This window comes from Podospora pseudopauciseta (genome assembly GCF_035222475.1).
Source record: "Podospora pseudopauciseta strain CBS 411.78 chromosome 7 map unlocalized CBS411.78m_7, whole genome shotgun sequence".
Lineage (NCBI taxonomy): Eukaryota > Fungi > Ascomycota > Sordariomycetes > Sordariales > Podosporaceae > Podospora > Podospora pseudopauciseta.
The window spans coordinates 231,037-491,110 of record NW_026946667.1 but is presented as its reverse complement, the minus strand read 5'-3'; the positions used below and the strand labels follow the sequence as shown (position 1 = coordinate 491,110).

The following is a 260,074-nucleotide window of genomic DNA, read 5'->3' as shown; positions in this document are numbered from 1 at the left end:
CGTGGGGGCGTGGGAGCCGGGGTATGGCGACGGAGCTCCCAACGGAGGACCGATGAGCATGGAAAGGTCATTTGTCTGAGACGAAGTTCTCGGAGTAGGGGCCGGTAAATTTGCGAGCTGGGGTTCGACTGTTCGCAGAGCAGCCCTGCTAAGGCTTGCAACTCTCGGGGACTTTGGGGTTAGTATCCGTCTCGCAGTAAAAGGATAGGGATGGACAGATGAAGGTGAGCCCCTCTCGGCCGAAGAGGAACCACCGGCCGGAGATGCTGTCGGATGTGTCTGCGCGTGAGTTGCCCTTGGTGTGGAAGCCCCACTCTGTCCTGGGATGGTATAAGGACGTGAAGGCGAGCCCTGTGTTGTCCCATATTGAGGAGTTGGCCCCATTGTTGGTTGGGGGCTGCCTTCGGCAGGAGCAGGTTGTGAGCCTGCGGGATTAAGGATGTTGTGTACGCCAGAGGGTCGGTTTCCTGGCTGCCAGCCTCTTTCGTTTCCTTCGACTACCGTTGCTCCGCTGGGGTTATGGGACGACTGTGTTCTGGGAGCATCTTGTTGACCGAGATGTTGTTGTCGGTGTTGTGGAGAGGTGGTGGTGTCTGTCGCTGGCGATTGCGAAGAAGGACGAGAAGAAGGGGGAGGTGCTGGCCCCCCCTGCGACATCGAGGTCTGTTCCCCTTCGCTTTTGAGGCCTTGAAGACCGTGACATTGACGCCTGTAACTGCTGTCGGGCACCGGGAGGACCAGTCCTTGGTCAAGGCCAGTACCTTGGGCTCCCCTCCTTCGGTGGTCCTGGGCGGCTGTCGTGAACAGCAGCGAGGTGTCCGCACCAGACCAGCGGGGTGCTGGTTCTTGGGCCCACCGCTGGTGAATCGGCGCCGTGATCGCCAGACTGACGGATTCGTGTTGAAACAGCTATAAGCCGGCTGTTCCACTGTCAAGGATGGAAGGTTTGGGGTCCCGGGAGGTGCTCTCACGTTGTCCCTTTATGTCACACAAGGTGTGTAAGGCGCTGAGAGAGCGGATTCCGAACCACGTCCTCTGCTGGCGGAGCTGTAGGACGACACTGAGCCGTACTGGAGAGCGGCAGCGGAGCAATGACGCCAAGGTAGATGCAAGTGCGTGTTCAAAGGCCCACGACCTCCTCTATGCGTTGGCCTGCGTCAGGCGGTTGCGTGCCAGCACCAGGTTTGATGGAAGCCACGCTGCAGGATACCTCGGACAGGAAAGGGTACAGCCGTCGTGGAGTACGGGATGGGATGGGATCTTTGCCGAATATATCAGGTAGCGAATGCAGAGACACACATACGTTTCAAGCAGAACGGGCTGCGGGTGACCCAGCGGGGCGAGCCACCACTTAATATCTCCTCCGTACGGATGCTCTTCGCAGTTGAGTGGTCGAAGTGAGGGACCCCAGAGTTTGCGCTAAGGTGATTTGTCGTCTGAATGGACAATCCCACAGCACAGCCAAGGCCTTCCCGTCGCTGCCTCGCAATTTTACAACGAAGAGGGGACCTGTGGTGTCTCTGTGGTGGGTATCGAGGAGCTCGGGGGAGTGGACTGAGAGAGCAGCCCAGTAGTTATCGTGTCTTCCGAACGGCGGCAATAGTGTTACTGATATCAAAGCCCCGTCTCAGCGTACTCTTTCGGGGCCACTTTTCCGTTACTGTCCCGAGACCAAAGGTTGAAGACTTGGGACAAGAAGATATTGAGAGCGTCCAGGTTGGAAATGACAAAGATAGCAGGCTCTTGCGGTTGCCACGCACCAACCTTTAAACCCCCAGGTGTAAGGCCCATGTCGTTTTCTTACCCACTCCCCCTCTTATCGGTCAAGGAACAGTGTAGGTACCAGTGTACCTAGTAGGTAGTGTATGAGCTAGGATGCTGACCCTTGACTTCAGCACGAACGAGTAGTTGGGTCCTTTGGGCAGTGGAGGTGTCAGTAGTGCCCTGGACAGGTACCGGGGTCCAGTTACCACTGGCCATGGAAGCCGGGGAGGGGGCGTGGAACTGCAGAATGCGTAAATGCTTGCCCGTCTGCTAGGGCCACAACGGGGCTTCGACAACGACTCCTTCTGGAATGGTTGGCTGCCGGACAGTCTTTCTCGTCTCTTTCTTTCTTCATGTTGAACGAGGCAAAAAGAAATGATGGGCGCTGGCAACGGTCTTCAACGCGGGCGGGAAGACAAGCAAGACACTCTTACACTTGCGTGACTCCCGCACCCCTAGCGACCCGAGGAACTGGCCCCGAGCAGCTGGATGGGTGGCTCGCATGAGCGGCAGTATAAGCCCTGTAATCCACTCCTCCAGGGCTAGTTCCAAAGCGGTTTCCGTTCTGAGCCAACGTTTTTTTCTTCTCAATTCTTGGCAGCTATAAAGCGCGCCATAATGTGGGCCAGAGAACGTCCAGTTTGGACCTTGACGAGCAATCCGATGAAGCGGTGGTCGTTTTAAAATGTGTGCAGATTCTCCCCGGTAGGAAGCTCTTTGTTATGCCCAAGATGGCAGCAGGAGCAGTCTGCGTGGTATAAGTGCTAACTAGTCAACACATGGCGGCGAGATCACCCACTGACCAAGCCCGCCACGATGCTGGTTCTGAGACCTCTGGCAGATCCTCAGATGCTCACCGTCTGCGGTTGGGTCGACAACCTGCACACCTGGCGCTTAACTGCTGCTAGTACTGTGACTGTCTCTCAAATGGCCTCACTGACCGCAGGAAGGAGACCAAGCTCCTAAGGGTGTGTGTGGTAGACTCAGTTGTTGGTGGTTAAGGCATGAGGGTCTGCTGATGGTGGTGAGATGGGTATATAAAGCCGTGCTTGATATGGCGTGTGCTTCTCTTCATTATGCAACTAGTGTGTGACATGTTGGAGCTCGGGCTTGCATAGAAAAGTGGCCAATGCCCACATCGTGATCGAGGTCTTTGGTCAGAAGCTGACGGGAAGTGAGTGAGCTGGCAAGCGTGGACACTGGATACTGAGCGAGTTTAGGCGCAGCGGGCGGGAGCGCAACTTGGCTAGCGGAGCCGAGATGCCCGTCATTCGAAGGCGCAGGCGCAGCGGGTCAGATCCCTCTGATGCCATTTACACTAGGTCCATCACCGCTGTGAAATGAGACCCCAGAATAGCCCCGAGACGGATATCCGCTGAATTATCATGTCTGGGAGAGCTCGGGAGGGAAACGTTTTCTTCTGTCTGTTCCTGTGTCCTGCGTGTAATGAAACGGCCTGTTAGTAATTACAGGCGTAATACGAAGCTGAGCATGCGATTGGAAGCTGACCGGCACCCCGGAATCGACAATCAAAAATCAAGAAAACGGACTTCCGGGGAGTTCGCCGTCAGGCTCGTGATGCCGGTTCAGGCGTTCAGTAAAAAAGTGCGCCGAGTGGCGGCTTGCAATGTCTTGTTTTGCGGACTTGTCCGTATGTAGCGTACTGTGCTGGCTCCAGTGCGGTGAGGTCTTCCCTTTCGGGCAGCTGTTGGAGAGTGAAGACAAGGACAGCCCGGAGAGCTTGGACGGCCAAGCTGGAAAGCAACAAAAAGTGTTTCTGGAAGCTCGGTGGAAGGATTGGAAGGTGTGTGTGTGAAGGTGTGTGTGCGCCGCGGGAGAGACCGTTTTGATTGATACACTACTACCGTATGATGAATGGAAAACGGTGAATGCTCCTGGTCCTGTCATGGATGAAATGCTCACCGCGAGGTGTCCACTTTATTTGCGCAAACTAGTGAACCCAATTCTCTTGAATGCGGAGTGAAAAGGGTAGGGACGCTGGCGATGACGGGCACAATTGGGAATAGCGCCTTCCCGCCAGACCATCTTCTTCTCGCGGAAGGCGGAACGGCCATTGCGCTAGGCCCCGTAGCCCCCCCAAGTATGTCTGGAAACGTCACCGCCCTAGCTTGGTTCTTGCTGTCACCGCCGCCAGCCAGCGCTGTCCATCATGGAGACAGCTTGCCCTTGTCGTCGTTGCAGCGTGGTACCGGATCTTGGTCCGATGCGGGTCCTGACTGGATTCTCATCTGCCATGTCCACCATGTCCACCTGCCAGCTCATACTCACAGACGACTTCGCGGTCCCCGTGGCCCCGTGGCGCTATAGTTTAACAGAAAGACCTTTCCAGCATGTTCGCGATGTTGTCATGTCATGACTGACACGGGAGATCCATTCGGGCACACATTCACATTCAACAGTTCAGGACCAGGTGGCCGGCGGGAAAGGCGCGAAATATTCAAAAAATAAAAATTGCACATGCTGTTTATTATTACAAGAACCATTGGGGAATTTCCCCGCCAAGTGGGTTGCATCATTGGGTGGTTCGCCAAGCCCCGCTCAGATATATTGCTGCCAGCATCACCGGTAATCTTTTTGATAAATATCCCGGTGTGGCAGAGCAGAGCTTTGTCAAGGCGAGCAAATCTTCCTGCGAACGTCGACAATCGACGCCATCTTGTCAATCTCCAGGGAACTTCAGATGATTGGAAGTCAAGCACCCAAGCCATTGGGCATGAGGCGGGCGGCACAGTCGGAACTTTTCCAATGCTTCCAACGTCAGGCCAGTCTTTTCTCCAACTGGGTTGACACGGTTGACACGCGGCAACCAAATCCTCTGGTAGCAGGTCCTGCCGGCTCTTTATACATGCTGGCCTGGTACCGAACCTACCGAACACACTGGCTATATAGGGACCGAGTTGACCGGTTCGATAGGTATACAACAGACTCTTAAGCATGTGTGTATACTGCAAGCCATCCTCGAGACCCCTGAAAACTGGGCATGCAGGACGTCAGCGAAGACTCTGCTCCCCCATCCAGAGACTCCTGCATCTCGCATTGATGCCTGAGCAATTCCGAGTTTTACTGGTGCCAGAGACCTTGGGCTTTCCTGCAGAAATGCAGCCCACAACGCACGCGCAGAAATCCCATGAGGCCGAGGCAGGGCGAGTAAGAATCCCGGTTCGTCTTCTTAGGGCTGGACAATGCCAGCAAACCGGCGGCGATGCCATCGTCATGTTCGTTTTTCTTGTGAGGCTTCTAACGACGGTTTCTGCGACCTTCCCATGCGGCCAGTGGGTGGGAGAGTGCTGCATCGACGTCAGTGCTATGCCTGCTTGCGGAATAGGGCATGCATATCCGGTCTCGCTTCGTCTGTCGTGCAGATTTGCCCTGTCCCTGATCACCTCCCACTAGCCTCACAAGGGTTAAAGGCCATCGAGGTAGTGAAAGGGTAGGTTGGCCGCCCCAACACGGGGCGGGTACTGGTACCATTGATGATGGTTGCCGGAGACTTCTCCATCGCGACATTTGTTGGCCACATTGATTACCACGACGCCACGAAGTATCGTAGATGTGCTTGCTCCCTGAGGCGAACCAAGACTGGTGAAGGCAACAGGTCACCACGGCATGGGCCCTGGAAGACTTCGACGTCGGCTCCAAGATTGGCAATCTCACACCCACCTCGTAGATGTGACGTGACGAAATGTAGGATTGGAAGAACACGTCAGGCGTGTGTTCTAACCGGTGGTAACCGTGGAAAGAAGGAACACTGGTGACTGAGGAATAATATCGGAAGTGCAATGAGACATTTTCATGATGATGGGTGGTGGCATTACGTACTGTGTGAAGTCGATGGGAGAGGTCTCAGTTCAAGATAATCCTGCTTCAGGAAGACGAAGAGGTGTCTCACAAGCTGATGAGATTATTTGAGACATTCCCGTCAGGACCGTGGTCATCGTCAGCCGCTCCCGTCTGTGAGGTGGATCGCCATCGTCATCAGGCCAGCAGAAACAGGGCGGGAGATGAGGGTTGTCGAAAATACATTCGGCTGGCAGCCGAACATTATCGTTGGCCTGATAAAATATCGCTTCTGGTCGTCGAGAAGATGTGCAGATGGCATGCAGAGAAGCGCGTGGGGACCGGGACCTTGCAACACTAATAATTTTGCGGGGTTATGTTGTGCCTCTTTTCTTTCTGATGATGATGGAAATTGGACGGCCGGTCACGAAAACGTCGCTCTTCCTCATTGATGCAACACCAACGTTGTGTTCAACGAAAACACGTCTCAAATCTCCGGCTTCCTAAAACGGGATACGGCAATTGCCATTCTTCCGAAAGAGACGGTGAAAAAAAGGCAGCGCAACCGCAGCGTCTGTGCGAAGCTTAAGCGCCGAAGACCATGATGCTCTTCTACAACCCACTTTGCCGGCATCCTTCTGCGCTGCCAGCTCACGATACATGAGCCTAGATGACTTGTCACATCTCCGTTCCCTGTTGAGTGGGCAGCTGGCCAGTTCTTGGGGAGCATTTTTGGTAGCGGTGGCATGCCTCTTTGGGACCGAGGGGCGGCCAGCCTGCAGCACCTGTCGATCATGTGTCTTGCGGCCTTGCAGCTTGCACTTTATCTGCAGGACACAACACCATGGACTACCCGGCTTGCCCTCTAGATAGTGGCACCTAGGTTAATCAACCTGACCGAGCATACAAAAAAGGGACCACCCGAGACACTGAACTGTCAGAAAACACAACTCTGAAGCACAGCTTCACGCCATCTCATTTCAGTTCGACAGACACGTTGCTCGTCAGCCCAAACCCATTTGCGCATTGGGTCCCAATCTTGTTGATTTTGGGCGCACCCACACGCGGGGGGGCATGGGGGCTCACCACCCACCTCAATCCAGGACCGATGATGACAACTGCGCAACAAATCCTTTTCTTCTCGCCGGTCTCATCATGTGAATGAGAGATTTGATGGCAGCAACCGGGCTGTTGGAACTCCTGCGTTTTTCTTTTCTTTTTATTATCCCTCTCACATTTGTCGTATCAGCTTGCTTGCTTGCGCAAGAAATAGGGCATCACCTCGGGCTTCAACGTCACCCCCTCGGGCAATTTTGCCACTGAGGTGCTACAAGGGGTAAATAGTCGCCTTTACTAATCCGTGCTGTGTGCAGCAACAACATGCTTCTTCAATGATGAATCGGGATGAAGTTCGGGAGGAAAAAAGGCTGGCGCGCCAGGTTGTGATCCATGCTGTCGGTTCCCGGTTCCCGTGCCACCTGTGCTACCCAAAACCCATCGAGGCTCTGCACCTCACACCTATTCTACCTATTCTACCTATCTGTACCTCAGTTGCATATCGGAAACAAAAGCTCTGTTTCTTGTTGTTCGGCTATTTTCTCCCCTCCCCGCCTCTTTCCCTCTTTCCCTCGACCTTCTCGGCTGTGAGCTCGTGTCTGCAGCCAGAGAGGGCCGTAGCGGATCTGAGGGCCGTCTTCCGGCAGCATTTCAACGGCGAGTGCACGTCCGAGAGAACCTCTCCGGCACGCCGACTCCGCCAGACGGGAACAGCGGCCATGATAAAAGTCGATGGCTATAGAGATTGTATGTGACTGTGATACCTGGCTCGTAGGAGGGGGAGAAGTATATATTTTGCCAATTGACACATATGCTCCAATCGTTTGGTTATTGTCCTTTTTACCCGCGGCCCACGTCGTCTCAACTGCTGGATCTTGCTTCTCGGTAATCGCTGAAGGAGGGCTTTGTCGACCATTGAACCTCACATTCGGGATCAGACACACCCTTTCCAACCCGGAGTGTGTTGTGGTTGCCATCCTTTCACAGCTAACCTATTTTACACACTCTCAGGGCTAGTGGTGACGTCGTGAGTACACTCCGCCAGCGAACGACTCCACCATAGTTCATTCAGCTGTCGGTGATTGCCTCACATTCTCAAACTCACCTCTCACCTTACAAAAAAAAAACCATATCTCACACCCCCCACCGCCGCAATGTCCTCCGAATTCCAAGTCTGGGAGGTAAAAACCCCCTACCTTAACCTGCACTGCGGCCTCGGCGAAGGACCCTACTACGAACCCGCCACCCAAACCGTCCGCTTCGTCGACATCAAGAACAAGAAGCTTCACACCGTCTCCATCAACGACCCCGCCGATCTTGTCACCCTTTCTTTCGACGAGCCCGTCACCGTCACCGCTGACATTGCGGGCGTCGACCCCAAGGACAAGATCCTGATTGGAGCCAAGCAGGGGCTCGCGGTCCTGGACAGGAAGACGGGGGAGTATGAGTACATCTCCAAGATGGAGGGGGAGGGCGTGGATAGGATCAGGAGCAATGACGGGGCGGTCGATCCCCAGGGGAGGTTCTGGATGGGGAGCATGACTGATTTTGGGAAGGGGGATTTCCGGCCTGAGGGTAAGGGTTTTTTTCTTGATTGCTTTCTGGCTTTGTCGTTTACTTCCCCAATGGCATCCCCATGATGATACCCCTGAATTGGTTCATCAACGACGGTTCTGGTCCCCTAACCCAAACCCTCTCCCCAAGCAGGGACCCCGGGACCAGTTACATGAAGCGTCGGTCGTACACGTGGCAGACCCGGGTTGGGGAGACTTCAACGTTGTTGCCGCGTCGATCGGATGGGGGAATCGAAGAGAATACCAGGGAAAGAGGACAAAGGACAGGATGGACACATCATCGTCATCAGCAGCAGCAGCCGTCGTCATAGTTCTTCCTCAAGTGAGGAATAACCTGCCCACTCTCCCTTCGCGGCAAGCGGCTCGGAGTCGCCGCCTGCCGGGGCCGTTGACTACTGCATATGCGCAATGCATGTATGTACAGCAAACTGCTCAAACTAAACCCATCAGGTCGGGTTCGGAAGTTCCTTGCCATGTGGTTTTCCTCCTGCGGCTCTCTCTCGAGCCGTCCCGGCGCCTGAGGGGGCAATACCCTTTCTTTACCTTACCATTCTTAGTTGGGCAATTAGTTTTGCCTCTCCACTTACTTACTTTCCCCCAATACTCTCTTTCCATCCAAGCACTAACCAGTTTTAGGCTCCCTCCTCCGCTTCACCCAAACCTCCCCCCCGCAACTCGCCCTCACCTCCCTCACAATCCCAAACTCTGTCGGCTGGTCCCCCGACCAGAGGACAATGTACTTTACCCACTCCAACGCGCGCGAGGTCCTGGCTTGGGATTACGACCCCTCCCCCTCCCCTTCTTCTGTCGTCACCCTCTCCAACAAACGCATCTTTTACCAGCACGTCGGGAGCGGTGAACCTGACGGGTTTAGGGTTGATGTTGAAGGTAACATCTGGCATGCCGTCTATGGCGAGTCCCGCGTTTTGAAGCTGAGCCCGGAGGGGAAGTTGATTGGGGAGGTGAGGTTGCCTACCAGAAACATCACCTGTGTGGAGTTTGTGGGCGAGGAGTTGTTCATTACTACTGCTGGGGATGACGGTGCTGCTGAGGGTGAGGAGAGCAAGGTCAATGGGGGGGCGTTGTTTAGGGTTGACGTTGGGGTCAGGGGGTTGGGGCATGATTTGTTTAGGTTGTAGATACTTCTCTCTCTTTGGAGTAGATGCTGTAGGGGGGGTTGGTTGCAAGGTACCTAGGTAGATACTAGAGGCGGTAGATGGGGGATGTAGACTGCGGGTTGATAGACCGGGCGGCAAACGTTGTAGATAGACATATATGGTCATGTGTTCAAGGGTATCTGCTGGTATCAACATGACCCCTCAAAGAGCGTACAAACACCTGAGCAGAACATCCCAACCAAAACTCCCCATATCGTCCAAACCGGCCCTTCCCGTCCGGCATCACAACTCGTTTCCACCATCCAACCTTTTCCTAGCGGGGATACCTAGTATAACCAAACTGCAAAAATAGCAGGTAGCGAGAAAAAACTAGAGTATAAAAAATAGGACTACGTGGCTAGCTTGGTTCATTGTTTTTCCCTGGGCCCGAGCGGGATGGTTGTTGTCGTTTCTTTGATGCCCAGATGTGCACATTTGAGCAAAAGCTGAGAGAAATACTTGGGGAAGGTAGAGAAACTCCACCAGTTCCGTGTGGAAGCGTGTTCATCATTGCAGCAAGGAGAGATTGTAGCAGAAAAAGTAGAAGCATAAATAGAAAGAGGGAAGATGCGGTGGCACAATTATTGTTCACACCTTGGTTCCATTATTGACAATGCTTTTGTTGTTGTACTGCTGTCAAGGGTGGAATGGGGGAGACTGACTGTGCTAGAATCGCGTGTGTTGATGATGGCTTCACTCAGATTGGATCTGCTCAGCCAAGTTGTTGTCATCGACACATGCTGGCCGTTGCAAACAAGCTGCGAGAGTACCTTCGGATTCCCGCTCTCAGATATACTACAAGATGTTTTACAGCCGCATTCCAGTCTTGTTTGGAGGTTCCCAGATGTATTCTCTTCCTGATGGTCAGAGTCACGTACTGCCAGAGCCGCAGGTGTGTCAGCAAAAACGCTGGATACAATCAATACTTGACCAGCAAGTGTAAAGAATACCGTCGCAACGGAGATGCTGTCAGATACCACTATCGCTCATCAAAGTGTGTCAGACTGATCGTCTTCTTGACCGTGATGTGCGTGACAAGCAACTAAGACTCCGCTTCTTGCCTTGGTTTCTTGCGCAAGATTCAATCTCAGCAGGTAACCCGTTCTGATATTACGCAATGATCACCAGCAAATGATTCTCATCAAGCTGCTCGTTGATGGTCGCTGACGCTCATAAGAGCTGACGGAGTTCTGCCCGGTGAACCGTTGGCGTGCTTCTGGTCACCGTTTCCAAGAGCGCTTGATTTTTCACAGATAGGCGCCGTTCCGCTGATCCATCAAGCTGCTTCGTTTGCTCAGAATCTCGACTTCCTACTGGCCTAATATGGGATACAACACCCCGGATAACCGTATACTACCTTGTTAGACTGACACTGCTGTGCGCTGAAAAGGTGCGTGAAGTTGGGGTCAAGGTAGCAACTCCAGCCGGGGGAGGGGGGGGCGTGCGAAGGCAAGCATGCGGAAATTTGTGGAATCATGCCCATGGACCATTCGCCAGAGCAAATCAGAGCTTGTATCGCAGAATATGACCTCTAGTCCAGCCTCCCGCACTCTGTGAGGCCAGTCTGCCGCCAGTGACGGTGTGGTCAACACTCCGTAAATACCTGCGGGGTGGGGGGGGCTGAGACTCGGGGGGCAGTCCATAAAGAAACGACAGGCCTCCGTAGCATCCATCTCAAGCAGTCTAATATTTGACGGCACGGTACATGATAGTGACATGCCCAGTTACAATATTCTCGAGACTAGTGGCCCCGGGGGAGTGGGAATACTACATGGCCACTGTCAGACAGAGCGGGCGGGAGGGAACGGCTTCCCCGTTCAACATCAACCAGTGGCAGAGATGCCGCTGGCATGTGTCCTGCAAGTTCAAGGTAACCTAGATCCGGCCCTTACTCATGGCAATAACGAGTTCGACGAGTTACAGCGAATGTCTAGCGAGCGTTCAGTGGACGATTGGCCGGCGAAGGGGCAGGTTGAACATAGCGCGTGGAAGCTGTGGGCGAGATACATGCGAGATGCCGTGTCTTCTATCAGTGTCCAGTAGGACAAAAGAATGTCTGTGGTTATGGCACCATTCCGAAGCACCATCGAGACGGGTGGGGTGATCCTGTTGGAAGGATGCTGGCTAGCACTTGGCCTATCTTGCCATCTCGCGGCCTACCAACGGAGATGTCGATGAGCACTACTGGAACAGAACACAAAGTACTGGGGTCAAGATGCTGCCTACGCAGGGCGAATCTGGGGCGAGACCTGACAAGGTTCTGAGCAAATCATGATGTCCCCTGCTGAGAGAGGTCGGTGAGTCAGGCGGACGGCCATTCGCGGCGCCGAGAGGGTGTGTGACTGGACAGTTGAAGCTCATCACCGGTTATTCATGGTGATAGGTCATCCTAGCTTGTCAACTTGTAGCCGAAGAAGCAATGGCAGGTGACCTGCTCTGTGGCTGGCCTGGGCAGCTTCCGGAAATCGTCCGGTCACCGTGTCAGTTGAAGGACTTTTGGCTGGGGAGAACGAGGATGGTAACCAACGGCTCGCTTATCTTGTGGATTTATTGGATTTAACGGTAAACTTCACCGGCCGACCAAGTTGAACGGCAGCCAATGTGGCCAGTGTGGTGAGGGAAGACACATTCAAAAGGACGAGATGAGTTTTGGCGGTTCATCTCGGCTGCCCGAATATAATATCGCAATATGAGAAAGATTTTCCGAGGAACGCTCATCGGTTTCACTTCTCTGGCAATATTGGCTGTGTTCAAACGGAATAACATCGTGCAGACAGGGTGTGGTTTCTGGTGCCGAGCAAGTCGAGCCGTCCCTCGGAAACGAGATCGCAAGCAATTGGTGACAAATGATGTGAAAATCACTGGTAACGTAACTGTAGTATCCCGAGCTCAGAGTTTCTGTATTATTTTCAAGATGCGAAATAGCAGATGTCAATGCATGGTGGCGGAGAAAAGTAGGGAGGAAGTAAACAATGTCGGTCTCATAGCCAGATGTGCCGTCTTGTTGCCCTGCAAGTGAATATTTCAAAGAGTCTGGAAAAGTAATGTTTTGATCCTCACATTCCCAGGAAATTACCAGTGCAACAATCATTTCTCTTGATCAAAATGGAAGGAAGGAACCATCAGTTGCTCGGTTGGGGTGGAAACAAGGGTTAGGGTGACTGGGCCGAGGGTTCTTATCAGCTTATCGGAGCTTAATTGAGGACGCGCTTGCAAGAAAGATCTGGAGCGCGACTGGTCCTCAAAGTTGAAGGTCAATATTTTCATTCAACTGCTGCTTGCTTTCCCAGCTGCTTCGCTCATCGTGCAGCAAACGGCCAAAACTCGTCAAAATGGCCCAGCAATTTGAATCTCAACCTCTCTCCGACATTGGAGATAGCGACAACGACTTGGATTCGCTTTTCGGCGACGGCCTTGATCCCGAGACGGACCTCTCTTCACTTTTATTCGAAGAAGTCACCTCGGACCCCGCCATCCAACTACAGCCATCCTCGTCACCACCGGCGACTTCATCAGAGCCCCGATGCGAGCTCACTCTGCCAAGGGTACAAGAAGAGCCTGTTTCTCAGCTCACTTTGCCCGTTGTCCCTGATCCTCTTGGTGCCCCTTTATCGCTCCAAGATGGACACACTTCAGGTGGCCTCGTGGTTAGTAGCACCCGATATCCTCACAATGACCTTCCTAGTACCGGAGCTGCGGTATCAGGAGAGCTCGAGTTCCTGCTCAGCGACGCTCACGTGGACCTGGCCACGGATGCAGACTGGCAGGCCGAACTCCAGAAGCTCTCGGAGGTCAACTGGGCGGGTCTAAATCAAGATCAGCATGTTAATGCCCCTACAGATGCGCCGGAAGATGTCCATCAGATGATCCCAACATCCTATGGGGAGAATATGGAAGATTTTTCTGTCATTTCTATTCAACAGATTCACGGCCTTCGCTATTCGACCACTGCAGCAAACAGCATGGTCAAGCTGCCGCGCCGCATGGACGAGGAAACCCAGCTTGCTAAAATCTGGGAATACATCACCCTCAGTAAGTCTATCACTTCGTCCTGTAATTCTACCTTTGCCAAATGCTAACTGTGGTCCAGGACGAAACCAGAAATACGAAGAGCTCTACAGTCTGCTTGAGCTGCCCGTGGGTGAAGGCAAGTACTTGAAGAAGGACCTGCACCAGTATCTTGAGGCCGAGCAACTTGCCGAAGTCATTCAACGCATAAGGTGTGAGAAAAGGCATAACGGCGCACACACCAAGATGTTTGTGGTGAAGCTGGCATACCAGATACTGGCGAAAGAAGGCTGGGGAGCACGTTGGTTTGGTGCTGGGAATGCGAATGCAAGTGCCAGAACCAGAACTCTGTTTTGGCCCGAGGACTCGACAACCCTTCTGTTCTACTTCGCCATGTTTGTCTACCGCGTTCAGGACAACCTCAAATCCAGAATCACTCAGCAAAATAGCCTCGCACGCCGGAAGAGGGACGACACATCGCGGACAACCACACCTTCGGTTGATCAACCACAAGTCAGCACCCCGGAGACAGAGTGCCAGTTTGATACCACTCCTACCACCTCGCGACCGTGCACTCCCCCGGACCAACGGGCTCCTGCAATGCAGACCTTGTGGGACAGTGCCGACCTCGCTGTATCAGCGCAGAGAGCTCAGCGCTCAGCCCAGCTCCCCTCTCCACCTACAGGAGAATCATCTCCTATCCCGATTCGCCAGGTCCTCCAAACAGCACCACCCGAGCCAGAAATTCCACCACAAAACGGCCAGTCTTTCTTTGCCTCTCTGGTGAGTGAGGTGACCATCAACAAAAAGCGCAAGCGGGCCCAAGCCCTGGCCGGGCTTCAGGATCCGGATATATATGAGGTTGAGATCCCGCCCAACGCCAAGCTCACCTACCGCGTCTTTGTCAAAGATGGAGCCGATAGCAGCGACCTGGTCGACACCCCCTTTGAGTTCAAGCACACCGACTCGATAATATTAGAAGGTGCCTTTGACGGGCTGATGGCGTCGTTTGAGCAAGCGCAGTATAGAAGACCGCACATGTGGATACAGACGCCGTATGGGAGGAGGATGATTACCACGTCGGAGGAATGGGACCAGGCTGTCTTGCTGATTTATAATCTGAGGAGGGCTGGAGGTCTAGTGGAGGTGGATGTTTTTGTTTGAGAGGGGGGTTGGTTTTATGGACGAGTGAATAACAGGTGGAAATATGGATAGAGGATTATGGAGGACTGGTTTATTGAGATGTATACGCTGTGCATGGCGGTATTTGCAAAGCGCACTGCTTTGGGCAGGGGTCAGCAGGGTAGCGTTTGGGCATTTTATGGCGTTGTCAATGGGAATTGTTATGGGTGCAAGTTGTTACATTCGGGCCTCTGCCAAAGCTTCACGATGATGGAGCGGGAATACCGGAAGGGGCAGATACCAAGAAGAACAGGAATCACTGTATGTCACACGCTCTATCACAGCAACATGAGCCTGCGTGGTTTGGTATGTTGTTAAATCCCAAAGCACGTACTCGCACTCCATTTTGAACTTGCTCAATTTCCAAACAACGACCTTGACGATGATATCAGCAAAAAGTCAGGTGCATCAATCGTACACTAGCATGCCATCCAGGCTGACAGGAACAAGAATACGAGGAACCTTTGAAGGAGCTTGTTGAGCAAGTAGTGAATAGAGCAGGTAAGGTGATGTAACAACTACGGATGACGGGATATGTATCCCCCATTCCACAAAGAGAGAAAAACCCCTATTGAATGTACTCTTTTTCCATCACCACTGCTGTTTGCCTTCTCTTCATATCACATACATTGAGGCATTGATCCCGCTCCCAACATTAGAACTCATCTCAGCCTCCCGTTATAACTCCTCAGCTCTTCCCCCTTTATCTTCAGCTCTGGTGTTTCAATCGTCTGCTCTATACTCAACCTCACTCTCCCACTCTCTCCACTTCCTCCTCAGCTCTCTACCCATCCAGGCAAATCAATCATCAAAGTCCCTACCCCCTAACAAAAGCCCCCACCAACCCCCCAATCTCCCCAAACAACACCCCCTTAAAGACTGCCTCCCCTACATCCTCCCCCCAATGCCCCGCCTTCTTGAGCGCCTTCTTCCACAACTCCTGCTGCTCCACCGGCAGCTCCTCCCATTCTTTCCCCTTTTCCCCTTCCCCCAACTTCTCCTCCTCCACCATCTTCACCTCCCCACTCCCCTCCTCCTGCTTGAGCACCATCTTCACCGCCCCGGCCCCCTCCGCCATGGCCGAATCCCACTCCCCCTGCTGCTTAATCACCACCCTCGGCACCCCCTCCCTAGGCTGCCCCAAAATATCCGCCAACTGCCCCCCCCCTTCCTTTTTGAGCCTCGCCTGCTCCTCCCGCAAACCCTTCATATAAGGCGCCTGCCAGCTCGCAGGAACAACATTCTTCGTCCCCAAATACGGCGGCGCAAGGCCATTAATCTCCATCAGCGCCTGCGCCAACAAAGCAATGACAATGGCAGAGATGGCAATAAACGCCAAGAACCCCTTGTGTCCTGGGCCGTGCGACTTTAGTGCGACAACATACCTCGCTGGCACGAGCGACTTCACACTAGAAGAGACCGTAGTAGACGAGGGCAGCTTCTTGAGCGGGATGGTGTGAACCACGCACGTGTTCCCCAGCGAGCCAATCGACGCTAGCTTAACCGTAGCGGGCACCTTTGAGCCCGATGCTGGGGGCACAAAGGTCGAAAAGGCCAGGCCAGAGATCGGACCGGGGTGGACTTCTTTGAGGGTGGTGATGATGTGGCAGTTGGCAATCAGCGTCAAACCGGCGAGAGCCTGGTGTTCAAGGGTGTAGAGGGTGATGGAGCTATCCTGTCCCGTGACGGCGATGACAAACTGGGCGTCGCCCTGTTCTTGGGAGGGGCTTGCGGGGGGGGAAAGGTTGCGGACCGCCAGACCGGTGCCGCGGCGGACGTTTTTGGGGAGGTGAACCGAGAGCGCGAGGCGGGCTTTTCCTTCTTTTCCCTCTTTGCCAACGTCGGCTGGGTTGGGGAGGCGGAAGCCCTGGAGGACGGAACCGCCTGCTTGGGGAAGGTTGGCGACGCAGAGGACAAAGGTGGGCGTGAGGTAACGGATCGACCTGAAGGAAGGCCGGGCTTTGGCACCCATTGACTCGTCGTGTGGCATGGTCCAGACGGTGTGCAAGTCTTTGGAGTCACCCTTGTTGCTGATGTCAAGCGTGTGGATGTCGTAGTCGTCGCAGTAGACAAGCTGGTATCCGTCGCCGCTGATCTGGATGATGTCCAAGTCCATCGCCTCCTTGACCAACTCCAGGTTCCCCCTCAACTTTGGCGCCGTGTTGTTTCCGCTCGCAGAGGGAATATCAAAGATGGCAATTTGCGGGTCCTTCGCAGCCCGGTAGACACCCGTCGCGGCAGCTCCAATCTGCTTCACCCCCTCGTACGGCTGTGATATCCTCAAAACCCTCTGATAAGCCTCGGTATCTTTTGTTGTAAAGAACGAAGACCTCGACACCTCGGTGATCTTTGGTCCTCCAGCAGCAGCCTTGGTCTTTGACGGTAGATCGGCAGAGAATACCCTAAAGTGTTCATTCTTCCCCTTCTTGATGTCATCCTCGCTCGAGTTGATGCCAGCATACACCGGAACTGAATTCTTCTTGCGCGGGCCCACGGCAATAGTGTTGACGCTGTCTTCCGCGCGACTGAGTTCGATTTCGGAGACGACCTGAAGGGCTTCCTTTGTCGACGTGTCGAGGACGCTGATCTGGTTTCCTACTCCCGTTCCGCCTGCCCCTCCTCCGCCACCAACGACCAGTCTGTTGGCATCTTGAGGGTCGAAATCGAGGGCGTACAGAGGGTAGGAGAGTCGGATCTCGGCCGAGGGGATCAGGGGCGCCATTGGGGCGTGTGGATGTACGATGCGATTGTGCGAGCCTAGAGAAAATGGTGGTGGTTGGGCCTGAACAGGGGGGGGTCTGCGGTTCGAAGTTTGGAGAGCTCAGCGAGGACGAAAGATTCGAGACGGGTGCCTGCGCGCGTGGAATCTGTCAGAAGATCTCTGTGACAGGACGGACAGAGCAGAAACACACAGGGCTATGCAAGTGCTTTTGTAAGACGGGAATGGGAATAGATATCTCGAGGATTGTCGAATGCGACACGTGGAGACAGTGCTGGATGACGGCCCTACCCAGAAAGTCTGGCTGGCCCAAAAGCCGCGAGGTGGAACCCCCGGATTTTTGCTTGTCTTGGGCTCCAGCCAATCACGTCCCGATTTCAACTGAGCTTGGCAGTATGACAGGGGTCAAGCTCACCCCAGCACCATGGAACGCTGGGGATGACGTCGGGCCGATCTCTTTTCATGCATCAACTCCAACAAGTCTCCAACAAATTCTGGAGTTATGGAGAAAGTGTAGCGACTCGTTTTCCGATGCCTCTACAAATAATAAATCATAAATGTCCTGTAATCACATAAAACTTCAATGCCTGGGATCAACTGACAGCATGGCCAAACCTTTCACACACTTTGTTCACACCAATTGCTTATCCCTCAACACCAACATGGGAGGGACACTTCAAATATTCATTCATTCAACCCAAGGTAGTTACACCACGCTCGCGCTCGTCGCCAGCAAATAACCACAACCATCCCATCCCCTCTACCTCTACGCCGCCATATTCACATGAATAGCCTTCACATTACAATACGGTGCCAACCCCGCCTCCCCCAGCTCCCTCCCAATTCCACTCTGCTTTACCCCCCCAAACGGGATCCTGAAATCAGAATCATTACTGCTATTAATCCACACCATCCCCGCCTCGATCTCCCTCGCCACCCTGTGCGCCCTGTTCAAGTCCCTCGTGAAAATCGCCGACCCAAGCCCATAAGTGCTATCATTAGCCATCTCAACCGCCTCCTCCTCCGTCTTGAACGAAGCAATCGCCACGCAAGGACCAAAGATCTCCTCGCGGTAGATCCTCATCGTCGGCTTCACATTGGTGAACACCGTAGGAGCAATAAAGAACCCCTTGCCCCTTTGAGGAGCAGCTTCACCGCCGAGGAAAACAGTGGCACCTTCTTCTTTGCCAATGTCGATGTATGACAAGACGCGCTCGTATTGCTGTTTCGTGACTTGGGGTCCTTGGAAGGTGGTTTCCTCAAAGGGGTCGCCCAGCACCGAAATTTCTTGAATCTTGGCCCTGAACGCCTCGGTGAACTTGTCATAGATGCCCTCGTGGACGAGGATGCGGGACGTGGCGGTGCAGATCTGACCTTGGTTGCTCATGATGCCGATGTGGGACCACGTCGCGGCAAGGTCGAGGTCGGCGTCTTCAAAGACGATGAGAGGGGACTTGCCGCCCGTCTCGAGCGTGATGTTCTTCATGGTGGCCGAGGCCATCTTCATGATCTCCTTGCCGGTGGCGGTGCTGCCCGTGAAAGCGATCTTGTCGACCTGGGGGTGTTGGACGAGAGCGGCGCCGGCTTCGCGGCCGTGGCCGTTGATGATGTTGACCACGCCGGGAGGGAAGCCGGCTTCTTTGATGAGCTTGGCGAGGTAGAGCATGGAGAGGGGGGTTTGCTCGGCGAGCTTCAGGACGACGGTGTTGCCGCAGCAGAGGGCTGGGCCGAGCTTCCAGGCGGCCATGTCGAGGGGGTAGTTCCAGGGGATGATTTGGCCGCATACACCCAAGGGCTCCTTGACGGTGTAGGCGAATTTGGCGGGGCCGACGTCGATAACTTGGCCAAAGTTCTTGTCGGCGTAGCCGCCGTAGTATCGGAATACATTGACGACTTCGGGGACGTTTTCAGCGAGGGCTGTGGTGTATGGTTTGCCGTTGTCGAGGCACTCAATGGTGGCGAGGGTCTCGGCGTGTTGGGAGACTAGGTCGGCGAGCTTGAGCATGAGAGCACCGCGCTCGGTGCCGCTGAGAGACTTCCATGAGGGGTCCTTGAAGGCCTTGCGGGCTGCTGCTACAGCTGTGTCGATGTCATCAGATGTGGCAGCGTAGACGGAGCAGATCTCCTCCTCGGTTCTACGGTGGGTATCAGTAACAGGAACGAGTGACCTCTCATGAAAAACGGACGCACGTGGGGTTGATGGAAGCAAGCTTCTGCTCATTGCTGCTCTTGACAAACTCATTGTTAATGAAGAGACCCAATGGCTGAGTCCACTTCCTGCCGTTGGGAGCTGTGAGTTCCACCTCCATCTTGGTTCTGAGATGTGTAGACAAGGAAAAGTATCGTGGTCTCAAAGTGGTGGGCTTGTGGCTTCTCAAAGAGAGAGACAACAGTGGTGGTGTCCGGGAAGGGGCACACAGCACCCTCGGCGATGAGAACACTGCCATTTTATGTATCTCTGTCTCCTTCCTCGCCTCAACTCACTTACGACCCCTCCTCTCCTTCTGCAAGCTGCTGCAAGTAGATAACCTGATAAGCCGTGGCACAAAGGCGGGGTGGAACACGGGGAAAGGATCTTGTCTGTTGGATGGAGAAACGTCACGGATCCGGATGGATCTGCCTGTCTTGGGTCGAATGTGTCAAACCACTTGCCTTACTTGGATCGTGGGGACTTTATTCCCCTTTTGAGATGGCTGCAGATAACACCGTAACCCTGCATATCATCTGGGAATGCTACATAGCATAGAGTAATGGTAATACATTTCTCCAACGACTTACAGATCACGACAGTTGGAGGCGTCGTCGAGTTTGGCTCTGTGGTTAGTAACGGGCAACGAGAATGGGCGATGTCCCGGCCCCCCTCGGCTGAGGGGTTTATCAGCTTATCAGCCGGCCGCCCCAATTAAAGCGCGCTAAAGATAGACGCTGCCCAGTGGGCCAACCGCTATCGAATCCCTGCCATCCCGCGGTGGTATGACATAATCGTCCATGTCCTGGTCCCAGCCCGCCCTTGGACCCTTCAACGGCGACCCAAAGTTTGCCTTGCGCAACCATCGAATTTCGATATCGAGATTGCGCGTTTATCAGACACAGCCATTCACCTCTGCGGTACACTCGATACTCACCAGATCCACCACCACAAATCGACTATGCCCACCCACCTCCACCACCACCCACGATGATCACGACCTCGACAGCAGCCCCCTCCCCCTCCCCCGTCCTCTCCGAAACCTTCTCCCTCCTCTCCCTCCTCCTCATCTCCATCACAGTCCTCCTCATCCTCCGCCACTACCTCCCCCTCCGCACAACCCCCGCCTACCTCCTCCTCCCCGTCTTCTTCGCCCTCTTCCTCCCCGCCTCCATCGGCCTCCTCGTCCCAATCGACCTCGCCTCCCCCCTCGACTCATCATCCTCCTCCCCCATCCCAAAAGGAATCTGGCTCCCACCCGCCGCCCTCCGCGTAGGCTGGCGAATCACCTACTGGCTCACCTTTGCGCTCACGTGGTTCATCCTCCCCATCCTGGCCGAGTACTCCGACTCTGGCTTCCGCGAGCCGAAAGCCAAGGTCCTCGACTCCCTCCGCGCAAACGCGCAGTACTATGCCGTCGTCTTTGGGTCAGGGCTGGTGGGGTTTGTCTATGTCCTCTGGTCCTACGGAAAGTTCGACGCCAGTCTCAAGGGCACGATCATGGCGCTGGCGTACTGCTGGGGTTTGATTCTTGCCATCTACCTCATGGGTCACGGGTTGGTGTCGATACCGCGGCGGCTGTTTAGGTCGGCCGATGTGAGCGGGAGGTTGAGGAGGCTGCAGTGCCACGCGCCGAGGATTTACGAGAAGATGGAGGATGCGGAGATGGAGCTTGAGGATTTGGAACTGCAGGTTGGGGAGTTGGGACGGCGTAAAGGGGGGAGCGCGGAGTTGTTTAGGGATTGGATTGAGGAGTTGGTTGATATGGTCAGTCTGGAGGCGCAGATGACTCCGAGCAATGCCAGACGGGCGGTTAGGGGGACGGGGAATGAGAGGGGGTTGCCGAATGTGATTACGGAGAAGTGGCTGGCGGAGCTGACGAGGGATTTGGTCAGGGCGAGGCATACGAGGTCGAGGTATGGGAGTGAGTGGAATAGGCTGTTGGAGGAGGTGGTGAGGACGCAGGCGATTTTGGACTCGGCGGGGAGCAAGAGGTTGGATTTTGGGAAGGGGACGAGAACGGCGGGGTCGACGAGCTTGTGGGAGAGGGCGAGCTTGTTTACTCCTTACACCAGATACCTGTTTCATTATCATGTTGCGCCGTACTTGAGGATGGCGCTGGGTGGGGTTTTGGGGTTGGCGTCTGTTTGCATTGTTTGGTCTGAGTTGGTCAAGGATTTGTTTCCGAGTCTGTCGGTGATTCGGTATACGGTTATTCATCACGATCCTCTGGGAGAGAGCGGAGGACAGGTTGGGTTGGCGGGGCAGGCGATCGCGGCGTTTTGGCTGCTGTACATGTGTGCCGCGGCGTTGATTTCGATTACGGAGGTTAAGGTCTGGAGGGGGAGGGCGTTGGTCAAGAGGAACACGGCGCCGGAGAGCGCGTTCTGGTATGCCAGCCAGGTGGCGAGGTTGAGCGTGCCGTTGAGTTACAACTTTATGACGTTTTTGGGGAGCGCGCTCTACAAGGACACGGTGTTTTATGGGTTTTTGGGCAAGCTGATTGATTTGACGCCGCTGGGGGAGTGGTTCAACTATCTGTTCCCGGCGTTTATTCTGTTGCCTGTTTTTGCGACCTTGTTTGGGCTGTACGGCAAAGTGCAGACCATGTTTGGGTTTGGGGCTGCGTTTGGCATGGGTGGGGAGGATGAAGATGATGGAGAGGGGGAGGAGGAGAGGTTTTATGGTACGGGCTCTTGGAGGGAAGGGAGGGATCTGATTGAGAGGGAGCTGAATGGGACTTCGGCGTCGGTGAGGAATAACAGGAGGGCAGAGCTGGGCTCATCGACGAATGGTGGTGGCGGCAGGAGGGGTGGGCCAATTTTGTCGATCCCGAGGTCGTCGACTGGTAGCTCGGCGAGGGCGCCGACTACGCCTTTTGCTACCTCTCCTACTTCGGGAGGTGGCGGGAGTAGACATCAGGCCAATACTTCTGCTCGCCGGGTAGGGAGGGACAGGGGGCAGGTGACGCTGAGCAATGATGGAGATGACGAAAACTTCTTCGAGGCGCTGGGGCATAGGATGAAGAACACGATTGACACGTTTGACACACCCGATTGGTTCAAGGGGTTTGGGGAGGGGATCAAGAAACCAAAGTGGATGGGTGGGGATGATAACGGGGGCGGTAGTGGCAATGGTGGAGGAGATATCAGGAGGTGGTTTGGTGGCGGTGGTGATGGGAGTAGCAGCAGCGGTGGTGGGCAGGGGAGGATTAGACTGTGATTGATGCTTGGTTTTATGTTTTTCAATAGCATTGCAGTGGGCGGCAGCATCATGTGGCGTTACAGGTGTCTGGTGTTGGGAAAATCAGTGGTTGCTAGTTTGTTCAGATTAGGTTGACAAGTCGAAAGCTTAGAGAGAAGATTCACAACGACAGATAGGATACTATTAAATTCATCATGAGGTTAGCTTCATTAATACCTGGTTGGGCCTGTGTGTGCTTGGCCCATTTCATCTCATCTCCCTGTCCCAGGTCGCAGGTGCAGAGGAGCAACACTGCCAGCCAAAGAAAAGTAAAACAGGAAGGGTTTGGAGTAGGGACTCGAACCCACTACCTAAAGCGAAGAGCTCTGGTGGATGTTCTCTTTTTGGCAACCGATGGCCAGTCGGTTGCAGTCAGATACTGATTGACCACTGAGCTAGAGATCCTGACATAGACTACGTTAGTTACTTCGCTGAAAGCTGGTGCAGACCTGGGGTATCTAAGGCGTGGTCGCGCTGTTGGCTGCTGTCATCGGCATCGTCCCGCTACCATTGTTGACTTTTTGTTGACCACCACATCGTCGTCACCGTGGTCACTGTGGTCACCGTCGTCCCACTTTGCATGTTCGATGCTTTGAAACAGTAGTATGATATCCAAATATTATGATCATTGACGCCGTACTAAAACACACCCACAAACGCCACACCCAACCCCGACGGATCAAAGCAGAGAGAATCTCCTAACCCCCCCACCCCCAACCCGTCGTCTTTGGAGTCAACCTCTCAAAACTAAAGTTCCACACCTCCGCCCTCCTCGGCCCGGCCGAGCTCTCGGTAAAGCCCACATGCTGAAGCACACTCGGATCCAATGCCCACTTTCTGAGCCCGTGATCCCCCGCGTACCCCTCCAGTATCATATCCCCCGGAAACCGATAAGGCGGGTACCTCATCAGCTTAAAAACCCCAGGGAGCTGCCTCCTAGGGAACACCAGCCCCTGCGCGCAACACCCATAGTTCATCATCTCCCTCACCCCGTGCGACGTCCAAGCGAAAGGGTTGATCCTACTTGTCGAAACCCTCCCAGAAAGAAACCAGAGCGCAATCAACGCCGGCAGCCAAAGACCAAACACCATCGCAGTCGCATACCGAAACACATCCGCGTTCTGCCTCCCCAACCTCCCAAAACACAACCACCTTTTTGATCGTAGCACCAAAAACGAGACGAGCACAATCGCGTAGACTGTGCACGACCAACCGAGGTACATCCTCCACTCCTCACTATTCCACCCCATCAACAGTTCCGAGTGAAACAACCTCAGATACAACCACTCTTCCTCCCCTTTCCTCCCCTCCAGAAACCCCAACCCTTTGTTCAGTCGGGTAAGCCAATCCCCTGAAGCGACAACATCATCCTCCACCAAGGCGAAATACTCACTCCCATGGTTCATGCAAGTCTCCACCAACAGGGAGTGATCCAGCCTCATGTTTTCAACCCTCGTCTTCCCCCTTTCTCGGCCGTCCACAAGCTCAAACGGCACCTTTTTGTATACCCCCCCCTCAGAAGGTGGCGGGTCATCGTAAATGAGAACCTCATCAACAACCTTCTCCAACCACCCCTCCCCATACGCGCTGTGTTTTGCCGCTGGACGGTCGGCTAGCAAGACAACCAAGTGGACCGACGAACGCTGGGCGGGGGAGAGGGGGAGGAGGAGGGTGCCGATTGTGTGCTTGAGGAAGGACTGGGTGGTGCGGTTTATGGAGGGGATGCCGATGCAGAGGAATTTGTTGTCGTTTTCGTCGGAGGGGGGAGGAGGTCTAGGGGGCGGGTTGGCGAGGTATAAATCGGCTTGGTGAGAGAGGAGTTTGCTGTGCCGAGGGGTGTAGGATGCGGTTTCGGAATAAAAGATGGAGGAGGGGTCGTCGTAGGAGTTGAGGTACGAGATGAGAAGGAGGAGGAGCCAGACGAGGAGGAAGAGGAGGTTTAGGCGAGGGATCGTGAGGTTCATTTTTCGGGGGGGGATGGGGGGGGGGATATATAAACAAGAAAGGGTTAGGAGGGCATGATTAGTGTATCACTGATGATGGTATGCAACAAATGATACGGCAAATGTAGGGCGATAAACGCAAAAAATGACCAAAACTGAGTAAAAGTTGAAGTTGTCGCAAAGCACGATCACGGCCGCGTTGTCAAGGCGAGGTTGAATCCCATGTCTTGGCGTTGCCGGAACCAGACAGGGGTTGCCCCTGCCGTAAACTCCATTCTCTCTTGGCAAAAGTTGCCTTATGGAAGGATTCACCCATCTAACCAATGAGGTATTGATATAAATTCAAACTCGACATTCTGAACTGAAGGACCACCAGGAAGAAAACTCGGCAGATGATATCTTGTTTATTTATTTCCTTGTGTTCGTTTGTCAAACTAAACTATCCGTCATATCCTGCAGTGTACGGTATGACAAAGATATGCATAACTCTCTCTCTCCTGTTCAACGTATACAAAACCAAAAAGAAACAGTGTTGGGAATCTATACACCACTCAATGTCTGTTTTGTTGCCGTGTTTTTTGGGGGGATTGTTCCTTGATATATGTAGCTGTGAGCCTTGATGTATACCAATCCCCGATATCTTTGCCACCCCCTGTTCTTACATAAGTACATATATCCCATGACAACCAATCCATAAACCATATCACATAAACCCGTGATTTTAAGAGAGCGGAAATACCGTACCCGACGGACTAGAAAAAGAGGAGATCCTGCTACCCGCTAATCGCTACCCAAATGTTTATCAAAAGTGACAGAAAAGCCGCCCAGATAAACCAAAGAGAAAAAAAGAAGAAAATAAAATAAAACCCACAAATCTAGATGTGTTTCTAGATGGATTGCAAGAAAATACTAAAAGGAAATGACTTTAGATAGGAAAACCAAACTCCAAATCAGCCTCTAACTGGCTCGTCGAAGGAAATCCATAGTCAAGAAAAGGGTCCGTCAAGCTAGTATCAAGAAGATGGTGCTGAGTCTGCTCTTGCGAATGCTGCTCCTCATCATGACCGGTGCTCATAAACATATCCTTCATAAACGTATCATCAGTCGTCGTTGCCGTCGTCATGGAGTGGTGAGGGTGATGCATCATTGCTGACGTGGCCACCCCCGCAACGGTAGACAGGCCCAGCTCGGCGAGGCTGCCGCGTCTGCCTTCTGTTGCGTAGCCCGAGTCGGCATGAGACGTAGGTTGTTTCCTGGCGTTTTGGCTGCCGGAGCCATGAGCCGCATTTTGCTGGTCGTCATCAACATAGTCGAGAGACTTGACCGGTGGGCTTGGCGGGACGTGGTGGATGGTCGAACGGGATGTGGTGCTCAAGCCAGAATCTTGCCTCGACAGGCCCTTGTGGGCGCTCTCGACTTCTTCCAGAAAGCCCTGGACGTCAACATCCGTGGATTGAGAGTCCATGTGCTGCACGAGATTGTCCCGGTCCGAAAGTTTGCGTTGTTGATGAGCCAGGGCCGACCCCTTGTGAGCCTCTCGCGACATGGCTGCGAGGAGCATGTTGTCCCGAGCATCAAGAGACTGGGTCCTGGCGTTGTCGCAGACCTGCTGGGCGTACATGGCCTGTGTGACCTGGCCAAGTAGTTGACGATGCTTCTCCTGGAGTGCTTGATGCTCCTTTAGGAGCCTTTGGTGTTCCGTCATGGAGACAAATTCTCCATGAGTGGTTGGGTAGACCAAAGCCGGAGATGTCTCCGGAGCACAAGTGCTACCATCAACCTCTGGCGACTGTTCCAGCCCTCTCGACAGCCGATCCCAACCATCCTCCTCGCTTTCCCGAACCACGTCGAAATTTGACTGTGTATGGACCGGCAGATCAACCAGGGGAGTGAAGCTGTTCAAAAGAACCCTCCACTTCTCTCGCTTCCCTTTAGAGACCTTCTCGCACGGATTTGAGACATGGTACTCGAATTCGGATCGGTCCGTAAATGTCAACCAGCACCAACGGCAAACACCAACTCTCGGATGACGAAAGCTCTCGTCTTGATCAAAGGATGAAATGAACCGATCGGTGACCTTGAAACGATGCGCCGGCCTGCTCAGATGTCGTCTACCCGCCAGTGTTAACGGAGTCTGGGACTATGCTGGACATGGGCTTACTCACACCAGAGTGGAAATATCCCTGTGAACTGTGTGGCATGGGGAATACGTCTCCCTCTGGTCTCTGTCACTTTTGAAACAGGATGTTAGCAGACGTTTTCTGCGTGCGGGACTGAAGCTCAACACATACTAGATAGTCGGGTGGGCAAATCGAAAGATATCCGGCATGCTCGTGTCGCTGAAATCCTCCACGGGCATTTGCCTTGCCTTCTTAGTTGGGCGGTGGCCGTCTTCATCGAAGCTGTCTCTGCGGTTGAGAGTGCTCTTGGCTGGACCGGAAGTTGCGCGGTGCGCTCTGGGATTTGAAGCTCCACGGGTTGCGTTGGTGGTAGGCTTCGACTCTTGTGATGACCCATCGACAGCCTCATATTTCCGTTTTGGTGGCGAAAAGAAGTCCATTGTCACGGTTGGAGACTCGACTTTGATCGCAGCCGCAATATCAAGGCAGGGCGTATCAGGGGTGCGATGAGATTCCGAGCCTGGAGGCGTTTGATAAGATGAAAGTCTTGGATCCAGAAGTCCGCTGCCGTAGAACTCTGAGCCCAGCGGCCTCTCGAGAGTATCGTTGCAGGAATCGATCACGGACTCGGCTTGCCGGACGCGAGTATTTGGGGAGTTCCATGGGAGGTAAGACTGGAATCCTTCCGGGTCCTGGAACCCAGAATAAGCCTCGTCGTCCTCCTCGCCAAAGGCATCTTCTTGCTGGTCGTCGTCGTAAAGAACGAAATCATGGCCACGTGGTGGTATTAATGGCGGCTGCGGTGAGATGGGACTTGGGCCAAAGTTCCGGACCCCAAGAGTGGCTTCATCGGTCTTCAGACGGTAGACGATATCGGACTGGCCTGTGGTCGGTAGTCGCTTGCCGTTTGACTTGCTCCTCACATACTTCCACTTGTGGGCTTTCTCCATGTGTTGTTTGCAGTTCGATTCCCGTTTTGACCGGTATGGGCATGGCTGATACAGGCACGCATAGGTTCTAGGAGATGGCGAGTGCTTGTCATTGACATGTCGTTCCAGCTCCTTGGCGGTTGGCCAGCCATGCTCGTGATACTTGCAGTTTGTGTACAGGCACTTGTATGGCCTGCTGTGGGACTTTGCGTGCTTGTTGAGATCACAGTGGCGGGCGAAGGACTTTTTGCAGTGGGAGCAGACATGTGGTGGTGTCGAGGCGACGCCGACGGCGTTAATCTGGGAGGCCATACCGGAAGATCGGAATAGCTTCAAGGACTTGCCAGTGCCAGGATAAGGATGTTATATAGTTAGACAAGTAGCTATGCAATACTCGACACAGCTACAGAATGATGGGTGGTCAGTCGAGGTCAAGCCAGGCTATTCATTACACTTGGGCAGCAGCATTGACAATGATGGAGGGGAGCAACTCACCAGTACCGGTCAAGTATGTAGATGGAAAGGCGAGAGGGAAGAGAAGAGAAAAAGAAAGAGGGTCGGTCTCGATCTCAAGACACTCAGGTGTAAAAAAGGATGACTCCAATTGCGGGGGAGGGGGAGGGGAAGGGGGAGGACGGGGAAGGGGGGAGTGGTCAGGTTATGCGGCGAAAGTAGGAATGAGGCGTCTGTGGGTGTGTAAGTCGCTAAAGTGTGGTCCGCGCTCAACGTCTAAGGAAACCTGCAGGCAGCCAACAGCCTTATGGGGATAGGATGGGGGTCACCCTGGGGAAGCCAGGCATCTGGGGCATTTATACCAAATGTACAAGACAGACGATGGAACCCTAGAACTGAGGACACCAAGTGGACGTCACCGGCTGCATGCAGCGGAAGGGAGGGAAGAGGGAGAATATGCTGTGAGGACAAGGATGCGGATAGCCACAGCCTCGTCGAGATGCATGTACGACCGCTCGATGCTTGTGCAGTTTTCCCTGTAGCCAAGCTACAGCCAACTGATGATAATGCCAGTTTCAATGTCAATCAGACATACCCAGCATACAGTGGAGAAATGACGACCGCCCTTCCCCGAGCAAGAGGGCGGCCGCCATTCATGTTTTGTCACAATGTCGATGAGCTTTTCTGCCTAGAAATGTCGTTGGTTTGTCCTGCATCCCACCATTCCGCTGCGCATTGAATGCGCAGCCGCTCTGCTGCAACGACTCATCGGCCGGTGGCCCCACTGTTTGTTTCCTGTTCATCCCGTAGGGCTTTGGGGCTCCGGCAGGGCCCAGGCAAGGACCGCACCGTTGATTCGGTCTTTGGGCCCCCAGGAAGCCAAGAGGCCTCGTCGGCTGCACGGACCTTCACGCTTTGCATCCAATCACAGAGCATCAAATGCATCATACCGATCGTGGACCACTGAGATGTCTCCAAGTTCTTTGAGTCCTGCCCGGTTCCACTTGGACACTTTGAATTCGGCCCCCAACAACCAAACGTCCTCAATTGACTGTCTCCTGCTGCTTAGTCAAATAGTGCTGACGCTGCAGTACGATGCGACTTTGAGAGAGGGATGCAGCTAGGAAGCACTGATCACTTCCTGTGATTCGTCGCTGGCGGTGCAATCAGTCAATTCATCCGCCTTGGATTTGGACCGTGTGAACCCAACAGCCACAGCCCAAAAGCGGCCGGTTTATGAGGCCGAGGCTGTGTTGAACAAGAGCCCCAATAAAATGCCGTGGGGTTTGGTGATGGTGGACGGTGAGTGGTCGGTTTTGTTGATGATTTCGGCCTGCCGAACTGCCTTGTGGTCTCCCAAGAAATTCAGCTGACTTGTGGGACATGCAGCTGCCCGCATTGGTGCACAAGTCGTGATTCTTGTCCCTCCCGGCGAAGAGCCGCTTCCGACCCAGTAACGGGTCCGGCCCCGGTCTCTCCTAAGTATCTTCCTTTTGCAAGCCCGACCGCCATTAGCACCGCCACACCGAGAATCCACACCGGGTCCGGAAAGCCTTCTCGGACGTTGCCGCTTTGCTGTGTCGGGATGATGAACACAGCTTGTTGCTGGTCACTGAATACGGTCCAGATCGCAATCGCTCCTGTTGGTCGTCCATTTGGTCTGCATCGCCTCGTTTGCTGTGAATCATCCCAGAAAGCCCCTCTGTCAGTCTCGGTGACGCCGTACTGTATAGTTGCCAATACTGTGAGCCCAAAATGCTTTATAAACAGATTGCTCTCTGCATTTTCCAGAGTGCCAAGGCACCTGATCTTCACTCGAAGGACTGAGGTCGGCGCTCCTGAGGTGAGCTGATGACTGTATAAGAAGCCCAAAGGGAATCGATGACACGAAGTGCACTTGCACCTCTGCCGAAACAGCAACGAGAAAAAAGCCCAATGATGCCGGGGTCCGTATGTCGCACAGACTCAGTGGTAGACGAGGTCGAAGCATGAGTTCGGCCGACAAACTTTGATCCGCCATCGAGGGGGCCAACGAGCTTCCCCAAGTCTTTGCAACTGATATCCAGATCCGTGGAGGGGAGTTGGCCGGAAGATCCAGATGAAGGCTCCGGAAGCATGCTGGAATGTGTCATGTGCTGTCCCTTTCAGCCACTGGCTCTGCTCCAGTTCAGCTGGTCGTCGGGTATCGTCGTCTGCGAGGCGCAACAAGTCTCGAATCACTCCGTGGAGGTGAGACTGTGTCTCGAGCAACATCGAGTCGGTCAAGCTGCAATGGGATCGGTGCAGTGATCTGCACCAGCGGCCGCCACGATAGATATATCGGCAGCCGTGCTCATGCATGATGCACCCCGGCTGTCTCCTTTTGTGGGGAGAAAATGCGTGACCGCCGAGGTGTCTTTGACCGCTCGTCGACGACAAGGATGAGGGTTGCATTGCTTGGTGATGTCTTGATTGTCTCGATGAAGCTTTTTTGCGGTGTAATGACAGAAATGGGGATTTTGAGATTCGATGGCTCTGACTGGGCGAAAGGGCCAAGTCCCAATCTTGAACTGCGAGCAAATCAGGAAAGGCTATTCCGCAACGATGTCGCCAGAATTGGTACACCACGAAATGACGCCCCAATGGCCGGGCCGAGACTGTTAATAGCTTGTTAGTCCAGTGCGTGCCCAGAGATATCGAAAACACAAAGTTGCATCTGGCAACGGCGTAAACGGCAGGAACGGCTGAACGGGTACGAAAAGCAAGGCACGAACGGTGATCTTGTCAAACCTTCCTCTGATGACTGAGAACCTTACGTCATCCTCCTTCTTCCGACTCTTCTTCTGACTCTCCGACTCCGGATCGATGTGGAAATATCACCACAAGATCTTCCTTCTGCTGCATCTTGAAACTGCTGATCCATTGAACAGCCACGACAACGGACGACGACAAGGCGATGGACTCAACTCCGGACACAAGGACGATGCATGAAATTCCCGGCTTCCAAGAGATCGTTCCACGAGTTTAAGCCTTCTCGGCAAGAAACAGGCGCGGAGAGCAGTGCGACCCAAGAGGAAAAGAGATCTTTTCCTGGCTGTGGCGTTCATCACAATTTCTGGCGGTGGGCGTTGGCTCAGAAATTGTGATCTCGCTTCTGTTTTGGCAGGGTCCTGGGATTGGTGTTGAAAAGAGACATCGAATCAAAAGCGCGCATCTCATGGTACCTGCATTAGCGTCTGGTTATATTCAAGCAGTCTACATACACTGCCTTTCAGACAGTGCCGCGTCTGTGCCGGCCGCTGTCAGCTGCCACTCATCGAAAATTCATGATCGAGCATTTTCGAGGTCTAAGGCCCTCCTGCAAGCACTTGGCCAGGCCATGTGTTGTTTCAATGCCACGAGATGGAGGGAGCATTGAGCATTGCCAGCACACAAAACAAACCACGTCGAGGAACACCTGGCAGTCTAGCAAGCAAATACGCGCCCCGCAACGCACAGTAGCGCAGTGGGTGTGCTCCCGTCACGGCTCACCGCACGCGTCGTTGTTGGCGGCAGTTTTCTGGCCGACCGTTACAGCACGGGCGCACATGGGCAACGGGCACCCAGGTCCAGAAAATGCGGAGAGAGGCCGGCTTCTCCACCTTTTCCTCCACCGCCTCGACCGCTTGTTTTATATCCGGTCCCATCCACTATCAGATCATGACCGGGTCTGCTAAAGGGAGTGCAGCAAACGGGGAATCTCTTGCGGTGAACTGGCCAGAGACGAAATTGGAAAACCCGGCGGAAGAGAGGCGCCGGTTAGCCAAATCAGAAGGGTTGCACTGGTCAAATTCATGAGCAGACCACAAGACATTGTAAGCGCCTCGCGTTGACCAGCGTTGGCCAACCCGGATTTCGAGAGCACAGCAGACCCCTGTCTCGGTGCTGTCTGGATAGGGGTAGCTGGCTTGTTACTCGGCGGGTCTCTTTCCGCAAAGGAGAAGGTCGGTCGCTGCAGTGCATCTCAGGGGGCATCTTCAGGGGACCACTGGGATCCGCAGCCACGGCGGGGATGCTGATGTTGCCTTCAATGTTCCCTCCACCGAGCCCCTGGATTAGCGTCCACCGAATTGGGCAGCCGGCGCTGACGGTAATTTCCCGCATGTTGTGCACCGCAAGTCGAGGTGCCCGGGGGATGGATATTTAACAATGACCGCCGTCCGCCGAACTTCTGTTTCTTTTCTCTTTCCTTCCTCAGCTCACACAGCCAATTGTCTCCAGCTCTTTGACTTCGGTCGTCCATTCTTTAACAACAACTCTTAAGCTTTATAGCTTTAGTCGGTCTTTACCAACCCCCTTCTACAACACTCACATTTATCCTCGTTTTTAACGAACCAACCGCCCCAAACCTTCAAGATGCGTTTCGCCGTTGCTGCCGTTGCCCTCGCTGGCGCTGCCATTGCCCAGGATGTTGCGGAGGAGGCTCACTCCACCGTCTACTCTACTGAGTACTACACCGTCACCTCCTGCGTCGCTGAGGTGACCGACTGCCCTGCCAGCGCCACCGTTGTCACCAGCTCCGTCTTCCCCATCACCACCTCTACCATCTACGCCACCTCGACCTACACCGTCACCGACTGCGCTGAGACCGTGACCGACTGCCCCGCTGATGCCACCCACGTCGTCACCGAGACCATCGCCGTCTCCACCACCGTCTGCCCCGTCACCGACGTCGAGCCCACCCCCATCGCCACCAGCTCGCACCACTACTCCAACACCACCGCTGTCGAGCACCCTCCCTACCCCACCTCCGGCCACGAGGAGCCCACCAAGCCCGCTCCCATCCCCACCTTCGTCACTGTTGCTCCTGAGTGCCCCGGCACCTCCATCAAGACCATCAGCACCTCTATCACCACGGTCATCCCCACCGTCATCTACGAGACCGTCGAGGTCCCCTGCCCCACTGGCGGCCCCGGTGCTCCCGGCGTCCCCGGCGTCCCTGCTCCCTCCGGCGCCGTTCCCTCCGGTGGCGTCCCCTCCGGCACCACTCCTCCCCAGCCTGTCTTCACCGCCGGTGCCTCCACCGTCGGTGGCAGCATTGCCCTCGCCGCCTTTGCCGGTGTCCTTGCTCTCCTTGCTTAGATTTGTTAAGTGAGAGAGTATTGTTATTTTTTTGGGACATCACAGCAAGCAAGCAAAGCAAATTTCTTTTGTGGGAAAACAGGTGGATTGACAAGCGATAATGATGATACCACACCTATGTATTTAATCTTCTAATTGTATTTTTTGGCAGCGCTTTTTTGCTGTTTTCACTTGACAAGCTTTGGGCACAGTGAAGGCGCTGTCTTTTTCTACATAACGATATGGAAACATGACCTTAATGTGATTTGTTTTGAGAGTGGTGACGTTGGCTTTGACTTTGAGCAAATGCGCTGTTTCTTGCACTTTGAAGTGGTGTGTACCCCTGAATTGTGAGTTGTCTTCTGTGCCGCGCTGGTCAATTTCCACAGCAGGAGCGGATGTTGCTTTCGCACCCTCCTTCTATCGAATCCAGGGTTTGCAGTTCGCTAGGACGGCAGCCAATCACAGGTTGAGGATCGCCAGAGCGCAATTTCCGGGGAATCCACCTGGATCCAACTCTGTGTGAATTGGAAAATCTGGGGCACATGTGGCGGGCCGCCGTGGGCGGTTGGATTGTGGGAACAGCAGAAGGACACGGTTCATCACACGGCAGCAGAGGAGGGAATTTTGGGGATTCAGGGTCCGAAGGGGAGGGGAGGAAGGATTGGTATTATCCAAGCGAGGAAGAGGCGAGGAGGAGGAGGAGGAGGAGGAGGAGGAGGAGGAGGAGAGGATGGGTTGAGTTTGGCTTCGGATGACACTGACACTGACACTGACAGTTCGGACTGGCCATACAGATCTGTAGAGGCAGCTGTGACAAAGGTGGGAAGTCAATCCCCCAAAACGCCCACTCTGTCTCCTCTCTTACACAATTTCTGTGCGTCGTCACATCCTCTCCCCCGGTGGTTGTACCCCCTCCCAGCCCTTCTCGTGTGCTGTCGTCCAGATGCAATCCTCATCCTCTCACCGAGCAACATCCCCTCCACTCTGCCATCTCCATCGCCCTATCCCTCATCTGACGAAAGTCTAGACCTCAGTTCATCTGGATCAGTCGCCGATAACAAAAAAGCGGTCTGTTCACCTTCTTCAATGGTCCCGGATCTATTGCCCTTTGGTCTCGCATCATCCATCCAGCCCCGGCTGGCAAGCGGCCGGCAGTTGACGATAGCCAAGGTTCCTGGTATGTAAAGCACGCATTCTGAAACCGTTGAACGCCCTAAGTGGGGATGTGGGAGGTGGGTACTGGTGGAGGCCGGTTGAGGAACCGGGGTGAAACACGTCTTCCGGATGGGAGTCGGGGGTAGGCCGGCCGGAGGGGGCCGGTGGGCTTCGGGGTTGGGTCCGGGGGAAACGGGGGGGTGGATAATAATGTTGGAGGTAAGTGATGATTTACAGGCATCACTGACAAAGATGTAGGTCAACATCTTGTGCTCATGTAACTTTTGCTCTTCTATCTTGAACTGGCCACTTTCCAAATTTGTCCGGCTGGCGCCCTGTTTGACAGCTGATGAGCAAATGGGGCATGGTGCAGTGCTTTTGATGTAGGAAGGCATGTTTTTGCTGCCTGTCAGCTCCAAATGTTGTCTGGTTCGTCATCGACAATTACCACGAGAGTTGGGACCCGTCATGTTGTTTGCTGCTGCTTATCTGGTTGAGCATTGCCCCGGTAATGATTATCAAGTCAGCGTTTTCATTGCTTTATCATCTTCGTGCTCCTGGACTGTGTAGCAATGTTTTTGATCTGCTCCTTTGATATTTTCCCCATTCCGTCTCAACAGGCCCACATAGCAATGACGCTACGTTCCTTCCTCTCCATATGCCATCTCCTTCCCAAACTCAACCCCCGGTCTCTCTTGCCTAACGAGCAATTTCAGTCCCCGCCTTCTAGGTTCGTTATAATCCCATCCTCTTGCCTGTTCAATCGGCAACCAGAGAACAAACCCCAACTGGTGTAATTGGAAGCATGTGAGAATTATCAATAACCCAGGGTACAGACCCTCCGTTTTCTTGATATCCGTCAGGTCTCACGTTTGAATCGTGAGGTTCGCAGCTATTTCCTCCTTCGGGTCCAAACTCACACAAAGAGTTGTCGTCTTCTCTCCTTCCGGGTTGTAGAGCAAAGGACGCGGCCCGGGGGTGGTGTATGGATACTAAGCAGAGGCGAGATGGAGTCCATCGAAGTAGCTGTTAGAGGGTTTCGCTTTTTGATATTCTTGTGGAAAATCTGGTTTTCTCGTGGAAAAGATATCTAACTCGACTTATTTTCGACACTGTTTCATGGAGAAGAGACATGTCACATCAGCATATCCAATACCTCTGGCAGAAGTGTTTACATTGAAAATAGTAAGCTGAGATGCAACACATAATAAAAGCAGGAATCGCGTCATCCATGCTGCTTCCGTCTATCGTCACTCTCTTCTAGTATTTTCAAGATCCTCTATTGCTGCCCACTTGCTCCCTCGTAGCTGCAAGGGGTTCTCAACTTTTTGCCATTTCTTTGCAATAGATTGAACTTGGTGTCTGCTTTGTTCTTTCCCAGATCTCTAGCACTGCTACTGCCTGCTCGCTCTTGCCTTTCCTTAGTCTCTGCTCTCTTAGGCAGCTCTTGCCGTTCCTATTACCCCACTCTCCAGCTTTTTCTTCCGACAATAAGAAAACCCTGAACTGGTGTAATTGGAAGTATTTAGCGAGGCATTAGGTAGGAAGGCCAAAAGAGATACCTCCCTGTCCTGGGTGTTAGCTAGGTCCCCACGTTCGAATCGTGGGGTTTGCAGTTATTTCCCTCTTATTAGCCAAAAGTGCTATAAAAGGTTGCACTTCCACGATCACATACAGGCTTGCCCTCCTTACAAAACGGAGTATATATCTGGAGGTGCATTCTATCTTAGAAAAAAAAAACTGAGCGTGCATCTCAGACTCTGTCCCCTTAGAGGGTATAACAACAAAAACTTCGCTCGTGTCGAAACCGATTCCTCTACAAGAGAGGAAAAGCTAAAGCCGCAAATATGCTCTCAAAGAAAGAAAAAAACAGAAAGATGACGGTGGGGGTGCAGTGAGGTAGCTGCTTGGGGGTTCTCATTTTTTGACTTTTTTTATCTATCACATAGACGGCCATTATCCTTCTGTCCCAGGTCTTCACCCTTACCTCCTTAGCAATATGTATGTTGGAGATGCTATATGGCAAGGTGTATTCCCCTGTGTTATATTTCCCCATGCTTCTTTTTTTCATCCTTCTCTTTTCCATGCTTCTTTTTCATGCTTCTTTTTCCTATATAGCACTTCCCCATACTACTTTTCCCCATACTACTTTTCCCCATACTACTTTTCCCCATACTGCTTTTTTCAGGCTTCTCCTTTTTATGCTACTGTTCCCTATGCTGCTCTTTTCATACTGCTCTTTCCTTATATACCATCCGATATCTGCCTGCCTGCTGCCTTATCGAGCGACTTCCCAACTACTCTCTTATCAACAAAGAAAACACCCCCGATTGGTGTAACGGTTAGCATGTCTGCCCCAAAGGCAGCGGTCCTGCGTTCGAGTCGCAGGGTTTGCAGCTGTCTCTCCTTTAGAGAGCAGGATCTTGAACATATCCAACGGGATCGTTGAAGATCTCGGGGAGCAAAGTCCCTCTGTTGACCTCCGTGTCGTTCTCGACCCACTGGCTACCCTGTATGGGGGAGGAAGGATGGCTGCATGGGAAGTTCTCACATTCTTTTTTTATTTTTATCTTCTGATGATGTCTTTTTAAGTGCCTTTATTGTGGTGTGCCTTTATTGTGGTGTGTCTCCATCGTCGTATGTCTCTATTGCTGTATGCCTTTACCGTCATCATACCCCATCACATACCTCCATCCCGTCATCAAGTATATGCTCCTCTTCAAGTACATTCTCATCGTCAAGTAAATCCTCTCATCAAATGCATTCTCATCGTCGGGGGGGTTCTGAACTTTTGACTATTGTCGTTACACAGACACACAACTGTCATCATTTTCATCTTTAATATTACCTCGTCAGTAAAATACATGTTGAAAATGTCCCATGCTGCTGCTTTCAATATTGCTCGCATTTTTGCCACCACTGGTGGTAGGTGAGGTGACATGTGGTTTTTGGGGGGAGTTGTTTCGTTGATAAGGAAGATGTGCCCCTGATCTTGACGTCTACTCAGTTCGACTCTGACTTGTAGTGAACTGACGACCTCTTCATGAGTTCTTCTCACCTACCCACAAAAAACAAATTGGCACAACAAAAAAAGGAATCAATCTATGTTATATGGGAGTTAACCGTGCCTTAAAAGTAAGTTAGTAGGCCCTTTTGACTATATTTAAAGGCCTGACGATTGTTTTTCGAGGTGTACGGTCTACAATATTACTGTGTTTAATCTACTGTTGCTGTCTCAACTATTTTCTCGTGAGGGTGCTTTCTCTCCGACCCAGACATGCTCAACGAACCAATGCAACACGTCACCGAGAATCCGGAATAAGGCATCCGAGTTTCATTTCCCCCCACGCCCTATCGTGTAATCCCTCTCCCGGCTAGCAGCATGATGTGCATCACCCCGCAAGCCGTAACACAGCATCCCCCATCGGGTCACATCGTCCCATCAACATCCTTTTTTCTCCATTGTACCCAGTTCCACAACACGTGTTCTCGCAGGCAGCAACCTCATCTCTCTTCCTTGTTGGCATCCAGTCATCTCACCGAATCCTCCACAAGAGCAGGCAACCAACCATCTACCTTACCTACTTTTACACACACCGAACCACACCATTTTCCAATTCCCTATTCCACTCACACTTGGATAGTACATCGCCTTATACCAGCAGAAATTATAGAATGTCCATGTGCAACTACCCACTTCCGACAACTATACACTTTGGAGAAAGAAAAAGCAAACCTGAAAGTTAAACACACCTCCCATACCTCTCCTGACACCCCAAAATCGCCAAACAAGCAATACTACTCGAGCTGCACCTCCCCGACGGCCCGCAGCAGGTCCCAAACTCGCTCCCCTCGCACGTCTGTTGGTTCTCTGGACCACAGAGACCATCTTCACTGATGGCGAGGCCGGGGGTGGAGGTTGGTCTGGTGGATGTTGTAGTTGCTGTTTCACAGTTAGCAACCGGAAACATGATCGATATGGGTGGAAAACTCACAAGTGGTTCTGGTTCTCGTGGCAGATGTTGACGTGCTTCTTGATATACTCGTGCTCGTGCTTCTCCTGGTGCTCGTGCTCGTGCTGCTAATCACATACCGCGTACTGACACTACTACGAGAGCTCGTGGTAGTACTCGTACTCCTCGCCGTGCTCGTGATAACAGACCGGGTACTGATGCTCGTGCGTGTGCTGGTTGCTGTGCTGGTGCTGCTGATGACATACCGGGTACTGATACTCGTCCGAGAAGAACTGCTGCTCACAGCAGGAGCATCACCATCGCACCTCCCCCACGCTGCCTGGCACCCGTTGCCCAACTGGCAGTACTCCTCGCCCACCCCGCAGAACCCAAAGGCGGAACAGCAGGCTCCCCATCTGGTCCCCGCGCATGTGATGCCGTTGCCGCAGGTACCATCTGTGCTTGCGCCCGTTCTTGTCGGGGCAACAGAGATTGTTGTTCTGGTGGGTACAGCTGCCGATGACGGTGATGATGAGGGTGACGATGAGGGTGACGACGAGGCCGGACCAGCACGGTACCAGTTTGATGGCGGGTCGCCTAGGCATTCACCTACCGTGACGGCTCGGTAACCGTTGGAGAACAGAGAGGTGAGGATGTAGTCGGTGAGGTTGTAGACGATTTGCTGGTGGATGTCGTGCTCGATCTGGAGGAAGCTGTCTGTTTCTGGGTCGGAGCCTTCGATGGCGTCATCCCAGATGTTCTTGCTCGTCTGGATTGCGCGGGGGCTGTCGTTTAGGTAGCCGGCCGTGTCGAGGTTGAAGTAGATGGTGTGATAGCCGAGGGTGGAGAGGATGTTTTGACATTCCCGTTGGCAGATGGAATACGGCGGTCTGAAGTATCTGGTAAGTCTCGGGCGGTTGGGATGTCAGCATGGGAGCTCACCTCATGTAAGTAGGGAAGAATCCAAGAATCGAGTTGAGCGCAATCTCATTCCACACCATCTGGTTGGTGAACTGGGTATTGGTCATTTGACTTGCGTTCTGGTGAGACCAAGTGTGGCTGGCAATTTGGTGGCCCTCGGCATGCATCCTCTGTTTATGTGTGAGTGACTACAAGAACTCGAACGCTGAAGGCATATTTACCTTGATTATGGCGGGATACGGCGTGGCAGGATCGTTGATCATGCCTTTACCGATATTCGTTCCGGTGAGGAAAAATGTTGCTTTGGCTCCATAGCTCTGTTCAAACGTCAGAGGCATATCCTGAATCCAAAAACAGGCACGTACCCTCAACTTATCTAACAGATCGTTTGTATAGAGGTATGGCCCGTCATCAAATGTTAGGGCAATATCTCCCGATGTGACGCAGTCGTAAATACCAGCTCCGCCATACAAGACGCTTCCAAGCTTTGGGCGAGCAACTCCGGAGGTATCCGGGCCACTTGGCTTTTTGTTCTGTGGCGTGTTAGTCTCGACAATATTCCTTCTTCATGACATGGTGATATTTTACCCCGTCGCAACCAGGGCCGTAGTTCAGCTGGCAATCAGGGGCAGAGCAATAGTCAATGCCTCTTCCACACCATCTGATATCCATGTCAGTATGTTTTGGCTTTTGTGAACAGACAAATGACATACCCTTCGGCCGAGCAACAGTAACCTGCCGCGCAGCTTCCACCACTGGCGCCACATTTGCCGCTGGTGTTTTCTTGTCGTTTGTCGGCGTGATGCTGAGACTTGGGGGATGGTGGGTGCCTTTTGATCACATTGGGCTGTTGGACACCCTGGGACCACCTACGGCGAGCTTCCATCTCAGAGAGGAACTTTCTCCCACCCAAAATCTTGGGAATATGTTGGCCTTCATGATCGCTGTGGGCTACTGCCAAACCCAGGTAGGCGGCAAGGATGGTAACAGAAAGCTTCATGGCTGGCGAGAGCTTTTGATCTACCTATATAGACAAGGAAACCCGCAAGAGAAAACACGAGAGGTCATGGAGCTTATATAGAGATTGACAACATGACACTTGTTGTATGAGGGACAAACTAGACAGTCGAGGCCTAGTTTTTAAGAATAGGGGCCAGAAAGGGCGAGGAAGCCATCTAGGACAGGCTGCTGTTCCCGTGGTGGCACTGGACCTTGCAGGCACATGCGGTAGGGTGACAAGCGAATATGAAATAAAAATATTGATGTAAGGCCATTAGAAAAGGTGGTCTTTGAAAACGATAAATGCCACCAAGCTGGGCACACCTTGTGAGCGCCATGATACCACACGGGTGGTATTCGTCAGGATGTGCGTATCATTCCTATTTGCGGAGCGCGGGAATTAAGAAGCCATGAGAACTTTTCATGATGTAGCCGGGAACTGTGTAGAAGGTATGATCGTCTCCGGCCCGGGTGGTAAACGAGGCCACCTCAAGGGTCTTCTGGAATAGACCACGAGACTGCCACTGGGGGATAAGTGAGTGGCAAATGCTGGAAAGGAGTTAGCAAATAAAAGTCAGAAACAAGACATGTCATTGCATGACATGTCTTTGATCAGACACAAAGAATTCCGACACAGCTCATAATCTGAGTTTGAACCTGATAGAACGTCCATCGAAAGCGAGCAAGAGTTGTGGGAGCACCGGAAGTATTCCCGGATGCCCTGAAGCTACCAGATGGATATCGGCCCAGGTGGTAGCGATCAGCCTCACGGGCAATGGTTGCTTTCCGGCAGATCTGGTTTCTTGGTCTTTCTTGGACAAAGCTTGTTGAATCGTACCGAGAGCTGACGCGGCAGAATGCTATAAATTTGGAGAATGGACGCCTGAAGTGGACGACAATCTCCATAGGGTATTTTGGCTGAAGTCGGGTCTACGACGGCCGTGGAGAATCGGAACGCGCGGCGGGTGAGGATTGCAGGTTGGACGTCAAGGTTGCTTCTCTAAATGTTGGAAATGCAAAAGGTATGAATTAGGTGGCATGGATTGGTTGAACTTGTAAAGTCAACTGGGCGGGTTCGGAGGAGTGTAAGAAATGTGTCGAAGGGATTGTGTGGATGGGATGGCGCATCGTGCCCCTCTTAGTCTCGAAATCGACCGATAAAAAGCTTAAATTCCTGTCGCCATCCCATACATCATGGGAACAGGCGAGTGGAATAATGTCAAAAGTGACCAATTCCGCTACTACCAGAACGCCGTTGCTGACCAAGACTACCTTTACGAAACTATATTGCCACAACGCCATGGTAACGTGCCAATGCATCCTGCCTTTTTACCTTCCCACCCCGTGTTCCATTTCCAACGTTGCCAGTCCTACCAAGCTCATGGAACGAACACCTCATTCGCGACCCGTCCCCTTATCCCCTGGACACCGCTGCCTCTCGAGCTTCATCTCCATGATCATGGTCAACTCTGGGCAGTATTGAAATATCTTCTTCCTTTGCTCAGGCTGCTTCCAGACAGCATCAGCAATGTTGTTGCCACCATCACGAACATGGTAGCCCATGGCTCCCTCGCGGTAGACGTCTTCTACCGCCAGAGCCTCTTCAACACCCGACGCAACCTTGGCGCCCGGCAAGACATAGACGCGCTTTCCAAACCACTCGTCCTCGGGGTCGCTGTCGTTCAATCTGGCTTGGAAGCTGAGCACCCTCTTGATGGTTGACACACGTCGAAGTGACAGACCGCCATTGCCCGCAAAATGATCATCTGCCCTCCTCGGTGCGCCAACAAAGTCCCAATCCAGCCAGTCGTTCAAGCTGTCCTCGGAATTGGCGCACAAGATGCTGTCGGCCTCGTATTTTAACAAATATTCGACGCCCGGCAAGAACTCGTCGTAAAATCGGATATCCGTCAGTGTTCGAAACACTTTCTCCTTGGAGTCAATCTCCCAAGGCTCCGGCAGCACCATCAAGTCCAGCTTCCCGATGATTTGGCGGTGCTTGACGGCCGCCGACTCCTCCATGCCTGTTACACTACTTTTTGAGCCTATGAAGACAAAGCGCCATTCAGGGGGCACCACGTTCATCATGTACAAGATGTGCGGTACAAGATGCGGCAGTGGCCTTGGCTCGATTATGATGGCGACTTTGGACGCATTGTATGCCTCAGAAACCTCCACCGACGTGTCCCAGTCGACTTGGATGGATGGTAGCTTCAGGAGCGCATCGTTTAATCTCGCCTTGAACGTCTCCTGAATCACTGGCTTGTAGTGCGGAAACAGGGAGGCAAACCACCAGCTGAATGGACCGGATTAGCAGGTTGCTCAGGTTTGGCAATTTGAATGTTGGGATAAGCTCACGTCAATGCCAGGGAAACCAGCAGGAAGACCTTGGTTCGCGTAATAGTGAATGGGCCAGGAAACGCGCCTGATGTCGGCGATGTCGCCATGGTGAAAATGTGATGTCGTCGCTGGAAGTCTGGGGCCGGCGGTGGAGAAATCCTAGGTCATGATGGGATGGGAGATATGATCACGACAGTACCGACAACGGACTCACTGGTTCATTACAGCGAGGTGTGTCAGATGCGAAGGGGAATTGAAGAAATTCCAAACGAACCGAGATGCAGGCTGACAGACAGGGAGAGGCAAGAAGTGGGATGCAGGTACCTTGATGGTACATTCCGGGGGGGGGACCAACCACTCACACGCTGCTGGTGGTCTTCCCCGACTTCGACTTTCGGAATTGCACCATCAGCCCTCTGAAAGCCCGAATTGGTGCCATTAATAAGGGATCCTGCAGATCATCCCCAGCACTGATGACGGGAGGACAGCGCCTCTTCATTTATGAATGCAGTCTTGGCAGGTCAGACCGCATTCCTGGGTCAAGTCTAGCTGGAAAAGGCTAAGTCATTAATGGATTGTTTTCCTCAATGACAATGATGAAATCGCCGACGGCTTTTTTCTCACCAACTGAGCATTGTGGTACAGAAGCAGAACCGAATTGGCATCGGACCGGAGTGCTCGGGTTGCCAGACATGACATCTGGTCGCGCATCGATAGCCCGTCGACCACGAAGCAATCAAAGCTGCGCCGCTCTGCATCAACTGCACCTGGGCTCTCGTCAGCCATTCCAGATTGGGTCTGAAAGCGGGAGAGCCCTCAAAAGTACCAACCAAGTACCGCTCACCAGGCTCTCAGCTGAACAGAAGGATCGCAGGGAGGGGCGAAGGGGGCGATCACATCCCCTTTTTTTTCCCTTGTAATCAGATACTGCAGTAGATAGCGCGTGTCAGACATTGCATTACTGCTTCTCTCCCTCCGACTGACGAGAGATCTGTCTACACCACGCAGCATCATCATCATCATCACCACGTACGGGCTGACGACCATCTTTCCGCCGAGATGCTATAGCGCGATCGGCTTACTGAGGGTCCTCTCCACTGCTACGGTGCCTTGAGAGCCGCCAACAGCGAACAATGGACAAGCTTGCGCAGACCCTGGAGCGGGTACGCGACTTTGCTTCAAATTCAAGTGGCGGCCCGCGCATGGTTAGGTTTAGAGAATCCACCGCCGAAGCGGTATCATTTCTCGACAACCACACTCCTCGCGCGGGGAGCGTCAGAGAGTCCGCCTCCGGGGCGGTATCCTATCTCAACAAACACTTTGCAGAGAAGAGAACGGCGTTCGGGGAGGTGAATTTCAGCGAGAAAGTAGTCATGTCATGGCAAAAGGGGAAGCTGCTAGGGAGCGCGCTGTGGGGGAGGACGAGCAGGCGGATGCGATTGATGGGAGGAGTGTTTGTTTTCTTGTAAGTGCAGCGCAATCCGTTCAGTATCACCACCATCACCACCACCACCAGAAATTCTACTCTAACACCACCACCACCACCATCACAGAGCCCTCGCAACCTACCTCTCCCACCTAGCCATCGAATCCTCCCTCATCACCCTCCCCTCCATCACCCTCACCAACCAAAAACACCACTACCAAGTCCAGGCAAGCCGCTACAACGCCTCCAAGGTCGCCCTCCTAATCGAAAACCGCCCCGACCCCATCCTCGCCCCCCTCATGCTCCACTTCATGGGCGTGGTTCCCCCCGACTGGCGCTTCCGCTTCATGGGCTCGTACGAATCCGTAGCCCACATCAACAAATCCTCCGCCATCCGCTCCCAGGTCGCCGCGGGGAAGCTAGACCTGACTTACATCCCCTCCAACATGACGACGGGATCCCAGGAGGAGATTTCCCGATTCTTGACCAACCGCTGGTTATACGAAGTGGTCCTCCAACCAGCCGAATGGCTGCTCGTCTTCCAGACCGACTCCATCCTCTGCGCAAACTCACGAAGGAATCTAAACGAATTCTTGGAATACGACTGGGTGGGTGCGCCCTGGTCGCCGAATGCTCGGTACGGTGGTAACGGCGGGCTCTCACTTCGCCGTGTGAGCGCCATTGTCGAAGTCCTAAAACACCAAACGCGAAAAGACGGCTCCGAGCCGGAGGATGTCTGGCTTTCTGACAGGCTGGGCCACCGGATCGGGAATATGATGGCCAACGGCAGCGTGTCGAGTGCCTTTTCTGGGGAGCAGCATTCGGGGGAAAAGGTTGATATCAACAACCCTGACCCTGCCTTGACTGCGCCGGCGCCGTTGCTGCCGGATGAGGAGCTGCCGTCTAACGGGACGTTCCCTGTAAATGGTACCGCGGGGGAGCCGGTGAAGCCTTATACTGAGGGGGTGGATGACTGGCGACATGGGTTTTATGAGCCGATGGGGTATCATACTGGGGGAGGGGGGAAGTATCTACATAGCAAGGTGTGGGGGACGCCGGAGTTGAGGAAGCATATTTGGGATTATTGTCCCGAGGTGAAGATGACGTTGAAGATGGATGCGGCCAAGTTTATGCCGGGGAATTGTAACCCGAGGTGGAAGAGGGGGGAGTATTTGGAGAATGGGGAGCAGGTGGATGTGGAGGAAGAGGGGGAGGGGGATGAGTGGGTGATGGATACGGAGGTGATTGATGGGAGGGAGTATCCTATTTTGAGGGGGTTGACGGCTTTTTAGGAGGTTGGGATGGCGTGTTTTGGTTTGGCGTTGGGGGTTTGTTTTGATACATGGGAATTTACAAAACCGTGAACGGTGCAACATTTTGGATATTTGCCGGGAAAAGAATGCTGTTAAACTCTACCGTGGAGCTGTCTCATGACCTGACAATCATTGTGGCTTCCTGCTTGTGTGACGTAGAAGTCGGTCGCCCTGGCACCACCATAGGAGGATGCAGCCGGCCGAAAGGGTTGACCAGGTCTTCAACCGCAGCCAGGGATTTATCTGTTCAGCATAATGTGAGATATACGCTTCATCTACCCCCTTCTCAAAAATCAAAACCTCTCCATTACGTCCACCTCACGACTTCCTCGCCCCAGGCAGTATAAAAAAAGTAGTTATACTCCTCGCAGCCACCTGCCCACTCACCGTCCCGTCCGGCCCCAACGTCGCCGGCGTGCTCGCCGCATTCCTAGTATTATCCGACACAAAAGCCTGCGCATAAATCGGCGTCCCCCCTCCACTAACCCGAACACTCACATTCACCGCACTCCCCGTGGTAGAAATCACCACGACAGCAATCGTCCCATCCTCGTTCTTAAACGCCGCCGTCCTCACCCCGCTACCCCCCGACGTACCAACCCTGACCGCCCCCGGCCGGACATACCTGCTCCAGTTGGCAAACGCCCAGAGCCTTTTTGAGACTTCATAAGTGTTTGTCCTGTTGTCCACCCGGATGATCTTTTCGTTGGTGTTGGGGTTGGGCCACTGAACCCCCTCCCAGTAGAGGTACCCCGACGCGTTGTAGTTCACGACCGCAGAATATACGTTATTCGCCCAGGTCAAGCCCTCCCCTGCACCGCCGTTGCTGTACCAAGACGTCGTCCACTGCCCATTCAAATCACATTGCTCAGAAAACCAAACAGGGTTCCGACTATTCATCGGGCTTGACGGTCCACCAGTATAAGTGTGACTCGTCACAGTCTTGAGCCTTCCTTCTTGCCCTTGAGAGCGAATCGAGTTGATCATGTTGACGGCGCTGCCCCAGCCCATCGTCTCGCAGCAGGCGATGCCGAGTTGGCTGGTCAGGTTGGCGGCTTCGAGGGTTGGGTAGAGGATCTTGATGAAGTCGGCTGCTTGGTTCCCGTCTGATCTCATGCTCGCGTAGCTGGCGGTGTAGTCCGGCTCGTTGAGGAAGCCGAGGTGGGTGATGGGGACGCCCTCCTGAGCATAAAACTTGATGTAAGCTACCAGGTAATCGGCGTAGGCCTGTCGCCAGTCTCCGGATGAGCATGATGCTCCCGGGACCCCACAGAGGGTGCCGCCGTTGGCGTCGTTGTTGTTTGTTTTCATGTAGCCTGGGGCTGACCAGGCGTCTGGGAAAGCGTTAGAGACCGCGGGAAGGGGGGGATTAGGGTGTGCTTGCTGGCGTAGATCTGCTTCACGCCGTATTGCTGGACGGCTTGTTGGGATACCCAGAGCTGGCCACTGTCTTTGCCGTCCCAGACATACTGGGGCGTAGCTCTTGGGCCCCCCGGATTGCGAGGGGCGATGGTGTTCATGAAGTCGGAGTTGCTGTTGGGTGTGGAGCCAATGCCATTGCGGAGGATGGTGAAGCCTGCTCCGGTGGTGCGGTTGAACAGGAGGTCGAGGAGCTCCTTTTGCTTGGTCTTGTCAGACATGTTCGTGATGAGATTGGCGCGCTGGAAGGCGAGACTGAAGCCGAAGCCATCCATTTTCTGAAAAGTGCGGGTGAGGTCGACGGTGATGGTGGAGGACTGCTGGCGGGGACCGAGGGTGGTTGTGCCAGGGGCAGCAGCGGCGCCGGTGATGGCAGCCGCTGCTGTGAGGAATGTTCCGGCGAGGCGCATCTTGGCTGGGCTTTGGGGGGGGAGATGGTGGGTGTGGTAACTAGGATCGTCGTCTCTGGGGGGGAAGGGGATTCTTTACGGTTTTATACATGATGCATGTGTTTGCCATGTGCTCCGAATTTTGTTCTCTTTTGAACCCCCCCTCTCATCGTGGTGCGTTTCTGGGGAAGTCGATATTACCTTGTATAAGGCATATTAATTGCCCGTCTTCCGGCATGCTGTACTATGAGCACCCATCTGTGCTATGAATTCTTGACATATGACATGATGAAGCTGTGTTCTTCAGTGGTCTGTATTAGCCAGAGTTGCTAGTGGTGTCTCTCTCAGATACAGCCTAACATTGCAATGGCTTTTCTACCAACCTGGAATTCAGCTGCTCCAACAGCCAACACCACCAAACTCACGATCTTTCAGCTTGGAGTTCCCCATCATATCTCGATATGATCCAACATCTTGGCTGGCACGCTCTCCGCAGGACTCTTAGAGTGCCATGCCATGTAGTAAGTTGTTCATGACCCAAGAAGCGGTTAAATTCATTTTCTTCGCCCACGAAGGAGGGCAACTCCCTCCCCATCCCCCGAGTTTAACCAGGTACTACCCACGGTTGCCAAGTTGGAAGGCACGAGGGCAGGAATCTCTAAAAAGAGTCAACGTCCAAAATAAATGCCCAAGGCGGCAATGGACGCCTCTCGGAATTAAAACTGCGGGGTGCATCAGTGCACTTTCGTCCGGCCTCGTGGGCATAAATGACTTGACGTATCCTGTTGCATGGTTACATATCCAGAGTACCCGTCCGTCCGGGTGTGTGGGAACGGGCGTAGAGTGACAAGGTCGAAAAGGGGTAGTGACATCTTGGAAAAGGGGAACTACATCCGGCATATGCAACCCTAACCCTTGAACGAGCCTTGAGGAAGAGAGTGGAAAATGCTTGATAGGAAGTAAAAGACGCTGAACTGTGAGAGATTTGATGATGATTCTCCAGCAAAATTAGCAAAGAACCTTTAAGGAGCTGTATTGTCAACTGCAATGCCGTGACTACCCCCGCCAAGCCGTCTCGGAAAGAGCCAGATGTGACGCCACTTGAAGCGCTCTCTTTCTCTCTCAAGGCTCAAAAGTTTGACCCCACTCAGTTGGTCACTTACTCACTCACTCACATCCCCAACCGCTCATCTCAGCCCGATAATCTCACAACTGTCATCCAATCTTTTGCTTTCACGATGCCGAAACCACACGTCGACTACCACCTTTACTTGGTAACTGACTCCACACCCGCCGTGCTCAAGGACCCATCCCGGTTTTTTGATGTTGTTGAGCAAGCCCTCCGTGGAGGGGTGAGCCTCGTTCAGCTTCGCGAAAAGACGGCCGACACGGGCGAGTTGGTGTCTATAGCGAAGAGGCTGCATGAGTTGACCAAGAAGTATAATGTGCCTCTTTTGATCAATGATAGGGTGGATGTCGCGCTGGCGGTGGGGTGTGAGGGTGTGCATATCGGGCAGGATGATGTGGGTGAGTTCTTTGAGGCGATATCCTTCTCATCTATTCGGTTGCTGACTTCGGAATGACAAACACAGATTTGGAGACGGCCAGGAAATTACTCGGTGACGACAAGATCATCGGAGTAACCGTCAGCAATGTGGAAGAGGCCCTCATCGCCTGCAAAAACGGAGCCGACTACTTGGGTATTGGCACCGTATACGCCACTCCGACGTGAGTAGCCTCCTCTTCGACTTGATGGTAGACTACTGACAAAATAAAGGAAAACAAATGCCAAGGCCATCATCGGTGCCGCCGGAGTTCGTGAGATCCTCGCCGCCATGGACACGGCCGGCTACTACGACAAGGTCAGAACCGTCTGTATCGGCGGTCTCAACAAATACAACATCGCGCGTATTATGTACCAGAGCCGGCATGTTGATGGCAAGCCAGGGTGGCTCACCTTGAATGGTGTGGCTGTTGTCAGCGCCATCATGTCTGCCGATGATCCTGAGGAGGCAAGCAAAGAGCTTCTGACGCTGGTCAAATCATCCGACAAGTTCAGGGGTAGCAGTCTGATGGGGGCTAGAGCGAGTAAGGGGGTGTTGGAGGTGGCGGGGGAAATCATCAAGAAGGTGCATGAGGCCAAGCCATTGACGCACAATATGACGAATTTGGTATGTTTCCAAGCACATTCTGAGGGGAGATGATACTGACGAAGGGGCAGGTGGTACAAAACTTTGCTGCAAATGTCGCTCTGGCAGTCGGTGGCTCACCCATCATGGCTAATTACGGCGAGGAGGCTGCCGATTTGTCCAAGTTGGGAGGTTCGCTGGTGGTCAACATGGGCACCGTCACCCCCGAGGGGCTGCTGAACTACTACAAGGCGCTCCAGGCTTACAATGTGGCCGTTCAGCCGGTTGTTTTTGATCCTGTTGGTGCAGGGGCAACTTCAGTTAGGAGGGAGGCCGTCAGATCCATCCTCGCCAACGGCTACCTCGACGTCATCAAGGGCAACGAAGGCGAGATCAAGACGGTCTGGGGCGCGGTGGACGGCGAGCAACAAAAAGGCGTCGACAGCGTCGACAGTCTCACACCCGAAAACAAACTCGACCTTGTTGTGAAGTTGGCCAGGAGGGAACAGAGCGTGGTAGTGATGACTGGAAAGACGGACTACATCAGTGATGGATATTCGGCTGTTACTGTCGCCAATGGACACGAATATCTGGGTCTTGTCACGGGAACGGGGTGCACACTTGGGACGGCGATCTCAGTGGCCTTGGCTGTGCACCATAAAGAGGACAAGCTATGGGCTGTGGTCACGGCGATGCTGCATTTCGAGATTGCGGCCGAGATTGCCGCTGAGAGGGAGGACGTCAAGGGGCCTGGGACCTTCATCTCGGCCTTCCTGGACGAATTGTACAATATCCGGACTGCCACTGTGAGTGGGGACATGAAGTGGTTGGAGAGGGCCAAGGTGACGGTTACGGACCTTTAACCGCAGGGCCAGCATGTAGATAATGGCTCCATTCAGGGGCTAAACATAACCCTAACCCGGTGACATTCTACAAGTCGACTTACACGTTGATGAGATCTCTAAAGCCCTTCATGAAGTTACCCCCACTTAACATTTCCACATGTCACCAATTTTGAGATCGCCACCTCTTTTTATGCGGGGAAGGAAGGCAACCGGCATTGTCCCACCCCCGGAATCGTTTACCCTAACGTGCGTGCGTGTTAGTGTTGCGCCGCCGGCCGCGGCCGTCCCGCATGCTCGGCGTCGGTTCCGTTGCCCCGCTCTTTCTTAATCCTGTCATCGATCCGATGCTCCCTTTTTTATTTCTTTCATGGCTGGACAATTGAGTCATCATATCTTCTGATCTCATGATAATATGAGCTTGCGAGTTTGCTTCAAACCGACAATTACATCGACACTCGGGAGACAATTTACACCTGTAGCTTCAATCATCTCAACTCAGGCGAGATCGTATTCTATACTCAACAGGGCGACCATGTCTTCTCCTGCTCCGGCGCCGCAGAGGCGGTTTGGTATGTTTTACTCTTGAGACCCGTCATGAGGGAGCGTGTTGCTGATGATGATGGATTGATGTAGAAAACCCAGCTGTTTTGTATGTTAATTGCACATTACTCTCCCACCTCATCTCTCATGGACATGGCTATCGCCCACCCAGTTCTCACAATCGACTAACTCACCACAATAGCGTCTGCGACATCCAAGAGAAATTCCGCCCTGCCATCCACGAGTTCGACAAAGTGTAGGCACCCCCTTCATCTAGTTATGTAGCAAGTGATACTTACACCCCCCACAATAGAATCTCCACAACCTCCAAACTCCTCCGCGCCTCCACCGTCCTCTCCCTCCCCGTCTTCGTCACCACCCAAAACCGGTCCCGCCTGGGCGACACCGTCGCCGAGCTCAAACCCCACCTCGCCCGCACAACCGTCAAGGCCGATATCGACAAAACCCGCTTCAGCATGTTCATCCCCCCCATCCTTTCCGACCCCGTCTTCTCCTCCCCCGCCCAGGTCGCCATCGTGGGCATCGAGTCCCACATCTGCGTCACTCAAACTGCGCTCGACCTGTTAGCGGCAGGACATAAAGTCTACGTCCTGGCAGACGGCGTCAGCTCGACAAACAAGGAAGAGGTCCCCATCGCGCTTGCGAGGCTGAGGCAGGCCGGGGCGGTGGTCACGAGCAGTGAGAGCTGGATTTACGAGCTGATGGGGGATGCGGCTGTGCCGGAGTTCAAGGGGATTGTGAACCTGGTCAAGGACACGGGGAAGGAGACTAAGGGGGCGTTGGGGGGGTTGGTGGGGAGTAAGATTTGATTTTTCTTTTTGATTTTGACAGAAGCTATATATAGTTGGGTAAATAAGCGCGTAGATGAAAGCAATATATCAACACATGAGGTTGTTTGTCTCTCTCTCTCTCTCTCTCTCTCTCTCTCTTTCTTTTTATTTTATTTTTTTTACAAGTGCCAGATGTTTTGCTTTTGAACGTGTCAAGGCTTGGACTATCAGTCTCTGAAGGCTTCTTCGCTGGGGCTTGGGGTGGTGCTATCGATCGATCAGGTAAAGTATGATAAGTAACGCACGTAGCTGTTTGTGAAAACAGTGTTGTGACCAACTGCAGTGGTTCCTCTCGACCTGGCCGTCGTTCGAGTAGATATGCTGTTGGGGTTGTGGAAAATGAAGACAGTGCTGATTGTCCAACGAAGTGTAAAGGAGATGGATGCCCGCTTAATCCGGCTTATAAACAGACTACGAGCAACCATGAACTTTCTTGCGTTTCGGTACGGATATACTATAAACAGATGCCTATAGCATGATATTTATGGATGGCGAACGAATTGCTATGTTTTATAACGAGGTATGCCGGGTTCCCCAGAAAAGCTGCCACGAGAACATCAAATGCCGAAAGAGCCCAGCCTTCTTAGCTCCTACTCTCTCCGCGGGACAACTATAGGGAGGTTTTGATTGTCAAGAAGAAGGTAAATAAAGCTTATAGACGGGTTTCATCTCTTTAATGTGCGAGGATGAGGTATCATGCTTTTTCACGTGTTGAGCTTGGACTTGGTTCTCATGAAGCTCTGAGCTTTCTTTGTTGGGATTGCTGATACCATCCATTATAGAACATGGCAAGTAGCTGTTTATGGAAATGGTAAACCAACTTCAGTGACTGCACTGGGCCTTTGACCAAACAGTCCCAGTAAACCTCCAGCTTGTAGAAATACAAGATCCTACCTCTATCCCAATCGACAAGGTGCATCAACGGGCAGTGAGCGTCGACCGAGCTTTGGCCTTGTGCGTGTGATGGTATATGGGTGCATGATAACAGTGTTCCACATGCCGGTTCTTAGGATCGTCCTGGGGAATTGTATGGGAGGATGGGAATGAATTTGGTGGCATTGGATGAGATGTCTGATGGTATCAAAAAGAGCTATGACATCTCCCGTGGTCTAGGTACGTACCTGGAATTTCCATGCTTCCACCTATCCGGCTGTTTTGGAGAAGCGGCTCGACCTCGACAGACACACCACCTGGGGCCATAGCTGTTGAGATGGATCTGGGAACTCTACAGAAGAGAACGTGGATCATCAGGCGCAACGGCCTTCGTTCAGACTGTTTTACTTTTGCTTTCTGCTCATAACTATCGTAGTTACTACTGCCGCTGCAAGCTCAATCACCCAGCTAAAACCACCGCCGGTCCTGCCTGCTACCTCAAGGCGCACTAAACCCGGGCATTCAAGACCATCCATTAGCAGCCAGTTTATTGCCCTTGATCTTCATCTGCCAAGCCAACCTCCTCATTATCCTCAGCAGCTCACAACTATCCTCTTCTTCTCCTTCTTCTTCTGTTTCTTACCCTTTCCCTGATGCCGGCGAGTCTTCTTCCGAACGCCTTTCTCCTAGTCAGCAGCGGCCGGGGTCTTGGGCTTGTTGGATGCGATCCACGAAAATGCCGACGCGCTTCCAAGAGGGTTGTTGGCTGTCCGTGGAAGAGAAGGCGTCGTTTTACCCGTGTCATGGTGACTACTGGTGGTAGGTGTGGTGATTGTCGACGTAGACGCAGCCGAGGAGACCCTCGTCTCCGAATTGAGGCTGCTGAGAGCTGGGCCGCTCATGCTGCGCTTCGACATACCCCAACTATTCATACCAATGGGGGGTTGGGCGTCACTCTGGCCCTTACGCCGTTGCTCATTTCCTGAACGTGCCGTCGGCGCTGGCTCATATGCCGCTCCTGTTCGTGCCGAGGATGAGGTGCTGCTGCTAGCCTTGGGTGGTCGAAGCACCTTCATAGAGCGCGTGCGGGGTGCTGGCTGGTAACCACTCAAGGGAGTGCCGTTCTCAGAAAGCCCTACCGCCGTCTGCCGCCAGGGTGTTCTGATAGCAAGGCTGGGCTCGCGGCGTGGGGCATCGGTTGTTGTGTGTGAATCCTTTCCAGACGTTTCCGCGCTCGTCGATTCCTGGTGCTGCTTCTCACTCTCCGCTCCACTCTCCGACGCGGTACTCGTCGCCGTCACAGGTTTGGACACAGGTTGGCTCGGCTGCGCGGCGGGAGACATTACACCCTCAAAACCACCCCCCATAGGCTTGGATACTGGACGCTCCGGCTCCGCCGCCACCTTGGGAGAGCGCTTTACCGTTTTGTCACCAGCAACAAACTCGGGTGCGGCAGCGTTGAGCTTCGGCTTGCCTGGAAGCAGGTTGGCTGTAGTCAAATGCTTGAATACGGCATCGTCCTCGGGCCGCACAAACGGAATCGAAAGCTTGTTCCGGTCGTTGCCGTACAGAGTCATGCAGTTTTGGGACAGCAACAGGTCGGCACTGAGAAGCCGCAGCGTGTGGCTGCCGATGAACACGCGGATCGCTCTTTTGGTCTCGGGGCTGTCTTGTTGGTCCATGCCCGTGACTTCAAAGTTGGCTGTGATACTAGGCAGCTGTGATGCAGGACTTCCGCCGCGGGAGTTGGACTGAGTAACCCGGGCCTCAGCCAGAAAAACTGGCAGTGTGATTCTGTGAGCACCATCCACATCCCGATGGATGTTGTTGACCAGGTCCAGATCTCGAAGCAGCGAGTACTCAACCGTCGATTTTTGAGATCCAGTGCACACCACGGCATACAACAACCCTTCGGACGTGAAGTCGGTCGTGATCCAGCAGCGGATAATGGAGGGGGCCGAGCCCAAGACATAAAAAACGGGTGGGGGCTCGGGGATATCTAGGGGCGACTCATCGTCGTCACGGCCCCCAATCACAAAATTGGTATCCAGCCCGAGACTGCTGGCTCTCCCAGAAATTCCAGAGTGGACCGAATGTCCAGCGGAACTATGTCTGCCATCCGACTTGTGAGAATATGTCCGTTCCAACTGGTGTCCTCCCATCCCGCTCGACGGACGTATGGGACCAAAGTCGTTGGAGTGGCGAATGGCATGGCCTCCAAAGCCGGCACCGTGCAGGGCACTTTCGTCGAACCGCACGCTATTGGCCCGCGAAGCAGCCCCTCTGCGTATCGGTTCGTCCTCGGCATCGAGCTGCAAAGTGCCTAGCAGGGTCTGACTCTGTTCGTCGTCAATGTCGCTGAAGTCGGCCGACGGCATATGGGTGGGCCCTATCTCATGATTAGCATTATGTCTTCCCGACTGTTTAGTCATAGACACTGACCATGCTGAGGCGTTCCCCCAAGCACGCTTGGAAAGGGAGGATTCCAGCATGACTTCAAGGCCGCATCATCAGCCTGACGTTGCTCAATGAGCCGTAGCCGTTCCGAGTGATGGTGCTGTATGTTCTGAACACGCTTCAGCTCCATCTGAACATCGTGGAACTCTTCGCGTGAGACTATGAAGACCGGCTCCATGCCCAGACAAGAATGTAGGAGAGACTCTGAGAGGATTCTGAGAATCGAATGGATTCGTTCTAGCACGCAACAGCCGGCGGGGGGAGGGGGAGAAGGGGAGGGGGGGTGCGCGGGAGGAGGGACCTCAGACAGATGTCGCTGGGCAAATGTTTTCGAGAAAATCCGGACGACAGAAACAACTTGATTTGGGACTCGATCTTTTTGTGGTGTGTATTTGGTTTATTTGCTCGACCTCGATGCTTGACCTGCTTCACCTATCGAGGTCCTCCGCCCCCCGCATCCCCCGAGGCTTCCAGGTAGGATGAATTCCGGCGTTTGACTGCTACCGTCGATACAGTGAGTCGTTGACAGCTACTAGTTCGACGTCGGGAGTGCTTGCTGGTCCGTCGAAAAGTCGGAGCGACCGTAGGGGGAATCCGGAACCTACTCGCTAAAGGGAAGGTAAGAAACGGCCAAAGTGGTGATCGGATGGACACTTCGAGAATCGTGGGTCAGAGGTCACGGTGGGAACACGATGGGTTCGGAGAGAAAGTGGTGCTCAGATGGTCCCTGTTCAAGGGCGGCAACGGTGCAAATGAAGGATTGTGGGAGATCGGGGGACACGATGCGTTGGAGGTGTGCACAATCGAGAAAATAGAGTTGCAGATGTGAGCTCCCGCAGATCAGCGAGCCCAGAGAATGCAGAGAGAGAGAGGAAACACCAGGCAGGAAACGATGAGGTGGTGTTTCGAGGTACGCCGCCAGATCTTGTCGCGCGAAACAAAGAGGCACTGCCGGTGGTGGATGGTTGGGGAATGCAGGGGGCGTGTTTCCGTCGGTCGTGGTCGTGGCCGTGGTCGTGGTTTGGTGATTATTAATGGACCCCTTCTGGGTTTATTAAAAGTACCGTCGGAATCAATGTTCGATCTGGGATGCTCGGTGATGGTGCAGAGGGCAGCCAGCTGAGAGAGGGCAGTGGTTCAGGACACACAGTTGATTTGCTTTGCTCAGAGAGTCACCGTCAGGGCCAACAAGGTCCAATCAGTGGAGGTTGTGGAGGTTGGGTCGGCTTAAACAACAACAAACTGCGGCGTCTGAAAAAGTGATGGAAGGGAGGAGGGACCCTAAACCATTTCCAGCCCATGACTAAGCTAGCTGTCTGTGCTGAAGAAGTCTAAAGTAGGTAGAGTTACTTGACAACACTGTCCTAATGCTCCCGGCACGCATGGTTCTTTTCTCTCCGCAGGATCCCGTCCAGTTTGCTGTAGCCATGGTTGAGTTACGGCTTGGTTCTGTACTGGATTCTTCACCAGAGGCCGGCACTGTTTGTTTGCGGGTAAACATAACGTGTGATGAGATTGAAAGCAAAGAAAGTACCTAAAGGTATGTACACGGTACCCACCCACGCCAAGGTACCATTCGAGAATGTCTTGGCAAGACTTTATCTGGTGGACCCCCCAGCCGTTTCCAGGGTCTTGTCCATTTGAGACCTGGGACAGGATTGATAGGATACAACGGCAATCTCAACCTCAACCCTTCAGATGGCCATCCTCCTCCAACCACGGCGCCTGTCTCCACTCTGGAAGCACTCTGTTCTCATCGTTTGAGTCAATATACGAGCTGACAAGATCGTAGAAGATGCGGTACGACTCGGGGCTCAGGTGGAGACCGTCTGGCAAGAGGTGCTCTAGATAGCCACGCTGTCCCTCTGGATACCCGAGAGGTGGGCCGTTAGGGTTGAAGGACGGCGTCTTCTTGATGGCAGTGTCCATTATGGCCTTCCAGAGATCAACCAGGGTAACACCGGCGTTCTCGGCGGCCACTTGTCTGGCAGCCTCTGAATATGACGCGCTGATCTTGGCATGCCTTGTCGCCGAAGGGTGCCCGGAAGCGAGGTCAAGCTCGGTGATACGGATCTGGTCAAGGGGCGGTGGGGTGATGAGGAAAATCTTGGGCTTGTGGGCTGTGATGGTAGGATGTGTGATGATCCGCTTCAAGTTGATCTTGTACTTGTCGAGGGGAACATGCTGGTGGTTTGTGGGCAATGGGACGCAAGCATCATTGGCCCCAAGGAGGATGAACTGGCCGCTCGTGATTAGTAGGCGCCATACACGGGTTTCATCCAAGCTCAACAAACCAGGCACTCAATCTTCGGCACGCCCGGACCAGGCGGGGAGAAGACCTGAGGTAAGACGGCCAGGGCATTTGATGTGTTGTAGCCTGAGAGCCCGCGGTTGATAACATCATATCGACGGTTGACTTCTGATACGCGGGAAAAAGACAACCTTATTAGCCCTGAGAATCTCAGCTCAAGAAGGAGATATTGCTACTAACTTGATTGCAGGGCAGCGTGGAAGGAGAAGCCGTCTACTAGGTCGATAGCTCCCTGAAAGATAGAATCGCCAAAGAGGACGATTTGAGGATAGGAGGCCTGGCGGGGTCATGGTTGCATCCGTTATCAGCCCTACATTCCCATACAGAGTCGATATCGACTTGGAGAACTGAAGACTTACCGCCATGGCTTGTGACGTTCAGATTGGCACTCAGCTAAGGAGCTTAGCTCTCGCTGACTAGCAACTGGTTTTCTCTTGAATATCTCTTGGCGGACCCTGGGGTTCGGGGAGAGCAACAGAGAGAGCAGAGAGAGCAGAGTGTAGAGAGAGCAGAGAGAGAGCAACGAGCTTCCCAGGAACGGGGACGAAAGCATCTCCCTCGTGCGAGCCGGGACCTCCTGTCCTCAAATACCCGAAGCTCCCAGGTTTCAAGTGCCAGCCACCAGGGACTAGGGGACTGAAGAAGCAGTTGCGACATCCATGGACACACGGAATCTAGAGCCGACCCACCGAGCTTTTCACTGACACCTTGCGGCTAGCCCCGCAGCCCCCTTCTTCTTCGCCCCCCAACCCTTCCCCCTTAAGATCCCCCAGCTTGCAACATGGGACAAAAAGCCATAGATTTCCGGACACAGTAGGCCGTGTTGCCGTGATACAAAAACAGCCACGCGCCTCCCCCTCTCCTCCCCCCTCCTCCCCCCCGCGCAAGCCGCCGTAAGCAATTTGAGGGGAACAACAGATCCCAAAGAGACGGAAGCCCTGGTCAGGCCCAGCAAGCCAGCAGGCCAGCCTCCCCCCTAGGGCAGGGCCCAACCGGATGGCTGAATGGCCCGTTCAGGAATAGGTGCATGATGTCCCCATCTCACCGCATCACCGCTGGCGTCTCGGCGCTGTCCACACCGGGCCCATGGAAGGAGAACACAAAACTACTGCACAGTAAAAATGCCGATTGGCAACCCAGTCACATGGAAGAGCTCTAACCCTGGACGGGCCGCCGCGCGCAGCGGCCAATGATCGTCGTCTCGTCCAGTCATCGAATACAGCGATGTTTTTTGTTTTTTTTGACGGCTCAGATTCGACCGAACCCCGCAAAGCGGTGTCGACTTGTCATCAACAAACTTACTGTGTAGGGCTTTGACAAAGGATGCTTGCTAGGATTTTCTCGGATCTGGTGATCCCAATGCCCCCATCTCCATGCGGGATGTCCCCATGATATTGGGATTATGGGGACGTCTCACTGGAAAGGGTGAAAGGAAACGTTCGGAGATATTCCGCTTTTTTTTTCTTCATGTCTTTTTTTCAGATTCAAGGTTCGAGATGTCCGCGGGGTAAAGTGGGGTAGGTTGCTGGGTGCCTGGGGTCTTGTGCAGGAGTGTCTCAGCTTATCGATAACAGTTGTCCCTCGAGGTACCTACCCTTGCCCCCCACGGCCATTCAAAGACGTCAACCGCCACCAATACCACCCGAACCTTCTGTGCCTCTCTGATAGATGCGAGTTATGTCCTGAATTCCATCACTTATTCCGTAACCTTTTCATATCCCCCCCCCCTTCCCGCAACGTAACCTAGCCTTCTCTCAGTATCCCACGAATCCGAAGGTTCCAGATCTGGCAACCCGCGAATATTAGACACAGCCTCCTTTGTTTCCCACGGTCGAAACCACCACCTGTACCAAACTTTTCTTTCTGCGCAAGAAATGACATTGATACGTCCAGGAGAAGGAAGACGGCAAGAGGAGGAGGCCTGCTGCACATGCGCAACCCTCTTATCCACCATCTCCTCCCCTCCGCCACCACCACAAGACGTATCATCCGAAAAGCAGCCCCTATCCGACAAAGACGAGGATGACCAACAACTCACAGGCGGAGATCGGAAACTACTACTCCACCAGCAGCATCACCGATTAACCTGTTGCGCCCGCGTAATCTGCGCTGACTGCATATCTGTGTGCTATTTCTTTTTCTTCCGCTTCATTCTTGGCATTGGACTCTCTATGTGACAGAAAAGAAAGACTAACCGATAAACCCCCTTTTGTGTGCAACAGAAAAACCCCCGTTTCCTAACCTACTGTCCTTACTGCCAAAGCTCAGGGAGATCTTTGTCGTCATCTTCTTCACCGAATAACATCACCCGCTCTCTCACACCTGTTCCCAGTGACGACACTCATCCACCCCCTTATTCCTCCCTCCATCTTCCCCCAGCTTACACACCCCTTTCATCATCATCATCATCATCATCATCACGACCAGTACCCAAATTGAAACAACCCCCTCCTCAGGAAGAAGAAGAAGAAGAAGACATCCTCCACTTCCTCACCCCCCACGACAGCATCCCTTCCCTCTCCCTGTTATACAACCTCCCCCCCTCCCTCCTAAGATCCTACAACTCCCTCCCCACCGACTCACTCCTCCACGCCCGCCGCACCCTCCTCATACCAGCCTCCCACCTCCCCAAGGGGGCAATCTCCCATTCCCCCCGTCCCTACGAGGGAGAGGAGGAAGAGGCCCGGAAAGGGAAGATACGTCGTTGGATGGTCGCCACAAAGGAGCATGACTATGACATCGCGGTCACTTACCTCGAGGGGGCGGGGTATGACTTTCACGAGGCGGTGCGTAGATATAGCGATGATGTTAGATGGGAAAGGGAGAATCCGATGAGGAAGGGGGATGTGATGAAGCAGGGGAAGAGGAAGGTGGTGAGGGGGTTGGTGGGGGGTTTGTTGGGGGGGTAGTATCCCCTGGGGATGGGGTGGGGTGAGGGGGGTGTAAGATCTGGAGTATGAGATGGGATGGATATATGAAGGGGATATATTTATGGTGGGAATGGCATGAGACAGGGGTAAAGTTACTTGGGAAGGGATATGTACACATAGTCGACGGTAGATTTTAGTGGCTTAAAGGCGTGCATGGTTGGTGGCTTGGATTGACATCTTTCGAAAAGAGCACACACTCATTTGCAAGTTTGAGGCATACTCACACAACTAAAAGGCCTTTGTAAACATGCTCAATTACACTACCACAAACGCCTAAAGCCTGCCCCTTGCTCAACTCCAGACTCTTTAACGAAAAAAGCAACTCGCTTTTGGTTTTTCTGACGCTGGTGCTGACAGACATTATGGCTACCTCAAAACAAGTCTCCGCATATAGGTACGTTCCCCCACCCCCCATATAGACATCTCTAATTCCCCAGTCAGTGTACTAGAATGCAGACCTCGTACGGATGTCCTATCACCAGTTAGCACAATCCTCAAATCGTCATCAGACTTCACAAAAGAAACTCACCGAAATCTTCCTCTCAATCTCCCTCACGCTCCTGTCCAGCTCCCCAGCAATCATCTGCTTCTTGTCATTCGCCAACAGCACAAACCTCTCGCACAGATCCCCATCAATCACCCCCTTGACGGGCACATAATACCCCCGATAAATCAAATGATCCCTCCCGGCAAGCGGCGGATCCTCGGCCCTCATGTGACTCTCCAAGCTCTGGAAGAAATCCACATCCTCCCTGCTCACAAACGGGACCAGCACCCCCACCGTCCCCTGAATCCCGCTCCAGAGCAAAACATCTTGCCCGCCCACAACAAGATTCGTCTTGGTGATCGACGTAGGAAGATCCTGAGTGTAAAAGTGCGCCATGAGAGCGGTCCGATTGGGTGCGCCGTGGAGGTAGCTCTTTGCGTGGACGAGTTGGATTTCCGAGCCGGGCTCGTCTGACTCCTGGGAGGCGCGCTCGGGAGCCCGCAAAATCCAGACGTTGCCGAATTTGTCTCCGCCGGCGACGGATTCGTAGTCGACCATGGCTGTGCAGGTCGTCCATCGGTTGATGGTGTCATCCGCCCACGCAAGGAGCTTGTTGCTTTCGGGTTTGTAGACGGCGTAGGTAATCCCCTGCTGGACATCACCGACGACGATACGGTTACCTTGCGTCTGCAACGACACGATAAGCTGAGGGGCAATTTCGGCTTGGGCCTTGCGGAGAAGCTGCTTGAGACCAAGATCATAGATTCTCAACGTCTTGCCAATGCCGGCGAGGAGACGCCCTTGGAAGGGGATGAGCGCCATGGGGGGTTCTTCAATCTTGGTCTTGTGGATGAATTCCAAGTCACGGCCATCGTCGTGGAAGCGGTAGACATGGATGTAGCCTTCGCTGAATTGGCGAGGGCTGAGAATCATGTCCTTGCCGGTACCAACGATAAGGAAGCTCTCGCCGTCTTGGCTGGCAAACGACACAACGGCAGCACTGACGGCGGCTTCGTTGTTGTCGAGGTCGACACGATTGAGAACGCTTGGCTCATCGCTGACAGGGTCGACAATGTTGATACACGATGCCCACCTGTTCCTGGCCTTGGGATAGCCAAACTCCTCTGGCGGCAGAATGGCTGCGTCACCATTAGTATTAGACTGAGCCAGCAGCTGCGCCCGGAGCTCCGGTGGGAGAGTATTGTTGTCGGCTTCGATGGTGTAGAAGTAGGGCTGCTCGGGGTGTTTGACCAGGCGCTTTGGTGTATAGGTCAGAGGAATGGACTTTTGGATCATGTTGTCCCCGAGCTTCTCGATGGTGAAGATTCTAACTCTCCAGTTAGCAGGGAAACTACCAACAAAGTATCGAAACAAGGTATAAAACAGCTTCTTCAGAAGGAACAATTGATACGACTGGTGTCGTAATCAACCCTCATAGCAATTGCATAGGAATCCCTTTTATCATCATACAGCAGCGGAAGTAGAGAGAGATTAAAAACGTACCTGAGGAAATTGGCGTGGATACCCACCATGCCTTCCAGACACTGCTCGCTGCTAAAGTTCCATCCATACTCAAGATCTACATAGCTCAGCGGTGTCATTACGAAACCCTTGGTAATAGGGTCCGTGTAGCCCAACCATGGGCGGGAGTTCAGGGCGAGCACACATGGCCGCCCCTGCACAGAAACCTGAAAGAGCTTGGTGGGCTTGGGGCCCAAGAATTTTTGACGGGTGTCCGTAAGCTCACCAGTGACCTCGTCCAACACAGTTCGGAGGTAGACACCAGAGTGTAAGCCGATATGCAGATATAGGGTGGTGCCACCGAACGAGTCTTCCATAGACATGATGGAAAGCGATGCCGGCGCCGCTGTAAGAGCCTGGATCGACTTCATTTCGAGGGTGGATTCCGGGTCGAGGCTGAGAATGCGCACAGTGCAGTCGTCGCACCCAACAGCCAAGAACGAACTCCGCCGTAAGCCTTCCGGTACCCTTCCCAAACTCAAAGACGTGACGGTACCAGACATTTCCTTCTTCTCGTCGTACTCGGCGAGAGATCCATCTGCATCCATCTCAAAGTACACAATCTCGCCCGAGCTCAGAGCAATGACGACTTGATTCTCATTGGTAGCGGCAGCCACAATCGACCGATGCTGGGGCGCTGGCCATTCATTAACACGACCTTGGACAATATGTCTAATGCCCTTGGGGTGAACCTGAATAAGACCTTCCTCGCCCAGCTGTTGGACAGCCAATGTTGGCACAGTGGTGAGAAATCCGCTGTCACTAACTTCCTCGACGGTTTCGCCAATGCTCAATACCAATGTCGCGTTGGTGAATGAAAGAACAATGTAAGCATCGTATTCGTCGTACTTTGTGAGCTTGGTCGTCCAGACTGCAGCAGGTGTGCCAGGGAGTTCCGAGGCAACAATTTCTGATACCTCCAGCCCATGCTTAAGCATACGGAAAGAGCTTCTCGCACCGTTACCACACACCGAGTAGATTTGCGGCGCGTCCTCTCCTGTCAAGTTTGCCACTTTGCAATCTATTTGAGGGTTCATCGAGTCGATGCTCTCGACTAGAGTCAGATTTTCGAGTGGCCGAGGCTGGAAGTATACCGGATTGTACGCGGCACGAGAGTCTGTTGGGAACTCCTCGCTCGAGAACTCGAGTTCCTCGTCATCATCGCCGAGCTTTTCGAATTGGTACAGAGAATGGTTGCCAAACTCGCTTGCCACAAAGAGGAAACCGCTCTTGAGAATGCACAAGCTTGTGGCTATTGGAATCGTATCAAAGTATTTGATCTTGAGTCGTTTCACCTCTCCGGTGGGATTCCCATTGTCGTCCTCGACCATATCCAGCGTAACCTTGAAGAGATCCCCATCTTCTGTCTGCAGCAAAAAGAAAAAGGCACCTGCGCTGCCCTTGAGCTTGTGCATGACGCCCGAGACAATGGTTCGCTTTCTTTGGGGATCCTCGGTAGGACCCCGCCGTCGTGGAATTGGTACGCGGAAAGCCTCCTGATTCGAGTGCCGATAAGTAACATTTTCCTCGCCGCAGACCAGAACACCACTAGGACCATCGCTGCCGCCGGGAACCTGGAAAAGTAACGAAGAGGTTGGGTCCACCGCGTCAGACCACTTGCGAACCACATGGTTCAGACCGAGATCGAGTTCGTAGTATACAAGCTGTGCTTCTGGCTCCTGACCAGCCTGCCCAGTCGGGTCCTGGTCTGCTTCGGTGTAGTCGAGCTCCAGGGCTGCAAACACAGGGTTGGCGTATCCAACATCGAGGGCGACGAGCGAAAGCACCAAGACACCGGGCTTGTGTGCTTCCAATGGCGAGGAGATGGTGAGCTCTGCTTGGGCGTTACGATTAAGGACGTAGACAAGTTTGTTCTTCTCGAGCGAGGCAATCAAACAGGCTCTTCCTTTGGGATCGGCGGCAAGATATTGGCCAGGTACAACACGTCGAACACCCGATTTTCCAAAGGTCTCTAGGTGGATGCGATTAAACCTGTTGGTCTTGGGCAGGTACTCGATGATAGCGATACGGCCCGAGTCTGTCGCGAGGATGATGTAATCTAGGCTCATATGAATTTTTAGCAAAGGCTCGTCGCAAAGGCCCTCTGTGATGGATCCGGGGACGGCCGCTTCGAGTCAAGGCGGAGGATCATCATGCCGCCACAGCTGCGGAGCGGATACCGAATCACTAAGTGTCCAAGATACTGAGGTAGGGGGAAAGACAACAGTGCGACTTACCCTTGTGGCTGCCAGCAAGGCGGAAGGACGCAATGGCCCTAATAATTCCAAAGACATCCTGTGATAGAATGGTGTTGACCTTGCCCTGCCGTGGGTCTGGTTGGAGTAATGTGAGGCGAGAGCCAGAGGCGGTGATGATTTGTTGTTCTTTGGTTCCCGAGAACTGGCCCAGCAACGCTTGTGATATCGTGGTTGGCGGCTGGATCGTCAACGAGTACAGGAACATGTTAGAGGTGGTCGCCATGATTACTCGGCGCGCAGAAAGCCGGCGCGGCTTCTTTGGGAGAAATCGACTTTGACAGACTCAGAATCAAAACTAGCGATGTTTGTGCTAGAGAAGTCGGTGTGAATATGAGGATGGACCAAATCCAGTGGCAGGCAAAAAAATATTGAGATGCAGGAAGCTGGTCAACCACGCCCCGCGCTTGCGCTTGACAGCACCGCGTTTCACCAAGCCAAGAGTTGAGACCGTGCTCCGTCATTTCTCATACTGTGAGAGTCGCCGACGTATGGAGATTTTACACAGTGCGGCTTCTCTATGGTGTTGCTCCCATGTGGGGTCAGCTAATCTGCATTGATTGGTGAGCGCCAAGTTAACTGCCCGTCAGAGCTCTTGAACCTCCAAGAGCTCCAAAAAGTCAATCGTGAGACATCACCAAATTCTCAATGGCGCTTCCGGCAGATCTTGCGGCACGCTCAGCGCTGTCGAGAGTGTGTTCACACTGCTCAGTCTCTTTCAGGAGACAAGCCGGAGCCAGGTTACCCAATGGCCTTTTTCAGGCCTCACAACGACAGCAGCAACAACGCTCCGTCCATAGCAAATGCCCCCCTCCACGAGCTGCCGTCGATAGCAATGTCCCCAAGCCTGCTCCAACCTCCGTTACGAAGCGCTTCTCTTCTGGCTTTGCCTTTGGATCTAGTGCGCCCGCACCCACCAAGACCGAGAAGAAAAGAGTTCTGGAAGCCGATGACCTCTTCCACTCGTTCACCAACTCTCCCATTCCCGAGATCCGGAAAAGAGCGGCTTTCATGAGGCAGTATGCCCGCTGCAACCACCCCGACCACCAGCCCCATGGGAGCCTGGCACCCGCCCATGTCGACTTCGAATGCCCTGACTGTGGTATTCCAGTGTCCTGCTCCAAGGAGCACTGGGCTGACGACTATGAGAAGCACCTGGAAATATGCGATACACTGAGGCAAATCAACGAGGACGACCACGATCTACGGTCCGGCCGCTTTTTCCCCGAGTTCGAATATGCTGGGCCACAAATAGACGAAGCTCTGATCAACATGACCAACTGGGATACCTTTTTATATACCCGCTCCTTCCTCGCCATTGATGATGATAGGAGCATGAGACAGGCTACGAGGTTACTCACTTATCCCGTCACAATTGCCAGCGTGCTTCATGAGCTTAGTCCATACAATCTCAAATCTGGAGGAAGGCTGACTGCAGAGGGTCTGAAGAGCTTCAGCGGTAGGTGTCGCCCTTGGCATTGGGGATTTGATATATGAGTCATCTAACCTACTCCCAGCTCTTCGATACACTCTTCACCCACCTAAAAACGGCGGTGGCATGGACATCAAGGGCCTTCGGGTAGAGGCCCCACCTGTTCGTCTGTTCATTCTCGGTGCCCGGGCCGAGTCGTCTCTTCCTCGAGATGTTTGGGTGCAACTCGCACATGTGTTCCCGGGCTCCCGCATTCACCTGATCTTTATTGGCCCTGAGAGCATGACCAACCGAGACAACGAGTTCCCGCTGCCCCCTCGGACTGCTACCAACCCCTTCGGTGCTATCGTCGAGGACCGAGTCTGGCCTACCATGAAGATCAGCACCATCGTGGACTACTACCACACCCTCCACAAGACCGGTCACTTCTACCCTTACGACCCCTACTTTGACTGCTTCGTCATGTTTCACCCCGGTCTGGGTCACCCAGCAAGCTCCCATGAGTGGGTAGAGACGCTTCCCATGCTTCTGGAAACCAAGGCCCCCATCATTGTCACTGGCTACACTCAGGAGGATATGGAGCGCGATGTTGCGTGGGTCAACAAGACAGCTCATGGTGAATTCGACATGCTTTTGGAGCCTGGTGAGAACCGGTTCCGCAGTCTTCGGTGGGATTTGAACGATCTTGATCCCCAGGACGTCAGTGCCGGCAACTGGGGCGTCTGGGCATTCAGAGGCAAGAGGTAAGCTATTCTTGGATCTACTGATTATGATTTCCCTTTGCTAACATGTCCCGCTTCAGATATGAAACCACCCGCAAAGATTCCGAATAAGATGTTTCCAACACTCGCGACAATGATTTGCACTCTATGTGTTGTATAGTAACTCTTGTTGGACCGAGTCTGACAAAGCTGTATGTATATAAAGCTGTAACAAAAAAATGACTGCTCCAGTTCTCGGCTGTTGGTCGTGAGCGCATTTGCTGCGCACAAGCGGAACATTATGGATGCATGGCAAGGCTGCAGCGTATTCATACACCATGACCGGAAGGCGGTCGCATCCAGTACATGTATGTACATGCGGTAGAGCGGTAGGAAGGCTGCAGGATGCAGCAGGGGTATCTTGAGCCTCAACTCTTGTCAAACGGTTGTCAACGACATGAATGTTTACATTCCAGCACCGAGCAACGGGTGGGAATAGGGGTCACAAAGGGGCTTCGCTTTGATATCCCTGCATCCCCACAGGATCCACCTGACAGCTCTTGAGACCAGGGATGCCGTTGAAACGAGAGCCACATGCTGTCGATGCCTTCTGTCTCGGGTTCACGATGAGTCCTGTGAAAGATGTCGTTGGCACAACACCCGTCGGCACTCTTGAATGTCTGAAGTTTTTCTCATATCTATTTCTTGTGGTGCTGTATTCTGCTAAGATACCCTGTTTTTACAGTGCTGCTACAGCACTGTGCAGTGATGGAGTGACGCACTGCATCTGATGTGGGGCTTCACCGCTTGCCGTTTCGGGCCAGTGACATAAGGCGACTTGAGCTCCGATAAGCGATTGATCTGCCCACGGCCCTCCACAGCTTCAAGTCAACGACACCCACGCACCATCACCAGTCCGACTTGGAACTTGAACAAGAGCTTCTGCTAGCCACCAGTCACCGAGTCGGCGAGATGCCTGTAAGCAACCATACTTCGACATGACGACCGCAGCTGCCCAGGCTCCCAGCCGCGTCCAAACACCCAACCTACCACCACCGGGGCCGGTAACGCCTCGACCCAAGTCATCGCGCACGTCGAGTCTACAGTCAGAGTCGGGGCCAACCTCCAAAACAGCTTCAGCTGATGCGTCTCAGACGCCTGCCCAGTTAGGAGGAGCGGCAGCTCGACGAAGCGCCCGCCCGGCATTTCCCACCACCGACCCCCTCTCAGACAAAGCCACCGCTCTCCTGATCCGCCGCATCCTCTGCCCTCAGCATATCGAAAAGGCCAAGAGTGCGCCAGCACCGATCGAGGAGCTCTTACCGCCGCTGACCAGTCGCAACGATGTGGATCTGCAGCTCTACGCCCTCATCGCCATCATCCTGAGGGAGTACATCCAGAACTGGTACAATAAGATCACGCCCGATGAGACATTCGTTGCCGAGATTGTTCAAATCATCGCACACATCACAAGAGCCCTCGAGCAGCGGCTGCGGAAAGTGGACCTGGAGAGCCTTTTATTCGACGAGATTCCAGATCTGCTCGATAAGCACATCACTGGTTGGTCTTTTTGTTCCCCGAGTCTGGAGCGAGCTGTCGGAGGCTGGAACATGAAAGAAGAAGGAGCCACAGGCGATCTCGTGTCCAATTTTGGGTAGTGCTAACGTTGGAGACATCTAGCCTACCGCATAGCCCATGATCCCATCACGCAGGCCCCCATCAGGACAAATGCTCGCGAGATCTACCACTCGCTATATCCACTCCCCGCGCTGACACCCGTCCCCCGCCCAGAGGACCCTGAAAGCGTTGCCCAACAGGCTGAGAATGAAGTAGCGTATCGTCAACTGCTAGTTCACGCCGTCCTGGCCATCCTGCTTCCCACCGAAGACCTCGAGAATGGGTGCCTGACAGCTCTGGTTGGCCAAATATTTTCAGAGCTAATCATCGGGAACTCGGTCGCCAACAAACTATCGGAGCCGTGGATGATATTGGAGATGATCATTATTGCGACACGAACGTTGGGCAAGAGAAAAGCAATCGAGGACGAGAATCCTTCGGGGCGGCCGGGCAAGGGCTCCTCGGCTGGTCGCCGCGGCCTCTCTTCGGTGCAGGGCTTGTTTTGGATGGTGGTGCACTGGTGCTTCCTCGCGACCTCATTCATCAGATTGGCCTTCACGGTCCTCATGACTACCCGTTCTCTGCCGCCTCGAAGCTCTCACAGCACGGCCCAGCGCAAGAATATGGTTCAACACGAGGTCGGACCAGATTCTGGACCACTCAAAATGCCCGTGTTGGCCTTCAGATGCTGGTCGGCAATATCGAATCTGATCGAGATGGATGTGCGGATGCCATGGCTTTGCGGCGCATTATCGATGGTGCAGTGGGTTACCATGACGGGACCAGGACGAATCGCGGCCGTAGATGGCAAGCTTGACAGGTAGGTGGCTTCATGTTTACTTAGCATTTCTGATATATCCCCACCCCCTTTTTGCTGCTTCGCCGTCACACTGCATGAGCAGAAAGTCACTGGACTTGGAGAAGTGCCGAGTCCGGCACGAATCATGATGCTTCCTGGCGAGTTGCAAGTGCAACATGTTTAGGTCTCGAGGGGTCTTGAGGAGTGTCACTTGGGCCGTTGCCTGTGATGTCGTCGGATGTCACTGGACGCATTGTGCAGCTGTGCTCCAGCCAATGCCCAGCTGGAGCAAGGCTTCGGGGTAAAAGTTGGTGCTGCAGTGGAACGCACGCTTCCCACATGTCCTGCGGCCGAATCGGCGACCCGCATATGGCGCAGTTCTGTCGTTTTTGTTCCTCTTGGGGCCTGCATCTGGTCCCCCCAACCCATTGGACCAATCGCAGCGCCGCACCGCCTTGGCTGCGTCCGATTGCTCGAGCAGGGCTTTTGTCAGGCTTTTGACCATCCATCAATGAGTCTCCTCTACGCGCCCGGGCTGGAGCAACGGGACAGGGATCGGGCCACCCTCTTCCAAGCCATCAATCATGTCGACTGGACACTTCTCTATCGCACCTCACTTCCACGCCGAGGACGCCGAGCACGCCAACTTGCTTCGCTCACCGCTGGCTTCCTTTGCGCTTCGCAGCGCCCCACAGCGTGCCGTCTCCGTCGATGTTGTTGCTCGACGACAGGTAGAGATCGTCGCGATGAGGCTTGACCCTTCCCGGATGGTGTCTCGGCTGTCAAACCGAATGACAGATCATATCCCCTCTTAGGTTGTCTTACAACCCGAGCTAGGGGAAACATGAAGGGGGCGCGTGTGCAAAGGAACCCTGGAAGAGCAAAAGACAGCTTAGCCATGGGGTGCTTCAAGCGCAATCATCAATGGTCCCCCTCTCCTCTCCTCCGACCCAAGTCCGATGGTCCATTGGCATCCATGCTCAGGACCCCCGTCAGCGAAGTGTGTCTCCCCACCTTGTGCCTCACCCCGGTCGTTTCTCCCCGCACATTCAGCAAGAAGCTTTGGCCGCCTTTGGTCTCCCAACTGCAGCAGCCTGCTGGGCCGCATCAACCGGGGTTGAGATGGTGGTGGTGGTGGTGATGGTGGTGGTTGTGAGCTAGCTGGCTGGGTTCATTGCTGAGTATCGAGACTGCCGCGGTTTCCCAAGTCGAAAATCCCTTTGGCTTCCCTCTGGACGTTTTACCGGGTTACGTTGGGGCCGTTTTGTGATCATCTGAACTTTTGACACACAGACACACACCACACAGAGTTGTGTGTGTTCCGGCCTGTCCTTTTTCTCTCCGAGTTGGTGCTTGAATGTCACCTTCCACAGCACTGGCTGATCAAGTTTTGGGGGGGGGGACCAGTGTCCAGTCCCTGCTACACACCATGACCACCACCCATCCTACCACACCTTTTACCTACATCCTTCTATCTGCTTCTTATTGTTCCCCCACGCAAAAGAAAATGGAAATGAAACACCACACGGGCGGGCTGTCTCACATTATGGGATCATATCATTTGACCCCCAATTTCTGATTTATTTCCTGTTGTGGTATATTTTTCTGACAGTCTGATTTACAGGTTGCTATCGCACGGTATACACCAGTACATCCTCAACCAAGACACTGGACCATTGGCGCTCCCCCCACTTTTGCGCAACGTGCGCGGGGCGCTCTTTCCTGGTAATGCGCCAGGGAAGGGGACGTTGGTTGCTCCAGAAGGGGAGGAGGGGTTGAGAGTGTTGAAGAGGAGGTGCGCTAGGGGGTTATGGGGGCTGTTGGGGGGGAATGTCGCCAAAATCTACTTTGGGCTTTCACCGTTCAGCGGTGGTGCTGCTGCTAAGAAAACTACACTGCAAAAGGAAAAGGGAGATGCGTCCTCTGACGTGAGCTCACCTTCTTCGTCAGGGGAGGACGGCAGCGGGAAAAAGAAAGCAGCGAGGTTTGATGATGATCTTGTTAGTAGTAGTAGTAGTAGTACGCAGGCTAGGGAAGGAACGGACCGCGGTCACGGCCACGGCCAACACCAACGACACCACCGCAAAAAGGCTAACAAGGATGATGCTAGCCGTCGGGGGCGCCGGAGGACAACAAAAAGTAAGGCTGCAACACCAACGACGGTGTCTGCTGATGAAGAAGAAACGACGATGACACCAGAAGAAGAGGAGATTTTCTCTGAAATCGAGAGAGGGATCCTGGACGTCTTTTCTGACGCCTACTGCAACAAGCATTTGGTTTACGGCCTTGTCGAGCTGGTACTGGTGAGGTTGATGCCCGAGATTGGGGAGAGGGGGGTGCTGGAGCTGTGGGCGGAAAGGGGGGTTGATTGTACTTAGGTTAGTGAATGTTTTGGTAGTAAAGTAGTTGAATGTATTCACGAATCATTCATTATCAATGATTACTAAAATTTCGAGCTGCAAAGAAAAATGGTATAATATATTCAGGTTTGACACAGGAAGTGGGGGGGTGTTAGAACTAGCCGTTCCACTGGGCAAAAAAGAGAAACACAGCTTCAGCTGTCAGACACAACACAACACACACAACCACCGCAAAGAAAATCCAGAATCAACATCCATAAAGAGCGTATAACAGTCAAACTGTCTCCATATTCCAGAGGACAGTGTGGCAGTGTGGTGCGTGAAAAATAAACCAAAAAGAAAAGGGTTGATTCTCGAAATTTCCTCTGAATGGGCGTAGTCCTATGCTGTCTCTTTTCCCCCTTTCTGCTTCCCCTCTCAACATGCCTCCTGATTGTGTGATTCTGTCTGTTTCTCTCCTCCCAATATTGTGCATTCCATTCCCTAATGAAATCACCCAAGGTATAAAAAAATAAAATAAAAATAAAAAAATAGAAATCCATCCAGTATGTCAAGAATCACCCCAATCTTGAGCCCATCTCAACCGTCCAATATCCTCCTCCAACCCGCCCTTTCCTCCCCGATTATGAAGCAAAAACAAAAACAAAAACAATAAACACACTTTCATTTCCATCCACTCATTCCATCGCCAACCCCCAGTAGGCCCTTGCGGACCATGTCCATCAACCTTTTGTATTCTTTTCGAAAACTTTCGGTGCTTGAAAATATGCGACTGTTCGTCCATTTGTTCGTTCGATGCGTATTCGGTCGGTCGATCCCTCCCCCTCTCCCTCTGCCCGTGTGTGTGTGTGAGAGAGAAAGAGAGAGAGGAAAAAAATTCAAAAACAAATCCGAAGAGAAACCATGCTGATAGTAATTGTACAGAGTCAAATGAAATAGGGGTAGTCGGAAGCCAATCAACTAGAACAAAACCGAACGAGAAAAGACCAGATGGAAATGACAACAAGAAAAAGATGCGAGAGTCGGTTTTGGTGACCCTCGCTTTTCGCGTGAGCGTATAGTCTTCCGGTGACGGTGACAGTATAGTGGTATTCAGCAACGCCAAAAAGGGGTATATAAAGTGTCGATGTATCGAAGAAAAAGGTGGGTATGTGGTATGTGAGTGTGTGGTTTTCCGAAGTGTTGTTCGTTTGTGTTTTTTGCCGCCCTTTCCAAAAATTCCTTCAGGAGGAAAGCATCCTCCTGTGAGATCCCAACTCCTATCCCCTGGTGACTTCAAAAGCAATGCTGCCTGCCGACGCCACTTCCTCCTCCGCCAGACACCTTAAATGGCACCAACAAAACACCATGGAATGCTGAAAGAAATGAAGAAGAGCGAATGGGTATGTATCAGGCGATAGTTGTCGGTTCCAGCTTGATAGAGGTCGTGTTCGTCATCTCACTGTCGCCTTCGGGTATACGCGAGAGTCCTCCCATGCCATGGGCCTTTGCTATCTGCATTTGATGGATACGTAGCTTTTCGGTAAGCTTGAGCAGAGTCATGTACTCGGAATGGTCAGCAAATCCACCAGAGTTGGTGATAAAAGACAGAAGAGTATCCGCCGCTCTTCTTGCATCCTCTTGAGTGGGTGAGCTGGGAGACGAGGGGTTCGCCGTAACTGGAGTCGTTGAAGATCTCCCACCAAGACTCTGGTTGCTGGTGCTGTGACGGAGCTGAGGTGAAATCGCCTGATCGATACTGAAATGCCCACCCGCCGGGTTGGCGGATGGCGGCTCTAGTGCCGAAGATGGTGCGGTAGATGAGACATGATACTTTGGCGTCAGGGGCTCCGTGCTCTGAGACTGGTTCATGTATTCCAGGTCCAGCGTTGGAAATGTCTGGCTTCGCGGGCGTTGGAAACCTCCACCTGGTGCTCCGGGAGGCGGAAATCCGCCAGTATTGGGATCCGGCGAGAAACCAAACGAAGCTGCAGGACTGAGAGCGCTCCCAGAAAAGGAAGAGTTGGCATGGTCGGTGTAAGCACTGTTTAGCGATGCATTGCTCTGCGTATTTGTGTGCTTATAGGCATTGTCGGTCGTAAAGTCCATGAAACTGTTCATGCTTTCCTTTTCTTCGTCGCTCTTGTTTGCGGACAAGGGTGATGGTGACAGGTGGCCGGCTGGAGACGCTGGAGAAATGGCGCTTGATGGCTGGGAAGCACTCAACGCTGGCGAGTTGCGTCTACTGTCCAAAATGTTGGTTTCTGACGCCCGGCGCATCAGTCTCCCGGGGCCCATGCCATGCTTGAGCATGAACTTTTCCAGCCAAGCCGAGCTGTTGTGCTCCGTAAAGGAGTCACCACCACCGACCATAGAAAACGACTGGGCCTTCTCCTTGACCTCTTCGGTAGTCAGAGTTTTGCCTTCCTTTCGAGCATTACGAAGGAAGGCCGTCAGCGCCTTTTCAATGTCTGCTCCCTTTCCTTTGCCACGCTTGATAGGTGAACTGCTACGATCCTCCGAGTTCAGGTATTTGTCCTTGTGTCTCAGGACCTTGGAGACGGTACTGTGAGCAGTGTTAGAGGAAATCATGCACGGGAACATCGCATCACAATGAGGGGGTCCATTAATTCCTACCTCCTCTCCACGCCAAAGCGCTGGCCGATGTCAGTCTGCTTCGCGTTGGGGTGGTCCTTGGCATACTGGCACATGGCGCGGCGGTCATCATCCGTCAAGGTTTTTCTCGGTTGGGAGGTGGTGGTCTGAATCGCTGGAAGCTTCGTCGTCTTGAGCGGTGTAGTGATGGGAGGTATGGCGATCGGAGGCGCCGAGTGAGGGCTGTAGTTGTTTGGGTTTGTCAACATACTCGGCCAGGTAGGCGTCGGTTGATGATGAGGCATCATGAGCATTGGTAGCTGTGTGTGAGAGGCATGCTGTTGGTGCATGGAATGAGGAGGCGGTGGTGGTGGCATCCTGTTCAAATTTTCCGACGGTAGCCCGTGAGTGATGGGCGGGATGGACGAGTAGCCATAGTTCCCTCCATAGTCGGGCATGGTGGTTTGATGATGGTGGTGATACGAATTCATGTCGACCCAACTGTCGTTGCCATATGTGTTGTTATCGTGTGCTAAGTGACTTTCCTGGTCCATGCCCGTCGAGGCGATGATCTGGTTGTGCATTCTGACAGAACAGGCTTCGTCCAACAGAGATGAAACCAGACGGGGGCGCAGGTCAAGTCAAGGCAAGCAGAAAGCACTGGCTCAGTGGGAGCGAATCACTCAGTTGATGGCAACAGGGTGGTGACTAGCTGGTGTGGGGATCAGTCCGCCCAGGAAAGGATGCGCAAGACAGACACTCTCAGGAGAAGTACATGCATGATACGGGGGGCCGAGGACAGCAATTGGTTCCTGAGGGGGCGTGCAGCGGCCTGGCCTGGGGAAGGTCGCAAGAGGCTTGGTGTGGAGGCCGGAAGTGCAGTGGTGTTGCACTTTCACGAAGTCTTAGTTGAGTAGCTCCTGCAGAGGCGTTGGGAGGGTGGTCGTTCGGCAGGTCTCTTGGTCAAGCAGAGCGCGGGTCGAGGTGGATGCAGACCCGGGACTTGGACGGGGACAGCACGGGATGGAGTGCAGGGCGAAAAGGGGGCGGAAAGAAGCTTGTATGGTGAGTTAGTTAACTCGTAGCCGCCGTTGACGATGTTTTTTCCCTCTTCCCTCTCTCTCACACGCTCTATCCGCAGATCTCGGCGTACAGAGCAGTCGTCGGACAGAACTGCTGGCGGGATATGAACGGGTGGTGTGCCCTACCGGTCCGACAGAGGTCCCCAAAGCGTGCAGAGGTCAGGCCGAGCCGGTGTCGAGGACATACGGGTAGAGCAAGCGGAAGAAGGGTGACTGGCGTGCAGCAGCAAACAAGAGAGATCTACCAGTCGCAAGTCGACAGTCGGCTGCAGAGCTGGCGCCGCAAATGCAGTTCAACCTGTGGGACTGGGACAAGATAAGTTCAGGACGCGCAAAAGACAAGGCAAGCGGCCGAGGGAACCACGCTTGGGAGGCATATGTAGGTACTTGTACTATGTACGCGAAGGAACCGTCTCTTGTATCTCCCGGCAGGGGTCCAGGGCGAGCTTGGTTCGGATTGGGGGAGCACGGGAGGGGGTCGACGGGGGAGAACGGCGCTCGCTGGAGCAGCCAGGGTGGTCCGTCGTGAGTGTCATTCAGCAAAGAGACATATGGTGTTAATCATTGCTCTACTAGCTAGTGTAGCAACTTTAGCTAGCGGATAGTGAGCGGCTCGCGAGGGAGATGCCGACGAATTCCAAGTCGTTGATGGGCCATGGAGCTGCTGAGACCAAGCCCGAGTGAGCACAGTGGGAGGAGAAGGAGGGATCATGCCCACTGTTAGCGTCGTCAGATGGGACCAGAGAGCGAAAAGGACCTCACTGATGAGCAAGGCAAGGTCAGTGAGAGGATGAGAGGTACCTTGCCAGGCCAGGCCGGGTTGTTGAGGAAAATGCACGGTACGTACCGCGCACCATGGGAAGACATGGGGACATGGGCCCTTGTCCCCGTGGACCAGGGGGCCAGGGGGGGGGGGCAGCGAGGTGAGCGAGAAAAAGAGAGAGAGGCCGCGGGCAACTGATGAGGGAAAAAGATGGAGGGAAAAAGCAACAGCTGTGGACATAGGAAAAACAAGGAGAGAGGAAGAAGAGGGGAGGCTTGGCTGGCGCCGTTAGCACGCTCAGGCTGTCTCTGGCGAAACGCGGTGGCTGCTGTTGAAGTCCTGCTTGTTTCTTTTCGCCGATGATGAATTTACCTGGTAGTTGCAAGGCAGTTTGCTGGAATAGCCATGTGTTGAGTTGTTCCTGCCTGCTGGGTCAGGGCAGGTCAGTTCCGCCTTCCTGGTGGAGGTATATCAGGGCCTGTCCAGCCTGGAAAGAACGAAACTTGTCAATGACCCGTGGCAGGTGCCCGCATGGCTGGCGAAGATGGCAATTGCAATGCTGCCTTCCTTCCTCGCCCATTCAATATTTCCCTATCCAATATTCAATCCAGGGTATCCGATGCACAGACCCCATTGAAATGCCGGAATGCATTTCAGGCATTGCACAACCTCACCTGCTGCTTGGGCTTCCAGGTTGACAGTCAGCCAGGTAACACTCCAACCTCGGCCAGCTGCAGACGGAGGCGTTTCCAGGTTCCTGCACCTCTCTCGATCCATCTCGTTATTCGTTATCCGCTGTTATCTCGTTTCGACAGACCATGGGCAATTGGTCAACAAATAGTACCGAGCCAAGTGCGAATCATCAGCTGCCTTCCCGTGTCTGCAACGAGACATCATCTCGAGAGAGCTTCAGAGCTTCAAGGGGACGGGGCAAGGGTCCCGCCTCCACAAGGTGCGGTCGCTTAACTGGCCCGCTGTGCCCGCTGTGCCTGTCAGGCCCTGTCAGAATGGAACCGGCTTAGTGCACCTACTGCTCTCGCCAGCATCCATCAAGGTACCACAGGAGAGGTCTCACAGAGTCGAACAGACAGTCTCACAGGGCCCTTCTGGCAGCACCACAGCAGCTTGCCAAATGCGATCGACCGCCAGAAAGAGACGTTCCATGCTCGATACTCGATCATTCTAGTGGGTGTCGGCCCGCAAACCGCACCACCGCGGGACACAGCCTCAGAGACATCGTGCCGCTGGTCTGCTGGTCTGCCCAAGGACGACAATGCGATTGTCATTTGTCAATTCTTCCTAGCGCAGCCATCATCTGGGATCGGCTCGATCATGGCTTGAGAGCTGCTCGCTACCTCATCTGGGATTGAGATGGACACGACTCTCCCCGCTCGTCGCCAGGACCCCCAGCCAGCGCGCCGTGACACAGCACTACAGGTGTCAGGGGGTGCTTCCGGAAGCAAAGACGTCGACCTTCCGATGTTTCTGCTGGGGAGCTCACGCTTCATCGACGCTCCATATCGATGGGGCTCATGAAATTGTCCGCAAGTCTTGAGAGAAGATGTGCGCTCTTTTTTTTTCCCGTCAGAGCGCGAGACATTCACGATAGAGCTCGTGGCCCATGAAAGGAACACCGGGCAGTATCCTCCGGTCTGGTGTGTGTGTGAAGCACCACCACACTCCAAGAAAATGCAACATAGGGTCAGTTAGACAATAGCAGCATAACGCCTTCGACGCCTCAAGTTCTCTCATCCGATAATCACAGAATCTCGGGATCGGCTACATTGCCAAAAGCAAATAGAGGGGGCCAAACGAAAAGTAAGCTCGGCTCCAGATACAGCCCTTGAATTGGCCTCGAATTGCCAATGTCACGCCAGATGAGATATCGAGCATCCGTACACTCTAAGAAACCCGAACGGCGACGAGCCGCGCCAAGCTCGACAAAAGACCTCAAAAGACACAAAAGCTTTCTTTTCCTGGTTGTGGTTGCGGTCGGAGACTGGCGTTGCAATCATCGTTATCTTCCAAGCGATCTGGGTTACAGTGCCCTCTTCACCAGCTCGCCCGTTCTCACAGACAAAAGACACGGGGTCTGGGGCAACGTCGGCCACCTGCGGCCACCACTCGACCTCTCGGGACCTCTTTTGTCCAACGGCGATGAAGAGAGGCAGGTCAGGATTATCATTGGGTGTATTTTCCGGCTCGATGGGGGTTGCACGCCGCCGCCATTGGGCAGAAAATCATCCCCACGGTGAGGTCCAAGCGTGAGGCCGGCCTGGCTTCCCACTGGTCAAGTCGTCAATCCTCAACAGTCCCATTGACAGATGGCTGGCCAAGAAGACATGGGAGGGAAGCATTTTTTTTCAAGTGGGAAACTGCTTTGGGCCTAGCGTGACTCTGGACCTCACAATCAAGCTGGGTAAGAAGAGGAAAAGGCACCATGTTGCCGTCTCAATGTGGCGGCGCGGACGGAGGAGGAGCGTGAGACACTATCAAGACCTCCGACGGTTATCATTCTGAGGAACAACACCTTCGTCTGTGCCAAGAGAAGCGCTCTCTGATCTTGGCGCAGGGGTTGCGGTTTGGCTCTGCTCACATGATGAGGTCGTCGACGTACATGAGCCGATGGGTAACAGATCTTTTATTTGCTGGGTGCTCTCCCGGATGGCTTCTCGGGGACCAATTGACCAAAAAACTCTCACAAGACTCCATCGTCGGCTTCAAGTGAAGGACGACAGGTCAACCACTGGGCATTGACGGTGCCATGCTTGGCGATCAACGGCACTACGGAGGCCCGCAAGCTGCCGCTCTGTGATCCACAGCTTAAGCCAAAAGAGAGATCTTGGTCCACTGTGGGCGGACACCAAGTGGGCTCCTGTGGAGGGGTTGTGGTTTGTTTTGACGGAGAGCAAAATGAGGGGTGAAGATGGATCGCGGCATGTTCGGACCTGGAGAAGAGAGATCAAACAATGCACCTAGAACCCCCACCAACACGCTCAGCCCACTGAGAGCAATGAGCACATTCTCGCATCTGATTGTGGACGGTGGGCAAAAGATGCTCCCGTATTTGGCAGCCCCTGTTCCCTTTCGGGCCTCCTGCGAACACCACCTGAAGCAGCGTTTCCCAGCATGTGGGTTGCATTGTGCGAGGGGCAACACGATCATGGTATCAAGGCTGGCAAGAAGGAAGGTCTGTGCAAACCACGTTGCCATGCTTTCTGACACGCTTGGGCCTAGGAACCGGCGATGCCTCAGTCCTGTCGAGGAAACACCAGCAGCAGAGACTCTAACAGCCCCGCATAGCAACATGGAGCCGTGCCTTGTTATCTACCTTATTACCGCGGTGATACCCACGTGCTCACCCATCTACCGCATCCTCTCTCTGGTGGGAATGGTGTGTATACAATGAGCAAATGGACCAAGGGTGGTCGGCGGCAAGAGCAGTTTCGTGAGAGGGTCACCAAGGGGTTACCCATAGTGGGTTTTTGCGGATCCAGCGGCGTAGTGGTAACAACAGCTATCAGACACCACCAACCACCAAGAAATCTGGATATGTCAGCACACACACACACAAGCAAGCAAGTGTCAAAATGGTCGTTCTAAACAAAAAAGGAAGAACCCGGGCTTCGGAAGAAGACGTCGGACCCTCCCACTCGCAGATCACCCGGCTCTGCTAACCAAGTTCTTTCATCATGCACGAAAGCTCGCTTTTCTTGTCAAGGTCCCGTGGTCTGTTGATGATGCTTGCTGAACCTTGAAGACACTAAAAACCCCAGACTATTCCCGGACAAGGAACCTGTGGTCAGCCCTTCCATCCTCGCTTGTTGGTTTTTTGGGAGGAGCCGTAAGGCGATGGGGAAAGTCCACGAGCAAGGAAGAAGCATTACCGTATTTTCGTCTGAACTTGTGAGGCCTTGGCCGCATGCTGTATACCACCCTTTTCCTTAATACCTCGATGCAGGTCAGCCGAGAGACGGAAGTAGGGGGTTTCGTGCGTATTGCTTTTTGATGACGATGCGTGTGTACAGTATGGTTGCTACTCTGCCACCACGCTTTTCCGTACGGCTGCAGATGCGTATTTATAAGACGGGTATGCTAACAACAAGGGGGGAATGATAACACTGGAATTGATATTGGTAAACCAAGTTGCCACTTCTGCAACAGGTGTTCGGGATGCTATCTTTGGGCAAAGGGAGTGGGTTAGCGTCATGCATAGAAGGGGGGGTCTATATGTATGTTTTCGTACACTGTACAGATGTTGCAATGAGGTGCTATATCGTTTGCTCCGAAGGCAGATCCAGGGATGGGTTTATTACGGGTATGATTTTGTTTCTTTTCTTTTTTTCTCTTCTGGCATTTTCGGTGCTGATGGTGGTGCGGCTGCTGCTGCCAAATTGATGCAAGGGGAGGGCGTAAGCAGGTGTGTTGATTTGTGTTGGTTTTGGGGGGAGGGAGCTAACCAAGTCTAGAACAGACCAACGGGTTGTAACATGAGATGCTACACAAAATACCAGAGATGGAGGGGGGGAAGTTGGGGTTTGGGGGTGGTTAGCTGGATTAGGTGATCCGAACCCGAGGATTACTTTTGTAGACGAGAGAAGGCTTGAAACAGACGAGAGGGGGTGGTGGTACAATGCTTTTGGTTCTTGGGTGAGGTGATTGATACCGACCCCTATTTCTATTCTCTTTATGTACGACATATTTTTGGCATCACTTGGGGGTTATTAAAGGGCGAAGAAAAGCGGTTTTGGAGAGGGCAAGTATCACAGTTCTGTTACCAACGGACCGACTGGCGTGGCGAGTTGGGCAGGACAGAAGAGCAGAGCGGGCGGGATGTACGGCGCGGGCACAGCAGCTTTTGAGAGAGGCCGAGAGAGAGAGAGCAAACACGAAACAACGGAACTGAATTCCGATTGTGTTGGTTAGGCCCGGATGGGGTTGGATAAGTGGACGGATAGACGGACGGACGGACGCAAACGTGCCAGTGCATATACAGGTAAGTAAGGTATGCTCTGACGCAAAGTGATATTGTGCGGTGGTAGGAGTGATGGAATATAAGGTGGGTGAGGCTCAAGTATGTAAAGGCGGGTTTGGGAGCTTCGTGAATGTTAGGGAGGCTTGTGTTGAGCTGGAAACTGACTTGACCGGTCACTGTCGTTCGCAACCATGGGAGACAAGCCAAGGGAAGATTAAAAGGTCATACATGTCGAAAATGCCGAAGACCAGGTGCCTACAAAAAGCTTGTATCTAAAACCAACTCAAACCAGACCAAACCGGACTACAGTAGGTACTTGAACAGGTATTGGCAGCATCTATCTTCACGGCATGATACGATAACAAATATCATCCCAAACCAGAGCAAAATATCGTTCTTGGGCTTCGTTATAATCAGTGGTAATTCTCCGTGTTGCTCCTCCTTTCGTTCATCCTCATCTCAGATTAAAAAGGCAACTGCTCCAGAAACACTTATCATCTCAAATGCCTAAAGAAGTTGCACAACCAAGTTGTAACTCGACGCCATCGACAGTGATGCAGACCCTACCAGCCACACATTCAAGAAAGAGAGCAGATGGAAAAGAGCATAACGCCCACCGCAATGTTCCGGATAGAACAGGCATGAGTCAAATTTAGGTACACAGGCAAGCTCCAGTTCATTCCCGCGTCCCCTTGTCCTGTTTATCCTCCCTCACATCAACGACACTAGAGTCAGACGTCGAAGCAAACAAATGTCCCGTCCTACTATGAGAAGGGATGTGATATGTCATCCCACGAGAAAAAGGCTTCTTGTTATATCTCCCCGGTGCCATGGTATTCTTCGAAGTTCAAATAACGGGGTAGCAAGCTACAAAAAAAAGAACAAAAACTCCAACACTTCATGCCCCCGTTGATTTCAAGCTTACCTACTCTCTCACAAAGAACACACAATCTTATAATGCCCGAGATATACATGCTTGAACCCTCTCCGAGTTTATCATCACGACTTTCGGAGCCCTCACTAGTCAAGACGCGCATAGCAGCCCAAACTGAGAAACAACTTCACGACCCAAAAACGAAGTTATTCCAGTTTTGAAAATAGAAGCGATAGAGAGACATGTCTAGTTTTAAGTCCCATACAAGATGCCAACTTTAAACCAGGACTCGCACTACTCTTCTTATTACCCACCGCCCCTTGGAACCCCCAACCGCCCGTGACTCTTTAACACCACACATGTAGCTCAACCATAGGTAACTCGCCGTAGCAATCTCAGTAGAGCAAGGGAGAGAAATTCATGTACAAAATATCAAGACAAAAAACCACCAGCCCCTTCGCCCACGACGCCCCCTCCCGGCCGAGATGTTACTCAACACTAAGGTAGATGCTCCATCAGGCCCCATTTAAACCCCCATGTCTTCCAGCCCTCTCACCACTACCCATCCACCCACTTGACCAAAACCCCCTACCAGTTTGAACCGAAGTCAGAAGAGGATCCTTGCGTGTTCGGTAGTAGTTTTGACTCGATATACTTGTATATCTCACTTACCTAGCTTTTAACGGAGCTTAGCTATTAAACTGAGATTTTCTCTCGAATATGTACGGTGCATAAATGCGAGATTTAGAGGGTCCCGAACCCGTACCGGGGTGAGTGAATGAATGAATTCCAAACAATTCTCGTTCTGACTTCTTTCAGATAGGTATGTGGCTAAAAAGGTATACAAATCCCCCGGGGGATTACGCACAAAGATTTTGGTGGGTGCCCGAGTTTGAACTAAATCGATAAAATGGACAAGGAGATTCAAACCGTTGAACAGCCCTTGAGTGTAAGACACTGACCGAAACAAGGTCTTCGGCTGTCAATTTTTGTTGTTCATGTGCTTCTTGGTGATGACTGATTTCAGCCGTCAAGTTGATATGCTTCTGAAGCAAGCAAGGTAGGTATCATCAACGTTTCATATACACACAAAAAGTACATGATATATAACATCCTCCAGCTCATATCCCCACTTCTAGCTCCTAAAGGTCATTCTCGTTTTTCCCAATTCCATATCTTTTGCCGGTACAGCTAAATACCTTCTGTACCCCCAAAACGCCGCTAAAAAGTCCCATGTCCCCCCTCCTTACCTCATTCACAACCATTTCTCCCCCCTCCACGTGCCTGGGTTGGGTTTGTTTGCTCTCTCTCTCTCTCTCTCTCTCTCTCTCTCTCTCTCTCTCTCTCTCTCTCTCTCTCTAAGGGATACAAGCCAGCCGCAGACGCAAACTGAACATAGCAGCTGTCATCTCTCCCTTGTGGCATTGTCGCTTCTTCATCCCTCCCTGCCGAGTTCTAGAACCCCCCATCATACCCCAACTCCCGCGGCGTCCCATGAGCCCGTTCGTTCTGCCAAAAAACAGAGCCGGCTCGAAGCTGATAGCGCTTGCGAAGGGCTACTTTACCGCTTGATAATAGTAACAATATCCTCATCCGCCAACTCGTGCGATAACCCCACCCTTTGCGGCTGGTGCTTCACCGACTTGCCGTACACAATCGCCACCTTGAACTGCTCCAAGATGCTCTTGTGGATCGTGTTGCAGAAATCCTCCACGGTGCACTTGTTGGACCGGAGCACAACCGGCGCGTCGTAGTCGGGCATGCGGCCCTTGGGCTTTGTGTAGACGCGGACGAGCTTGAGTTTTTCCCAGCTGTTGCGGAGTTAGGTTAGCCACCCAGTTACACAAGAATTGAGTTCGACGAGGGAAAAACATACGCAGCCTCCATCAGCTCATCAATATTCCACCCGTGCTCCGAGCTGATGGGCACAGAGTTGGGAATCCGGTACAGCAGGTCCAACTCCTCAATGCTGATGCTGTCGATCTTGTTGAGCACGTAAATGACAGGAATATAACTTCTGCTCTTCGCCTCGAGAATATCGATCAAGTCGTCGATGGTGGCATCGCAGCGGATAGCAATATCAGCCGAGCTGATCTTGTACTCGCTCATCACAGCCCTGATCTCATCGTTATCGATATGCGTCAACGGCACCGTGCTCGTGATATTCAGTCCACCCTTATCCTTCTTCTTGAACGTGATATTCGGTGGCTCCTTGTTGATCCTGATCCCAAACCCTTCCAACTCCGCCTCAATCACCCTCTTGTCCGTCAACGGCTTGTTCACATCCAGCACAATGAAGATCAAGTTGCACGTCTTCGCCACAGCAATAACCTGGCGACCTCTACCACGACCGTCCTTGGCACCCTCGATGATACCAGGCAAATCAATCATCTGCAGCGGCGCACCATTGTACACCACCTGACCCGGGACCGAGGTCAAGGTCGTGAACTCGTAGGCGGCCGCTTCCGAGTGCTGGCCGGTGAGATGGGACATGAGGGTTGATTTGCCGACCGAGGGGAAGCCGATGAAGCCGATGGAGGCGACACCGGTGCGGGCGACGTCGAAGCCGGCGCCGCCACCGCCGCCGCCGCCCGAGGGGGTGAGGAGCTCGCGTTTGAGTTTGGCGAGCTTGGCTTTGAGCTGACCGAGATGGTATGAGGTGGCCTTGTTCTTTTGGGTGCGAGCCATCTAGACAGGGGAGAAAATCATTCATGTAAGTCGTCGTGTTCGTGGGTCGTAATCTATGGGGATGTGAGATGGGATAGACATACTTCGAGCTCGACCTCCTTGATCTGTTTGCGCGCATCTTGGTTAGCTTGCCATGTATCCTGTGCTCTGGAGGGGGAGGTTGCCGCACCTTTTCCACTGTGGTCGACATGATTGCGGTGTTGTCTTCCTGGCGCGGAAGGACGGTATCTCTATGTGTCGATGTCCGGATTCGTTCTCTGATGACGGGCGTTTGTAGCCTCGCTCGTTACTCTGCGGTCCTTCTCCAGAAGGTATTCCCAAGGTCGATGTCGTGGGGAATTTTGATGGTGGGGCAAAATTCAACAAGAGGGCCTGCCTGCCGCCCTTGGCACCGTCTCAATCGCCACCTCCAGGCCTGTGCTTCAAGCTTGCGGGGCCATCTGATGTTACTGTGTGCCACTTGCTCAATAGAACTCAACAACTACACTTCCCATCGTCATTATTCCTTTCCCATATTTGTTTTAGTTTCATAGTTATAAGATTTCATATATATACAGCACAACCCCAATGTCCTCCTCATAATATAACATAGCACCGAATTGCATCGCCCTGGCAAACGTGCCCTATAAACCACAACTGCCTCTCTTTCCCATGTAAAATCACCGCCCAAAAACCCAAACCGACGACTCCATATACGTATATCTTGATGGCCGCCGCCTCCACATAACAACCATTCCATGAACATGATGATGAACATTGTACTCCCGACATGAGGCAAAGCTTGCTGCCAAATCAAGGGTATCTCCCGAAACTTCGTTGTTTAGTTGGTAAGGTGGGTGAAAAGATATGAGATCCAAGGCAAGCCATCCAATTCAACACGCATCAACTCTGAGCAAATCATCCTCCTCTCCCAAAAAGAAGCAATCGAGTGTACTGATATCCTGCTGTGTTGGATACGGTGACCATCTATACTGTGTCACCATTGACCAGCCCGTGGATGCCGTTGACCAGTGGGCGGGCCTGTGCTGGCCCCGATTCTGAGGATGGCGAAATTGGCTGGTTGGCAGCTCCATTGGGGGCTGTCGCCATGGCCATTGTTGGTGACATGGCACCATCGATTGATTGAGCCATCAAGGGGGACGACGTGCTCGTGGGTGACGAGTGTACGCCGTTGGGAAGGAGGGGCGACTCTGCATTCTCAACAGACCCGTCTCCGCCGTTGTCCTTGAAGAACTGGTTATATGCTGGGTCATCCCGGGCTATGGCCATAAGGCCGTGCCGAGGAATCCGCCGGCAACGGAAAGGAACTGGAGAAGTGCTTGCCTCCCTCAAGATCGGTTTGTCCTCGTGGAGGAGCTCGCCATTCATGTAATGCTTGCTTGTGGGCGCAAACCCTCCCAAGATGTGTGCTTGAGGGTCACTTCTCCACTTTTGATGAACCACCCAATTGACGGGCTCAGCGTCCGGGTCTGGTAGTTCCAGATATGCCATCGAGAGTTTCACATTGCGAAGATGGTAGATGGTCGGGATGATGAACATGAAATCAGATGCCTGGTCCACGTTAGTATTTTTTGCACAAGATTGACACCGTGACGAGCTTACTTTGACGAAGAACATATCCATGGCCGAAAACTTCTCCCAAGCCTCATTCCGGAGCCGCTCTAGAGTGAGGTAACCCATCTGCTCAGGGTCGTGCCCTTCGTAGTAATCGGGGAGCTGCCTGCCGAGCTCATAGAGACTGGGTGTAGTCAGCGCATAACGGTCCGACTCCAGGCGCCAGATGATGCGCTTCGCGGTTTGCGAGACAGGGATCCGTGTCCATGCAGTATCTGTGTGCACTCGTTAGCAAATCTGCAATTGTCATGTCACATGTCGAGCCAAGCACTTACATCGCGAGAGCTCCAAATCCTTCTCTCCCAGAAGAAGGGCCACTTGGGTGTTGAGAAGCCATTGTTCTCTGCCGTCCAAAGTGCCGTTGGCCTCGGGGCGGATGCAATCGTAGCGAACACCCTGCATGGTGCTGAATTTCTCGGCAACCTCTGGCAACTTGGGGTTGACGGCGCTTTCGAGCCAGCGCAAAAGTGGAGGGAGTTTGGCCAGACGAGCACGTTCTTGCTCAGCACGCAACCGCCGCTGTTCGGCCTCTCTGGCTGCACGCTCGGCACGCCTGCGCTCCTCTTCACGAAGCACGCGCTCCTTGCGTTCATGCTCCTTGCGCTCCTCTTCCTCACGCTGCCGTCGGGCTTCTTCAGCAGCTTCACGCTCAACCTGCTCCCTCCGCAACCGCTCGTCCTCCTCCCGCTTCCTCCGCTCCTCTTCCTCTTTGCGTCTTCTCTCCTCTTCGGCCTTCTTCTCTTCTTCTCGTCGCTTGCGCTCTTCCTCTTCATGCCGACGTCGCTCCTCCTGTTCTCGTTGCTTACGTTCCTCTTCCTCGCGTTTTCTGCGTTCCTCGTCTTCTCTTCGTTGCTTTTCTTCGGCTTCTTTTCGTCGTTGCTCTTCCTGGGCTCGTTGTTGGGCTTCTGTCTCGGCACGACGCTTGGCCTCCTCTGCAAGGCGAGATCGTTCCTTTTCCCGTTCTCTTTCCTTCTCCTTCTCCTTTTCTTCTTCCTCTTTCCGCCTCTTATCTTCCTCCTTCCTTCTGGCTTCACGGGCTGCAATTTCAGCTTCGCCTAGTTTCTTCTTCTTCTCCTCCTCCTCCCTCCTCCGCTGTTGAGAAGGTTCCTTTGCGGGCGCATCAGCATCCGGCATCTCCACGTCTGGATCTTCGGACTTGACATGTATACTGTTATCGGAAGAGTTGGATTTCCCAGATTCTCTCCTAGCGTGTTCCTCCACCTTTTTGGGTTTGGGGGTGGGTTTTCTGTCGTCGTCATCCCGCGTCTTGGAGCTCATACGAGAGCCCGCCACAGATCCTGATGCAGATACCGTTTCGCGTGGCGCAGGCGCCTTCAAAAGCCTATCGTCAGAGTGGCTTGGCTTGGGCCGTTTCTCCTTGCCTTCTGGAACATCCAAGCGTCTTCTCTTAGTAGGCGCTTCACCGGCGTCCTTCTCCATAATGCTAGGATGCGGCGGGGTGGCACTTGATCTGTACCGCTTACCAGTACTCTCACCTGAGACAGAGAGCCGATCACGAGACTCGTCCCTCTTAAGAGCCTTTGTCCGATCATGGTATTTCTCCGTCTTCGCCAACTTCTCAGGCTCATCCCTAGGACTAGACGGAATATTCATCGACGACGCACTAGAAGTTATGCTCTGCCGACGTTGTTGTTGTTGTTGTTGTTGTTGCTGCTGCTGCTGCTGCTGCTGCTTGTCCTTGTGGTACTCCTTAGCGGTCATCAACTTCCGTCTTGGCTTAACAGCTTCACCCTCTGACGCAGAAACAGCCATATCAGACTCCACACGCTTGACTTTCGGAGCTCTTCCTGCAGGGGAGGCTTCGCGATCTGATATGGCGATGGTGGGTATCCGGTCATCCTTCTTGGGTCTGCCGGGACCACGTTTAGGCGAAGTCTGGTCGTCGGGGTGGGCGGGAAAAGAACCTGATCGAGGTTTTTCTCGTGGGCTGGCAGCAAGCTTGGACGTGGTGGATTTCTTGGGCTCCCGTGTAGGGCTGGAGGCTTTTCGCTTGTGGGACGACCGCGCAGCCGTTTCGTCTTTGACTTCAGCCCTATTTCGCCGAGCCTCCCTCTCCTGCTCTCGTCTGTTTGGGGATCGAGTCTTGGAGCCATCCTTGTGCGACTTTTTGTACTCATCATAGGCGTTCTTCAGAATGTGTTCCTCATCTCCCCAGTTCGGACCCTTCCTTCGCCGAGCAATCTCATAGTATGTCTCCCCTTTGTACCGTTTCGTGGGATCAAAGTCATTTTGGGCGAGCAGGAGTCGAATCACATTAAGGTTCTCTTGCCCAATCGCCGCCAGCATTGGTGTGGCATACTCGCTATTTTCCGCAGATGGAATGGGTGGAGGGTCGGGATTCGCTTTGCCGAGAGCCAGCAACAGCTGCATAACCATTTCATGGCCACCGCGTGCCGCCGCAACCATGGACTCTGGATCGTCGAAAGCCTCCCGAACCTGGAGGATGCGCGTAACCGTTTCCTCGTCACCACGGGCGGCTGCCAATCGGAGAGTCTTGTCGTCCATCGGCATGTAAAGTAAGTGATTGCTGGTCTTGTTCGCCCTGACGGTACCTGCTCTTCGCCCTCCGATGGCGTGGATGGAGCTGGAGGCACCAGGCGATCGTCGGGGACTTTCATTCCCATGCGACGACAAGGTATCGGGATGGTCCAAATGATGATCCTCCGAAGTGAGTCGACGATCACCCATATTTTTCTTTGCTTCCTGTAAAGCCTTTCTGATCTCATCGGCATGTTCTGAATCTTCGTTGATCCTAGCGATAGGCTCCTCTCCATAAGCGTTAGCCTTTCGGGGATTGACGCCTGCCGCAAGCAGAATGTTGACGACTTCGAGATGTCCGTTTTCGACCGCATCGAGAAGTGGGGTGTCCTTTTCGTTGTTGAAACATTCCAGATTGCAGCCGGCATCTACCAAAAGTTTCACAATGTCGTCGTACCCATTCAGTGCTGCAATTTGAAGTGGCGTGTTCCCAGCATAATCGGCAACATTGATATCTTCGGGTCGGGCAGCGAGACGGGCCTTTGCATTCTCATACTCACCCTTGGCACAGGCCCTGGCCAGGTGGGTTTGACCGTGGGCGTCGAGGTGCTTTTTGTGGGGGGCCATCTTGGCGGGAGAGATGGTCGATTCCGCCGTCGCTGGGGTGGTTAGACTGCGCAGCTTGGAGCTGCGAGGGTACGGGCTGCCGCTCACAGACGACTCGTCAGAGTGATAGTCGGTCGACTGGAGCGGCGCGGGAACCCGCTTTTTCTTTTGGCCGAGGCCGTTGGACGATGAGGCGGGAAGATGGGTTGAGATGCTACGGCGGTGAGAAGCTCGGGAGTGCGGTGATGGAGATCGAGTGCGAGTCGAGGTGTGGACCTCGTGATGGCTTGTTTTGGCCGAGGGAAGGTGTGGTTTGCGAGACGCGTCAAGGCCAGAGCCTGAAATTCGTTGTCGACGAACCTTGCGGCTTTCTCTTTCGTCGTCAGACTCGGGCTTGGGGGCCTTTCTCTTGTGAGGCACCAGCTTATCGGCAGCAGATTTTGGCAGCTTTTCTCTTGATGAAATTTTGGGAGAATCCACAGGTGCAGTTTCTGAATCCGACTTGGAGTGCGCATTCGAAGACCGACGACGACGCTGCTGAGGTGGAGACGCAGGCGCGGAGCTCAAACCGCTGGACCCGTCTTTCAATTTGGCCCTATCACCGGGATGCTTCTTCTTCCTGCCGGCCAGCGCGGCGGCGCTATCACTGGGTCCGCTGGGACCATTGCGGACAGCGGATGCCGACCTGCTTGGCTTTTCAGCACGGTCGGCCTTGTCGCCCCGGTCTTTTCTGTCTGCTCTGTCTGCCCGGTCTGCTCTGTTGCTGTTGCTGTTGCTCTCACCTTCTCGGTCATGTTTCAGGGTGGAGGGCTTGCGACTGAGCGAGGGTGCGGCTGGGAGTGGAGCCTCTTCCCCATCGCTCTTGTCCTCGTGTTTGATGATCTTGCGTACCTTGGACGGTGAGTGTTGGCCATCTTTGCCAGGCAGGACAATGGTTTCGGCATCAGAGTTCCCATCGCCGGCATCGTCATCGTGCAAGTGAGAGTGGGAATAAGTATGTGAGGTGTGTTGGTGTTGGGAGTGTGATTGCGAGCCGGCCGCACTCGGCCTACTGCTGCTGCTGTGGTGGTCCCTGTTGTCCTTGACGGACAGCTCGGGTTTGGCGATCTGGGACAACTTGGTCACGGCGGAGGACCTGGGTTGGTCGGCGTCGGTTCCTGTTGCCAGGCGCTTGGGAGAAGCAGCAGGCTTCGTGGAGGCGGGCTCGACAGCATTCTGCGCATCCATGTCATTTAATTCGAGAAACAAGAGCCGCTGTGCACCATCCTGGTCGCTGGGTGGCCCGGGAATTCGATCGAGAGGACAGCAGGAACGCGTGGTGATTGAATCAGGATGTCGACAATGATGCGACAAAATAGAGTAGTGTTCTTCGCAAAGAAAGTGCAGACTGCAGCGCAGAGCAGGTGACTGAACACTGAGCCAGTGGCAGCTGGAGGTGAGTGTAGAGGCGGGTCAAAAAGTGACACACGAGAGAGAAACGAATCAAACGACCACCACGGCTCGCGGGATTGGATAAGGTTCCAAGATTAGGCTAGGGGGTTTTATGGGATGGAGATGGGCGCGCCGGTGGGAAGTTGCGCGCGGGTTGGCGATGGGTGAAAGCGCGAGCGTGAGCGTGAGCGTGAGCGTGTGTTTGGTGAAAGGAGACGGTCCTCACCAAGGAACGGGAAACAATGGATGGATGGCAGGATGGCAGGATGGCAGCAGCACCAGGCCAGCAGCAGAATGGAGCGTACCTAGTAAAGCACCCACTGGCACCTCAGCCAAGAGCGAACCACTCAGCACTCAGCAAGGCCCAGCACCTGGAATAGGCGGGAAGTTGGAGATTCCCAGATCAAAGTCTGATCGCCACCGTGCTGATTGGCCCTGTTGTGTCCTACCACCGTCGTCTGCTTAATCCCTGGAGACAATGCTTTTTCCGACGCGTTCGACCAGGGTGCCGTGGGTGCCAGTTGGGTGTGTTCCAAGCCTTCAACAGGGCAGCCTGGACTGAGCTCAATTGTCGAGAAGGCCGCAATCTCCCCCATTTTTTTATGTGGGTTGTTTTGTCACGACTGTTTCTGAAAATAACAAGAAATATCAAGGTACACCGCTATCCTGTCAAGCCTGGGCCATCCATTTGAGTGTTTAAACGTTGATCTGTTGCCTCTTCCAGGTAGCGGCCGTATCACCGTCTGTTGCCTGATGACTCCCCTCCTTTTCAGTGCAGATACCGTGTACCTACAAGAATCAAAAGGGCCTCGAAAAAGCTCGCCGCCTCCCCGGGCTTTTTTGCCCTGCATTAGTTGGACCTTTGGGGTTAGCGCCAAGGCCCGTAGATTCAACATTGGGCGGCCTTGTGCATGTAGGTCATTCTGGACCTTTTCGTGCAGCGACGGCACCACTCGTGAACTGGCCCCCCGTCATGTTTCACAGACGCCGTTCCCGAACGCTGTGCAGTCCCTTCGTGCTTCACTGTTTCCCCTCTTTTTCTCTTTGTTGACCCCTGCCGCCTGGTTCGGAATTTGTCACCCTTCAACAAAACTCACCCCAAAGCAGGGCCCCTCAATTTAGCTTTGGGAGGCCGCTCTACATAATCTTTCTGTCAGACTTTTTCCTTTTTTCCCAACCACTCAAGCCCACCACTCACCGCTGCTGAGCTGCTTCGCCTCTTCGGCTGGCCCGTTTGGCCATCCTCGCATAAGACAGACCTCTCGGACAAGCGGGGAAAGGGCAAGGCTCTCAGACAGGCTAACCACCATGGACGACAACGACACCTCTTCTTCTTCTTCTCGACCCCTCGACCTGCCACACACCCTCGAGGACAAGAAGATCAAAGCCCTTCCACCCGCCTGCTACTACATCTCAGATTTCATCACCGAAGAAGAGGAAAAGGCGATATTGGACAAGGTAATAATGTGCCCAGTTTGATTCGGGCCCCCTACCTCGTTGCCTCTAATCGCGAACATGCAAAAAGGTCAACGCAGCTCCGAAAGCGAGATGGCGACAACTCACTCATAGGCGCCTCCAAACATGGCCATCCGATCTCGTCAAAAACACCCTTCTCGATGCCCGGCCACTCCCCGACTGGCTCGAACAACCCGTCGTCGCACGTCTCCTCTCGATCCCACTATCTGACAGCCAACCCGAGAACGTGTTTCATAACAGCCCTCACCAACGACCAAACCATGTCCTGATCAACGAATACCCTCCAAACACCGGCATCATGCCACACAAGGACGGCGGCGCCTACCACCCCGTCGTTTGCACCGTGAGTCTCGGTTCTACCCTCTGCTTGAACCTGTACAAGAGCAAGGAAGACGGCGCTTTGGACCTGGAGCCTGTCTGGCGCATCCTCCAAGAGCCCCGGAGTCTCTTGATCACAACCGCGGATCTCTACACAGAGTATCTCCATGGCATCGAGCCTATCGCAACCGATGTAGAGTTGTCGGGGAAGACGATTGTGAACTGGGACCTCTTGCGTTCTCCGGAGCTATACAAAGACGGCCTGAACCAGCGGCGGACACGTATCAGCCTGACGTATCGGGATGTACTCAAAGTCTCCAAACTGGGAAATAAGCTGGGACTGATGTTTAAGCGTCCCTGAGAAAACACCGGCCAGGTACTGAATTTCCGGACTCGGCCGAGGCAGATGGGCCACTTTGATGCTGAACAAAATTGACGGGAACCAAGGCCGAATTCTTGGGTCGAAAAAGCTCCTCACGTGTTGTCCTTGTTGCTATGAATGATGGTGAACTTTTTTGATGTGGTAATCGTTTCTTAACGCTGCCGTGCTTGCCCTCCACTACCATCCACTTAAAACACAAACGGAATCATATTCCACCTCCCCTCCACCGCCCCTTTCCCAAACTTTTCTTCATACCACCTCCTCGTCCCAGAAGCCGTAACGCCAAGGTTAACCACCACAAAAGCCAACGCGCACACCAGCGTCCTGTTGAACCAAACTCCCTCCGGAGCCGTAGCCACAGCCATAGACAAGTACAGCAAACACTCGCAAGTGTAATGAGCGCAGACGAACCACCTGAACAGTCCCTCGGTAGGCAGTGAATATTTCTTTAGTCCAGCCAAATGTTTGTGAGATTTGTACTGGTTGGCCCAGGCGTAGAAGAACACCGGGACCGCAACACCAAGCTTAACCATCTCCTCCCTGCTCAACTCTAATGTTCGCCGGTTCAAGATAGCATCTATCATCATTGTCAGCACACACACATCTTTCTCCTTCACTATGAAAAAGAAAAAACTCACCCGCCCCCCCAACTCCAACCCCCACCCCAACCCCCAAGTAAAACCCCAACCCAAGCACCCAGTGAACAACCCACATCGTCGACGTGCTCGAAGCCCTCACCACAAACAAGTGTTCACACGTCCTCCTCGCCCCCTGGAGGAACATCATTGCCCACCCGGCCAGCACTTGCACCGACCCCATCCCTTTCCCGTTCCCTCCATATTCCACCTCTTGTTCTGCAATGAACTTGATGACCTGTCCACCGGAGAGGAACTGCCCCAGCCAAAACACCGACCAGGCCACTGACACAACGTAAAAGATTGCAAACCACGAGTGCGGGACCTGGGTGTGTTTCGTCAGGGTTGACAGCCATGACAACACGGCGTTGTTGCTCGGTTTTGGTGAAGATGCCCGGGCGCCATAGTCGACGAGGATTTGCTTGAGGTCTGAAGGGAGGACTGCAATCGCCGAGACGGCTGCTGCGGCGAAGAGGAAGAAGGATTGGCAGTATTGAGATGGGGGTATTGTTGAAAGGATGCTGTAGAGGGTGGAGATGGTTTGGGATATCATTTTACTTGTTGTTGTCGCTGTTGTTGACATGGTGATGTTGAAGGATAGATGTGGTCTTGGTGTTGACGTTGGTTGGAGATGTGGACCGTGTGCCAAGACAGATGGGTTAGGGGGGAGGCAACAACATATTATTCAACTCCAGACTATCAGCACTACAATCTCAATCGACATGTCAGACTTTAACAGTCAGTCAAAATCCCTGAGGGTCGCGTAACAAGAAACCAGCAAGAAAAAAACCAAGGCTGAAAAAATGAACCATCACCTCTCTCACACCTACTTATCACATCTAGCATCTAGAAGGGGGGTTTGACTTACTTGATAAGTTCCATTAGCCCTTACGGTACTTATGGTGATCAATGCTTAATTAAATAATATTGGACAAGTTAAAGTTAGATGGTGGATTGGCAGATTGAAGACCGACCGACGGTCACTCAGAGGTGACCGCAAGCCGGGATAAGATGTCCAGCGGGATAACTCCGTATTTAGTACACCCAGATGCTGTGAATCAATGGTAACGATTTGGTTTGGTAAACACAGCCGTGTATGTCACCACCGTGGAGATTCTCCCCATAGTTGGGTTGAACACTTCACTTTTTGGAGGAGGAAATCTACTCAAATATGTTAGTGATTAGCAAGGTGTGACCTGACCACTAGAGGTTATGAGAGCAGCTTCCGGTTCTGTTTTGTTGAAATGTGGAGTGCAGGAAGAGGTATATAAGGCATGGTGGGAGTTGCTCCGGAATTAAGGAGCAAGCGTGGAAGCAAGCTGGGCAGCAAACACGACCAATTGAGGTGAAGGAGGACCTGGTTCTACCTACACACAGAGCATTGACAGGTTGACAGTTGGAATAGTTAAGACTAATCAGAAAACCGAGAAAGCTATCATAACTCGTCAATTATACAGCCTAAAAAATCTCACCGTCTCCTCTAGAATATAAACTGCTACATGTGTTCTTGCTGGTACCGTTGCTCCTCTATCAAACCAACCATGATTGCAATGCAAAAACACAAAAGTCTAAAGCAACAACTTCCCCGCCGCCCGACGTCCCGAGTTGAAATCCACCTCCGTTTCACCCCCATCAATGTTCATGTTTCTCTGCCCCCCACCCGGCATTGTCTCCCCATCAGTCAACCCCCCATCCACATCCGTAGTCTCATACTCCGTCGCCGTGAGATTGCCGTCGTCATTGCGCCGCCTCTGCTTCTGGCGATCGAGCAGCCGGTTCAAATCATCATCACTCAACAAACTATCAACACTGCCCCGCCTATCCGGCACAGTCTTGCCTTCGTCATTGGCAACAGAGGCATCAAACCCAGGCCTGTTCTCCCTCCTGCCTCGCTCCACCAGCCTCTCCACTCTCAAACGGTTGGCAACAAACTTGATCTTGGGAAAAGCGCTCTGCTGCCCTTCGTGGATCATGCGCGCCAGCTTGGCCTCGTCAGGATCGCTCAAGATGCCAAAGAAATCCGTGACCTTGGCGTTGGGCCAGATGGTGACTGTTCCCCCAAAGGTCTGCAACCACAGCATGGACCAGTCCTGTCCCAACGGCCGCGGTAGCAACTCCAACTGCCTCAACACCCTGAGCCATTTTGTCAGGTCCAGCTTGATATACTGCTCCACGGCCGAGCCAAGGTACCCTCCTCTCCAGCCCCGCCCCCTACGATGCGTCACGGGCTGGCCAACCGAACCTCTCGACGAGAAGAAGAACAGGTTGATGTGGGGGTTAACCTGGCTGACAATGGTAAAGTTGACGTTGAAGTGAAGATTAAGCGCCTTGATTGGGATGTCCGTTCTCAAACTGCCATCCTTCCACTTGTGGCCAAAAGAGTACGGCACTAGCTTGCCCTCTCTCGTCTTCATCATCAGCACCACTGGGTTCAGAATACCCGGGACCGCTGCTGATGCAATCACGGCACTCCAGATTACACAGTCCGGACTGGTCAGGTAGTTGCACAGGATTGTCGGACTGTGAGGATCAGCCGGCACGCAGCTCACATTCAACACCCTGCCCGTTCGTTCATACGCCTCCTTGAACGTCATCGACCCCCTCGACCACCAAGAGCACTGCTGAGCCCAGTCGACACTATCAAACCTGGCCCCCGTCTTCCACCACCTCTTGAACCAAACCGTGATCGGCTCCCTACAAGCCGTGATTTTGTGCGCCAACGCCGGCACAAGCAGCTGCTTCAGCTCCTCATTCGTCCTAGTCGCCACCAATGCAGCAACCAACGCACCACCCGACGTCCCCGTGATGATATCCGGCAACTTGTCCTCCTCCAACAACGCCTTCACCACCCCGAAATGATAATACGCAAACGTCGCCCCACCGCTCAAACACAACGCTGTCCTTCCATAGTTCGCACTAATCCCCTTAAACAACCCCCTCTTCTCCTCCTTACTCATCAACTCCGTATCCAACAAAAACTTCATACTCCTCTCCACCTCATCCACAAAATTCTGCACCAAATTCTTCGTCCCATAATACGTCTGACTATACAACCTCGGATTCTCCACCCCCACAAAATTATTCTTGACACAAGCCCCCATCAACTGCTTCAACTCCTCCACCGCCTCCCTCCCCCGTTTCTCATCCCCCCCATCTGTCGCCCTCTCGGCCTTCTCCCTCGACCTCCTCATCTCCTCCCACACCCTCTTCACCGTCTTCGCATCATAATACGCAAACTCATCCTGCTCCTTCCACTGCTCCGCCACCCCAAAGTAGTCATCCATCTTCCTCGCCGCCGCCACCCACTGCTTGTAATTCCCCGTCGCCCTCATCGCCCGCCTCAACTTCTCCCTCTTCCCCCTCCACGCAACAAACTGCTCATACAAATAAATATACGACCTCGTCGCCAGATACGCAACCGACAGCCCCAACAACCACGTCCCCACAATCAACAAAAAAGGCCATTTCAACAACTGATACAAGTGCCCCTCCCTAGTCTCATCCTTACTCCTCCCCCCACCCCCCCTCCTCCCCCCCTCCCCACTCCCAGTCAACCCAACTAACCCCTTCAACCCCAACTTCGGCCTCCTCTTCTTCTCCCCCTTATCCTTATCCCCTCTCAAAAACCTCCTCCTCTTCTTCTTCGTCTCCTCCCTACTCACAACTCGCTCATTAACCGGCGCCCAATCATTCCTCGCCGTGATAAACGTCCCCGTCCCCATCTCCTGCCCTCCCCCACCACCATACTCGTGCGATTCATTCTCATCAAAAAAACCCAAATTACTCCCACTCCTGCTCAACAACCCCGGACTATTCAACCTGACACTCTGCCCCTCCCCTTTCTCATCCACAAAGTCTGGCGCGCTCAGGGCTTGTATAAACGCTTCTACATGCTCCGCCGGCAAAAAGTTTGTCTCCGCGTCGGGGAGGTTCGCCCAGTCGAACGCTTCCGGGGGGAAACCGTAGGTTTTGGAGGGGAGCACGATATCCGGTCGGACGGTCGGGGGGTGCGTAGTGCTGGTGAGTTTGAGGCGTGAGGAGGGGTGGTTGTCTTCAGAAGACGAACCCCCCGAGAAGGAAGAGTCGGGAATAGGGGTCGTCGTCATTTTGTTCTTGTCCGCCATGGTGAATGGCGCACTGGTTTCTCGTGTTGTTCCGTGTAGTATCGCAGAGTAAAAAAAAAAGAACGACTAGGGTGTCAAACTTGGTAGGTAGGTAAAATTGGAAGGTGGTCGGTCGTCAAGCGGTCCTAGAAACCCCGAGAAGAGATAGCATATTCGCGCCGCTTCCCAGAGTTTTTTTTTTTTTTTTTTCTTTCCACCTCTTTGCCCTTCCTTCAGTCGTAAATTGATTTGCGCCGGAGTGTGATGCAGTAGGTAACAATCTAGTGGGTAAAAAGTGCTGATTCAAAAATGGTGAATTGTCGCCGCCGCCGCTGCGCGCACCGCTGTCAGGAGGACAGTGGAATGACGTCGGTTTGCTTTTGGCAAAGTGGCACCTCCTGTGCAGCACTCTCCATCCACCCCCAAACTTGGGGAAAACATATGCCAAGCTATCCTTGTCACCTCCCTACCACAACCTCACACACGCTATGATCTCAAAATCATAGACTTTATTCTTTTTCTTTTCAACGTCCAGGCAAGGACTGTAAATTTCCGCTTCTCATCTCTTCCAGATATGCCCTTCTTGAGCTGGGGTAACACCCCCCCGATGAACCGGGTTATGCAACCCTGAATCGTCAAGCTCCATCCACTGCGTCCCGTCCTCCCTCCCTCTGACCATCATCCCCAGTGGACTCGGGGAATCATTCCACCTATGGGCTCATTTCCGAAGTGTTGGGGATAACTTCAGCCTCCTTTTATGTCCTGCCTAGACTTCTATGTCACCTCGGTATTACACTAGAACAAAGATCATCATTGCAAATCAAGAACGAAATTCTTGAGCTTGCTGCGAATCTGTAGATCTGCCTATCATGTGACGAGGCCTGTTGACCATCTTGTGATGCCTCCCAAATATGCGCCTGTGTACAATCTGATAATTTCCATCAAAATATTTAGCGAGGAGGGTCTTCATCCCAGTACGCCTAGCAATCATCTTTCGAAGCCTGTCCCGCTCGGCATCATCAGCATGAGAGGCAGGTAGAAAAGTATCATTTCCAATATAAATCATATATCATAACGCCTCAAAACATTCTCACCCATGCCTACACCACAAGTTCAACAGCCAACCACACCCGCAATCCCCCATCAAACACAAGCAAACGCAACTGGCCTTCTGTATTGATTCTTATCCCCATCCATTACTACCCTCTTATACCGCCCCTCATATCGCCCCGTCACCTCACTCCCCCCCATATCCAAACCCCTCCCCCTAAACATATTGCGACAACCACCGAATAGCATCCCCATACCCCTGCCTCATCACAACCGAGCACATGAAAACCTCAATCGGGCGGATCCCCTCCAGCGGAATCTTGCCCTTGCCCGTCGTCTGGTAAATCCCCAAATGGTGACGAAGCTCATCCTCACTTACCGCATCCGGGTGATCAATCTTGTTACCCAACACCACAAACGGGACCTTGGCCAGCTCCTCCATCGAAAGAAGCCCATCAATCTCGGCCTTGGCCTCGGGGAACCGCTCGTGGTCCTTGGCGTCAACGAGGAAGACGATGCCGTTGACTTCGGGGAAGTAATCCTTCCAGAGGCGGCGAGCTGTTTTCCACAACACATTCCACGTCAGCACTCCCTATTCATTCAACCTTCTCCAAAAAGGGCACACGTAAAGACTCACCCTGCTGATGACCACCCAAATCAAAAGTCGTAAACCTGACATTACCGATCGCGAGCTCCTCGGAAGCTAAAAACCACCATCGTCGTCAGTCCCCTTTACTCCCTCCCTCAATCAGCAACAAATACGCACTAGGATGCAACGTAGGCTGCAAAATAGCCACCCGGTCATTCTTCAACATGTGCAACAGCGTCGTCTTGCCCGCATTGTCCAAGCCCAAAAACAACAACTTGGCATGCTTGTTCAACAAGCCAAGCGAAGAGAGCACATCGTAGACTGTTTGTTCATCCCCCAAACGTCAGCATCTCGCTCCCATCCCATCGAAACACCCCTTGCCCAAAAATACTTACACCAGTTAACAAGCCACATCTTGTTTCTCTCTCTCGCGTTCTATCCCTTCGTTTTCCTTTTCGGTCGGGTAGGTAGGTAGCTAGCGTGTCGTGGTGATGGCAAAGCAAAGCTTTAGGTTGGTTGTTGTCCGGTCAGGAAATGGAATGGAATTGGACAATGGAAACCGATCGGGTTGCGTGCTGGTCTGTTCAGGGAGTGGCCAGAGCTGCGCTACAAGAATTACTTGGCCTTGCTTGCGCAGGGGCCACCTAGCCTACCTCACCACCGCCCCACCGCCCTTGACCCAAGTGGCAGCACCCAGAATGACAGCTGGTTGATACCTGAAATATCAGGCAGACAGTCACCTGACCCCTGAACCTTAAAAAAAGGGGGCATCTCCCTTTCTACAAAGGTGTTGTTGGGAAATGCTGACGCTGATGGTGAGGCGCGCATCTTCGATTTTCATTGCCTGGTCCGACGCGAAATAGAGGCGTAAACATCCGATTTAAATGATTCGTAACCATGAGCTTGATCGTAATCGTGTGCAGCCTCGGCACTCCAATAATGTCTTAACCCACACCAAACCCCTTTTCTTGCATCATGTACACACATGGTTGGGCTGAGCACCCATTTGCTCAAGCAAACAGTCACTCATCGCAAAACTCCAAAATGGTTCAAAATGTATATTCTTGATTCCCTGAAGAGACGGGAAGATGCATTGCAACTACAAAAAAAGTTGTGCCTTTATGTACATAGAGTTGTACCAGGTCGACCGTCACCGGCGTTGTTGAAAACTAGCCAGCCAGCCTGGACCCGGGCGAGATAATTACTAAGGAGGAATAGACCGAAAAAAAAAAGGCAATGTGTGAAAACGCCGTGGTCGTGAGAAAGAAACAAGAAATTTGTACGCCAGGCTCGTGAATAATCATGATGACCGCCCCAGATGAATGCCGTGGTGTATGAACACCAGTGTATGCTCTTGCGATGCAAATCAGATAGCCTTCCGTTTAGATGGAAAGAACATAATGACCGGGATTCTTGCCTGCCATCGTGAGACCAAGCTCCCTCATACGCTCTGCTCCCTCGCCGGGGATCGTGCGTTTCGGGTGAGCCTTCTCCTTCGCCTTTTCCTTGCGCGCGCGGCTGCAGTACTTTTGGTAGTACTTTTCCTTGCGGCGCTGTCTCTTCTGTTCGAGACCCTTGACGATGTCAATGGCACCGCGGACATGGGTCGAGTCCTTCTCCTCGGCGGCAACTTTGGCCTTGCGGGCCTTCTGCTTCAGAAACATGCCCGGTGCCTTGGGAAGGGACTTGGTGTGGGGGAGGCCGAGACCAGGGCGGAATGCAAGTGCCTTGAAAGCAACGTGATCGCTGTCCTGACCAGGTGAGGACGAGGCAGAAGACCTGTACGCCATGGAAATCGGGGCCGGTGACTTGAACCTGCGAGGGGAAGCGCGCTCAGTGGGCTTGAGGGGAGAACGGCCGCGCATCTTAGGGGCGGGAGAAAGACGGCGCTTGGGAGGGGGCGAGCGGAATCGCTTGGGAGATGGGCCCTTGCCGCTCTTGCGTCCGCGACGGTCACGCTCGTGGTGCAGGTCCTCGAACTCGCCGTGAAGCCAGCCATGCTCGTCGCTCTCTCCAAAACCCTTGCCATAGGGCTCTTCGGGTTCGTCTTCGATGTCCGAGGTGGGGAAACTGGGATCGATGTCCTGAGGAATGACTGGCACCTTGTCGCGCTTCCGCGCCTCCACGCAAGAGATGTAGGCATCCTCCAGCGGCCTGTCCTCATCCAAAGTACCGCAGACAAAATCGGTGCTGTCGGGAAGCTCAGGAGTGGCAGGGCGGAAGGGTGCGGGGCGGGATCTGGAGCGCTTTGTCTTCTTGCGAACAAGGCTCGACTTGCCTTCACCGGCAGAGGAATCAGAACTCTCGCCGACAGACAGTCTCCGAGCAGCCGACAAAACAGCCCCAGACAGAGTCTGATGGTGACCAACGCGGGTGGTCCAGAGAAGTAACCCATCATCTTCATCGTCGGACTCGGCAAAACCAATTTCGTTGTCGGTTTTGTAGCCGTCAGAAGCCTCGTCATCCCAGTTGTATCCAACATGGACGTCGTCTTCCTCTTCCTCTTCAACCTCTTCCTCGTCAGCCTCGTCGTCCAGATCATCGTCGTCCCCATCATCGCCATTCGGAGACTCATCGTCATCCTCATCTTCCTCGCCATCTTCGTCCTCATCCACTTCTTCATCGAGCTCTTCCTCCTCAGCCTCCGCCTCCTCTTCAGCTTCCTTGCCGAGCTTCCGGATCTCCATCTCCTTTTGAAGCGTATCCTGGATGGTCAGCTTGGGCTTGTGGACATCATCATGCCTGATCCAGTCATCTTCTTGGGGAGTTTCACTGGCGAACTCGTGAAAGTGAGCATTCTCGCTGTCAAGGTCATTGGCATTAGCAGCAATCCACTTCTTGCTCTGAATGGCAATGGGGCTGTTGGAAGTTCTGCGGGGTGTCGAGGGCCGTGCCCGAACCGTCGAGGGAGTCCGTGGCTTCTGAACACGAACATCTCTGGGAACAGGAGTCATCGGGCGAGTCTGTGTGCTCGCCGTCTTGGGGGGCGCAGCGGGGCAGGCGAACTTGATGGTGGTTTTCTTCGGTGCCGCTTGCGACTTCGTCCCATTATCTGTGGGTTTGGGAGGTGGTGGCATCGAGACCTTGTCATCGGTCTTGGGCTTCGCCGCGCAGGCAAAAGAGATGCATCTCTTCTTGGCCAAGGCCTGTACAGCGGCGTCGCTATCCCGCTCAGCGCGCACAACCGGCACGGGCGTCTTGCCCATGAGGGGAACGAAGCCGATGCTGGAGAAGCGAGGGCTGGGTGAGCTGGTGCGCGCAGGCGTGGTAAGCCCGGTATCGCAGGTCAGCTCAGCAGTCGAGGCGATGCTGAAGTTGCTGGTGATGGAGCGTCTCCGCCTTCTAGCAAGAGACGTCGCTTCGTGAGATTCCTCATCTGAATGGCTTTGGAAAGCCTTGGTCAGGAGGGATTCGTGCTGCTCGCTGCCTCGGCGGATGGCAGTTCGCTTGAAGTGATTTGATACGGGGGACATTGGCGGCGGACAATCCGGTGGCTCGTCCGTATCAGCGCCCGCATCTTCTTCCACTGATGGCTCCACATTGGCGGAGTTTGTCGTGGTCCATGCCAACACATTTGATGTCGCATAGTCATGAGGTGTGTATCGGTGTTGTTCCATTTTCGAGAACGGGATGTGAGTATAAGTGGCCGTCGAGCTGGTGGCTCAACCGGCAGGGTAACAGAGTTGTCCTGGGAGCGGAAGAAGGGGCAGTAAGAGTCCAGCGGTCGAGATATGTGTGTGTGGGTGTGTGGATGTTGCTGGTTTGTTGATAGAGAAATGATATCGTGAGTGTCCGCTGTGGGCGGAGTCTGAAGTCTGCGACGAGAGCAGTCCTCTACCTTATGGCTTGCAAGTGGCGTACAAGGCGGTGTCCCTAGGGACCGTATTGCTATAACAGCAGAGCCATCACGTCGAAATCTGAGGTTGGTAGTTTGAAAGGCCGGTGGGTTGTTTGGGGGTGGTGGTGTTAGAGAAGCAGGTCGTTCGGCCGTCGACCCAAGAATGAAATGCTGGAAGGTGAGGTAGTCTTCTGGAAGGCCTGGTCGAAAAGCAGGGTCGTCGGTGGTAAGTCGACGTGCAGATGACGTTGTCCTTTTGGTTTGGGAGAAGTGTTGCGAGAGGGTGAAAATGTCACACAAAACACGCAAAATGTCAAAAGCAGAGCGGGAATGCGGCAAAATATCAGGTTTTTGAGACCTGGCGGAGCGGTTCAAGGAGGGGATATGGTCGTGTCCAGCGATGGGGCCGTGCCGTCGCGAAATGCAGGGAACAAGAGAGAGGGAGGGGGGCGACGCAGGGTTGCCCTCAAAAGCGAGGAGCCGGGTCCACCACCTTGGCACTTGGCTGCGCTTGGCTGATGAGATGGCGACGACGAGAGAGAAGAGCGGGTCGAGAGTGGGATGTTGGCCGAGTCCCCCTTTGGTTGGCTGTTAGTGCTGAGGTCACTCTGTCCGCAATGCCCGCCCACGGCAACAAAAAAAAACGGATGATGAAAAACGTAACACCAAGACAAAACGGGGCCGGCCAGGTCCCTTTTTTCTTCGCTTTTATTCACAGCATGACCAATATGAATAATGCGACCGAAAAGCTTTTATACTTTTTACTTTTGGCCATCGGAGGCGGACTGACTCTGCCGCCGCTTGTGACGCCGTCCGTCACTCTGGTTTGGTTGAGACGAAGGAAAAGGCGGCGTGGAACCACACGTTCTCTTCCCACATTTCCACAAGGCACAGCGCAGCATAGCCTGTGCCCAGAGTTGTGCTTGTGCTTGTGCTGATCACCAGAGCCCCGGGCCGTGGCGCTGGGCAAAGGCCAACCGAAAAACGGCGGCAACTTCACAATTTCACAATAACGGCCGTTTCCATTTCTCGAAATGCCAGCTTTGCCCTGTGCGCCCGTTTCTTCCTCTTCCGTCGTTGGCTGCGGGCCCCACCCCATGGCGATCGATCTTTTGGACCAGGGTTTTTGCGTGGTGGTTGATGATTCCTTTCAACCCACGCTGACTCCACCTGCTTCTCCAAAAATGTCCAGTGGCGGGAAAGACCCGGCTGGCGGAATTTCGACTTGGGAGGAGCATCGTAGCAATGGCGCTTGACTCTGTTCAGACAGACAAAGGACCCTCGCACCCTCGCTGTGGATTGCCTCCTGATGCGCATAGTGCCGTCCTTATCCAAAGATTAGCAGGTCAGGAGCATCCCCGAATGTCCGACATCGCCCGTCTCTAACTGAGAGAAGAAGACATGTTGTGTCACCGGACACCATTGCCCTTTTGATAGCACACCTCTACTATCAGTCCGACTCTATACCGCCTTCACCACCACCGCCTTTCGGGTCTGACACCCTATCGTGTATCAAACAAAAAGACAGATGACAGATTGGGAGGTGGCGAGTTGCCCAGCCGGAATGATCCTCACACCTTGATAGGCTAAACATCCAGCACTTTGCGAGCGGTGGGAGAGAGTGGCCGAGTTTGGTTCTTCTCCTGCAAAGTACTTGGGCTGAGCTGCAATTCGCAATATGCAGGCTGCAACCTTCTCGTCAAGAACACTTCCATCCAGTCTGACCCGCATGAGGGCTCGCATCGCACAAAATCTTGTCTTGGAGGAAAAGAGGGTCCTAGTGTGATCTATGTGTTGCCGTCGAGGCTGCCGTTTTCTGAGCGGTCGGCCACGCCTCGCCTGGCACTATTACCCAATAAGCCTTTAATTTATAGTTATTACGCTAGTACTTACACTTTATTCACACACCTGTATTCTAGTTTTAATTTATATTTAGGTCGCAGCTGTTTATTGCTCAAAGCTTTTTTCATCGAAATGCTTAATGCTATCTTTGAAGTAATAAATGCTTCAAATACTGTGACTAGCTGATTTGCTAGGTTAGATGCTTCATTTGGGCCAAAAGTAAATAGAAAGGCTTTTTTTACCTGCGCTATAGTGAAAAGCTGTTGGAGAAATAAATTTATTACTGCTTTTTATTATTAATCGCAAAAGCCAATTAAATTAGTCCATCATATTTTTAAGTATGCATTAGAAAAAGTAATATTGATATTATTTATTAATATTTATGAGCCTATAGATATTCTGTAAAGCTCTAGCTAAAAATCAAGAGATAATAAGATTAATAGGTTAGCTAAGGCTTTATTAAAGTTAAGTTAAAGAATAATTATTAAAAACGAGTCTCTGTAAGCTTTATTTCACAGTAGGTTACTGCTATAATACTATAAGGCATTTAGTTCTGGAAGAACTAGTAGATATAGCAAAGACAGTCACAGTATATCTGCCTAGCACCGCTGAGAATCTACTTAGTACTGGTTTGGGAGGCGGCTACAGGCTTAGAGTCTTTCTGATTAGAGGGTGAGAAAATAGGGCTGTTGGAGGACTCGAAGATTCAAGGGTCATGTATATAAGCAGTCTGTTTCTGAGATTCTATTTAGCCAGATTATAGATTTTTATTTTTCCGTATTTTCTGCCTTGCATGCGTGCAGGCAATTCTGGCCCTCTGATCAAGCCAATCCGGTGCTTATTATGTAGCCTGCAAGCCTATAGTGTCTTTTTTTTGTCCTGCGTGAAGTGCAGCCTACAAGCAAGCCACTGTCACGTAAATGTATTCATTCAGTGACTTGTTGAGGGTATATTTGTAGTGTTGTAGTTGGTTTGTGTGTTTTCTTACCATTTCAGCACACCTACAACACTAGGTCTTCTTTTTCTAAGAATTAATCATGACTTTGCATTTTATTTTATCATCACTTTTTGTATTTTCTATTAGTAAATATAAAGTCTTTTAATTAGTTTAATTTATAATCTTTTACTTTGTACTTTAGTTTTAGAGTAAATTTATTCCCGCCAAAAAGACTTTGGCAGGTACTTTAGTAGCCCGAGCTTAGGGTCCCTCTGGAAGGTAGTTGCGGGTGCCGAAACAGCGGGTCAAAGCTAAGTAGAATTGGCACCAGACGGCAAAACATGAGCTTTTCCTGTAATTTCACGCTGTGCCATACTGTGTACTCCGGCAACGAGTAATCGTATCACTCAGCAACACAACCTTTCCAGTCAGATATCGAATTTCCTGACATGCACATCCATCCACCACCGAAGCCTGATCAACTGGTACACCGAGTAGACTCTTGAGAACAATAGGCCGGGACCTCTCCCACGTCGACACGGTCGGTAAACAGCATGTCCATCCATCAAAACGTGACGATGAAGTCTGGGGAAATGGCGCCATGTCCACCTTGGATGCAACTCCAAGAGTGGGAGGCCGAACGGCTCGGGCTACCATTTGTCGTGGGGGTTTACTCGCTTGACTTGTTCCTCCAATCTCTATCCTCCTATTTTTGCGTGCCTCTATTGGAATTGAGGATTCGCCAGCGCCGAGTCTGCTGGCTCACTCCGTCGCTAACCCACGCTTCCTTATTGCTCAGGCAGCTCAAAGTGAAGCTGACTAGCAGTGATAGAACTTGGAATGCTCCCTCAGTCTGACACCCGTGATGAAGCAGATGCAACTCAGAGCACCATTCAGCGACATTTGTAATAGTCTAACCCGCGCGCTTGAACGTAAATGGAATGGTAGGTAACCGTTGATGCTGAATACCTGCAGCTCACAACACATCTCCTTACCCCGCCAAGATGCACAAGAGGGCGCTGGATCATTGGACCAAGGCGATACCGTGATCAACGAACCCAGCCTCACTGCCTCCAGTTCGCCGACGACACGATAGCGCGAGCGGCCAGAGATTGATTGCGCATTTGCACGCGCCAGAAGCGAAAGGAACCCAATCTCCAAATCTCAGAGGCTTGTAGTCCGGGGCAGGCAAGCAACTTCACCCGGCCCGAAGACACAGAAACAACCACCCTCAACTACCCCGCAATGCTACGACCATCAGATAGCGTGGGGTAATCTTTCATTCAGACGATGACACGACTACAAACGGCAACCCGAAGGGAACCTACGTCGATATGTCTCTGCTTTGAAACCTGATACCTGTGCCGCTAAAGCTGTTAAGGCGCAATGTCACCGGGCCCATAGGTTTTTGTTGTTGTTGCTTGTGGCCCGTAATTCCAACCTCAAAACGGTGCCCCTCATTGGGATCGCCCAAAAGCCACACAGAAGACGACGACGACGACACATTTCTAAGAGTGGTGGAATTTGTTATCCAAGCACAGGAAAGACGTACGATGCCATCCGGCTTACACGGCATCGCAATCGTAAACGGCTCATGCAGACGGGAGCTCCCTACGGACCAAAAAGAACCCCATAAAGTGACGTATCGACCAAATAAACAAAAGACTACTGGCTACAGGCCGTTTAGTTTCTTCGGCGAAGCCCGAACAATAATAAAAAGTTAAAAACCATAGCCTCAAGCTCGGGGCCATTTCACGGCCGGTATCGCTATGGCCCTTTTCCGATCTCCCATGTTCTCCATGTGGCAGCCAGCCAAAACATCAAAGAAAACTACCTAAAAGGGGCAGTTCTTTTGTCTCCTTATTGTCTAGTTGGTTTTGGGGTTCAGGAACCAAGCCTGGGCTACAAAGAAAATGACCAACCAAAGAGTGGTCATGCGATTGACTCTACTTCACTACTCATTCATCACCAGGTGGGGTCGCTGGGTCACACATCACACAACATCGAACCTTCAAGAAAACGGAAAGTTCAAGCCCAAAGTTGGGCCGCAAAAAAGACAGGCGTTTTCTTGGGTGTCACACATGCAACCCAAAGAACAGACCACACTTTGTAACCACCTTTGCGTGACACAGGGGGGGAGGGAGACAAACCACGTGGATAGGTTGGTATGTATGCTTGCTGCTGATGGGTTAGGGGAACTACTTACTTCTGACCTGCCGCTTCCGGGGAAGCACAGTATACCTTAACAACAACTCGGATTCTTCCGCAGATCACATCGGATGAACAGAAACACAAAAGGTGGGAGTACCCGAAGGGCCTGTGGTGGGGGACCATTTCTGAGACGTCTCTTCTTACCTCGGAATTGAGCAGTTGACATGTTGGTTGGTGTGGTCCCCATTCCATCTTCAGGTCAAACATCCCACATCTTCTAACCCAAGCATGGCATTTCCCCGGTATTGGTAAACCTCCGAAATCCCATCTGTATCTGTACGTTATCTTGACCTGGTATTTTATTAGGCCAATTTTGCCCCCGTCCAGTTTCCATCATGTGCTTGCATCTCACTCACGACATGAAACCACATCAAAACTATCTACGTCAAGCCCTAAACCTCCCTCTGGGATCACGTTGCTCTCCCATCCTTGACCGATGATGCAAACTGCCGTTCACAGGATGAACCCTTTCCCAACCTCCAAGCGGAAACCGGGTCCGGGTACTTATTAGCATGGATACGCCTTCCAGGTTATGGTTCTTGACAGCTAGACAGTAAGACGCGGGTACCCGGTTTTTTAGCGGATGGTTTTGAGGGATTTAAAACGTAGAAAGCTCGGTGCATCACAGCGGCAGCATGAAGGCATCACATCCATCGGATGATGTTGAGAAGGTCAGTCGGGGCATGAGCTACGGGTGGAGATGGTGCTAAATCGCGGCTTCGGGGGAACTGACAGCGAGCTCTCTCTTGTTGACAGCAACCGCCAGCTTGTGATTTTTGGAGATCGGTTGGGGGAATACAACGGTTGGTTGAGTGAATCTTCTGCGGCGTGGCCGGACAATTTGCTCTGCTCATCAGCCACTGAGACTAGAAGGCAAGTTGGTTGTTGCACAACGTCCAAGGAAGGTTTTTAGGGCTTCATGTTGTGCGCTGAGGGATATACTGGCAAAAAAGGGCTAGAATATGCGGTTCTTGCCTGGCCAGCACTTTGGCACTTCAGCATGTCAGTTAAGTGAGGTTTCTGGTCATAAAGGTGTTGATGATGCACCACGATGGACAGTTCCATCAACCTTGAAGTGGATATGCATCTACCCGTAATTTATGCAATCATCTGAACTTGTGCAAGCTTGGCTGAGCTCAGCAAGCGCTCTCCTGTCCACCTCCCACCTCAAGCTCCGCAAAAACGTTTCCGCGTAGCCGAACCGGACAATCCCGGTTCCATTGGTTCCAGTCAATCGCCGGATTTTGGGCAAAGCTGGAGAGCCGACGACATATCGAGAAGGACTTGACCCATTGAGACCGCCGCCATCACCATGAACTCCCTTCGCATTGCCCGCGCCGCCATCCGGGCTCGCCCGGCTCTTCTCCGCGCCCCCGTCCAGCGCAGAGGCTACGCCGAGGCCGTCAGCGACAAGGTATGTCTCTACTGCCCCTCCAGGAACCGCGCGCTTTAACATTATCTAACTTATTCCTACAGATCAAGCTTAGCTTGTCGCTTCCCCACCAGGTACGATGACGACGGACAGCACCCCGGATGTTTCTTGGTCGATTGGAGGGATATCAACATGTTTTCAAGCGAGGCCGCTGATGTTTATGCCACATAACAGGCTGTCTACAAGTCCCAGGATGTCGTCCAGGTCAACATCCCCGCCGAGTCGGGTGAGATGGGTGTCCTCGCCAACCACGTTCCTTCGATCGAGCAGCTGAAGCCCGGTGTCGTCGAGATCATTGAGGAGAGCGGCAACAAGCAGTTCTTCCGTACGTACCGCCCATCACCTCGAAACATTGGAGTCGGATAGAAAAGGGCAGAAAAAAAGGACTGGAAGCTCACACAAGAGAACGATTCTAGTTTCCGGTGGTTTTGCCGTGGTTCAGCCCAACTCCGTCCTGAGCATCAACGCCGTCGAGGGCTTCCCCCTTGAGGACTTCAGCGCCGAGGCTGTCCGCAGCCAGATTGCTGAGGCGCAAAAGGTTGCCAGCGGCAGCGGCAGCGAGCAGGAGATTGCCGAGGCCAAGATTGAGCTTGAGGTTGGTTTGATTCTAGGTGATTCTGGTTTACAAGGTGCTAACTAACTGCTGTTTTAGGTCCTCGAGACTCTCCAGGCCCACCTCAAGTAGATGTACAACCCCACCAATAAACCCTCCCTGTAGAATACGTCATCCAAAAGATTCCTGTCTAGTCCAAGAGATGCTTCATGAGCCGGACTGTTATCGTCTTGAGGTTAGAGGCGGCCCGAGGTTGCATGTGCTAGGTAGTTGCTGAGTTGATCGCGGTTGCCATTGCTTATTATCTGTTGAGTAGGGGTAGTGCTATGCCGGCCCATTTGTCTGGGTCTTTCTTACCCGTTATGTCAGAGCGCGGAGTGGTAGTTTGGCTTCCCAAAAATCCGGAGGTGGACCTGCTCTCTGAATCTTCTCTTGCAAACATCCTTCCGTATATCCTAAAACCACAACATCGTTTCATTCTTAACGGAATCCGGGCACACCAGCTGGTTACCGCTACAAGGCATCCATTTCGACGCCAGCATACTTTAGTGTGTTTATGTTACTGGCTGACGAATACTGTGATGCTTTATTTTCCATCATTTTCTCGCATTGCCACGCCCTCGCCTGCCAACAGCCGCTCGAGCCCCAGGTTAGGGAAGACGGGAGACCGACTAGTGCCGATTCAGCGAGAACATCAACAACTGTCCCCTGCTGTTCCTGAAGGCACGACAAAGACGCAGACATCTCAGCCATTGCTTGAGCGAGGCGTATCGAGGTCGGATCGTTTGCTGAGTACGAGAGATAGGCAGGGTGAACTTGTTTGTTGACCTCTTTTTTCCAGCGTGTTGGTTTTGTGTTTTTTTTACTGACGCTCTACTGGGATACACAGCAACAAGGCGCATCGGAAGCCTGCTTCGACCGGCCGGGTAACCATAGTTCTTGTACCCTTTCTATCAGGGTTACTGTCCGCCCTGCTTCAAGCTCGCACCAAAAACAACAACAAGAACAACCTCCTCTTCCCTCGGTGCCTGAGGTTAAAGAAAAGATGCCACGCCCTCGCGAGATCTCGGAGCCTTCGCTGGCAAGCTTCGTCAGCGGTGGGACATCCCAGAGCGGGCGGAGGATCGCTGCCATGGAGCTGTTTGAGCAGTACAATATTTCCAGACCGTCGGGCTAGTTGTCTGAGGATGAGGCTGACAGTCATGATGCCGGTCTGTACCTTGATCGAGAGATGGAGAATATGGGAGGAAGAGGAGGAGGAGATGGAGACCAAAAGGATATGAGGGGAAGACCAAGGGAGCCGGCGGTGACGGTTTGTCATGTTTGTGGAGACAGAGTTAGGCCGCAGTTGTATTGTCCTTCTTGTGGGCATCCTTTGTGTGGGAGGTGCAGGAAGGAACCTTCTCCCCAGAATAAACAGGAGATGGGAAGTGTGAATGGGGATGGTGGTGGTGAGAAGCATGGACAGGGGGGGGTAGGGGATGAGGTTGAAAGGGTGAGTGTGGCTGTTGCTACTGGATTGCCTTCACCTGCTGCTGCTACGACGCCTGATGGGGAGGGAGGGGGGCTGGTGGAGGTTGTCAGGAAGTCGAATGGGGAGATCATTGCTGTTGAGAAGAGGCGGCCCGTGGTAGGTTTGTTTCTTTGCTTTTGGTTAGGGATATGCTGACAGCAATGACAGAAGACGAATCCGTTCGTCATTGCTGACCAGATTGCCAGAAAGGTTTCGGATCCCCAAGTCAGCAGCACAACTATTCCTGTCGTTGCCATGCCTCCTGTCTCGAAGCTGCCCAAGTATGATCTTACCACTGTTGTTGACCGCAAGCGTTGTGTACCTGTTGCTCCGTCTGACGCCGCCGAACATCCCCGGATTCAACAGAGCCAGAGGGAGCCCCACCCTGAGAGACTGTCACACAGTTATGCTAGCTCGTCAAGGGGCTCGTCGGTTGTCCCGCCCCCCTCACCTGGAGTTCCAAGCAATAGTGCACGTATGCTTGCTGCCGCTGAAGAGAGGGAGGAGGAAAGGACTGCTGCTCTGCAGGCTAAGGATGGACCTCATGTTCACCGCCCGGAGCGGGAGCCAGATCCTACTACGCCTTCGACATTTCAGGCGTCCAATGATAGAGCTCACGTCTTGCAGCACCAGGCGAGACGGGAAAAGGAGAGGACTACGCCTCCTGTTTTGAGACGGGTCAAGGTTCTTGCTCAGACAAATAAGTCCGGGGCATTGCAGCAGGTTCTTCAGGTCGATGTGGACAGTGGTGGTTCTGCTCAGGACAATAGTGGGATGGAGACTGGGGGAGGTCGTAAGAGTAGTGGCAAGTCTATTCCTCGTGCTAGAGTGACTAGCCCGCCTGCCTGGCTCAAGGGCACTGGCCCCTTTTCCTCTTCTTCTGCTGCTTCTGCTGCTTCGGTGGCCGCTCAACCGGGGAGTATTGCTGGGAGATTGAAAAAGGTGGGGTTGGATTCGAGCAAGACGAAGAGTAGTCCGCAGTTGGGTCAGCAGTCACTGGGGGGAAAGAAGAAGGAGGGGAGGGGTACGACGGATTCCACTGCTACTGTTACTGTGGTGAGACCTGGTGGTGATGGAGATGCACGGCGGGGATCAAACTCGCAGGTGTCGCCTGGGGGGCTTGGGAGACGGGGTGAGGGACAGAAACAACAAGAACAACAGCTGAGGAGTTATCCTTTTCCTCCTGGACAGCAGAAGCAGCAGTCTGGTGGTCAACAACAGCATCATTCTCATGAGTCGTCTGGGTTTTGGAAGGTGCCGTCTTCTGTGAATATGAGTATGGCTGCTGGGGCTGGGGCTGGGGCTAGGGCTGCTTCAAAGGCGACGAGTGAGGCTACGATTGATGGGAGTAACCGGCTTGGTGGAGGAGGCCGGCGAGAGAGGAGTAGTGTTGGGGGGACTGCAACAGGTCCTGCGGGGACGGGGACGGTGATGGTGGCGGGGGATGAGGATGATGATGTTGGGATTCAAGGGTTGACGATTGTGTTGCATTTGAGGGGGAAGGATGATTTGGTGATTAGTACTGATTTGACTAGGGAGGGGGGAGCTGGGACGGAGGGGGGCCAGGAGGGAACGGGCCGAGTATTGGGAGTAGTTGGTCGGTGGGGATGAGTGCGGTTGGGAGTGGGCTGGGATATGAGGGTGGGAGGGGGTGCGTTTGAAAGATTGGGATATTGTTATTGCTTGGTTGGGGTGCTAGTTTGGTGAAAGGGTCCGGAAAAGCTGAAGTATAAGAATATAATTAGGTACACAGGCAGTGATGGGTGAAGGGAAGTAGGTGGAATGAACATTGTTTAGTCCTGTCTCTACGTTGAATACAACTATATTGCATCTTTATGTCCTTGGAGGCTGCTATTCACACTCGAAGGTCTACACCAAAGCAACAGAATCCATGCACCCAAACCCAGCCGCCACACCCCCCTCCTCGCTCTGATCCCCCTTTGTCCTTAGTAGGTAACCCGCCTCTTCGTTGTGTTTGACTTGGCCGGTCTTGTGATCCCACAAACAAGTCCCGTACACCCCCAACTCGCAAATCACGCCCCCCTGCTCCAGCTTCCCCTGTCTCAGGATGGTATTCTGCACCGCGGGCGGCGTGATGAGCTCCATCAGAATAAAACTATTCCAGTGCTCCTCGGGCACCTTCTTCAGCTGCTCCGGGATGGCGCCCTTGTAAAAGTTGTTTCCGCCGCCTTCCCTCTGGGGCTTCATGACGTACTTTAGACACTCTTTCGGGTCGGTGGCCAGGCGCCGGGCTTCCCTCCCTGCGGGGGAGGAGCTGTCCAGGGGGTAGATGTTTGTGAAGGTCCGCCACAACGCGGAAGATTTTTCTTCGTCGGGGATGAATTTGGCGAGGGTGGAAGGGCCGGGAGGGGTGGCGAGGACTTGCTGTACCTTTTTCATGCCGGCTAGCTGGGTTAGGATTGTGGGACAGGGAATCGTGTTGGAGGTTTCGATTCTGCGGCGGGCGAGCCAGGATGAGGGGGTGGGGTAGTCGTTTGGTCCGTAGCCTGCACGGAGGTAGGTGACGGCTACTTCGAAGATTTGGGAGGGGTTGTGGGGGAGGTGGTAGAGGAGTTGGCGGAGGGGGGTGGGGGAGAGGGTGGTGTGGGTTAGGAGTTGGGAGAAGGGGAGGCGGAAGACGGGGATGGAGGATTGTTGGAGGGAGTATTCTAGGTGGCGTTGGTCGAAGATGTTGCGTTCGCCGTCTTGGACGATGAAAAGGATGCAGGTTGGGTGGTTGAGGATTGAGGGCCCGTAGGCTTCGTAGGCGGCGCGGAGGCCGGCGGCGAGAGAGTGGGCGGAGGTGTTGGGGGGGAGGTTGAGGGTGTTGGGGGGAATGGGGGTGGTTAGGAGGGGGTATTCTGTTTTTGATAGGTGTCTGGAGCGGGTGTTAGTATCATATGAGTGAGTGCTTGAGGTGGCAAGGGGATAGGTACTGATGGAGCAGCGAGGTTTGAGCAGAGAGCCCTCCAAAGGAAGAGGCTATCGTGTTGAACTCAACCTGTTTAATTTGGAGGTGGTCACCGTCTTGGTGAACCATGTAGTCTGACCGGAAAAGACCAAGAGAGAGGTTCTAACACACGGTTTTTAGCAAGGGTCATTACACCAGCCAGACAGTGACCTACCTGAACATAGCCTTCCTCTTTTACTTTGAGATGAATCTCCCAGAGCTTGGCAATAAAATCATCACCACCGGCAACCCTAACATGGTCAGTATTAAGATTGATATCTCAGCAGTTGTGTTGGCACCTTACTCTTGAACAAGACGGCCCAAAAACTCCTCATCCTGACTGATTCGAGCATACAACTCATTGTAGTTCGTCTGGATTGCCTTTGCCTCCTCGAAGCAGCTTTTTGGGAATGGACTTGGGAAAAGCGTGACAGGGGCATTGATAGCCAGAATTCCCTTAGGGTCTTGATTCTGGCCTACCAATGCAGGAGGAGGACGGACGGCAAGCCCATTGGCGATTGACCAATCCTTGATAGTTTGAGACAGTCTTTCTGTCTCCAGACCTGCATCTAGAGCTGGGGGATAGGGGGCGTTTGAAGTCATGGTGGAATTCCTTTCTATGCTTGGTGTTAGCTTGGCCAAGAACTTTGTCAGTGGCGGACTGAGAAGTGCTCGATGGTAACATTGGCGTGAGCAGGAGAAAGGGGCAGTTTTGAAGCGCTTACAAAGCAAAATATTGCAATCGACAGGTCGTCTGAAAATTGGAGAAATCACTCGTTCTTGGACTAGGATAAAGTACGAGATGAAAACAGTCATGCGTATTCCACAATCTACCAACAGACATATACCAAGTATCTGTTTTAAGCCGTTGCTGGACGGAGTTGCCGCCCGAAGTTCGGCGGTTGCTCAAACAGCGTTCCCCAGAAAAGAGAGAGTGTGGGTCCCCATGAGGTTGCGGAGCCGTCCCATGAGCAACTCGGCCATTTGGAGTTCAACACGGCAAATGTACACTACAAAAACTCTTTACCCAAGAGAAGCCGTAGAGTGCTCCTGCCAGTTGAAAACCTCGCCCGAGCTTTTACACCCAGCTGCTGCCCTTACCAAGGGTCTCGCCTTCCACCATCACCTCATCAACCATGGCGGGGTTAGTTGATGTTCACATGCTACCCTTATCGAAGCTTATTCGCGACTCATGCTGCCAGACAGTCACCCTGCATGTTAGATTAACACCTATCTTAAGCCTCCCATGAGTCGTTCTTTACACTGGAAGCCATTTATTCACTTCAGTGATTGATCTTTGCACCCACTTATATTCACAATATTATTATTTCCTCTCTCTTCGAGAGCATTTGCCTGCCTGAAAAATACTTGCTATTGTTTATCCAGAGCCGGAGCACAGACCTTATCGCACAAAGCAGGCAATCACGAACCTAATTATGAATTAGAATGCTAACACCATATTCCAGGGTTAATTCAATCAACGTGACCACCCGTCACCACTTCTCGACCACTACAAACCCTACATTCACGTTCCACTTGTCGACCTACCTCCACCACGCGACTGCCTATCGGCGATTATCGTCATCTCGACATTGATTCTGAGATCCTGTTGTGAGGAACCTGAGAAGCAAGTCGACAAATCACTTGACTCACGACACCTCATGGTCCTTCGTTTGATTGACAGAGTCGCATATTTATTACCATCATCATCGCATCACCGCCAACCTGCCCCCACCCAAAGAGCCATAGTCTCCCATCGATTATTGTGGCTTGAAAGCAAGTCGAACCTTTTTTCTCTGATTTCAGCGTCCCCGATTCATCTTTCTTTGCTCGCATCGTTACGGCGTTTGATCTGGTTATGAGCGGTGTTCATAGCAATCATTAATAGTATGCTTGTGAGTAAACTCCATTGGTCCCTTGTCTTTGAGTATCATCTCTAGAGCTTTTGTTGGGCCTGTTTGTGACAGGCACCTCCATTTATACTCTCTCTGATTCAAGCTATCAAGCCACTAAGCCACATGAACAGATGCAAAGTCTACCATAGAGCAGCAGATAGGTCAGTTGTGAACATGGAAGGGGAAGACGTACACGATCCCTTTTTGTGGGACGAGGAGCGACTCATACAAGAACTGTGCCATTCGACTCGCCAATGGAGGGCAAGGGCCCCCAAGCGGCCTCTGGACCTTGCCGCCCTTGAAGCGAAGCTCAGAGAGGGCGGGGTTGATGGCGCATCTTTCCTAACTTACCCTGAAGAGTTTGGCATTCACAACATGTTTGCAGAATTGGGCATCAAGATATTGCCCCATCAACAATTCTTGCAGCATATCATCAATGAACTAAAGGAATCAAGTGCTGGGTATCGCGATTACATACGTCAGCAAGATGACGGGGACGACCATGGCAGTATCTACATCAAGCGAGAGCCTCATCCGCCCAGTAGCTTTGAGCCTCCAGCCAGAGGATCTCCAGATGCCAAGCCCCGTCTGGATATGGATCGCGCAATGCAGGCTGCGATTGCCTTTCAACTTGGGGCATCAGGACCAAGTGGTGTTTTGTCTCCAGCGCTATCACCTGCTGTGGACCCGCGGGTTGGAGGTCTGGGAGACATCAACGAAAACCCAGAGGACAACAGCATCGCAGGGTCGGAACCCATGGACATTAATAGTGTTTCGGACAACGGAAGCCCAGCAGTAGTCGAACAGCAACCTATCGCCCCAGAAGAACCCCCTCGGAAAAAGAGGAGAGTAGCGCCTACACTGATATCATCAGAGCCCATGCATGCCAGACCTGTGCTTGCTCCTACAGAGGGAGATGCCTTCACGAGGCTCACAACCATCTTTGGGTATCAAGCCCCCCCATGCTGGCTCGATCCTGGATCCTTGACCCCGGCCGAGATACTCAGCCTGAATCCTTCAGATGAAGTGGATGACAATGGGGACTTTGCTCATGGTTATCACGATCACCCCCCGGGCCGTCGAAGACAGGTTTGGGGAGCCATGAAACGTCACTACCTCTCCGTCCGGCCACAGAGGACCCTTGAAGTTCCGCAGGACGAAAGAGAAGAATCTCCGTTGCCAGTCTTTGGTCAGTCTGACGATGAGGAGAGCATGGATTCCGATGAATGGGAGGAATATCAGCAAGAAGAAGAAGAGCGAGAGAGGATGAAGGTTCTACGGCAGCAAGAAGCTGCTTCAGTGTTGAGCAACGATAAAGCCCAGGTTGTCATTGCAGATGTCATCGAGGAACTCGAGGCGCGTTGGGTTGCTGAACAACAGCCCAAACAGGACCGCAGAGCGCACAACATTTGGGAGAGCGCAAGACGGAACCCAAATAGAGAAGCCTACATCAAGTCCATCAAAAAGCTCAAGGATGAGGCTGCGAAACGCATCCCGAAGTTCAGAAAGCAAATCTTGACGGAGAAGTGGAAGTCTGACGAGATGCTTCGTAAGATGGCGTCGGACTACTTGGAGCAGAGCGTCTTCGAGAAATGCTACCAGTGTTGGCTGCTTGGAGTGCTTGAGAGCCCGAGACGCCCACCCAAGCCTGCCGCTTTGCCTCGGCCAATGCCTCGGCCCAAGAAACAACAAGAGTTAGCGGAAGATGAAGAGGATCTGGCCAGCAGCGACTCCGAGACAGATGACTTCTTGGACGATAGCGACGACAAGGTCATGATTTCAAACGACTTGATGGAAGTTGAGCCTATATCCGACTCTCTACAAGAGCCCGACACCGATATGCAAGATTCTTCACCGGGAAAAATCAAGACCAAGCTGGCCCTTGCACCCTCAACACCTCGTCGGCTTGCTTCGTCCCGAGAGGTTATCCTAATTGAGGATTCACCCTTGATCTCACCTACTGATGGGATCCCGGAATTCACCGATCGACTGAGCCTCGAAAAAATGGGCGAAATGGGCGCCGATTATTGGGCTAAGGCCAATGATGCTGAACGTCTTCTCGCAGCCATCCTTTGTCAATGGACTGAACAGAAAAGGGAGAGGCTCCTTAAGGTGGTCGGCCCTTTCGGACACAAGGAGATTTGGGAAGAGCACTTGAAGCCAGCGATCGATACCAATGGCACAGTTGCTAGGGTTGGCACAACTGAACTCCTACTCTGTCAACTGTTCGACGCGTTTCTTGAGTGCTCCGCAAAGAGGCTGGCCCGGACAACGATTCGAAAAATTACCCTGAGGCAGCTTGAGCAAAGCGCAGGTGTAAAATTTCAGACCTTCTACAACCATTTGAAAAAGTTGCTTGTGTTGTTCAGGACCCAAAAGCCACATTTTGGCCACACAAGGTCTTTGGCGCCCACCACGCCCACAAAGTCTCCGGCAGTCAAAACGCCCATCAAAAGTGAACCTTCTCAAGTGGCGGCCTCTGAGAAGCCAGTCGAGGAATTGGTTTCCCAAGACCCATCCGAAGGAGGGGTGCCTCAAGACCCGGCTGACGCCACGCTCACCCTTGCCGACGAAGTTGAGGCAGTGTTATCCGACGAAGAAGTGCCGCTATCTAAGAAGAAACGGAAACGGAAACAGAAAGTTAACCAAGAGGCCAAAAATCTACGGGTCACTACTCAGCAGCAGCTCGTAGAGTTTGGCCGCCGCCGGCGCCGGTTACACGAAGAAATTGCTACCAATGGCATCGTGCCTAGTACCATGGCCCGACTCATCGTCAACGAAACAAAGAAAGACGACGAGCCTTTGATCTTTATCAACGCTTACACCGGCAGCAGGATCAAAGACCATCAAATTGATGGTGTGCGCTTCATGTGGAACCAGGTTGTGGTGAGTGGCCAGGGCTGCCTCCTTGCGCATACCATGGGTCTGGGCAAAACAATGCAGGTCATCACTTTGTTAGTGGTCATTGCCGAAGCAGCAGCGTCCGATGACCCCGCGGTTGTCGAACAGATTCCGGAGAAACTACGGCGATCCAGGACATTGATTCTCTGTCCATCGGGGCTCGTGGATAACTGGGTTGATGAGGTGAACATGTGGGCACCGGAAGGCTCACTGGGACCAGTATACAAAGTGGACGCATCATTGACGGCATACGTTCGCGTAGAAGTCGTCAAGAAATGGGCCTCAGGCGGTGGGGTTCTCATCGTCGGATATAGTCTCTTTGGCAACCTCGTTGAGGATGAGGAGCTGGAGAAGCTTCTGCAAGAAAAACCAAACATTGTTGTCGGGGATGAGACCCATCTCATCAAGAATCAGAACACCAAGCGGTCACGAGCAGCCGCACACTTTCACACCAAGAGCCGCATCGCCATGACGGGGTCACCACTGACCAACAACGTCATGGATTATTACGCCATGATCAACTGGGTTTCGCCGGGCTACTTGTCGGACATTGAAGAGTTCAGGTCCAGGTTCGGCAATCCAATCAAGGAAGGGCTTTATGCAGATAGTAACCCTTCGGCAAAGAGGCAAGCGAGGAAACTGCTTGTCATCTTGAAGGAGACTATGAGCCCCAAGGTTCATCGAAGGGATGTTCAAGTTCTCCGAGACGAGCTTCCCACGAAAAAGGAGTTTATCATAATGCTGCCCTTGACCCCGCTCCAGAGGACACTCTATGAAATCTACATCGAGCGTGTCAACAATCCGACAATTACGGGTAGCGACAAATCATCCGCACAGGTTTGGAGCATGGTTGCCAAGCTTGGTACTGTCCTGGCGCACCCCAGGATCTTCAAGACGGTGGCCGAAAGGCAAAAGGACGCCAAGGGAAAGGCGAAGAGCGGGAAATCCGAGGACGAGGATGAGCTTATTTTGCCTCAGGATATCCTAAGTGAACTCTTGACCCCGACGACTTGCCGAGACATTGATAACGACGCTCACTCGTACAAGATCGTCGCACTCATGTTTCTCTTGGGGGAATTTCGCAAGCTGGGCGACAAGGCACTCATCTTCACTCAAAGTATCCCGGCGCTGGACTTTCTTGAGAGCATCTTCAAGCGGAGGCAGATCGGATACCAGCGCCTTGATGGCCATACCCCAATCAATACGCGTCAAGCATCGATCAAGAAGTTCAACAGCAACGATTCGGCCGACGTGTATCTGATTTCCACAAAAGCTGGTGGTGTTGGGCTCAACATTTATGGGGCCAACAGAGTGATCATCCTGGACTTCAAGTATTCGCCAACCGATGAACAGCAGGCTATTAGCCGGGCATACCGACTAGGTCAGACCAAGCCGGTGTATGTCTATTGGTTGATGATAGGAGGCACCTTCGAGGCAACAATCCACAAGAGCGCCATCTTCAAGACGCAGCTCGCCTCCCGGGTCATCGATAAGAAGAACCCGGCCCCTTACGCTACTCGCCTTAAGGAGTACTTTGTACTGCCGCAGACAGTGGACCAGGAGGACCTTCAAGATGCCTATGGCCAGGATACCGTTCTTGACGCTCTCCTGAACAGCGCTGAGGTGGGACCCCTAGTCCGCAAGGTTACATCTACGGAGACATTTGAGAAGGAAGAGACATATGAACTTCCTCCAGAGGACCAGGAGGAAGCGAAGAAGGAGGTTGCCCTTGCCCTCCTGAGGCTCACAGACCCAGAGGCGTATGAGGCTGAGAAACTCCGGCTCGACAGAGAGCGATATGGGTGGCAGCCCCAGCCCGCTGTCCAGTCAAACACAATGTGGATGATCAACAAAGGCATTAGAACTGCTCAAGCCAATCTTGCCCACAACTCAGTCTTGCCACGATTGAGGGACAACTTTGGTCAGATGGTGCCTTCCAGTACGACGCCAATACCGATTCCCCGACAGTATCTCCAACAGTACCGGCAGCTCGGCCGCCCCAACACACAAGGGTCTGCTCCTGTTAGACCTGTGCTTGGAGCAGCTCCGGCACCCAGCTTTACACTTCCAAACTCGGATCTACAGCCTGTCCTTGGATCGGGGTCGTTTGCCAAGTACCCAGCTGACGAACATGCCCTATCGTCGCATGCGACGCCCTCAGCCACACCACAGGTCAACCCGAGTTTAGTCGCCGGTCCGTTTGGCACTCAGCCAGTCGAAACCTTAGCTGCTTCTAATCCGGCTCCTCCTCATCCAGCTCCTCGTAACACTCCTCCTACTCCGGCTCAAAAACCAGCTGCTTCTGCTCTGGCGCCTCCTAATAAAGCGCCGTCTCCCATGTCTCAGAAGGCTCTGTCACATGCTCATGTCTCTGGGAGTCAACAACCTCAGTCAACCACCCCATCGTTGATCATCCCCCTCCCGGGGGCTTCGGCGTCAGTCACTGATTCAGCGAGGCCCGACCTTCCAGACCTACGACGGATCTATCAAGCGCTTTGTGAGGAAGGGAAAGAGGTTGTTTTTACGCCAGATGCCGTTATGCAAGGCGTTGAACAAGCACTGCAGGAGAAAGGGTTCAGCTATAAGACCTTCCCTGCTAGAGACAAGTGGCAATACCTACAAAAGTGCTGCAGGTTACATGCACGTTTTGCAGAAGCCATGCTTTCGGGCTACATTCAACCTGACCAGCTGGCCACTCGGGAGCGGCGGGACTTGCAAACTATGGTTACCCGGCTCAATGGCTTGGCCGAGGACGACTTCAAGCGCGAAGTCTGGGGCTCCCAAGTCGTCCGCAATAACGTATGGCCCGACACCACCCAATTTCAACAAGTTTCATTTTCTTCTCAAGATCATCAAGCAACATCAGCTGACACGCAAATCATTAACTGCAGCAAGCAGCAACAGTAGCACAGCAAAAGCCGCGACCGTCGTCGAAGGTGAAGGACGAAAGTCCAGTCACCAAGGTGAAGAAGGACAAGATGAAGAAGGACAAGGAGAAGGCGTCAGGATCGATGCCTAAACGGCCACGAGATTCGAAGGGGCCTAAAACCCCCAACATTGGACCGGGGCCGAGAGGACGGCAGCAGCCTGTCCGACCCGGAGATTCAGCCGCCTCGCCGTTTTTAATTGACTGAGCTAACCGATTTACGCCCCAAATTCAGCAGTCGATCGATGTTCCCCCTCACATTTCGCGGTTTGCCTTTGTTTTTTCATCATCTTCAACCTCTATTTCCTTTTCGAGATGATACCCTTGGGCTGCTTTACCCACATTGACGATTTGCATCGGCGTTTGGGGAAGAGGGTGGTTTAATTGGGGTGGCGGGGGCTTGATGATGGAGCTGAGCGGTATTCAGAGTAAGGAAACGATAATGGCCATCGTCTATCTAATAACTCATCTTGCAGCCAGGTTTGGGGGGGCAATCATTTGGAACGGCGTGGGAAAGGGTATAGGGGGGTCAATGGTACATATTTACGTTTGGGTTCGCGTTGGTAGTTAGGGTGGCTTTGGGGTTACGGGACATGTGGTATTAGATGTAAATAGAAGGGCACAAATGTAGCCTATGGGTCAGTGGGTGCGGGGGAGAACAGCATGGGGGGAGATGTTGCAACTGTGTACAATGCGTAGCCATGAAAATACGATCGAGGTGTTTTATACAGAAGAGCGTAGCTGTTGCGGTGGGAACACTCATGTGACATGGCAGTGCTTAACATGTTCCATATCTATGCTTCTTGTCTTTTGCCAATTCCTCACCGTGTGGCTGTGCTGAGTGAGCAAGGTCTTGCTTCATGTTACTTATGTATAATAAATGTCGATGAGATCAAGCTGTTGTGAATTATGACAGTGGTTCGAGAAGGCCGGGAAAAGGCTGAAGGTCTCCGGTACCGCGGGGTCGGTGGAACATACCGCTACGCGACAAGTTGCGGTGACATGCCGACGGCGGGGGTAAGCACCGAGGAGATGCCCAATCAGGATGGGCGGATTGTCCCCAAAGGCAAAATGCACAGCGTCTCATTGAAGCAGAGCAAAACGGGCAGACACCGAAACTCCGAGTCCAACAGAGGTCGAACCCACCCGGTGTGGACCGTCAGGGAAAAGATGGCGGCGGCGGCGGAGGGTTTGTTGAATTGAGAGCGAGTCCAGGTCCTTCTGTTCTCCTCTACTGCTCGGACCCTTCTCCTTTTTCCCTCCTTCTTCCCCCCCCTTTCTGACAAACCACAATATTTGATCTCGCCTGTGTTTTCGCTGCGGGTTTTGATTGTGTGGGAAGTCGCTGTTGTTTCTCCGGTTCTTGCTGCTTTACGCGCGCAAATATCACCCTCGGCTCTTCAACAGCCTACTCTTTTTTTGTGTCTTGCTTTTTTTTGCCTCTCCGAAAAAGTACAACAAATCAACACAAACCCTTCGTCATAAGCCCAGCTCTGCGCGCGCAGAGGCAAAAAGCAAACACCCTCACTTTCTCTTCGCGCGAGAACGAAACTCGGATCAAGACAAGCCGCCCTAAGCGAAGACGATGGACTCCGTTTTGCGCCAGTCCAAGGCCATGTGCCCCTTCATGAAGAAGGCCACCGCCGCCGGCCTCCGCGCCATGACGACGGCTGCCCGCCCCGCCGCCTCGCCGTGCGGTGGCACCATCTCCAAGCTGCAGACCCTCGCCCGTCGCTGCCCCGTCATGGGCAAGGCTATGGCTGTCCAGTCGGCTCGCATTGGCCATGCCGGCATTCCCGGTGTTGCTGGCCGGGCCATGTCGACTGTCTCTGCCCACGGAAAGACGAGCAAGGCAAAGATTCACACGAGCGGTGCTCAGGAGGCGCAGGCTGTCGAGGGCGCCATTTTCAATGGCCGCGAGAAGGGTAAGGATTGATTCGCACTCTGGAGGAGTTACACGTGGCGAAGAACTGGCGCTGACATGGCATTTCCTGGTATCCAGTCCCGCTTCCTCCTAGAATCCCAACCAAAGCGCAAGCCGCTGCTAACCCCTTGACTGCTGCCCGCACCGCCGCGCCGGTGACGCACAATGGCACCAAGTTCGATTACGAGGGCTTCTACAACAATGAGCTTGAGAAGAAGCACAAGGACAAGTCGTATCGCTATTTCAACAACATCAACCGTCTCGCAAAGGAGTTTCCCCGCGCCCACATGTCAACGAGGGAGGAAAAGGTTACTGTCTGGTGCGCCAACGACTACCTCGGCATGGGCCGCAACCCCCACGTTTTGAAGGCGATGCACGAGACCTTGGACGAGTACGGTGCTGGCGCCGGTGGTACGAGAAATATTTCCGGACACAACAGGCACGCGGTGGAATTGGAGGCAACGATCGCCAAGCTGCACGCTCAGGAAGCAGCGCTGGTCTTCAGCTCGTGCTACGTGGCCAACGATGCCACGCTCGCGACGTTGGGGAGCAAGATGCCAGACTGTGTCATCTTGTCAGACAGCCTGAACCACGCCTCGATGATCCAGGGTATCCGCCACTCTGGGACCAAGAAGGTCATCTTTAAGCACAACGACGTAAAGGATCTGGAGGAGAAGCTCGCGGCGCTGCCGCTGCACGTCCCCAAGATCATCGCCTTTGAGTCCGTCTACAGCATGTGCGGATCCATTGGCCCCATTGAGGAGATTTGCGACCTGGCTGAGAAGTACGGCGCCATTACTTTCCTCGACGAGGTGCACGCGGTGGGCATGTACGGCCCACACGGCGCCGGTGTAGCGGAGCACCTCGACTTTGAGGCGCACGCGCAGGGCAAGCCTCGCGGCACCATTATGGAGCGTATTGACATCATCACCGGTACTCTGGGTAAGGCTTACGGTTGCGTTGGCGGGTACATCGCCGGCAGCGCCAAGCTGGTCGACACAGTGCGCTCTCTTGCGCCCGGGTTCATCTTTACCACCTCTTTGCCACCTGCTGTCATGGCTGGTGCTCGGGCGGCGATTGAGTATCAGATGAACTACAACGGCGACCGCCGTTTGCAACAACTACACACCCGGGCTGTCAAGGAGGCCCTCGGGGAGAGAGACATCCCTGTGATTCCCAACCCGAGCCACATCATCCCCATCCTGGTCGGCAACGCCGAGCTGGCCAAGCAGGCGAGTGACAAGCTCCTGCAGGACCACCAGATCTACGTCCAGAGCATCAACTACCCCACCGTTCCTGTCGGTCAGGAGCGTCTGCGGATTACGCCCACCCCCGGTCACACCAAGGAGTATCGCGACCACCTCGTCGGGGCCATCCAGACGATCTGGGAGGAGCTCGGCATCAAGCGGACGAGCGAGTGGGCTGCCGAGGGGGGGTTCATCGGGGTCGGGGAGCCGAACGCGGCGGCCGAGGAGCCGCTGTGGACGGACGAGCAGCTTGGTATTGCCGAGGCAGCGAGGACGATTGAGCAGGAGGCCAAGGCGACGACGACTCGGGGTGGGCTGACGGAGCGGTTGCTGGAAAGGGAGATGGAGAGGTTGCAGACGGCGAGCGCAGCTGCTTAAATCTTGGGATTTAGGCAAGTTGGTCTGTCCTGTTGATGTGTGACCTTGATCGTTTTGTGTGTGTGTGTATACACGAAATTTCAAAACTTCTCTTCTTGTCCTAAACACCACCGTTTGCTCTTGGGGGGCTCACCGGACCGGATATAAACCATTGAAACACGTTCTTTTTGAGCGAAAAGCGACGTGTGGTGGTTTCGTTGTTGTTGTTGTTGTTGTTGTTGTTATCGTCGTCGTCTTGGTCTTATAAGCGGGGGACAATCTCTTGCCCTACTGGCTTGCATATTGTGTCTTTTTGCTTCGTCACTCTTTCGATTGGTCTTTTCCTCCTAAGGGGAGTTACGTTAGGCGAGAGGCTTACCTTGGCTGCTATCTACCTATCCGATACATACCTTACTATGAAATGGGTAGGAGGAGGAAAGCAGTGGTTTTAACTTATAAATATGACGAATGATGGGGAAATTTATCCCTGTCTTTGTTGGCTGGCTACATGCCTGGCTGTTTACATTACTTTTGATGGTTCTTTTTTCGAATGTATGAGTGAGTTGAATGTGATAATATTTCTCTGTGTAAATTTCCAAAAAGAAACGAGTGCTGTCTGGTTGATGAGTTTTGGAGTAAAGCAGGCCATGTCAACGGGAGGAAAGATAGGGTGGTACCATGAACTTGATACTATGCAGAAAGAGAGGTGTGGTAAGCAATATACCGGAATGTAGTACGTGCGGGAAGCCCCTCGCCTCTTCCTAACTGGTGTTGGGGGAGGGACCCTTTGACGGGTGCACCCGGGGATTCCGGATACTACGAGATGGGGCTTGTGTAGGTGGTAAGAGGGATGGATCTTTTCGCCGAGGGGGGGGTTGGGAGGCGAGTGTATGAGAATGTTATGTTCTGAATGGTCAAGACAGTAGCCACGTCTGGGAGGAGTTCGCGTATTCGCTTTATGTTTGCTTCAAAGTTCACGTATTCGGTTTGAACGCTTGATGATGAGCTCTCTATGTGGGCTTGCTTGGTAGCTAAATAACCCAACTCCAGTGTGTGGGGTTCATTTGATGTAGGTTTGTTTGTTTTTGTCATCTAGTTCTAGTCTGGGAAGCTTTACCACCCGGTGTAGTAGAGTGGGATTTCGGTTGCCAATCTTGTCGACGAAGGATTTTAAGATGGTGCATTATCTCGATAGATACCCGCCGAGGATCGCCCTCGCGCGTGTGGTCCGTCCAAATTTATTTGTCAGACGGGGGGGAACACGACATGGACAGGTGGGTGGATGGATGCTACCTGATAGGGAGTGGTCTGGCTGGTCTGACTGGATGAGATATGGAAGCTGATACTGACCTCTGGATGGGTAGATGTTAAGAGAACTATGAAGAGAGGCCGGTGTTGTTGTTGTGCTTCTTCTTCTTCTTCTTCTTCTTGTTGGTGTTGTTGTCCCGAGCTTCTGATGGTGGTTCAAAAGGCACGGTAACATCCCCAGCGGTCTCGGCCTTTCTTTTTCGCGGCACGCACGAGGATCACACAGCGAACCAAAGTTGGTGATGTTGTGGTAGGGCAAGGCAAGCAAGCTGCAAGGTGTCTGAACTGTGCCCGTAGATCGTTGGCGGGTTGGGCGAGGTGGGCGAGGCGGACGTCGAGCCGTGTAACTGTGCAAGTCGTTGATAAGACCAACACAGGCAGAGCAGCTGCATGCAAAGAGAAAGAATTGCTGAGTGAGATGCTCAAAACGAAGGCAGCCGGTGCCAAGCCTTGGGCGGGATCTTTCTCGAACGGCACAGCTCTTGTTAGCTGCTGCTTATGCTTCAAGCCATTGCCGCCCGCCCGCCTTTTAGTGCTCTTAGCTCTGAGGATAACGCCCTCCTTCGAATATGCGCCAGTAATGTGCTTGAGGAGGATCACGCCTTTGTTCCGTGAGTGGTGCTTCGGATCTGGGCCCGCTTCAGCCGCTGGTCGTTGTGGGAGGGAGACTGACCAACCAACGGCGACAAAAAGAGGGTGGGATATGTACGAACGGAGTCGGAGGACTTTGGATGAGTGCTCACACCAACGGAATTTCCCGACTCCTACCCAGATCTTCGTACACTTTGTGGTTTAATGAAACGTTGGGGGCTTCTTGTCTTTATTCTCGAAGACTTGTGGCATACTGTGATCCTTTGCCGAGGGCACCGAGGGAACCGGCAGATTCTGTTTCTGGTTGTTGAAGATGTTCGTCGGTGAACCCTTTTGATTCAGGCTAGTCGAAGGATGGGACCGGGCGAGACATGGAGAGGGCAGTGACATTCTAGGCATCCTTCGATTAGACGAGAGAAGTTTTGTGTACGACCTCACACTGGACGAGCCATCAGATAAGTGAGTAGTGGGTGGGGAAGAGGGCGTTTGAGTTTCGGGGGAGAGATGTCTTGGCTGCCTCGAGAAGGGTGGCCAGAGAGAAGGATGACGACAGCAAGGCGGTTGGTTCTTTTGGAGCTGTAGGATAGTGAAAGAGAGGAAGCACCTCTAGGAAGCAAAGTGCGAGAACTGGGCGAGATGTACAGCCTGATCTTATAGGAAGGATGGGTTGTTACTCGCGTCCCACGAACACAGCATTGCATATGTTCCAGTCTTACGTCCGCGTCCCAAAGTCACCTTCGTCCCTCCCACATGTTAGTTACCCACCCCGTTTGCTCGGGTCCCCCTCCTCATCGTCCTCTTGCTGCTCGATCATTGGCATCTTTTTCTCAATCGACTGATCATCCTCAGATTTGGAACCATATCATCAGTCAGTATCAAGCGAGGTTTCTCCGACACAGCACACCCCTTTGTCACTTCTTTTTTTGGCGGTTGGCGTTATTCTTCTTTTCTGGGGAAAGGGAAGGCCGCATCTTCCTTCTTTATCACCACGTTCTTCAGCGGCGGGGGAGAGCGGGAGAGAGTTTCTTTCTCGTCAACGGTTTTAAGACACCACACGCCCCTCCAAATCGGTTCCCGATTGCATTTGCATAGCATTCAAATCTTATCCCCGGATTCCATCAAACCTATACGTTCAACGCGACCTGCTCTTTTGGAGGACAGCCTTCCACTTACACCAACCCAACCCCGTGTTTCCGTCTCCGTGTCAAGGCCTCCTGGGCTCCGTCCCCGCTTCTTGTACCTCTTGATCTCCCTTCCGATCTTTTGGCTTCCGGCCCCGGGGGCATTCCCAGGAAAACAACGCAGCAGCAGAGCGCGGCAGCTCAACTTGCAGATCGCGGAACCTTGTTCTGCGGTGGGCGAGTTCTGTCACCGAGCCTGCGGAGCGGCAAGCAAGCGGCCGTGGCTGGCCCTGCTGTGACCGCCTCGTACTCTGCTCCCTTTGGCAGCACGACATTAAGGGAGCAGATAGACGGGAACAAGAGAGGAAGAAGTACGCTTCTCTTGAGGAAAGGAAGAGAGGGAGAAGGTGCCGGTGCCCGAACTCTCGTGCCAGGCCGCCATGGAGTCTGTAGAGGATAGCGGCGGTGATGGCTCCTCCAAGAAGCCTACCAAGGGCCCGAGGGCATGCGGGACCTGTGCGCTTGCAAAATGCAAGTGTGAGCCTGGTTCTGGCCCGTTGGGAAAGTGTGAACGGTATGTTTGTCGATCTGTTTTAATTAATATTTTCTTGCTTTTTTTTTTGTCTCTCATCTTGGGCACTGTTCTGGTTCCACGGCCGGCTGTCTTTCCCAGACATCTTTTTTTCTGACACCTCTCATTCTTCTTCACCGCCGCGCTTTGCCATATACCAAAGTCCAGACCGGGCACGGGTGCGGGCAGCAAAATCGGGCGGTTGAGATCGATGGACGAGATCAGGCTGTCTGCTGTGTTGCTGCTGTCATCACCTTAAGCATATTTCACTTCATGCTCATCTCCGCTGTCAATGCCGATCTCAGTCCGGTAGATCTTGATCTCACATTCTGTGCGTCAACTGACTCACCACCGCTTCACCGCTATACAGATGCGAACGTCTCAAGAAGAAATGCACCAAACAGATTCCGGCTCCGCCTCGCCGACGGCGAAAGGACCGCAAGTTAACCCGCGTGGCCGAACTTGAAAGACGTCTCGAGGCCCTCACAGAGCAGATAGCGGCCGGAGGCGGTCGTGCCGGTGCCGGAGGGAGCTCAGGAAAGTCTGAAACACCAGGCAGCGCCAGCACCGGTGAAGGGCTCGAGAACCACCATCACTCCTCTCTTGGAGGCTCTGAACTTGATGGCCAGCAACCCCTCCCAGCCATCTCACCAGACTATCATCACAGCACCAGCAGTGGCCCCAAGATCTCTGTCACGAACCACCATTTCACGCAAGCACCATGGAACAGCGAGCCATTCGAGGCCCTCTTGCCACCGAGCGAGCTCAAGTTCTCACCTATTCTTAGCAACCACCAAACACCTCAGTATGGTCATCATCATCATCAACACCAGCATCACCCTCAGCACCAGCAAACCCTGGGCGGCCTGGCCGTATCAGCGGCAGGTTCTGTCATGCCAGACGCCATGATGACCTCTGCCTCTCCGCCTTCTCACCCCTCGCCAATGACATCCTCCAATGCTTCAGACTCGATCTGGCCTGAAGGCCAAGAAGCCGAAGATTTGCTTCAGGAGTACCGCTCCCACATGCAGCATCTCTACCCCTTTGCTCTAGTCCCACCAAACTTGAGTGCCCATCAAATGAAGGAACAACGCCCCTTTTTCTGGAAAGGGGTCATGGTTGAAGCGTGCCATCACGATGGAAGGAGACAAATGGCACTGGGGGACCAGCTGCTGAGAGACATCAGCGTGGCAGCCTTTCAGCAGAGCAGCCAAAAGGGCCAGCCGTCGCTGGGGGCGGGGCTGGACTTGCTTCAGGGGGCGCAGGTGCTGCTGGCGTGGTATCATTACAATTTGGTGGCGGCCAAGACGACGAACCTGCTGTTTTTGATTCGGAGCTTTACGGCGAGTTTGAAGTTTGAGGTTTTGGATGCTCAAGAGCAGAAGAATGCCATTGCGGGTCTGGGAGGGCAGCCCAGGTCGGAGGAGGCATTGGAGAGAATGAGGGCGTTTGCGGGGACGTATTATTTGGTTACTGTGTAAGTTGTTTTTTTTCTTTGGCAAGTCTTTGTTGTTGGATGAAGACTGACAAAGATCAAAGAGCCTTCACCACAAGTCACTGCCCGGACCAGCTCATGCCCTCGCCGTATCTGATGAGGTGCTGCAAGGTGCTGATTACGGAAAAGAGCTCGCCTGATGATGAGCTAGTGGTTCATTTGGTCAGGGTGCAGCGGGTGTCTCAGCACATTTCGATGAACCTGGCCAACTGGTACAAGAAGCCTTTGAAGGAGCGCAGGCCGTGGAATCAGGTGGTGGAAAACCTGAGGCTGTTTCTGCATGGGGAGAAGAAGAAGGTGCCGAAGCGGATCATGGAGAATTGTAAGTTTCCGTCTGCTCCCTTCGCACGAGGCAATGCTTGCTAACCGGTTCAACAGTCTCGATGAAGGGCCACTTTATAGTCGCTGAACTCCTCATCTACGAAGGCTTTCTGAAAACCAGCGGCAGCATAGGCGGCTCATCAGTCACTGCATCCTCCCTGCCAGAAGACGAAGACCCCAGCTTCAAGACATCCCCCTCCAACGGTCTCGGAAACGACACGCCCTCTTCGCATTCGAGCAACAGCCGCCCTGCCTCTGTCATCCCCCTGCAGGACCGCCTCGACATCCTTATGAAATGCGTCCGCCTGGTCAAGGAGTACATGCACGCCCGCACGGCATCGGATCAGTCTGACTATCCCAGGTTCATTTCCATGTCCTCGTTTGATCTCACCTATGTGTTTGTCAGGATGCTCAAGCTCATGACTTTGTCACTGCCAGGGTGGGACGTGAGGACAGTACGAAGAGAATTTGATGGGTACTTGGAGAGACATATCAAGGACATGGAGCACACTGCCGGACGGAGGAAGAAGAGGAGCAGGACGATGACGGGGGCGAGCAACTACAACAGTCCGAGTGATGTTTACAGGACGCCTCAGGGGGTGGTGGGTGGTGGGGGGAGTGGGATGGGGGGGTCGCAGCAAGGGCAGGAGAGGGAGAGGGAGGATCCGTTTGCGCAGTTGGCAAGGAAGATTAGAGAGTTGAAGAAGGCTTTTGTGAGTTTTCCTTTTCTTTCTCTTTTCGGTTCAGTGATGGCTAACGGGATAATCTACACAGGATCAAGATCTGCAGGATGGACAGTCGACGGCGCAACTTGCGGAAACGACGGCGCAGCTGGCGGAGCTGTATGAGAAGGCGCCGATGACGCTGGCGGATGCGACGGCGACGCTGGTGCAGGAGATAAGTCAGGATCTGGGGACGGATAGCTGGGATGGGGGGGCGATGGATTATGATTGGAACCCGGGGATGTGGGGAGGGGATTTTGGGTTTGAGATGGATGGGTTTTGGAGTTGAGAGGCCGGTCTTGTGAGAGATGGTCAAGAATAGAACGAACGGAGCGGTAGTAGTGTATTGATATGACAGGGGAAAGTTAATGAGGTGTGACGATAGTGGGGGAGGATATTTGGCTTTGTGTATGTGAGCGGGATTTTGCGGAAGGGGGGGAGTTCGGTTATTTGTTTCGTATTTATTTGTTTGCAAATGTATATGTCGGGGGGTAGAGAGAGGGAAGAGTCTTACGACGGTGTGAGGAGTTCTATAAGAAAAGATGAAGAAAAATTCTATCAGGGATGAAGGTAGCCTGAGAAGCCGAACTGTTCATTGTGAGGATTGATTGGCCAATGGTTGCGGTGTAAAGAGGCATGAATGACATGATGTTGATCTGAGGTTAGATTATCAAGTGGCGATCATTCACCATGTCCACCCTCACGGAAGCTGTCATGGCTGTCAGACAAAGCTTCAATGTGGCGTGGCCGACAGCGGGGGGACATGACATTTGCAAGTAGCGGACCCCACAGACTAGCTGGAGCAGTTGCCGGTGACGCTGCCTCTGCCCCTCCCCCGCGATTTACCGCAGCTGCTTGGTAGCTAGGAAAAAAAAGTTCCGAGAGAGAGTGCCCCTCCTTTTTTTTTCTTCATTGTGTATGAGCTGAGCTTTTATTATCTTTTTGAGCCTCATTCTCATATCGTCTTATTTCTCATTATCAATCTTTAGAAGTGAGAAGAAGAGAAAGACACCAACCGCCAAAATGTCCAGCTACGATAAATATGTCGTATGTTCTCCCCTCCCCACTCTCTCATTCCTGCCATGACATGATGTACTAACGCAAACTTTCAAGACCCCCCTCAGCACCCGCTACGCCTCCCAAGAGATGATGACCATCTTCTCTGCCCGGGAGCGCGCGTCAACCTGGCGCCAGCTCTGGGTTTGGCTTGCCGAGGCGGAGAGGGAGCTGGGCTTGCCGATCCCCGAGGATGCGATCCAGGAGATGAGGGAAAATGTGAGGGTGAGCGATGAGGCGTTTGACAAGGCGAGGGAGTATGAGGCCAAGTTTAGGCACGATGTGATGGCGCATGTGCATGCTTATGGTGAGGTGAGTAACTCGAGAGGGGAAGGGGGAGGGGAAAAGGGGGATGATGTTAATGGGGGGAGGTATAGGATGCGCCAAAGGCTGCTGGACATATCCATTTGGGGGCTACGAGTTGTTATGGTGAGTTTTGATTTTTGCTCTTTCGGTTGGGGGTGAATGTGGTTGGGGAGATGGAATAGTTTTGGAGGACTGGCAATGAGAAGAAGAGTGAAAAAGGGGACTAACATCAACAGTGACCGACAATGCCGATCTCATCTTCCAGAAGAAGGCTTTGGACCTCATTCTTCCCAAGCTCGCCAAGGTTATCCAGAACTTGCAGGTGTTTGCCCTCAAGTACAAGGACTTGCCTACCCTCGGTTTCACTCACTACCAGCCTGTCAGTATTCTCTGAAGGGATCAAAACTGGGCTGTAACTGATACCACAAACAGGCCCAGCTCATCACCGTTGGCAAGCGTGCTGCCCAGTGGATCCAGGAGCTGATGATGGACCTCGAGGACATCGAGACTGTCCGTGACAGACTTCAGTTCCGTGGCGCCCAGGGCACCACCGGTTCCCAGGCTACCTTCTTGGAGCTCTTCGAGGGCAACGCCGACAAGATTGTCCAACTCAACGAGATCCTCTGCAAGAAGGCTGGCTTTCCTTCTGCCTACCCCATCTCCACCCAAACCTACACCCGCAAGGTCGATCTCAGAGTCGCCAACGCTGTCTGCGCTCTTGGTGCTACTGCCCAGCGCATCTGCTCCGACATCAGACATTTGGCCAACCTGAAGGAGATGGAGGAGCCTTTTGAGAAGAGCCAGATTGGCAGCTCCGCCATGGCTTACAAGAGAAACCCCATGAGATCGGAGCGTATCACTGCTCTTGGCCGCAAGCTGGCCCGTCTGCCTGCCGACTTTACTGCCACTTTTGAGACTCAGTGGTTTGAGAGAACTCTTGATGACAGCGCCATCCGCCGCATGGATATCCCAGAGATGGTATGTTTTGGGTTCGGTGCATCTTGGTTACCATGGCTAACTTTGACAGTTCCTCCTTGCCGACTCCATCCTCCTAGCATTGGACAATGTTACCAACGGCATTGTCCTCTACCCAAGCGTCATCCGCTCCCGCATCGACCAGGAGCTCCCCTTCATGGCCACCGAGTCCATCCTCATGAAGCTCGCCACCCACGGTGTTTCCAGACAGGAGGCCCACGAGGAGGTCCGTGTCCTCTCCCACCAGGCTTCCGATGTCGTCAAGCAGCAGGGCGGCCGCAACGACCTTCTCGAGCGCATCAAGAAGACCGAGTTCTTCCGTCCCGTCTGGGGCGACATCGACAGCCTTGTCGACCCCAAGCTGTTTATCGGCAACTGCCCCAAGATTGTCGAGGATTACTGCAACGGCGAGGTCGCCGCCAAGTTGGCCAACTACAAGGAGTCGCTGGATAAGGCTTCTACTGCTCAGCTTTCTATTTAGAGGATCTGTCTGGATTTGGGGTCTGGACAAATGTGTATCATAAACTTTGCGGGTAATAAAATGGGTAGGCAAAATGAATTAAAACTTATTATAAGCACCGTGTCTTTAGCCAGTATAAGTGGGGCTATTTCGCTTGATACATCTACCTCCTCATCGGGGCCGATCCCGTAGGCCCGGCAAGGACGAACAACGTCTCAAGTCTCAAACGCAGCTCAAGCTGGAGAAGGAAGAGAGGGAGAAGCGGGTCGAGCTGGTATTACCGGCGTTGGAGCCGGAGTGGAAGCCTTGGCCGCTGGAGCAGAGGTATATCTGGGTTAACTGGGAGAGGGGCATCATCTCCGTCGGGGACGACAAGCGCGCGTTTGAGCGGGCGGTGTTGCCGTATGAGAGGTTTGTGCAGAAGTTGAAGTTTAAGTGGGACAAGACATTCCTCGGGGGGCAGAGGCTTGCTAATCTCGACGAGCTTTCACATTATTCGGGAGGTGGATGACTATCGGAAGTTTTGGGGGGGGATTCGAGATGAAGTTTCATGTTATTTCGGCGGAGGATGAGTATTGGAGGTTTGGGACGGAGGTTGAGACGGGATTGGGAATGAGGTTTCCTCCTGCGTATGCGGGGAAGATTTTGACGGTATTTGATAAGATTCGGAAGGATACGGACCTGTGTCGGGTTTTGAAGGGGAGGGGGAAGACGCTGGGGTTGGAGAAGGTGATGGAGGATCGGAACCTGCGGGTGCAGATCTGGTAAATACGGTCAATTGCGAGTTCCCAGTCGGGATGAGGCCACACACAAGGAACAGGATTGAGGAAGGGACTGTCGTCAACAGACAAAGGGCTTTGCCCACAGCTTCTTGTCGTTCATAGCGGCTTTCAACGGTAGTGAGGGTTTTGAGGACTTTTGTTTACAACGTAAAATAAACAACCATGTCAGCCAGTTTGCCTATACAATTCCCTTCGAAAACAATACCTCAGTCTTCATCTCAACAACACACATACTTTACTCCAAACACAATCAACTTTTGCCAACCCTCGTTTCTTTTTGTTCTAAATCCATTCCCTGTCATAACCCCCCTAACAACCCCATCACCACCCAAACCACCCACCCCATCATCACCCCCTCATTCACCCCCCTCCTGCCAACTCCCCCATTAGCGGACCTCACGCCATCATCAACCCCATTCTCTTCACTCAACATCTCCCCCCCAGCAGTAACAGTAACCCCCACAAACCCAAACCTATCCCCCTCCGTCCACGTATAACTATAAGTCGAATATTCCCCTTCCCACCCCCTATCCCCCGTATACCACGCGCTCCCCACATGCGTCAAATTACAAACCGCCTCTGTCGTCCCACCCAAACTACACCGATTAACCACACTCTGCCCCTTTTCCCATCCCCTCGAACCAGTAAACATGAATGTTGAGGGGCCCTGGGTGATGGTAATCGGTTGGCCTGTGCCGTTCCTGTCACCAAAATTTGGGCGCCACCATGGTGTTGGGAGGGATGAAGGGGGTGAGGTGAGGGTTTTGGCCCAGGGGGGTGGGCTGTTTCCAAAGGGGGGGCGGTGCCGGCCGGGGAAGGATTGGGTTTTGGTTACGATGTAGGTTGTTAAGTTGAGGAGCGAGTCGGTGGCGATTACACGGCCGGGGATGGCGTGCGGGGTGGGGGTGTAGGGCTGGGGGAAGTCGTCGTGGGCGCGGTCGTTGAGGTAGAAGAGGGAGATGATTTTGGTGACGGTTGGGGTTGGGGGGGCTGTAGGGGTCGGAGGGGTGGTGGTTTGGGCGGTGGTTAGGGGGAGGAGGAGGAGGAGAGCTGTGAGGAGGAGGAGGAGGAGGGATGGTGAGGAGGGCAACATTTTGGTTGGATGGTTCGGTGGTGGGTTATACTGCTGGCATGATGCTTTGTGAGTTGAGTTTCATGGTCAAAGCTACAAGATCATGGCGTGAGTAAATGCCTGCAAAAGGAGGACTAGAGAAGAAGATTGAGATTAGGGTCTTTCGCTTTCAAAAGCCTTACATGAACAAACAAGACCTGGTCGACATGACGCGGCCGTCCACGTACAGACATCCCGGCAGTCTGCTTTCTTTCTACGAGATGCGTATATTCGGGGAAGACTTTAGCCGCCAGAAAATCCCAGGAACCTCGACCACAGAAGTCAAGAGGTTTTTTTCTATCAGCCGTCCCGTTCCCCGCGTTGCATGTTCATGCAGCTCTGATGTCCGGAGCGGTGGTATAGACGGTTTTTATGATTCCATGATGAGACCTATTCTTCGCTCTTTCTCATCACATTTTCTACCTCTATCGCCCTTTCCCTCTTGTTGTATAGCTTTTTTCACCTTCCGCCTTTTCATATTCCAGCACTTGAGTGCTTGGCTGATCATTTCTTATGTCTGGAGTATTTCCTCCTTTTCCGGAGATACAGGTGGACCTGGGGCACGTGAAGAGCTTCGCTGCTGCCTTCTGTGGGCAACCACAGTCAAGGTATCTTGGTCCATCCTGTGTCCTTACACTCTTTGCCTTGCAACAATCAACAGCCCTCTCTTTTCAAACCGATACAACAGCCAAAAGAAAAAGGGGTAGAAACCAGGAGAAGAACGCGAACAACCCGAAGAAACTGGGGAGACCGAAGAAACACCAACCGGAGCCAGATTTCCATTACTTTTTCTCGCCTCCCCGCCGAACTCTGCGCTCAGATCTGGTGTCTGACCATCCAGCCTCGCACCGTTTACTTCGAAGTCTGCGGCAAGTTCTGGTCTCGTCGTCCAGCCCCTCCAAGCCCCTATCGACGCGAACCCCCCGCCGATGCAACTCCGTATCTCACTCACCCTCTTCACCCCAAATCCGACCCCTCCGGTCTTGCAAGTGTGCCGCGAGTCCCGCGGGGAGCTGATGAGGGCCGGCTATACAGCGGCTGGCTCTAAACTCGCCCCCGTTAACCAGTTCGAAGGAGATACTGGGCAGCGCCGCTATGTGTGGATCAATTGGGAGATCGACACCCTCGACACCAGGGAGTTGAGGTGGAACAGTGGTTTTGATTGCGAATTTCCCAGTTATGCCTCCTTCGCACCCCTTGTGAAGCATCTCAAGTTTTCAATACCAGGTGGTCCAATGTGCGCAGCTGAAATCAAATACCTTTGGAAACTAAGTGCTTTCGAGAAGGTGAAAACGATCTGCACCACCTGCTATGAAGCGAGTGAGTTTAGGTTGGCGCCTGTGTGCTACGATCCCTTATGGCCTTGCGGCGCCGAAAATGCGGTGGTATGCCATACCACGTGGCCCCCGAATCAGTGGGGGAAAGTTGAGGAAATTAGCCTGCTGGATTTGAGAGCCAAGGGGTACCGCATGCCTGATATCAATGACGTGAACATGGAGACAACGATGAGGGCATCAAAGAGTGGTGGGAGTAATGGTTGATGAGGACTGGGCGCCGTGAAGTCCTGGTCGTATTCCAGACAGAGGGAAACAGGTGGATAGCCAGGTAGTCGCTACTGTAAGGGATCAAATGATAAGCAAGACATTAGTGTCGTATCGTGAACAGAGGGGCACCTAGGCACTCGAAAACATCGCCCCTACATTCACCAAGGATATTATTACACCACCTACACACCTGTAAACCACAATGGAACACCCATCACCAAACCCCACCACCACCACCACCACCACCACCACCACCACCACCACCACCACCTTCCACCTGTTTCCCCATCTTCCCTTCGAACTCGGTGCCGAGATCTGGCGTTTTACCGCCTCCCCTCGCACAGTGGAAGTCCGCATCACAAACAAAAACAACCCCGACGCCCAACCCAACAGCGAAGACCCCTGACCGTGGTACCCAGCCCTCATCATCGGCCTGACCCCCATCCCGGCCCCCCTTCACACCTGCAGCGAAACCCGCAATGCCCTCACTCGGGGGTCACCCCACGTGTATCAGGGAGAGTTTTCGGCATGTCTCCCTCGTGAAACAGAGAGTCCCGGACAGGTGCACGGTTGGGGCCGTCACGTGGATTACGATCGGTATATGTGGATAAGCTGGGAGCTTGACAGCTTCTCAATAGGCAAATCTGACCTCAAGAGATTCATCCCCTATCGTCTGCGGTTCAAGACGCTGAGGTTGACATTTGGCTGGGAGGACGATGTTGAGGGGCGGGGCTTGAACCCCAGCCAACGTACGGGTACATACTTACGCCATATGCGCAGGTATTTCCACAACTTGAGGGAGGTTTACGTCGCTTGCGAGGGGGCCAGGCGGGGAACGGAACTTGCTTGGGGATTTATGCCGAGAATGGCGACGATAGAGTTAGATGGGATAGGTGGGATGAGTGGCTGGATCAGTGGCGGGGGGAGAGGAGGAGGACTTATCCAGGTAAGATTACCAAGACTGGCCGTTCGTGCCGTTGGAGACCACGGAGACTTTGATAGTAGTGTATATCCCATGATGTCATGGGCCGCCTATGGAATATTGACAAGGCGACAGGCAGCGAAGGCAGCTGCCTAAAAGATAGAATGGAACTCTCTGCCATTCCAACCCAAACCCACCCGTACTCACCCTTCATCACCACACATACGCAGTGGGATAGCGATCTAAAATGACAACAGAATCAGCTGCCAACCTCCAAACCTTTCATCACTTCCCCCTTCTTCCTTTCGAAATCCGTTTGGAGATATGGGAACTCACCGCCTTCCCCCGCAGACTGCGCGCCCTCCGTGCCTCCAAGACCTACGACACAGCCGTCGGCCCACCCCCGATTCCAGCACCGCTGCACACCTGCAGCGAGGCACGAAGCTTCTTAACCTCTTGTCACCCCCCCGTGTATCAAAAAATGTACCTGGATTGCACCCCCCACGACGATAATCAAGAATCCTCCTCGCACAGAAAATACACCTGGGCTAACTGGGAGCTTGACACATTGGTTTTGGAAGACTCACTGCACACGGTCGTTGTTGATCATATTGCCACGATGTTGATGCCGAGGCGGCTGGCGGTTCCCTGCTTGAAGGGATATGTCTCGAACTTCTTGTTTGAGCTTATTGACAAACTGAAAAGTGTCAAGGAGGTTGAACTTTTGCTGGACGACGTCGACTCTCCTTTTGATAGGTCCTCCTGGGAGGCAGGCTGGCACGGCCCTGCCATGGAGTGTGATTTTGGGCACATTGAGACCTTTTGGCTCGTGCATGATGGCGGCAGGAGACGGTGGGCCAAGTGGGATGAATGGCGCGCCGAAAAGAGATGGGAGTTTGATGAAGACGATTTGGATGAGGCGTTGATGGAGACTTTCAAGGAGCTCCGCATGACGATACCCGGGTGGAAGCCCTTTGGTAGTCCTGCCCGGGACATAGATGCGGACATTCGGTTCACCTGACTTTATTCGGAGGGACTCTTACGAGCAGCACTCCTCCTGGTGATAGGCCAGTGAGTTAAATAGGCCGGAAGTGGCTTTTTAGAGTTATCCGGTGGCGGCCTCGTACCATGGAGAACACGAGGAACAATCTTCACGATTTCAGGTACGATATCTGCTTATCAGGAGGATCTGAATTCCCCGCCCACGTCATCTCGCTTGAAGCTGGCAACACACTCCCCCTTCCGAAACGAAATCCTCACGACCAGCCCCGGCGCCGCCCACCAAAAATCCCCCATCGAATACTGCTTCTCCAGCGAAGACACCACCTGGCCGTGCCCATGCTCAGAATCAACACACATCACCACCACCCTCCCGACCAAATACGCCGGTCGGTACATCTGGGAAAACCGCCGAGTCGTCCCCCACCCGGACAGCGGTATCACGCTTTCGGATATCTGCGACTTCCGAACGACACTGGCGCCCAACCCATCCATCCCGCAGTGGCCGAGAAAGGTCTTCTTCTTCTGGACGGTGAGCCAGGGATCCTTTTCCCCGCAAGATCCTGCCGCGGACCCCCAAGTTCTTGCTGTGGTAAAGGAGAACACGCCATTTGTATATCCTCGTGGGGAGCTGTGGTCGTGTAGTAGTGCCATCACTGCTCTCGCTGCTCTCTCAATGATCTCGCTGCTCTCAATGCTCTCCCTGCTCTCCCTGCGCTGCCCTGGACGGCATGGTAAAAAGAGAAGGACGAGAACTAAAAAGGATGAAAGGCCACAGAGAGGGGATCCCCATGTCGGCGAGAATTTTGCTGGGTCTTGTCGAGATATAAAAACTGCTAGGTACACCAGTCTATAAGAGAAGTTGAGCCGACATTATCAAACTCAGCCCTTCCTGATCGGCTGCAGTCCAAAGATCTCGTCTGGTGATACTGTCCTTTCCCCTGCCGCTCCATCACTCGGAACCACTTCTCCAAACAAGAACGCGTTCTTTTCCCGGCTGGGGTTGTGCTTCTTCTTTCCACTGCCGCTCAGAGGCCTACTCGGCGGCGGCCGAGCAGCTGATATTGTAGTGTCTGGCTCCAACATCCACGCAAAAGAGGACTGAGCCAAGGTTGACCGTGTAGGTATCGGTCCTTTCGGGCGCTCCTTAGGGGTCGGGCTAGTTGCAGGGGTCTGTCCAACAGAAGTCGACGGTTCTGGGTTGGGGACGGGGGCTGGGGCTGGTGGCGGTGGTGTTTGTTTTCTTTCTGGTGGATCAGTGTCCATCTTGTCAACCATTTCCTCCGCAACAGGTTCAGCATGTGGCTCCTCCGGCACCGACGACAGCTGCTTGGTTCTATCCGATGAAGCCGGCGACGAGAGTGAACTTCTGGCTTCTTCAACGGCGGATGATGTCATAACCACCGGTGTGGTATCTAACGCAACCGTCGGCGATCTGATTTCGGGGAGGGTAGAAATGCTCAATGTTGCCAGCGTCGGAGGTTCTTCCTCTGGCAAATCCAGCGTGGAATCCTCCAAGCAGGCCTTCACGTACTGGATCTTGGCCGTGGCAAGTTCCACTGTCTCGAGCTGTTTCTGCTTGTCGCCCTCAAAGTCAGAGGCCACCAGCTGTTTGAGGTTCGTGATTGACTCTTCCAACATGGTTGCTAACTGACGATTCCTCTGCTCCCAAATGGAAACAGCCAGAGTGTTTCCAGGAAACAGTGATCTGTTGATTCTGGGCGAACTTCGAGACTCTTGAAAGCCTTGCATGTTGCGACGTATTTCCCCAACAGCATCACGGACAGCATCGTTAAGTCCGAGTTTTTCGCTTTTCTCAATGACATTTTTGGCAGCACCGCGCAGGATAGCCTCCACACCACCCGGTTGCTGCAAGAGTTTTGTTGTGGAAGATAACGGTGACCTGGCACCGAGAGTTCTTTGTCGGAGTGAACCAAAGCCTGAAAATGATGGGGTGGATGACCGTGCAGGGGTCGAGGTTGCTGTTGATGCCACTAATGCTGCTGCAGGCAGTCTACCGCTGTATTTGGCGATTAGTGCGACACCGCCCGCGGCATCAAAGTGTTTCTGCAAATATAAAGCATCGTCGACAAAGGTGTGAGGGCCGTGCGGTGGTGGAGGGGCTGGATATTTCAGAAGCAGCTGGAGTGCCACCGAGTAATCAGCTTCGAGGACTGATATAGGGTATGGTTAGCTATGACAATGCCACGCGTGTTTGAAAGGTTGACATACGCGTCCATCTGATCCTGAGAAGCATAGCTACGCATATGAGATCTATCATCTCCAAGTTGGGATCAAAGGCAAAGATGGCATCCCATAATATCATGGTTTGTTCAAAGGGAAACTCCCTTCCAAAAAGGAGGCGTATCCATCGTCTACAAGGTAGGCTGGTCAATGGGGTCACTGTCCGAGATTTCTATGTGAGGAATAGAAACACTTACATCAAGAATATTTGCGGCAGAACTTCAATGTCTCGCAAATGGTTCGCAAGCTCCTCATCAATTTTGAGCAAGGCAACTTCATGGATGTATTTGCTTTTTTCGACGATTGTGTTTTGCTCAACCTCGTAAAAAGTGCCAGCACGGTCCATAACCTTGGAGAACAAGGCAAAGGAGTCATGCTCGATCTGAGAAGCGTCCAACAGTTCCACTATCGTAGGATCGAGAGTATCAACCGTTGAAGACTGCTTGCCGTCCACCGAGTCCTGCGCAATGACATAGACAATTGGCGCAAGTAACTCGTGCATTCCCTGACGGTACCCGCCAGCGGAAGGGTTGAGTTTGCAGTAGAGGAACAGGATATCCAGAATCATGGTCTGAATGACCTCCTGGTGATAGAATGGATCATCGGGAAGCCGCGAGACATCTTGCTGGATCTCGGCGCGGATGGCTTCATCTTTGCGCACAGTGATCCAAGGAGAGTCGGGATTGTCTGCAAGGGGATCGAAGGATAGGGCGGCTAGTTGTTCGGGATGCCTGATAAATTTGAGATGCTGTTCGCACAGGATATTATATGAGTCTCGAAGTTGGCGCAAAAGTTGAGGCCATTCTTCAGCGGGAGCGTGCGGGAATAGCAGGAAGCCCTTCCAACAGAGAGAGCGTAGACCAGCTACGCATGGACTCTCTGGACCGTTGAATTTGATGGCCCGTTGGAGGTCAGATATCCTGGTCCCATGCTTGAATGTCTCCTCCCACCTCAATCTGTGGTTAGTTATGTGTTAGTGATAAATGGACTCGAGACTCGAGAGGGGGAGAGTGGGTCTTACTTTGTTTCGGCTGGTGACCTCATAATGCACGCTCAACATGCTCTTCAAGCCTCCCAACGTCCGTCTACTTGTTTTTTGGACGTCTTTTGAAATGGCTTCAATGGCAAGGCTCTTTTATATGTATCATAAAACTCGTGAGCTATTCATCATGTGTAGGAAACAAGGGTAATGATCCTGGTGGTGAGCACAAGGAACGTTGTCAGTGGTAGCTGAATGTGGGGCACATTTCCCAGCCAATCATGTGGCGCATGGCATGGATATCAGCCCCCTGTTCCCAAGCCTCCTGTCTGGACGTCGCCGCATCGTTGGCCATCCAATTCGTGAACTCTGAACCTGTTGCAGAGATAACTCCAGGCTGCCCAACCAAGAGACTCGAAGAGCCTCATCTTGAGAAGATATCACGATAAAGCCGTGAGTCATCAATTTCTCCCACCATCTGTTGTTTAAGCTTTCGAGATACCAGGGTCCAGAGAGGGACCTTGCAGCGATCCTGTCAGTGAGCCCCACCTCGCCAATCTTCGAGCCTCTTCTAACCCTGTCCTTCGAAGTGACGTCCAACAGCCACCCCAACGACAACTACCTTACTCTTTAGATTTCGTATGAAGAAACCACATAAGGATAAACTTTGATAATGTCGGCCGATCTTTTTGCGGCTTTCGCAGACACCCCATCAAGCACAGCACCTCAGCAGCAACAGACAAAACCAGCTCAGGACTCCTTCTCCTTTTTGGACTTCGCTTCACCGGCTCCTCAACCGCAAACGCAAGCTCAAATTAGCCAGCAATCCGCACCATGGCCGCCTATTCAGCAGCTGGCACCGACACAAGGAAGCTCTTTTGCGTCAGCTCAGTTCGGTCATCCTCAGACCAATAACAGCAATGTCTGGGGTGATTTGGGTGGATCGGGGGGCTTCCAACGCCAGAGTACGACAACACAAGCGCCTCCAAAAACATTCACACCAGTACAAGATGACCAGGAGGATGAAGATGACTGGGGGGACTTTGAGGCTGCAACGAAGCCAGCCGATCCGCCGCAGCCTCCGGCTCCACTGACAAATATCACCAGCCCACCATCTAGAACCCGTGTCACCAGGGCATCGACCATGGACTTGATGGGCAATCAACTGTTCAACCTTGAACTGGAGGACTCGCATAAACCGAAGAGAAACCCGGACCCTGATGTGCTCTTTGATGCCGATTTTGAAGCGGAGAATGGGGACATCAATGAGGATGACTTTGGTGATTTTGAGGCTGTGCCTGCCCCTGTAACAGAGCCCACCACAAAACCTGTAGACGACTTGCTTGGGCTAGACGTGGACCCGGCCCCATCATCTAAGAAAGCACCTCCGGGGTTGTCTCTTTCCAACGCGGCTTTCCATGGGAGTCCTTCAGCTTACCCGAAGGCACCAAAGTCACCCTACGGATCATCTTTTCATGACCGCAAGCCCGATCTTGTGAAGGAACTTCAAGTAAAACCGCCCACAGGAGTACGCAACATCCAGGAAGCGAATCAAGCTTCGCCATCTCCTATTACAGCATGGCCTGAGGTTGGTGACGGCTTTGGCAACAAGTGGGAGGAGTTCAAAGACATCCCAGATACCACCACAAAACCCGCCATCAAAACAGCTTCACAGCCCAAAATCAAGACAACCTCGAAATCCAAGCCAGCCCCAGCCCCAGCGACAAATTCAGAGTGGGAATGGCAAGACTGGGGAGCAACAGAAGAAAAGGCCCCTCAACATAGCAATCCACCGGCACAACCAACGCCATCACACGAACCTCGCGGTCCTCCCCCGACCAACATTCCTCCACCCTCTGTTCTTCTCTCACTTTGTCCTCAACTACTCGATCTTGCCACAACGACCCTTCTCAAACCTCTCCTTACTCTATCAACCACCTCCCCAGGCTACCAACGGATCATCGGCTCCGCCCAGACCCTCTCTTTCATTAAAGGTTACCTAGCTTTAGCCACGGTCGTGTCAAGATTAATAGCAGGTCGGAAGCAGCGTTGGCACAGGGACAAGTTCCTATCACAAAGCATGACCATCTCTGCTGCGGTTGCAGGCGGGAAACCAGGCATGAAACTGGCCGGTATAGATAAGACTCAGTCTATCCGTGAAGAGCAAGAAGTAGCCGAGGTCATCGAGGTTTGGAAGAAGCAAGTCGGTAGGCTACGGGGCGTTGTCGCGGCAATGAACAGTGCTCATCATGAGAACCTCAAGATTCCCGAGCTTGCTACAAACATGGCTGTCACCGCGGCAAAGAATGTACCAGCCGCCCCAAAAGCATGCGTTGTCTGCGGACTGAAGCGAGATGAACGGGTCGCCAAGGTGGACTATGAAGTCGAAGACAGTTTCGGTGAGTGGTGGATCGAGTTCTGGGGGCATAGGCAGTGTGCCAACTTCTGGGTGGAGCACGAGAAGGAGCTGCGGCAGAGGTAACTCATTTTACCTATGCTCAAACTGTTACTATCTATACACCGAATTTGATGATTTTACAAGTTGCTTCTGGCCTTACCGACAATGTCAAAGCTGAAGATCACGAAATGCTTTTGCACACCCGCCCTGCAGTTGCCTGCCGTGAAAGCTGAAGTGTTGGCACCACCATTTACCAAACAGCTGAGAAAAGGGTTGGAATGGAGGCTCCAGCCGCACTGCTCTCGGGATCGTCATGTTTCGGGCAATTTCAGGTGTGCATGAACGCCTGCGACCCCTACTTCCTCCCTTTCATCCCATCTACCGGGGACATATCACCGGATTGCATAGGGTTAGGGTTATATGAGCCACTTGCACATCTCACAAGCGTGCCTCGGCTCCCCGCCATTGTTCGGATCTCAAACTCCCCTCGACTCTCCACGGAGAAGCGATTCCAGACTTGTTTGTCAGATTCTCCAGAGAAAAGTGCTGTCAAACCTTCAAAACTGTCTTGCAGAATTAAAACTCCCCGTTTCATCACAGCTTCACTACCGCAAGCCACAAAAGGACAAAATCTTCCGGCACGGGACTGGTCCCGACAAGACACACCCACACCACCCAACACCACCTCATACAACAACGAACCTTCAAGAAACGAGGGAGGGCGCGGCACTCGGCTTCGGCTCTGGTTTTTCTTACAGGTCATATATACTGCATATACCCAATATGTGTACACACACAACATAGCAGAGCACAACCACTGAACAACGGGATAGACGAGAGAACCTGCATAAACTGCGTGCATATTACAGCACATACAGCACACATTTACATGCGCACGCAATAACTTACACAACTCGACACAACACCGCTAATTCAAGATTGCCTCACATTTTGCAGTGGCAAAATCTGAATTATCCATCACCGCTATTCTTCTGCTCTGAAGACTTCGAAAACGTCACCCATTCAATATCACAGGGCATACCCGGATCTCAGCAAACCACAGCCGACAACACCCATCCAGTCAGTCCAGTCCAGTCTTAGTACTATACCCGAGAAACTTTCAGACCAAAAAGTACTACCTAAAGTACACTTGTGTGAGTAAATTAAACTTCCGTAGCTTCTTCCTCTTTTGCCGTTTCCAGCCTGACCTTTCTCCTCCTTCCCCTCACCTACCTCAGTCCATGTTCCCAGTCATCGAGATCTTTGCCCTCCTCCTCATCACAAACAGCACACCCTTCCAGTCCCTTCTCTTGACTGTAACCCTGAGTCAAAGTTTTCATTGTCACAAACGGGAGTGTCACGGGAGTGCCGTTTCCCTTGTCTCTGTTTTGTTTCTCAACTTTTTTCACTCTGTCTGTTTCTGGACGAGCATTTTTAAAAGACCAGTGTCTGGACTGCAATTTTTCGGGCTGTCCATATTGGGGCAAGTTCTGAAAAGTCTCAAGAAAGAGTTCGCTCTCACACACCCCGTTCATACACTCTTTACATACACTTACGCCCAGGGGGTTTTAATACTCCTACCTATCAACTCACTCCCCCCCTTCAAAGGTGCACACCCTCCTCCCATTTCTCCTCTTTTCCTTCCCAAATCCCAAATCGCTGTCGTCAGATCTATGCAGCCCAACCTGTCTGCCTGTGCCCAATGTATTGGGAACAGGGTATCTCATCCGTTATCTGTGGAACCAACCAGCAGTTGCCCTTGATCGAGATGACAAGGTGCATTGCAACCCCAAGATCAACACCATACACAGTAAACTCCACATGCCACATGCCAATGATGTGCCAGTGATGGCTGACAACAAGGACCCTGATCGTCCTGGTTCCTGCCATCTCAACCCTTTAAAAAAGTTAAGGGGAACAAAAACACACAGACACCGAAATCACATCCCCTATTTTCATCCAAACAAAACCCTTCAAGACAGACAGAAAAAACGTGTGGAAACTGCGTGTCCCATGTATTATCAACGGTCTCTTCCGCGCGCCAATCCTCTTGTGGCAATCCCCCTAATCTCCTTGCTGTGTGTGTACTGTTTTGCAAAATTTCTTGCGTCCGTCAGTGCGTACGCAGCAACAAAAAAACGAGAATGGATTGTGTGCGGTCGAATGAATTTGAGACGAACGGTTTTGCTGATCTTTTCATGTGTTATTTCCCCCCCCCCCAAAGTTTCGGACCACCTTGAGTCGGTTCGTGACCTGGAGAAAAAAAAGAAAAGAAGAAAGCAGAAAGAACCCCAACCAGCTTAGGCACACACTCACTCACATTTATTTCCCCCATTTGTCCCTGCATTCGTCTACATCATGCCACTGGAGGTGATCTACGTGGCCCGTCATGGGGTAAGTGTGAAGTTTTTCTTCTCGCTCAGTTCTGTCATGTCGACTGTTTTTGTTTTGACGTTGATGAATTTCCTTTTTGTGCTTCTGTTCCCACGCATCGTCAGAGACCCTTACCCGTCCGTTGTCTTGACTCTTCTTAATTGATTGATTGAAGCTCGTGGCTGGCACTTGCAGATCAAGGGATGCTCGAGACCTCAGGGTGGCCTAGCTAGCGTCATGACCATCTTTTGCGGTGTTGTGCAGTAGTGTAGTGGAAATGCTGACATCCAATTATCAGTTCAGATCAAACTGGCTCGTTGATCACGCCACTGGCACCTACACAGCGACCCTACGGTCGCCAACTGGCGGAGCGGCTGATCCGGCTCTGACATCCCATGGCGTTGATCAAGCGAGGGAGCTCGGCGAGCGGCTGTTGAAGGCAGAGCCGCCCATTGAGCGCGTCTATTCCAGTCTATACTACCGATGTCTTCAGACAGTCGAACCCTTTGTGCGCAAGGCCATCGTCACTGACAAGCGCCTGTCCATAAGGGGCGAGACTGGTCTGGGTGAGTGGTATGGAGCAGCCAACTTTGAGCACCCGGTCCCAGCGTCCCATGAAATTCTGAGGCCGCTGTTCCCGGGCCTGCTCGACGAAGAGTACAGACCGCTAGTAACGCCGACCCGCATGGGAGAGGGTGTTGATGAGCTGCATGACCGAGTCGCCAGGACCATGGACGAGCTCATTGCTCAGTGCGACAGAGAGGGCGTGCGTGCCGTTCTGCTCTGCTCACATGCTGCCACCATAATCGCTTTGGGCCGAGTGTTGACTGGTGACATGCCGGAGAGCATCGACACTGAGGACTTTCGGGCCTTCACCTGCGGGTTGAGTGTCTACAGGCGACGGGCATCCCCCGCGGGAACCGTATCCGGGACAGTTAAGTGTGACGGCGATGGCATTGCAACCTCGTCAGGGGCCTCTGCTGCACACGCTGCAGATCGTCACAAGGATCTCGCCTGGAGAGGTGGTCGGGGCGTTGGTGGGGGGTGGATGTGTGAGCTCAATAGTGACTGCAGTCATCTTTCACTAGGGGAGGAGCGAGGCTGGTAAGGAACTCGACATATCATGTTGCTAAGCTGCAGAGCCCCATTGCTGACTATACTATTGTGACAGGCGCTTTTCTGGAGACGAGTCGTTCCTCGGTACTGCTTCGGGACAAAGCATGCTCGATGCTGGACAGCTGGGAGTGGTTGTCGAGGGCAGAGGGGGTGGGTCGACAAATCGGGGAAAGCTTTGATACTCGTTGCTTTGCTCCTGGTACTGTGCGAAGTCAGCTTCATATCCTGTCCATACTGGCGGACTGTTTCCTCCCTCCATGGAGGCAGTGATTTTCAGCGCACAGACGAGAACCTCCTCCCTTTTCTCCCAGTATGAGACAACAACAAACAATTGAACAACACCATGTCCTCATGTTCGTATTTCCTTTTGTGAGGATTGTGCTATCGTCAACACTATGATCATCATGATGATATGCGTACCAGGAAACCAAAATGTGACAGCTGCGGTGTTACCATCCCTAGTTCAAGCCTCCCTCTGGGGAGCACCAGATCTATCCGTCTGCGGGGCCATCGAGTTACGTCAATGGTGGCGTCTGCAACTCGGCTTGGCGTGTTGGGCTGGCCGAGGAGCAGAGTGAGAGGTCATTTTCCTCGTCATAAAATACCCCGCTTGGAGACAGTGGGCAGCTTGGTTTGTTGATGTGAGACAGGCCTCAGAACAGAACGGTCATTGTTTCGAGTATCTACCTTCTAGACGCTCGTTCCTGAATCAGGTAGAGGCAGAGGGGCAAGCCAGCAGGACAAGTGAGAGAGAGAGAACGTGAGCCCTATCGATCCAGCTTCCAGGTCGAGTACTGGTACGGCCCTTGTGGCCCCCCAAGACGCCAACAGGTGCGGCATCAGTTCATAGTCACTGCTCGCCAATTACAAATGCCGCTTCCGATCTGCGAGAGAGCGGAGAGGGAAATGAACGACAGTCCAATCTCTGCGCAAAAAGATGCTGTGTTGGCGATGGCGGCACGGGATGGGGAAAAGTGATATATGATAGAATCTTGGGCGGTATGTGGGTCCAAAGACCAGAGCGAGCGGAAAAGTTGGCCATCAAAAGACCGAAAAGTCGAAAAAGGCATTCAGCTGAGGTTGGGATGACTAGAGAGCTGCATTGGGAGGTGACTTGTTCCTTTCCTGCCTTATTTACTTTACATGGGACAATGTGCAAGGGCGACGGTATTCGCGCGTCTTGGAAGCAGCTAACCGATGCAAGATGTTGAGTCTTGCAGCAAGGCTGTCTCGAGTCTCGATCTCTGGCAGATGGCTGCTCTGGCAATGGCCCAATCAGATATTGTCTGCATACTTGACTTGTTCTCTCTCTGGCCAATCATAGGCGTGCCATGTTTCATACGACTTGAGAGCCGACGGATAGCCGCCTCGCCCAATGACTGTCAGATGCAGATGAAGACAGCAGGCTTGAAGATACGACGTACCAGTTGCTACCTTACTTAGCCTACCTTCCCTACTCCCCATCTCGGAATCCGACGTGGGTGGGAGTGCTGATAAAGCGTGGCCTGCTGAGATGATTCGAAACGCTGAACTGGGAGGAGAGCAGATGACACGAGCCGAGCAGTGCTGATGACGAAGCCAATTCGAATCTGAAGCCGTTGGCCGAACCTGGAATCGTCCCAAGGGAACGAAACGACGGCTCCAGGCGCAGCACAGCGGCTCCGGCACCTGCCTGCCAAGTGGGCGAGCGGGCGAGCGGGCAAGTGGCTTCAAAGTTGAGAACCGCGGATGCAGGAAGCGCTGTCGTACATGCAGACATCGCGGCCTAAACTGCGGCTGCTACCAAAAAGAGGAAGGGGCAACGGTCATGGAGACCTTTTTGGGTATGGTCAACAGTTGACAGCCGGAACTGTCAGTAGCTATGACTGGCAGGGCAGTCGCTCGCTCTGGCCCGGAGGTAGACTCGCCCAAAACAAGATTTCCACAGGTTGATATCATCCCCAGTTTCACTGCCTCACTGCTTGCTGTTTCGTCTTCGACATCATGGACTCTCTCTGCTAGCCCAAAATCACCGCTTTGTTCCTGGACGGCGCAAAAGCCGCCGACCGTTAGGTCTTTAGGCTAGTGCTGCCTCCGAGGCAGCCCTGATACGAGAAGATGAATGGCCTAGACAGACAGGAGCGATCGCTTTCCCCATGCCACGCACATCACTCAGTCACTGGGAGCTTTTCCTGTCGGACATTGAGGACTTGCCGCCACCAGTCGCCGGCAAGATTGTGGCTTGCCAGAGCTCGGAGAGATTTTTGACAGCAAGGCCCGTGGTGAGATCGTCCGGGGCCCATCTGGGGGAACATGGTGTTTTCAACTTGCGAGAAAACAGCACCCGCTGCAAGGCTGGTGGTGGCAGTGTGATAGCGCACCAAAAAGACTAGACTCCAGATACCATGGCTTGGCAGACTCGAAAGAGGTCTCGCCCTCCATTCAGTCGGCACACATCTACCGTACCCCTAGATGCTACACCCCCTTCGCGCTTGGTTGGCGCACCCCCCTTCCCTGCTGCGCTCTCCCACCCAGGGTCCTATCGGTCCCGTCCCCATAGCTGCCAGTTTGTCTGCAGTATGAATACCCTCGACGATTCCCATCATTGACTTTTGGTCTCAGATCACCCTCGTGGTTCGTCTTCAATACTACCCTCCACTGCTTCCTCACAGAGTGGCATATCCCACGATCCTCTATTTAGTTCTACAAGCATCCTCTCATCACTCCACCCATTCACCACCACCCATATCCATCACAACACAAGAAGGCTCTCACCATGGCTATCATCAGAATCCCCAGCATCTCTGAGCTGGATTTCACACCACCGGCCACACCTTCCAGCACCCTAGGCAACGGTAAATTACCTAGTCCTCCGAATTTGATATTGAGCCTCACACCTCCTTCAACTCCCCAAACGACAATGTCCAGGATGGATATAGTCCTCAGAGTTCGTCCATCACTGCCCCTGGACCATATCACGGCCCAGACGCGTGCACCGTCAGATCAACAAATTCCGTCAATCCGGTCTCTCATGGCCAGCGTGCCAGCTCCCAGCTCTCGATACCCCGGGGGCCCTTTCACAGCTCCACCCTCTCCATCGGGCTCATTTTTCTCGGCGGTTTCCTGGAATGGGTCTACCTCTCGCTCAAGCTCAGTAGAGAGATCCTGGATGTCTGGCCAGTACTCTCCACCGCTCTCACGCCGCGGATCATCAGATGGCGGGTCGACAACCATGACTCCCAGTTCCGAGCGGTCAACCCCCGAGTTTCCCATCAGGTCGGGGCGCAGAAACAGCTCCAGAACCGAGCCATACTCTACAAAACGTGTAAGAGACACTGACGCAGTCGAGTCTTCGCCTGTAGTAGCAGGCGAGGCTAAAAAGGGGAAGCGCAGCAACCAGAAGTACACGACTGAACAACAAGACTTTATTATCTATCACAGAGAAGATCTCACGAAGGCGTGGAAGGACATCGAACGTGCCTACATCCACCAATGGCCAGCTGCGGACCCGCAGGATAATCGCAAAATCACTGGGGTCCAATGCATTTTTTATCGTCAGAATCTCCTGGTCCCGCTCATGAACAACACCGATGAGAAGCTACTCGTCTTGGACTCGCCACCATTCTTGACAACCAACCCCGCAGGGGCGGACCCCAAGAACAGTGACTTGGTCCTCAATGAGGATTACGCCGAGTACGTAGTGTACAAGGGCGTTCCTCACCGACTCGAAGAAAGCAAAGTGCGGACGTATGGCCGTCCGAGACTCCTCCTTGAGAGATCGCCGGAGGAGTTGGTTGAACACCAGTATGACTGGCTTCCGAAAAATTACCTTGACGCCGCTCAGGAACTTGGTAAGTTGGTTTGCTTCGTCATTATACCGATTGCAAACGAATTGCATACTGACATGTGATGGCAGCCTCGAAAAGAGACGAACAAAGATGGCGGTGGCTCCAACAATATGGCCCTCGCCCAGACGGGTGGATCGACAGCTGTGAACCCATCGAGAATCGATTCAAGGTTGCCGAAGGCAGTCATCTGTACAAGATGCTGCCAAAATTCCCAGCTGTTCAGCCAACATTAGAGTACGCATGTCGCCCCGTCAGAGTTGCTGAAGGGGTCAACCTTTACAAGATGGCGCGTGAAGTGGTCCAGCCAGCGCTGGGCCGCCAATATCATCCCGGGGGCCATTGCCAACTCATCTATCAGTCACATATTTGAACTGATGTTGCTTCATTTCAGCACAACATGCGATATCCGGTATGAACCTCTTAACTCTTGTAATAGTTTCTCTGTTTTCCTGTATCAAGTCGAGTGCGGGAGGCGTATGTATTCAATTTTTTTCCCCTTGTCATCAACATTGGGACGGTTTTTTCTGCTCCGAAAAAAAGGAAGGTTGTCGTCTGAAAATAGGAGGGAGACTCCCAGGGCGTCAAGCGAAGCATGTTTACGAGTATGGTGTTTACGCTTTTTTTTTTGTTTCTGGGACGCAGCATCTTCTGGTCTGGTTTAGAAAAACAACGAATGGGCAACGGGGCGGCACAAAATAGCATTGAGTTTTTTTGGGGGGTTTGACGGGCGGTTTTTACCAGTCAGTTTTGCATTTTGCTTATTTTTGTTGGGATGTATTTATGAACTGGGTGGGAAACAACAACAAGAAGAACAACAGCAACAAGTGGGCAAATAATGTTTTGGATGGCGAGTTGGTTGTTTTTGTTTTTTGGGGACTAACTTGGGATGTTTTTGTTGTTTGGGATTGAACATACCTACCTACGACCAGAAGCTGGATGCAGTCAAAGGGTTCTAGCTGGCCATGGATGATGGACTGTTTTTGCACACAGATACACACACACACACACACACACACACACACACACACAAGAAATGAGTACATGTGAGGTAGATAGTAATGAAAGAGGTAGAACCCCAGTTTTCTGATAATTCTGGACTTTGTTTGACCCTGGGTTTTGGTGATGATGGAAGATGTACTCCACTCCAACTCAGGGGCTTCAGGGAGGTTTTTGATCCGGAGGTATCACGTGATTGGCTCCTCGGCAGTTGAGGTTTGAAGGGTTCGGGTTTCGCTCTTTGAGCAAGTGCCATTTGCCAAGACTTTTCGACGTCGTCCAAGAGCAACGACATCAGCCGTGACGGGTTATGAGTTTAGGATGTTGAGTGTGTGTTTTCTTTTGACTTAAAAGATTTCTGCTGAAGATTTAAACGGAGAAATGACTTGAGGTTTTTGCTTGGCTGGGACAGGCAGGCATATGTGATATTTTCATGATTGGTTGGCATTGCTGCCCCCCCCCCCCTTTTTTGAGATTTTGTCGAGTTTGAGTGGGAGGAGCGCTCATACCCTCAATCACGGACTTTTTCACGGGCACTTTGGGGCATAACAAACCTGACATTACACACCGCTTGAGGGTAGTGAAGGATTATTGGGAAAGAAGCCAAGATGGATATCCGCAGCAATGCCGACACAACAGCTGGAGGGGGCTCCATCGCTGGCTCTGAAGCCCCAACAACAGCTACACCCACAGGCCGAGATGGAGGAGGAAGAGGAGAAGGGGGCAACAAACCCAAGCTCCAGCTCCCAGCCAGCTGCGAGCCGCCCCAGCCTGGGCAGCCGCCTGCTAAACAGCTTGTTTGGATTGCATGTTCCCTTCCTATCATTTCCTTCCACAGTACACCGAGACTGACAGATTGCCCCCAAAGGTCTTCGGTGGAACAGGCCACATGGGCCGCTCCCTCGTCAAGTCCATCCTCTCCCACTCGGACCTCGTCACCACCGTCGGCCGCGTCTTTGAGACGACCCCGGCCCAGATCGCTACTCTCAATTCCGACTCCTGCCTCGGCACTCTTTGCGACGTGCGTGACTATGCTTCCGTGTCGAAAGTGATGGAGAAAACGCTTGATCGCTTCGGGAGGATTGACTGCATAGCCAACTGCTCCGGCTACGGCGTCATCGGCGCGTGTGAAGACCAGGATGAATATGAAGTGCGCAACCAGTTCGAGACGAATTTCATGGGTACTTTGCATATCTTGCAGGCGTCACTGCCGTATTTTCGGCAGCAAAACGGGGGACGGTATCTGATTTTCAGCTCCACCTCCGGCGCGCTGGGTGTGCCTGGGTTAGGGCCGTACTGCGCGACAAAGTATGCGGTGGAGGGGCTGATAGAGGCGATGCTGTACGAGGTTGACAGCTTCGGGATCAAGGCCACGCTGGTGGAGCCGGGCCTGGTGAGGAGGGACGAGCCGGCCGAGATTACAAACAGTCTGCCGACTTGGGGGCACTTTTTGATCAAGCCGGCGAGTGAGGCGTATAGTCATGCGACGAGCCCGGCGTTGCACGCGAAGAGGATGGTGCAGTGGTTGGGGGATAGGCAGCCGACGAGCGCGGTGAAGTGTGCGGAGCTGGTGTGGCAGTTGGGGCATTGTTCTTATCCGCCGTTGAGGTTGCTGTTGGGGAGTTATGCGATTGAGAGTATTAGGGATAGGTTGAGGAGTGTGACGGAGGAGTTGGAGGATTGGAAGCATTTGAACTTTCCGGTGGCGCCGTCGGAGGGGGAGGATGGGGGAAAGGGAGGGGAAGGAGGGGAGGATGGGGACGGACAGGCGGGGGAAGGGGAGGGGGGGAATATTGTTGTTGAGGGGACGAGTCCGGATGGGGGGGAGAACTGAGGCTGACATATATGTATTACTGACTTGGACTCGGGTCTGGCATGGACTCAGAAGCCTAACTTGACCGTCGAAGCTCTTCAGATGAATGGCCGTGGAACTAGTCTAGCACTTCCAGGGTTGGTCCCAACCGAGTTTTCCCAAAGATCAGGGAGGCTGGAAATAACGTTCATCCACACTCCAAGTGGCATGCGTAATTCTGTCTTCATCAGATGCCTCGTGATTGTATACTTACTGCATAGCTGCATATGGCTGGCACTGCTGGAATGACGGATGAAGTTATGCAGCTATCGGTTAGGCTGGCTCTGAAACATTGGATTTCCACTTCTCTTGTGCCCCACAGTCCCACACCAAACCATTCGCCAAGAAACCAACAAAGGAGAGCCGCGACCGCTCGACAGGGGCAGAGAGGTTGATTCGTTGCCAATTTAACAGCATTTGCGTTTTCTCTCTTTCCACGCGTCCGACATAGCCATCCCGCCATACCGCCCTCTGCCCGACGACCCCCACGGCGACGAGACAGACCACCACCAGAACGCTGGGAGAGTGGTGAACGCCTTCTCACTTCAGCGCCCTTCAGCCATTCGCTTGGTCCCTAATTGAGCCGGCGCCCGTTGATATCCTTCGTTCCCTGGCGTTCCGTCGCGGAAACACAACCACTCGCTATCTCGACGGCGACGATCCTACGAAAAACCACTTCCTACAACCGCCAGAATGTCAAATAAAAAGAACGAAGATATCGAGATGAGGGGCGGCGATGACTTTGGAGGGGAGAAAGATCCCTTCCTCGGCCGGGCCTCGCCTGCCACCCTCCGTGTGCGCCAGGAGCCTGGCCTGCTCGACAAGTTGGATCACAGCCCCGGCGCCTCCATTCTCGCATACTGCCTGGCGTCTATCAGCATGACAGTCGTGAATAAATACGTTGTGTCTGGCTCAGAATGGAACCTGAACTTTTTCTATCTTGCTATTCAGGTGTGTAACTCTCTCTCGTGGCGGTGACGGTGTTCCAAGGGATGGGATGAACAGTTGGAAGCTGACATGGCGATCTAGTCTGCCGTCTGCACATTAGCGATCCTGGCATTCAAGCAAACCGGTATTCTCAAGAACCTCGCTCCTTTCGACTCGACAAAGGCGAAGAGATGTATGTTGCTTTTTTTTTTTTTGTTGTTTCAGATATTCGAACTCTTGGCTGACGTACAATTTCAGGGTTCCCTATTTCTCTGCTCCTCGTCGGCATGATCTATACCGGTGCCAAGGCCCTCCAGTTCCTCTCCGTCCCCGTCTACACCATCTTCAAGAACTTGACCATCATTGTGATCGCCTATGGAGAGGTTCTTTGGTTCGGTGGCAGCGTCACCCCTATCACCCTGTTGTCTTTCGGCTTGATGGTCCTCAGTTCTGTTGTTGCTGCTTGGGCTGATATCCAGGCTGCCATTGATGGTGTGGGAATCTCCCCTGACAAGCAGGATGCTTTGTCGACCCTGAACGCCGGTTACGCGTGGATGGGTATCAACGTCATCTGCACTTCTGCGTATGTGCTTGGCATGCGCAAGGTCATCAAGAAGATGAACTTCAAGGATTATGACAGTAAGTTTCTGGCAAGACTACGACGATCAAAGTACAGTAGACTGACACCCAATAGCGATGTTCTACAACAACCTCCTTACCATCCCCGTCTTGGTTGTCTTCTCCCTGCTGTTTGAGGATTGGTCGTCTGAGAACCTTGCCCGCAACTTCCCCGAGGAGACCAAGAACAAGCTCATGATTGGAATGGTGTACTCCGGTTTGGCCGCCATCTTCATCTCGTACTGCTCGTCCTGGTGCATTCGTATCACCTCCTCGACAACCTACTCCATGGTCGGCGCCCTCAACAAGCTCCCCATCGCCGTTAGCGGTCTCATTTTCTTCGATGCTCCCGTCACCTTCGGCAGTGTTACTGCCATCTTCCTGGGTTTCGTCAGTGGTCTTGTCTTTGCCTGGGCCAAGGTTCGCCAAAAGGCTCAGGAGGCTCTGTCCCTTCCTACCACCAACATGAGCGCCAGCGCCAAGAGCAACAGGGATGCTGCCAACTCATGAGCACTCATGAGTCAACAAAGGGCTAACTCGAGTACTCACAGCGCACCTCTGGCGGCGCCCCCTTCCAAAGCATGATTCTTTCGCCATCCGACCCGAACCTCCCTCCTGGTCCTGATCTCGGCGGAAGGCGTAAGAATCGAGACTTTTTGTTTTTCTTTTCTTTCCTGTACATGACGTTTTCGCGTTCTCGGGACCCCTTTTTTAGCCTTTAGCCATTTTAGTGGATGATCTATTTTTCTTTTCATTTCAAAGACAAGCATAGAAAGTGTGTTTTGGCAAAGGCAAGGCGGGCGGACAGGCAGGCAGGCAGGGCGGGGGGACGGACAAGGTTTTTGGTTTTTGTAAACGGCGTACAACCTGCATAACATCATGTTCTCTCTCTCCTCTCTCTCTCCCTCTCTCTCTCTCTCCCTCTCTCTCTTTCTCACTTGCAAGTACGAACGCGCGTATGCGTTGCATGACTGGGCGTATTATTTTGGAGGGCGGGCTGTGAAAGTTAACACAGGCAGACGCAAGCAAACAAAGATGCATGATGAGACCGTGGCTGACTTGGGAGCTGGGGCTCTTGTGTTCGTTGGGCGTGAGGGATGGTGAGGGGCGAGGCGGGTTTGGAATGGGTATGAGTTATATAATGTATGTCAAGAATAGGCGGGGTGGGGACGACGGGGAGTGGTGTAATGCGATATTGACCATGTAAAACGTCCTTGAATGTGTTCAACAGTGATTTTGGTTACATATCTGATGCTATTAGATTGATATAAATCTTCCACCACCTACTTAACACCTGACCAACAACATGATTTCCAACAGCCATCATCCACCCAACCCCCACCCAACCCCAACATGCTTTTTTGGTTCTCTTTTTTAAAACATATCACCACTGATCAACCCCAACCAACCCCGTCTCAACACTCTCGCTCAACCCCCACAGATTCCTGTACCATACCCACGCCCCCGCCACCAGCAAGACATAGTACCCCACCGTCCAGAGCCGGTTGATCTTCTTGTCCCCGTTCTCGTCTGTGACCCGTCCCCAGACCTGGGGGAGGCCCATGCAGTTGCAGAAAGCGTGGACGGCGCAGATGCCGAGGAGGCTGCCGGTGCGGAGGTAGAGGAAGTTGGCGTAGGAGCCGAAGAGGGTGGTGTACCCTAATTGGAATACGGACCGCAAAAGGGAAGCAGAGACGGGGACGGCGGGGTGGGTGAGGCGGAATTCGTAAAAGTGGTGGATGTGGGAGAGGCCGAAGATGAGGGGGGAGAGGAAGAGGGTGCTGGATAGGGGAGCCTGGGAGAGGAGGAGGAGGGGGAGGGAGGAGGAGCGGAAGAGGATTTCTTCTGTTATTGGGCCCTGGAACTTTTGTTAATATTTAGGGGGGAGAGAATGGGGGGGAGACGTACAGCGATGTAATTACGGTAGTCGGTCCATTCTGTTAGGGTTTCTCGCAGTGGGAGGAGGGTGGACCATTGTTTGTAGCCTTTTTCGACTATGAAGTAGCTGTACAAGGGGCCCAGGAAGAGGAGGGCGGTCAAAAAGAGGATTTTGACTGCTGGAATCAGGGCTAGTGGGTAGACTCCTAGGAGATGGAAGATTGCTGATGGTGAGAGGGAGGCATAGCGGGAGAGGATTAGGGAGGTGGTGAGTGTGCAGATGGCACAGGACAGGGAGACGGAACGGATCCGGGCTCGGATCACCGAGGGGGCATCGCGGGAGAGGGTGGGCGATGGCCGGGTGGTGGGGGAGAGGTAGAAGGGGATGAAGTAGATGAGGGCGTAGAGGGCCAACAGCAGGTAGGCTGTCGAAGCTGTGAAGGGTGGTGGTAGGGGCTCTTCCTCTGTGAGACGGTGTCAGATATCTTGTGTGACGTGAGATGGGTTGGGGGGTGGTAAGTACCCTTGTGCCAGGGGTTGAACTTTTTGAGCACTTCTCCAAGAGCTGGCATCTTAATTTTGTGATTATACAAGCCTGGCCTGCTGACTCTTTGAGTAGTAACGTCAGGCTGTGAGAGTGCGCCTCCTGCTTAGACGCTCGTCAGGGGAAAGCGCGCGGCTGCGGCTGTTGATCAATGCTTGTGAGACGATGGGCTGCCGAATCGGGTCCCGTTTCAAGAATCGTCAATCGCCAAGCAAACTCTTGGGTTTCTGTCAAACTTTCCCAGACGGACGGGAAGGAAGATGCTCGCGTTTTTTGCTCCACCGAATCGTCGCGTGGGTGTGGTGGGTTCCGTGTGTGTCCCGATCGACCAACAACCGCCTTCTTCTTCTTATTTTTAGAGGTCTTTATTCGACGTTGCATCTGGGATTTGCCCACGATACTTCCTCCCAGGACAAGGAAGGCGGGGAATTTGTTGTTGGTTGGAGTTGTGCTATACTCAAAGCTTGACACAGTTGCGGGACTACCGGAATTTTGTTAAGCTGCCTTTTTCTACGTTGCATTCCTTTTGTTTAAGCCGACATGTTATTGCATTAGCTTTAATTGTGTCCTCGGAACAATGCTTAGATTGTGCATGGCAAGTCTGACAGTTCTTTCACATCACTTTCTATCTTTTTTTGTAACTTCTGAAGCATTGAGCTGCTCATTGTAAAGCTTTATGAAAGGCCGCAGTCGGCATAAATGCACAAATTGAACGCGAACTAGACGCGAATCAGGTACGCGCTCGTCTGTTTTGCATAACAGTCTAATTAACACATCCACAGTAGTAGGCGCGTCCCCTGCCGAGCCCGACAGCCGCATCTCCCTTGCATCTGGGCTTTCCACAGTCGCTCACCACCGTCGAACACGTATCCCAGGCTCCATTCTGCCCGCAGTAGGCAATGTGACACACTGCAGATGCTGCAGCGTTGCAGGTGTCAGTGAAGGGATTTGGCCTGTGTTGCCGTGGCACTCGCCGGTGCCACAGAGCAATTGCAGCGAATGTTCTTGGGCATAGGTGCAGCCATTGTGTCAACTATCAAACACCATCGACGGCCATCATCTTGTTGATGTTTTGATGACAACAGGCGAGGGATGATGCAGGGGACATGGCTGCAGAGGACAAAGAGGAGAGTTGGCACCACTCGCCGGCCGCCCCGAGCTTGGTTGCAACATCACCGGCCCAGAAGTGTCGGTGGGAGGGCATCATCGTTCCTCCCGACCAAGCCAAACTTTCAACGAAGCTCGTTTTGGCGAGGTTGAAGATCAAAACGTCGAAACGCTAGCCTCGATGTTGCGTGACACAGCCCCGTTGACCCCAGAATGGAAGAAAACCCCAGGCCGGACGGACGCTGGCTAGGTCGAATTGGGACAGTTAGCGACCAGTAGCGATGGCTTTCACCCTATCACAGCGCTGCAGAGAGTGGGTACGCGAAATTAAACTCTCAGCCTTGTTCTGGAAACTTTCCAGCGGTCAAGCGGTGTCGCCCACTGTGTTGGGCATTTCTGGTTCTCGTCCGCTGTTCGTTGAGATGGCAGCTCCTGAATGCTGCATAGCAAAACAGACGCTGGCCAGCGAACCAATCGGCGGCATACTGAGCTTTTTTTTTGTCTCCTCAGTACTCCGTATCATCCAATCTCTAATTGCGACCACCATCCACCTCCGCGACTCCGCAACACACACTCTCTCTCTCATCTTGGGGGTACCCTCCATTCCGGCCAACTCCCGTTCCATCCTTTTTTCCCTCTCACCCACGAACCTCTCACCACCCACCCCCACGGCCCGTGGCGACCTCTTGTGTCGCGTGGAGGAGAGAGAGCAGCCGTAGCCGTAGCCGCCTTGTCCGGCCGTCCTTCTTTTGGGTCGCATACTCCCGCCTTCAACTCTTCGGGATAGCATTGCACCTATTGGATCCTGGTGCTTCAAGCTTTTCTGACCAGACGCCGCTGTCTCGCCATCCCACCACCACTTCACAATGCTCTAAGCTTCCGGCCTGAATATTCTACCTACCACCACCCACCCTCTTTTGAATCCAACCTTAGCCAGTCGTTTCTTCTTCGATTCTCTTCAACGCACTCTTTTTGCAACTTTGACATTTAATTTTCGTCGCACCGACACAGGCTCCATCGCCTTCGCCCGCCCGCTCGCCCGATCACCCGCCTTGCTTAGCTGAATCAATTTTCCCAGTATACTCCCTGAGCGCATCACGACCAGGAACCCAGCGTACGTCACTCACGCGCGAACACAATCTCAAGACAGGGTATCCTTCATCTTCAAAAGAAACACGCCACTCGACCACGTTTTCGCGACGAAGTCTGATTTTTTTCTCTTCTTTTTGGCCTCCTTCCATTCCGGACTGTGCGTATGAAACGGTTATGGAGATCTGACTGTCCACTTTCTGAATTCACAACCGGACCCGACGGATCGAGAGCCTCCCGGCCCCGCACGCCGGCCGTCTCACCCAACATTCCGGAGCCATGTCGGCGCCCGACAGCCGACATGGCCCGCCATCAACACCGCTCCATGAGCGATCAAAATCAGAGAGCGCCACCAAGTCCGGTATCCGTCTCGTCCCATATACGCCGCCGAGAATCGATGGCGATGAGCGCGCGCCAAGCCAGCTCTCACTGCGCGACAATGCACCAAGCCGCAATTCCAACCGAAGCAGCGATCAGACCATCCGACTTGTTGGACACTCGAGGAGCAGGAGCAGCGGGCTTGCAGAGGTGACAAATGCGGGTGCCCCATTGGAGCGGGGGAGGAGTGAAAGGGTTTCAGGCATGAAACCCTTGGTCAGCCCCTCGGGGGTGGGCCAAGCGTCTGAAGATTCGCCCAACATCACGACATATCCTACATCGACTCGATCTTCCCGCGTAAGCGAGTCGCCATCCCCAGCTGGGTCGTCCCAAACTACCACCAGGTCCAGGTCCTCGTCAAGGGCCCCTTCCAGACGACGCACCATCATCATCACCAACCCTGACAAGACCTTCACCCTTGTCCGCAATGACCCAGAAGCAGAGTCCTCTGTCACGCCCAGTCCGCTCCCAGCACGCGACAGCCTTATTTCCCCTACCCTGTCATATGCGTCCAGATCGAGCACGCATGAACGGCCTTCGATCCTCTCGTGGGCCGAGAGTCGCTCAGAGACCCCCATGACGGGTGTAAGCACCTTCATCCCGGATCACACACCATCTGAGCCGCCCTCTCCTGCACTCTCATCTCCGGGCTCTTCAACCATACACTTAGCTGAAGATCCTAATCCTGCATCCTCTTCGTCCCCTTGGAACTACCGCATGGTCGGTGGCCTGCGAAAGGTAGCCCAGACGCCCGAGCCCCCCGCCATCAAGGAGCCTCTAGCAGACTCGCTGCCCTCCGACAGACCTCTCTCCCCACTGATTGAAGACCCTACCGGCAAGGAGGAAGAGGTGACACCCACTAAGCCGCCCAAGACGATCGTGTCGAAGACGTCATTTACGTCTGCTGTGTCCGACCAAAGCATCGATACTGTCTCCGTGAGCACGAACTACAAGGTCTACGGTCCCGGCTCATCGCCTGCTCAAGAGTCCAACGACAGTCTCCTTTTCAACCGACCCGGCACCTCCAACTGGGAGGTCTTGGGTGAAGCTTCCCCGGCCCCTGCTTTCAAGAACAGCCCATTGGCATCCTCGGCCTCGTCGTCAACAGGGGAGAACGATAACTACGTCGTCCATGGCGAGGCGTCACCGTCGCCATCCGGATCTGTCATCGTCGTAACCAAGAAGCCTCGTCCAAGCTATTCCCAGGAGAGCTTGCGAGTCGCGCCGCTCAGGCCAGCGAAGAAGAAGTCGTACGAAAACTTTGGATACTACAAGCAACGGTCTCGTGAGAACCTTCGCTCGCGCACTAATTCTGTCCACTCCTTGAAGAGCGTCGGTTCTGTTATTGGCAAGCCGGAGCCGGCGTTGTTGGTGCCTCCAGTTACCGTCAACCTTGGGCTGCTGTCCCCTCGGGCCGCTCGTGGAGGTGAATCGAGCAGTCCTTCGCAGCTACCCTCATGGTTGGCGCCGCCAACCACAGGATCCTCCTCCAGGCCTGAGAGTTCCAACACACAAGGACCATCGGTCTCGATGATTACCGCAACTCCCCATCAATGGAGTTCACAGCTCTCCACCGTCCAGTCTGAAAGCGAAGTTGAAAGCAGCCCAATGCCTACCCGATCTGTTTCGCCATTATCCGAGTCCTCCGGCGGCCATCACCGTCGTCGCAGTAGCGCCGGATGGGTCAGCTCCATGCACAGCCGCCAGATGCCCAGTGTCTCCTCGTCCATCGCTGGTCAACTGGAAGAAGGCGCCAATACCAGCTCAGGGAGCGATTCTCTTCACCGACCGCAGCCGAGCTTGTCAAGAGCGAGTCCACAGATCCGCATGGTGCGTGATCAGGACGAGCACGGAGATGGAATTGCGGACCTGGAACACAGACCCTCCAGGGCAGCGCTCTCGAGTTACTTTACCACCACCAACAGTTCCAGCAGAGGCCTTCACTCCAGCGGTAGCTCTCGTTCTCGTGGAAACAGCTTCACTTCCGAGGTTCCCGCCTGGGCCAAGGTCTACTATGGATCGGGCGAAAGACGCTGGCTCGGAAGGTCTCCTTCTTTCATGTCTATCTCGGAAAGCGGTAGCAGGCCGGGCAGCTCAAGATTCTACAACGACGGGGATTCACCCACCGACGAGCAGTTCCCACCTAATATCTACAGCCCCAGGAAACGCGCGAGAGAAGTCCCCGGCGACCATCCCTTTTTCGGACAATCGGAGATGGGTATCTCACAAGCACCTGCCCAAGACTATAACGTATTCAGAACATTGCGCCAGAAGACATCCAGCATCTGGTCCCCACATCTTCGTCAGGATCGACGCGCCAGCCGCTACAGCATGTGGGACCCACCCAGCATCAACTGGTCGGCCGATACCAGTTTGATGGGCAAGCGGAACATTCAGGTGGTGCTCTTCATCATTGGCTTCATCTTCCCATTCGCCTGGATGGCCGGAGCTCTCTTGCCACTGCCCCAGCGGTACTCTCTCGAAAAGGGAGAGAAGCAGCCCGAATACCGTTACCAGCCCCAAGCTGGAGACGAGAGGAGATTTGAAGCTGTGCGGTGGTGGAGGAACCTGAACCGGATCATGTCGGTTGTCGGTCTTCTCATCATCGGCGCCATCATCGCCCTGGCCGTTGTTGGTGTTCAGCAAGGATGGGGACAAAACTCGCCATAGAAGCTCATCACATTAATCACTCACTCACAATCATACACAAATATCACTATGCCCAACCCAGGGCCCGATCACTACACAATCTTTACAAACCTACCACATACACTCGCACGTGCGCTGTACATCCATCCACTCACCTGGATTGGACCAACCTCGACCAAACACACGGTCACAACGATTCGGGCATTTTTCTAGGCCCATCTCAGTACATATACAAACATCTACCGGAACGAATTTCTACGACAGCTTCGACGACAACACAAACACTTAATGCCTGACGGTTTCTTTTTTGACGTTGCAACCTCAAAATAGAGCATTGGGTTTTTTCTTTCTCTATCTTGACGGATTAATGAGGTGCCTTTTTGGCAGCCCATTTCCTTTTTTTTTTTTTTTTTTTCGCAGCCAACGAATTTTCTTTTTCAAGATTTCGCTTCATATCTTTTTTCAAACGTGTCGTTACTATCATTTATTTATCATGTACATCCTCGTGCTACAGCACAGGTGGAAGAGCCAAGAGAAGACCGGGCGGGTGTTTTTGAACAACAACGAACAATCGGAGATACCCCGTCGTTTTATTTTGCCTTGTTTGCTTTTTTTTTTTTTTTTTTGATTTCCAAATGCCATTATGGGAGTCGGGGCGAAAGGGATTATTTTCTGGCGGTTGGCGAGCAAAGACGGGAAGTATACACATACTTTACACACAAAGCCTGTTTTTTCTTTCTTATCGTCTGTATTACCATCATCATTTGTTGGGGGAGAAAGTTATTTACAACGGCACCCTATACTTATTACTTAGTTTTTAAACCTTGTTTTCTGGTTAGCTACCTCCCTCCTTCCCCTCCCTTGGAAGATAGGGAGGAGTTGTTGGAAAGGGGGCGGCGGCGGGTTTGGCAGCTGGGGGGAAAGGGGGAAGAAGCTGCGAAAGATTATGCAATATTACGATAGTCATGTGCGAAACGTAATGCAAAAACATTTTTTATCAGGGTCATTTTTTTATCTGGTGTGCTCTGGAAAGTGTCCAGTGATCGATGGAAAATCTCTCTCTACCTAACAAATATCTAGATTACGTGGTCGAGATTTTTGTTGTTTATATCGTGTCAATGGCAGTGGCGTGACTTGTTGGCTGTCTTCCTCGACATCGTCCACGAAAAACCTAGAACAGCCCAGCGACCGAGTGTGTGCGGTTTGTGACTATCATTCCCCATCTGCCAAAGGACTCAATGATCATTTAAAGACCTAGAATACTCTTGAACATGCTTCATACCCCAGTTGGTGTCTCTTCTAACCTATATATTCAACAGCAAAACCTCCCCTTACCATGTAGCCAGCAAAGGAATAGACAAAGCACAAAATCTACCCATTGACCCTGTCCCATCGCCATGCTTCAACAAATCACACAAAATGGATATATCAACCTCCGTCCTCCTTTCCTATCTACACACTCCTCCTTCCCCCAATATATTCCCCTCTTTCAAACCCCCCACCTACATCGCCTTCTTCATATCCTTCACCAAACTATTCTCCCTACTCCTCGCCCTCCTAACCTCAACCTCCCTCTTCACCTCCCTAACCATCTCATCCAGCTCCTCCTCCATATCCGCCGAAATCCCCATCACTGGCTCCCTGCTCGAGCTGAGACTGTCCGTGCTCGCCGTCCTCTTCAAATCCCCGCTCTTCTTATCAGTCACAACCCCCGCCTTGGCATTTCGCTGCTCCAGCGCTTTCTTCACAACCTTGACTCCGGGGGAAGCAAAGAAGCCCATCAAGACCAGTGTCCCAACCACGGCGTAGAAATACACCCTCGCCCAAACCGTAACCGAGCCCGAAAAGGACAGAATCAGAAACGGAGCGGCCGCGTACGAAAACGTGAGCTGGGTCGTGATCCAAGAGGCGAAATCGTAAAGCTTCTTCGAGGGAAGGGGCTGCTGAGTCTTGGGGTCGAGGAAGAAGGGGCGGAAGAAACGGCGGAGTTCTGCAGACAAAATTATTAGCTTGAGTTAATGAAACAAACAGGCGAAACAAGAAAACATACTCTTCGCAACAGTCTGAATAAAACTCGCCAGCACAAACGACAGATAATACCCAGGATAAAACCCATGCCAGAAAGCCGAGGTCGTAAAAGTAGCCAAACTAGCCCTAAAACCAGGCTTCTTCCCCCTAGGCGTGACCCGCAGGTAGACGTAGTTCCTCAACCACTGATTAGTGTTGATGTTCCACGCCCCCAAGTACCCCCTCGTGTTCTGTGCAAACTCCACCTCCCAAGGGTCGATATTCCGGAGCCTGTCCCAAGACACTTTTCCAGTCTTGGGGTCGACACCCTTAAAACCCAGGCCAGCCAGAATGCACGCGCCCTCTGTCATGGTCCAGACACCATAGTACTTGCAGCGCGCGGTGAAGCCAACCATGTGCAGCACCACCAGCCGGTGGAGGAACCCATACGTCACAAACTTATCCTCCAAAAGCACCTCGGGGTAGTAGTGGGCGGATAGCTTGAGGAACGAAAAGGTCCAGATCAAACCAAGGGCTAGCTTCTTCATGGCGGGAGTCCCACTGCGGGGGATTTTGCGCTTGCGACGGGTAGGCGGCTTCTTGGACGGATCAACATTGGCCGGCACCTCAAACATGGTAGTGTCAAGCCACCTGCGGTACTCAACAAAATCAAATGCGGGACCGATGAGCATGCTGGGGAAGAAGAAGACATAGCCCGCATAGTTGAGGAGACTAGGGAGCTCCACGAGGCGTCTGTCTTTCTGAAAGTCGGAGAGGTCGGCCTCGGGAAGAACGCCATCAGCCACGTTCCAGCAAAAGGCGCTGAGCTTCATGACCGCGACCATTTGGGCGCCCGTGATGTCGACTGAACGGGGGCTGTTGGCTTGCTGGCGCGCAATGTGGTTGACGCTCATGTGGCCCATCAAAAAAACGAAGCCGACCCATGGCATGTACGGCGAGCCCCGCAGGTATTTCGCGATGGCATATGTCCCGATCGCAGAGATCAAAATCGTCCGGAGGCCATCCCAGAGGTCGAACAGTCCGACGAGATAGAATAACGAGATCGAAATCGAGAAGAGGTTTTTGAACTCGGGCCGCGCATCGGGAACTCTTTTTAGGAGGCCGGCGAGAGGATACGATAGGAGGAAGGAGAAGACGAGTTTTACTGTTCCGCACGACGTTAGCACCCAGAGCAATCATACGATTTTGCAGCTCAGAATTATTATAGAGAACAAACGTACACTCATCTGGGCCAGCGCCGATCCTGTCGGCTAACCAAACGAATGCTATAAGAGACAGACGACGTCAGCAAACCGACACCCACAACTCATCTGGAGGGGGCGTCCATACGCGCGTTTATGAAGGGTATCATGGTGACCAGTGGTCCTGGTTTAACGAATGCGCAAAGGCGTAACGAAGGCGGCGGTGTCGAAGTAGTGTTATACCATCACGAGGTTGGTTTCGATCAGTGGGGGGACTGAAATGGTTGCTGAGAAAATCACGGCAATGGCCGTTTGCTCTCGGATCGGCGAGTAGGTTTATGCGACAGGGACGTGGCAGGAAGGTAAATGACAACCAACTAGTGTTGAGGTTCAGATGACAAAGAAAATAAAGAGAGTTTCTTTGGTATACAATTTCATCCAAAGTGCTTGATTAACGATGCAGTGGCAGCCGTTTTTTTCATCGAATCGTTGAGGATGCCAACTACTGTCATGAACCGTTGGGGACTGATGGGGATTTTTGGTGGGTCCACTGCTGTGACATCACCAGACCACAGCCGCACCGCTGCGGCGCTCGCTTTTTGGCATGTGCTGAGCATCGCTCATTGGCTCCACTCTGGCGCCCCCTAAACCTATATCAAGATCTACCTATGGACATGTGGTGGAATGGTATGATATGATACATGTAAGGTGTACAACACCCACTGATAGTATTTTGACTTGGTGACAGGTCGTTAACACACCGCGGCTTCGCCTCGTTATGCGGTTTTCCGTGTCTCGGTTGTTGTTTTGGTTGGACCTTCAGAGGCAGAAGGGCGAGCGGGGCTTTGGAGATGAGATTGTGTTGTAAGATCCAGATTGTAACCGTCATCATGTAGGCATGTCGATGCCTGGGAGTGAACCTGGCATGGAGCCTGATACCGAGTAAGTATCGTCTCCCACTGGCCGCCGTCTATACCGGAGCCCGTCCGTCTCAGTGTCAAGTTCTTGACGAGCCTCCTTGGCAATAGCACCGCCATGCGCTTTGTTTATTGATTGCTCAATATTGGCGATAATCTCATCACCCCCGCGCGTGTTCTTTTTCCGAGGCCACATGCTGGGAAGCTCAATCTCCTGGAACCTTGGCTCAACGCATCGCTCATCAAACCATCGATGAAGACGAGACTCAACCAGCTGTGCGATCTTGGGGACATCTTGCAACCTTGAACGACTTCCCAGAAGACTGCGAATCGAGAAATCCAGTCGGTAATCGTCGAGAAACGTGAACGTCATTTTCGTAGGCGTGTTTTCCGAAGGGTTGCTTGGGTTAAATGAGATGGACAGTGTGCCGCTAAAACGAACAACCGACACAGCCAACGCCACGGGAAGAACTGCGCTCAGTCGCTTGGGGAAGTTGAGAAGGAGCTTTGTCTCGACAGCCAGAGTAATCATATCACTGAGGTCGACATCCATCCTCGCCTGCAGACGAGCACCTTCCCTGGCAGCCTGTTTGGGATCAAACGCCTTGCCTGCTCCAAACTGGAGGCCATCCTCGTCCACCGGTATGATGCGGCAGTTGCTGAAAATCGGGAAATCCTCCCCCAGGCTCAACTCTGAAACCCGTATCTCGTCCACAAAATCTGGCCTCGAAGTCCCGTTGAGGGTCTTGCTCAGAGATGTGAGTATGGCGTCGTCATGCTGCGCATCGCTGCGGAACTGCGCAATGGTCTGGGCAATCAAGACATTGAACCAGTCCAAGCTTTCAGGTTGGTGGCTGTCCACCTTGTAGTAAGTCTTGTCAAGAATCGAGCCAATGGTCAGGGTCGGCGGATTCGATCGGAGAATGCTCGATTTTTTCTTGTTGAGGGCGGGTAGGGCTGGTGGTTGGGAACCCTGGCGTTGTGTGGCTGCGGACCGAAGACTAAGTAGAGATTTCTTGTGGGCAAGAGTTCGTGACCTTCGTTCGGTGGCTCGGATAGACGCCGTTTCTTCCGCCGATGGCGCTTCGCCAAAGATGAAGAACTTGATAAAGGCAGCAATCAGCAGCACTACCGACAGCTGCCCAAGGATGAGACCCTGGAGAAAAGATAATCTGAAAAAAGGACGATTGCCAGTCAGCCTCGGAAACAATTGACAGTAAGAAAACAGAATTGAAAAGTACTCACGAGGGCTCCGATCTTGTTGGGCAAACATCTTGTGCCATTTTGAACTCGAACGCTGCTCAAGAAATTCGAGAATGCGATGACGGCAGCTTTCAACTTGACAAGGCGCTGGAAAGATAGTGCTCTTATCTTATCGTAGCGTGTCACTGGCCCGCTGAGTGCCGACTGCAGGGGCCCAACAGCTGCGGCAGGCACTCCAGATTAGACACTCTTGGCGCCAACCACAGGGGAGCTCCAAGGAACACAGCTCACCTCTTTCAGGTTCAACCTTCAGGGCCACTCTTATACACACTAATTCAGTATCACGACGTCGATGACCGCTTGTTCTGCGATAATTCTACGATCCATTCTCAGAACTTTTGTTCGGAACACATAAAATCCACGCGCCCGTCGAACCGAATTCACCCAGGGTCAACTCCGAACCCCAGGAACGATGGACGTGGTGCAGGCCGTGACGGGCTACGTCACCAAGATGGTGTCGGCCGGCGACAGCACATCGGGGACGTCGCAATCGGCCAAGATGAAGATTCTACTGCTGGATAGGGAAACTATGGCTTTCATATCGACCGCCGTCACACAATCAACGCTTCTCAACCATGAGGTGTATCTCACAGATCGCCTAGACAAGCCGAACCGGGAAAAGATGCGCCATCTACGTTGCCTGTGTTTCGTGAGACCAGACCCGGATTCCATAGGCCTTCTTATTGATGAGCTGAGGGAGCCTAAATACGGAGAATACCATCTTTTCTTCAGCAATATTGCCAAAAAGTCCACACTGGAACGTTTGGCCGAGGCCGACGATCACGAAGTTGTGAAGCTCGTTCAAGAGTATTTTCTGGACTATGTGATCATCAATCCCGATCTGTTCTCTCTCAACATGTCTCAGCCCCTGTACCGCCTATGGGGTGGGAACCCGGACACGTGGAATAGAGACTCCCTTCAACGTGCATCTGAAGGCCTCATTGCTGTCCTGCTATCGCTCAAGAAGAAGCCCCTCATCAGGTACCAGAAGTCTAGCCCCCTGGCTCAAAAATTGGCGTCAGAAGTGCGATATCACATCACACAAGAGGACCAGCTCTTTGATTTCCGCAAGGTTGACACACCACCAATTCTTCTCATCCTAGACCGAAGAGAAGACCCCATCACCCCCTTGCTCATGCAGTGGACGTACCAGGCCATGGTACATCATCTTCTCGGTATTCACAACGGTCGTGTAGACCTAAGCAGTGTACCCGACATCCGTCCCGAGCTCAAAGAGATTGTTCTATCTCAAGATCAAGACCCATTCTTTAAGAAGAATATGTATCTCAACTTTGGCGACTTGGGCAGTAACATCAAAGACTATGTTGAGCAATACCAATCGAAGACGAAGAACAACGCCGACATTGAGTCAATAGCCGATATGAAGCGTTTCATTGAAGAGTACCCCGAGTTCCGGAAACTCTCGGGAAATGTCAGCAAGCACGTCGCCCTCGTCTCTGAACTGAGCAGGCGAATAGGCGCAGAACATTTGATGGAAGTCAGCGAGTTGGAACAAAGCATAGCTTGTAACGACAACCATGGAGCTGATCTCAAGGTATGGTTCTTCCTTAAACATAGAAGCGCAGACTCTCTTGCTGACTTTCAATAGAATATACAAACACAAATTCAATCGCCCACTCTCCTCCCTTCTTCCAAACTTACCCTGGTAGCTCTCTATGGCCTTCGTTACAGCAGGCACCCATCCAACGCTCTCCCGTTGCTCGTCGACCTCCTCATCACTGTTGGTGGAGTGTCTGTACGGGAAGCCTCCCTTGTAAACAAACTTCTTACCTACCACCAATCCCTCCACGCCTCGGCATCGGGAGCAGGCGGTATTACCGACTTGTTCGAGTCGACGGGTCTGTTCAGCGCAGCCAACTCACGATTCAAGGGCCTCAAGGGCGTTGAAAACGTTTACACCCAACACTCCCCTCTGCTGGAAACCACGCTGCAAAATTTGGTGAAGGGGAAACTAAAAGAAGGGCAGTATCCCTTTGTGGAGGGCAGCTCAAGCGTGAAAGATAAGCCGCAGGATATCATTGTGTTTATCATTGGAGGAGCTACGTACGAAGAGGCGAAGATGGTGGCGGGTATCAATGCCAGCAGTCCTGGGGTCAGAGTCGTTTTGGGCGGTACGACGGTGCATAATGCGGCGACCTTCTTGGAGGAGGTCGAAGGGGCTGTGGATGGGTGGCCGGCGGATTCTCAGGGGACAAGAGCAGGGAGGAGATGAGCTTCCTATATTCCATTCGGGACTTTAGATATTTGATAATCAATGATAATCTGTTGAATCAGATCAAATTCTGTCACTTGTTGCTATGCATCACATGGCGATATGGTCCGTGCGCTATACTTGCCAGGATGTTTGAGCCGCAACTCCGAATTTGAAGCTTTGAGCAACGACTAAGTGAGATTGGATGAACGTTGAGGGTAACAGAGGTTCGTCCAGTACAATTCTTCTCCAGTAACATTCAAAATGAATATCACTGTCAAATTGGGCCGTAGTGCCCCTCGATTGGCGCGCAAGTTACCAAGAAACTCAAGAACCTTGTCAACAACACTCATCCATCATGATGTGAGCTCACCCACCAAGAAGTTCCGTTTTATGAAGTCACTCGCTAAGTAATTATCCTTCAAGAAGTCACTTCCAATCAAGTCAATCATCAAGGGGGATACGTCCAAGCCAAAAATCATCTTCTCCGGGATCCAACCCACCGGCGTGCCACACTTAGGGAACTACCTCGGCGCGTTGAAGCAATGGAAGGACATGCAAGACAACGCCCGCGAGGCGGACAAGCTCTTCTTCTCGATCGTCGACCTGCACGCCCTCACCATCCCAGGCAACGCAGACAAGCTCCGCCAAAACAGGCGTGAGATGCTCACTTCCCTGCTTGCCATCGGCCTCAACCCAGAACGGAGCACCATTTTTTATCAGGGGAGTGTACCTCAGCATGCCGAGCTGCAATGGATCCTCAGTTGCACCGCTTCAACAGGCTATCTATCCCGTATGACACAGTGGAAGGTACATTTGCCTTATATACCCCTTTACCACCCCTCTCACTAACCCCCCTCCCAGTCCAAACTCTCCACCCTCACCTCCACCCCCCTTTCCTCCTCCTTCCCAGACCCAACAATCGCCTCCCCAGCCCTCAAACACGGCCTCTTCTCCTACCCAATACTCCAAGCAGCCGACATCCTCCTCCACCGCTCAACCCACGTCCCCGTCGGCTCCGACCAAAAGCAACACCTCGAGTTCGCCCGAGAGTGCGTCACAAACTTCCACTCCGCCTGGTCCACCCATATCTTCCCCCCCCCCCAAACAATCTCCCTCGACTCCTCCTCCTCCCGCATCATGTCCCTCCAGGACCCCACCAAAAAAATGTCCAAGTCCGACCCCAACCCAAAGTCCAAAATCTTCATCAACGACGACGAGGCGACGATAAGGAAAAAGATCAACTCTGCACGGACGGATAGCATAAGTACCACAGTGGGGGAGTACGATCCTGTCAACAGGCCGGGCGTGGCGAATCTGCTCGAGATCTTGGGCGGGTTCACGGGCAAGACGGGGGAAAAGGTGGCGGAAGAGTGCAAAGACGTTACGCTGGCGCAGCTGAAGATGCTGACTGCCGATGCTGTTGTTGCGGGGCTGGAGGAGGTGAGGGAGAGGTTCTTGTTGCTTGGGGAGGATACAGAGGTGAATAGGAAGCGGGTCAAGGAAACCGAGGAGGTAGGCACACAAAGCGCGAAAGAGAGCGCCGAGAGGACGATGGAGAAGGTTAGGGAGGCGATTGGGCTTGATTAAGAGCCAGCAAATGGTAACAGAATGTGTATAATAGGGAAGGAAATGCTACATTGTGAATATTCACATCATTTGGAATAGACAAAATCAATCATACCCACCCAAATTGCCATACACATTTCTGATATTCGTACAGTAAATACACAGCAGCACACCCAAGCCTATACATACAATTCTTTCCCGTCTATATATTTTTTTTCTACCTCCCACCGGGAATCTTTCTCCTCTCGTTCGCAAGGTACTCCTCCAAATCCTCCATAAAGGGCATCTTGTCGTGAGCACCCATATGCTTCCACTTGCTCTCGAGCAGTTTCTTTGTCTTCGGGAGACCATCGTCCATCTCCTGAGCCACATCTGAATACCAACGTCAGCATCTGTCAAACATATTCCAAACGCAAGGGGAAAAAAACATACCCAATCTGCTAAACTCCCACACATTCGCCTTCATACCAATCCCATAATACGCATACTTCTGCAAAAACGCCAACCAGTACTGCACCGTCTCCGGGTGTCCATCCTTGATCTGGATCAACCTCCTCAGGGTGATTCTCTCAAAGTTTTCCTGCGACTTCTTGTGCACGAAAGTAGACTTGGGGACGGTCCACCTCTCGGTGATCCTGGGAAGTGGCACGGGGCCAAAGGCAGGCAGGCCAATGTAGTACGCCGCACGGAGGGCAAAGTCACAAAAGAACTCGAGGTTGCGGAGGGAGTACGACCGGAGCTGGAGGTCGCATGTGGGGACGCCCCACTCGGCCTCGTGGCGGAGAGGCTCGAGGTAGAGGGCCTCAAGGGCGCGGGGCATGCGGGAGAGCTCGGTGGTACCGATGGGCTTGTCATCACGGACGTAGAGAGAGGAAGGCTTGGGGGCGGCGGGCTTCTTGGCCTTCTTGGGCTTGGTGCTGTGTGGAGACAAGTGTCAGTCTTTGTGTGTCATGGTTGTCCAGCCTTCAACAGGATATCTTACCTCGTGGAAGCAACCGCCTTGGCCTCAGGGGCAACCGGAGCGGGAGTCTCAGCCGCGGGGGTGGCGGCGACAGCAGACTCGGCAGCCGCGGGGGTAGCAGGAGCCTCGGCCACTGGGGTAGCAGCAGGCTCAGGGGTAGCAACTGGCTCAGCGGCAACAGGGGCCTTGGGTGCTGGTGTAGCAACAGGCTCAGGAGCAGCAGCAGCACCCTTAGCCGCGGCAGTCTTAACAGCGGCAACCTTAGCAGCGGCAGCCTCAGCGGCGGCAAGCTTCTCAGTGACAAAAGCAACAGGATCGACCTCCTCCGCGACTGGCACCTCCTCCTTGGCAACAACGGGAGCCTCTTCCTTAACGGCAGCCAAAGCCTCCTCCACGATGGGAACCTCCTCCTTGACGGCAGGTGGAACTTGTTCCTTAGAAGCTACTGGGGCCTCCTGCTTCGCAGCGACCGGAGTCTCCTCCTTGACCTCAGAAACAGCCTCAGCCTTCGGCGCAGCAGCAGCAGCTTCGGCCTCTGGCTCAGCCTGAGTCTCCACAGCCTGGGGCTCAGCAGCAGCAACCGGCGCTTCCTCCTTAGCGACAACAGGTGTCTCAACCTCAGCAGCCTTCGTCTCCTCAGTCACAGGCGCAACAACCTCCTCGGCCTTAGGAGCAGCCGTCTCCTTGACCTCAACCTTCCGCGCCTCCTCCTTCGCAACAGGAACCTCCTCAACCTTGGGCACAGCAACCTCCTTCACCTCCTCCCCTGGCACCTCCGTCTCGGCATCCTTCGCCACAGGCACATCAGCCGGGGCAACAACCGGAGTTTTTGGTACAACAGCAGCAGCATCTTCAACCTCAGCGGCCGGGGCCTCAGCAACAGGAGGAACCTCAACAGTCTTCGTAACAGGAATATCCGCCGGCGCAACAACCGTCGGTTCCGGCGCAGTCTTCACAGCAGGGGTCTCGGGGGCAGGAGTGGCAGCAGCAGGTGTCGTCGGGGCGGCGGCGGCAGCGGGGGTGGTAGGTGAGGGCGTCTTGCTCGTCGTCGTCGCTGGTGGCTCTGGAGCTCTAGAAACAAAACCCGTCAACATATCTCCCCCCCAAAACAAAACCAATTGGCGCAAGCTCACTTTGTAGAATTTGTGCGGAGCTGTGTCGAGGCACGCGGGATGCCGACTTGTACCGGTCGACGCAGGGCGAGGGGCTGTCACATATCGCAACCACCACAAAGTCAGTTTGCTGTACTCTCTCTTGTTCTGTAGCCGCTATCCAAGAATCATACCAGTCGCCCCTGCAATAAGGGCCGTAGTGGCCGTATTAACCGTGGCGGATACATCTCTGCGTGACCCTCGACTGACACCAGTTGGATGTTCGAACGCAACCAGCTCCCACTTCAGCGCTTCAGCCAATTTTTTGGAGCCGAATTGGCCCTCAGGGTTCAGGGTTCTTATCGATAAGAACAGCCCAGCAAATTATCTTGAATGTCATGAACTATGGTACTAGGCATCACCCTGATGGTCACAAAGTTGGAATTTCAAGCACGGGATGAACAGAATAAATGATATTTCGACGTATTGAATTGAGGCCTCTTCAAGAGATCATAATCACCTGTATCAACCTGCTACGCCCTTCCCCTGACGGCTTGATGCAGACATTCTCAGTCCACATGTGATTGCTACAAACATTTCCAGTCTGCTCACAAATCCTCGAGCTACCGACCAGCTCCTCGGTACCATGGCGTCCTCTGTAGCGCAAGTCAAATTTCTGCTCCTGTCGCTTCGACTGCCACGGTGCCGGTCAACCCCAAGTAAATGCCCATTGTGGGCGAAGCCTTTTGTTGTTCTCATCTTGCAAGGTGCGTCGAAGGTCGATGGTCTGTTCACCAACTCGGCCACCACTTTGCCAGTAGCGCAATCATCAACGCTTCTTGCGGCCAGCAACCAGCTTCTTGTAGAAACCCTTCTTACCCGACATCTTCTTCTCCTGGATCTCGTGGAACTTGCTCTTGTATTTGGCCGTGTTGGAGCTGGACAAGACCTCCTCCACAATCGTGCGCTTCCTCTCCTTACGGGTCAAGCGTTGGTTGCTACCGTCCGTCGCGCCAGCAATGATGGTGCCAACCTGGCTGTAGGTAGGAACAAAATCCTTTCGGTTGTCCTTCTTGAAAAACTGCTTGCCATTCGCGATAACATCACGCATGCGCAATGCTTGAAGGTCACGCTTGAGTCTGCCAGGCGTCAGTTACAACCATCCAAGTAGTTGACGAAGGTACATACTCTGTGGTCAACTCGGTGCGGGGCATGTTGAACCAGCCATCTCCCGCATTGTCCTTCTCTTCCTGCATTTTCAGTTAGCCAACCATTCGACGACGGCAACCTCCGAAAACATGAAAAGAAAATTATGATGTGTTCAATCAAAGTAACTATGATGTAAAGTAATCATTTTGGTGCCAGCTAGTTAGCCATGACGGCAACTTGACCAGCGTCATTTATATGGGATATATTTTTTTCATGGAACACTTGAGGGGAAATGGGAGGGCGACGAGTATACCTTCTTCTTCTTGTCCTGAGGAAGCGATGGGACACGAACAGAGAGCTTCTCAGGCTTTGAGGAGTCCTTCTTCTCTTGGTTCTGAGACATCGCGGAGGTTGTGGTGATGGCGATGGCCTTGCTGCTTGTTGGTGCCGCGACGGCTACAGCTTTGGAGGTATTGTTAGCTGCAATTCGAGCTTCGGCCTCTGACAGAAGCCGATCAATGTCAGCTTCCGAGAGGCTGGCGATGGAAGCCATCATGTTGTTCGCGATGTGCGCCAGTCCGTGAACTGGGGAAGTGAAAGTGCTTCGAGGGAAAAAAAAGTTTGAAAGTCGCGACAGAAAAATCGAGAGCCTCTTGTTGCAGTCAAAATTTCGATGGTGGGGCTGCTATGTTGGCGACGGAGACTGGATGGTGTGGGTGGGCCGCCAAATGGGCCGTGCGTTGGTTCCGGCAGATGGAGAAACAGTTGATGCAGTTCCAAGTTTTTGATTCGCCGATTCCGTCATAGGGCGGACAAGTTGAGGCTGGTACGCTGTACAATTGACAGCTGGCAGGCGGTTGGGCAGCCTCACCGGAGTTCTGCTGCTGGAAAAGGCCTGAAGTCCCGCACCTGCGCCACACAGAGTCCCCTGTCGGCGCTGTCCCAGCGCGTTGTTCCGAGTGTTTCTTCACTGATGCCCAACCTTTCCCGCCGGCTTGACTGCGCTTGCACAATTCATCAATCGCTGTCATCGCTGTCCAAGGTTCTCTCCTTCTCTCTCCTGCAACGCCAGACAAAGCAGAAGCCCGCGTTGTGGACAGAAAAAGAGACGATATCTCTCTCAAGGTGCGTAATCGATATAAGCTTCCTCCTATCATACCACGCCTGCATCTTTCTTCAACCCAGCAATAAGGTTTCCCTTCACCCATCTAAATCTCACCCAATCATCTCATACCCCTCCCAACTGGAGCTTTGATTGAGTGGACGTTCCCAGACGGCCATTTTGAACTCCACCCATTCGCTCCCACTCGTCCCTTTTTTTATCACACGCGCCGCTGCCCACCCAATCAATCCGCCCAATAAGAACAGTGTTCTGGGGCCAAAGAGGTTCTTGGACTGTGACATCAGGGTAGCTTTAAGTAAACAAACGCCCAGGGAAAGCATCACATTGTTCGTGACAGAAAACTCACAGCCTACATCTCGTGCGCGCATATGCTAAAGCTGTGGCCGGTAACAGAACAACGATAATTACCCCGCGTATAAGTCAAGACTGCGCCATCGCGCCGACGCGACAACCTCATCTGTCCCAGCTGTTTAAGAGCTTGCATCCGGACTAGGCTACGAAGCAAGCAAACAGGGACGCAGTGCACCGTTGAAAGAACAAACCAAAACCAACGACTCAAACAAGCCATCATGGATCCACAAAATCCCTCCTCAGCCCCTCACGGCAGCCATCAACATCCCCAGCCCACACAGCAACAACCACAATATGATCTCAGCAAGGGCGGCCACTATGGTGCCAGTGTGCATCTTTCACAACAAGGCTTTGCTCCATCAGAGCTCTACACCGGGACATGGGCGAATGTCCACCAAGGCCTCACGGGGTCTTACAAAGACATCCTGACGGCCTACTGGCAGCAAACCATCAACCACCTCGAGACGGACCAGCATGACTACAAACAACACCAATTACCCCTTGCCCGTATCAAGAAGGTGATGAAGGCCGATCCCGAAGTCAAGATGATCTCAGCCGAAGCCCCCATTCTCTTCGCCAAGGGCTGCGACATCTTCATCACTGAGCTCACCATGCGTGCCTGGATTCATGCTGAGGAGAACAAGCGCCGCACCCTCCAACGCTCCGATATTGCCTCCGCCCTTGCCAAGTCCGACATGTTTGACTTCCTCATCGACATCGTGCCCCGCGAGGAAGCCTCCTCCCACGCTAAGCGGACTTCCAACCAGGCTGCTGCTGCTGCCGCCGCTGCCAACCAACAACCCCCCCAGGTGCCTGGTGTTGGTCCCGGCCCCAGCGGTCAGCACACCATGAACCCCGCCGACTATGGCGTTCATCAGATTGCCCAAGAGGGCGACTACCGCAATCCTCAGACCATGTACCCAGGCGGTGTTATGCCTGGCGCGCCATCATATGGTCAACCGCAGGCCCAAATGTACAACGCCGATGAGATGTACTACGGTACTATTCAACAGCAACAGGTGTGTTTTTGATTTCCCATCCTAACATGACCCAGCCCATGGCTAACAAGTGAATCTCACACAGCAGAGCGCTTAGAAGTCGCCTGAGCTGAAGAGGGAAGAGCAAGAAGAAGGTGTGGCGGTAGGAGGAAGCCAGCAGCAGGACCTCAGAGAGAATGCCAAGTACGCTCAGCTTCTTGCCGATCAGGTCCATCATACCATGTCGACAACGGGAGGGCAGCAGTGGGCGGTCGGGTCGGGACCGAGCAGCAACAGCCATCAAAGTCAATACTCTCATCCTCGTCATCAGGGACATTACTCTGAGGCTCAACAATACCATCAAAGCGGCTTGGGTGGTGCTGGGACGACACAGGAGTATCACAACATGTACCCCTATGCTCTGTAACATCCGCAGTACCATTTGCAACAGCAACAGCAGCAACCACAGGCGCAATCTCCCGTCATTAAGAGCGAGCCGTTGAGCAGCAGCCAGAATCTGATGGATAATGTGGGAGACCCGTTTGGGAAGTTGGGACAGTAAACGGAATACATGATCATGTTCACGAAGGGAAGACGTCTTCCCTCCAGGTTTGAACCAATTGAGATGTTGGTTAACCGGGGGAGGAATCTGTTTTTGAATCATGTCACACACGCACACACATTGCACACACGCACACAAAAAATGAGCTTGTTGTAGTTATGGTGGGGTTTAGTTTCTTTTTTTTTCGGTTTTTTTTTTTTTGCTGTTTTTGTTATGAGCGTTTGAGGCTGTTTTCTTTTTTCTTTTTTACCCCCTGAAATATATGGATGGCTACACGTTGTCAAGGTTAGGTACTAGGTTGTTTTGCGGTGGTGGTAGTTGTGGTTGTGGTGGTAGGAAAGGTTATTTATATATCCTATATATCTTATCTGTCTGATTTTGTTTCCTCTCTTTTACGACATCACTCTAAAAAAAAATGATGATAACTATTTCTTCTTTCACTGATACAAGTCCGGTTTGAATTGTTTCATGATGTCATTATACATTATTCTGAGTAAGCTACGAAACTAAGTGTTGAGGATAGTTTGGGATTGTGTGACCCAGCAAGAAGAGGTTGTTTGGTTGTTGATCACCTCAGCCCGAAACGCGAGCTGAAGTTAGCAAGCGGCGCTGTGCGAACTGGGGCGTCGACTGTTTGGGTGAGCCTGAAGGAGAAAAAGTTAGCATAAGCTAGGAAACAAAAAAGAGAGGTGAAACGTACTTCTCCAGCAAGATAGGTCCATTCATGGCATCCACCCGACCAAACTTCTTGTTGCGGATGGAAATATCAAAGAACTCGTCGTGGTTCTCCGTCTGCATGAGCGCCACCGTCTGCTGCAGCTCGTCCAGGTTCTGCTCCAGCATGAACGCGTTCTCAAGGCCCCCGACGAATTTCGAGAGGTGCTGGACGTCCAAGGCCATGGCAGCCACGCCATTGGGGTTGATCTTTTTGACGTCGGGAGATAATGGCAGGGCCTAGGTGACAATACCAAGTCAGACCTGTGTTAGATGGGAAGTGATGTGTATATGGCAAGGGCTTACCAAGATCTTATTTGCCGCATGACTCAACGCATCAAAGTAGATGAGCTCCTTGATCTCCCTCGGAAGACCCAGCAAAGTCGAGTTCATAATGTTAGACAGGTACCTAGTCAATGTCTGCATGTAATTGCTCGTCTCCTTGGGCGGGGTTGTGGCTGTCCAGTCATAGTCCGAGGTGTCCACCAAGTCATCGATTTTGGAGTTGACGAGCTCAAAGATGCGCTTTTCAGCGGCTTTCTTGTTGTTTCTGAACGCCTCAGTCGCCTTGAGTGTGATCGGTCCACCAGCCGATGTGGATGATCGTTCCCGGATCAGGATCTGCTCCAGTACCTGGCAAGCTGTTTCAAAGTGCTCGAGGTTGATCAAAATCTGCACGATCTGTCCTAGATACTGCGAGTTCAGCCGTTCAACAAGAGACTGGCAAACGATATCGGTCAAAAGCTCATCGAGAGACTAGAGGTATGGTCAGTACGCCCACCCATGGAGATCAGAAAGAAATATGACAAACCTTCCGTAGCGTCTCATCAACCACATTCGGGTTGTGAAAGTGCTCCGATGTAAAAATCAAGAACTGATTCAACAGATTCCTAATATCTATGCAGCACAAGGGATACATCTGTGAGAATGGCAGCACGCAAGGGAAGCTGGCCCAATTAGAACAAGCGATGACTTACAAACACATCCTGTAGAAAACGGTCGGGATACGTACACAAGCTCTTCTTCTGGTTTGTCGTCAACAAACCAGGTCACGTCGACGACCTTTTGGTATTCGTCGCGTGTGTTGATGGCCATAGGCATGTAATCGTCCGTGGACACGATCTAGTGAAAGTTGTCAGTATCAACTAGAGACGAGTTACGACGAAAAGCGGGCTTACCTCCTGGAAGTCCTCGCCAAAGCGACGGCGGAGAAGCTCAGCGTATTTGTAGAATAGGGTGAGCTGGAAGTTGTTCATCATGGTGACGGAGTATCCCCAACTCTAATGCTTGTCAACGAATGTTCAGATACAAGATGTAAGGAGCCACATACCTCCATGGTCTCAATGAAAAGAGCAATGTTCATCTTGATTTTGACCAGCAAATCTGCATCGTTGACCTCCTGTAACGACTTGGCGATCACTCGTATAGCGATTTGGCACATGGAATCCCAGAGCTCATCGACCTATCCGTCCTGTTAGAGAGAAAAACTACCAAGCTGTGGGAAAAGTCACTTACATCAATTGTTGACCTTATTGTGGGTGCTCGCATCACGGTCGCCTTCTCAATAATGGCAAATCCAGCAATGTTCTCCAAAAGCCCCATCAAGGTCTCGTCGTCACCCCCGGCAAAGATGTTTTCGGAACTTGAGGGCATTATCAGATCCTTTTGTTGTCGTCTCGTTGCTGCATACTCTACACGGAACTTGTCGACCTGACCGAGGGCATCGTGGGTATGCAAGGCTTTGTGTAACGGGGTGAAGTCAATCTGGTTCTCCTCGTTGTCGATTACGTCAAACTCATTACTTTCATCAAAGACCAGCTCGATGGCAGAATTCAACTTGAAATTCTTCAGATATTCATTGACTTCGGCGCGCTTCTTTTGCCTCTCCCGTCGCTGCTGTGTCGCGAAGAAGGCAATCTCGCCAAGAAGTTGGGACTTTTCTCGAACCTCCAGAAACCACTTGTTCAAATCTGCCATGACGGACTCGGAAATCGTCTTTTGAGATGCCGGGATAGACCGTTGAATCATGTCGGCAAGCTTGTACTGCGTCGCATACTTGTTCTGGATGGTGGGGATCAAGTGTTCGTTCTGCAGGTCCTCCAACGACTTGAGGGCACGATGATATTCCTTCTTCCGGATAAGTTCGTGCGCATTATTGACAGCGCGCAATATCTTGAGCGATTCCTCCAGAGCGTTTGATACATCCGTGATATTCTGCCTGACCCCGCGCGTGTTGACCAGCGCCTGCTTTTGCTCGGCCAACTTCTCGGTGCTGGCCTGGATGGACTGGTTGAGGTCCAAAATTTCGGCTGTCAAAGCCACAGTACCCTCGCGCACCTTTTGTAGTTGATTGACGGATCCCAGGAACTCCTCATGCTTCGTCAACCCGATCTGCTCGATGTCGCCTTCGCGGTCCTCGGCATACTGCGACAAGCTCTGGGCGAGGGATCCGATTCGGCTGCTCGTTGTCGCATCTTTCAACACTGGTATCAGTTGATCGAGGAAATCCGAGTCGGAGGGCGCGAGGATGATCTATAAAAGAAGTCAGTATTTCAGGTCTACGAAAGTGCTCTAATGCTGCTGGCGATTCCCGATTGCTGGAAGCGACGGACCTGAGCTACAGCCGAGTCGTAATCATCCCACGTTTGGGCTTTTCTCGGCATTTTGAATGATGGAGCATCAAGCTCCTCCAGCTATCGGTTTCGATGATATCCTGGGTCTTCGCTGATCACTGGTCATGAACGCACGGCGTTGAAGGCATCTTGCGCAGCAGCAATATACATGCTTTGTTCGGTCAGCGTGCCCCTCGTTGGGGCGCCAGTGGTCTGTGCTGCGGCAGCTGGCCAGGGAGCTGCTTCCAGATACGGCCCGTGCGCCTACTCCTTGGAAGGAGCAACACCAAACTCATTGCTTTTCAGGCGCAATAGCACCACCGATGGAGTGCCACATCCTCAAAATCTAAGTATGAACTTAGAATATGGGAAGAGATATTCTTTTACCGCAAGTTTCAGACCTGACTTTGTCGTGGTCCTGATGGATCGAATCTCTCTTGGTTGCTAGGTGCCAAGCATCAACCCCTATTAACCCCTTTATGGCACCAAGATGGATTCAAAGATTACACTTCCCTCTTTCTCTTCAACATTATGTTAGGATGTAATTTATTAAGCTTCTCACGTTTCTGTCATTATATTATGCTTAAAAGTCATTTTTGACATAGCTAGTACTGAACATAAATGACCTCACTGCCCTTCTTGATTCAAACTACACAAGACGTTGGTATGATTTTTGTCGGAGCTTTGCACAACAGATCTATATCCTATTCCAAAGCTGTTTTCCGTCCGTCCGAGCTAGTCAAGTATGGCGCGGCTCGGACGGTTTTTCAAGTCTTAGATAATAGTGTAAAGCTAACTCTAGGTTGTGTAACTGTATGTCGATGATAAGCAAGCGCTGCCAGTGGAATGCCTATTTGAATGCGACTGTGCCATGTCCAAGCTCTAATTCCCGGGGCTATGATCACAAAGAAGAGACTATAGGCGGTTTCAGTTAGACTACAAGGCGACTGTTCCATGGCAAACTTAGATGAGGTCTTGCGAAGTACCTGTCATATCTATCCGAAAACCATCACTTGTCTGTCAGCAGGTAGACGAATAAATTCGAAATTCTCGGAAATTGGTTCTTTTCCATTCAGTGCCTCAAAGGTTATCTCGCGCCGGTTAGTGACACTACCATCTACCAGCATTGTGAGACTAGTATCTTGGAGAGAGTATAGCTGCAAGTATACTTTAGGTACCTGGGGAGATGTGGGCAAGGCTTGACCATGTAGACCCAAAGCCAAGGGGATGGCAGGTATCAGGCTTCTTTACATCCCACCATCGCAGATACGCAGTAAAGCTTGCGTAGCTACCATGTTGGTAGGTCCCGAGTGTTGATACAGTGTGGCCCGGCCAGTGAAAGCTGTAAACACACACACCAACCTCAGGGGCACCTGAAATGTAACAAGGTAGCCTGATGGTCTGTTGTAAGATTTCACAGTTCTTTCTTTCCAAGCCTTCTTAGGTCTTTGCTTTCCTTTCTTTCCTTTGATTTCTGTGCTGACTACTTTTCCTTTGTGGCTCCTACTATGAATATGTAGCTAACTTCAGGGCACCGGTACTCTCTCGACTCTTCCCCCCTCCTCATCCTTCACCATATTTTTGTGACTGGACGGTTTTGCTCAAACATGAGTTCTGATAAGAAAGCGCCATGGAGATTATTTTATCTATCTGGCCAACATAGTGTGGCATATTGCATTTGAGCAACCCCTTGTACTTTCTTGATTCTAAGAGCAACTGATAATCAAGGAGAGCAGCCCGAATGTTCCAATAACTTCTACAGGTTCGTCCGAAAAATATTCCGCGATAAAAAGCGCTGTTTATCTCACCTTGCTCTATCTAAGCGGCATTACATGGCATATTCCATCTAAACATCCTCTCGAACCTCTCGAATCCAGGAGCAACTGATAATCAAACACAACAGGCGGAATACTCCCATGACCTTCGCAGTTTTGTCCGAAAAGTATTTCACGATAAGAAGACACTAAAAGAATCATCACTGCTCTATCTACTCGCCATGACGTGGCATATCTACGTGAACCGTGCGTTGATCTAGTCTCTCAAGTATATAACATGGAGTTCAGTGCTAGGGTTTGACTCTTCCCTCAAAACAATATCAACAACCCAAGGGTGGCAATCTTGAGTATCGACATCGCATAGACATCCGTGAGCCCACGGATAAGGTTTCAGCTGCCTTCGTCGTCCCTCAACTTACATTGAAATCTTTGGGCTTTCCATCCATTGTCAACAAAGTCGGCCTCCTATCCGACGTCGACCACGTCGCCGACCAGGGTAAGTAAACATTGCGCCTTGCATGGATACACACTTCCTTTGCAGGTAGCGTTTCCTTCATCAAGATATCGTTCACGATATCTCTTCTTCATCATTACCTCTTCGCTATTATCTTCCTCATGACACCGTTCTTCGCGGTAACATTCTTCAAGTTATCTTTTAGATTTCACCACTCTTCTTCACCACAACACCCATATCTCTCACTTCTCTTCTTCACAATATCTTCCTTCTCCACAATCATCCTTCAAAACCCCCCTTCATACTTCCCTATTTGCCTGACACAAGGAGTCAATGCATCAGTCACGTGTTGTTGCTTTGGCAAATCGTTACTTCCTTCCTATTGAACTGTTTTGTTTTTTCTAGTTGAAAGAGCGGCCTTTCCCTCCGAGGTTCTTTCACCCTCAAGCCTTCAGCCTGGAATCACTACGTAATCAGGCACCAAGTGGTCCTTCCCGATGATCCTGCCCCCACAATTCGGGTGGTGATTTCGTCTTCAGCCGCCAGAGCTGTGTTGTGATTCCGTCTTCGGCCGCCGGAGTGACTGCAGTCACTCCGGCTGAGGACGAAACACAGTTTCCAATCCTACGATCCCAAACGATAAAGTCATCTTGAACAATCGTTTGAGGCCGATTGTTTATCGTCTGGGGCCGAGTCGTTATTTCCCCCAGTCGTTCCTTCCATCTGCAAGCATAACTGTGTTTCTGCCTTAGGGTGATCCGACCACTCGTTCCTTCTTCATCCCAACTAATGACACCACTGACACTGCTCTTGCAGAGATTTTATCTCCACCGGTCTCCTGCCTGCTCTGTGCCTTTGGAATTCTTCCTGCCCTCCAACTCTTCTCCCTTTGACACTTCCTGCAAAGGGTTTTGGCTCAAGACCTCCACCGCCAGTTCCCTCTGCTTTGTCGTGTCCTTCGGACCATCGGATCTCTCGCTCACCTCCCTCGACAACGACCTTTGATTTTTCCAGGTCGTTACAATGGCACAGTCTCGTGACGGGACGTTCAATCCGTCCTCCCCTCATTCTTCGAGCGGCGCGGCGGATTCCTACAAACACGATGGTACCCCCGATACTCGTTTGACTGCCTTCTCACCCGATGACGGCTCGGCCAGATCGAACAAACTGTACGCCGGCATCACCGGCATGAGCCTCAACGGTCCCACCAACCACTCATTGTTTCATCAGAAGTCGACGGAGCACTTCGGTAATGTTGCTCCTGTGGCCGAAAAGGACCCGTTCATTTCCAGCAACGCGACCCCCTCCAAGTCGACATTGGACCAGAAGCTCTCTCCGACCGCTTCCGCCTTCAGGCCCTTGTCTGTCCCAGTGGTCGCTCATGGTTCCCTCAATGGACAACAGGGTCCCTCCAATGGCCCTCAGCAGAACTTTCGATCGCTAGCCAGCGCCGCTAGCCCTCTCTCTGGCCGTTTCAGCACTGAGCTAGGGATCACTCATTATGTCACTATCTTCTCTTCCACGGCTTCCGTAACCTTGTCAGAGGTCGAAACGTATCTTGAGGTTTGTCCCGTACTTACTATGCCTGATGAGTCGTAGATATCTAACAATATGTGTAGAAACTGAGTCAGTTTGGTTCACCTTGCCAGGGTAAGCGCGTCATCTTCGCGAAGGATGGGAGAGTTTATTTGTTTCTCTCCAACATTCGCGATGCCACCAACATTCACGAGAATGTTCAGCTCGGTTCCCAGGACTGGCGTGCCCAGTATATTACCGCGGCGGAGTTTCACCAGGTACGTGATGGCGTCAAGCTTCTGCCACTGGTCGGATATACGTGCTAACCTCATATCAGGCCCGCAATCCTGGTGAGAATCACCAGCAGGTTTCGGATGGCTTGCTCCGGGCTATCGCGTTCCCTCAAGAGAGCGCGAATTTTGACGTTTTCCACACCAACACTGTGGTCCGCACTCTCATGGAATCTCATGGTGAGGTCCTTGCCTTTCGCCAGCTATCCGGGACGAAAGACATTCCTTTCCACGCCACGGTTGAATTTTGTGACTGCGATGCCGCCATTACTGCCGCAGAGGCCCTCAATGGTCGCACTTTCAATGTAAGTCTACACTCTCTCGTCTCATCCGATCTATATGTGACTAACATCTAATCTCAGGGCGTTTACCTGAACTTGATTTCTGCCCTCCCCGACGCCACCTGCGGAGCCTACCAGCCTTTTGATGTGCATGCTCCCCGCGCTCCGAGAAGCCCGGTTCAGGACATGGCCAACCTGTTTCAGAGCATGGGTATCTCGAAGCCTTCTCATCATCAACAGATTGTGCCCTCTGGGCATCTTGCCCATTCGCCGGCCAGTGGGATGCAATTGCCCCATCAGCAGATGGCCATGTATCCCACTGTAGTCTATCACGGTATTCAGCACAGTTTGCCGGCTCGCTACGTTCTCGACCACACTCCCACACGCAGCCAGGGCATTTCTCCCATGAGTCCCATGACCCCGATGACTGGCGGCATGCCGGTCATGGCGCCGTTGTATACTCCGCCTAGCACTCCGTTAGCGTTTCACCATGGCGACTACGCTAGTCCCAGGGGCATGCAGCCCTATCGTATGGATGGTCGTCGTCAGAACGCCATGCGGGTCAATCGGTCCCCTTACTACAATGCCGCCGGCCATCACAACCATGTTGATGTCAACAAGATTCGGGATGGCATCGATGTCCGCACCACAGTCAGTATCTATCTCTTTGAAAAAAGAAAGTATCGTTTTCTAACACGTCATAGATTATGCTGCGAAACATTCCGAACAAGGTCGACCAAGCGATGTTGAAGAAGATTGTGGATGAGTCCAGCTGGGGCAAGTACGACTTCATGTACTTGCGAATCGACTTCGCCAACGACTGCAAGTATGTGCATCAAGCATTCCTTTCGGCGTGAGCCAGTTGCTGATGTTCTATAACAGTGTCGGCTATGCGTTCATCAACTTTGTTGACGTAAGTTTTTCTTTTCCATGCCGAGGCAAACCTGACACTGACTGAATTTGTAGCCGCTCGACATCATCGATGTATGTGATCCTCCATTAACTGGATATTGAAATTTTCTGACAATGCCCTAGTTCGTCAATGCCCGTGGCAACCAACGTTGGAACTGCTTCAAGAGCGACAAGGTTGCCGAGATCTCATATGCCAGTAAGCTTTTCGAATTACTCTTCTGAGATGGATCGGCTGTTGACAATTTGCAGCTATCCAGGGCAAGGACTGCCTTGTCCAGAAGTTCCGCAACAGCTCTGTTATGCTGGAGGCCCCTCACTATCGCCCCAAGGTACGGTCGACTTTCTCTCCCATTTGAGCTTCGAGCTCTTATTGACCATCAGCAGCTTTACTTCACGCTCAATGGTCCCAGACCTGAGTTGGCTGGTGAAGAGGAGGCTTTCCCGGGCCCGGACAACCAGTCCAAGATGAAGAGGAGCTGTGAAAACGCTGAGCATGTTGGTGAGTTCGAGTCATTCTATCAGATGCAAGTTTGATATTGACACCATTTGTCCGCCACCAGGCCTCTTCACTCCCAATGCCGGCCAGCATTTTCGTGACGAGCAGCGCCGCCGCCGCTCTCAATACGACCGTGGAACCAGACTTGCTGCGCTTGAGGAGTACGACTATGACTCCCACATCCAGCAGCCTAGCCTCTACATGGGCTAATCAAGAACCAACTCGGCATCATTACCTACCAACCTTTCAGTCACCGAAGATTGGCGACACTCGGATATCCTTCCTTTGATCATCTTATTTTGATGATGTCATGAAGTTGCTTCTTATTTTGGTTCGCTTTGCTTTGCCATCTTTGACAAATCATCAAAGTTGATGATGATCTGAGGCGAGGAAATGGGATCAGTATCTGGTAATCGGTCATCATCTTTAGCGGGTGGTGTCTTGGGAGGAGAAACTGGGAACGGGTAATAGGCACTCTGAAGAGGCGGTGCATCCTTACAGGCAATCGCGATGGTTTGAGCGGGAAGATTGGGCTAGTCACAGAGGGTTTCTTGAAACCTTGGTGGTCTAGGAAAGGTCGATCGTCCGATACCACAGCGTGTTGTTTCTTTTGGCAGCGGAATCAAGAACGAACTGTGCTGTGCCCAAGTTCATATAGATTTTAAACAGTGTTGCTTTACTCTATTACGTGATTCCTGCTGTTCATGTCTTGGCTATCGCTGTGGATGTCGTGGTGTGCTTGAGTCTTGGTGGAATCCAGGTGACGGGATGTTCATACCACGCAGAAAAGAGTTGTTTTTGCTTCTTGTGCGAAAGGATATCACGGGTAATTACGATGCTGCTAGATACAAAATACTTTCGTAACAATCATTATTATGTACATGCTCAGTTTGGACCGTCTGGCAACGCAGGAAGCGGCTTCCTAGCCCCCCTCCTGTCTTGTGACACGTTCTCTTGGTCGTCCTCTTCGTTTTCCGATTCTTGTCCTTCAACCTCTGGTGACGACGGCGTCCTTTCCTTCCCACCATCCTCCCCATTCGTCTCGATGGACGAGACCTCATGGTAGTCCGTCGACGACAGCGACAAGAGCGACGAGGTAGACGGCTGGTGAAGCTGCTGCTGCCTCCTCCTCCGCTGCGTGGCCGTCTCTCCGGGTGACGGCGAGGGCGACGGTGAAGAAGAGGGTGACTCCTCCCTTATCCCCTCCAGCAGCGGCTGCAACTTGTTGTTGTTATTACTACCCAGCTCATCCTGGTCATCAGGGGGAGAGCCGTGATTAGAGATGTGAATAGCTGGTGTCCCTTCCCGACTCGACTCTGGAGTTAAAGGCGGGATCATTGGGAGTGATTTCTCCCTATGAGCTGGAGCAGGTCGTTTATGAATGCCGGTAGGGGAGTAAATCTGTCTCGGGAGCGCAGACGCCGCAAGAGTAGCAGCAGACGACGACGAGGCGGATGGTGGTGAAGGGGAAAAGGTCATCCTGTGGTGAATAGAATCAAAATGACTACTCCCCGGCACGGGGGAGATAGGTGGTGGGGAGGCAGTTTCGGACCTGGCACCGTTGGACATGAACCCTGCTGCGTATCGCCGGTAATATGCCGCTGCCGCGGAGGACGGGTCACGGGATAGCGATGGGGGCAGGAAGGATGAGTCGCTACCACCGCGGTTGGTGAAGATAACGAGAACCAGACAGGATAATATCAGCACTGACTGGAAGATCGCCATGCGCTTTTGAAACACCACCTCATCGGCGAGGACGTTGAGGCGGGTGGTGAGGGCGACGATTTGGCGGTCGGATTGTTCTCTCTGCGTTTCCAGGGCGATGACGGTCGACTGCCACATTTGGTCGTACTGGGTCCTGACGTGGCGGAGCTCGGAAAAGACGGTTTGGTTGAGGGTGTTAAGAAAGGAGTCCACCCGGGTGAGCTGTTTGCGCTCCATGGTGCGGAGGACTTCTTGGAGGAAGCGGGATTGCTCTTCTATGTACTGGAGGGAGAGGGAGGTGTTGGATTCGAGGTGTTGGAGGCGCTTGTTCACTTGTTTGAAGAATGATTCTTGGACGGTGGGGGAGGAGGAGGGATGCCCTGAGGTGGGAGTTGTCTTGCTGCGGGTTGCGTTGGAGGGTTTTTCGCCTTCTTTGCCTGGGGGTTTTGCTGAGCCTTGAGATGGGGTGGTGTCGGGGGAGGTGTCACTGGCACGGTTTGGCGGCTTCTTTTGGTTATCCTGGTGGTTTCCCGTGTTGGCATTGTCACCGCTATCTGGCTGAGGTGGAGGGTTGGATGCTGGGGGTGCAGCGTTTGGTTGGCCTTGACCAGTGGCCGTGTCTCCTGTCACCGGAGAGGGGAAGATCTTTTCGGCCTTTGGTGTCTCCTTGGCCTTGTCTGCTGGTACTGCCTTTTCGGCCCCGGCGTCAGCTTTGGGAGTTGAGTTGTTGTGTTTTTCAGCACCGTCTGGTCCCGAAGCAGGTGTCGGATCACTTGTCGTAGTCGAACGCATTGCGCAGGTCTCAAGCACAAAGTGGCTGTCGTATGGTTGCCAGGGAGACGAGCCTGTATCAATGGCTATTGTATCTGGAGAAGCCTCCTTTGTATCGTTGGCCTGCTCACTCTCCATGACCGAAGCCGGCTCTAAAGGGGGCTCTTGGATCTCGGGAACAACCTCCTGAGTAGAAGACCCTTCGATCTGCTCCGGCTCATCATCCTCTCTGGGCTCTTTCCAACTATCCAACATCCTCGTTCCATGAACACGTAGCAGTGAGACTGGGCAATAATACTCGTTTCCATAGTGGCTCAGAAACTCGATACGGATGTACTTGGTGTAGATCTGAGGATGCTCAACCAGAAAAGGCTGAATATCTCGAGCATTTCGAGCCTCAAAGGTGCCCAAGTCCACCCACTTGTCCAACTTCACGGGGTATCGATCACTGGCGCTGACCCGGAACTTTCGAATCATGCTGGAAAAGAACTCAAAATTCGCCAAGACGACTGTGTCAACAAGGATATCATCACTCAGCTCGACAATGACAAACTTGTTTTTCTGATGGCACTCGAGTAGCATATATGTGTCCTTGTTTTCCACCAGGATGGCCTTAGCGTTCTTAGCACCAGGGCTTGTTTTGAGGATAGTAGCACCCGCATCGAATGACGAGAACGAGAACCTCTCCTTGCATGTCTTTCCAGCGTCCTTACTCCGGTAGTATGGTGTTTTGTTATCGTCATAGAGGATTTGTTCTTCCTGTACCTCTTTGCTGGCTTCAGCCACAGCATCCCCAGAAGAGGAGGACGTGATCTCGGTGACTTTCTCCGTGAGGGCGTCAAAGTCCAGTATTTCCCCATCGTTGCCCAAACTATCCATGTTGTCGTTGTTGAGTCCCGGTTCACGGTCGGGCTTGTGGTGATCTCCGTGGTGTTGTTTTTGTGCCTTCTTGATGTTGGCGGGATCCTGGCCTGACTTGCGCAGCATCATCTCTTTCCACTCTTCAAATGACATGAAGGCCACCGATTCCTCTTCCTCCTTTTGTTCGGTAACGGCCGCCTGCTCTTGCTGTGTCGCATTATCGACAACTGATGTGATACTGACAGTGACCGTTTCGGCAGCTGTGCTTTCGACGACGGCTGTAGCGGCCGGTTTTGGGCTCGTCCATGCTGAGCGCAAGCATTGTTGCGGGAGGGTATGTGTGATGTAGTTGATAGTCTTGAATTCGCAGACTCCGGGGGAAGTGACAGATAGAGCTGCCGTCGCGGGCGCCGTGGGTGTCGTGACTATCGCCGTCGTCGTTACGGATGGGACCGTTACGGCTGGCGTTTCGGAAATAGATCCACTGGAGACAACAGCTGTTGCGTAGAGCCCCAGCAACACTAGTCCCAGTGCAGGTGAAATTCTCCAAGGTGTTGGTGAAGATCGCATACTGGGCTTCCTTCAAGTGGTCGATGCGCCGGAAGCTCGCTTATCCATGGCGTCCAGTGATGGCACTCGAAAATGAATTCGAGGAAACGTGGCTGGCGCGTCTTTGTTGGGTATACGGTATCGTCTCGTGGCTTCTCACTCGCTTGGTCCCAATTCCGTCAACAGTGAATTGGCAGGCTCAGACTTGTCTACCATGTCGTGAAAAAAAAGGGCGAGGCGGGTTCGACACTTGCCAGGTTGGCTTTCGTCACTGGCGCTGGGCAGGGAAACAGAACAGCCTGGAGCATTGCACTTGCAGGGGCTGAGGCCCTGACAGGCTGGGGTCTGCCGGCCGGGAGTTGTGAAAGTGAGGGTTCGGGTTGGAAGTGTGTTGTTAAATCCTCTTATGCCGAGCACTTCCAAACTTGGAATCAGACTGAACTTCCTCTATCAGACGGAAGTTTCTTTATCTCAGACGGGAGTTTCTTTTATCAGACAGAATTTTCTCTATCTACGACGAAGAGTTTGCTCTCACTCGTCTCCTTCCAAAAACACTTCCTGCTCCTCTGCGCAATGAAGTTGCTCCCACCTCCACTCTTCAACAAGCACTCCACTTGACAGCTTGGACAGGCCCTCCCCGACAACAAAAAAGCAAGAGCTCCAAAACGGCGAAGTGGCATTGGTCGGCCGCGCTAGCTCTGATATCAGGCTAAATTCCCCCATCAGACGAGGCTGCCGCCTGTTCCCATGATGCGCTGCCCCGCCATCCGCTACAGGCGCGAGGGAAGCTCTGGGGGGAAAAGCTCCCCGCGAGATCAGCTACCACTCATGACGACCATGCCCCACGTCGATCTGTTTTGCCGGGAAGAAATAAAAGAATCATGATCAGTTGTTTTCCTCTCTCCTCCTACTGCTGTTAGTTTCTCAGAGACATTGGGTGATTATCGTGTGAACTGCGTCCAAATTACCCCGCGGTGTTGAACATAGAGCTTGACGACTTACACCATGACCGACAACGGACCCCTTTACCTGGGGTTTGACCTCTCAACCCAACAGCTCAAAGGTACACCCAAACTTTCCAGGACCTCTTCTCTGGCCAAAACTAACCTCCCAAAGCCATCGTCATCCAATCCGACCTCTCCATCGTCTCCTCCGCCAAAGTCGACTTCGACCAGGACTTTGGCGCCAAATACAAGATCAAAAAGGGCGTCCTCGTCAACGAACAAGAAGGCGAGGTCTTTGCCCCCGTAGCCCTCTGGCTCGAGTCCCTCGACCTTGTCCTCCAGCGTCTTCAAGAGCAAAACACACCCCTGAACTGCATCAAGGGCATCAGCGGCTCCTGCCAACAACACGGTAGCGTCTACTGGAACCATGAAGCCGAGCAGCTCCTCGGCGGTTTAACCGCGGACAAGTCCCTCGTTGACCAACTCGCGGGAGCCTTCTCACACCCCTTCGCCCCCAACTGGCAAGATCACAGCACCCAGCATGAGTGCGACAAGTTTGAGGAGACAATGGGGACGGCAGAGAGGTTGGCTCAGGCCACGGGGAGCGCGGCGCATCATGTTTGTTCACCCCCTCCAATCCCTTTTTCTTACATCTAACTAATGGTGATATATGTAAACAGCGCTTCACCGGCACCCAAATCATGCGCCTCCGCCACAAGCTCCCCCAAATGTACACCTCCACCTCCCGCATCTCCCTCGTCTCCTCCTTCCTCGCCTCCCTCTTCCTCGGCTCCATCGCGCCCATGGACATCTCCGACGTCTGCGGGATGAACCTCTGGGACATCCCCTCCAACAACTGGTCATCCCCCCTTCTCGACCTCGCCTCGGGTGGCTCGCCCGATGACCTCAGAGCTAAACTCGGCGAGGTAAGACAAGACGGCGGCGGCAGCATGGGCAATGTGTCCTCTTATTTCGTAAACAAGTACAACTTCTCCCCCGACTGCGGGGTGGCCCCTTTTACGGGTGACAACCCCGCCACGATTCTGGCCTTGCCGTTGAGGCCGCTGGATGCGATTGTCAGTCTGGGGACTAGCACGACATTCTTGATGAGCACGCCGGTTTACAAGCCGGATCCGAGCTATCACTTTTTTAATCACCCGACCACGCCGGGGCAGTACATGTTTATGTTGTGCTACAAGAATGGGGGTTTGGCTAGAGAAAAAGTGCGTGACGTACTACCTAGTTCTGAGTCTGGAGATGTCTGGGAGAACTTTAACAAGCACGCGCTCGAGACAGCGCCGTTGGATGTGCGAAAGGAGGGGGATAGGGCAAAGCTGGGGTTGTACTTTTACCTGCCCGAGATTGTACCGAACATCAAGGCTGGTACGTGGAGGTATACATGTGACGCCAACTCGGGGGAGGGGTTGGAGGAGGTGAAGGAGCCCTGGGCCAAGGAGACGGACGCGAGGGCGATTATTGAGAGTCAGGCTTTGAGCATGAGGTTGAGGAGTCAGAAGTTGGTGACGGCGCCGAGGGAGGGGTTGCCGGCGCAGCCAGGGAGGGTTTATTTGGTTGGAGGGGGGAGTTTGAACCCTGCTATTACGCGGGTGCTGGGGGATGTGCTGGGGGGAGCGGATGGGGTTTACAAGTTGGATGTCGGGGGGAATGCGTGCGCGTTGGGGGGTGCGTATAAGGCTGTTTGGGCGTTTGAGAGGGGGGATGGGGAGGCGTTTGATGAGTTGATTGGGAAGAGGTGGAAGGAGGAGGGGGCGATTCAGAGGGTGGATGAGGGTTACAAAAAGGGGGTGTTTGAAAAGTATGGGAATGTGTTGGGAGCTTTTGAGAAGATGGAGGAGGAGATTCTGAAAGTTGCGAAGAATACGTAGTAAGGTTGGGTGAATGGGTAGAAACTAAAATGGTTCCTCTTTCATACCGCTGGTCGGTGATAAGCCATATGCAGGTACGGAACTATTGAGCTGTGGTAACGCAGTGATGGTGGCTTGTTTTCTATACGAATGCGTCCATTATGACTGGCTGGAAAACTAAACCAACTTGATAACTCTCGTGAGCTTCAATGCCCTCTCAACAAACTACACGCCACTACCATACGAAACCTCTTCAACGTTCAACCGTCGCCAAGCAGTGGATGCTGCGGACTATTCACCTCCGACGTCACCGCTGCGGGGTTGCTCGACAGGGGAGTGCCACTCAGTTCACTGTCTACCAGACCTTCCGGAATGCAGCGAACCCCTGAGCAAGATCCCCATAAAACATGGCGCGCGGTCCAGAAAGCCATGATTTGATGCTGCTCCTCGGACCAGTATCATATTTAGACTGCTTGGTCTTCTGCATGTTCTTGGCTCCCCAGCTGATATGGCACGTTGGATTCTTCGAGACAGTCTGGTGCGTGCTTCAAGCACTGCCGTTCTTTTGTAAGTTGGCCGAATTCTCACTTCAAGGTAATTTGCTGAATAGAACAAGCGGTGAAGCTACCTGTTGGGCTTATGAGAGAAAGATACTTTTTACCTCCTGAAAATCAGTCTCTGTTCGTCCAGAAGGCCTCATCGTTTGAGGATTTTGTGATTCGCTGTGTCCGGTACGCATTCGAACATGTCCCTGCAAAAATCGGTAGGGTCTTCTTCTCCAAGGAGGTTGCGCTTCCGTTTATGCAGTTCCGGCTGTTGCGACATGGCTATTTTAGGTGTCCTGTTCCGTGGAGGGAACATCGCGAGGTTAGTAGCTTGCGGGCTAGATGCTAGGTTACCTGTACGGCTGGCTGACTGTGAAGAAGGAGTCCTTCCATGGCATCTGGCTGATCAAAAATCCGGAAGAGAAGCCCGACTTTGTGCTATTCTACGCTCATGGTAAGGGCCCAATGATGGTGAAACTCGTCGATGATACACCATACTGATGTCGTTAGGTGGTGGATTTTCGATGGGGTCGTCGTACTTCTATCTTGAATTTCTCCTGACCTGGTTATCGGAGCTGGAGGCTCTGGGCTACAGTAACCCGGCCATATTTGCGTTGGAGTACACACTAGTGCCAGACGCTGCATTTCCAACCCAGCTCAACGAGGCTGTACGGGGCTACGAGCATGTGCTGAAGGTGGTGCAAGATCCCTCACTCGTCTGTGTCAGTGGTGATTCTGCAGGTGCGACTCTGATCCTCAGTTTGCTGCTGCATCTAGGTAGCCAAGAGGCAAACGGCATCGGGTATGGGCGTCGACTCCCGGTGCCTGCCTTGGCCGTCCTCATTTCGCCGTGGGTGACGCTCGTTTCCACACGGCACCGGAATACCGTCAGCGACTATCTTGACGTGAAACAACTGCATCAGTACGGAATGCAGTTTGCAGGCGGGAAAATGCCAGAGAAAGAGCCGTTGGTATCGCCGGGGTGCTGCAAAGACATGAGTTTGTGGAAGCGGTCTTCCCCGTCAAAGGGGATTTATATAACGTATGGCACCGAGGAGGTGTTTGCCTCGGAAATCGAAGACTTCATCGGTACCGTGCAGGAGACGGTCGTTGTCAAGAGCGAAGCTGCTGTCGGCGGCATTCACGCCTGGCCCGTTGCCTCATTATTCCTTTCGAGCAATGTAAATGAGCGACTTGGTGGACTGAGAACTATAAGCAAGGAGATTAGACAGTGTATTCCTTGAGGAGGCAGCAGTTGCTGTAACAGTTGCTAGAGCGGACGTTCTGTCAGATTAGATCAAGTTATTTTGGGCCATCATGGACTTGAGCAGCGATGACCCCAGAGCCAGAGACTCGGTTTCTTCGATGCCCCGTTCAACGTCTTTGGCTATTGTGTTTGCTCATTGATGGTCATCATGAACGCCGGGACTAGGTGTGAACAAGGTGAGGAGAGATAACTAACCATTCAAGAAGCTGGCGTCGTAATGGCAACTGGCCGTTTGAGTCAAAAGTTGGACGGAGCATCAAAGAGACGTCAACCGAGAAATGAAAACGAATTCAGAAACGCCGTTCTGATACCTGCCCCACCTGGACCTGAAACCTACCTTGTTGTTGGACGCAAGGTGGGATGAGTGAGTGGCTGGATAAACCCGAAAGGTAGTCGCTGATGTCGTCGAGCACCTGGCATGTCGAGCAAAGAGGGCTCACCTCGTTTCAGAAGAATATATGGCAAGACTTCTTCTTCCTGACGGACCACAGCAGCAACTCGCTCAGAAACAGAGGCTCCCATGATCGACGATCCAGGGGAGCATGGCAGATTCTCAAGCGGTGATGCAGGGCAAACCGAAGATCTGCATGTTTGGAAAAATGGACTTGGGGCTGTGCTTGGGCTAAGCCTAATAGGGTTAGAGCTCACGCCTGGTGATTTGCTGACCGTGGGGCAGAAGCGGCGTGAAAGCGCGACAGGATGCATATAAACGCGCTGGTGATCCCCCCTCCAAGGACGGCCTGGCTCGGCGGTAGAGCCTGATCTGAAGTCGACCCGAGGGGATTCATATTTCATTCCGGACCTCTCCTCCAAGTTCATGTAAGTCAGCTACGGGCTAGCTCCGTTCTTCTTGTACCTTCCTTCATCTGGTTCAACCCCCAGCATATACCTGCCTATAGTATATCACCAGCTGTCAACCTGGGCCGCTTCTGCCTTGTTGAAGGCAGACACATGGTATTCTCTGCATGCAACATAAAAAAAGTCTCCAACCTGTCCACCTCACGCAGGCACAGCTTGCATTAGCCCCGCCATCCTACCCCTCCATTGCCCCGCCCTGCACGGGAAGCTCTCTTTGTCCAGCCACAGCTTCCACAGCTCGGGCCTGTTCGAACAGCGATTAACCCAAATACTTGTAGCATCCCACCTCCTACCACCCCACTAAACCCAGCTTGTCTCGGTCCACGGAAGCGATTCCAAGAGACGCCATTCTCAGCAAGGGCGGCAGCCTCAGGCCTATCATAAATTGTGTCGCAAGTCACTGGCATCCGGTAGACATTTTTCTATTGTCATTACCTACTACAATGTCTGGCGAGGACACTTATGCTCCCCGGAGTCCGGATCTCTCTTCCTTCTATTCATCGGGCCCCACTCCGCCAGCGGAACAAGCACAAACCCAGCACTGGCCGCCGTTATCACAATCACAACCCCCGTCACAGTTTTCTCCGCAACGGCCACACAAGCTTCCGCCTTCAAGTACATATTTTTCAGGCCAGCCAGCAGCAAACCAAAGCTCTCACCATTACCAACTTCATCAACCACAACCACAACCACAATCGCCACATCAGCAACCACAGCTCGCGACACCGCCTCAGGCCTTGGCGCAAACCGTACGACCATCCAAGAACCTCAGCGACATCACCAATCAGCCGCCCCTAAACACCAGCTTTAGCGGAGCCGCATACCCACCGCAGTCGCAGACCTACTCAACTTATATCCCCCAGTCTGCTGTTCCCGCGTCGCAACCCGCTTCGGCGTCCAGTTACACAGCTCCTTCGCCGCAATCATACCAAAACCGATCGTGGTACGGCGCAGACAATTATCAGTACCGTCCACAAAAGCCGATTCATCAGCAACAGCAGCAACAGACACCACTTCACGCGCAGCATTACACGTCCGGCGCGTTCACAACTCAACCTGCTGGCTTTCCCCACGGTCTAGACGGCACAGTCAGCCCACCGGGATCTCACGACGCGAACCACAACAGCAACAACATCAACTCCGGCAACCCCGCAAGCACGATGCCTCCCAAACGTGGGGCAGCTGCCCGACCCCCACCTCCCACCATCGAGCCCTCCCCAGTCAAGACAAAGTTCCCAACAGCGCGGATCAAGCGCATCATGCAGGCTGACGAAGAAGTAGGCAAGGTGGCACAGCAGACGCCTATCGCGGTGGGGAAAGCTTTGGAGCTTTTTATGGTGCAAATGGTGACTAAGAGCGCGGATCTAGCCCGGGAGAAGAACTCGAAGCGAGTATCAGCACAAATGCTGAAGCAAGTCGTCGAGGCGGACGAGCAATGGGACTTTCTGAGAGAAATCGTTAGTAGGGTTGAGACGACAGAAGAGAAAAAGGGAGGTCCTAGCAAATCCAAGAGCGCAGCCGAGACGGAAAGCGAGGACGAGGCACCCGAGAAGAAGAAGAGAGCTGGCAGGAGGAAGAAGGTAGCCTGAGCTCACGGTCTTGAATCGGCGATACAAGACTTATAATGACTGGTTGCAAACCAAGGACGGGAAAGCAGGCGTTACGGGGAAATGGACCAGGGATGGGCGGCGTGTTTGGGACAAGCGGGAGCAAACTATTGCTATTTCTCAGAGGAGCATTGATATACCGGTGTTTGTGCTTTAGCATCAAAGAGGATCTCGGTCTGAAAGAGATGGATGGCACTTGTTTTCATGGGATGGAGCGGAGTATTCTGACCTGGCAATGCCAGTTGAGGCTACACGAGCATGGCACTGGGGACGCGTTAGATTCTGTGTTTATATGAAGCAAGCATTGTGTTTTGTACCGAGTATCGTGGGTGATGACCGGAGATGTCGGTCTGCGGCAGAGACGGAGAACTGCTCTGGCTTGTTACTGATGGGCAACGGGATAAGCCGGGGCGTCGGGTCCAAGATAACGCAGCACACCACTACCTACCATTTCGTCCAACTCATTCGTATGTGGGTTCGGCACTCTTGCAGATAGGGCGCCTCAGTACGTGCCGGGTTGGACCCTTCTAGATTTCACAATGGGTACCAGTCGCCCACCTAACCTTCAAAAATGCAAACGGCTAGACATTAGGCCGCATCTGCTACACTACGGCCATTCCCGATAACCGGAGTCTGCCCCTAGTGGAACCCCCCTACACTTTGCAACTATGTGCTCGCAACTATGCCTGTAACTACAACACCTACCATGACTGATGCCGATAGGTAGGTGACAACGGGAAGCCCGTCCTCGTGAGCCGGATCGACAGGTGGGCATTCAGCCTTACCGAGACCACTTTTTGACCCCTGGTCCCCGACACTTTGCTGCTTGGTGCTAACAAAGCAACACTGTGAGGTTGTGTTTGCCCAATGCCCAATAAAGACGGGTGGCGCTGCCTGGTTGCAGCATCTCGTCACCTCCAACTTGACCGGTGCATGGAGCTGAGCTGAGAGGAAGCAGCATCCATCGGCATGAGCACCCAGTGAAATTTCTCGGCTTTTCGCTTTCCAAGAGGGTTGGCCATGCCCGCCCCCGCGCGCGTTTCCTTTGCCTTCCCTCCCACTTCCCCGTCACTGCCCCTGTCTTCCCCAAAGCTGCTTCGCTTGTCCCTGTCTCTTCTTATCTTAGTGCGCTTTTGACCGTTGCCGGCTAGCAGTGCCTATGCCCGCTACCGCTGCCGTGTTGGCTGAGCAGAAACCGACACCTGAAGAGGCACAACACATATGCGACGTGTCGATCACCGCCGTCTTACAACAGTCCTAGCGACACGGCCATGGCAGGTTGAAGGGCAGGTAGAACGAATGGGGCTTGCGCGGCGTCATCCACGTCCATGATGCCAGCCCAGGGCCGTAACACAGCGGCCCCCAGCCTTCTTCCCCCCGTGGACAACGAGGCTACAACGCCTTTCTCGGACCTCTTCAACAGCGGTTTTGATCGCGCGGCCATCGACGCAACCCTACAGTTTGTTGATCGCAACATCATCATTGCACCAAACGGCCGCCGCTACCGGTTAGAAGAGCTTCCCGATCCCGCACCAGGACAACTCCCCAGCCCAGCGTCTGCTTCCGCTTCGGCCCCTTTTACACCACCTCCGCCTGCCAGTCCCCCAAGTTATCAAGCCGCTCCGACTGCGAGGACGCCGCCGATAGCAAGCCGCGCGCCGCCGGTTGCCAGTTCTCTTTCGAGCTCACTCTCCTTTAAGACATTTGCGACATGGGGGAGGTCGCCGTCGAATGCCAACTCGCATTCGCATTCCTCCCCTCGAAGGCATAACCCACCACCACCACAACCACAACCACCACCGCCCCAGAGCCCGATTCATGAAGCCAGCACGATGATGGCCCAGCTCAGCGTCGGCAGCAACCATTTTGGGGTCAACCCTTTGTACGGACAGTCAGATGGCGGGGTGCAAGCGGCCGAAGCCTTGACGGATCCCTACATGGGCGTCCCTGGAGTGGCGCCGGCAACCCCGCGAAGTACAACGGCTTCACCCAGGGGTTCCATATCGCAAACACAGCAGCACCCACCGTCGTCACCACAGCAGTACCTGGAGCCTTCAAGCCAACATGCCCACCATGCTCGCATGTCATCCGTGTCGTCTGGGAGTGGGAACCCACATCAGACACGCTGGACCAGCCCCGATTACGTCGGCTATACGCAACAAGCAGTCAACGCCTCCCGTCAACTGCCGCCGACGACGACTGGCCTACCATCACTCCTAGGGGAGTCAATACCAATAGTATCGAGCAGCCCATCAGCGTCATCACTCTCACCAACTCTGGCAACACTGCCTACGTCATCTTCCTACTCGTCCTCCAACTCGAACTATCTCCACCAATATTACAACCAGTCTCACCCGCATCCACGAAGGATATCAGACCCTCTATCACCCCCGACGCCATCGCCCTCAGAAGTAGAGAAGGAGTTTTACAACGGACCAGGGATTCGAGGACACCATCACTACCCGCCGCTGTATCACCATGTGCCTACATCGGATTACGTAGCATCACCGTCTGTTGTGGCAAGACAGCCGAGTTACGCTAGTTTTGGGGCAACACCAACGCAGGAATATGGCGGGGGAGGGGAATATGACACCTTGACGCCGGTGGTGGTGATGCACCCGATGCAGAGCACTACCGATGTAGCGGGAACCCCTGGAATGGCCCCGTCGATGATGTCGAGCGATGGGGGGAGCACGGGGAGGGACAATGTGCTGCCAGGGGAGGACCTGGTGTTTGATGGGTATGCTTCTCCAACCGCCAAACGAAACATGAGGTGTCCAGTAAGCTAATAAAGTGGAAACAGCCCGGTCAGATCCGCCCATTCTCTCACCAACCCAATATGGCAGGAGGGCGTCTTGAAGGTCTTTAGAAATAACTTGACCAACGACCTTCGGTTCCACTGTAAAGCGCCAAAAGAGTCAGAAACATATTGGAGTTTGTGCCCCCCTCTTCCGGCAGTAGTTCAGACGGAAGATACTGACTAAGAACCAACAGTGAAATCCATCAATGCCCAACTCGTCCCAGCATATGCCTATGATCAACGACTCCCAAACGTGGTCTACATCCGCGATAGGGAATCAGAACAGGGCCCGGGAAGCGGGTATATGTCATCTTCTTCGCAGGCAGGAACAGGAAGACCAAGCGGGATATATCAGTTTGACAAACCGGCGGCGTTATTCGACTTTCAGGCTCGCCTGACAAGTCAGAAGGTGGTGCTTGATATCCAAAGTGTTAAGTTGGTCACGCTAAACAAAAGCGGGTCGAGGGAGATAGAGAAGTACTCTGGGGTTAGGCTGCAGATCTGGCACGAGAGTAACGAAGGTGGAAGGAGAGGTGGCGGGGGGCCATCAGCAGAAGTGGCTAGTTTTGTAACAGCTGGGACGGCGTTAAGTGGACCGTTGAGGGAGAGATTGGTAGCCAGCAGTTCAAGGCTGATGGTTTATTTGGGACGTTCGGGGGAGTACATCACTTTGTTTAGTAAGTTTGCTGTTTGTGCTCGGACGAAATTTGGGGTGGTTGTGCTGACTGATTGGGGAATTAGTCACCGATGATTTGGATATTAAGCTGGAAGGGCAGACGATTGTGAAGTTGAAACCAAGAAAGGGGCCGGGGCCGTTTACAAGGAGGGTGTCACGGTGGCCGGGGGTGAAAGGTATGCCTATCCTCTTTCGTCTGGAAATGCAAGGCAATGAAGTTGACAATAAACAGCACATATGGAAAAAGGCATAGGTTCCGAGCCTGCTGGATTAGACATCCATGGTCAACAAGGGGAGGAAGACGTGGAAAAGTACGATTTGTACAAGACTTTTGAGATTGAGTTTGAGAACTCGCCAAGTACGTCTCTTGTCCCTTCTCACTTTTTGGCGACGAATACTAACAAGAGAGCACGCAGGTCAAGACAACTTTGTCCAAAAATGGAAAGAAGTCCTTCACCAACGGCGACGAGAACGCCAGCGATTAGAACAAATACAAGAAGAGATGACGAGCACGGGTGGTTTACACGGGCGACAAGCCAGGGAGTTGTTCTGGTGATGTGATTTGGGGCAACAAATCGTCCGAGCGTGGGGGGGTATATGAACACGGTGAGGTACAAAGCAGCAGAGAGACGGAAGGAACATACATCATGTGAAACGTCATATATTATGAACAGAGTCGGCCTATTCAAGGGGATGGTATATGTACATTGGACGAGAGAAAGCGATGGATTTTTTCTTATCTTGTATAGGGACAGATGGGACGGGGGTTCATAAGGTCAGGTTGGGGTACGATACCATAACATACTATACCATTTTTTGCAATTTACCTATGAGATCTAAGATTCAAGTATATAACTACAGGCGGGAGCAATGTCTGTGTGAACGTTCGGGTACAAGCCGAAGCAAGTCGAACGATGGGAACAGCTTACAGGAGCAATAACAATAGCGATCCTGCTAATATCTTTGCACATGGGACGAAAACTCCTACCCATCAACAACCCCCGACGAAAATCACCGTCAAAGGCAAAAGCGGCACAGCCTTTTCCGTCCCAGCACTCCAGGAAATATCCAAACCTAAGTCAAGAAATCCTACACAAAACCTGAACGATAGATCAAAGCTTTACCAAACTCAGTTACCGACTTCCACAAGATGAGGCGGTGTTCTGCAGTATTTCAAACTCCTCGGTCAACAAAACCAACACCAGCCGAAAAGCCTGTGAGAGGAGAAAAGCGGGGCAAGGGTTCTTCCCCAGATTTTGAACTGGCTGATTACGGGCGAGTGTCCCGCCCGGGAGCGCCCCGCCTGCCCGCCCGACGGTAGCAAAGTGTTTCTTTCCTCTTCAATAACCAGACGTTCCACAGCCTGGAACTTCTTTGACCAGCAGTTCTGGTCAATCATGATCCTGGCCCAAATCCAGAATTTCATGAATTTCGTCTACGTGCTTGTGCTTGATGATATGAGTTTTGTCTCAGGCCACCAGCGTTGTTGGGTTCCTGGTTACTGGTTCTTTCCTGCGGCCCCACTATGGGCGAGGAGCACCACCGCGAGGAGGCGCGCGCCGATCAATCTGAACAGCTGGGGAGGAGGGGACGAATAATAAGAAAATGTTAAGCGAGCCATGTGGTGGCCCTGTCGAGGTGAGGTGAGTTTTGAGATGGCATGGTGGCGTGGAGGGGCACAAATAATGGTACTGATTTTCCGGGATGGAAGAATGGATTGTTTCATGAGACATGGGATTTTTATATGTACACTGAAGATAATATATTTTGAAAAAAGGAGCAAGTTGAAGATAAGGCTGGAGCTGAGATGAGAGGCGGGGAGAGATGACCCGAGCGTGCTTGGACGCCGTTGGGATGTTTCAGTAGGGGTCTAGCAGCGGCTGTAATTACACCTGGGAGTTTTGAATGAAATCCATTCACACTCACTCATTGACAAAACATCAAATTCCAAAACTCACCTTATCACCGCAATCAAGGTCAAATTCCACACTCCTGTCAGATCACCAGCACGGCACGGCCCAAACCTCTGGGTTCCATTTCCACAAACTCCCAAAAAGTCATGCATCTCGTGGGAAGGCCAGCGTCGCATCAAGCACCCAAGAGGTAAGAATCCAAAAACTGTCGACAAGGGTCCATCATTGGCTGCGTCTCGCTGGCGGTCCCCTCTGCTGCAACCAACCCAACCCAAAAGCATGATAATAGTGATAAAAAACCGACAAGAGGAGCGCAGCCCAGGCGGGAAGGCTTGGCTTGGCTGGATTTCGAGCATGACCAGGGAGCTGGGTTTAGTCTAGCTGAACCTCTCATCAATCAATTCGCCTTCTCTCTCTCTCTCCCCTATATTTTCATTTTCGCTTTCAACGACCTGTCTTTCTTTTCAATGTTACAAAATCTGCCTTGTCAGCGAATTTTGACAAGATAATTTCCATTTTGGATACCGCCATTTGAAGAACTGAAGACTTATCTCATCTTGTACTTTTGTTGCTGCAGGACGGGGCAAGAAGGACGCGCCACTGAATGCGGGTACGGATACCCGGCACACACACCACAGCACAGCCAGAGGATGTTGAAAGTGAGGCTCGTTGCTTGACCGAGGACTCGATTGAGAAGAGACGGATCGAACTACACCAGCAACTTGACGTCAGTTTTGTTAGCGATCTAGGCAGAAAGAAACAAGCGCCGATAGACACAACCTGTCTCAGCCCACTTGTCTCACGGTGTACTTGACCCAGATCCCAGCTCATATCTACACAGCACCACCACACAGGCAGATTCACCCAACCCACATTTCCAACCACTAAACCACCCAGCCTCATCACCACTCACCCTACGTGGGAGTGAGTGAGAGGCCAGGCAGGCTACCGAATATATCAACTCGTTCACCGAGCACTATTCGCACCCCAATCTTATCACCAATCTTAATCCCCCAGCAGCTCGGCTCAGCTCAGCCCCTTTCCCTTCCACATCACCACTCGGTGTGTGGTGAGGAATTCAGCCAGTCCAACCACAATGCAAGAACCAGAGATCTTCACCCAGCCCATCACCTCCAAAGACCGAATCGACGGCTCCCAATCCCCCAACGGTCTCGAATTAGACACCTACCGCGGCACAATCTACAGCAATGGCCTCTCCTCCCCCGGTGGAAACGGCCACGGCGGCAGTCGCGGTGGTCCCAACGACGACAATTCCTCCGATGATTACCACGACTTCGTTTACCCAGAAGAACGCAAGCTAGGGACATGGTCGACCGCTTTCCTAATCATCAACCGGGTGGTGGGCGCCGGCATCTTCAGCACGCCAAGTAGTATCATTCTCAGTATCAACAGCGTGGGCATGACGTTGCTGTTTTGGGTGCTGGGGGGTATTATGACTTTTTGGTGTGTACTGCCTGCCCTCTTATAGATCCCCCCCTTTTTGTGACGATGACTGACATGTTTTATAGCGGGTATGATCAAACACCACTAAAGCTCACTTACCTCTCCTCTCAGCAGTCAAATACTAACCCTCTATAACCCAGCCTCTTCGTCTACCTAGAATACGGCACCGCCCTCCCCCGCTCCGGCGGCGAAAAAGTCTACCTCGAGCGCGTCTACCAACGGCCAAGATACTTGGCAACCTGCATCTTCGCCGTGCAGTTCGTCTTCTTCGCCATCTCCACCGCTAACTCGATCTCCTTCAGCTCCTACCTTCTCCGCGCCGCCAAAGGCAGCAGCGGCAATGAGGAATACCTCCGAAGCCAGCAGCTCCAGCCCAACATCAACGACCCCGAAGACGAGCGCCAATGGCTCACCCGAGGCATCGCCGTTGCAGCCATCACGGTCGTCTGTCTCATCCACGCTTTTGCCCCGAGATGGGGTATCTGGCTCAGCAACGGGTTGGGGGCCTTCAAGTTAGTGTTGCTGAGTCTGTTAGTCTGCACTGGTTTTGCGGCATTGGCGGGAAAGACGGCCAGTCCGAGGCCGGAGCCGAGTAACTTTTCGAGTTTCAATGGCCCGGAAATGGAAACTGCGAATGCGAGGACGCTGGATACTGGTCCGCCAATGGCGCAGACAGCGGCGGGGTATGCGTTGGGCCTGTTGCAGGTGCTATACTCGTATGGAGGGTGGGAGAATGCAAACTATGTGTTGACCGAGGTGAGGAATGCACCGACCACGTTGAGGAGAGCGGCGCCCATTGCGATTAGTATCGTTACGGTGTTGTATGTGTTGGCGAATATTGCTTATGTGAGTATTTCCCTGTTGGTTTGTTTTGTATCAAAAAGGGGGACTAACACGGTTGAATCAGTTTTCTGCCATGACGAAAGATCAGATGGCCAATTCGAGAGTGGTAGTTGCTGCTCAGTTTTTCGAGAACGTCTGGGGGAAGAGCGTCTTCGTTCAGAGGGTTTTGCCGTTGTTTATCGGGTTTTCCTCGTTGGGCAACGTGTTTGCCCAGTCGTTCGCCATGCCTCGTGTGAAGCAGGAGTTGGCCAAGGAGGGTGTCTTGCCATGGTCACGGTTCTGGGCGAGTGATTGGCCGTTCAATGCTCCATCCGGTGCCATCTTTCTCCACTGGATTGTGACAACAGTCTTCATCCTTGCCTCGCAGACGTCAGACGTGTACACCTTTGTCACCAACGTCTTCGTGTACAGCTCGAACTGGATCAAGATCCTTCTTGCTGTTGGGCTGGTGTACCTGAACTTTACGCCCTCGGAGCGGTGGGCGGAGCAGAGGACTACCTTCCGGAGCTCGCCCTTGTTGACGATTTTCTGGACGGTGTCGTTGCTGTTTGTGCAGGCGGCGACGTTCATTCCGAACCAGGTGTTTACGACGGAGAGATTGCCGTACTACGTTGTACCCACGTTGGGTACGAGTCTGTTGGCGATCGGGACGGCATACTGGCTGATTTGGGCAAAGGTGCTGCCCGCGTTTGGATACCATATCCAGCATGAGATTGTCCAGATGCCTGATGGTAGCGAGAGAGTGAAGTACAAGGTGAGTTGCTTGAGGCTGGACTGCTTGAGAAGTGAACATGAGCTAACAGTTATTACAGAGAGTCAGACCAAAAAAGAAGAGAAAAAGACAAGGCCAATGGCAACGTCCGAGGAGGCAGTCGGTGTGGTGATACATTGACGTATTTGTTGTATATAAGGATGATTGTAAATAACTGTTAATGTTGAATACGGCAGAGGCCGAGCCATGGATCCCACCCCTTGAGAAGCAGTGACGTAGACGTAGATAGATTGTTGTAAGAGACAGAGTATTGAAAGTTAGGGTTGGGGTTGTCGATAGTGGATGTGTTCAGGGAGGCAGTAACCAGACTAAATGAGAAGAAAATTTCATAGAAACCATGCTCCCGGTTTTATAGTTTTAGAACGGCCGGGAAAGCCTTTATATGTTTTCGACTCCCGTCTTCATCGGGAAGGTTGAGCCTCCGTATAAAGAAGGTGCAGGGAAAATGCCGAGCCGGAGCGTCGGCAGGTGGGGCAGCTCCCTGGAGCCCCTGGAATTGGCCAAATGGAGCTTTTGGATCGGTTGTCCTCAGCGTCGTGTCGGAAAGCTTCGACATCACCGACATCTCCATCTTTTGCCAAGTTAGCTACCTATTCTTTTGTGTGGCAGCCATGCTACAACTGATACCTCTATCCCAACGTGACGTCAAACCCCGACTCTAACTGAGCGAGAGCAGAGCATGCTGTCTCCCCGCCGTCTGATCTCGTCTCGTCCTCTGCCACCGAACCGAGTGCCCGCCGCCGCCCCGTTTCCCCGTGTTGCCCGAGTGCCAGGCCCGCTGCCCGCTGCCCGCTGTTCGTCCCCCGCGCCGTAAACGCGTGAACCGGTCCTTCGCAAACATCCTTACCTACCACACGCACACCACTCAACCAATGTCTTGGGACTTGCTTCAGCGGTTCCTCGAGAGCGATGTCTTTAACCAGAATCCTTTCCTCTCGGTGTCGTACCTCTCGTATGTTACTCCTAGCGTCCAGCGCATAGGACAGGACAGCTGTTACAAATACAAAAAAGTCACGGACCGCTGACCGCTTGCCTCCCACCTCTGCAGACGATATGCCGACCACATAGGCATTCACTATGTGCTGTGCAACAAGCTTCGCCAATTTCCCTACGAGGACATCGAGTTCTTCCTGCCGCAACTGTGCCATCTTATTATAAGCGTCGACAATGAGTCCATGGCTCTGGAGGAATTCCTCCTGGACCTATGCGAGGAGTCGGTGACAGCAGCGCTCCTGGTTCGTTTCTTTGGTTCAGCATATGCACCGCAAACCTCGGTATACTGACCATCGTGGCTAGACCTTTTGGTTGTTTCAAACTTACCTCCATGACCTCTCGTCGAATCCTCAAACCGAGGCTTTCAGTACTTGCCGCCGAGTCTACAACAAGGTGCAACACATAGTGTTTGGGGTATCAGACGTTAGGAGACAGGAAAAGATTGTGGAAAATGCACTGCCGGTGACTGTCTTGGGGAGCTTCGTGTTGGCGAGCATTGCTTTGCCCATGTTGCCTGGCTGGGCGGGACCCCTTGCTGTTGCGCAAGCGAGAAGACCACGCCCTGTTATCGAAAGCATCGCCGAGCCAGTCGCCGCTGCTCCTCAGACTCAGAATAAGAATGTGCCTGCTAGAGCACATACTGTGACGGCCGGGAGTAGCAGGTCCAAACGCGCAAAGGAGAGTCGCATAGCAAGCGCCCCAGACGTCAAGGTTCAGCCCACTTCCCAGAACAACTCGCCCAAAAAACACAGGACCAAACCGTCAAGACCCGGTACGTCTGGGAGCGTAGCGGAGGTACCATTGCCAGAACCAAGCCGGCCTGCTCCAGTCGAAAGTCTGGAAAATCTCAGCCTTGAAGCACGCATCAGCTCGGCATCCTTACCGCTACCTGATTCTCGACCTCGTATCGTTACCAGACCCACCACTCCCCTGACAGCTGGCCTACGGCCGCACGACATGTCTAGGAAACATTCGCACAGCGTCAAGACCATGCTGAACCAAGCTGAGATGACCAATGAGCAAAAAATACGGCTCTTGAGACAAAACTACTTTCGCTGCCAGACAGCTTTCCTGACAGCATTGGAGGATATCTCGAACCGCTTGGTGATTGTGCCTAAGCCGGCTCGTCTGAGTGCTCTGCGCGCCGAGCTTGCCTTGATCGCCAGGGACTTGCCTGCCGAGGTCGATATCCCAGTGTTGTGCCCGCCTACTCTAGTAGACGGCTCACCATCGAAAAGCCGCCACCACAGAATAGTCCGGTTGAACCCGGCCGAGGCAACAGTTCTTAACAGTGCTGAAAAAGTGCCGTATCTACTCATGGTGGAAATTCTGAGGGACGATTTTACCTTTGATCCTGACACCCAGGATAACCAGAGGCTGCTTACGACTCTACTGGCCGAGCAGGGGACGAGGAAAAGAATATTCGATTTATCTGATGCCCCTAGCATACCTGCCGTTTCCCGGACACCACCGGCCGAGCCAGTGGTGGATAGCGTTTTCGAGCCAGCTTCTGGAGATCTGGGGGCTTCGCCTATGCTCAAGCCCTCAGACGACGATCTATTTGGCCCTGTACCGCCATTGCCAAGAACTCAATCGCTCCGGGTTGGCAACCCAAATATCGCTGTTTCTGGGGCTGTAGACAACAAGACAACGCCTCGACACTCTATCCACACTAGTATCTCTGGGTCACCTAGTCCTCCGGCTAGAAGCCGTACTTTGACTATCAGCAACCCGCGAAACAACTCTGTCGATCAGCCTGACTTTTCGGCACTGGCTATTCATATGCGAACGGCGTCTCAGATGCTGGCCCAGCTGGACGCAACCAGCGGGAAGCGTCCAAAACAAGAAGTAGCGGCCATCCGCGCCAAGATCATTGCAAGCATGCAGAGTCTGGAGGAGCAGAGCTTTGATCTGGATGACGGCCATGGACCAACGTTTGACACCATCATAGCCAAGAGCGAGGTGGGCTCCGCTGCTGCGGCCAGCAATCATAACGCCAATGGAACAACAGACATGGAAAACGAAGGCAGTGCCGGCCCTGAACCAGCAAATATCAACGCCAATGCCGGTATTGACAGGATGGAAAATGACATCAAGACGGGTGGTCTTCAGCGCAAGGGTGACCGTGACGATCCCAGCGCGGCGGTCTTTGGAGAGGCGTGGGAGGTGAAGAAGGAGCGGATCCGCAAGTCTTCGCCGTACGGATGGATGAAGAACTGGGACCTTATGAGCGTCATTATCAAGACAGGCTCTGACTTAAGGCAGGAGGCGTTTGCGTGCCAGTTGATTCGAGTCTGCCACAAGATCTGGGTGGATGCTGGGGTGCCGGTGTGGGTGAAGCTCATGCGGATCCTGGTGACGGGAGAATCATCTGGCTTGATCGAGACGATTGCCAACGGCGTATCCCTTCACTCCATCAAGCGCAGCCTGACGATGGCGTCGATCGAGTCGGGGCAGAACCCAAGGAGGAGGATCGCCACGCTCAAGGACCATTTCGTGAAAGTGTTTGGCAAGCCTGACAGCGAGGGGTACAAGGCTGGCGTGGACGCTTTCAAGAGATCGCTGGCGGCGTACAGCGTTATTTCTTATGTGCTCCAGCTCAAGGACAGGCACAACGGGAACGTGCTGATTGACAACGAGGGGCACATTATTCACATCGACTTTGGGTTCATGCTGTCGAACTCGCCGGGGTCGGTTGGGTTTGAGGCGGCGCCGTTCAAGTTTACGTATGAGTATGTGGATGTGCTGGGGGGTGTTGGGTCGCCTGATTATGAGGATTTTAAGAAGCTTTGCAAGCAGGCTTTTCAGGGTGAGTTTTCTATTGGGATATCGTGACAATAGGTGATGTTAACATGTGGGCAATAGCTCTTCGACGATCAGCGGATAATATCATCGACCTGGTCAGCATGATGGGGCGGGAGAGCAAGATGCCTTGTTATGGAGCGGGCGTCACGCAGGTCACGGCGGCATTGAGGCAGAGGTTTCAGCTGCAGCTGAGCGCGGATGAGGCGGAGCAGTTTGTTGAGACGGATTTGATTGGGAAGTCGTTGGGGAGTTATTACACAAGGCTGTGAGTTTTTCTGCCACCCTTACATCGTCCATAATACACTGACACGAAAGGTGCAAAATAGTTATGATACCTTTCAATATAGAACACAGGGAATCTACTGAGCGGGCGAGGTAGAGTAAGGACAAGGACAAGACAGGTTGGTGAGGGAGTGCAGGGGGGTGGTGTTAATAGGAGCGTGGTTTTTTTTTCTCTTTTTTACAAGATGGTTTCTGGTGTTGGGTGGGGGGAGGCGGTCATACAAAGACACATATTTTTACAAACAAAAAGCGAGGAAGCAGCACAGCCAGCATATCTTGGACGGCGTTTTTTATTTTCATATAAAAGGGATGATGACTGTTTGATTGTAGAGCTGGGGAAAGGGGGGCGTGATGTATTTGAAGAGTTGGAAAGTTTGGCGGTCATACGTGGCAAGATTCCCATAGTTTTTTCGGTGTTGGGAGATGGGGGTTTAAAGGTTGTTAAAGGGGATGGGGGCTGTGGATATAGATTGGTGTGATGGGTAGTTGGTGTTAATGAATGAGAAGAAGGGATGTTGACGCCGACTCTGTGAAGATATGCTGGTTATACTGAAGATTTTGTCCCCTTGTTCAAATGTAGGAAGGATGTTTTCTTATCAAGGTGAGAGAAACGCCGAAGAGGGAACTCAATTTCATAGAGTTGCCGTATAACATTGGTGGTCATGGTCAGCCATTTTCGAAGGCTTACTGACTAGGTAAGGCACTTTTGAAGAATACTCTTCACTGTTTTTTTCAGGCCCCATATTCCCAGTAGTTTGCAGTCTCCATTCTTTTTTTTTCTTTTTTTACTACGACGTGCTCAGACGATAGTCGTTGGTTTAGGGTGTGATGATCATCCCGCGAGGCTGCCGTCAGCCTTGAAATCTTGCAGATTCTTGCCGGTTTTGGGGAGGCTGCTATGTGGGAGAATCCGGGAATGGGGTTACAATCATGGGCGTGATGGAAGGGGAAGATTTTTACGTAGATCGGATAACGGCTATTGAGCACATTGGTTTTGTGCTGTGTTAGATCTGTGGTGATGTGATGGTGGGAAGTACTGTTGTTGGTGGTGCGGGTAAAGGTGGAAGAATGGTGTAAGTGAAAGGTCTAACTGGTGTGAAGTGCCCGATATATGGTGTAAGTGATGAATGATGCATCTAATTGGTGTAAGTGGTTGGTGGTGCCAAACATGGAAACCATTGGACGACCTGGGGACGCAGGGGCAATCATGGTTTCTTTCTTTTTTTGGATGACATTAACGTCTAGAAACTGGGAGGAAGAGATAAAAGGGGCGTGGTGTAAGGGAAAGATACCGTGCAGAAACAGGGTCAGATCATCGGGTAACGCTGTCTCCCAAAAAGGGATTGTTCGTATGGGCGCCTGGAACCTCTGATGAGTATGGGTTCGAGGAGTGTGGGTGCAGTCGGGAGTGGGCGCCCCTAAACATGCATATTGGCTGCCCGAATTTTATCGGCTGGGTTGTTGAAGAAAGCAGGTAATAAATTTACAGACGGGACATTTAGTTGTAGTAGTAGCAGGGCGAGGAGTGTCTCACTTGGTTGGCGGCAGTGTATTCTCGGGGGACGGTAGACAAGCTAAGTCATGTTATTAGGACGGGAAGAAATGTGGGTGGGTACCTTGCTGTTGGTTTTCTTGGTAGGGAGAAAGTTGAAGCCATCACGACGTCTTGGCGTTTTAGTGTCCTCGTGACAAAGGGCGGCATAGGGGCGGTGTGGTGATGCCGCTCTGCTTCGTCTTGATAGGATTTGATAGAGGGAGTGATGAACTCGAAGCATGATAGGTCTAATACACCCAGACCGCCAGTTCTGTGAATCCCCTCACTTCGCCGACGTGATCCGCAGCTGGGTTAAAGCCTTTGGCCAAGACACGGTTTCTGTGCGCCCTGAATGTGCACTTTTGCAAAGTCCTCAATCACAGGACTTGATTGAGGACCATGTTTAAGAGATAGTACTGTGTCATATGCGTCTTCTTCTGCGAGGTCACGACGGAAGGGTATCACAGTGGTGGCAAAATCAAGCCTGATCGGCGGAAGGGCGGGCTAGCTTGCACTAGCTACGCCCATAGGTGAACAGAGTGAGGCTTTGCTGGCAGGCAATTATTTTAGGAAGATATCGTGACTTTTGTGGTAGGTGGAGGTGGAAGCTTGAGGTTACCTCGAGTCTCGCCCTGTATACCTTTGATCTGCGCGATATATGGATGGGACGGGTTGGGTGTTTCCACGGAGAAACAAACCCGGAATAACTTCTCCGTGGAAGAGATGGGAGGAATGTACCATCCCCTTTGACTCCTTGAAACTCCTAGTTCTTCGACAAAGACGAACCACCAGGACAGGTCTCATCATTTTGTTGGTAGTGTTGTCATGTAAAACCAAACTAAAACACCAAACCAGATTTCAACCTCACTTCTTTCACTCCCGCAGATCTACCAACTAGATTAAATCTACACTACTGACCGGTACTCGCACGGCATCCTGCCTGTCACCGTGACCATCAACATACCATCTGCAAGTAAGGTAAGCACAACACATTAGCCGTATGCGACTAGGTAGGTGTGTTTTCTCTCAAAAAGCACCTGCAGTACAACACTTACAAATCATGCCACTTCACATTTTTATTCTAGAAGCACTTTATATCTCATGTTGCCACGCCTGAATATGCTGTAAACTTATCATGTAGTACTACCCCCGCAGAGAGAGACGAACTTGTTCTTCTGCAGCAGAGACCCCGTTGTTGTGTCACTTTGACACAGCATCCAAGATCGAAACATTGGCTGAGATGTAGGAGGTAGGGCGGAGTGAGTACCCGGCCGAGAGGCGGATATGGGCATGATTTGTGGTGATGATTTGCCTTGCATTGGTGTGTGTAGATCGTCTCAAGATGACGGGACCGGAAGAGCTAATGATATCCAACACATGGAGATAGGGCGGGAAGCAGATAGTCTGGTTACTGAAGGTTTGTTCCATCAGTGTGATAACATTAGGTACCTACAGCTGCGTTTCGTTGTGGTTGCGTTTCGTAACAATTCCAGTCATGACCACCAGACAGACAGTAATGAAAATTAAACGTGGTAGCAAACATCTCGGAGTGCTTCCTTTTTCCTTCCTTACCATGGTCCTTTTAACCTGCCCCCCCAAACGTACCGTACCCTATACCGTACCGTAACCCCATGCCCCAAAAAGAAACACAGACCAAGAAAGAAAACGTGTTGTTGATAAGCCAGAAAACCCCACAGAAACTAAGTAAGACGCTCACTTAAACCAAGGAGAGATACATGTTTTTTTTTTTCCCAGTGCGTTTTTGTTTAGTATCATGCGCCGATGACACGGTCATCATATGACCATGACACGAGGACCAAACCATCATAGGAAAAACCCCAAGAGAGAAAACAACAGTAGAAACGCCCGGTTCCTTACCTGCATATCATGACATTTGTCCTCCCGTCCTGCAGCAGCCCACATCTCGGCCGTAGCCTTACCGTCCTGCTGTGCCCTGTCCGCCCTAGACAACCACTCCCCAATCCGCCCACCCCTCCCCCCAATCATAACATCCTATGATCCCCAGCCCTACTCTACTCCTCCCTCTGCCCAGTCCCCGCACTCGGCGGCGGCGGCGGAGGGGGAGGAGGCGCCGGAGCAGCAGCACCCATATGCATCACCGGCATCCCCCCCGGCATCGGCATCGGCATCCCCATCCCCATCGGCATAGGCCAAGAACACATATTCATCCCCCCGTTCCCATTCCCATTCTTCCCACCCCCCATCACAGCCCTAATCCCGGGCAAATTGCCCCCCTGCCCCTGCCCCTGCTGTTGTCCCTGGTTACCCTCACCCCCCATCGACACAACCTCAACCTCGAACCTCACCACCCCCTTCGGCCCCAACGCAGAGATAAACCGTGTCAGGTCATCCCCGGGGTAGTTGCTCAAATCGTAGTCCTCCCCATCAACCTGGACGCTGACAACCGTTGCCCGTAAATGCCAGAGGCGAGCAGGGGATTTATCCGCCGTTGTCACGTTGGAGAACGACGCCGGAGAGCGTCTGACGTAGGCGATGGCTGTGTCCTGGAGCGAACGAACGGAGAAGGGGGCTTGCTCGAGGGTGCGTTGCTCGCCGTGGTGACGCCAGTGGATGTGCAGGAGGATGTCGTGCTGGGGCGGACCGCTAGGTCGATGAGGTGTGGAATTGGTACCATTGGGGCGGGGAGGGGCGTTAGGTTTGGTGGTAGGGACCGCAGAGGGGGGTGGTGTGATGTAAGAATGGGGGTGTCCCATCACCCAGCCCAACGGCGGCCCTGCTTGGGGGTTGGGTGGTCCTGGGGGGGGAGGGGGAGGGGGAGGAGCCATCATGGGTTGGAACCCGCGCGGCGGGACGCAGCGCACACGTTGGGAGAACCCATTGCCGTTGAAGAAAGGGGGGCGGCGGTTGACGAGGGGGACAACCGTTGGCACGTCCGAGTCGAGCTCGTTTTCGGAGGATTCATCAGATGACCTTGAGCGGGAGCGAGATCGGGCGGGGGACCGGGAACGGGAGCGAGAGCGGCGGGCGGGTTGAGATTTGGGGGCTGCTTGGGTGTATGGGTTGGGAATCCTGGCTGGTTTACCCCTGGCGCACTTCTTGAGCAGACCAGTCGAGGTGACGGAGACGGTCTCATTGTCTGAGAAGGACTCCTCCTTGTAGGTGGTGGAAGGGGACTGGTCAACCGTCACAGTCGAAGAAACAGAGGCAGTGTCGCTGTCGCTTCCGTCCTCGCTGTCGTCACTCGAGGGCTTGAGGCTCCGCTTCTTCTTGAGGCTGGTGGCAAAGACGTATCCATTGGTAGATATGTAGTTCTGCACAGCCGCGGCAGACTTGACGTGAAGGCCGTGGATGGCCTCTTGGAGAGAAGGTGCGTGTTCGGACATGAGGACCTCCCGCTCGCCCTGCTCGGCTCTCAGGACCAGGACCTTGAACTTGCCCAGAGGTTCCAGTGCCGTGACCAACGAGATGTCCGCATCCTGACGACTGAAGAACTTGCAGTTTTCTGGGGAGGAGACCATATTAGTGGCTGAGACTGGCAAACCTGCAGGGACAGCTTGGCTTCGATGTAGGACATATAGCGGTGAGTAAACGTACCAATAACCTGAGAACGCAAGTCAAATGCTGGCGGAGGAGCCATGGGAGCCATGCTCGAGCTGAGATGGTGCCGGGTAGGTGTTTTCTGGGCAGAGTCAAAGTAATAAGAGGGTACTAGCATTGGGTAATCCAACCCCGGGAAGACGAGCTGGTGATGATATGACTGAAGTCTCAAAGTCCAGAAAGAAAGACTGGACGAAGGTAGGGATGGGCTACATACTTATACCTGTTTGTAGAAAGCTCAACGTCTCACACCGGCAACGTTTGTGCTTCCTCAAGAGGGGCCACCCGTGACAAGGCATGAGGCCCTTCGGGAATGGAGAGGGGGGGTGACAGAAACAGAGCCGTGTTTCTGGACTCTCGAGGACGAGTGGAAAACGAGGCGGACTCTGCATGCCCGGGTGATGCATATGTAGGTGACAGGACAGAAAACTGGGGGTTTCCGAAGCGTACCAAACTATACGGATGCCCCGGGATAAGAACATAACAGCCACGCGGTGAGCAGATACACTGCATGCCAATGCCGTCAATATAGAAGTCGTTGAGCGGCTCAGTCACCCGGCAAAAGAGTGGATGAGGGAAAGAGGAGAAATACCAAGATGAGCAGCCGGCATACCTTAGGTACTACGAGCGTACCCATCGGCTAGACACCGTTCTTGTCTCGCACGAAGCCGGAATGGGTGGTCACTTGACGTTGTGTGTCCGGCCGGGTACCATTGCTTTGTTGTATTTCAACCATCAATCCAAGGCCACGGACGCAGACATTGTTATTGTGTTGCCATGTCGATGGCAAAGATGAAGCCGTTTTATGCTCTGTGTGTGTGACACAAACCACGGTCCGCACCTTTTGGCGATCGGCTTGATCATATCACATCTGACTGAGATGCTGTGTACCTTGGTGGACCCGGACTGCGAAGACAATGTGAAATTTGTGTTCCATTGAGAAATTCGTTCGAGGCGTTCCATCACATCCATATCTGCTCTGTGATTTACAGCCCTAACCGCTGTGGCAGATGCAGGCGTTGACCGGCGGTGAAGAGACCGATAAGATGCCGAAGAGCGGTGTCCGAGCTCGCCGGAGAGTGAGTGATATCGATCTGCCCCCCAAGCCTCATTCTGACCATCCAAGCCAAGAGTCAACACAGTCTGTATAATTCCAAATTCTTGGGATTGACTTACAGTATGATACAATTGGACATAATTATCCATGCCTCAAGTCCAATTGGAAAGCAAGCCACCAACCAGGAACACCCGCATCAGCCTCCACATCATGACAATTCCCGTCCAATCGTTCACGATCGTCGCACCTCAGCTTCAGTTTTTGATGCCGAGCAAAATGTCAAGATCCGTCCTTCCCGGCATTGTAGGGCTGCTTGAGCATATACGTGACCTTTTATGCTTGTACCGAAGGATTCGGAAGCCTATTGCCCTTCACGATGCCGGGGATGGTGCCCTGTCACCCCTTGGCGTAACAATTGATTGTTGTATTAGGCTACCTAGTATCATCTAACAGCACGTTTTTTTTTTGCCTGCATAAGCCCTTCACCCAACCGTCAATCTCTCAAGCCGATCCTTCACGGCATCTACCATCATCGACTCCCTATCCAACAAGCTCATGACTTGTGCCATCTTCGCCTTGCGGATATCCGCCGGGATCCTCACGCCAGGCGCCGGCGAGGCGGGCCCGTCTTCAGACGCCTCTCCCTGTTTCCGTTGTAGCCGCTCGGCCTGCGCCAGAAGCGAGTCGCTGAGCTCCTTAATCTCTTCGAACCGCTTCCAGGGCTGTCTGGTCTTGGAGTCAACGGGCGAGGTATCGACTTCGGATCCAAAGATGCTATTCTCAAAGCCCTTCACCTCCTCCACCCAAGCCTTCTCCTTGTCGCTCAGGTCGCGAGTCGTGGCGCGGCCGAGCTTCTTCTTGATCCTTTCCATCCTGCTGGCCAATTCCTCCTGGCGTCTCTGCGCTTGATCAATGCGTGACCTGGTGAGCTCGTTGATCGAAATAGGATCGTCGTCTTCCTCTCCTAGGTCATCGCCCGTGATCGTATCAATTCTCTTCTTGACCTCCCCTGCCTTGATCAGCTGGTCTCTGAGTTCAAACTGAAGCGCTTCGCACTTCCTGAACAGTTCCGCTACCGCGTTCTGGATCTCAAATACCTCGTTGCTAGCTACCTTGTGACCCTCCGTGAACACTTCAAGCGTCGCCATGGACAACCTGATCTCCTGCTGAAGCAACGGTCTTCTCCGACCCGTCTTGAGAAGATCAACCCACGCCGACACGGCGTTTTTGTTGCTAACCAGCACATCCGAGGGATGGAAAACAGGCCGGGGGTGCCACACCACTTCTGGCTCAGGAATTTCCAATTGTTCATGGACAATCGGCGAGTCTCTTGCAACATGCACGAGCTCAAGCTCTGGCGTGTCGAAAAAGATGGCGATGGGCTGATTATGAGTGGATGAGAGCAGAAGGTGACCAATGTCTTGGTCGCGAATAACAACGGGCGCTGAAAGCACATTAAGCCCTCGAGGCTGAGTGAACACTCGCTCCCGCTCTGAGCTATGACTCTGAACCAACACATCAATGCGAAAATCTGCGCCAGCTTCCGACTCGCCCGAGAGCTCACTTTCGAGGCGTGAAACCCAAGGTTCCAGGTTGACAAGAGTGATGCCGGCAGGGTTGGTCACGTAAAAGGAATACTTGGAAGTGGCATCCTCGCTAAACATGGGCCAACTGTCGGGCGTAAGTTCTGCAGGCTTGACAGTGTCGAATGTCTGAAAAGTGAGCAGGCTTTGTGTTCTGGGGGTCGCAGAAGATGGCCTCAGCTTGCTCTTAACTTTTGAGGGCAACCACTCAGCTTCCACCCCTTCGGCTGCCAGACAGATTTTGACCTGGCCACTGGTAGACAGCAGACAAACGACGGAGAGTGACAGCCCATTCTCCCCCTCTTCATCCATGAGCAGCTCCTCATCTTCTCCCATCATCAGATCCGACATATTTGGCTTCTCTCCAACGACGTAGATGTCTTTTAGTTCAACCTCATCGTCCTGCTCGTCCTCGGGGTTTAGGTCAAAGTCGAAAGGCCCCTGTAATTTTGGAACAATTCCCGGACGAGCTGGCCGGCTGTAAACTTCCACCTCGCCATTTCCACCGGGAGCTTCCACAACCTTTGGCTCTTGATTGTCCAGATCAGACATCCACTGCAGCTGCTGCTGGGCCAAAAGACGATCCTCATATGTGGCATCTGGGCTATCCTCCGTAGTTGCGACTCTGGAGACAATCGATACTGACAGGGAAGGAATAAGTGTTGGAGGCGGAGCCCAACGCTTGGGAAGAAGAGGGCACAGGGCGTACACGTCGCCTCCCGTCATAGCAATCCACAGAGTCATTGGCGACCAGCCACCGGAGTTTCTAGCTGGGAAGCATGCTGCCGCGACTTCCATGTCAAAAGAATCAGGCGAGAACGCCTTGTTCGTCGCTGATACAGAGGCACTAAAGTCCTGATCCACACAGGTTCCATCTGCCAGCCTTTTGAGGTCGACAGCCAAGGTGGCGGCGTCAAAGCTCCAGCGGTCAGTGGCTGACAACTCCCAGATCCGCACGACAGCATCCTCGGTAACAGTGACCAACGCTGTGCCATTAACACCCAACGGATGCCAGATTGCCGAGACGACGGCCGATCGAGAAGTGACGTGAGTAGTAGGCCCGAGCGTATAAAACTTGGGCTTGAAAGGAGTCGAATCGCGGGCGTTGAGATGGGTCGAGTCGGGAAGAATGCAAATGTGAACAGTGTGAGACGTCAAGACGGCGAGAAAGTCGTTGTTTGGGGACATGACCAGCTGGCGAATGTCTTCGGCAACGGGTGTTTTGATGATCTATGCGACAGATGATTAGCAACAGATCTACACTGACGACGCCAGGACCGGCATGACTGCTTACCCTGTACCCCTCTGGACCAGAATTTCCGTTGGCAGCCTCCTCATCGTAGACCTCAAAGTCGTTTGGTTCCTTCTTGAAGCGAACACCACCTGTACGCGCCTGCTTGGTCTCCCAAGATTCCTTCAGGTCAACCAAATCTCCCCATCTTATCTGCTTCCCCACAGCCACAAAAACTTCAGTTCCTCGATGCGCAATAGCTCTCCGGGGGCCTGGCTTCGGTTTCTTGTTATATGCCAAAGAAGAGGTTTTCGTTTCGTCGCTGGAGGGCTCAAAGAGCTTATGGCCTGGGCTGGGCTCATTCAGCCAACTGGGCGCGAAGCTTTTGACTCTGGGCATGTTCGCTGCCAGCGCAGGGCGTGGTAGTGTTGCGATTGCAAGGTTTTGCTTTGTCCAAACTGTCGTCAAATCGAAATCGATATCGCGGAAAGAGTGAGGACTGGCAAGATGCGTCAGGGTGTGATGTGATCAAACAGTTGACAGTGCCCAAAGTATACATCAAAAAAAGAAGCAGGGCTGATTTGTTCGAGATGGCTGGAAATGGAAGCTCTTCAAAGGAGCTGCTGGTTCTCTTAGCGCGTTCCTCTGGCGTCGCCCGGCCAGCTCGCTAGCTTTCGATTTTGTGGCAGGCACAGGTGTCTTGGCAATGCTATCGCTGGACCCACCCCTGTCCGGTGCGCTGCCGCAGGGGCCCACCTAGAATTGAAAGTCGCTGAGAGATGCGACGGGCTGAGGCAACGGTTCAACTTTCAACAAACATTCATCACGAAAAATATACCCATCAAGATGAGAGGAGTACGCGCCACAGTAGACCGTCTTGACCGCCCAAGCGCCTACTTTAACAACGCCAGAGTGAGTTTCCCTCGTCTGACTTTAGCTTCGACTTTCGCAAAGACATGGCATCTAACCACTGCAACTACTGTACAGCACAAGCGAAGACGATTCGACAAGGACCAACGTGATGGCGATGACGACACAGCAGGCATGCACCCCGAGAACCGGGAGGACGACGACCCGTTGAAGAATGCCACCACTCTTTATGTGGGCAACCTGCAAGTCCCCCCTCTCTCGACGCGAACCTCCCCGAGGTCTACAAGGCTGACTTGTTTAGGTCCTTCTTCACCACCGAGGAGCAAGTGTACGAGCTTTTCAGCAAATGTGGCGAAATCAAGCGATTGGTCATGGGGCTCGACAGATTCAACAAGACGCCGTGTGGGTTCTGCTTTGTTGAGTACTACACACATCAGGATGCGCTGGATTGTATGAAGTATATTGGAGGAACCAAGCTGGACGAACGTATCATTAGAACGGATCTGGATCCTGGTTTCGAGGAGGGCCGACAGTATGGCCGCGGAAAGTCGGGAGGACAGGTGCGTGACGAGTACCGCGAAGATTACGATGAAGGTCGCGGTGGCCTCGGCCGCGCTGTTGCGCGGGAGCGTGAAGGCAGGGACTTTGTTGATGACGGACGGCTGAGATAGGTGGGCTAAGATTGTTGACTGGTTGCGCTGGCCAACTGATCGGAACTTGATACCCTGGAAACATCAAAGAATAATTTTCCACGTACGACAGACATAATGTGTTACTTCCAGGCCTGCATTGGCCGACTATTAAAAGGCTGTATAGCTGATGTGAATCCTGATCAATCACCCACGGAGCCGGGGCTCCTGTCTGGACCTTGTGATTAAACATCAAATGTAGTTTAGAATATCGATTTTGTTCTATCAAATCCCATCATAAACGCCTTGGATTTCATTCGGTATAATACACAGGATATACATGCCCAAGCCTACGCCCATCGTCTCTCGTTTAGAAACCAGGTGGGTTGAGTCTTTGCGACACGCGAGTCCACTTGGGGAGTTCTAGAGTCCATGTTAGCCGCCAATACCAGCCTTACCCAAATCCTGTATAAATCCCACGTACTGTGAATGCCCTTGCGGTATCTCTTCTCTTTCCGGTCGAAAATGGTGTACTTGTCCTTCGCCAGCATCTCAGCCTCGGTAGGCATCTCGGCCTTCCACCGCTCCAACGATTTGACCGTCTCGCCGTTCTTCGCCAGTGCCGTACTCAGTGTCTCGACGACATTATCGACGGCCTTTAGCCTCTGTCGTTGGCGGTACTTTTGCGTGGGGGAGAGGCGCCATGGGATCTTCCTGTTTTTGCGTCAGCCCGTTGCTCGTGACATATTTCTCGGTGGATAGTTCTGTATTACCATAGAAGGCCCCCGCTCAGGGAATTCGTCGCTCTGAAGGCCCCAAACATGTTGACCGTTTGTCTGCTGGGGTTTGGGGAGGGGGAAGGGGGGGAAGGGGGGTTGGAGAGACTCGGACGTTCAAACCGCTCGGGACTTTGTCGGCGGCGGGCCTCTTTTCCAAAAAATCGTGGCTCGCCGGCGGCAGACCAATCACTGGCGCCGAACGCCCCGTTGATTGATTTGTGGGGCACCCCGCGACCCACTCCCAGCTGCCGCCTTGCAGCGTTAGCGCCTGGGATGGGTGACCTTCTGGAGCTGTCCTGTCTGGCTTATCGATGAAATGCTGAAGCTATCTCCAACATCCAAGACTCTACAATACGCTTGACTGATACCCAGTCCCTGGTCGGCCGATGATGAAGACTATCGATTCCGATTGAACACACCCACACGAAATCAACATACCAAACCCCCACTCGGCGAACGATCCCGGCGCAACCACTCCCCTCTATCCCCCGATACCTCCTACTAGACAGAGCCCGAAAAGATGTCCTACTACTTCGCCATCCTCTCCCCCCTCGACACCCCCCTCTTCGAACACGAATTCGGCACCTCCAAATCCGGCGGCGACGGCCACCCCCGCTTCACTGACCAAGCCCGCCACCTCAACCAGTTCATCCTCCACTCCTCCCTCGATATCGTCGAGGAGCTCCAGTGGACCCAGCCAGGCCTCTACCTAAAAGTAATCGACAAGTTCTTCCAAAACTACATCTCCGCCTTCGTCACCGCCTCCAACGTCAAATTTCTGCTACTTCACCAGCCCACCACTTCTGTCCCCGCCGCCAACGGGGAGGCCAACACGGCGCAGGCGGCCGCCTCGTCGAGGGTGAACTCTACTTCTGTCGGGGCGAATCCTACGTCTCCCCAGACGGAGGAGGCCATCAAGAATTTTATGGGGGAGGTGTACGAGAATTATGTAAAGGCGGTCATGAGCCCGTTTTACAAGGCGCCGAATATGGAGATTAGGAGTCCGGTTTTTAGGCAGAGGGTTGCGGCGGCGGGGAGGAAGTATCTTTAGACAGTGAGGATCACGCGTCGGTAGAAGAGGACAGTCAGATACCCTCAAGATGCGAATGATCACACACGTTCGTTGTTGGAAGAGGACAGGGTTGTTAGATACCCAAAAACACCATAATATCATCACATCACATCACATTTCAGCTCTAAACACAAAAGTAGGGTATTATGTTCATTCGTTCTTCTGCCTGGTATTGCAAATCATTCATCGCCATGAATGTTTCCCCCCTCCCTCCCGAGTATTCCATAAACGCCAGCCTGAACAAAAAACACAGAGCTTATAACCACCATCCCTGATCTGGTTGTGTGTCCATCATGCCAAATATGTTGTGAAAAAACCGACCGCGAATAAAGAGAAAACACGCTTTGATTATCAATAGGTAATCGGCGGAGGTGTTTAACCACCGAAACCGTAGAGAGTGCGGCCTTGGCGCTTGAGGGCGTAGACAACGTCGAGAGAGGTGACGGTCTTACGCTTGGCGTGCTCGGTGTAGGTGACGGCGTCACGGATGACACCCTCGAGGAAGGACTTGAGGACGCCACGGGTCTCCTCGTAGATCACTGGGATAACTGGTCAGTATGGGTGATGGGAGAAGTGTGGAAGAGAAGGAACATACTAGCAGAAATACGCTTGACACCACCACGACGAGCAAGACGGCGGATAGCGGGCTTGGTGATGCCCTGAATGTTGTCACGAAGAATCTTTCTGTGACGCTTGGCACCGCCCTTGCCGAGACCCTTGCCACCCTTTCCACCTGTTGATTGTTAGTGACATGATGGATGATGAACGATGGCGATGACAATGGCGATGATGGTTATGATGAAGTCGTCGACGACGATGATGACAGTGATGAGAAGGCCTGGTGGTATTGGAAGGCGGTCGTGGTGGTAATCGACGCGTTGCATGGAACAGAAGACGCGTCGATTACCCCACCTCAAACCACCAAGCCGACCGCATCACCACTCACCACCACCACCACCACCACCAACTACTTGCAGCAGCGACGACGGCGACGGATAATCACCATCAAACTAAAACCGAAAACGAAATCGCGGATGTAACTTACGGCCAGTCATCTTGATGAAGGTTTGTTTAAAAGTAGTTGAGATGGATACTTGTTGATGAAGAAATCGACGATAAGTAAATCGACGATACTAACAGCGATTGATGGATGAAGCAGTAAAGTGAGAAGTTGGCAAAAGTGAGAGAGAGGGAGAGTTGGGAAATAAATACAGCAGGTAACTTCCAAGGCCGCAGGCGGGGAACCACACACGGGAGCACCTCACAATCACTGATTCACTTTGCGCAGCAGACACAAAAAAAGGGCACTAAACCTTTTTCAGGTTGGGAGACAGGGGGGTGTGTGGCCAGATTTTTTGGGTAAAGGGAAAAAATCGCCCACTTTTGATGTGCAAAACCCAGCCGTGAATTGGCGGCGCAATCGCTGCCAGAAAAATGCGCGCTGTGATTCCAACTTTTTGTTGCCGTTGGGTACGCTTGGTTGCGGCCAATGCGTTTTGGAGCCAAAAAATGGTCCGTGCTTTCCCTTCTTTCCCCCTTGGATCAGAACGAGATCAGCCAGAAAATCAATGCAGCGGTGGTCCGTGCATGGGTTGGGTGCTCCCCCCATTATCTGAAATTTCCTTTTTCGGATCCAACATAAAACGCGACACTGATGAAGAACAGAGAGAAAGAGGGGAGGAAGTCTGGAAAACGGGTGCCTGCTGCATATTTGTATTTTCCACAGGGTGTCCATCAGCTCCATCTCTGCGAGGCAACACTTTGTCAAATCAGCCGGCTAGACTCCTCAACCGAGTCTTCCACTTTTGAGGTACCAACGTACTCGCGCGTCACATCACGAAGTGATCTCGGATAGAAGGACACGCTGGTTGCCATCTTCAAGCTGGCAGTCAGGTCAGCCAACCTAATGCCTGTATTATGATCCATTTTTGTACACCCTACCCTTTCTACAGCCCATTTCCCAGTCCGCCCTTCCGTCTTGCTTGTTGTGTTGTTAATGTCCGCCAACTCCATCCTATACATGCCGGACAATGCATGCTGAACTACTCATACAAAAAACCAAAGGCCCAGCCCGACCCTGGGTGATACACACCTTGTGCCCGCCAGAAACGCCATTGCCATGCAAAACAATGCCGACCTGCTGTGATGAAGAAAGAAAAAACCGATGCCTCCTGTACAGTCGCTCCACCCTTGGGAAGACACTCACTCCTCTTGCCCTGAGCTCCAGTTGACTTCCACACGCTCACGAGGTGGACTGGATACTCCATCAATATTTCCTTCGATTCGGAGGACAGGATAACTTCATGTTCCAACGTCATCATAATACTCGTGAGACTCAATGCACCATCGAGTCCTCTATGCAATCATCATCTTCCAGGCCCTCGATCTCCTGTTTGATTTGTGAACTCGCCTGCAATAAATTTGTCAGTGTCATGCTCTCAGTAATGCACGATTGGGAGAGAATTTACCTTGGGATCTAGACTCAGAGCAATGGTGAAGTGGCGCACTGCCAACTTCTTGTCTCCGAGCAACTTGGACAGTTTGCCAAGCAAAAAGTGTACTTGCGCCTTGTCCGGCGCAAGATCTCGCAGAACCAAAAGCTCCTGCTGCGCTTCTTCGAACTGACCAGTCGCCATGAGAGCCCGGGCTTTTTTGTGTCGGATTTCAGGTGCCCGTGGCGCCAGCTCGACGGCCCGAGAGAAGTAAGGAAGCGCCTGGCCGATCTGCTTCTGCCGTTGCAGCACAGTTCCCACGCAACAAATCAAGACAGCGTGGTCTGGGTGGATAACCAAAGCTGCCTTGTAATGACTCAGCGCCTTGTCCCAATTGCCCAACTTTTCAAACACCTTCCCGATTCCGTAGTAGGCATTGTAATGCCGCTTGTCGGCTGAAATAGCCTGTCGATATGCCGTAAGGGCCTTGTCATATTCCTCATTCTCTACGTGCTCGTGTCCTTGGAGTGTGTACGCGTAGGCGAATTTGGGATGTAGCTGAATCGCACGCTTGAAACAACGCAGCGCCTGCTCGTGATCGCAAGCAAGGGACCACGCATTGCCCAAGGCGCACCAGGCATAGGGTGAATCCCATACGGCGTCGACGAGTTCGTGTGCCAGGAACGATAGATCAGTCTCCTTCCTGAGATGCCAGAGGACTGTTGAGTATACCTCCATGTCCTCGTGGCGAGTAGGGGCTAGCATTCGGAGGCGTCTGAATAGCTTTTCGGCTTCAGCATAATTTGCCTGCTCATATTGCGCCCTGCCCATCCGGGCCAACACCCATGGCGTGTCTTGGTGGCTGCGAGGGAGCGACAAAAACGCCGCCAACGCGTCTTTGCAGCGGAATTGTGATGAGAGGAGGTATCCAGTGGCCATCTTTTTCAAGAGCTCTAGAATCCATCTCAATGCTTCGTCAATCTTGACCGGCTCAGGTTCAACAAGCGTCATCTTGGGCGGTGGCGCCTGCATCATCGGTGGCGGTTCCTTAAACCGCGGAGCTTCGGCCTGATCGACATCCATTCCATTTTCCTCAATAGGCTTCCGATTGCCACTAACAACTCTGCCAACCACGGCTGCCCCTGGGCGGCCTATCCTAGAAATAGGGGGTCTAGCCTTCCTCAGTTCTCGGGTAGCCGTCGTCCCCAGAGCCGTAGCACCAGCGTTCGCCCTCGACGCAGGTGGTCTCGGCAGCACATTCAATCTTGCACTCCTCCGTGGCTCCTCACCATTGGCTGGACGTGGCTGTACTGGATGCCCCGATGCTGTGCGTTTTCTATCGGTCACTGATGAAATCGCGGTAGGTTTGGACCAATTATCTGTGGATGGATCTGCTGCTTGTTCTTGGGTTCTTTCTCTTCTCTTTGAACCCAAACGGTAACCACCAAGTCTTGGTGGAGGTTCGAAGATGGCAGGTTCCACTGCTTGGGCACCACGGGTCCGACGGTTTGGTGCCTGTGGTGGTTCCGACGGGTGTCCTAATCGTGATACCTGAGGCTCAGGAGCACCAACTGGCGCAGAGCCAGTTGGGGTTTCCATTCCGTCCGATCCATTCCTGCTTCCTTGATTGCCATTGTACCTCGAGTGCGCCGCAGCAAACTTGGCCATCAAGTCATTAGGGGCAGGTTCGGTAAATAAGTCGTTTCTGGAAGGGTCCATATGGTACGTTGCAGGACGGGGGGCGTCAAATGGATCACTCTCGCTGGCTGATTGCATGCCAGCCTTCCTTTGGAGGGGCTCGGGGCCGTTCGGTTCGCTTGCTGTGCTGTTTTCTAAGTCGAAGTTGCGCGCAAACGGCTCATTAAACCTGAAAACATTTGGTATCCTGACGTTGACCCCCATATCGCAAAGCGCGGTAAAGGCATCCCACATCAAAGGGTTGGCTTTCAACGCTTCCTCGAAGCATGGTACCGCTTTCTTCTTGTCGTCCAATGCTCGATATAGCTTTCCTAAAAGACAGCTGCACGCCGCGGCGTCAGGATAGGGAGATCTTGATGAAGCGCTGTGTTTTCCGATGCTGCATTTAGTAGCCCACAGTGCCCTCGCCTTCTCCAGAGCTGTGATTCCATCCTTGTATTTCTCCAGGTCAAAACAGGCCTGCGCAAATATAAAGGCACATCCCAAGTGTACACCTCGAAAGCCTGGTGGCTTGCTGATTTCATAGGCCGATCTGGAATCGCCAAGGCGAAAATGGCAGAGGGATAGTAGATAGGCTGATTCGGAGGAGCGTGGGTCGTAGGCCTGCAGGCGTTCGGCGAAGAATATGGCGCTGTCATAGGCAAAGTTGTCAAGATGATAGTGAACTGTTTGCCTTAGCAATGCGGCGACCGTGGCGCTATTAGGTGCCATCGTGTGAGGATCAGCGACGCCGAATAGGGGTATGCGACCTGGTAGTATTGAGGGATGCTATCGGCTATGTTGATCCATGGAATCGCAAGAAACAACGTTGCTCCTCGTCGATGCACCTTGGTGGAATGAAGCAGCCTTGATCGGGTGGTCAAACGAGAGGCTGGTCGTAAACGTTTTCCAGGGGTGGGCGACAAAGAATCGTTGGAGGGGTGTGTTTTGATGGATAGGCAGGGAGGGCGGCGTCGGGAAAGAGATGGTCGATGCAGCTGTTGTGATTAAGTAAAAGATTATTGGCCTCCTAAGAGTATCGCGACAGATAATCGAATACCTGATGTCGAGCCAAAGAGCGTCGCCAGCTTCGTGCGGTGTCGAAGTGTGGTTAGTGATGGCGACGCAGAGCAATAGAAAAAAAACAAGGCAACAATGGCGGGCCCGCAAGACGTAGCAACCTGGGACTGTCGTCAAATTCTATCGGAACCCCCGAGAGCATGGCTTCCAAAAACGTAAAGGGAAGGCGGTGGCTCGAATGATGAAGAGCTGCTTGTCGTCATCCAGCACATCCAGCCCCAAGCTGGTCTTCTCAACCCTGCCTGTGCTTGTGAACTCGAGGGAAGCACCACGAGAAAGTGAATGGGGGTCTCGCGATGTTGTGGTGGGCGCGGCAACCAGCCTTCATTGGCTACGCGCCGTCAGCGGTTGGACCTGCCGGGCAACCCAACCTTTCCGGTGGGTTCTCTCCTCTCTAGCCACCCGTGCCCAGCCACAACATAACCGCTGTCAATGTCTTCTGCACATTCCCAGCCCCTCCACGCCGCATGCATATTCATTATCGACTGTGAGCAAGTAAAAATACTACAGAGTCAATTGGCTATAGCCGTTGGTCTCCAATAATTATGCCTAGCAAATTTCATGAAAATGCATAGTTGGCTAAGATTCTTGCTCTGGTACTTCGAGGTCGCGTGCAAGGGCCAAACTAGCCACACGATGCCGTCATAGGTCCCTGAAAGTCGTTCATGGTGATTTCCAACGTCGAAGCTGCTTCTTTCGACGAGCGCGGTCTTACATAGCGTTAACCGCTCATAAAGTGCTGCCGTGTGTCTCTTACATTTCCCCAAAAAGACCACATATGTCTTGAAATGTAAATGAACGCTTTTCTTCGAATATTCATTGCAGTTTTCGTGTAGAATCAAGCCACTTCATTTTGTGTGGGTCCATCCAGGGGTCCTGCAATCGGCCACGAATGGCATTAGCTCGAGCTTAAACCCACTTCAACATCTTTCCTCAACCGTCGACCGCCAACGACATCTCACGCCAATTCGACAACTCAGCCTGGACTACCACAGCATCTCACCATGGCTCAAAAGGCACGCAAAGATAGAGCCAAGTCCAATGTGGCAACGCTCAACAACCTCCATCTCGGCTCACTCATCGTCAATGGCCTCTTCCTGCTGCTCAACTTCATCTTCAGGTCACGGTCCCTTCTGACCTGGTTCGTCCTCTCGCTTCCCAGCTTTGTCTGTCAGTTCATCTTGGAAAAGTCGGGCCGTCCGACATACGACCCCTCTACCAAGGCTCTCAAGTCATCCGGAGAGGATCTTGCGGCTGCTGGACTCACCGAGTACATGTTCGACGTGGTCTGGGTGACTTGGGCCGCCGCCATTCTCGTGGCTCTTTTCGGAAACTGGGCTTGGTTCCTATGGACTATCGTGCCCGCTTATGGGCTCTACAAGGGCTATGGCATGTTTGGTGCTGCTAGGCAAATGGCTCAACTAGGTGGAAGCGCGGATGCCGGTGCACCTGCTGTAGGCAACCGCAAGCAACGGCGGGCGGCAGCTTAATTCTACTCGACGAAACTTCTATTATATACTTATGCCTTGTGGCATTCGAGCTCCCTTGACCACTCCTCCAGCACCTGCGGCTCTACATCCCTCACCAACACGTGGACATGATCGACTGTCCGCACACTCTGAAGGGCCACCCAATTCTTGAACCAAATCACCTTTTTCTCGCCTCCCGGTCCGAGCCGGTCTACGAAGAATCTCTTGATGAAATCGGCCACGATCTTCCTGCTTTGATGCGTCATGTCTCCGACGGTGTCATCTGTGGCAATGGGAGTGCGTGTCCAGACAACGATGTGAGATATGCCTGGAGCGAAGCCGTAGGGCCAGTCATTCATGAGAACGCGGTAGTCGGATGGGTTCTCAAACGGGATACTGGAAGCTGGAGTGAAGGGTGGTTTGCCCCAGGCCTTGGGGAGCCGATGGGTAATGAGAAAGTTGGTTATGTTGCCATACTCGGCTTTTGTCTCGGTAGTCCACTTGATGTACCGCCGAAGATCGGATGGCTTTCTCTTGAGAAGATGGAGATCGTTGTTCTCTGAGCATGTGTTAGATGAGTAGTTCCAGGGCACCAAATAGATGAGCAGTATGGGCAAGCCGTACGAAGGATCACACATAACTCGTCCCAGTCATGGCATTTGAACTCTTCGTCGGTCTGTGAGAGCACCCATTTGTCGACCTCTGTCAGGGGAAAGGGAGCGTCGACCTGGGCCAGAGTATCGGTATTCTCGCCCATGGCTGGGATGTGTTTACCCGGTAAATCTCTTGTTGCACCTGTGCCGCGATGGTGGGGTTGCCTCTGGGGCTTCTTCAAGGTTCCACCGCTAAATCGTCTGGCGAAGGAAGTTGAAGCTTGTTCGACAATGGCACGCTGAGCGGGAGCCAAGGACGGGCCGGGTGTTGAGAGGCGTTGTCTGAGGAGATGCAGACCCTTGATGTTGTGCGTCGGACGAAGCATTGCTTCACCTTCCTAAACAATGGCGTCCGCCCATCGGAGGACTCGGTGCTATCGCTACTATCAGATAGTATAGCTGGCCTGTCACTTTTTGTCACTGCCCCGTCAAGACGCGACGACGCTGCCAAGATGCCAACAAGGTGTCAACCAGCCGGGGGGTACCAGAATTGTTGAACCACAGGCGGCACCATCGCTGTAGATTTGGTGGGGCCCCGGTTTTCAGAAGCCACTCCCCGGGCAGAATCGGTCCAGCCCGCGCCAAATCGGCCCACTTTCAGTCTCCCACCCCCGTTCCGCTCGACGCTCGAGAAATCATTTTTCAGTTGACGGCTCCCCGTCTTGATCCTTTTTTTTTTTTCGGCGGTTGCGGACGGACTCACCTCGTGCGTCACCTCTCTAGATCCTCTCCTCGCCTTCTGTCGTCCACGGCCAGACAGATCGACACAGCCGAATCGCCCAACATGTCCGACTCTCTGCTTGCGAAGAAGTATGTCGACGGGATATACATCCCGGCCGGTCTCATCGTGCTCGGCACCGCCATTCTGAAGCGCGAGTTCCTGCACTACGCCGTGCTCGTCGCCATTGCCCTCGGCGCCATCAAGTTCATCCGGACCCGTATGTCGCATTGGAACACTCTAGCCATTCCTAGGGAGCGTTAGCTAACGTCCATGCAGAGCCCAAGAAGGTCCTCAAGCCAGATGCCTTCCAGGAGTTTGAGCTCAAGGAGAAGACCATCATCTCCCACAATGTAGCCATGTAAGCCACTTCCTGCCCCGCCGGCATCAACGGCCACCAACTAACCAACGCCCTGTAGCTACCGCTTCGCTCTCCCCAACCCATCCGATATCCTCGGCCTCCCCATCGGCCAGCACATCTCGATCGGCGCCCATCTCCCCCAGCCCGATGGCACCACCAAGGAAATCGTCCGCTCCTACACCCCCGTCTCTGGTGACCACCAGCCCGGCTACTTCGATCTCCTCATCAAGTCCTACCCTACCGGTAACATCTCCAAGCACATGGCCGGTCTTGCCGTTGGCCAGACCATCCGCGTCAAGGGCCCCAAGGGCGCTTTCGTCTACACTCCCAACATGGTCCGTCACTTTGGCATGATCGCCGGCGGTACTGGTATCACCCCCATGCTCCAGGTCATCCGCGCCATTGTCCGCGGCCGCAAGGCTGGCGACACCACCCAGGTCGATCTCATCTTTGCCAACGTCACCAAGGAGGACATTCTGCTCAAGGAGGACCTCGACGCGCTCACCAAGGAGGACAAGGGCATCCGCGTGCACTATGTTTTAGACAAGCCCCCTGCGGACTGGCAGGGCGGTGTTGGCTATGTTACCGGCGACATGATCACCGTGGGTTTTTTCTCTACTCGTTCTTAAAAAGAACAATTGCTAACGGTTTATACAGAAATGGCTCCCCAAGCCCGCCGAGGATGTCAAGCTTCTTCTCTGCGGCCCCCCTCCCATGGTCAGCGGCCTCAAGAAGACTGCCGAGGCTCTTGGCTTCAAGAAGGCCAGACCCGTCAGCAAGCTCGAGGACCAGATCTTTGCTTTCTAAGGTGGCCCAGCGTGTCGGTGTTAATGAGGTGAAAAAGCTGTGTACGACAAGAGGAGGGATGGCGGGGGAAAATGGTGACTTGTTATGCTGCCAATGATCCCCGACGTCCCAAGTTAGGGGCAACCCTAGCTTTTATACGTCCTAATTATCAAAACGATAGATATAATGACATGCATGGCCTTTTTTGTATACAGATAGATTGGAAATGATTTTGGAGTTGGGTGGCATCATGGTGTACTTGTTTGTTTGTGAAATATTGGAATTTGCCACCCCCTTTTCGTTGGAGGGCATGTCCTTTGTATACCGCATATGCTGCGTTGCTATCGTCAATTTATTGCACAACTTGGTAGGTATTGCAGATCAATCTAAACAATCTTTGATGTTAAACTTGCAGAGCGAGGAGCTCTTCTCTCATGATGATGAATGCTATCTAAATGAGCAGGGAAGTTTTCCAACCTATCCCAACCTTGCTGATAATGTACGTGTATCGTACAATCCTTCTTGGAGATTTTCTTGCACCCCTTGTATGTCCGTCCTGCCTTAGCCTAGCGATGTACCCATCCCATCCCAATGCCTTGTCTCATATCCGATGCCCATAATATACAATCAGGTGAGATCTTTCAACCCATGCCAATCCCTTGTTCAAAGTCCTGTCCCATGACATTCCAAGCCCATCCATATAGATTTCGCAAAGCCATGCCCATGACGAAACAAAGAAATAGAATCTCACCCGCGCCGATATACAAGCCATTCTATCACACAAGCCCATTTCTATCGAGGACCACCCCACATCCCAGTAAAATCATTCACCGACCACATATTCCCACAATTATCATCTCCTCCCCCATTATTGTCAGTGTTGGCCCCATCATTATACAACAGTGAGTAAAAAGTGTCGGTAGGATCCAACATGCCCCAATCACCATCTTCCCCGCCACCCGTCCCCTCTCCCAAATCTTGAAACTCATCAAAAATATCCATCGCATTCCCATCTTCTTTCCCTTTACCACCACCACCTTGGCCGTGATTTCCCTCCCCCGAAACACCTCCCACATTCCCCGGCGGAAAATGCAGTAGTACATCCCCATCCTTTTCCTTCCCCGTCCCTCCTCCAGCCATCCCCATCTCAAACCCCAACCCAGCCCCCGCCCCCGCTCCCACAAGCCCAGTCTGCATCCCCAACCTAAAAGGCAACTCCTGCAGCCCTACCATTTCCTCCCTCCCACCCCGAAACCCAAACATCATCACCCTCTCCCCCATGGCGGCCCTAGCGGTGTTCGCCTGCCCTCTAGCATAAGGCGGGTTATCACAAGGGTGAAAAGCATCCACAAACTGCCCCTGCTGTTGTTCCGGTTGTTTCCTCACCCCATCCTCCGTTAAAACCTGCAGTCCGCACCCAGCCACCATCCCGCTCACCATGGAGGACAAACCAGAGGATATCCCCGCGCCGGGGTGGATGTTCCCACCACCAAAGTTTCTCTCAGCAAACACCCCCGGAACCATCACCCTCTGCTGCTGCCCCCCCGGTGTAGAAAACGGAACTGGCAGCCTCGTCTGTCTGTGTCCCGAAGTGCGAGCCACGATTGGAATCCCGTGCTCACACGGGTGAGATTCCTTGCTCAAATACTCCGAAAGTGGAAATGACAGAGATACCCCCGAGCGGTCGATGTCAAGAAGTATCTGATTTAGATACGCCCTCGTGATGTAATGCAGCTTTGAAATCGCCTCCATCGATTTGAGGAGAGTCTCAAGGTTGGTGTTGACCGAGGAGAGGAAGGATGGTGACGGGGGGTTGGTGGGGGTGGGGGTGTCTTTGGCGGCGGCGACGGAGACGTACACCGACGCCGCGCAGTACAACGAGAGGGCCATCAGCGGGGATTTATACCCCGTCTTCATGTTGTGGCTTAGCTTGAGGATGTTTACTATTTCGCCTGCTGCCATGAGGGAGCGGGTGCGGCTGTCTTGTTTGACGGACGCAGGTAAGGAGGGGAGCTTGTCTGCTTTTTCGTAGGCGGTGTTGTGGAGGCAGATGACGGCGGCGTGGAGGTTCATGTTTGTTTGGATTGCGACCGGGTCGGTGATGTTCTTTGGGAGGCGGAGGCGGTCGGGGAGGAACATGAAGGCGCTGGATAGCAAGGTGTCGAGTTCGCGGTGGCGTTGCCAGAAGGGGCCGGACTCTAAATCGTCGGGGCGGTCGGAGGGCATGGGGCAGTGGGCGTGCTTCATGATTTGGTTGAAGATGTGGCAGATGACGACGTTGCCGCCGTAGGTGGAGTAGTTGAAGCCGTTGAAGAGGGACTGGAGGGAGGTGGACTTTTCCTCTTGGCCTTTGGCGAAGGCGTCCTCGGAGGCGGGGAGGTGGGTGGTGACTTGGGTGGTGTCGATGAGGGTTGGCCAGCCAGTGCTGATGCCGGCGTAGCTGTCGATGCAGAAGGCGCCCCAGAATAGACGTCGGCGTTCTTCCAGTTCGACCCAGCCTTTAGGAGGGGGGATCATGGGAGCGATAGGGTGTTCTTCGTCGGCGGCTGTGCTGTCGAGCCGGTGGAGGCCCATCATGCCGACAATTCGAACGCATCGAGCGGAGCTCAATGCTGCCCGGGTGAAAAGCATTCTCCTGGCCTCATCGGCGGCGATCAGGGCCCAGGCTTGAGCGTGAGATACCGTGATGAAATGCTCTCCATGCCCCTGCAAAAGGTTAGTGCCCGTTGATTGCGTGGGAGCGACGATATTGTGACGAACCTTGAGTTCATCCGCCTCCAAGTACTGCCGAGCTCGACGGTACAAAGCCTCGTGATAACACCCATACTTGGGATGGCCATCCGCTGCCATAGTCCAGATGGAATACTGAAGACACATGGGAGGTCGCATATGAGGCGGCCGGTGAAAAGCAGCCAGATACCCGTCCTTGTGAATAATGGGCAGAAATGAGTAGTGGATTGAGAAGAATAAATCATGCCTATCTCTATCAGTACATGTTTGCTCCAACATTCGCCTACCACCCCCGCACTTACAATTCCTCAATCATTTCCCACGGGGGCAAGCTCTCAAACTGACCCAAACCAAACAGGTCCCATGGCGGAGGGTTGTTGGCTGTGGACGAAAATCCATCTGGGGGAGGAGGTGGTGGTGGTGAAAACCATGATGGATCTTGGAAAGTTGGATCTGCAAATAAGTCCTCAAGATTGATCTGAGAAGCATCGGCCTCTAGACCAGCTAGAGGGGATGATTCTTGAGATGGCTGCCGAGACGGTTCTAGAGAACCAGACGTTGTGCTAGGCCCGGCTTCCCGGCTGGTTCGCCGCCTGCTGACATTCTTCAAGAGACCTTCCACCTGTGCTACAGAAACTGTCAGCGCCAGAACTCCAAGGGGTAGAAGCGTACATACCTAGTCTCTCTTCCAACTCTCTAACATTCCTTCGCTTAAACGCTGGTTTCCTCCGAGACTCCGGGTAGTGACACTCGCCACCACTTCGAGCACACCTGGTGCAATTCGGCTTTCTACGATCACCTGTGCTCGAGTCAGCAATTGGCCCGTATAGATGGCTTATACGGCGTGTAGGGTGGCCTTACATTTCAGCTTCCTCGTCCGACAACTCACACAAGCCAACGGCTCGTGAGCTGCTGTTGCTCCCGTCCCGCTACCACTAGCTGTTGGCGGCGGCTCTGAGGGTCCATCAGGGGATGTTGATGACGGTGTATAGGTTGACATTGACATAATACTAAGGTACTAAACTCCGAATACGATTACAAAAAAAAGACAAACAAAACAACACAAGAAGAGGCAAGCCGGACTGAACAAGAGTGCGATGCCCGGGGACCCGGCATTTTGGTGGTCTATTTTATTGTTTTTCAACGTCCCCCATCCGCACCTTCAACGTCACGGAGTACGCTCCGCGCGGATTGAGTCCCACCTGGGTAACCATTCGTCAGCCATGGGAGCCTCACCCATGATGCCTGAAAAGCCAGAAGCCGTTCGCGCGGCTTTGTGCCGTAACACCTGGTCTGGCAGTTGGGTGGATGCCAGGGATTTCGGACTCTTTGCCAAAGGGGCGGACGGTTTTTGGTCCGACCTCCGAGGAGTCGCTTAGTTAAGCTGGTACCTATCATTTGCGGCTCAGCTTCGTGTGGGATATTGTTAGTTAGCTACCTGATATGATGCAACTAACAATCATGACCATCATCCAAGAGCTGCCTGGGGCTATCGGATTCTCTCGCATTCCCTTTTACCTCTAGAGTTGCGGTGTGTTCATGGGTGTCGGGAAAGCCCGGGGTTTAGCAGCTGTTGCGAATGATGGCCGCGCTCTGATGACTCACGCCTTCCCATTGCAGCACATATAGGAGATTATAGTGCGCAAAGTTCCAGTAAAGTGCCATCGAGAGACGTCACGATGGTCAATAAAGTCTGCCGGTGACTCAACCTGACGTTGCGAGGCTGGCGCGCGGTGCGGCAGTGGGAGATTGGGACTTGCGTCAGCGCAGTTACGAGGTGAGCTGTCAAGTCAATTCCGCACGACGAATCGCCCTCGCATATCTTGTGGCTTTCGCATGGATGCCCCGTATCTGCTGCCAAGCGACAGTTCGCTTCTTGTGGCTTTTCAAATCAGTGATGGAAGTTGCTGAGCCCATTTGTTTGTTTTTACCCCTTTTTTGTCTACAGCCCCCGTTTTTGACATGTGAGACCAATCACTCAGTCAATCCTCCCATAGCTCCAAATGTTCAGTCCAACCTTGACTCCCTTCTTCACGGGCAATCCAGCATGCCACGTCTCGTTATACCCTCTTCCGGTTCCATCAGACCTGAAATTCTCCCAGTAAACAGCATTTCCAGGTATAACTTTGAACACCGCTCCCTTCTTGTCTTCGGCTGTCTCCACGCCCTTGTCTTTCGAGTCCTCGCCATCTAGATTGTCTTCACACTCAATGAACTTGCACCACTTCTTCCTATCACCTCTCAGCTCCAACCTGGGGAACTCTGTCTCTCCTCCCTCCAACTCCTCACCATGAACCCAAACCATGAAGCTGCTCACCCTACCCCAGCCACCTCTCCCCGAGCTCCAGTCAAAGTGATGACTGTAGTGTCCACCAGGGTTATATCTCTGGACTCTCAACCTTTCAATCCTGTCTCGTCGTCAGTTTCCTCCTTGATCAGCACTTCAGACTTCAACTCAAAACTCACCAAACCTCCTCCCTCCACCCCTGCACCTCCCTAGCCCTCCTCTCAATACACCTCACCCCCTCCGTCCTCGGCACAAGCGCAACCTCCGAGTCCCTCACCTTGGTATTCCTATCACTCGTCTGCCCCCCGTTATGCGTGATAGTCGAGGGCGTATAGATTTTCTCACTATTCCCCCCATCAGCTCCCATCCCAGCTTCTTTTCACCCCAGCGATAAACTCACCTAATATCAAGCAAATGCTCCCTCTCCCTCGCCGAAACAAAATTCTCAAAATACACCACCAACGGCTCCCGGGAAAAGACATGCATCTTATACCCGACGTCTTCACACCCCAGCCTGGCATCAGTCCCGTTCTCCAGCGCCAGAAACTCTGGCCTGAGCTGGGGGCGAGGGATCCTGTGAAGCGGTTTCGCTGACTCGCAGTTGCATGATGGGCAGAGGGCGCCGGATAGGAAGGTGAAGATTTCAGAGGAGAAGACGAAGAAGAGGGGGAGGACGGCTATGACAAATATCCGGAACATTCTGCTTCTCTCTTTTTTAGGAGGACATTGAATGTGTAAGTCGCGTGGAAATGGATATCCCTGCCTTTGAAGTGGTCAAAAGTGGGGATAACCGTTGAGACGAGACCGTTTCACGATTCGAGGAGTTGGAAAAAAGAAAAAGAAAAACAACAAATGGGTGCGAGATGTCGACAGAAGAGGAGAAGATGAGAAGAAAAAGAGGACAGAACTGTTGCCAAGGTTTGGAATAGATGGATTCGGGTGTCGCTTCCAATGCGGTTAGATGTCTGGGTCCGAAAGGGCGGACTTCAGGCAATGGGTGGTAAGAAGAGAGGGGGTTAGGGTTGGGTGTGGTCGGGGGAGGGTGCCAAGAAGCCCCTGAGTTTGGACCCATATTTCTGGCGTTTGGGGGAGAAAAGGGGGTGGTGAGGCTCAGGTTCAAGCAGCAGTGATACTTGTTTTAGTAGGCAGACTTACAGACTCAGAAGAGTGGTGCTTATAATAGGACTAGATTAACTTGAATATAATTAACTTATTGATAGTGACATTTCGAGTCGGCTGTCTTGATCATGACAATAGGACGACCAAAATGGGCCTAAGGCATCGAAAGATGCCGGTTGAGTCTGTCGACAATACTAAATAAATGGTCAAATGGAAACACCCAAGCCACCCCATATACATGTCGAAGTCGTGCTTTCCTTCTAACTTGTTTTACGACGAGATGAATCGATAAATATTTCTCTCTCCTTCAATCCCAATTCTTGCCAGAGGGTTCCCTTCAACAAATCTCCCTCGTCGACAATCTGCCCCAAGCAAGAGCACCTTCGACAGCGACCGAGAGTGAGAACTGTCGATAGATCCCCATCCCATAAAATATTATCTCAGCCCTTTCCAAAGACCTTCGATCTTGAGCACCACGATGCAGAATTCTCAGAGTGGGTTCAAGATTTTCCCTGGCGGCTGGTCAACTTGGTCTGGCGGGTACTCAGATTCTGTCTTCATACCTACCGAGAATCCTTCACCCGTACCTGACCAATTGCCATCGAAAGTCCAGCAACGGCAAATCTCAGAACCCAGCGTAGCTCACGAGCTACACCCTCCGACAATACCTTCAGTCAGAACCAAACGTGGAGATACACCGCACCCGGCGTTTTCAGCCACGCCCCCTCCAGTTATGGACGACATTTCCGACCGGGACACTCCTGCGGCCTCCATCGAAGGTCCGGAGTCGAGCACACCACCCTATATGGATTCTGATGATGACCGGAAGATGATTAGAAACACAAACGAGCCCTCGCCATTGATCCAGTTTCTGACCATGAACGTTATCCAACCGCCAACTCCTCGAGCCACCACCAGAATCAAACAATCGGCCTCTATGGACCACTCAAATCCCATGTACCCTTTCACGCCCGCTCTTTCCACTTACGTCGCTCCTTCCACATCTGCTGTTCCTTCCACCTCTGCTGCTCCTTCCCACTTTGTCGCTCCTTCCGCTTTCCACGCTCCTTCCCCCTCCGTCACTCCTTCTACCTCAACAGACTCCGTCTCAACCACCAAGAGCAATAGCTCCACCATGAAAGCCCGCCTCAGCGCTCTCAAAGAATCTCACCTCTCGGTCAAACTGATCACCAACCATTTCGAATCTCAGTACCGCCTTTCTAGGTTCTCCAGTATTACCCCTACCATTCCAAAATGGCTCAACCTCCGCGAAACAGCTCAACAGCTCGCACGTCTTCCCCTCACCAACGGCAAAACCTACAAGCTCCCCATCCGCCGCGCGACCCGCGAGACAGCCCCCCTTGTCAAGACTTGGCGAGCCAACCACGCCACCTGGCGCGAGGCCTTCAACACCAACGGGAAGATGCCATGGCTGGGCACCCGGTCTGAACTTTTCGCCATTGAGGTCGTCGAGAAGAGGAGCTGGGGTGGGATGCCGCGTTTTATTACGAGGGCTTTTGAGGACGAGGGGGTTCAGCTGGGGTGGATTTTTGACCACGATTATGTCGAGACTGTGGAGCCGACGGGCGAAGGATGGGAAAATGTTCCGGAGTTTTGGAAGGGGGCGAGGATTTTTGATGCAGTATGGAGAGTGTTGTACATGAAGGTGACTAAGGGGAAGGTGTTGCGGCTGGGGTTTGAGGATGATTTGACGGAGTTGGTAAGGGAGGTGGTTGTTAGTGGGAGCTGGCGGGAGGTTGTGGAAGAGGGGTCTGTGAGTTCGGAGAATAGCCTGGAGGTTGGGGATGAAGTGGTGGTGCAAGAGGAGGTTGGGGTAGTTGAGGAAATGGAGGTGGGACAGAAAGAGACGCAGCTTCAGGAGAGGGTTCAGGAGGAGAGGGCTCAGGAGGAGAGGGCTCAGGAGGAGAAACTCCAGGAGAGGAGACGTCTGGATGCAAAACGCAAGAGGGAGAAGCGTCAGGAGGAGAAGAAGCGTCAGGAGAAAATGCGTGAGAAGCAAGACTCACAGAGCGAACGGATTGGAGGAACCCAGAATGAGCATCGCAACACCAGTATCACACACCAGCAGACACCACCGGCCCCCCAACCACCGCCGAGCACAGCAGTAAACTGCTGGCCGATGCTGAAGAAAGAGATGATGAATCCTGTAAAGGAGGTACTGCGGGATATTATGCCCAGTACCCTAGGGAAGAGGCAGCTTCAAGAGGACACGGAGGATGATGATGATGCCACTTCGGTGGCGCCAAGAAAGAAGCAGAAAACAGTACAGCATGTCGACACCGCCGAGCAGGTCAACCTACCATCTCCCCCCAAGGGGTCTGAGACACCACCCGCGAAGGTGGGCAAGACCGTTGAGACTTTGGGGGACGACAAAGGGGAAGACAAAATCGAGAAGGAAATGCTAGTAGATCTCGTCAACAGGCATAATGCGGCCGTGAGCAAGATCCTCAAACTCGAGAACCAGGTGGAAGAGGTCACCAACGAGCATGGAGCAATGAAGGAGAGGTTACGGGTAGTAGTAGAGGAGAACAGGATCCTCCGTAATCAGATGACGGCGGTGTTCCATCGGTTGGAGTTGGTAGAGAAGAGTTACTATCGCGGATCTCCTCAGTCTGCCCAAGGTTCACCGGCTCGGATTCAGCCTGGTCTCCGGGCTCCTAGACAGCCGGTCAAGACTGAGCAGCAGCGGAATGATGAGCGTATGAGAGGGGCAAGTTTTTATGAGGGGCGTACGTATAGTCGTCCTTCGATTTGAGTTTATGTAGAGGAGAGATGGCCTTGATTTGTTTCTTTACATGGGGAGAGACTTGGGGAACACATGGGCAGCTGTGGAATGATTATCAGGATTTTCAAACGGAAATCAAATGGGGAATGACTTCGCAAGGTGATTACGTGGGCTTTTTCCCAATAAAACAATGCGGTTGATGGATAAATCGAGCTACCTTATCCCTGTGACGTGAATGAATATTTACTTTGTATTGCATTCTCAGTCGGTTGTGGAAAAAATACCAAAGGATTTCATCAAGATAAGAGAGTTGTACGAGATACGTTTGCCCTGGGATGCTCTACTTTCCAATGGATAAAACTTCAAGACGGAGGCAGGGTGCCCGTTATCACGCAAAGCTCTCTGCTAATGACCAGATAGTGACAGGGAGGGTGGTAGTGTTGGCGATTCGAGGAGGTTCAACCAGGCTGTTTTGAAACATCCCTTATTTTGACTCGTAAAACCTGTCGTCTTTTGTAGGGAGAAACGCCACTAGTTTCAGGACCCAGAGCATCAAGACATTATCATAGAAGTCATAAGAGCACGGTTTCAAGTATGAACAACATTTGTTATATGCACATGCGAGATATATACCAAAAGAAATAACTATTCACAAAGAATGCAACCAACCCCCCGGTTTCCTTCCCCTAGGTTGTCACCGCCTCAACCTTTAAAGGCACTGACTATACCAATCATTCTGCCTCTGGCACGTGCTCCCCGCAGCGCACTGGAAGCTCCCCGTCCAGTTCTTCCCCCCGCACTGCGCCCACTTGGCATTCACCTGCGCAAGCGGCAGCGCCAGAATCTTAGCAGAGGCGTGCTCAGCAGCAGTAACGATATAACTGCTCGGGTTGGTAGCGGGAGTACCAGGGAAGATGGACGCATCAACAACAAACAAGTTATCGGTGCCGTACACCTTGGTGTTGAGGTCCACAACCGCAGTACCGCCAAGGCGGCCGTCGTCGGTGCCAATCTTGTTGGTGCCCATCCAGTGGTTGGCGCGGCGGACGCCGGGGGTGACGGGGATGGCGTCGACGTACTCGCGCGAGGACATGGACGTGGGGGGGTAGTTCCATGTCAGGCCCTGGACGTTGTTGAGGGCGGCGCGGAGGTTGTTCAGGCCCGTGATGACGGCCTCCTTGTCGTTGGGGTCCTTGAGGTAGGGGACGTCGGAGACGATGGTGGTGAGGGAGGGGGTGATGGTCATGCGGCCGCGCGAGGTGGCGCCGCGGCCGAGGTACTGGGACATGGTCATGGCGTAGCCGTTGGGGACGTCAAAGGAGCCCTCGACACGGGCGGTCCACTGGAGCTGTCTGACCTTGCCGTCGGCGCCCTTGATCTCCTCCCAGAACATGGGGCCGATGTTGGGAGCCGACTGGGCGAGAATGCCAGAGCGGGAGGAGAGGTACTTGTTGGCGTCGGTGGTGTTGGGGGCGGTCCAGGCCTGGTAGAAGTCGTAGAAGGCAGGGCCGACGTTGTTGTGGCTGATGACGGTGTCGGTGTTGAGGTGGTCATCCAAGTTGTAGCCAACGGGGAGGTTGATCCACGAGGCGTTGTTGATGAAGTCAGGGCCGTCGAGGACCGAGTTCTTGACGATCTCGAGCTGGTCGGCGGGACCAATACCGGAGCGGAGGAGGATCTTGGCACTGCCGAAAGTACCGGCAGAGAGAACGACACGGCCGGTGACGTCCTTGACCTTGACGATACCCTTGTAGCCACCATCTCTGAAGGGCTCGACCTCAACGGCGGTAATGTGGCCGTCGGTGCGGATCACACGCTTGACGACGGTGTTGAGCCAGAGGTTGAAGTTGGGGCGGGTCTTGGCGGTGCGAAGGTAGGTAGCTAAGGGGCCGCCACGCTGACCACCGGAGAACATGTAAGGGGTGTTGGAGAAGGTGCGGTTCTTGCGGTCAGGGGCGTTGTTAGCCGTGACCTGCTGCCAGCCAGCAGCCCGGAGACCGCCAGCAAGGACATTGAAACCTTGCTGGAGGTAACGCTGACCATCCTGGGAAGGCGTGTCAGTGCCGGGAATGCGGGAAAAGACCCTGCTGATGGCGCCAGCAACGTCCTTGGCCTTCCAGCCGGTAGGGAAGAGGTAGTCCCAGTCGAGAGAGTAAGGCTTGAACCAGAGACCAGCGTTGATAGCAGTGCCACCACCGAGGACGCAACCGGCCATCTGGTCGGTATCAGTGCAAGCAATACCGTTGCTGTCAACCCAGATCTGGTTGCAAAGACCGGGGACATCGAAGCGGGTGAGTTGAGTGCCCTCAAGCCACTTGGGCTTTAAGGTACCGCCGTGCTCGCCAGTGGAGGCAATACCCTTCTCGATAAGGAGAACGCTCTTGCCAGACTCGCTGAGCTTATCAGCGGTGGGGATACCACCGGCACCACCACCAACGACAATGTAGTCAAAGGCGGTGCCAGTAGGAACAGGCACACCGATGATACCGGTCTCAACGGGACCACCGCAGTCGCCAGTGACGGTCTTGGTAGCCTGAGCAGCCCAGGCAGTGTAGGATGGGTTGGCAACATTCTCGTCGAGAACGGCGCCCCAGATGCCCATACCGTTGTCGTGCTGCTCGAGGGTGATCTGATCAGGGCAAGTCGGGTTGCCAGGCGAGGGGAAAGCCTGAACCCAGCCAAGAACCAAGAAGCCGCCGCTGGTCGAGGCCCCACCAGTTGAGCCGTTGTGATCCCATTGCAAGCAGTTCTTGCACCTGAAAACCAGGGAGAAGTGTGTGGAGTTTTGGCTGGAGCGGATCTGGGTGATCTCGGCGTTGCCGGCGTACTTGTCGGGCATGGCGTAGCCACCGGCGTACCGAAGGGTGGTGTAGACGGTGTCCTCATGTGGCCAAGCGGTGATGAGAAGGGAGTTGGTCATGGGACCGGCGAGGGAGAAACCGCACCAGCCAGCCGCATCCTTGGAAGCACATTCCTACACCGAGTTAGTTTCTGAGAAAGCCATAGCCATAGGCATCAGGGGTTAAGGGGCCTTCATACCAAGTAACCGATGAACTCGGTAGCGTCCGTGGAAAGGGCGTCCGAGGGAAGGGCCATACCAAAGGTCCACCCACCTTGGGACTGAGGGCTGCCATTGGGAATGCCCCAGGAGTTGAAGACAATACCCGTCTCCGCGTCAGTGAAGGTGTTGGGCACGTTGTTTTGGCCAAACGCAGACGGCAGCGAAGCCACCGCCGCGAGGGCACCGAGAAACCTAGAGGCAGACCTCATCTTGACAGACGCCACAATGTCACCTTGTCCTGGCTGCTGGAGTGCAAGGAGGGAAGGGAAGAGAGGAAAGCAGTACCCAGCGTGGCATACCGCCCCTACTTAAACCTTCGTTTGCTGGCCATGATTATGGCCCCTAAAATATCAACAGCTCCCCCCGTCCGTCCGCATCACACATGCCCACCCGCATTACGGAGGCCCTTCACAGACGGGAAGTCGGAAGCAACAGAAGGCAAATGAGGAGCGTGATGGCTTGGATTGAAAATTCCCCGGTAGGTGGACGCGGCGGCACCCTGTCCGTTATTGCGGTTTTGGATGTAACAGTGGGCGTCCATCCGGGAATCAGGCAAAGGACTCCTTCGGGCTCTGTGGTCCTGGATCTGGATCTGGAGCGGTGGGGATCAGCAACTGGGGGCGAGAATACGCTATGGCAGAGGTAAGCTTACTTTTCCAGACACAGGATTGGGTGGAGGACGGTCCGGAGAAGGGAGGGGCACCGGGGGAGGGGACAGTAGAGGCGAGAGGGCTACATGAGATTCGAAAATACCATCACGATCCGCTGACCGTGACCGTGACTAAACATGCTCACCCAAGGCCAGTATGACCGAGACCTCCGAGGTTGCCGCCGCCTGCTTACCTGCTATCTCTCCGCCTCCGTTGGTCGTCCAAACAAGAAGTCGACAAGCGGCGGACCGTTGACGTCGCAAATAGATGTCCCGAAGATTGCAGGGTTGTCGTTCCCCACGCGCGCAAAGCAGCGTAGCCGCGATCAAGCGGCAGAGTGTCAAAAAGGCAGTCCAGGAAAGAATCTTGGAAGCAAGATGGCGCCCTTGTCAGTACGGCCCGATGCTACACGCCCAGGCCACGTTCCTGGGTTAAGCCTCCCGGCTTGCCGAGCGCCATTCCGCAAACGATCGCGGCATGTCACCTCCGCACACTCTGCGAGGGCTTCACTGCCGACGTCGACCTGGTTCGCATCTTTGCCGAAGCGGAGGTCATGACCTAAACCGTCTGTCTTGCAAGTCTTGGAAGTGCGGTTAAAAAAAAAGACGAGATCAAAGTTGCATAGCAACACAAAAGGGGAAGGAGTCTGGATAATCCCCCTTTCGCTCGCTCGCGGGTGCGCAAGGCACGCACATTACATCCCGCATCATGACCCGAAAACCCGGTCAAGACCTTTTTAACAAACAGCGGAAGATCCGGAACTTCCAGAGCTTCTGTGTGGTTAGCAAAACCTGGAGAAGGGTTTCCTGCGGCTACAAATAGAGTTGGCATCGCTGCCCACAGCAGAAGCTCCAAGAAAGGAAGGAGGGGAAATGTGTTGTCCAGTGAATGGTGGCAAACAGCCAAGGATCTACAAATTAGCGTCAATCATGGTGCCAAGTTTCGCTCGCCACAATATCACAAGTTCAAAGGCCCGCTGGCCAAATGGTAAGGCGTCAGATTTCGGTTGTGAAATCGCTCTGAAGATTGCGCGTTCGAGTCGCGCGTGGGTCGGACTTTCCTTTTGCCAATTTCGTATCACCACAACTCTTTCAAGTTGAGCGATCTGGAACTGGATAGCTGATTTAATTTTTTGTCTCCTGAATTGCGAAATGTTACCGAGCTGAAGTAGACATGACATCTTGCTTGGCTCTGGAAACAGTCTCGGCAAGCTCGCCAACAGCTACCAACAATCTCTATCTCATCATTTTTTTTAGATCCTGCTGTTATGCGACACGGAACGTAGCTCACAGCTCCAAAGTCCCCTAATCATGGAGTCAAGATGTAATCCTCATTCCAATTACTACGCGCGCCAGGTATCTCAATCCATAGCTCCCTCGCCAGCTACTGTTACAGAAACCCAAAAATGCTTCTGTGAAAGCTCTAACATGCCTCCAAAAAAAACTAAAAAAAAAAAAACTCCAAATAACCCTTTTTACGGCTCTCTCAAAATCAATGCCCATAACCCCCACCCCCTTGCTGCCTCGCCTTCCACCCATCCTTGATCCCCTTCGCAGCCCCAATCAACTCCTGCTCCCCCACCCCATCCTTGATACTATCCAACACACTCCTAACAGTGCTAACATGGTTCGCCTCCGCCTTGTCATCCCGAAACCTATACAACCTCCACCTCCTCTCCTCATCCAAGCAGCACTCCACCACCCTATTCTGCAACGGATCCCCCCAGCTCTTCAGCTCCTCCCACTCGTCCTCACTCAAATGCAGCCCCTCCCCAAACTCCTCATACTGGGGCTGCCCCCTCTCACTCCCCTTAAAAACCAACAACCTGGCCTCCGGCAGACTATCATAATCCACAAACGGTTTCGTGATCCCCTCCGCCCGTTCCTCCTCATCCGGCTCAACAGTAGGAAAAACCAACCGCAACCTAAAATCCACCGTGTTGTCATGCGGCGCCTTCCACTTCAAAATGTGCGGATCAGTCCCAAACTGATACGGCGTCGTCCGGCACGTAAAAATCAACCCGTCATTCTCATGCTTCAGCTTCGGCAGCACCTCCCGAAACATCATCTCGATCCCATAGCTAAACTGCATCTCCTTCATCTCCACCTTGAAAGCCTGAAACGGGAGCTCCTGCGGGAACTCCGTAAACAATTTCTTGTACGGCTTCATCACATGTTCCTTAAAGTACCCCAGCCGCTTGTCAAGCGATTTACTAAGCAAATCCGCCTTGCCGTCCAGACACAAAAGGTCAAAAACCAAGAATTTCGGCTCCTTCCCTCCCCCGGGGACCTTGTCAAAGACCAACTCCCCATCAATCAATGTGTCGACGTGAAACTCTGCCGGACTCGCGTTCGGGAGAGGGAAATGCAAGTTTCTCTTCTCCATGTACCAGTAATCATTCTTTCGGTCGATCAAGTAGTGGCATGCGTGTCCGTGGTCGTCCTGGGTGAGATATAGCAGATACCGGATCCCGTCAGACTTTTCGCAGACGTAATAACTAAACAACCAAACCCCCCCCCACCAAACCGTCAGTATTCAACCTCACAGGATGCATGGACGACTTACTCCTCCTTCCTCAACTCCTCCATATGCCTCCTCGCAAAACTAACTGGCTGCGCTCCCGGGAACTTGTCGTTCGTCCTCCCCAGCAACCGTGCTACATCCTGCCTCAGCCCCCGGACAAACTCGTGGTCGAGCTTCACCCCGGGCTTGGATATGTCGGTTATGGGTCCTGCGTCGTCGCGCATGGTGCTCATCGCTCGCTCGTCGTCGCGTGATAGAAGGTAGGCTTTCGCCGTCAAAGGTATTCGTTCGGCGCCGCCGCGTCGTGGGAAACTGAGGCGAGGGGAGGGAGAGTTGTTCGTTGCTTGCGTTAAAAACTTCCTTTTCCTTTGAGACGGGAGGAGGTACTTGTATGCGACCACAGGTTGTAGGGAGGTGGGTGGAATGGGTGAATGGGTGGCTTTATCTTATCGCCGGGGCCCCTGCCAGAAACGCGCTAAGAAAAGGTGGGGCGCGGCCCGGTCGTTGAGGTTCTCAGTTTGGGTTGGCGAAGACAAAAGAGTGGAGGTGTACACATAGCATTGAAGGATAGTGAATATGCGCTGAATGATAATGGCAAGGAGTTTAAAGATGGTCTACAGTGCTCGAGGATAATTAACAGGCATTTCAAGATAGTCTTATGCCTTGAACTTAACAAAGCATTTTCAAGACTTGTTGACTATCTTTTGATGCACCTTTAATAATTCCAAAGGCCTATCCTTCACCCTTCGACGCCTCTTCACTATCTTTTTACACCTATACTTGCGTCGCAGTACTTGTTCCTTGGCCTGGCGGATGTCATTCATAACCTATCTCCAAGTCCAAACATGTCCTCAGCCATGTCCTCAGCTACGTCCTCAAAATAACTTGCTGGATCTCAGGTCTCGTCTTGTGACGGGGCGAAGAAAAAAAGAAACCTACCTGACAAGCTCACTACAGTCTACAAACTCCATGACACCCCTTAGCACCGATGCCTGAAATATGGCAGTAATGCACCGCAAGTCTTGATTCATAACTCTGCTCTACCAAACCCCGGCAGTCCATACAATACATTAAAGCGCCGTCGCCCCAACCTTCTTGGCCAGCGCATCATCTGTAGTTCCTTTTCCTTCCCTTTCCCGATTCCTGTCCTCTTCTTTCCCTTCACCTACCGCACCCAAGACTCATCAATCTTGTCCACCTCAACCTTGGCCTCCTCCCACGTCTCTTTGTTCTTCTTGGCCCACTCGATTTGGCTCTTTGCATACGCAAGCTACAAACGTCATTAGCACCACGACCATACCCTTCCCAGAGACAAAAGACACTCACCATATACCGCTTCAAATCATCCTCCTTCTCCTTCTGAAACCTCTTCAGATCCTTCAGCACACTCGCGCTAGCATCCTTGACATCCTGTGCAGACGCCACCTGAGCCTGCTCCAGCTGCTGAATTGACTCCCTCGTCTTCCCAATCATGTCCCGTCTCGTCCTCTCCGGATCCGCGTCCACCACACCCTGGACAGCATGGCGCAACGGACCAAAGATCTTGTTCGTAATAGAGATCCCGCTGCTCGGTGCCTTCTTATGGCCCGGGGCCGGCGTGGCTCGCTCTGGCGCTCCAATCTTGGCAGATGGTGCCGCCGCGATGTCCGCATGAGTAGGGGGGAAATCGGAATCAATCGACGCCGTGTCTTCGTTGCTGCCGTCACGACGGTGCTGTGATTGGGGCTCTCTTGTGCTGGTCGATCGTCTCGGAGGCTGGATCTGCTGGCTGCTGCTCAGGTACTGGTCAATCCTCTTGGCTTCCGCCTCGCTGCGCTCCAGCTGATCCAGAAGCGCGCGTTTCTTGTTGAGCTCGTCCGTAGTCATGTCCTGTTGTACCCTCTTCAACACCCTGTATCTCAGCACACTACGAATCACTCCCGCAAACTGTGCATTCTCCCGCATGGGCTCAGCAAAGCTGGCCCCCAGAGAGTTCGCCAGCTCTTCCGTGGCGATGTAAGACGAGTCCGCTGCTTGGCCTATTCTCTCAATTGACAGGTCCAGCGGCGAGTTTGTGTCCGAAAGTGCAAAGGCATTGAATTTAGCACCCAGCTCCTGCAGATCCATTGCCAAAGAGGACAAATGGGCCAGTGTTCGCCTATTGACCTTCTCCATCGGTCCTGTAAGCAGAGTTTCGAGTTCCTTGATGGAGGCTTCAAAGGCCAAAAAGTAAGGATCAAGCTCCTGCTCGCTCAAGTTGGCGTTCTCTGGCGGGAAACGCGCAAATGGCTGAGCACCAGTTGAACCATCCGCAGACGTAGCTGGACCAGTGCGGAGCTTGGCCGAACTGGCTGGTACTGGGAGATAGTTATGCCCAGGAGTCGGGTTAGCGGGATCAAGTGGTGGTGCCTTCATGATAGACTTGGGAATTGAAGCTACAGGGTGCGAGTTCAGGACCTCGTTCTACGATACTTGTTAGCACGTGCTCATGTTTGAACGCACCAATTGCCTACCCAGCTGGAATTGGGATCGAGAAACCGCCACCAGACGCCATCTGTACGAACTTGATCCATACGTCTGCAGCGGTTCAAGAAAACGGCCAGCATGCGTTTTCTCAAGTCGATTATTTGATGGTCTTGCTTCGCATTGGTAGGATTGGCGGCATAGTCAGCCATGGTGTGCTTCTCTGGAATTGGCGGAATAATAAGTGTTGGGTGTAGTCTCGTGAGGGCATCTCTCAGGGAGGCAAATTCCGAGTATCGTCGGCGCACTATAAGCTCCTATAGGCAAATGTTAGTAATGCCAATGCTCCCAGCAAAGCTTGAACCAAAACTCACCCCGGTCTTGATGGTATAAACGATATATCTCCCATTCTCCGAGCTCTTCCCCGCCTCTGTGATCAGAATAGGCATATCCGGATGCTCATAAAGCATCTGTTCCACCCGACTATCATAGCCCCCCGGTTTCCGCCGTGGCACAAGCTCATCCTGATCACGGCCATAATCCTCCTCATCGCTCTCTAGATCGCTATGCTCGTGGTGTGGAGGAGCTTCATCGCCGGTCGAAGATGGTGTCTGTGGGGGGTCGTATCGATCTATCATCACCCAGTCGGAACTATCATCAGTACTGCTTCTCGGTGACTCGAGGGAGATATCCTCGAGGTCGGTAAGGCCCACCATCTCAAAGTTCTCGCATGGCAGTAAAGGGCAGCAGCATGGCAGGAGGGCTGGGTCGGAGGTGGTGGAAGCAAGAGCAGCACTACTTACAATCTCGGGTGATAGGGGACGAAGGGTTGGCGGAGGAAGCAAACGAGTCCCGGCGCTCAAAGCTTCCGCCGTAGGGGTTATTGTCTTCATCGTCGTTCCACATGGCTCGGCGTCACGCACTGTGGTGCTGAAAGGGATGAGAAGGATGGTGGGCAACGTGAAAGGGCAGCTGGCGCAAGCTCGCCGGGATCACAGCACTGCGAAAGCCAACAGCTACTTGTCTGCGGGGCAGACGAGGGCAGGGATTGATCGTGGAGGTTTGCGACAGTTGAGCAGGGGGGCACGAGATGGTGGGTATGGACAAGATGTGTTCACAAAAGGCTCAGAGATGATTTTTGTCGGCGTTTTTCATGCAAAGACTGCAGAAGTCAAATGTGTTAAGGGCTGCGTGTGGTTGCTACCGAGGAGTATAGTGGTGGTGGTGGTGGTGGTTGTGGTGGAGGGTGGGCCGAACACAAGCTTGGAGCGATGTGAGGCACAGCCCAGAGCCTGCCAAGAATATGACGACGCAAGCTCCACCTCACCACCTGAACCCTCTCACCCAGGGTTACATAAGCATCAAGATCACTTCACGCAGCATCACCGCTTTATTAATGCATAAGGTAGGTACCTAGGTAGGTAGGTAGTGTTGCAGCTTCATTCAAGCTACAATGATGTCATGCATCATGTTCCCTTTTCAATCGTTTTGTTTTCAAATTTCTGTTTCATGTTCAAGTATGAGGCTGATTAGATACACCCCTATGTGCTCCCTTTCCCTCCAAGAACGAAACCACAAGAAACAGAAGCCAAGTATGAAGATAAAGATGAACGGGCAAAATCGGTAACTATTTCAACCCCTTTCCCTTAATCATTCTTGCCATGCCACTTCTCCAGAACAGGGCTTTATCTGTTTGGCTTTCTTTTCCGCCCCTTCCCCTGTACAAGTTTTCCCTTTCGAATGTAATCGTCGTCATACCCGTCATCTCATCATTCCAACCATTCCATGCTCTCCCCTTCCTGCCGCTGGGGTATGAACACACTGGAAAACAAGCGAAAGGGTACCGCCCTCTTTGCTGTCCGCCAGCACATTCCCATATGCAACCACCATATACCCCCTTTGCCCTTCTTGATGGAAATGACGATGATGAAGACAGAAAGAAAAGAAATATGACCAAATAAAGAAAACAGATGGGCTGTCTGAGCCCGCACTCCCCTCCTAGTTCGAGGGGACATTCCGAGTTTTTTCTCTTTCCAAACCGAACCAAAAGAAAAGAGATGTTAAATGAGAGATCGAAAGATACAGATAAGGAAAAGCGAGGTAGGTAGATGTGACAACAGATCGCCTCCCCAAACAGGTAAACTCCTTTTTCTCTTCCCTGCCCAGCCTTAATGATGATGAGCCAAACAAGATCCAAACAAAACCCAACTCTATGATTCAATCCGCTCACGAAATGCTTGGTAGTATAACAGTAATATGACAAGACAAAGAAAAATGTGGTGGCAGAGACCGCTGCGATGGTAATCTCTGGTGTCGGACAAGGTACTTGGTGGTACATTCTTGAAGAGGTATGTGTACGTATATATGTGTGTGGGTACATATTGATATGTTTTAGATGCGGTTCCCCGTCAGTTGAACTGACGGGAAGAGCGTATATTGGTTAGGAGGAGGGGGGGTGCTGAGACTGGTTGTCCTTGCGCGCCCACGCTTGGCCTGCACGAAGCTCTTGGTCTTCGCTGGCCACGTCTCCTCGGTGGCCAGATGCAAGAGGTTCGACTCGCTGCCGCGGCTCCTGAACTCCCGACGGCGACCCGCGTGCCTGGTCACCTCCTCGGACTCGGGAAGAGTCGGCATGGCACCTGGCTCAAGCGTAGGGAATGCCTCTGGCTTCAGTGGATAGTTGTCCAAGTCCAATGAGGTCGTGCTGGGGGTCAACTGCGTGAAGTCGGTCATGGTGGAAGCGGCAGAGATGTGCTTCCCAAAGCCCGAGTGGGCGCTCTCGTAGGTGCCTGTCGTGGAGGCACTCGTCCGATAGCGGTGCGAGTCGCGCAGGGCAACATCGTGGTGCTCGTCCTCGTCAGCTTCACAAGCCAGCATTCGCTGCTGGAAATCCATGGGAATCAAGAGTGACGGAGACAGAGTGAAACCATGGCACTCTTTGAAGCTTGACGCATCCGATGGCTTTCTAACATGAAGCAGACGCTTTGGCTCGGCCAGGGGAAGCGAAAAGTTGGAAGCGCTGGGGTTGGGGCCCGTGACCGGTGTGACGGCCTCGTGAGCAGTGGGAGACAGTGGGCTGACGGGACTCAAAGCGGGCACGTTAAACCGCGCCACTGAAAGCATGGTGGGGGAGACATCGCAAGAGTCGATACGGCGGTCATTGTCATCTACGGGCGTGGCACTATCTCGGCTGAGCTCGAAGGACGGCCGCTGCCACTCATAATCACAGTCTGCCTCGGCCGCATGCTCGTAGCAATAGTCGATATCATCCTCCCAGTTGTCTCTGTAGATGCCGTCGGTGCCCTCGTTCAAGACAGCCTCGAGAGCACGTTGCGCGGCAATCAGATCGAACCGGCCCAACGTCTCCGACGCTTGGCTTTCCCGACGGTCAGCGTCATCGTTGTTCCGAATGGAGAACGCCCTAAGCATCGGCACCGATTGGCTTCCACGCAGCGACGAGTTGCTGGCAACGCTAGCCCGCGACTTCTTGGCCACAAACGCACTCTCTTCCTCCTCTGGCACATCCGGCAAGGTGAACTCTGATGCATTGGCGCTTGGGGAGGGCAGCGGCCAGTTGGCGTCGCCAGAAGGGCTTCTGATGTGCGCAGAGATGTGCTCGGGAATGACGCCCATGTCTGGCCCAGGAACATAGCCAGACGAGGTTGGTGGCGGGCTCCCAGCCTCCGCGATCTGTGAGAACGGCTGGGGGTAACGGAAGCTGGTGCTTGGCCTGTCCATGGAGTCGAGCCGCTCGTGCCGAGAAGACATGCGGCTGGAAACGCGAGGGGGTGGAAGAGGGGGATATGGTGTATTGCTCTCGATGGGAGACCTTGGGGGACGTGGCGGTGGAATCATGCCTAGGTGGTCTTGCGATTGCGAGCGCTTGAGGAGGCGACGTGGAGAACGCTTCATGATACCGGATGGAGGTCGGGTCAACGTGCTCCTTGCCAACTCTTCGGTCAAAACCCCCATCCCATCATCGTCACCGAGAGGAAGTGAGTCGGATGAGAAGTCATTGAAATGCAAATCATCCGCCCTGATTCCCTTCAGCGCACCAGTGGGAGGCGCTTGCGAGGCACGAACTTGGGAAAACTCGGAGGCCAACGCTTGTCGATTTGTCCGCTGCAGGTCGGGCAGGTGGTCCTTCTGAGTATGCGTTACGTGTTGGAAGTTATAGGGGCCGGAGATCTGGATCTTGCGGGAGGCATCGTTGGTATCCGCTCTTGAACCACGACGCAGCCCGAACAAGGATGGAATGCTCGAGTCCCGACTAGGTATCGATGTCGGAGGAGGAGGCAAGAGCAAAGATTCTGAACCACCCTCTCCCGAATACACCGAGTTTGCTGCCGAGCTCTGGGCGCTGCTTTCGCGTCTTAGTCTTCCTCTCCGGTTGAAAAGCGATTTGCTAAAGAACTGCACGCTCTCGGGGCGATCCTTCGACGGCATGCTGCTCGATGTTGACCGGCCTGATGATTTCCGCGACAACGTCCTAGCCTCGAGAACATTCTCCCATGAAGGTCTATCCGCCGAAGTAAGAGACCGCAACGAAGACGAGCCGGAGGAGTGGCTTTGGTGCTTGTCTCGAACCGATGCTCGCTGCATCTGTCTGCGAATACTCTCCGGTGATGGTGGCGCATCGATGGCAGGTCCGAGAAAGCTCTCCAGACTCTGGTCCATGGGAACGTCGACATGATCCCAAGGCGTTACATCAGCGGAAGCCGGGACTGGCAGCACGACAGGTGGTGGCGGCAGTGCTGATTCTGTCCTCTCATCCTTCAACTGGTTGTCCGCCTTCTGCCGCGACCCCGAGCTCTTGTCGACCGCGTACACCGGAAGCTGAGAAACCGCCCACATCTGCATGGTGGGCGGTGGTGTTGGTATTCCTGTTGGTTTCTGGTTCAACGGCTGTACTTTTCTTGTCAACTGACGTCTGTCAGCTGGACTCTGCGCTTTCTCGATCTCCCTGATCCTCTGTTTGGTAGTTTCGTCTGGATGGTTGATATGCCGTGGTGATGGACGGGTGATGGGCGAGCGAGTGGAGACCTGTGACTGGGTGTTTATGCGTTATGCTTTGATGGTGAGATGGTAGTGGGTGGTGGCGAAGTCGTGATGCGAGACGTCGACGAAGGGGGAACGCGTCCAGGGCTGTTTGCAAAACCAACAACGATGCAATGCGATGTGACGGGAAAGGAGTGACAAGTCGTCGACGTCGACGCCTGGGGAAAGCAGTCGGGAAGTTGGAGACGTATTATTTTTAGAGAGAGAGAGCCGGAAACCACTCAATTGTGGGGGATGGACAGCTCCGGGGTCCCCATATATTAATTCTCCAGAGACGGGACCCAAGAGTGATTTCCCATCCTGGCAGCTCCTCGCAATGCACTTGGGATCTTGCGTTGCTGGGAGCCAGCGGCGCCAATGGCGAGGGTGCCGTGGCTTCGTCGTCCCGCTTTCCAGGGGGCTCCCTGTCAACAAAAGATTCTGGAGCTTTCAGGGGAGGGGTGGTGGAGGGTGAAGGGTGTCGATAGCTGCACCCCGCCGACCTGACGGTGTGTGTCTGCTAGTGCCCACCGTTAGGGACCGAGAACCTGCTGGGAAAACGCTGGTGGTTTGTTGCATGGACTGTGCCACAAAACGGTGAGGATCACGGCGACGGCGTAGGCGATTGTTAGCCTCTCTGGCTTCCTATCCACTGACGATCATCGTCATCTCCAGATACGCCTCATCCATGAAGAAACTTGGAAACCAGACGTGTGTTTCTTCGGCCCCGCACTCTTCAGCGTGGCCTTCCGTTGTCTCAGACATCGGGATAAGCCGAGGCATGGGCTCTGGGCAGGCGGACGGGACTGCTCAGACAACGGGCGACTGATCAGGAAACGGCCGAAGCTTTTAGATGTAATTCATCAAGCAACGACAACTCGAGAGCATGGCCCTGTATTTGGGGACCCGGGTGCGATGCTGAGTGACAGCTGACAGGAGCAAGGAGAAGCAGGAGCATGCGCTAAGGTTGCAGTACGGCTCAATATAAAACTGACAGTACTGCCGTCGGCGTACGGCTCACATGGGCCGTCCCTGGGTCGACGACATGCTGAATATACGGAAGCGAAAAGAAGCGAGAGCGGTCCAGAAAGACCACGGAAGGGTTGTTCAGCTCCTACGATACGGTGCTTACTGCCCGGCGGTGGTGTGAGGGTGGATATCTGGATGTATCTGAATGACCATTGTTTGCCTGGACGGGAGGGAGGGGACAGAGAGGTGTGTATGTTCACAGTGATTGTGTGAAAGATATTCCACGCGGCTTTCAGACGACTTGTCTCATGCTAAAGACTCGGCACAATACAACCTCGAGCGTGTCGTACGTGTTGTTTCTGTAGGCAAGCTTCCGTGCTGGGTCCGGGGGAGGGTAACGATAAATTTAGCCCTCGTGAAACTGATTCGCCAGAGCTGTCGAGCATGTGCAGCAGATGTATGCCGGCAAGTCTTGGACTGCCGCATGTTCATTGCGGTCGCAACGGCGACATCATGTGCTGCTCGTTGATGTTTGAAACAGACAAAAGCCGCGATAGCTCACATGTCTGTTGGAGGAGGTGCGATGAGGCCGAAAGCCATGGTGTATAGTAGACCTTGGCTTGTGTTGACGAGCGGGGTTGAAGAATTTGAGGAATGTGATTTCCCGAGGAACTCTAGGTAAGACGGCTGATCGACCCAGCGGCCCGATCACGAGCGGCTTTTCTAGCTCCGGGGAAGGGGTCCATCGTCTGTCTGGCTTGGTCAATCATGACTCCCGTCCCGTCTTCACTGTGATGCTATCGCCAGTTCCCATAGCAGGGCCTACTCTAGCAGCAGGTATGGCAGTGGTCTGACAAACACATGTCGAACTGTGCTCGCTCTGCAATATTCGGATCGGCGTTTCGTTGTTGGCTTGCGCCGCGGATCGACTTTGAAGGAGCCGGCCCACTGGGTGATGCATGAATTCCTTGCAAGGTAATGTCCGGGTTGCTTCTTGGTGTTGGTTTGAGTCCTGCTTTGGGCAGGTCGAACAGCCCTGTGGCTCCAGGGTTCACTATGGGGAGACAGGCCCAGTGCCTTCCTGTTCCTGTCAAGTTGGAAACTTTAGTTCACCTAACCCCCACTCTCCACATCTATTTCGCACCACTATCTATCTGCTACCTTACGGGTAGAGAATGATTGCTTCAAACTCTCGACTCGTCATCCAAGGCATCTGATGGCTGCTCAATCAATTCGAAAACACGGCCGACAACCCAATGATCAAGCAACAATTCTCGAGAAGGTGTTGCAGACTAAGCAAAAGTCCGGCTAAAAGCGAAACAAGGCGGAAGTGCTTTCCGACACTAACTCAACCGTCGACCGTTTTATTGTTCTTTGGGTTTCTGGATGGAACCGCTACGGGGTAGACCGTAATGAGAGGATCCAGCGCTCCGGAACCCGTTATTTTCTTCTAGACCCGCCAACCGCCGTTTTGTTGCTCTGCTTTGAACGGCTGAAAGAATTTGGGGTGTTGGTGTGGACCGTGAGGCACATCTCCACGCTATCCCCACGCTATCGATGCTGTTGTCCGTGGTCATTTGGCTAACAAGCTGACAGGAGGCACTTCCCCTGGAATTCGATGCATCGGGAAGTTTTGTTCTGCTCTTGGAAGACAAAAGTACTAGTTTCGAAAGAAGCACAGCAACAAGTCTGCCACCGTGCCGTGGGAAGGCCACAGCATACTGATAGCTACCACCAGTAGGAGCTCGTGCTGTACGACACAACGGGAGTCCCGGGAGGCACTGTCATAGGCCATCCATTCAAAACGGAACGCGATTCTACGAATTCCGCCGAACGAACTTTTGTTGCCAATGGATTCCCTGACAGCTAACCATTGGCCAATAAAAACCTACCATCGAGTCGCAAGGCCCATCGCCAATGGCGTGCAAAAACAGTCGTTCCCAGGGACCACTGCCAGTCCCGGTAAGCTGGGATTAGAAACGGCGGGGTTGGATTTCTATCCTATCGTCCACCTACTTTTGAAGATCCAACCATCACTTGTACAAAGTTATTGTCGATGGCCAGTGCCAACGCTGGTTTTTGGGGCCTGTCTGGCCACTGATCCGGGAAAGCGACTCAAATCGGCCCGTGGTATAGGCACATATCATCGCATATCTTTGACAGCATATGCTCGTCATCAGGCTATTTCAGGTCGATAACCAACCGCCTTTCAGTCGACCAACAGACCGGGAAGGTGCCGCTGACGGGCTGATGGATGGGCACGAATCCGGGAAAAACAGAACATGTTTGAGACGGTGCCGTTCTCGGCCGGAAAGACAGCTAAAATTCTCATTCCTCTGTGCACCGGATGTCCTTCACGGAAGGG

General features: G+C 53.0%; 86 protein-coding genes and 2 non-coding genes across 88 annotated transcripts in view; 45 read left to right on the top strand and 43 right to left on the bottom strand.

Moving 5' to 3' along the window:
* QC763_701890 (uncharacterized protein) overlaps positions 1-657 on the bottom strand; it is a gene marked incomplete at both ends in the record, with an annotated part of 1,857 nt that extends 1,200 nt beyond the window's left edge. Inside the window, one exon of the mRNA XM_062915205.1 lies at positions 1-657. This exon is cut by the window's left edge and continues 1,200 nt beyond it. Coding sequence (XP_062761442.1) covers positions 1-657 — 657 coding nt within the window.
* A 6,799-nt stretch (positions 658-7,456) lies between these two features.
* CGR1_2 (rRNA-processing protein cgr1) lies at positions 7,457-9,720 on the top strand. The gene is made up of 2 exons (XM_062915206.1): positions 7,457-8,193; positions 8,829-9,720. The coding sequence occupies exons 1-2, from the start codon at positions 7,773-7,775 to the stop codon at positions 9,329-9,331; spliced, it is 924 nt and encodes a 307-aa protein (XP_062761441.1). The 5' UTR covers positions 7,457-7,772; the 3' UTR covers positions 9,332-9,720.
* Positions 9,721-12,435: 2,715 nt separating this feature from the next.
* Positions 12,436-14,877, top strand: QC763_701910 (uncharacterized protein). Its single transcript, XM_062915207.1, has 2 exons — positions 12,436-13,381; positions 13,440-14,877. The coding sequence occupies exons 1-2, from the start codon at positions 12,682-12,684 to the stop codon at positions 14,519-14,521; spliced, it is 1,782 nt and encodes a 593-aa protein (XP_062761440.1). The 5' UTR covers positions 12,436-12,681; the 3' UTR covers positions 14,522-14,877.
* A 479-nt stretch (positions 14,878-15,356) lies between these two features.
* Positions 15,357-17,261, bottom strand: QC763_701920 (uncharacterized protein; the record flags this gene model as incomplete). The annotated part of the gene is made up of 1 exon (XM_062915208.1): positions 15,357-17,261. One exon carries the CDS (start codon positions 17,259-17,261, stop codon positions 15,357-15,359), a length of 1,905 nt encoding a protein of 634 aa, XP_062761439.1.
* Positions 17,262-17,735: 474 nt separating this feature from the next.
* Positions 17,736-18,247, top strand: QC763_0103390 (uncharacterized protein; the record flags this gene model as incomplete). The annotated part of the gene is made up of 2 exons (XM_062906422.1): positions 17,736-17,960; positions 18,051-18,247. The coding sequence occupies exons 1-2, from the start codon at positions 17,816-17,818 to the stop codon at positions 18,245-18,247; spliced, it is 342 nt and encodes a 113-aa protein (XP_062761438.1). The 5' UTR covers positions 17,736-17,815.
* ALD2 (mitochondrial aldehyde dehydrogenase) lies at positions 17,797-20,012 on the bottom strand. The gene is made up of 2 exons (XM_062906421.1): positions 19,449-20,012; positions 17,797-19,393 (listed from the first exon to the last, which is right to left on the bottom strand). Exons 1-2 carry the CDS (start codon positions 19,703-19,705, stop codon positions 18,025-18,027), a joined length of 1,626 nt encoding a protein of 541 aa, XP_062761437.1. The 5' UTR covers positions 19,706-20,012; the 3' UTR covers positions 17,797-18,024.
* A 424-nt stretch (positions 20,013-20,436) lies between these two features.
* Positions 20,437-22,668, top strand: QC763_701940 (uncharacterized protein; the record flags this gene model as incomplete). Its single annotated transcript, XM_062915209.1, has 1 exon — positions 20,437-22,668. The coding sequence occupies one exon, from the start codon at positions 20,437-20,439 to the stop codon at positions 22,666-22,668; it is 2,232 nt and encodes a 743-aa protein (XP_062761436.1).
* A 719-nt stretch (positions 22,669-23,387) lies between these two features.
* On the bottom strand, positions 23,388-24,653 carry QC763_701950 (uncharacterized protein; the record flags this gene model as incomplete). Its single annotated transcript, XM_062915210.1, has 1 exon — positions 23,388-24,653. The coding sequence occupies one exon, from the start codon at positions 24,651-24,653 to the stop codon at positions 23,388-23,390; it is 1,266 nt and encodes a 421-aa protein (XP_062761435.1).
* A 904-nt stretch (positions 24,654-25,557) lies between these two features.
* QC763_701960 (uncharacterized protein) lies at positions 25,558-29,239 on the bottom strand (the record flags this gene model as incomplete). The annotated part of the gene is made up of 4 exons (XM_062915211.1): positions 28,177-29,239; positions 26,924-28,084; positions 26,798-26,863; positions 25,558-26,743 (listed from the first exon to the last, which is right to left on the bottom strand). The coding sequence occupies exons 2-4, from the start codon at positions 27,991-27,993 to the stop codon at positions 25,558-25,560; spliced, it is 2,322 nt and encodes a 773-aa protein (XP_062761434.1). The 5' UTR covers positions 27,994-28,084; positions 28,177-29,239.
* A 2,179-nt stretch (positions 29,240-31,418) lies between these two features.
* QC763_701970 (uncharacterized protein) lies at positions 31,419-33,234 on the top strand (the record flags this gene model as incomplete). The annotated part of the gene is made up of 2 exons (XM_062915212.1): positions 31,419-31,967; positions 32,509-33,234. The coding sequence occupies exons 1-2, from the start codon at positions 31,947-31,949 to the stop codon at positions 33,232-33,234; spliced, it is 747 nt and encodes a 248-aa protein (XP_062761433.1). The 5' UTR covers positions 31,419-31,946.
* Positions 33,235-36,696: 3,462 nt separating this feature from the next.
* On the bottom strand, positions 36,697-36,767 carry QC763_0103330. Its single transcript has one exon. It is a non-coding gene; the product is annotated as a tRNA-Leu (tRNA).
* A 935-nt stretch (positions 36,768-37,702) lies between these two features.
* On the bottom strand, positions 37,703-41,220 carry QC763_701975 (uncharacterized protein). Its single transcript, XM_062915213.1, has 7 exons — positions 39,959-41,220; positions 39,834-39,906; positions 39,611-39,778; positions 39,467-39,562; positions 39,267-39,415; positions 38,367-39,214; positions 37,703-38,314 (listed from the first exon to the last, which is right to left on the bottom strand). Exons 1-7 carry the CDS (start codon positions 40,243-40,245, stop codon positions 38,115-38,117), a joined length of 1,821 nt encoding a protein of 606 aa, XP_062761432.1. The 5' UTR covers positions 40,246-41,220; the 3' UTR covers positions 37,703-38,114.
* A 176-nt stretch (positions 41,221-41,396) lies between these two features.
* On the bottom strand, positions 41,397-43,031 carry QC763_701980 (uncharacterized protein). Its single transcript, XM_062915214.1, has 2 exons — positions 42,603-43,031; positions 41,397-42,540 (listed from the first exon to the last, which is right to left on the bottom strand). Exons 1-2 carry the CDS (start codon positions 42,689-42,691, stop codon positions 41,640-41,642), a joined length of 990 nt encoding a protein of 329 aa, XP_062761431.1. The 5' UTR covers positions 42,692-43,031; the 3' UTR covers positions 41,397-41,639.
* Positions 41,416-45,302, top strand: QC763_701990 (uncharacterized protein; the record flags this gene model as incomplete). The annotated part of the gene is made up of 2 exons (XM_062915215.1): positions 41,416-44,049; positions 44,138-45,302. The coding sequence occupies exons 1-2, from the start codon at positions 43,718-43,720 to the stop codon at positions 45,300-45,302; spliced, it is 1,497 nt and encodes a 498-aa protein (XP_062761430.1). The 5' UTR covers positions 41,416-43,717.
* A 339-nt stretch (positions 45,303-45,641) lies between these two features.
* Positions 45,642-47,152, bottom strand: QC763_702000 (uncharacterized protein; the record flags this gene model as incomplete). The annotated part of the gene is made up of 2 exons (XM_062915216.1): positions 45,642-46,657; positions 46,708-47,152. The coding sequence occupies 2 exons, from the start codon at positions 47,150-47,152 to the stop codon at positions 45,642-45,644; spliced, it is 1,461 nt and encodes a 486-aa protein (XP_062761429.1).
* An 847-nt stretch (positions 47,153-47,999) lies between these two features.
* On the top strand, positions 48,000-50,123 carry THI6 (thiamine biosynthetic bifunctional enzyme; the record flags this gene model as incomplete). Its single annotated transcript, XM_062915217.1, has 4 exons — positions 48,000-48,658; positions 48,724-48,859; positions 48,909-49,302; positions 49,353-50,123. Exons 1-4 carry the CDS (start codon positions 48,370-48,372, stop codon positions 50,121-50,123), a joined length of 1,590 nt encoding a protein of 529 aa, XP_062761428.1. The 5' UTR covers positions 48,000-48,369.
* A 394-nt stretch (positions 50,124-50,517) lies between these two features.
* QC763_702020 (uncharacterized protein) lies at positions 50,518-51,556 on the top strand (the record flags this gene model as incomplete). Its single annotated transcript, XM_062915218.1, has 4 exons — positions 50,518-50,674; positions 50,739-50,754; positions 50,848-50,901; positions 50,959-51,556. 4 exons carry the CDS (start codon positions 50,518-50,520, stop codon positions 51,473-51,475), a joined length of 744 nt encoding a protein of 247 aa, XP_062761427.1. The 3' UTR covers positions 51,476-51,556.
* Positions 51,557-52,258: 702 nt separating this feature from the next.
* Positions 52,259-56,256, bottom strand: QC763_702030 (uncharacterized protein). The gene is made up of 2 exons (XM_062915219.1): positions 54,812-56,256; positions 52,259-54,758 (listed from the first exon to the last, which is right to left on the bottom strand). The coding sequence occupies exons 1-2, from the start codon at positions 55,002-55,004 to the stop codon at positions 53,056-53,058; spliced, it is 1,896 nt and encodes a 631-aa protein (XP_062761426.1). The 5' UTR covers positions 55,005-56,256; the 3' UTR covers positions 52,259-53,055.
* A 256-nt stretch (positions 56,257-56,512) lies between these two features.
* On the bottom strand, positions 56,513-57,906 carry QC763_702040 (uncharacterized protein; the record flags this gene model as incomplete). The annotated part of the gene is made up of 4 exons (XM_062915220.1): positions 57,497-57,906; positions 57,318-57,414; positions 57,121-57,245; positions 56,513-57,067 (listed from the first exon to the last, which is right to left on the bottom strand). Exons 1-4 carry the CDS (start codon positions 57,500-57,502, stop codon positions 56,513-56,515), a joined length of 783 nt encoding a protein of 260 aa, XP_062761425.1. The 5' UTR covers positions 57,503-57,906.
* An 892-nt stretch (positions 57,907-58,798) lies between these two features.
* Positions 58,799-60,046, top strand: QC763_702050 (uncharacterized protein; the record flags this gene model as incomplete). The annotated part of the gene is made up of 2 exons (XM_062915221.1): positions 58,799-59,260; positions 59,360-60,046. The coding sequence occupies exons 1-2, from the start codon at positions 59,012-59,014 to the stop codon at positions 60,044-60,046; spliced, it is 936 nt and encodes a 311-aa protein (XP_062761424.1). The 5' UTR covers positions 58,799-59,011.
* Positions 60,047-60,052: 6 nt separating this feature from the next.
* On the bottom strand, positions 60,053-64,726 carry RSE1 (pre-mRNA-splicing factor rse1). Its single transcript, XM_062915222.1, has 4 exons — positions 64,313-64,726; positions 62,058-64,134; positions 60,597-61,881; positions 60,053-60,539 (listed from the first exon to the last, which is right to left on the bottom strand). The coding sequence occupies exons 1-4, from the start codon at positions 64,554-64,556 to the stop codon at positions 60,513-60,515; spliced, it is 3,633 nt and encodes a 1,210-aa protein (XP_062761423.1). The 5' UTR covers positions 64,557-64,726; the 3' UTR covers positions 60,053-60,512.
* Positions 64,727-64,926: 200 nt separating this feature from the next.
* On the top strand, positions 64,927-67,124 carry MSS51 (translational activator for mitochondrial COX1). Its single transcript, XM_062915223.1, has 3 exons — positions 64,927-65,789; positions 65,848-66,505; positions 66,565-67,124. The coding sequence occupies exons 1-3, from the start codon at positions 64,979-64,981 to the stop codon at positions 66,593-66,595; spliced, it is 1,500 nt and encodes a 499-aa protein (XP_062761422.1). The 5' UTR covers positions 64,927-64,978; the 3' UTR covers positions 66,596-67,124.
* Positions 67,125-67,339: 215 nt separating this feature from the next.
* QC763_0103210 (uncharacterized protein) lies at positions 67,340-68,904 on the top strand (the record flags this gene model as incomplete). The annotated part of the gene is made up of 2 exons (XM_062906420.1): positions 67,340-68,023; positions 68,144-68,904. The coding sequence occupies exons 1-2, from the start codon at positions 67,462-67,464 to the stop codon at positions 68,902-68,904; spliced, it is 1,323 nt and encodes a 440-aa protein (XP_062761421.1). The 5' UTR covers positions 67,340-67,461.
* Positions 68,905-69,723: 819 nt separating this feature from the next.
* QC763_0103200 (uncharacterized protein) lies at positions 69,724-71,257 on the top strand (the record flags this gene model as incomplete). The annotated part of the gene is made up of 2 exons (XM_062906419.1): positions 69,724-69,881; positions 70,504-71,257. The coding sequence occupies 2 exons, from the start codon at positions 69,724-69,726 to the stop codon at positions 71,255-71,257; spliced, it is 912 nt and encodes a 303-aa protein (XP_062761420.1).
* Positions 71,258-72,077: 820 nt separating this feature from the next.
* Positions 72,078-76,139, bottom strand: QC763_702090 (uncharacterized protein). Its single transcript, XM_062915224.1, has 3 exons — positions 75,743-76,139; positions 73,856-75,656; positions 72,078-73,784 (listed from the first exon to the last, which is right to left on the bottom strand). The coding sequence occupies exons 2-3, from the start codon at positions 74,395-74,397 to the stop codon at positions 72,629-72,631; spliced, it is 1,698 nt and encodes a 565-aa protein (XP_062761419.1). The 5' UTR covers positions 74,398-75,656; positions 75,743-76,139; the 3' UTR covers positions 72,078-72,628.
* Positions 76,140-82,451: 6,312 nt separating this feature from the next.
* RBG1 (GTP-binding protein rbg1) lies at positions 82,452-84,385 on the bottom strand (the record flags this gene model as incomplete). Its single annotated transcript, XM_062915225.1, is given in 5 exon segments — positions 82,452-82,806; positions 82,819-83,318; positions 83,384-84,195; positions 84,279-84,299; positions 84,365-84,385. The coding sequence occupies 4 exon segments, from the start codon at positions 84,383-84,385 to the stop codon at positions 83,069-83,071; spliced, it is 1,104 nt and encodes a 367-aa protein (XP_062761418.1). The 3' UTR covers positions 82,452-82,806; positions 82,819-83,068.
* A 776-nt stretch (positions 84,386-85,161) lies between these two features.
* QC763_702110 (uncharacterized protein) lies at positions 85,162-90,961 on the bottom strand (the record flags this gene model as incomplete). Its single annotated transcript, XM_062915226.1, has 3 exons — positions 86,085-90,961; positions 85,798-86,024; positions 85,162-85,746 (listed from the first exon to the last, which is right to left on the bottom strand). The coding sequence occupies exons 1-3, from the start codon at positions 90,139-90,141 to the stop codon at positions 85,162-85,164; spliced, it is 4,869 nt and encodes a 1,622-aa protein (XP_062761417.1). The 5' UTR covers positions 90,142-90,961.
* A 290-nt stretch (positions 90,962-91,251) lies between these two features.
* Positions 91,252-92,666, top strand: QC763_702120 (uncharacterized protein). The gene is made up of 2 exons (XM_062915227.1): positions 91,252-91,803; positions 91,871-92,666. The coding sequence occupies exons 1-2, from the start codon at positions 91,654-91,656 to the stop codon at positions 92,498-92,500; spliced, it is 780 nt and encodes a 259-aa protein (XP_062761416.1). The 5' UTR covers positions 91,252-91,653; the 3' UTR covers positions 92,501-92,666.
* A 43-nt stretch (positions 92,667-92,709) lies between these two features.
* Positions 92,710-93,739, bottom strand: DFG10 (3-oxo-5-alpha-steroid 4-dehydrogenase; the record flags this gene model as incomplete). The annotated part of the gene is made up of 2 exons (XM_062915228.1): positions 92,710-93,098; positions 93,160-93,739. The coding sequence occupies 2 exons, from the start codon at positions 93,737-93,739 to the stop codon at positions 92,710-92,712; spliced, it is 969 nt and encodes a 322-aa protein (XP_062761415.1).
* A 985-nt stretch (positions 93,740-94,724) lies between these two features.
* Positions 94,725-97,280, bottom strand: QC763_702140 (uncharacterized protein; the record flags this gene model as incomplete). Its single annotated transcript, XM_062915229.1, has 1 exon — positions 94,725-97,280. One exon carries the CDS (start codon positions 97,278-97,280, stop codon positions 94,725-94,727), a length of 2,556 nt encoding a protein of 851 aa, XP_062761414.1.
* Positions 97,281-98,284: 1,004 nt separating this feature from the next.
* SAR1 (COPII coat GTPase) lies at positions 98,285-99,637 on the bottom strand. Its single transcript, XM_062915230.1, has 4 exons — positions 99,294-99,637; positions 99,076-99,219; positions 98,947-99,012; positions 98,285-98,867 (listed from the first exon to the last, which is right to left on the bottom strand). The coding sequence occupies exons 1-4, from the start codon at positions 99,310-99,312 to the stop codon at positions 98,527-98,529; spliced, it is 570 nt and encodes a 189-aa protein (XP_062761413.1). The 5' UTR covers positions 99,313-99,637; the 3' UTR covers positions 98,285-98,526.
* Positions 99,638-100,280: 643 nt separating this feature from the next.
* On the bottom strand, positions 100,281-102,515 carry QC763_702160 (uncharacterized protein; the record flags this gene model as incomplete). Its single annotated transcript, XM_062915231.1, has 1 exon — positions 100,281-102,515. The coding sequence occupies one exon, from the start codon at positions 102,513-102,515 to the stop codon at positions 100,281-100,283; it is 2,235 nt and encodes a 744-aa protein (XP_062761412.1).
* A 5,415-nt stretch (positions 102,516-107,930) lies between these two features.
* Positions 107,931-109,843, top strand: ATP16 (delta subunit of the central stalk of mitochondrial F1F0 ATP synthase, atp16; the record flags this gene model as incomplete). The annotated part of the gene is made up of 6 exons (XM_062915232.1): positions 107,931-107,974; positions 108,033-109,140; positions 109,203-109,232; positions 109,333-109,483; positions 109,575-109,753; positions 109,811-109,843. Exons 2-6 carry the CDS (start codon positions 109,039-109,041, stop codon positions 109,841-109,843), a joined length of 495 nt encoding a protein of 164 aa, XP_062761411.1. The 5' UTR covers positions 107,931-107,974; positions 108,033-109,038.
* Positions 109,844-110,942: 1,099 nt separating this feature from the next.
* Positions 110,943-112,835, top strand: QC763_702175 (uncharacterized protein; the record flags this gene model as incomplete). Its single annotated transcript, XM_062915233.1, has 2 exons — positions 110,943-111,341; positions 111,393-112,835. 2 exons carry the CDS (start codon positions 110,943-110,945, stop codon positions 112,833-112,835), a joined length of 1,842 nt encoding a protein of 613 aa, XP_062761410.1.
* Positions 112,836-113,003: 168 nt separating this feature from the next.
* On the bottom strand, positions 113,004-115,164 carry GSH2 (Glutathione synthetase). Its single transcript, XM_062915234.1, has 5 exons — positions 114,900-115,164; positions 114,479-114,807; positions 114,350-114,425; positions 114,161-114,297; positions 113,004-114,102 (listed from the first exon to the last, which is right to left on the bottom strand). The coding sequence occupies exons 2-5, from the start codon at positions 114,775-114,777 to the stop codon at positions 113,094-113,096; spliced, it is 1,521 nt and encodes a 506-aa protein (XP_062761409.1). The 5' UTR covers positions 114,778-114,807; positions 114,900-115,164; the 3' UTR covers positions 113,004-113,093.
* Positions 115,165-116,032: 868 nt separating this feature from the next.
* On the top strand, positions 116,033-122,104 carry QC763_702190 (uncharacterized protein; the record flags this gene model as incomplete). Its single annotated transcript, XM_062915235.1, has 3 exons — positions 116,033-116,039; positions 116,227-121,769; positions 121,862-122,104. The coding sequence occupies 3 exons, from the start codon at positions 116,033-116,035 to the stop codon at positions 122,102-122,104; spliced, it is 5,793 nt and encodes a 1,930-aa protein (XP_062761408.1).
* Positions 122,105-123,001: 897 nt separating this feature from the next.
* Positions 123,002-126,089, top strand: HEM1 (mitochondrial 5-aminolevulinate synthase). The gene is made up of 2 exons (XM_062915236.1): positions 123,002-123,821; positions 123,899-126,089. Exons 1-2 carry the CDS (start codon positions 123,482-123,484, stop codon positions 125,443-125,445), a joined length of 1,887 nt encoding a protein of 628 aa, XP_062761407.1. The 5' UTR covers positions 123,002-123,481; the 3' UTR covers positions 125,446-126,089.
* Positions 126,090-126,693: 604 nt separating this feature from the next.
* On the top strand, positions 126,694-131,842 carry QC763_702210 (uncharacterized protein; the record flags this gene model as incomplete). Its single annotated transcript, XM_062915237.1, has 7 exons — positions 126,694-127,083; positions 127,170-128,075; positions 128,173-129,018; positions 129,386-130,492; positions 130,555-130,832; positions 130,889-131,544; positions 131,606-131,842. Exons 3-7 carry the CDS (start codon positions 128,885-128,887, stop codon positions 131,840-131,842), a joined length of 2,412 nt encoding a protein of 803 aa, XP_062761406.1. The 5' UTR covers positions 126,694-127,083; positions 127,170-128,075; positions 128,173-128,884.
* Positions 131,843-132,576: 734 nt separating this feature from the next.
* ADE13 (adenylosuccinase ade13) lies at positions 132,577-135,305 on the top strand (the record flags this gene model as incomplete). The annotated part of the gene is made up of 6 exons (XM_062915238.1): positions 132,577-132,600; positions 132,667-132,921; positions 132,987-133,038; positions 133,152-133,294; positions 133,348-133,893; positions 133,943-135,305. The coding sequence occupies 6 exons, from the start codon at positions 132,577-132,579 to the stop codon at positions 134,369-134,371; spliced, it is 1,449 nt and encodes a 482-aa protein (XP_062761405.1). The 3' UTR covers positions 134,372-135,305.
* Positions 135,306-135,430: 125 nt separating this feature from the next.
* On the bottom strand, positions 135,431-136,225 carry QC763_702224 (uncharacterized protein; the record flags this gene model as incomplete). The annotated part of the gene is made up of 1 exon (XM_062915239.1): positions 135,431-136,225. The coding sequence occupies one exon, from the start codon at positions 136,223-136,225 to the stop codon at positions 135,431-135,433; it is 795 nt and encodes a 264-aa protein (XP_062761404.1).
* Positions 136,226-137,172: 947 nt separating this feature from the next.
* Positions 137,173-137,784, top strand: QC763_702225 (uncharacterized protein; the record flags this gene model as incomplete). The annotated part of the gene is made up of 1 exon (XM_062915240.1): positions 137,173-137,784. One exon carries the CDS (start codon positions 137,173-137,175, stop codon positions 137,782-137,784), a length of 612 nt encoding a protein of 203 aa, XP_062761403.1.
* A 1,172-nt stretch (positions 137,785-138,956) lies between these two features.
* On the top strand, positions 138,957-139,730 carry QC763_702228 (uncharacterized protein; the record flags this gene model as incomplete). Its single annotated transcript, XM_062915241.1, has 1 exon — positions 138,957-139,730. The coding sequence occupies one exon, from the start codon at positions 138,957-138,959 to the stop codon at positions 139,728-139,730; it is 774 nt and encodes a 257-aa protein (XP_062761402.1).
* A 151-nt stretch (positions 139,731-139,881) lies between these two features.
* QC763_702230 (uncharacterized protein) lies at positions 139,882-143,153 on the bottom strand. Its single transcript, XM_062915242.1, is given in 5 exon segments — positions 139,882-140,378; positions 140,390-141,882; positions 141,941-142,083; positions 142,150-142,908; positions 142,974-143,153. 4 exon segments carry the CDS (start codon positions 142,994-142,996, stop codon positions 140,591-140,593), a joined length of 2,217 nt encoding a protein of 738 aa, XP_062761401.1. The 5' UTR covers positions 142,997-143,153; the 3' UTR covers positions 139,882-140,378; positions 140,390-140,590.
* A 451-nt stretch (positions 143,154-143,604) lies between these two features.
* Positions 143,605-145,413, top strand: QC763_702240 (uncharacterized protein; the record flags this gene model as incomplete). The annotated part of the gene is made up of 1 exon (XM_062915243.1): positions 143,605-145,413. One exon carries the CDS (start codon positions 143,605-143,607, stop codon positions 145,411-145,413), a length of 1,809 nt encoding a protein of 602 aa, XP_062761400.1.
* A 2,274-nt stretch (positions 145,414-147,687) lies between these two features.
* TFC7 (C6 zinc cluster transcription factor-like protein) lies at positions 147,688-149,834 on the top strand (the record flags this gene model as incomplete). Its single annotated transcript, XM_062915244.1, has 3 exons — positions 147,688-147,723; positions 148,001-148,806; positions 148,874-149,834. 3 exons carry the CDS (start codon positions 147,688-147,690, stop codon positions 148,995-148,997), a joined length of 966 nt encoding a protein of 321 aa, XP_062761399.1. The 3' UTR covers positions 148,998-149,834.
* Positions 149,835-150,338: 504 nt separating this feature from the next.
* QC763_702260 (uncharacterized protein) lies at positions 150,339-153,807 on the top strand. The gene is made up of 2 exons (XM_062915245.1): positions 150,339-152,648; positions 152,714-153,807. The coding sequence occupies exons 1-2, from the start codon at positions 151,574-151,576 to the stop codon at positions 153,013-153,015; spliced, it is 1,377 nt and encodes a 458-aa protein (XP_062761398.1). The 5' UTR covers positions 150,339-151,573; the 3' UTR covers positions 153,016-153,807.
* Positions 153,808-154,249: 442 nt separating this feature from the next.
* Positions 154,250-155,475, top strand: ADI1_2 (1,2-dihydroxy-3-keto-5-methylthiopentene dioxygenase; the record flags this gene model as incomplete). Its single annotated transcript, XM_062915246.1, has 2 exons — positions 154,250-154,447; positions 154,510-155,475. 2 exons carry the CDS (start codon positions 154,250-154,252, stop codon positions 155,473-155,475), a joined length of 1,164 nt encoding a protein of 387 aa, XP_062761397.1.
* A 397-nt stretch (positions 155,476-155,872) lies between these two features.
* VRG4 (GDP-mannose transporter into the lumen of the Golgi) lies at positions 155,873-157,977 on the top strand. Its single transcript, XM_062915251.1, has 4 exons — positions 155,873-156,444; positions 156,523-156,613; positions 156,679-157,169; positions 157,219-157,977. The coding sequence occupies exons 1-4, from the start codon at positions 156,187-156,189 to the stop codon at positions 157,546-157,548; spliced, it is 1,170 nt and encodes a 389-aa protein (XP_062761396.1). The 5' UTR covers positions 155,873-156,186; the 3' UTR covers positions 157,549-157,977.
* Positions 157,978-158,404: 427 nt separating this feature from the next.
* On the bottom strand, positions 158,405-159,997 carry RCE1 (CAAX prenyl protease). Its single transcript, XM_062915247.1, has 3 exons — positions 159,440-159,997; positions 158,947-159,380; positions 158,405-158,896 (listed from the first exon to the last, which is right to left on the bottom strand). The coding sequence occupies exons 1-3, from the start codon at positions 159,486-159,488 to the stop codon at positions 158,423-158,425; spliced, it is 957 nt and encodes a 318-aa protein (XP_062761395.1). The 5' UTR covers positions 159,489-159,997; the 3' UTR covers positions 158,405-158,422.
* A 40-nt stretch (positions 159,998-160,037) lies between these two features.
* On the top strand, positions 160,038-160,743 carry QC763_0102940 (uncharacterized protein; the record flags this gene model as incomplete). The annotated part of the gene is made up of 3 exons (XM_062906418.1): positions 160,038-160,059; positions 160,243-160,352; positions 160,546-160,743. 3 exons carry the CDS (start codon positions 160,038-160,040, stop codon positions 160,741-160,743), a joined length of 330 nt encoding a protein of 109 aa, XP_062761394.1.
* A 1,192-nt stretch (positions 160,744-161,935) lies between these two features.
* Positions 161,936-164,704, top strand: QC763_702290 (uncharacterized protein; the record flags this gene model as incomplete). The annotated part of the gene is made up of 1 exon (XM_062915248.1): positions 161,936-164,704. The coding sequence occupies one exon, from the start codon at positions 161,936-161,938 to the stop codon at positions 164,702-164,704; it is 2,769 nt and encodes a 922-aa protein (XP_062761393.1).
* A 346-nt stretch (positions 164,705-165,050) lies between these two features.
* QC763_702300 (uncharacterized protein) lies at positions 165,051-165,504 on the top strand (the record flags this gene model as incomplete). Its single annotated transcript, XM_062915249.1, is given in 2 exon segments — positions 165,051-165,303; positions 165,311-165,504. Coding segments are annotated over 2 exon segments (447 nt in total).
* Positions 165,505-165,968: 464 nt separating this feature from the next.
* On the bottom strand, positions 165,969-168,062 carry ale1 (Lysophospholipid acyltransferase; the record flags this gene model as incomplete). Its single annotated transcript, XM_062915250.1, has 4 exons — positions 165,969-166,673; positions 166,734-167,855; positions 167,932-167,976; positions 168,041-168,062. The coding sequence occupies 4 exons, from the start codon at positions 168,060-168,062 to the stop codon at positions 166,186-166,188; spliced, it is 1,677 nt and encodes a 558-aa protein (XP_062761391.1). The 3' UTR covers positions 165,969-166,185.
* Positions 168,063-168,780: 718 nt separating this feature from the next.
* MMM1 (ERMES complex subunit mmm1) lies at positions 168,781-170,131 on the bottom strand (the record flags this gene model as incomplete). Its single annotated transcript, XM_062915252.1, has 2 exons — positions 170,055-170,131; positions 168,781-169,981 (listed from the first exon to the last, which is right to left on the bottom strand). Exons 1-2 carry the CDS (start codon positions 170,090-170,092, stop codon positions 168,781-168,783), a joined length of 1,239 nt encoding a protein of 412 aa, XP_062761390.1. The 5' UTR covers positions 170,093-170,131.
* Positions 170,132-170,161: 30 nt separating this feature from the next.
* On the top strand, positions 170,162-172,401 carry VPS45 (vacuolar protein sorting-associated protein 45). Its single transcript, XM_062915253.1, has 2 exons — positions 170,162-171,627; positions 171,682-172,401. Exons 1-2 carry the CDS (start codon positions 170,485-170,487, stop codon positions 172,303-172,305), a joined length of 1,767 nt encoding a protein of 588 aa, XP_062761389.1. The 5' UTR covers positions 170,162-170,484; the 3' UTR covers positions 172,306-172,401.
* Positions 172,402-172,487: 86 nt separating this feature from the next.
* On the top strand, positions 172,488-173,974 carry MSW1 (Tryptophan--tRNA ligase, mitochondrial). Its single transcript, XM_062915254.1, has 3 exons — positions 172,488-172,647; positions 172,711-173,094; positions 173,149-173,974. Exons 1-3 carry the CDS (start codon positions 172,549-172,551, stop codon positions 173,872-173,874), a joined length of 1,209 nt encoding a protein of 402 aa, XP_062761388.1. The 5' UTR covers positions 172,488-172,548; the 3' UTR covers positions 173,875-173,974.
* Positions 173,969-174,673, bottom strand: RSM10 (mitochondrial 37S ribosomal protein rsm10; the record flags this gene model as incomplete). The annotated part of the gene is made up of 2 exons (XM_062915255.1): positions 173,969-174,225; positions 174,286-174,673. The coding sequence occupies 2 exons, from the start codon at positions 174,671-174,673 to the stop codon at positions 174,071-174,073; spliced, it is 543 nt and encodes a 180-aa protein (XP_062761387.1). The 3' UTR covers positions 173,969-174,070.
* A 2,061-nt stretch (positions 174,674-176,734) lies between these two features.
* Positions 176,735-178,122, bottom strand: fcf2 (dTDP-fucopyranose mutase; the record flags this gene model as incomplete). The annotated part of the gene is made up of 3 exons (XM_062915256.1): positions 177,368-178,122; positions 177,094-177,155; positions 176,735-177,044 (listed from the first exon to the last, which is right to left on the bottom strand). Exons 1-3 carry the CDS (start codon positions 177,608-177,610, stop codon positions 176,735-176,737), a joined length of 615 nt encoding a protein of 204 aa, XP_062761386.1. The 5' UTR covers positions 177,611-178,122.
* On the top strand, positions 178,014-178,670 carry QC763_0102850 (uncharacterized protein; the record flags this gene model as incomplete). Its single annotated transcript, XM_062906417.1, has 2 exons — positions 178,014-178,179; positions 178,598-178,670. Exons 1-2 carry the CDS (start codon positions 178,028-178,030, stop codon positions 178,668-178,670), a joined length of 225 nt encoding a protein of 74 aa, XP_062761385.1. The 5' UTR covers positions 178,014-178,027.
* Positions 178,671-178,746: 76 nt separating this feature from the next.
* On the top strand, positions 178,747-179,757 carry HAP5 (Transcriptional activator hap5; the record flags this gene model as incomplete). The annotated part of the gene is made up of 2 exons (XM_062915257.1): positions 178,747-179,547; positions 179,612-179,757. The coding sequence occupies 2 exons, from the start codon at positions 178,747-178,749 to the stop codon at positions 179,621-179,623; spliced, it is 813 nt and encodes a 270-aa protein (XP_062761384.1). The 3' UTR covers positions 179,624-179,757.
* Positions 179,758-180,452: 695 nt separating this feature from the next.
* SEC15 (Rab GTPase-binding exocyst subunit S15) lies at positions 180,453-183,570 on the bottom strand. Its single transcript, XM_062915258.1, has 9 exons — positions 183,394-183,570; positions 182,297-183,313; positions 182,112-182,243; positions 181,960-182,061; positions 181,794-181,903; positions 181,593-181,728; positions 181,088-181,537; positions 180,768-181,021; positions 180,453-180,711 (listed from the first exon to the last, which is right to left on the bottom strand). Exons 1-9 carry the CDS (start codon positions 183,442-183,444, stop codon positions 180,636-180,638), a joined length of 2,328 nt encoding a protein of 775 aa, XP_062761383.1. The 5' UTR covers positions 183,445-183,570; the 3' UTR covers positions 180,453-180,635.
* Positions 183,571-186,046: 2,476 nt separating this feature from the next.
* Positions 186,047-189,788, top strand: QC763_702420 (uncharacterized protein). The gene is made up of 11 exons (XM_062915259.1): positions 186,047-187,185; positions 187,242-187,415; positions 187,475-187,732; positions 187,790-188,359; positions 188,413-188,534; positions 188,591-188,621; positions 188,675-188,692; positions 188,744-188,816; positions 188,870-188,949; positions 189,005-189,119; positions 189,181-189,788. Exons 1-11 carry the CDS (start codon positions 186,646-186,648, stop codon positions 189,324-189,326), a joined length of 2,127 nt encoding a protein of 708 aa, XP_062761382.1. The 5' UTR covers positions 186,047-186,645; the 3' UTR covers positions 189,327-189,788.
* A 213-nt stretch (positions 189,789-190,001) lies between these two features.
* Positions 190,002-193,022, bottom strand: QC763_702430 (uncharacterized protein; the record flags this gene model as incomplete). The annotated part of the gene is made up of 1 exon (XM_062915260.1): positions 190,002-193,022. One exon carries the CDS (start codon positions 193,020-193,022, stop codon positions 190,002-190,004), a length of 3,021 nt encoding a protein of 1,006 aa, XP_062761381.1.
* Positions 193,023-193,425: 403 nt separating this feature from the next.
* QC763_702440 (uncharacterized protein) lies at positions 193,426-195,831 on the top strand (the record flags this gene model as incomplete). Its single annotated transcript, XM_062915261.1, has 3 exons — positions 193,426-194,064; positions 194,118-194,563; positions 194,626-195,831. The coding sequence occupies exons 1-3, from the start codon at positions 194,007-194,009 to the stop codon at positions 195,829-195,831; spliced, it is 1,710 nt and encodes a 569-aa protein (XP_062761380.1). The 5' UTR covers positions 193,426-194,006.
* A 386-nt stretch (positions 195,832-196,217) lies between these two features.
* On the top strand, positions 196,218-197,754 carry QC763_702450 (uncharacterized protein; the record flags this gene model as incomplete). The annotated part of the gene is made up of 4 exons (XM_062915262.1): positions 196,218-196,377; positions 196,427-196,677; positions 196,737-196,809; positions 196,866-197,754. 4 exons carry the CDS (start codon positions 196,218-196,220, stop codon positions 197,597-197,599), a joined length of 1,218 nt encoding a protein of 405 aa, XP_062761379.1. The 3' UTR covers positions 197,600-197,754.
* A 1,169-nt stretch (positions 197,755-198,923) lies between these two features.
* Positions 198,924-200,069, top strand: QC763_702460 (uncharacterized protein; the record flags this gene model as incomplete). Its single annotated transcript, XM_062915263.1, has 1 exon — positions 198,924-200,069. The coding sequence occupies one exon, from the start codon at positions 198,924-198,926 to the stop codon at positions 200,067-200,069; it is 1,146 nt and encodes a 381-aa protein (XP_062761378.1).
* Positions 200,070-201,415: 1,346 nt separating this feature from the next.
* On the top strand, positions 201,416-204,633 carry QC763_702470 (uncharacterized protein; the record flags this gene model as incomplete). Its single annotated transcript, XM_062915264.1, has 6 exons — positions 201,416-202,827; positions 202,891-203,021; positions 203,082-203,564; positions 203,629-203,739; positions 203,796-203,921; positions 203,980-204,633. 6 exons carry the CDS (start codon positions 201,416-201,418, stop codon positions 204,117-204,119), a joined length of 2,403 nt encoding a protein of 800 aa, XP_062761377.1. The 3' UTR covers positions 204,120-204,633.
* Positions 204,634-205,539: 906 nt separating this feature from the next.
* Positions 205,540-208,901, top strand: QC763_702480 (uncharacterized protein). The gene is made up of 4 exons (XM_062915265.1): positions 205,540-206,940; positions 207,081-207,786; positions 207,848-208,537; positions 208,596-208,901. Exons 1-4 carry the CDS (start codon positions 206,573-206,575, stop codon positions 208,665-208,667), a joined length of 1,836 nt encoding a protein of 611 aa, XP_062761376.1. The 5' UTR covers positions 205,540-206,572; the 3' UTR covers positions 208,668-208,901.
* A 203-nt stretch (positions 208,902-209,104) lies between these two features.
* On the top strand, positions 209,105-213,160 carry PIK1 (Phosphatidylinositol 4-kinase pik1alpha (PI4-kinase)(PtdIns-4-kinase)). The gene is made up of 5 exons (XM_062915266.1): positions 209,105-209,507; positions 209,604-209,790; positions 209,852-212,357; positions 212,414-212,618; positions 212,680-213,160. Exons 1-5 carry the CDS (start codon positions 209,428-209,430, stop codon positions 212,717-212,719), a joined length of 3,018 nt encoding a protein of 1,005 aa, XP_062761375.1. The 5' UTR covers positions 209,105-209,427; the 3' UTR covers positions 212,720-213,160.
* A 2,874-nt stretch (positions 213,161-216,034) lies between these two features.
* On the bottom strand, positions 216,035-217,866 carry QC763_702500 (uncharacterized protein; the record flags this gene model as incomplete). The annotated part of the gene is made up of 2 exons (XM_062915267.1): positions 216,035-217,653; positions 217,746-217,866. The coding sequence occupies 2 exons, from the start codon at positions 217,864-217,866 to the stop codon at positions 216,203-216,205; spliced, it is 1,572 nt and encodes a 523-aa protein (XP_062761374.1). The 3' UTR covers positions 216,035-216,202.
* Positions 217,867-219,287: 1,421 nt separating this feature from the next.
* NUP82 (Nucleoporin nup82) lies at positions 219,288-222,304 on the bottom strand (the record flags this gene model as incomplete). The annotated part of the gene is made up of 2 exons (XM_062915268.1): positions 221,683-222,304; positions 219,288-221,618 (listed from the first exon to the last, which is right to left on the bottom strand). The coding sequence occupies exons 1-2, from the start codon at positions 222,016-222,018 to the stop codon at positions 219,288-219,290; spliced, it is 2,667 nt and encodes an 888-aa protein (XP_062761373.1). The 5' UTR covers positions 222,019-222,304.
* A 161-nt stretch (positions 222,305-222,465) lies between these two features.
* Positions 222,466-223,160, top strand: CBC2 (nuclear cap binding complex subunit; the record flags this gene model as incomplete). The annotated part of the gene is made up of 3 exons (XM_062915269.1): positions 222,466-222,531; positions 222,607-222,731; positions 222,791-223,160. 3 exons carry the CDS (start codon positions 222,466-222,468, stop codon positions 223,158-223,160), a joined length of 561 nt encoding a protein of 186 aa, XP_062761372.1.
* Positions 223,161-223,363: 203 nt separating this feature from the next.
* On the bottom strand, positions 223,364-224,021 carry QC763_702530 (uncharacterized protein). The gene is made up of 3 exons (XM_062915270.1): positions 223,892-224,021; positions 223,603-223,832; positions 223,364-223,541 (listed from the first exon to the last, which is right to left on the bottom strand). Exons 1-3 carry the CDS (start codon positions 223,939-223,941, stop codon positions 223,489-223,491), a joined length of 333 nt encoding a protein of 110 aa, XP_062761371.1. The 5' UTR covers positions 223,942-224,021; the 3' UTR covers positions 223,364-223,488.
* Positions 224,022-224,417: 396 nt separating this feature from the next.
* Positions 224,418-224,948, top strand: TRS20 (TRAPP subunit; the record flags this gene model as incomplete). Its single annotated transcript, XM_062915271.1, has 1 exon — positions 224,418-224,948. The coding sequence occupies one exon, from the start codon at positions 224,418-224,420 to the stop codon at positions 224,946-224,948; it is 531 nt and encodes a 176-aa protein (XP_062761370.1).
* A 45-nt stretch (positions 224,949-224,993) lies between these two features.
* Positions 224,994-226,024, bottom strand: HHF1_3 (Histone H4; the record flags this gene model as incomplete). Its single annotated transcript, XM_062906416.1, has 3 exons — positions 224,994-225,508; positions 225,565-225,702; positions 226,015-226,024. 3 exons carry the CDS (start codon positions 226,022-226,024, stop codon positions 225,345-225,347), a joined length of 312 nt encoding a protein of 103 aa, XP_062761369.1. The 3' UTR covers positions 224,994-225,344.
* A 1,280-nt stretch (positions 226,025-227,304) lies between these two features.
* On the bottom strand, positions 227,305-230,623 carry CDC27 (anaphase-promoting complex subunit cdc27; the record flags this gene model as incomplete). Its single annotated transcript, XM_062915272.1, has 2 exons — positions 227,438-230,623; positions 227,305-227,379 (listed from the first exon to the last, which is right to left on the bottom strand). The coding sequence occupies exons 1-2, from the start codon at positions 229,808-229,810 to the stop codon at positions 227,305-227,307; spliced, it is 2,448 nt and encodes an 815-aa protein (XP_062761368.1). The 5' UTR covers positions 229,811-230,623.
* Positions 230,624-231,162: 539 nt separating this feature from the next.
* Positions 231,163-231,648, top strand: QC763_702570 (uncharacterized protein; the record flags this gene model as incomplete). The annotated part of the gene is made up of 1 exon (XM_062915273.1): positions 231,163-231,648. One exon carries the CDS (start codon positions 231,163-231,165, stop codon positions 231,646-231,648), a length of 486 nt encoding a protein of 161 aa, XP_062761367.1.
* A 29-nt stretch (positions 231,649-231,677) lies between these two features.
* QC763_702580 (uncharacterized protein) lies at positions 231,678-232,606 on the bottom strand (the record flags this gene model as incomplete). Its single annotated transcript, XM_062915274.1, has 2 exons — positions 231,678-232,186; positions 232,252-232,606. 2 exons carry the CDS (start codon positions 232,604-232,606, stop codon positions 231,678-231,680), a joined length of 864 nt encoding a protein of 287 aa, XP_062761366.1.
* Positions 232,607-232,752: 146 nt separating this feature from the next.
* CBR1 (NADH-cytochrome b5 reductase) lies at positions 232,753-234,431 on the top strand. The gene is made up of 4 exons (XM_062915275.1): positions 232,753-233,218; positions 233,278-233,359; positions 233,418-233,961; positions 234,017-234,431. Exons 1-4 carry the CDS (start codon positions 233,065-233,067, stop codon positions 234,164-234,166), a joined length of 930 nt encoding a protein of 309 aa, XP_062761365.1. The 5' UTR covers positions 232,753-233,064; the 3' UTR covers positions 234,167-234,431.
* Positions 234,432-234,937: 506 nt separating this feature from the next.
* On the bottom strand, positions 234,938-238,431 carry QC763_702610 (uncharacterized protein; the record flags this gene model as incomplete). Its single annotated transcript, XM_062915276.1, has 4 exons — positions 237,737-238,431; positions 237,552-237,674; positions 237,178-237,502; positions 234,938-237,122 (listed from the first exon to the last, which is right to left on the bottom strand). The coding sequence occupies exons 1-4, from the start codon at positions 237,879-237,881 to the stop codon at positions 234,938-234,940; spliced, it is 2,778 nt and encodes a 925-aa protein (XP_062761364.1). The 5' UTR covers positions 237,882-238,431.
* Positions 238,432-238,674: 243 nt separating this feature from the next.
* Positions 238,675-240,152, bottom strand: QC763_702630 (uncharacterized protein). The gene is made up of 3 exons (XM_062915277.1): positions 239,563-240,152; positions 239,342-239,506; positions 238,675-239,283 (listed from the first exon to the last, which is right to left on the bottom strand). The coding sequence occupies exons 1-3, from the start codon at positions 239,859-239,861 to the stop codon at positions 238,854-238,856; spliced, it is 894 nt and encodes a 297-aa protein (XP_062761363.1). The 5' UTR covers positions 239,862-240,152; the 3' UTR covers positions 238,675-238,853.
* A 607-nt stretch (positions 240,153-240,759) lies between these two features.
* Positions 240,760-243,057, top strand: QC763_702640 (uncharacterized protein; the record flags this gene model as incomplete). Its single annotated transcript, XM_062915278.1, has 1 exon — positions 240,760-243,057. One exon carries the CDS (start codon positions 240,760-240,762, stop codon positions 243,055-243,057), a length of 2,298 nt encoding a protein of 765 aa, XP_062761362.1.
* A 640-nt stretch (positions 243,058-243,697) lies between these two features.
* Positions 243,698-246,297, bottom strand: QC763_702650 (uncharacterized protein; the record flags this gene model as incomplete). The annotated part of the gene is made up of 2 exons (XM_062915279.1): positions 243,698-246,001; positions 246,064-246,297. 2 exons carry the CDS (start codon positions 246,295-246,297, stop codon positions 243,737-243,739), a joined length of 2,499 nt encoding a protein of 832 aa, XP_062761361.1. The 3' UTR covers positions 243,698-243,736.
* A 167-nt stretch (positions 246,298-246,464) lies between these two features.
* QC763_0102600 (uncharacterized protein) lies at positions 246,465-246,877 on the bottom strand (the record flags this gene model as incomplete). The annotated part of the gene is made up of 2 exons (XM_062906415.1): positions 246,465-246,680; positions 246,842-246,877. 2 exons carry the CDS (start codon positions 246,875-246,877, stop codon positions 246,465-246,467), a joined length of 252 nt encoding a protein of 83 aa, XP_062761360.1.
* An 831-nt stretch (positions 246,878-247,708) lies between these two features.
* Positions 247,709-247,791, bottom strand: QC763_0102590. Its single transcript has one exon. It is a non-coding gene; the product is annotated as a tRNA-Arg (tRNA).
* Positions 247,792-248,229: 438 nt separating this feature from the next.
* Positions 248,230-249,705, bottom strand: CEG1 (Dcp1p-Dcp2p decapping enzyme complex alpha subunit; the record flags this gene model as incomplete). Its single annotated transcript, XM_062915280.1, has 2 exons — positions 249,304-249,705; positions 248,230-249,235 (listed from the first exon to the last, which is right to left on the bottom strand). The coding sequence occupies exons 1-2, from the start codon at positions 249,492-249,494 to the stop codon at positions 248,230-248,232; spliced, it is 1,197 nt and encodes a 398-aa protein (XP_062761359.1). The 5' UTR covers positions 249,495-249,705.
* Positions 249,706-250,254: 549 nt separating this feature from the next.
* Positions 250,255-252,983, bottom strand: ATG20 (Sorting nexin, cytoplasm-to-vacuole targeting pathway/endosomal sorting). The gene is made up of 5 exons (XM_062915281.1): positions 252,507-252,983; positions 252,078-252,334; positions 251,754-252,020; positions 250,588-251,703; positions 250,255-250,531 (listed from the first exon to the last, which is right to left on the bottom strand). Exons 1-5 carry the CDS (start codon positions 252,607-252,609, stop codon positions 250,427-250,429), a joined length of 1,848 nt encoding a protein of 615 aa, XP_062761358.1. The 5' UTR covers positions 252,610-252,983; the 3' UTR covers positions 250,255-250,426.
* Positions 252,984-254,094: 1,111 nt separating this feature from the next.
* On the bottom strand, positions 254,095-256,563 carry QC763_702680 (uncharacterized protein; the record flags this gene model as incomplete). The annotated part of the gene is made up of 1 exon (XM_062915282.1): positions 254,095-256,563. The coding sequence occupies one exon, from the start codon at positions 256,561-256,563 to the stop codon at positions 254,095-254,097; it is 2,469 nt and encodes an 822-aa protein (XP_062761357.1).
* Positions 256,564-260,074: the final 3,511 nt, after the last annotated feature.

Bases quoted from the DNA above. Each gene is read 5' to 3' on its own strand.
- QC763_702090 (XM_062915224.1), bottom strand. From the start codon at position 74,397: ATGCACAACCAGATCATCGCCTCGACGGGCATGGACCAGGAAAGTCAC. The intron at 73,785-73,855 runs GTAGGAATTAAT...CACTGCTCACAG, and splicing joins CGCTTTGGCGTGGAGAGGAG to TACCGTCTCCAAGGTCCTGA.
- QC763_702030 (XM_062915219.1), bottom strand. From the start codon at position 55,004: ATGGAGCCGGTCTTCATAGTCTCACGCGAAGAGTTCCACGATGTTCAG. The intron at 54,759-54,811 runs GTCAGTGTCTAT...ATCATGAGATAG, and splicing joins TGGGGGAACGCCTCAGCATG to GGCCCACCCATATGCCGTCG.
- ATG20 (XM_062915281.1), bottom strand. From the start codon at position 252,609: ATGTGGAACGACGATGAAGACAATAACCCCTACGGCGGAAGCTTTGAG. The intron at 252,021-252,077 runs GTGAGTTTTGGT...ATTTGCCTATAG, and splicing joins TTTATACCATCAAGACCGGG to GAGCTTATAGTGCGCCGACG. The intron at 250,532-250,587 runs GTGAGTGTCTTT...TGACGTTTGTAG, and splicing joins ATGATTTGAAGCGGTATATG to CTTGCGTATGCAAAGAGCCA.
- QC763_702530 (XM_062915270.1), bottom strand. From the start codon at position 223,941: ATGTTTGGGGCCTTCAGAGCGACGAATTCCCTGAGCGGGGGCCTTCTA. The intron at 223,833-223,891 runs GTAATACAGAAC...ACGCAAAAACAG, and splicing joins CTGAGCGGGGGCCTTCTATG to GAAGATCCCATGGCGCCTCT. The intron at 223,542-223,602 runs GTACGTGGGATT...CATGGACTCTAG, and splicing joins ATACCGCAAGGGCATTCACA to AACTCCCCAAGTGGACTCGC.
- QC763_702230 (XM_062915242.1), bottom strand. From the start codon at position 142,996: ATGAGGTCACCAGCCGAAACAAA. The intron at 142,909-142,973 runs GTAAGACCCACT...AACTAACCACAG, and splicing joins AGGTCACCAGCCGAAACAAA to ATTGAGGTGGGAGGAGACAT. The intron at 142,084-142,149 runs GTAAGTGTTTCT...CCTACCTTGTAG, and splicing joins CTGCCGCAAATATTCTTGAT to ACGATGGATACGCCTCCTTT.
- RCE1 (XM_062915247.1), bottom strand. From the start codon at position 159,488: ATGCCAGCTCTTGGAGAAGTGCTCAAAAAGTTCAACCCCTGGCACAAG. The intron at 159,381-159,439 runs GTACTTACCACC...ACCGTCTCACAG, and splicing joins GTTCAACCCCTGGCACAAGG to AGGAAGAGCCCCTACCACCA. The intron at 158,897-158,946 runs GTACGTCTCCCC...CAAAAGTTCCAG, and splicing joins ACTACCGTAATTACATCGCT to GGCCCAATAACAGAAGAAAT.
- RSE1 (XM_062915222.1), bottom strand. From the start codon at position 64,556: ATGGCGACCACCTCTAACATGTTCCTGTACTCGTTGACGATCCAGCCG. The intron at 64,135-64,312 runs GTAAGTCGCACT...ATATGAGCCTAG, and splicing joins CCTTGCTGGCAGCCACAAGG to ATTACATCATCCTCGCGACA. The intron at 60,540-60,596 runs GTGAGTTTCTTT...AACTGGTGATAG, and splicing joins AGATTGAGAGGAAGATTTCG to GACATCCGTACGAGGTCTGC.
- VPS45 (XM_062915253.1), top strand. From the start codon at position 170,485: ATGGACGTGGTGCAGGCCGTGACGGGCTACGTCACCAAGATGGTGTCG. The intron at 171,628-171,681 runs GTATGGTTCTTC...GACTTTCAATAG, and splicing joins ACCATGGAGCTGATCTCAAG to AATATACAAACACAAATTCA.
- PIK1 (XM_062915266.1), top strand. From the start codon at position 209,428: ATGTCTTGGGACTTGCTTCAGCGGTTCCTCGAGAGCGATGTCTTTAAC. The intron at 209,791-209,851 runs GTTCGTTTCTTT...CATCGTGGCTAG, and splicing joins CGGTGACAGCAGCGCTCCTG to ACCTTTTGGTTGTTTCAAAC. The intron at 212,358-212,413 runs GTGAGTTTTCTA...TGTGGGCAATAG, and splicing joins TTGCAAGCAGGCTTTTCAGG to CTCTTCGACGATCAGCGGAT.
- QC763_702120 (XM_062915227.1), top strand. From the start codon at position 91,654: ATGGACGACAACGACACCTCTTCTTCTTCTTCTCGACCCCTCGACCTG. The intron at 91,804-91,870 runs GTAATAATGTGC...ACATGCAAAAAG, and splicing joins AAAAGGCGATATTGGACAAG to GTCAACGCAGCTCCGAAAGC.
- SEC15 (XM_062915258.1), bottom strand. From the start codon at position 183,444: ATGCCGAGAAAAGCCCAAACGTGGGATGATTACGACTCGGCTGTAGCT. The intron at 182,244-182,296 runs GTAAGTGACTTT...CAGGACGGATAG, and splicing joins CAATAAGGTCAACAATTGAT to GTCGATGAGCTCTGGGATTC. The intron at 182,062-182,111 runs GTATGTGGCTCC...GACAAGCATTAG, and splicing joins TTTTCATTGAGACCATGGAG to AGTTGGGGATACTCCGTCAC.
- CBR1 (XM_062915275.1), top strand. From the start codon at position 233,065: ATGTCCGACTCTCTGCTTGCGAAGAAGTATGTCGACGGGATATACATC. The intron at 233,360-233,417 runs GTAAGCCACTTC...AACGCCCTGTAG, and splicing joins ATCTCCCACAATGTAGCCAT to CTACCGCTTCGCTCTCCCCA. The intron at 233,962-234,016 runs GTGGGTTTTTTC...CGGTTTATACAG, and splicing joins TTACCGGCGACATGATCACC to AAATGGCTCCCCAAGCCCGC.
- QC763_701975 (XM_062915213.1), bottom strand. From the start codon at position 40,245: ATGAAGCTTTCTGTTACCATCCTTGCCGCCTACCTGGGTTTGGCAGTA. The intron at 39,907-39,958 runs GTATGTCATTTG...CATGGATATCAG, and splicing joins TACTGTTGCTCGGCCGAAGG to ATGGTGTGGAAGAGGCATTG. The intron at 39,416-39,466 runs GTAAATATGCCT...ACACATAAACAG, and splicing joins CGTATCCCGCCATAATCAAG to AGGATGCATGCCGAGGGCCA.
- SAR1 (XM_062915230.1), bottom strand. The intron at 99,013-99,075 runs GTGCGTATTTGT...GGTGGTTTTTAG, and splicing joins GCAGCCTACGTTGCATCCTA to CTTCCGAGGAGCTCGCGATC. The intron at 98,868-98,946 runs GTGAGTCTTTAC...TGTGGAAAACAG, and splicing joins TTTGGGTGGTCATCAGCAGG to CTCGCCGCCTCTGGAAGGAT.
- VRG4 (XM_062915251.1), top strand. From the start codon at position 156,187: ATGTCAAATAAAAAGAACGAAGATATCGAGATGAGGGGCGGCGATGAC. The intron at 156,445-156,522 runs GTGTGTAACTCT...ATGGCGATCTAG, and splicing joins TTTTCTATCTTGCTATTCAG to TCTGCCGTCTGCACATTAGC. The intron at 156,614-156,678 runs GTATGTTGCTTT...GTACAATTTCAG, and splicing joins CTCGACAAAGGCGAAGAGAT to GGTTCCCTATTTCTCTGCTC.
- QC763_701910 (XM_062915207.1), top strand. From the start codon at position 12,682: ATGGCCCAGCAATTTGAATCTCAACCTCTCTCCGACATTGGAGATAGC. The intron at 13,382-13,439 runs GTAAGTCTATCA...ACTGTGGTCCAG, and splicing joins CTGGGAATACATCACCCTCA to GACGAAACCAGAAATACGAA.
- GSH2 (XM_062915234.1), bottom strand. From the start codon at position 114,777: ATGACTTCAAACGCCCCCTATCCCCCAGCTCTAGATGCAGGTCTGGAG. The intron at 114,298-114,349 runs GTAGGTCACTGT...ACCGTGTGTTAG, and splicing joins AAGAGGAAGGCTATGTTCAG to AACCTCTCTCTTGGTCTTTT. The intron at 114,103-114,160 runs GTACCTATCCCC...CACCCGCTCCAG, and splicing joins CAAACCTCGCTGCTCCATCA to ACACCTATCAAAAACAGAAT.
- QC763_702420 (XM_062915259.1), top strand. From the start codon at position 186,646: ATGGCACAGTCTCGTGACGGGACGTTCAATCCGTCCTCCCCTCATTCT. The intron at 188,535-188,590 runs GTATGTGCATCA...GTTCTATAACAG, and splicing joins GACTTCGCCAACGACTGCAA to TGTCGGCTATGCGTTCATCA. The intron at 188,950-189,004 runs GTACGGTCGACT...GACCATCAGCAG, and splicing joins CCCCTCACTATCGCCCCAAG to CTTTACTTCACGCTCAATGG.
- ALD2 (XM_062906421.1), bottom strand. From the start codon at position 19,705: ATGGCAGTGTTCTCATCGCCGAGGGTGCTGTGTGCCCCTTCCCGGACA. The intron at 19,394-19,448 runs GTGCGTCCGTTT...TACCCACCGTAG, and splicing joins CTTGCTTCCATCAACCCCAC to AACCGAGGAGGAGATCTGCT.
- QC763_702630 (XM_062915277.1), bottom strand. From the start codon at position 239,861: ATGTTCCGGATATTTGTCATAGCCGTCCTCCCCCTCTTCTTCGTCTTC. The intron at 239,507-239,562 runs GTGAGTTTATCG...TGGGGGGAATAG, and splicing joins GAGCATTTGCTTGATATTAG to TGAGAAAATCTATACGCCCT. The intron at 239,284-239,341 runs GTGAGTTTTGAG...ACGACGAGACAG, and splicing joins GGGTGGAGGGAGGAGGTTTG to GATTGAAAGGTTGAGAGTCC.
- QC763_701980 (XM_062915214.1), bottom strand. From the start codon at position 42,691: ATGGCGACATCGCCGACATCAGGCGCGTTTCCTGGCCCATTCACTATT. The intron at 42,541-42,602 runs GTGAGCTTATCC...CGGTCCATTCAG, and splicing joins CTGGTTTCCCTGGCATTGAC to CTGGTGGTTTGCCTCCCTGT.
- HEM1 (XM_062915236.1), top strand. From the start codon at position 123,482: ATGGACTCCGTTTTGCGCCAGTCCAAGGCCATGTGCCCCTTCATGAAG. The intron at 123,822-123,898 runs GTAAGGATTGAT...CCTGGTATCCAG, and splicing joins TTTCAATGGCCGCGAGAAGG to TCCCGCTTCCTCCTAGAATC.
- CGR1_2 (XM_062915206.1), top strand. From the start codon at position 7,773: ATGTCCTCCGAATTCCAAGTCTGGGAGGTAAAAACCCCCTACCTTAAC. The intron at 8,194-8,828 runs GTAAGGGTTTTT...AACCAGTTTTAG, and splicing joins GGGGGATTTCCGGCCTGAGG to GCTCCCTCCTCCGCTTCACC.
- QC763_702480 (XM_062915265.1), top strand. From the start codon at position 206,573: ATGCAAGAACCAGAGATCTTCACCCAGCCCATCACCTCCAAAGACCGA. The intron at 207,787-207,847 runs GTGAGTATTTCC...CGGTTGAATCAG, and splicing joins TGTTGGCGAATATTGCTTAT to TTTTCTGCCATGACGAAAGA. The intron at 208,538-208,595 runs GTGAGTTGCTTG...CAGTTATTACAG, and splicing joins GCGAGAGAGTGAAGTACAAG to AGAGTCAGACCAAAAAAGAA.
- MSS51 (XM_062915223.1), top strand. From the start codon at position 64,979: ATGGCGCTTCCGGCAGATCTTGCGGCACGCTCAGCGCTGTCGAGAGTG. The intron at 65,790-65,847 runs GTAGGTGTCGCC...ACCTACTCCCAG, and splicing joins GGGTCTGAAGAGCTTCAGCG to CTCTTCGATACACTCTTCAC. The intron at 66,506-66,564 runs GTAAGCTATTCT...GTCCCGCTTCAG, and splicing joins TGGGCATTCAGAGGCAAGAG to ATATGAAACCACCCGCAAAG.
- MSW1 (XM_062915254.1), top strand. From the start codon at position 172,549: ATGAATATCACTGTCAAATTGGGCCGTAGTGCCCCTCGATTGGCGCGC. The intron at 172,648-172,710 runs GTGAGCTCACCC...TTATCCTTCAAG, and splicing joins CAACACTCATCCATCATGAT to AAGTCACTTCCAATCAAGTC. The intron at 173,095-173,148 runs GTACATTTGCCT...CCCCCCTCCCAG, and splicing joins CCCGTATGACACAGTGGAAG to TCCAAACTCTCCACCCTCAC.
- QC763_702260 (XM_062915245.1), top strand. From the start codon at position 151,574: ATGGCTATCATCAGAATCCCCAGCATCTCTGAGCTGGATTTCACACCA. The intron at 152,649-152,713 runs GTAAGTTGGTTT...ATGTGATGGCAG, and splicing joins TGACGCCGCTCAGGAACTTG to CCTCGAAAAGAGACGAACAA.